Raw genomic sequence first — 243,793 nt, forward strand, 5'->3', positions numbered from 1 at the left:
CACCCCGCCACATCTACTTCCCTAACACACTGCAGAAGCAGCAGGAAACAAAACAGGGGTTCTACCTCATCAGTGGCTTCAGACATGTCCTTGGTGCAATCGACTGCACACATGTACACCTTGTGCCACCTGCTGCAACTGAACACCTCTACCGCAACAGGAAGCACACACATTCCATCAACGTGCAGGCCATAGTCGATCACCAGGGATTGATCACCAACATTGTGGCTAAATATCCTGGGAGTGTCCATGACTCATTCATCTTCCGTCACTGCACCATCAATGAACACTTCCGGGATGGACGGTATGGCAATGGGCTACTTGTTGGTAAGTACAAAAACCTACTTATAAACACACTGCACAGCAACCCTCTAGAACACACAACACCTACACCACAACAGCAACATGTGAACAGGAACACACTGAGGTCGTGACATCGCTAGCCATGTTTCTTAGGTCACCATTGAACCTGTCACACATCTGAAATTACTGTACAGCCTAATGTTAAGACGTCAAAGATCACAACGTGTGGAGTGGGTTGCCTAAATGTCACCTTGCAAAATGTAAGTGTCCCAATGACCTTTACATTAATCCATTGCATAAGTCTAAAGGTATGGGATGTCCAGGGTACATTGATATGAACGTGTTACCACCACTGTCAATTTTAACCTGTGTATGGAACTATCATCTCACCCCCAGTGAAGACACACGGACACCTGTATCACAAGTCACAATGCTAGGGAGGGCACACTGTACTGCAAATCCCAAAACATACTGCTCACAACCGGTCAGCAGGCAAACACTCATTCAGCCAAGGAAACAACACAATGCAGATGGTACATCCTATATGCCTAGGATGCTACATTATAACACAAAAGAGTCACAGACAACACATGACAACTACTGCCATGAAAGGTGATTTCAATAGGGCCAGCTACATCAACATGATCCCATTCGTTTTCTCTTGCAGCTGATCAGGGGTATGGCATCCAGCCATGGATTATGATACCATTTGCCAACCCGAGTACTGCTGCAGAGCGTGCCTACAATGACGCACATAGAAGGACACGCAGCATTGTCGAGAGGACCTTTGGCATCCTCAAGTCAAGGTTCCGGTGCCTCAACATCACTGGCGGTAGCCTCCTATATTCGCCGGAGATGGTCTGTAGGATCATCCTAACATGTGCAATATTGCACAACATTTGCATCAAAAGGAACATTCCCCTCCTGGAACCAGAGCCGCACATGCCCAGAAACACCCACGGACCCTTCTCCTGCCACAACTACAGATTTACCTGCGAAGAACCACCAAACCACCAAGAACCAGAACTAACCACCTCCACTGCATACTCCTCAACACCCGCTCTGCACGCAAGCACGCCATCGAGCTCTGGTACCTACTCGACACCTCAGCCCTGGACGTGGCCTTCCTTACCGAAACCTGGTGAAATGACTCCTCGGCACCCGACATCGCCACAGCCATCCCGGAGGGCTACAAGATCACCCGCAGGGATCGCACAAATGGAATCGGAGGAGGTATAGCCATCGCCCACAAGGCCACCGTCAAGGTCCACACCCACACGGACGACACCCTCAAGCCCGCCGAACATCTGCACTTCCAAATACACACTGACCCTAACACCACCCTCAGAGGAACGCTCGTCTTCAGACCCTCCGGACCACGGGCACCCTTCAGCGACTCCATCTCTGACCTCGCCAGCACCTACGCACTCGCCTCCGCAGACTACATCCTCCTAGGGGACCTTAACTTCCACCTCGAGAACAACAACGACGTCACCTCCACCACCCTGATCGACAACCTCGCCAACCTCGGCCTCAGACAACTCATCACCACACCCACGCAGCCGGCCACACGCTTGACCCCATCTTCTCCACAAGCGCCCACATCACCTTCAACCACACCTCCGAACTCCACTGGACCGACCACCACTGCATCCACTTCTCCTTCCAGAAACAGGTCAAACACCACCGTACTCTACAACCACCCCGCCGCCACTGGAGCAAAATCATCCAAGACCAGCTGACCAGCGCCCTCGCCAAGAACCTGCCTAACGACCCCACCGACCCAAACACTGCCGCCCACAACCTCAGACAGTGGATCAACAACTGCGCCAACTCCCTCGCTCCACTCGAGAAGCCCTCCAACAACCAAGCCATCAAGAAAGCCACCTGGTTCACCGAAGAGCTCCAGACCTTCAAGCGCAACTGCTGGAAACTTAAGAACAAATGACTCACCGAACACACACCTGACAGCCTTGCGGCCCACAAAGACGCCACCCGCAGACACCACCAACTAATCAGACTAGCCAAAAGATCCTCCTTCAAAGACCGCCTAGATAACAACGCACACAACAGCAAAGAGCTCTTCAGCATCGTGAAAGAGCTCTCCAACATCAACGACATTCCACCCTCACAAGAGCTGTGCGACTCCCTGGCCACATTCTTCCACCAAAAAATCACCAACATCCACAACAGCTTCAACACCACAGCCGCCCCCACCACGCCAGACACCACCCCCGCTAACACCACCCGCTAAAATCGCCTAACCTCCTAGGCCAACGTCAGCAACACTAGACACGCAAGATCATGAACTCCATCCACTCCGGATCACCGCCAGACCCATGCCCCGACCACGTGTACAACAAAGCAGACGCAACCATCGCTCCCCAACTACGGAAGGTCATCAACATCTCCTTCGAAACAGCAACATTTCCAGAAAGCTGGAAACACACCGAAATCAACGCCCTCCTTAAGAAGCCCTAAGCAGACCCCCAGGACCTTAAGAACTTCCGACCCATCTCCCTGCTCCCGTTCCTTGCGAAGGTCATAGAGAAAATCGTCAACGCTCAACTGAGTCGCCACCTCGAAATCAACGACATCCTAGACCCCTCCCAGTCCGGCTTCCGACAAAACTACAGCACCAAGACCGCGCTCTTCACCGCCACAGACGACATCAGACGCCAAATGGACAACGGCGAAACATCAGCCCTCATTCTCCTGGACCTATCAGCCGCCTTCCACACGGTATGCCATCACACTCTGAGAACCCGCCTCTTCGAAGCCGGAATACAAGAAAAGGCCCTCGAGTGGACTACATCCTTCCTTTCCAACAGAACCCAGAGAGTCCGCCTCCCTCCCTTCTGCTCCAAAGCCACCAAACTCATCTGTGGCGTACCCCAGGGCTCATCCCTCAGCCCAACTTTATTCAACATCTACATGGCACCCCTCGCTCAAGTAGCCTGCCAATACAACCTCAACATCATCTCCTATGCCGACGACACCCAGCTCATCCTCTTCCTCACCAAGGACCCAACATCCACGAGGGAATGCAGGCCGGTGCCGAATGGATGAGAAACAGCCGCGTGAAACTGAACTCGGATAAGACGGAGGTCCTCATCCTCGGATCCAACCCCTCCGCCTGGGACGACTCCTGGTGGCCAACATCCCTAGTAACCCCATCAACACCGACCGACCACGCACGCAATCTGGGCTTCATCCTCGACTCCTCCCTCTCCATGTCAAAACAGATCAACGCAGTCTCCTCCTCCTGCTACAACACTCTCCGCATACTCCGCAGGATCTACAAGTGGATCCCAACAGACACAAGAAAAACAGTGACACAGGCCCTCATTAGCAACAGACTAAACTACGGCAACACACTCTACAAAGGCATCCCGACAAAACACCTGCGGCGCCTCCAACGCATCCAAAACGCCTCCACCCGACTAATCCTCAACGTACCCCGCTGAAACCACATCACACCCCATCTGAGAGACCTCCACTGGCTACCCGTTGACAAGAGGATCACATTCAAGCTCCTCACCCACACACACAAAGCACTCCACAACACCGGACCTGCTTACCTCAACAACAGACTCAGCTTCTACACCCCCACACGACAGCTCCGTTGCGCTCTGCAGACCTCGCACTCGCCACCATTCCCCGCATCCACCGAAAGACATCCAGCGGCAGATCCTTCTCCTACCTCGCTGCCAAGACATGGAACACTCTCCCAACCAACCTGCGACGGACCCAGGACCTACTCACCTTCAGAAGACTCCTCAAGACCTGGCTCTTCGACCAGCAGCAGCGTACCCCCCCGCACCTTGAAACCCTAACGGGTATGTAGCGCGCTCTATAAATATATTGATTGATTGATTGATTGATTGCCTGAAGAGGAGGAAGAGGAGGATGCTGGCCGGCAACATGAGGGGGAACTACAGAACACGGCTGCTGGTATACACAGGCGGCAACATAACGTCAACAATTTATTTTAAATATAATCACCTTCTCCACTTTAGTTAACTAATTTAAATAAACACCTATAATAATCACCATATCATGGTCTGTCTATTCAGGTTTTGCACACCTTCATCTCTACTTATCAGAATAAGAGTGTTGCCTCATGGAGCATTGCTGAGATACTGATTAGGACACTGAACATCCCAGAGCTAATGTGATGCCTAACATACAATGGTCACATACACACACACTGTTGATGACATATATAATGTACATTTCTCCTTTGAAGGCCAATAGCAGAGGACCACACCTATTTCACACATACAAGTTGAAATCAAGGTCCAACGCAGCATATGGCACACAACTAAGACACCATAACTCAATAAGGGGAAAACAAGCCTCATACATGAGGCAGTCGATGTGCTTTTGCATCAGTAACAGGAATGTCTGACCAGACCCTTGACAGCAGTAAGTCCAACTGCATCCAATATTTGCAAGGACTATCTGTGACCAGAGTTCCCAAGAAGCAGAACATGGACAGCGCAAGTGGCACACATATGAGCGGCATTGCACACATGACATTCCATGTACATGTCAGCCCATTTCCTAACTCCTGACACACCCATGCACCTGGTCACAACCCACTTGTCGGAAGAGGTCCCTGGAATACTAAGATGTGTACCCTGATATTCCCTCCTCTACACACACAGATCAACATTAGCAATCCAGTGTGCTACACCCTTTTCTATGGTATGCCATTGTCATAGAACATCTGACTGCATGGACGTCAGGTTAATGTATACACTGTCTTCTAGCTTCAAAGCACTGTTAGCACCTGTAGATTGCTTCCCGTGTGAAAATGTCTGTTGGCCCTTAGAATGCAAATCTCACCTACAGGACTGGTGAGAAACAGATGCAGCCCACACCTGTGATCACCTCCATGCACACCACCCATTTCAAAAAGCACTGCCCCTGTCGATGCCTGGAACAGCATAGGAGTTGCCATTTAGTCAATTACACCGTTAAGCATTGATACTAATTAAGCTGTGTAACACAGCCCTTGGGTTCATTTGTCACCTTCAAAAACACAGGACATACACAGTTTGACATGTCAAGACCACTGATTATGTAACTTGTCAAATTGCTGGATCCTGAATCACCCTGCATTCTGTCAGCCTGACTGGCATCTGTCTGTGCGTCACACTAAAGTATCCCTGTGTCTACATATGTACCACACTTGCGTTAGCAAACCTCTCATTCATCAGCGAGTATTGGGCATGGGCTTCTTCAATGCATACACAAATACACTGTATAGCATCATCTGCCTTTTAACTGTACCATTTGAGTAAAATCCTCTGGGAAAAGCCAAATTCATGGCCCATCCCTTGTCTGGGTCTCATTTATGCATGAATGACAAAGTGTGACAGTGTCCCAGGGCTGTAGGGAGGGATTGGGTACGGGGCTTTCAGCACAACCAGCAACCTCTGATAATGTCCATGAAAAATACACACATGTCAGGACCATGACAATTCACACACAGAATCACAGTGCTCACAACATATTGATGGGCTGTGTGTGGTGAATAGCTGTGAGAATAATCAGCACAGAGGCTATGATGTTTCCAGATGCAGTGGGAATTGCAGAGGCTAACCTGTGTACAAATGTTGTAATGACACCTGCCGGAACATGACACCTGAGACATTATCTCACTCAGCACACCAAGGTTGCACTGTTGACTGTCTCATTACACGTCTTTAGTGACAGGGTGGGACCATCCCCATGAAGGTTCACATGTCCACATCCACTTTACTCACATTGATCAACCAAGGATACTCAGTAGATACAGGAATAGCTGCCACTGACTCATGGTGAGTCCTGGACCGAACTGTGACAAATTACACCCCAAACAATATACCGTATCATAATTGGACCACACACATGAACAAGACACCAATGTTTAATTGATCACTGGAAATATGTGCACACGTGCTGTTGTGTATGCTGGTCCACCACAGCCACTTGATAGTTGGGGCTTACTTCTATGGCCTCAACTGTGGTGTCATCATACATTTGAGATTCACCCTTGTCTGTCTGTACAAACAACATGGTACCCACTTCCTCAATGCATGTGTATGGCTCACTGTGGGAATCACCAACTAGTGCCTAGGAAGCTGTTACCAATACTCTAGGACATAGGATGTTGAAAATGTGGACCATTGACATGAACAAGCGTCTGCCATGTATCTGGTGCATGCTATGTCACATGTGGTGTCTACGGTACCCTAAATCTTGGAAGTCCACATTACGGATGTTGCTACATGTATGACTAACACATGCCCTCTCTCATTTCCACAATGACTTGCATCTAAGGATTGGACACATGGACGTCACATTCATACAAGCATATGTACAATTATGCTTCATGTGATACACACACACTTGGTCAACAAATACATTAGTTGCTAAAGCACACACTTTGAGCCAAAGGCATTTAGGTATTGTACATATGTGTGTCACATTGCTATCCTCTTCTTATGCCAAACATGCACAATTTGTGCAACACATATATGTAGGCCACACTTATGACCAACTATTGTGTCAGCCAACCGTAAAAATACTGTGAAGGGAGTAGCCAATCATGGTCCGCTGCAGTATGATGTCACACAGGTGAACATACACCATCAACACCATAATGTCTTCAATCAGCTTATCTCTGATGTGTCCCAAATGTAACATAACAAAAAACAAGAAAAATTGCCCAAAACCAGTTAATGCACTGAAATTGTGATGTTCCTAGCATTATGCGTAATTTTTTGTCTACCAAAACTGTATTTGCATCATTTTTTTGACGCACAGGAGTGAAAATTAGCCCGCATCCAGATATTTGTACAGGCCATTTACTATTATGTGGATGCGGGCTAATTTTCACTTCTGTGCATCAAAAAAAATGACGCAAATACAGTTTTGGTAGACAAAAAATGACGCATAATGTGAAAAAGGCGGGACATTTCAAACAGGAAGTGATGTATATGGATATCCTGTTTACAGATCATGTACAGTGGGTGTACTTTCACTTTCACTGTGCGGTCTATGATCCTTCTAGACTGTGTGGCTGTGAAGAGAGTGGTGTCCAGAGATTTTGTGCTTTTCTGTCCTGTGTGCTATCTGTAAAGCCCATTTGTGAAATAAATATTGTTGCTGTATACTGTACTACTGTGTTTTGTCTGCATTTGTCCATTTATCTTGTGGTTTTGTTGTTTGTGGGAGTCTGTTGTGAGTAGTGTTAGTTTGGGGATAGTTGGGCTCTTTTAGTGGTTGTTTACTTTTCATCTGTATTTGTACCCCTACTTTCCCCCTTTTCCCCTTTCTATTTTTTTTACCCCTATTCCCTTTCACTTTTCCAGTATGCCTGGTAGGCCACGTCTTGGCAGGATGGGTGAAGAGGAGTTGGGGGGTTCATATGGCTTGTGTGCCATTTCTTGCCACTCATGATCCAGGCATGGGGCAGGGTGATACAGGGGTATCCAACAGAGGCGCGCAGAATCCGGTGGGGAAAGGTGCTGCATCACCTGCAGCGTGTGTATGCCAGCCAGAGGAGTGACCACCAGCTGAAGCACCAGTGGGCTGACCTCATCACCATGGAGCAGGATCTCCTGGACCACCTGGGAATCGTGATTGGTGGCACTGTTGGTGAGTACTAATCATGTAAATGTGCACGATTAATTGCTCTGTAGTAACATAAGATGATTTGTACTATGTCTGCCAGCTCACTTGCTGACTGTGTGTAATGCTGGGAAAACATAAAGGGATAATTGATGCACTCTGGCAAGGATCACAATTGCGAGCTGTCAGGTAGCACGTGCTCAGCAAACTTACAGGATACTTTTCCATGAAGTAAATTGGTGCAGCCTTTTTGTCAGAAAACCAAACTAAATAGGAGCCAATCATGTCTATATAGGGTACTATTGACAGAGAAGTAAAGATGTACCAACATATTGGCTAACTTTGTTGACGCAATAGCTAGACTGACTTTAGAATCACTACATGATGATGAAAATGAGTGCTGGCTTCACGTCAACTGATAATAGCAAAGTGGCTCAGACATATGTCTCATGTGAGTCTGGTGAGTGTGGAAGGAAAGCGTTCACGGAACTACTATGAATGTTTGGGATTACTGTGTTCCTTGATCTTTTTGGATACATGTCACATCTGGATTTGAAAACATCGTGAAAAGGTGTAAGGTGCCCTCAGCTAACATCTTAGAATGTTTGTTGGAGTTAGTTGTGCCACATTCCAAATATGGATGGCAGTCCAAGTGTATGCACATGGCTTCACATCTCCATGGTTGGTGCAAATCACCATAGCTGGGCCACATCAATTGAATAAAATGTAACAACAGGGGGGCTTACAAAAGTCCCTGCCCCTCTCTCTGTACATTGTACCTATGTTTCATTAATGTGTCATGGCCACAAGGCATGTTTGACTGGTAATGCAGTCCTCAAGTAACCAGGCTTTGGATGTCTCTCTTGGATGCATATGATGAGACGATTACACTCCATAATTATTTCTGGTCACCAATTACGGGGCATGTTTGCAACCACATGATAGTTAGGGCCAATGTATGTGTGCAGATATGTGTGTAACTGTCACAGGAGACCCATGCTATGTACAAGTTGGCCGTGATATATCAGATGCAGTACCATTATGTCTGAATGGCTGCCATTTCCTTATTCAGCCTACAAATTGTATATGTTTATGAAACTGTGGCGCTGTGCACAGATTTTGAGCACATTTCTTCCTTCCATACCTTACAGGTGGACCGCCACCTTACACTGTGGGAGAGGTGGCGACATTTGAGGACCCGACCACCCCAGTAAGTGTTGATATGTCTGTTATGTGTTGTGTTTGCTGGTTATGGACTTGTGTATGTTGAACGCATAGCAAGGTGTGATGCGTTGGGCAATCATTTCTCTTGTTCCATGAGTGGGAATTCAGTTTCTCACATGTTTTGAGTTGGCCAATGCGTATCCGATGGTATTATGTAGGGCTTGTAGGCCATTCCTGTAGGCCCCACTGTGAGTACAGGGGTTAGTCATGCGGATGACACTTGTATCAACAAGAGTCGCACTGGAAGTCAGCTCTGATTTAGTCAGCCTGTCAGACCCACATTCTCCAAGATTGTTACAGCAAATAGCTTTCCAATAGATATCTGCTTCCCTATTTACCAACGTAATTATGAAACAGTAGGTAGAACCTCCTAGCAGCATGTACTTCCACATGTAGTGCTACAAGTATGTGGAACTTGAGTGCAATGGCCTAGGTGTGCTTGCAATTCATGATCATGGGTGTTCTTGCAACTATGTGTCTGATGTAAGTCAGGCCTTAGTGGAAGTATATGTTGTGTACCAAGTTCTGTATTTCCTGACATGTGTGGCCCTATGATTGGTCTAGGGTTTGCTGACTCCTAATTGTTGATAGACTTTACCTGTGGTGTGTGTGTAGAGCCAAACATGTGTGGAGTTTTCTATACACTCCTCGGTGTACATGTTGTTGGAAATTTATAGTTGTTTATCCACCCCCCACCCTCAAACACGGGCATGGGTTTGTGAATGGGGTACCTAGTAATGATGCTACCAGTATGTTACACATACATGTGAATAAGTAACTGTTTGGTTGGAACCTAGTATACACACTCAGGTTTGGCACTTGGTACTATACTGGCAAGTACAGTTACAACTTGTAGACCATGTGGCTTTAGTTTTGCTTTCCATACACTGACATTTGTAGCCCAGGTCTTGGTGGAGGATATGCAGCATGATTCTTAGCTGATAACTGGCAGAACTCAGATTGCAAGTCAAAGCCAGTTGTTACCCATCTTGTAGTTTATGGATGTGCTATGTGTTATGTGACCTTTGTAGGCTGGCCTGCCATGTACTTCCTCAGGGACATTCAATGATCTGTATTGTGATATGAGCTGTTACAAGTACAGTAGATGTACTGTCTGATTAACTTCTTGTGCCATTTCACACAATGCAGTTACCAATTTAGAATATCTGCATTTGTCTTCACAGCTGCAAACATGACTCCAGACCAGGTCCTTGAATTCCAGCGCCGGGCCATGAGATACCAGCACATCCTGCTGGTGGAGTCGGGGTTCAGGAGGATGGCCCGGGGATATCGCCATGAACGGGCCTCCGGGGCATTGAGAGCCTTACCACAGGGTGGCCCTACTTTACCCACCACAGCCACCACCAGCACAACCACCAATTCAAGCCAGGTGGCCCCACCCACAGCTGGGACTGTTGGTCCTACATCTGCTTGACTTCCAGGCCCCAGCATTGCTACCGGTGCAGGACAGCCCACTGGGCCTGGCACCATACACACACAGACCTCCTCCACCGGTACCCAGACTGCCACAGCTCCATCTGTTGACCCTGCAGCCTTCCACAACATGGAACGGAAGATGGACTGTGTGCTGCGCAAGTTGAGCCACTTGAGGCGGGATGTGCGCCACATTAACCGACGTGTTAAGTCTATCAAGAGGACCCTCCGGAGGGCCAACCTCTAGACATTTTTTGATGGACATGATTCCCTCCCCTCCCTCCTCTTTCCTTGTTCTTATAGTTAGTGGGCTTTGGGGGCTTAGTGTTAGGTTAGTATAGGCTGTTAGTTTAGTTAGTGTTAGTGTGTGGGGGGTCCAGAATCTTTATATGTTTACTTCTTAAGTGTGTGGGTGGGGGGCTATATTGGGGTTCTCGTGTGTTTAAAAAAAAATATATTATATATATATATATATATATATATATATATATATATATATATATATATATATATATATTTGTTTACGATAGTATAGTATGTGTTTAGGTTAGTATGTGTTGTCCTCCATGTGTCCTGTCTCATAAGGGGGGTGGGGGTAGATGTTTAGAACGTTTCGTTACATGTGATAAGTAAGTGTAGCTTAGGTTAGTTAGGGACTGTTGTGAGTAATGAATAGTCAGGGTAGATTAGGGTAGATAAGATTTTTCCCTCAGTTTCCTCTTCTGTGATTAGCATCTAATAAATATTTGGTTAACCGTTAATAGTATGTGTTGAATGATACTTGATCGTGGGTTTGGATTCAGTGTACATAAATTTTGTACTATTACATTTGTGTGCTATGCTACAAACAAATCCCAACTGAGCTGTACGATTGGCAGCTAGCCCAGAGCTACCTTGCAAAGTGTCCACCCTTCGTTGCAACCACCAATCACAGTTAATATGGATCACAATGTGTTTCTGTTGATAAGTGTGTTTTCAAAAAAAGCAGTGCTTCCAGACTTGGTATTGGGGAAACAGTTTTAGGTCTGACTGCAGTGTGATGATCAAGGACACCCTGATAAGATTAGTTCTCATTGGCACTCTTGTGTTCTTGTCTTCATGATTCTCATACATAATTTGTGACACAGTTCAGCATGAATACCTATTTGTATGTAAACTCAGACACCTTCATTCATGCAGTTTTTGTAGTGTTTGCTTAGATTAGTGTGCACTGTTATATGTGTTATTTTTGCATGTTGACAACATTTTGCGGCCACTATTTGATGACTTAGATATCCCCTGAGGAAGCATTCTTCTGTCCAACACAGCATGATGGTGTATGGTTTCTCACTTCATCAGATATGTCCCTCAGGATGGGCAGAGTATGATGCAATCATGGGCACTGTGCAGATTTCTCTGACTACATAATATCAGGACAATTGTATTGACAAGCTACGTAATTTGACAGTAGGCGCATTTCAGTTATCTACTGCACAGCTGATATGTCACATTACCCAGAGACAGATTTGTTGTGTAAGTGCTATTTATTGAAAAGTGCTGTAGTGCTATCTGTACATTCTCCATGATTGTGAGTCCATTATAGTGACACCTTACATTGTGATCCAACACAAGGGTTTACCAAAATGCTTTTGACATGCTGGGGTTGCTGTTTCAGACAGTGCAGAGGGACAGAATTTGCCAATGAGTAGGAGAGAGACAATCACTGAGCTGGGTGACAAGACATACTGTGGTTTGCAGAACAGTGCTTGAGTACAGTTGTTGCAAGACTGGCAAGTTACAAAGCGCAGGACCTTGGTAAAAGTTGGCCATGTGGCAGGGACTAGTGCTTCCGGGTCATTTTCCTTGTGAATGTGATCTGTTCCATGTCTTCTTCTTCTGATGTGTGTGTTGCCTCCTCTGTCCTTGTTGTTGTTGGTTGTGAAGGGGCAACACACACCTCAGTGTTAGAAGACGTGGAGTCAGACATCCCGGTCGCTGCTCCCTGTGAAGGTCTTAAGGGCAGTACTGCAGCAAGGAGTATCTGCTGGTTCTTGAGAAAAGCAGCCACATCACGAAGGTAGGCAGCCAGGTTGGCCCTGAGGGGTTCAATGTTGCATTCGTGCACGCATTGACAGGATTGCTCTTGTAGGTGTTGGGTCAACTGTATTATAGCTGTGCTGATTTCCTTCTGGGTTTTCTGCAGTTCCTGCAAGTTAGATGTTAGGGCTTGCATAGCTGCTGCCTGATCTGCAGATGACATCATGCACGAACGCATCCCCTCAAGGATGGCTGCCATATTTTGCATCCCCACCCGCACCTTCTTGGCCAGCTCCCGCTGTACTCCAACTACAGTTCTCTCAAAGCTGGTGCCAGTGTCGTCAGAGTCCTCAGCTGTATTGGAGCTGGCAGGTCTTACAATTGGGGTGGTGGGTGGATCCTCTGTGATGGCTGCTTGTTCTGTGCTCATCCTTGTGACTGAAGGTGGGGTCTGGAGGGTTTCAAGGACCTTTTGGATAGTCTCCTGGGGAATGTTTATCGGCTCGTCATCCATGTCATCAGGGTAATCTGGGACAGGCATATCTGCAGGAGATCCATCTTCCTCTCCAATGAAACAGGGTACAATTAGTGTGTCTGTGTTGTGGCAATTTTGATGTGACGTGCCTGCCTTTTGATGAATTCACTTTGTGATCTTGTTTCGTGTTAATTGCTCCAGTCCTTCAGATGGGCATTCTTCCAGGCCTATGGCCCACCTGCATGTCACATGTATGTTATTGAGTTATTAGACTTGTCAGCATCATCGCCTCTAGGTGTTGGTTTAGGCCAAATAGAGAATTGCCACCTTCTTGTCCTACTCAAGCCTCCGTCTACATCCATTCTCATGGTGAGACCTTTCACTGGCTGTGGGTGTTATGATGGCCCTGGCAGCACACTTAACAATCTGGACCCGCCCCAATCTCTGATCTTTCACATCCACTTAAATGTATTTGACATGTGGCATATCCTATGCATAGCAATGTTATGATCCGATATGGATGTTGACATTGGTAATGTGTACTGCTGATGTTGGGGAATGTGTGTTACATTGTATTGCCCTGCTAATCGTATCAGTGTCCTATTTCCTCCTCTGACTGTGCAGGTGTATTTCAGTGACCAGTTACATGTGTCCCCCCACTCAATGCTGTTGTCTGAGCAGTATGACATTTGGGATGTTGCATTGTTACCCAGGCACAGGATGGACCCTGACATATGCAGCATGGGTGTGTCCTTAATGCTGTGTAGCTCCTATTGTTGTTTACATTGGCTGATGTTTGCAAACAACTATGGGCATTGACATTTGACCGTACTGGGGCCTTTGTCTTGTTTCTGGGGATGGTTTAAGTTGTCATCCTCACCCCCTAATTTAAGTGTGTATGATCCATGGGGAGGTGACTGCCATTGGCTACTTGAGCTGCACACAGAGCGGAGGTGGTAGTGGCAACTGTTGTCGCAGTTACATTCCAGTTGTCGGTATGGCTAGAGGTTGTTAATAGGGCCCTAGTTAATTTAGGGGGTATGGTGGCTGACATGTGCCGGGATGTCAGTTTGACGTTGTGGCCTTCCATCCTGGCGTTGCTTTACCTTTGCTCCATCGTTGGCATGACAGCATGCCCCCATGGGACTGTTGTTGGTGTTGTGTAATGGTGTGCCCCAGGTCTTCTCAGAACGGGCCATGCCCCCCTGCCGTGCCCCTTTACCCATGCCACTCCAAGTATAAGATGACTTCCATGCATTTTGTGGTCGCTATCCCCCCACCGCTCACAGTTGACATTATTGCATTATAATTCCCCATGCAACTTACCCTGCATGTGGTGTGTTGTCTCCTGGTAGTCTGCGCTGTCCTTGAATACCTGTGATGATCTCCTCAGGGATGACAGCTGTGACCATCTCCTCCATGTGGTCCAGGGCCTCCTGGTGTGCTGGACTCCCACCTCCAGTCTGCAGTGCTGCCTTCCGGTTCCTGGCCATCTTTTCCTTGGTCCTGCGCTTGCAGTCATGCCAGCGTTTCTTGCACTCAATGACTGTTCTGCGTACTTCAGCCACACTGTTAATTTTGTCAACAATTTGTTGCCATATAGCCTCTCTCCTACTGATTGTCAACTTTGAGGTGACACACAGTTGCTGCTGGTGTTCCGTTACCTCTTTAACCAGAATTTCCTGCTCCTCTGCACTGAAGCGACACTTTCTTTTCTTCTTAAAAGTGTCCTGGTTCTTGTATGGGTCATCCTGGCTGGTTCCTGGTCTGATGTCATCTTCCTGGGGTCTGTAGTGGCATCTGGGATCCATTTTGGCTCTCCTCTGGTGAAATGGCAGTGTTTGCGGTATTTTCTTTGCTATTGCGTCAAAAAACTGCGCATATCCGGTTTGCAGGGTCGTAAACGACCCACAGTCATTTCCGCTGTGTTAACGTCGTTTTGCTTTACGACTTGACGCTGCGGTGTGCATAAAAAATAATGACTCCCACTTGTGGTTTGCGCCGCCAGGCGTCAAAGTTTAAATTTGACGCCCGCACTGCGCACCAAAATGGCCTTAGCCGGCGGTAATATTTTTACGCAAAACTGCGCCGGTGCAGTTTTGCGTCAAAAAGTATAAATATGGCCCTTTATGTTGCACACACTGCCAATTGGCATGCTTAGGGACACCTTCGTAGGTTGATAAAGTAGACTAGACCATAAGCCACCGCCAGTAGTTTTAGGTGTCATTCTACAATGACTAATATAGCACAAAATGGCAACCACTTGCTCGGACCCCACTCAGATAGGTGAAACTACTGCACGAGAATGAAAGAATATTGATATTGTGACAAGTGGAGCTTCTTTGAAGGATAAAGTTTTATCAACTAAAGAATGTTAAAGCTATCATGGAAATATTTACCAGGGTGCAACAGAAACTCACATTTCAATTTCATTTAACTCTCCCCGTTCAGCAAGCCTCTCAAAAAGATGTAAGTAGGGCCAAAGGCCTGAATTCAAAGGCACAGCGCCCAAGGTTTCTTGGCACTCATAACTGTGCACTAGCTGTTGCTTAAGTATGATGGGGAACATGGCTTAACTCGAGTTACACATGACCCTGTCCTGAAGTACCTTTCCGGACTAGTCCTACATCAGCATAATTTACATTTTAAAAGTGTTTCTCAGCATCTTATCGGAACTTTGAAGATTTATGACTTCTGTACTTGTCCAGGAAATAAGCAAGATATATATAGGTATTTTATTAATGGGCGAAGTTTTAAAAATATATAGGAATTTTTTGCAGTTGGGAAAGGTGGTGGATGGGGGCTGGCAATGTACTTTGCACGATGGGGAGTTCTCACCATATACTTCATGGGTGCATCAGGTTTTTTTTTAATGCACATGATGGGTTTCAACTTTAGAAACGCGTAGCATATGAAGAGATTGGTCTGCTACCCCAGCCCACCCTCATCCCCACGTGCTGGAGACCAGCAAAAGGCATTGAAGGAGACTAAACCAAGTTGATAAGATGGGTAAGGAGAGATCACTTAAGAAAGGCACTGGGAAGAGGAAGCCATTCCTGAACATGCAGTTCAGACCACAAAAGGGAACCACAAAGCATCACAGAGATTGGACTAACCTACATTTACTACTATTTTGGGACCTTTTTGGCTCTAGAACCTTTTGAAGTGCAGTTTGTGAATTGAAATAAGCTTACTATTTTCTTGGTGGGTGTTTGTATTTGCATGTTCCTTCCTAAACCTGTCCTTCCCCTTCCTAAATCACTCCTATTTAGACTCTCCTGCTGCCCCTCCACACATTTATTACTAAAACATAGATCTACATTTGTGAAGATCTCCACACGTGGTGGAGATCACCAACCAGGAACGATAGCGGCAGGTGGAGGTCTTCGCATGTAGGTTAGTGAATACCCTTTTGGAGTACATTAGTAGTACTACTGTAGGACTACTTCCTGTACTAAAAATGCAGTTTGTATATCCCTTCCTGCACAAATAGAATCATGCACAACAGCACAATGGTGTCTGTATTGGCACAAGGCAGCCAAAAGGATGCCAGCTCAAAGAAAGCAATGTGCCATATAAAGTTAAATACAGAGCATTCCTGCATTTCCCTTTCACGTGTGGAGTGCAACAAGGTTGATAGTTGCGCTGTGATGTGTGAATGTTTGATAAATCTGCCCCTTATGCTTGGGAGGCATAGCATTTTGGTGCATTACTAAAAGTAAATCTGGGAATGCCCCAAATTCCACGGGTGGATGATGCATGGGAACAGTCACGCTCAGCCCATAGAACACCTCCCTGGGGAAGAGTAGAGCAACACAGCAATTTGCTTTGTGTTGCATTACTCTAGATTTGTCAAGCCATACAGGGCCACGCAAGGTGGCTTTGCGTTGCTTGATAAATCCAATTTGGTAAATGCATCGCTCTCCCTCCCTTTGTGTGGGGAAGGGTAACACAACGCAATAATAAATGTGCCCCAAGATGCATAATTGTCATGCAGTTACACATTTGTCATGGCTTTAGTTTGGGCGGTTGGTTGTACCTTGAAATTTGTACTGGAGAGTGTACTTTAAGTACAAACCACACGCATGCGCTGTATCACAGAGCGTAGAGTCGAGCTGAAATAGCCTTTTGAGCAGAAGCAGGGCTGTCAAAATCAACAACTCGTAACTCCAACTAAATGTGGTGCTGTAGATGTATTTTCTATGACGTGTGCAATACAGCACTACAGCAATGCTAGCTAATTCCCTTTCACAGGTGCGATTTAACCAAACGATGTCCGATAAAAGTTTTTTTTTTTTTATTGGCTCGGACTCTCAGGGGCATATTTATACTTGTTTTGCGCCAAATTTTCATGATTTTTGGTGCAAATCTAATTCCATAATTATACTTTGGCGCTAGACCTGTCTACCGCCAAATTTATGGTGTTAAAGTCATTTTTTGGACGTGAAAACCTAGGCCCATATTTATACCTTTTCAGCGTCGCATTTGGACTGCTTTTTGATGCAAAAGCGGCGCAAACTTGCAAAATCCGATTGTATTTTGTACGTTTGCACCGCTTTTGTGTCAAAAAATTATGCAAATGCAGCGCTAAAAAAATATAAATGGGCCCTAGTTTGCTTCAATGAGATGCAAAGTAGGCGTTCCAGTGCAAAAAATGACTCTATAGCCTTAACGCCATAGTTATACCTCGTGCTATAATCACGCATGGGAGGGAGAAGGGGTAAAAAATGGTGCAAAGCTTACTTTGCCCCATTTTCTAACGCATGGGTCAGGGTAGGTGTTAGGGGACCTGTGGGCCGATTTCCATGGTGGAACACCATGGAATAAGCCCACAGGTGCCCTCCCCAGGCCCCAGGGACACCCCCACCCACATCAGAGGGACAGCGGAGTATGGGAGACCCCATCCCAGGTAAGTATAGGTAAATACAGGTAAGTGTCATTGGGGGCCCTGAAATGGGCCCCCTACAAGTCACTGGGTGCAATGGCCATGCCCAGGAGACCCTGGTCCCATGTGCTGCCCATTGGGGTGGTGGGCATGACTCTTGTCTCTTCTAAGACAGAAGTCATGTGGTATGGATGGTTTTGCGTCAGAAAATGACTCTATGCAGGTTAGTGCGAAACCCTTTCTTGCATACCACCAGCCCCACCCGACTAACGTCATTTTTTTTACACTAGCCTACCCTTTGCACCAACTTGCACCATTACAGAAATATGTTGCCCGGCTGGTACACAGAAATGGTGCAAGCCGGTGCTAAACTTTTTGGTGCAAAACTGTGTTAGTGCAGTTTTGCACCAAAAAGTATAAATCAGGGCCTTAGTGGTGACCCAGATGATCAGCCCTAGTCCAGATTATCTCTGGCTCTTCTTGGGTATGCTGCTCAGCGTGGACATCATTTGGCTTCCCCTTGCAACCTCTGGCACTGCCTTTGCGACCCCTGCCTCAGAGGGGACACAATTAGTGCCAAGTATACAACGGCAGCTCCAGTTTCTTTGTTTTCTGTCAATCTTATATTACACTAATAGTGAATAATATTTTAAAATTCACTATTGGTGTAATAAAGAATTAAGTATAATTTGCTGGAATATGACTGTCGCTGGCAGCTCAGGTAAGTAAAAAAAGATTTTAAATGTATGGTGTGTTTGCTTGTAGGGAAGAGTGTGTTTAAGTGAGACTGAGGGCCATATTTATACTTTTTTACGCAAAACTGCGCTAACGCAGTTTTGCGTCAAAAAAATTAGCGCCGGCTAACGCCATTCTGAAGCACCATGCGGGTGCCGTATTTAATCAATGACGTTAGCCGGCGTTAGCCGCCGGCGCTGCCTGGTGTGCATGGAAAAAAACGACGTACACCAGGCAGCGCCGGCGTAGGGGGATATGGGACCTGGGCGTCAAGAAATGGGGCAAGTCAGGTTGAGGCAATTTTTTCGCCTCAACCCGATTTGCGCCATTTTTTTTCACTCCCAACCCCCATAGAAATGACTCCTGTCTTAGCAAAGACAGGAGTCATGCCCCCTTGCCCAATGGCCATGCCCAGGGGACTTATGTCCCCTGGGCATGGTCATTGGGCATAGTGGCATGTAGGGGGGCACAAATCAGGCCCCCCTATGCCACAAAAAAAAAACAAAAAAACACTTACCTGAACTTACCTTAATGTCCCTGGGATGGGTCCCTCCGGCCTTGGGTGTCCTCCTGGGGTGGGCAAGGGTGACAGGGGGGGTCCCTGGGGGCATGGGAGGGCACCTCTGGGCTCCTTCAGAGCCCACAGGTCCCTTAACGCCTGCCTTTTGCAGGCGCTAAAAAACGGCGCAAAAGCGGCCGTACGTCATTTTTTTTTACCCGCCCACTCCCGGGCGTGAATTTTGCCCGGGAGTATAAATCCGACGCACATGCCTCGGAGTCGATTTTTTAGACGTGAACACCTACCTTGCATCTCATTAACGCAAAGTAGGTGTCCACGCTAAAAAATGACGCAAACTCCATGGACTTTGGCGCTAGACGCGTCTAACGCCAAAGTATAAATATGGAGTTAGTTTTGCATCGAAATTGCGTCAAAAAAAACAACGCAATTCCGGCGCAAACGGAGTATAAATATGCCCCCGAGTGTGTACATGTGTTAATGTGTGTGTGTAAGTGTAAGCATGCATGTGTGAGTAAAAGTCAAGGTGAATGGCATGTGAAGTCACTCCCGCTAACCTAGGTAGTTTGGTGAATTGATGTCATGCTGCTCACCTCTGCAAGAAACACAGGGGCATATTTAAGAAAAGTGGCATGCACACAGTGCACCGCCACTTTTCTTGCACCCCTTAGCGCCCCCCTAACACCACCATGTGTGCGCCAAATTTAAAATACAGCACACCCTTGGAGGTAGTTAGGGGACTAGCATCAGAATGTTTTATGCTAGTCCAGTGCTTTGCAGGAATAGCCAATAAAAATTCTGATGCTAATCCTGCAAAGAGCCCTATTGTGACCAAAGGAACCCTCCTTTTAACACCTGCTCTGAGCAGGCGGTAAAAGTGCAGAAAAAAATGACACAAAGAAATCTCTTAGATTTCTTTGCGCCATTTTTTGGTTCCCCCCTAATGGGGGAACACTCACTTTGCATACATTACGCCTGGTGCTGGCCTAGTGTAGCGCAAACGGTTACAAAGTTGCGCAATGCATGCATTTTGCCACTTTGTAAATATGATGCAGGGATTTTGACTTTCTAACGCAACATTAGGATAAAACAATGAAGCTAATGTGGCGTAATAATGGCTCTAGGAGCTCTTAAATATACCCCATAAAGTGGAACTTCTTCATTAATGGCGGTGTCCGACACCATCTCTTTGAAACATGCAGTTATAATTCAGTTATTCCAGTAGAGGGCGGTACAAGCTTAGCTATAATAAATAACGAATTAGTGTGAGCAAGATTCTTTGAAAACGTGACGTTAAGCAGAAGGCTTGGAAAGAATGCGTCTGTATGTAATGTAAGAATAGATCCTATTGTAAATCGCTCCAATACCTGCGGATGAACACACATCACACCCTTTAACATGGTATGCCCCTGTTATATCACAGGGGACGTTACAACATACATGTCAATATTTTGAACCTAGTAAGAGGGAGACTGAAAAAAGTAGTGGAAATTGATTTTTCTCCATTTACTTACATTCAAGTGGAGAATGTTTAAGACGGGAGACACCAAAAAGAAAGTCATTTTGGGCTTAAAAAATCCGAACTCCCCCTTCTGAATCTGGTCTGTTGACATTTGTGGGATCTATTTTTATTAATTTATAGTGTTTAAATGCACAAGACTATAAGATCTCGCTAACGTTTTAAAAAACATCTTTTTATTGTTTTTTTCCCATCAGTTGAGGCTCTACATTAACAATAATATCAACAACCATGGAAACAGTTAAGATCACTGTCAATTTCAATCATTTGACATTCAATATACATTTCCACACTTTTTGGACCATTTAATCATCACAAGTTTCGTGCATGCGTCTGTTGTCATTTGCTCCCCTTCCAACATTTGTTGAAGTGCTGGTTTACACCCTGTTTAGGCTCACCCCTCACTTTCTGTTTATTCCAATGATGATTGGTTCTTCCCTCCCTCAAACTTGGTCAACAATGCTCCCCAGACCTGTAGGTCTTCCTTTACTTTATCGTCTCTCCGACATCATCTAAGACATACCTCCTCCGCTGCCACCTATTCTACCATGTCCCTTTTTCGAATGCTCCACATTCGGTCCCAATTGAACTATCCAGGTGATAGTCACCCTACATTTCTCTAGTGAGAGTATCAACTGGGTAAATTTATACTCCATCGCTCTTTCCCTATGTGGCTTTATATTGCTCAATAGGCTGACCGCAGGGTCCTGCGGTATATGTATGCCAGATGCGGACCCCAGATGTTGCACCACATTCTCCCAGAATGCCCTAACTAGTGGGCAATAACAAGCTAAGGCCCATATTTATACATTTTTAGCACCGCATTTGCGTCATTTTTTGACCAAAAGCGGCGCAAACTTTAAAAATACAATTGTATTTTGTAAGTTTGTGTCGTTTTTGCGTCAAAAAGCGGCGCTAAAAAAGTATAAATATGGGCCTAAGTGTATAAAGGATACTGTACGTTCCAAGCGTTGGTGACATCCCCTCGACTTCATGGGGTCTATCTTATGGAAGAGTGTGTAAGTACAATGGAGATGATAAAAGTGGATTAATTTAAATTGTGCATTACATGAAACTGTACACACCAATGAGCACATCCTGTGCCATTGTGACTCCTCAGACTGAATCCCCAAGTCTTCTTCCCATGCAGTTCTGGCCAAGAACCGGGGGTTTTGGTCTGTCAGTTATCATAGCTTTGTATAGGCATGAGACCAAGGGCCAGTTGTATCAAATGGTTTTACCCATTCTGTGTCTATGGGAAAAGGTGTTCATCCATATGGCCCCAAATGACTTGTCCCTTCGAGCTCCAGAAGTGCCCAAAATTGTAGCAAGGACAGAGGGGCAGCCAGGTAACTAGGCCACAGCTCCTTAGCTACATTAGATATACTAGCATGTAAAAGGAACTGTCCCTTCCACAGTGCAAATGTTTCCTGTGCTGCTTTGACGGAAATATAGGCCCTCATTACAACCCTGGCGGTAAATGCTACTTATCGCCGTGCAGAAGAGTGCCAACATACCACTGCAGCCGTGAATTCCGCTACACCTATTACGACCCACAGCTCGGAATCCGCCATAATCCAGACACCCACACAAGTCTGCCACACCAAAGGTCAGTGATAAACTGGGGATAGCAAAACCTCCAACGTCACGCCAACAGTAATACGCCCACACTATCACGACCCACGAATCCACGAAGCGGTCTTTCAACCGCAGTATTCCATTGGCGGTACACACCGTCGCACTCAAAATACACACACATTTACAAAACACAACCACATTGAACAATTCAAAATACACACACCTGACACACATACACACACCACACACCCAATCCAATATAAAACACACACCCACATCACCCACAAACCCTTACTACCAGAATTCTGAAACCACGCCCGAGAGAGACACCACCAGAAACAACACCAGCATCCACAGACACACAACACCATCACTTACACAACATCCACACACCTCAAACAACCCACAACACATCCCCTCACACATCACAACACACCAACTCACACATCACCCACACCACATCATGGCACCTCAACGACACCCCAGGTTCTCTGAGGTGGAGCTCAGGGTCATGGTGGAGGAAATTATCCGTTAGAGCCACAGCTATTCGGATCACATGTGCAGCACACCTCCATTGCAAGGAAGATGGCGCTATGGCGGAGAATTGTCGACAGGGTCAACGCATTGTGACAGCATCCAAGATCAAGGGGTGACATCAGGAAGAGGTGGAACAACCTACGGGGGAAGGTGCGTTCCGTGGTCTCCAGACACCAGATTGCTGTACAGAGGACTGGCGGTGGACCCCACCTCCTCCCCCACAACTAAAAACATGGTAGGAGCAGGTCTTGGCAATACTGCATCCTGAGGGCCTCGCAGGAGTAGGAGGAGGACTGGACTCTGGTAAGTCAAAGCTTTACTACTATATCCCCCACCCTACCTGCATGCCATCACATACTCCCATCCTCACCCTCACACACATCACTCCAACACCTCACATATGCCCCACTATCACAACCCACCCATCCCAATACCAAGCCCTGCATGCAACACCAAAGCATGAACACCCATTACCAAAGCATGACCACTACAGATACCCACACAGACCCCAAACCAAATATGACACAAAGGCCAAGACAAGAATGCAAGTACTGGAGTACAGGGTCACTCACCCATTGCACACGATGGCACACACAGATGCAATAATCATGCCTTTACACTCCTGCAGGACACCTACCCAACATCACCGGACAGGAGGTACCAGACATATCCAGTCCCCCCACAGAAGAGACCCACAGTGATGACAGCAGCTCTGCCAACTGGATCAAGATGAGCAGCCCGGCCCATCAGGGACCTCGGGACAGTCGGTTCCCCTGACACTGTCACAAGCCACCACAGAGCCTCCCCCCTCAGGAAACACCAGCACAGCACCCACCCAGCGGACCCATCCCTCTGTCCCCAGGACACATCAATCAGCAGTGTGTCCACCACTACAGGGAACCCAGGCAAACCCACCAACCCAAGAAAATCAGGGACCTGGGGGCAGTGGCAGTGGGCACACGGTTCAGGGGACGGAGGCTCAGGAAAACAGGGAAACTAGGAGGACTGCTGTGCGACAGGGGGAGGACAGGCCCAGGGAACCCACTCTCCACGAGGCCCTCTCCAACATCATAGGATCTTACCATCATTCCCAGGAGACGATGGCAACAGGTACTGGCCAAGTTTCAGGAGACCCAGCGGCTGCAGGAGGACCACAAAAATAAGTTAAGAAAATATATTTTTGTTACACAAAAACCATTGGTCTGGAGTTAAGTCATTGAATGTGTGCTTTTCCTATTGTCTGTGTGTGTGTGTCTGCCCTGTGATAAGCCTAACTGCGCAACCACACTACCACAAAAGAGAGCCTGGGGCAGGCATAATCACTGGTTTATAAAATAAGGCGGCACATTGAAAATGTCCATTGTCCATTACAATTGTGTATACTTTTAATGGTATGTATATTTGCTTCCTATTGGATAACTTCTCTCTATATATAATATGTTGTGTAGTTTTAAAAACGCATTATATTGTACTATATGTATTTATTTGTTCAGCCTTATAATTATTAAAGGTCAAAGCATGTTTATAAACAAATTACATTTCTTTACAACTACTGAATTAATTGAAGAAACAGGATGATTGATTGACTGAAATTTAGGGAAAGGTGTGTTCTTGTGAATTATCTTCAAATTTTTGCAATTAAGATGCACCTGTAAAGTAAACTGTGTTCAGCTCTAGAAATATGTTAGGGTCACTAAAAAAAGATTCACAACCCTGTAATCTGTGAATACTTTGCATAAATGCTGGCATGATGGCATTCAATTTGTAATCAAAAAAGTGATATCCCAAATCTCTGTTGTTAATAAATTGCTAGGTATCCTGGATTCAGTCTGAATGTAGGAATGAACACTTAGGGCCTGATTAAAACTTTGGAGGAAGGTGTTAATCCGTCCCAAAAGTGACGGATATACCACCAGCCGTATTACGATTCCATTATATCCTATGGAGCTCGTAATACGGCTGGTGGTATATCCGTCACATTTGGGACGGATTAACACCTCCTCCAAAGTTGTAATCAGGCCCTTAATATTGATTTGTAGAGGATGTGAAAAACAGCATGCCTCCATTATTTAAATGAGATTTGTCTTTGTCTGGAATAATCTTTTATATAGGAAGCACCAGATAGACTTCGGATTAGCAGTTAGCCCGGAGCCAGCTTCTTATGTAAAGAATTTAGGTGTCATGCTGGAGACTGGCCTTGACCTTGCATGTCAGATCAATGCAGTAGTCAGTGCCTGCCCCTTCCATCTCAGCATGATGAAAAGGATACTCTTGCTTTTTAGCTTTTACCATTAATTAATGATCATGAATGTCACCGTCACAGTACTACTTGATTACTGCTATTACCTGTGTCTTGATTTCCAACCTAATGCCATTTTGAAAACTCCGGCTAATCCAGGACATGCCAGTGAAGGGTTTTTTTCATACTAAGGGGCATATTTACAGGCCGCTAGCGCAGCCTTAGCCTTGTTTTATGCTAAGGTGGCACTAACCAGTCCCCCACCCTGCGCCATATTTACAAAGTGGCACAATGTAAGAATTGCGCCACTTTGTAACCCCTTGTGCCACATTATACTTGCACCAGGTATAATGAATGCAAGAGGGGGGTTACCCCGCAGGGAGGCCCAAAAAATGGATGCAGTAAAATTTACAAGATTTCACACCGCCATTCTAGCATCTTTTTTCAACACCTGCTCAGGGCAGGCGTTAAAGTGGCACTAGTGCATTGGCCTATGGGCCTCCCTGAGCTTTGCTGGACTAGCGCAAAAACTGTTGGTGCTAGTCCAGCAAAGCACCACTATAAGGTCACAAATTCTGGCGTCTTTGTCTTAACCTACACAATGGTGCACTGTATTGTAAACAGTGCTACCATTGTGTCGTTAGGTGGGCGCAGGGTGACGCAAGGAAACTGGTGCATCAAAGCCGATGCACCAGTTCCTTGTAAATATGCCCCTAAATGTTTTGGCATTTTTTCAACACTAACATGTAAACACACAAATGCTGTTGACTGTGTATAATTCATATTTAGATTGACCATAGCTAAAGTAGGCCTCTAATATGGCTCACGTTTGGGTACCATCTTGTTTCACGTGAAATGCATATATTATTTCTAGAAGCTGAAATCTCAATTAACAAACACAATGGGTCCTTGCTTTCTTTCCCCTGTGAAATGTTTTTCTTTATGTGTAACTGCAGAATGTCCTAATTAATTGCAACAGTACAACTGCAGAGTACAGGCTTGTCCAATGTATCGCATTTGTTGCAGATAACTAAGTTCGAAGGACACTTAGAAATGCTGTGTTGTTAAGGATTCTGTGAAACTAATGAGTGGCGGACTGTATCTGTGTGCTTAAAACTGATTGAAGCAGCGTTTTATGAGAACTATGGGTAGGTTAACAAATGTTAGAATTGTGTGTTTTAAGCTAATGCAGAATGGGTTACAGTTCGGAATGTTTTCAGAATACTTAGGACCTGATTTAAAGTTATTTAAATGGACTGATTTGATGACTAGCCTCAGTTGCAAAACTTCGATTCATAAGATAGCACTATATGTGCCCCAGATTTGCATGAAGAAAAGTGCCAACAAAATTAATAGCAGAAGATGTTTTCCACTTAGGCTGCGAGGATTTAAAATGTATCCTGGAGAGGAAAAATTTGCCCCAGCTCAACATGCATTCTTGGTTTTCCACAGTCCTAATTAATTATTAATGGTGTTCTAGCGTTCCTGAAAATGGTCGTAGTATCCTAGAAGTGTGAGTATTAGCAGGGTTATGTGATTGTGGTTGTGGGTTGTTGAGAGCTGCGGTGTTAGCAGTTTTCATGATTTGTGATGCTTTGAGTTGCGGTGTCAAATTTGGATACAAGAAGATTTTGTGTTGAAACTAAGAACTGAAGTGTTTTCCATGTATATCACATCTGTTCATGGAGAATAATGCACATTTTGCTGAGAGCTGAAGTTTGGTCATCAGATTTACCATAACCTAGGATCTCCGGATAGATATAGAGATGTATTACGAGTTATTTCACTTGTCTGTCAGGGATGAGGTGTTAGACTGCGAGGTGCCATCAGCCACATCAACGGACTTAATAAAAATGTTATTGTGAGATTGGGCTATCTGATTTTAGTGTTGGTTGATTCTTTGTGCACAGGGGTAGAGAGTGCTTGTCAGGGTGGGGTCCTCTGGTTGAGAACTTCCTTCATGTGTTTGATAGTACCAGGAGGGTACTATCCTCTCTTCCCTTAGAGCAATTCTTGATTCTATATTTCTTTAGGTTAATGGACAAGAGTTCTGGTTTCATTATGATATTTTAGCTTATGAGAAGCTGAAGTGAGAGTTACGTCATTAGGTTTCATGCTGAGATTGATTGTTTGGCTTGTGTACCATGCTGGGATTCGTTGTTACGTCACTGGGATCCATGCTGCAAGTGGTCATCTAAGTGCACTAGGATTGGGTGTTAGCACCATGATGTGTTGTGAATAGCTGGGTATTTCAATTTTGAATTAATCAATTCTGTGTTGCGTTGTTCAAAGAGCATAGATGAACTTCTTTAAGAAAATAACAGCTATGTTGAGAAATTATGTTAGCATGCCTGGTCGCGAGTGTGAGAAGGCTCCGACAGAGTGCACAATTGCACACGATATGGCTAATAAGGTTGGTGTACACACATGTTTGGATGAAACAATGGAATAAAATCATAGTGGAAGATGGGTGCTTGCAATTTCCCCATATGGTACATTCAATGTGAGAAAAATTGAGAATCTGAGATGAGTGACGTATGAGTTAAAACCTGAACCCAGGTCCATATAGTTTGAAGTGTTAAATACATGGGAGAATGCCTCACATGAGAAAAAGAAGGACAAATATAAAACTCAAATGGGAAATAAGGTTGGTAGCTGGATGGAGGCAAGATGGAATATGGAACAGCAGAGATGGAGAGAATATATGATTGAGAGCAAAGGTATGTATCCTATGATAGTAGAGGAAGAAACAGAAGGAAAGAAGTCATGAAAGGGAGGTGGGGATGTAAAGAGATAAGATGAAAATTACAGTGAAATGGATGACAAATTTTTGGTTGATTTGTTAAACTTTTGACCATCTCCATACAGTGTTGTTCATGAGCCCACAGGGAACCTTCAAACCTAATTGTGAGCTGTAGGAGCATGAGAAAACTTGCATGAGACTGCATGTGTGGGTATGAGTGTGAATACACCTGTTGACCAGGAATCCTCAAAGGGAAGTTTACTCCTTGACTCTTGAGATCCATCATTAAGAGCCATTATTGCTATTGTTATCTTTATTAGCCCTGGTGTGTCTTATACTGGCACTCCACTAGATTTCAGAGCTCAACCCTGTATCAGCGGCTCCACCCCACCATAGATGTGTCTGTTGTTGCCACTGATGTAGATCCCGAGTTACATCCTCAAGAAAGAGAGACCCGTCATAAAGAAATGGATATTGTACAATTAAAGGCAGATTTTGAGGAACTTGCAAGGGAAAGTCTCAAGTTATATCTCATAGAGGTGTACACTGAGGCAGAACTTTAGTTTTTGAGCAGGGAAGCTGCAGGATATGCTTGTGTGGCACATTAGAAGTAAGAAGGGATGGCTTCCAAATGTGGAGTTGATGAATAAAAGTCAGGATTTACTGGAGAATTTTAGGATGGTCATGGTTGAGGAGACACCAAAGAAGACAAGAACGCCAGGTTTGAGAATACAAGTCAGGTGGTTTCTGGAATGTATCAGAAAATGGAAGGATATTAAAAAATTCAAGGATCGATGGGCAAGAAAGGAAAATAAATAGAAAAGGAAACAGGATAACAGTGGGCCTGAAGTGGATGTTACCATTAGTCATATGGATGTCAGAGAGTGCCCATTGAAAGAGGCGCATGGAAGTGGGTAGGTTCAGGTGCCTTTGAGTTATGGTGACCTTTCACATTCATGAATCAAATTCCAGTGCTGCAGGAGAAATCTGACAATGGTATAGTGCAGTGGACAAAATCAGGAGGATTTCAAAAGTGCTTTTGGAGGAATTTAATACATTTTTTGATGTTGTGGTCCCTAAAGATTTTGTGAGCAGAATGCATGTTGGCTGTGGATTGGTAAGTGCCGAAACTCGGGCAGATCCTTGAATGAATGCAGCATCTCCTACTGTTATGGAACAGTATAGCCAAGTGATTGCTTATTTTAAAATGGTGGATCTGTAGTAAGTGGTTGTTAGACCTCACAGCCTTGGGGTGGTCTTCCCTCCAACGTTTGGCTTGTATCCCTCCATTTTCTGACCTCATTTTTGCTGGCTTTAGGACTCTGTATATTTTACCACTGCTAACCAGTGCTAAGGTGCCTGTGCTCTCTCTCCTAAAACATAGTAACATTGGGTCGTGCCCAGTTGGCATATTTAATGTACTTATAAGTCCCTAGTAGAGGGCACCATAAGTGCCCAGTGCCTCTTCATCAAGCGCTACTAATCTGCAGCACTCATTGTGTCATGCACCTAAGTAGCCCCTTAACCTTGCCTCAGGCCTTTCATTGCAGAGCTTATGTGTGCAGTTTTACACTGCCATGTTGACCTGGCAAGCTAAACCTCTTGCCAGGCCTAACCCTTCCCTTTTCATACTTATGTCACCCCTAAAGTAGGTCCTATATGACCCACAGGGCACAGTGCAATGTAGGTAAAAGGCAGGGCATGTACCTTCAGGTTTTACATGCCATGGTACTCAAAAATTGACAATTTGTTTTTCACTATTGCAAGGTCTATCTCTTCCATGGGATAACGTCTGGATTACCTTATTACAACTTATAAGTGTAATTTCCAATCAGGGAGAGATACGTTTGTCAAGTTTGGTGTCTCTGGACTCACAATTTAAAATCACAACTTATGGTGAAATCAGATTTTAAATTGCAGTTCTGAAAATGGCACTTTTAGAAAGTGAATATTTTCTTACTTTAGCCATTTAATGCCGATTGCCTGTCTCCAATACACGTCTGGGTGGGGTGACAGCTGTGCTTGTGCATTATCTCTAGACAGTCACACACAAAGGGAATTTAGGTGTGACTGATAAGCCATCAACATCCTGATGGATCATCCTGGGCAGGGTAAGAGGGAGGGGTTGACGCACGAGAATGGGCAGTGTCCTGCCACACACAAAGGTCTACATACACCCCTGTAGTGAGTCTGAAGCCAGGGCAGGAAGGGATTGACCTCTGTTCACTTCAAAGCCCTGTCTTTGAAGTCTCCCTCACTTCAAAGGCCCAACTGGGTATAAGTACTAAACCTTTGAAACCACCAACTCAGTAGACTTCTGGAACTGTGGATACTCTACAAGGAAAAAGGACTGTTGTACTGCTAAAAGGGCTGCTACTCAGCTGAGCTGCTACTCTGCTGAACTTCTGCTTTGCTGGGCTGACCTGTTGCCCTCCTGCCTGGGAGTGAGAAGGACTGAACCTGCATCTCTCCATCCCAGAACCGAAGTGACTCCAAGGGCTTGCTGGGTTACCTCCTGTTTTCCAGAGTCTCAGGGACACAAAAGACCTCCCTCAATCACTCCTGCTACAGCTCCTGGACCTGTCTTCATCCCACTCCTGACCCCCAATAGGCACCCCTCCAGTCCTAGGCCCTTAAAGAAGATTTTGAGGCTCCTAAAATCCAGCTTTTGGGTTCTTCACAACTGTGAAAGGGCACATTTGCACCAGAACTGTGCTGCTCAAAAGAAGAGCCAGCATGAGCCATCGCAAGTTTGTCTCTCTACAATGCAAGTATCACCGCTGACAATCACGAGGTTCCAGCCTACCCAGCCTGCTCAGCTGACTCTTCGTGGCTACTGATCACCACCAGCAATGCTCTCCTTGCTCCCAGTGAACTTCTCAGGCTCAATTCTGAGAAGGTAAAGCTTCAGGTGGACTTACCTGGGACTGGATTCAATCCACACTCCATTGCGGTTGGCCCAAACTTTTAGATTTATCCCGGACTAGCTAGACAAAGATATCCCTGGTTGGCACTTTATGCTTTTAAGCACCATATTGAAGTTTAATCTTCAAAAATTCATATATACTTCTACTTATTGGATTTATGTTGTTTTGGTCTTGTTTTACTCCTAGATTTAAGTTCCATTTTGTCTAACCAGGTGTGGTGTCTTTTTGTGTGGTGTTTTCACTGTTTTACTGTTTGAAGTGTTGCACAAATACTTAAAACATTGCCTCCCAAGTTAAGCCTGACTGTTCTGTGCCAAGCCACCAGAAAGTTAGCACAGGTTAAGTTATGGTGTGTATCTGGCTTACCCTGACTAGGAATGTGGTTCCTGCTTGGACAGGATGCATCACTCTGACAACCAGAAACCCAATTTCTGACAGCGATTGATTGACTTAAAATAACCAGAACTACTCAGGAGTCCAAAGAGTCACTGCATGCTTATTATGAGAGGCTGCTGCAATTTTTCAGATTGCACAGTGGCATTGAAAATGCAGAAAGAGAAAACCTTAATGGGTTATTGTCATAGTTCTCTCTGAGATTAGTTCTCAAATACAGCAGAATGTGATTTGGTAGCAATCAAAGTCTCTAGATGAGAGTTTAATTATGCAAAATATTGCAGTGATTATCTGGAATCACAGCAGAAAAAAGTAAGTAAACGTTCATGTTGGCAGAGACTACATTGATGCAGGTAGGTTATCGGAACTGTCCATATGTGACAGATACATTTCATCAGTGCCAAAAACTTTAACAGCTCCGTTTTCAAAAGTCCCATTAGACTGGACTCTGCGCAATCACAATGACGATGTGCCAGAGAAGGGAGGAGGATTGTATACTTGATGCAGTTCCAGACACTCTACTCTACCACAGTCTATTCTACACCACTCCACTCTACGACACTCTACTCCACTCTGCGCTACTCCACTATATGATACTCTTTGTCACTCCCTCTACATCACTCCATTTTACGATGCCCCATTCTACGACACTCTACACTAATCTATGCCACTCCACTCTACAACACTCTACTGCACTCTGTGTCACTCCACTCTACAACATCCACTACACTCTATTCCACTCTACACCACTCTGCTCTATGACACTCCACTCCACTCTATGACTCTGTTCTCCACACCAAACCACTCTATGCCACTCCACTGTATGGCACTCCACTATACAGCACTCTCCTCCACATGGACGGATGTAGAGGGGTCAGGTTTAGGCCTGGACTTCACCGAGGCACAGCCAAGGCACATCCAGCTGGAACTCAAAAATGCTAAGAAGCACTGAGGGTCTGCTGTGCCTCCTTTCTCCTCCCTGAAGCGCTAGATTAAGCCTGGGACATGTAGCCTTCTCCTTATAAGGCATACTTCAGTTTTCACAAACGAAACTCTGTGCAAGAGCTTGAAAAGTGCCTAATAGTGCTGAGGGTGTACACCATACCTAACACCAGACCCGATTTAGGGGGAGACTCATGATTTCTTAAGCAAAAAATGGCTTTGTTTAAGCTGTCTCCCGCCTAAAATTGCCTACATTTCAATGTTTCCCACGCTTGCTATTAATATTGCCTCCGCATGGCCCAGGTCCCAGTGCATGGTGGAAAAATAGGAAGGGGCACATGGGCCCCCCCTCCTAGGGCTTATCAAGCCCTGGGGACTGCCACCTCCATTGGGCACTGTAAATTATCTTTGCAAGGGGATGCCTACACGCCCCCCCCTGCCCGGGGAACCGCCACTCTCTGGGGCACTGAAAATTATTGATGCGGGCTGGCCCACTGGGGCAAAAGTTGTTCATTGTATGCAGGGCGTCCACACATTGGGTCTGCCACCTCCCCGGGGCACTGCAGATTATTTGTGCAGGCAAGACTGCTGGGCCCGCCCATATCCCGGGGAGGTGCCACCCCTGGGTCACAACTTCTTAAATGAATGTGAGGGGGCCTGCATGGCCTCCCTGCAGCCACAGGGACCGCCACCTCCCCAGGGCAATCAGTATAATATATGGGAGGGTGCGTGCCCCCCTGTCCCCCGGGGACTGTCACCTCCCCAGGGCTCAAATAAATTAATGAAGGTGGTCCATCGTGGGCCCCCAGCCCTGGGGACCACCACCTCCTTGAGTCTGAAATAAATGCTGGAGGGGGGCCGCACTGCTCCCCTCATGAAGCCATTTATTTCGCTGGGGACTACAAGTCCAGGGCCGGCTCCCACTACCTCCCAGGTGCCCACCCTCAGGAGGTAGCTGTTTGCTTTTGCTTGCAAACATAACTCCTCTTTCAGCAAGCAGGAGCTGTTAAACAGAGTTTTTATCTGAATATGAATATTTTCACTGAATGTGAAAGTTACATGGACGTTATAGTTAGGTTCACGTTTTGCCAGCACAAAACAGAAATTCAGCATTTTTAGTTCTACTTATGTTAAGAAACTATGGCCCTCAATATGACATTGGCGTTAAATCCCGCTTACTGTCATGCTGACTGCCGCCAACATACCGCCGCAGCAGCGGATTACCGCCACTCATATTATGACCCCCACATAGATAGCAATCCGTCACTATACAGCCACACACAAGTCCGCCAGACCAAAGGTCAGTGATAAACTGGTGGTAGCAAAACCCACACCGTAACGCCAACAGAACTACGCCCACAACATTATGACCCACGAATCACCGCAGAAGACATTCAACGGCGCTAAACCATTGGCGGTACATACTGCTGCGCTCATAATACACACAACCAAACAAAACTACACCACATTGGACAATTCAAACTACACACACCTGACACACATAACACACCACACCCACACACCGACACCACTATAAAACACACATCCACATTACCCACAATCCTTTACCATAACAAACAAGTGCCACAAGAGAGATAGCAAGACCACAGACAAGACCATAGCACACTCACCATCACCTATATACCATCCATGCACCCTACATCACACACCCCAACCCAGCACCCCACATAGCCTCACCCACACCATTCACAATACACCCATGGCACCGCAACAACACCCCAGGTTCTCTGAGGAGGAGCTAAGGGTCATGGTGGAGGAAATCATCCAGGTAGAGCCACAGCTATTCGGATCACAGGTGCAGCAGACGTCCATTGCTAGGAAGATGGAACTATGGTGGAGTATCGTGGAGAGGGTCAACGCGTGGGACAGCACCCCAGAACAAGGGATGACATCAGGAATACGTTCCACAGCAAGACACCAAATAGCTGTACAAAGGACTGGCGATGGACCTCAACCTCCTCCCCCACAACTAGCAACATGGGAGGAGCAAGTCTTGGCAATCATGCATCCTAAGGGCCTTGCAGGAGTAGGAGGAGGACTGGACTCTGGTAAGTCACATCTCTATCACTATCACCCCCCCTACCTGCATGCCATCACAAACCTGCACCCTTACCCTCATTCCCATCACTTCACCGCCTCCCACATACCCCACCATCACAACCCACTCATCCCAATACCAAGCCCTCCATGCAACACCAATGCATGGACACCCCTCACAGACCTGCATGAACACCCATCACTAAAGCATGCACATTAGAGAGAATCACCTCACCCACAAAATCACTACTCACACAAGGCAAAGCTGCCAGGGCAATAACAACCATACAGGGCAACACACCCATGCACAAGATGACATACACAGAAACAATAACACTGCATTTACATTCCCACAGGTCCCCCACCCAACGTCACCGGAGAGGAGATGCCAGCAACTTCCAGTCCAACCCCAGAAGAGGCCCACAGTGATGACAGCAGCTCTGGACGCCTGGATCTAGATGACCAGCCTGGCCCTTCAGTGATCTCCGGACAGTCGGTAGCCCAGGCACATTCCCATACCACCAGAGCATCCCCCTTCAGGAAACACCAGCACAGTACCCACCCAGCGGGCCCATATCTCTGTCCCCAGGACACGTCAAGCAGCAGTGTGTCCACCACTACAGGGACCCCAGGCCACCCCACAAACACAGGACGATCAGAGAACGGGATCAGTTGCAGTGGGCACACGGTTCAGGGGACAGAGGCTCAGGATAACAGGGAAGCTGGGAGGACTGCTGTGCGACTCTCCAGGAGGCACTCAGCAACATCCTGGGAGCATACCACCATTCCCAGGAGATGATGGACCAGATACTGGACCAGTTGCAGGAGACCCAGCGGCTGCAGGAGGGACAGTACCTGGGGATCAGGGAGGACTTGAAGGACATCAACATCACCCTGGTCTCCATTGCAGGTGTGCTGGCAGACATGGCCAACACCATGAGGGAGGCAGTGGTACACCACTGGGCCCCTGACACTAGCCAAACCAATGAACAGCCTTCCACCTCCGCTGCCGCTACTGGACAGGAGGTCCCGCCACAGGAACAACAGGCCACCAGCACCCCACCCCCTCCAGAAGGAGAACCACCTCGCATAGGGTCCCTGTGATCCAGGCAGAAGCCAGAGAACATTGACAAGACCCCCCGCCAGGAAATAAGACTCTCCTGAATTTCACCCTTGTGTCCAACTCTGTTACCCTGTCCACCTTGAACTCCCATTGTTCCCCTTCCTATGCCCCCTTGGACAGTGCGCCTGTGAAACAAATATACTGGACTCTATCCTGGACATTCCTTCATCATCACCCCAGTCCATTGCACATCCCCCTCTAATCATTAGCACTTAAATAAACACCATTTGAAAAAATACATGTATGGAGTCTGTCAAATCATTTAACCATGTATTTGTTTAGCAAGCTTTAAACACTGCAATATAACTGTACAGTAATGTATACATATGAATGACCTGTAGTTGGCTGCAGTCAACACACCAGGAGCGATAGTGGGGCACCAATATCTGCAAATAGAGATGCCAAAGGGTACAGTAAGTGGCCTAGAGGTGGGAAACTCAGCCTGCCAGTGACAATGTCAAATACAAAACTGTCAATGTAAAGTGTAATTACAGTATCTTATCTGTGTGTCATTGGAAGTACTGTTGTAATATAGCACTTCTGTTGTCATCATCCTCATCCTCTGCCTCCTCAGCTTCACTATCCACAGGGTCCACTGCTGCCACACGTCCATGTCCAGCCTCATCCTCCTGCAGAAAAGGTACCTGGCGACATAAGGCAAGGTTGTGCAACATACAGCATGCCACGATGATCTGGCACACCTTCTTGGGTGAGTAGTACAGGGATCCACCTGTTAGATGGAGGCAAAGAAACCTGGCCTTCAGGAGGCCGATTGTCCTTTCTATTATTATTCTTGTTCCCATGTGCCTGATTGTAACGTTCCTCTGCCATTGTCTTGGGATTCCTCACAGGGGTCAGTAGCCATGAGAGGTTGGGGTAACCAGAGCCACCCGGAAATACTGAGGGACAACTGTTAGACACACACTAACCCTTAGGGCCCACACCATACCCATACACCAACAACTCCTGGGTGGGAACCAGGGCTCACCTATTAACCACACCCGGTGCCTCTGGAGTTGAGCCATCACATATGGGATGCTGCTATTCCTCAGGATAAAGGCATCATGCACAGACCCGGGATACTTTGCATTGAAATGGGAGATGTACTGGTCTGCCAGGCACACTATCAGCTCATTCATGGAGTGAAAGCTCTTTCGATTTCTGAACACCTGTTCATTTCTCCTGGGGGGACAAATGCAATATTTGTACCATCAATAGCCCCAATAATGTTGGGGAGATGTCCCATTGCATAGAAATCAGCTTTCACTGTGGCCAAATCCTTCACTTGGTGGAAAACGATGTAGCTGCACATGTGTTTAATCAAGGCAGACAACACTCTAGTCAGCACTATTGAGAACCTTGGCTGAGACATTCCTGCTGCCAAGCCCACTGTCACTTGGAAGGAGCCACTTGCCAGGAAATGGAGCACAGATAGGCCTTGCACAAGAGGGGAGATCCTGGTGGGCTGACGGATAGCAGATATCAGGTCAGGTTCCAATTGGGCACACAGCTCTGTGATTGTGGCCCTGTCCAGTCTATAGGTGAGGATAATGTGCCTGTCCTCCATTGTTGCGAAGTCCACCTGGGACCTGTGCACAGGATGTCTCCATCTCCTATTCATATGCAGCAGTTGCAATCTGGGGGGCAAACGGTGGCCAGCTGGTCAGTATTCCATATTTCCAAACACTACATTGCATGTTGTGACTGTAACACAATATTGTTGTATAGGCCCAAATGGTGCCTATGTGTACTGTGACGCAGTTAGGTGCCATGGCCTGCCCCCCCCCCTCCAAAATGGCGTCTGCCTTTCCTCTATGGAGGGACAGGTGGAAATTAGGTAATTCCGCTGACATTGTACGCCGTTGCAGGAGGCGGTCGAACCCCGCCATGCAAATCCTCATTGGATCCCATTGGGCCCTATGCGTTACAGTGGCCAATGGTGATGAACGGCGGCGGTGACGGTACGCACCGCTGTGGACCTGACCGCCATTTTCTATCTGTTCACCCACATGCTACCTGACCTTCAACAGGAGAGGATCTACACTGCAAGTGCTGCTGTGACCTGTGTCTGGAACCGACCATGGCTTGTGTCACTGGGGAAAGGGCCCCTGCCTTCACCGCTAAGGAGTTGGAGAGACTGGTGGATGGGGTCCTACCCCAGTACTGAATGCTGTATGGGCCTCCAGACCAACAGGTGAGTACACTGTGAGCACGTGAATGGGGCATGAATGCATGGAGTGCTGTGTGTGAGGGCCTTGTGTAGAGAGGGGTTTGGGTAAGGGCCCTGGGCAGCATGCTTCATGTATGTGGGCAATGTCTGTGCAGAAGGAGATGTGAGAGCTATGATGGGCCATGCATGTAACAGGCAGGACGGTCTGACTGATACCTTTTCCTATGTGTATTTCTCTGCAGGTCAGCGCCCATCAAAAAAAAAGGTATATGGCGTGCCATCGCCAAGGACGTGTGGACCCTGGGGGTCTACGGCAGGCAGAGCACCCACTGTCGCAAACAGTGGGAGGACCTGAGATTCTGGGCACGGAAGACGGCGGAGGCCCAGCTGGGGATGGCCTCCCGATGAGGAAGGGGTGCCCATCAAACCCTGACCCCCCGATGGCCCGCAAACAGGTGGTGGACTGGACTTGGAGGCATCACAGCAGCCACAAGGGGGTGAGTACAGTGCCCCAATATACTACTTGCGTGTGGTGGGGTGGCATCCAGGTGGGGGGGTGTGGGCCTGTGGGTGCCCTTAGGCCAGGCAGGCCAGTGCAGGGTAGGGCCCATGTTGGGCAGGGTCTGATGTCAACCTCCTCCAAACAAGTTAGTAGGCCTCCACTACTGGACAGTGGTCTGTGGGTCTCAGGTATGCTGCAATTGGCGTTAAGTATCCCTGTCCATGGGCTGGTGACTAGCATTGTGACTGGTAGTGCATTGCCTAGTGCGTAGAGCTGTTCCCTGTGTGTGAGTGTGTTGTGTATGCCAACGGTGGTGTTGTTGTCGCCACTGACCAAGGGTATCCTTTGTCTCTTCCCCCCCTTTTTGTTTTGACCCCCAGTCCCTATGTGCATTAGCATCATCTGGCGGAGTAGCAGAGGCACCTGCAACGGGGAGAGCTGCATCCCACAGGGCCCAGGAGGCCGAATCCCGCGACGGTGAGGGCACCAGTGGGTCCGAGGGTGAGGGGAGCACCACAGCGGAGAATGGAGGGGACAGTTCTGAGAGTGATACCTCCTCCAATGGAAGCTCCCTGGTGGTGGCGGACACCTCAGTGCCCACCCCAACTACAGGCACAGCCGCCACCCCATACCAGCACCACCCTCCCAGCAGCCCCTCAGTGACTTTACCATGCCTGCTCACCCAGGAGGATGGGCATCTCCTTCACCCTGGCACCTCAGGCCCTGCCCCAGTTAGCCCTGCTGCACTGAGTGAGGAGGTTATTGACCTCCTGCGATCCATCTCTGTTGGGCAGTCAACCATTGTAAATGGCATCCAGGGGCTGGAAGCCCATTTGCAACAAACAAGTGCATTCCTTGTGGGCATTCACTCTGGCATGGCGGCCCAACAGAGATCAATCTAGGCTCTGGCCTCCTCCCTGATGGCAGTCATTGTCTTCTAGCCTCCCCCCTCCAACCTCCTCTGCCCAATCCCATTCCCCTCCACCCCAACCTATCCCAAGCACACAGGCAGACCAGCATGCACCCAGGACAACACACAGGAGTGGTTCAAGCAAACACATGCACCACACATTATCCCACAGGCACTCACACAAACACCATCCAGATCCAGACATACCAACATCCACTGCCTCCAGTGTCCCCCTCCTCCTCCTCGTCCACCTCCATCCCAGTAGTGTCTACACTTACACCTGCATGCACTACATCCTCTTCCACTACCACCATCACGCCTATCACTACACCCCCTCACTGGCAGTCACCACCCCCACTTCCATGCACACATCCCCTGTGTCCTCTCCCACTGTGTCTGTGCCCCCTCCTCCTAAGGTACACAAACGCAAGCACTCAGACATCCAACAGCCATCCACCTCACAACAGCATCCAGCTCATGCACCTGCACCCAAACACAGCAGAAAGACACCTCCTACAACCACTTCCTCTTCCTCCACTCCCAAACCTTCACCGTCTTCCCGCCCCAATGTCCCTAAGAAGCTTTTCCTCTCCACCATTGACCTCTTCCCTACCCCTCCTGCCCCGTCCTTCAAGTTAGGCCAGGGTGAAGAAAACCCAGGCAAGCACCTCAGCCACCCAGTCCAGGGGCACAGTAGTGACAACAGCTACTGCAGGTGGGAGAGGATCCCGGGCACCAGGCAGCAACACTGACAGGGTGCCTGCCCCAGGTGCATCAGGGAGGGGCAAGAAGGCACCACCAGCTGTGACTAGGAGGGCAAGGAGGTACCCCCAGCTGCTACAGGGAAGGGCAAGGAGGCACCCCCAGCTGCTACAGGGAAGGGCAAGGGGCAATCCACGCTGCTGACAGAAAGGGCAAGGGGCCTGCACCAGCAGGCAGGAAGGACAGGAGGCCTGGTGCTGGGACTCATTCGAAGCCCCCACAACCAACCATGGTGGTTCAGCCGTCCGAGGGTGCAGGGGATGGGCTGGAGCCTCCCCCCAACCACTGCCAGCACTGCCACCAGCACCACTGCCAGCAGCAGCAGCCCCAGTGGGCAGCTGTCCGAGGCTGCAAGGGATGGGCTGGAGCCTCCCCCCACCACTGCCAGCACCGACACCAGCATCACTGCCAGCGGCAGCAGCCCCAGTGTGCAGCTGTCCAAAGATGCAGGGGATGGGCTGGAGCCTCCCCCACCACTACCAGCACCGACACCAGCACCGCCACTGCCACCACTGAGCAGCCATCACCGCCAGCAGACAGTGTATAGTCCTGCCTCCATGGGCTTTTGTGCATCCTGGTTCAAGCAAATCCAGTGAGTCTGACACCCAGGTAAGAGACTGTGACCTTGCACACCCCAAGATCTGCATCACAGGTGTAGGAAAGTACCATCTTGCCTGGCATGTTACCCCCATTTTTACATGTATGTCAGTTTGTTTTTGCCTGTCTCACTGGGATCCTGCCAGCCAGGACCCCAGTGCCCAGAGTTTGTGGCCTGAATGTGTATACCTGTGTAGTGACTAACTGTATCACTGAGGCTCTGCTAACCAGAACCTCAGTGCTTATGCTCTCTCTGCCTTTAAATGTGTCACTGTAGGCTAGTGACCACTTTTACCAATTTCAATTGGCATACTGGAACACCCTTATAATTCCCTAGTATATGGTGCCTAGGTACCCAGGTTATTGGGGTTCCAGGAGATCCCTATGGGCTGCAGAATTTATTTTGCCACCCATAGGAAGCTCAGACAAACCTTTACACAGGACTGCCATTGCAGCATGAGTGAAATAACACACACGTTATTTCACAGCCATTTTCACTTCACTTAAGTAACTTATAAGTCAACTATATGTCTAACCTTCACTTGCTGAAGGTTGGGTGCAAAGTTACTAAGTGTGAGGGCACCCTTGCACTAGCAAAGGTGACCCCACATCATTCAGGCCATTTCCTTGTACTTTGTGAGAGCGGGGACAGCATTACACTTGTGCAATACATATAGGTCAATACCTAATGTGGCTTCACAACGGTAACTCTAAATATGGCCATGTAACATGTCTAAGATCATGGAATTGTCCCCCCATTCCAAATCTGGTATTGGGGAGCTAATTCCATGCATCCCGGGGCTCCACTACGGACCCCTGGTACTGCCAAACCAGCTCTCTGGGGTTTTCTCTGCAGCTATGGCTGCTGCCACCCCACAGACAGGGCCCTGCCCTCCTGGGGTCTGGGCAGCCCAGTCCCAGGATGACAGAACAAAGAATTTCCTCTGAGAGCAGGGTGTTACACCATCTCTCTTTGGAAATAGGTGTTAAACGCTGGGGAGGGGTAGCCTCTCCCAGCCTCTGGAAATGCTTTGAAGGGCACAGATGGTGCCCTCCTTGCATAAGCCAGTCTACACCGGGTTAGGGAACCCCAGTCCCTTCTCTGGTGCGAAACTGGACAAAGGAAAGGGGAGTGACCACCCCCCTATCCATCATCACCCCAAGGGTGGTGCCAAGAGCTCCTCCAGTGTGTCCCAGACCTCTGCCATCTTGGATCCAGAGGCGTGAGGGCACTCTGGAGGCCTCTGAATTGCCAGTGCCAGCAGGTGACGTCAGAGACCCCTCCTCATCGTTGCTTACCGGAATAGGTGGCCAATCCTCCTCTGAGGGCTTTTTAGGGTCTCTCCAGTGGACTTTTCCTCAGATAACGACTTGCAAGAATTCACCAGAGTTCCTCTGCACCTCTCTCTTCGACTTCTGCCAAGGATTGACCGCTGACTGCTCCAGGATGCCTGCAAAACTGCCTGAAGTAGCCAGAAGACTACCAGCGACATTGTAGCGCCTAATCCTGCCAGCTTTCTTGACTGTTTCCTGGTGGTGCATGCTCTGGGGGCTGCCTGCCTTCACCCTGCACTGGAAGCCATGGAGAAATCTCCTGTGGGATGACGGAATCTTCCCCCTGCTGTAGCAGGCACCAAACTTCAGCTTCACCAGTACTCTGGGACCCCTCTCATCCTGACAAGCATGGCCCCTGGAACACAGGTGATGGACCCAAGTGACCCAGACTGTCCAGTGGTCCAACTGTCTGAATTTGGAGGAGGTAAGTCCTTGCCTCCCCTCCCCAGACAGTAATCCTGTGCACCTCGTGTTCTGCAGCTACAAGGGCTTCTGTGCACATTTCCAAGAAATCCTGCATGCACAGCCGAGCCTAGGTCCCCAGCACTCCGTCCTGCGATGCTCAGCTCCCTGAGTTGATCTCCGGTGTTGTGGGATCTCCTTTTGCATTGTTGAGACAACCGCCGTGTTCAGACTTTTTGAACCTGTGTTCAAGGACTTCTGCAGGTGCTTCCTGCTTGTGCGTGGGCTCTCTACGTTGCTGAGGGCCCCCTCTGTCTCCTCTCCCAAGTGGCGACATCCTGGTCCTTCCTGGGCCCGGGCAGCACCCCTTTTCCCCAACCACGACTCTTGCAGCTAGAAAGGCTTTTTTGCGGTATTGTGCCAAGGAAACAATTCTACATCCTCCAGCACGCCGTAGAACATCTTCTGCATGAAGGAGAAGTTCCTACCAGCTTTCGTTGTTGCAGAATCTTCAGCTTCTTCCATCCAGAGGCAGCGATTTTGCACCTTCACCCGAGTCTTAGTGGGCTCTTGCCCCCCGGACACTTTAGCGACTCTTGGACTTGGACTTTAGCGACTCTTTGCAGGTCTTCAGGTCCAGGAATCCATCTTCAGTGCTTTGCAGTCTGTTGTGGTCCTTGCAAAATCCTTTATTATGACTTTAGTGTGTTTCTGGGGAAATAGTAGTACTTTACTCCTACTTTCCAGGGTCTTGGGATAGGGTATCTTGGACACACTTGGTGTTTTCTTACACTCCCAGCAACCCTCTACACACTACATTAGCCTAGGGGTCCATTCGTGGTTTGCATTCCACTTTCTTAGGATATGGTTTGGGTTGCCCCTTAGCCTATTGCATCCTATTGGATTCTACAGTGTTTGCACTACTTTCTGACTGTTTTACTTACCTGATTTGGTTTGTTGTGTATATTTTGTGTATTTTACTTACCTCCTGAGGGAGTATATCCTCTGAGATATTTTTGGCACATTGTCACTAAAATAAAGTACTTTATTGTATTTCTTATGATATAGTACCTATATGATATAAGTGGTATTGCATGAGCTTTGCATGTCTCCTAGTTTAGCCATGGTTGCTCTGCTATAGCTACCTCTATCAGCCTAAGCTGCTAGAACACTACTACTCTACCAATAAGGGATACCTGGACCTGGCAAAAGGTGTAAGTACCATTGGTACCCACTATAAGCCAGGCAGCCTCCTACAACAGGGCACAATGCCCCCTCCAGAACCAGTGGAGAAGCCATCCACTCACCCCATCCATCCCAGGATGAAGCTCACTGGGCACAATGCCCCCTCCAGCACCACCACTCATTGCATCCTTCCCAGGATGAAGCTCACTGGGCACAATGCCCCCTCCAGAACCAGTGGAGAAGCCATCCACTAGAGAGACTGTGGCTTTGCACTCCCCAGGAACAAGCTGTGGGCAAATCACCCACTTGAAAGACTGTGGCCTTGCACTCCCCAGGACATCGCAAAGGGCATGTAGCCCCCCCCCCCGACCAGTGGTGTTGTACCATCTGTGGACTGAGGTGCTCCCCAATTCCCCGTCCCCCTGAGGTGCCTGTGTATTTTCGACCTGATGCCCCTGCAGTGTTCTCTCCGTGTTGTTGCAGGAGTGAGGTGGGGAATTGGCCTATGTGTTGTGGCCCTGTGGCCCACGGACATTAAGGACTGGGCAGTGTCCCTCCATTTGTAAATATGTATATACATTTGTAATTTAATGCACGTATTCATGTTCTTTAATTGTCTTACACTCACTTTCTTCCAATCATTTTGTCCTTGCATTATTCCTGAGGGGTACGGGGTGGATATGTAATGTTACTGCATCTGATTGTGTGTATGGTGTTGGGGGTGGGGGAGTTGCGTGTGTGTGTCACTCTCTTTTGCTTACCCCTCCCTTGTGTGCTAGGCAGCAGTACTCACAGTGGTCATCTTCGACCGGCATTGGTGTTCGTAATGCAGGAAAAGGTAGACGAGCATGGGAAATATGTGCAACTCGGGCTCCATGGTGTTGTGGTTGTTCCCTGTGTCTCCAGAGGTGAGTCGTTTGACTTCTGTGTTCTGTTTCCGCCGTGCTTTTGATGTCGTTGGTCGCTGGCGCATAGGCTGGTCATAATGCAGTGGGCGGTACATTGTCTTCCGTCTGGCTGTTGGCGGTTACCGCTGTGGTGCTTGTTGCTACCACCGTGGCAGTCGGTGTGTTAAAGTGGCTGTCTGTCTAAGCGGTTTCCGCCGTGGTCATAATTCCATTTATGTTACAGCCGCTTTATCACCGACCGCCAGGGTTGTAATGAGGGCCTATGACTTGTACCCTAAACTTACTTAACGGCATGAGTTATAGTTCTGTCAGATTAGTGGAATTATAAGTAGAATTATATCTGCTTAATTCTGTGGTTTTGTGTGGATAAAACGTGAACCTAACTGTAACCTTTGGGTTTTTTGGTAAATTTGTATGTTTTTTCTAACATAAAGATCATGCACATCAGGGTCGGCCAACTCCCCCCGCATGCACTCAACCCTACGCCATGCATGGCCTTCAGCCATGCGCAGCAGGGGGGTTGGTGTGTGAGTGGGTGTATTTTCCTTGCATTGTGTCGTTTGGATTTGCAGATCCTTCGCGAAGTTATACTGAGGGCAGCGCTGAGTGCCATGGTTGATCTGCAGATCAGAAAAATAAAATAAATGGGTAATTTCTTGCCCATGAGATGCCTCCTTTTGTCCTATGGGGTCAGGATACGTGTTTCCTGACCCCCTTATGTATATTCATACTTTATTTTTCCCTCCCCAGGGCCAAGCGACAAATAAAATGGTGGCTGAAACGTTCCTTTCAGATTGCAGCCAGACAATCAGGACCTCGCTTTTCACCTGGATCCCCAGATCCCCAGTGGGTGGATCCACAAAGGATCCCGGTCCCCAGATATCTATATTTTTTATATTTATTAACTCCAAAACTACTGAACAGATTTACACCAAATTTAAAAAGGGTCTTTCTAGACCAAGATTTAGCTTTCTGCTAAATTTGGTGTAATTCTGTTCAGCACTTTCGGCTATAGGTGTGTCTAATCATTACAAACTCCCCATACATATTGAATGGGGAAAGGGTGCTTTGGGACCCTCCCTTTCTCTCAGGCTGCTTGAAGAATCACAACAAAACTTTCCATGCAGCAGCTAAAGTGTGTGGCAAACTACATTTGAAAATTTTGTGAAGATTCATCAAACAGTCCAAAAGTTATTAGCAAAACAAACATGCTTCATCCATGGGAAACGTTCACCCTAACTAAAACTACCTATTGGCTATCGCCTGAAAAAAACAAAGGTTACGGGGATGTTATACTTAGGGTGAAGTTAGGTTGCACAGTTTTTTCTTCATTAATTTGACTGCAAATGCGTAATTTATATTTTTAATAGCGTTATAGAAGTTGTTATGAGCGCTGTAATATCCGGGGTAATTAGCAGTGTATAGGTAGGGAGTGAACTATAGTTACCTTAGGGTGCGAGATATACTTACTTGAAATAACTCTAACTATAACTGCTGAATTTTTATGGTTTTGTACGAGTAAATTCAGAACCTAACTATAACATCCATGTAACCTTTGTTTTTGTAGTGAAATTCTATGTTTTTTAAAATTATTTTTCCTAACTATAACGTCCCTGTAGCCTTTGTTTTGTTCAGTGAAGTTCTACCTTTTTTTAATGTAAAGTCATTTTAATCACTATATGTTAATTCAACTCTGCACCTGGACAAAGTTGAGGGTTGGCCCCAGAGCCAATCTCTCTGGTTGTGAGAATACGTGTCAGTGGGTGTCTCTGGATGTGAAAGTGGGTGTGACAGTGTCTGAGTGTGAGAGTAGAGAGTCTGAGTGGGTCTATGTGTGGTTGTGTGAATGAGTGGGTCTGTGAGTGGGTGCCCGATGGTCTAAGTGGGTCTGTGAGTGAGTCATTGAGTCTCTGATTAGGTCTGTGAGTGGGGGTGTGAGTGTCTAAGTGGATCTGTGAGTGGGTGTGTGAGTCTCTGAGTGGGTCTGTGAGTGGGTTTGTGAGTGTCTGTAAGTTACTCTATAATAGTCTATGTAGGTCTGTGAGTCTGGGTGTGTGCATGAGTGCTTAAGTGACATTTTTTGAGGGCTGATTGAGGCCCCTGTGACCCCTTTCCCCATGACCCCAGCCATAAACACAAATGGAGTAGAGGGGCCATGCGGCCCCCCTCCCTGGGCAGGTTTTGGCCCCCAGGGATCTGGCCTTCATTTAATAGGGGAGGGGGGCACGCGCCCCCAGTATGATTCAGCCCTGGAGGAGGGGGGCCACATGCCTCCCCTAGCTGACATTTGCTTCAGGGACCCTATCCCTGGGGCCCGGCCATCTCTCCTGGGTGGTCCCCAGGGCACCCACTATGCAATGGGACCGTGAGGGGAGCCTCAAGGCCCCTGCGATCCCAGCCGGCTTCCCGCCTCTTGCGGAAGCCGGCATTGCTCTTGCACTCCCTGTGTGTAAGAGCAATCATTTCATCTCTTTCCCTGTCCACCAGATCTGCCAGAATGGAAAGAGATGAAACCTCTGCTTTCAGTGGGCAAGAGCACTTTGACAGCTCTCTCCTGCTGGAAGCAGAGTGTTTGCTCTGACTTGGCAGGACCTGCCAATCCTCCCGCCAAGTTAGAGCAAACAGCTATGTCCCATGTGTCGGCACCCGGGAACATAGCAGGAGCCATTCCTGGGGGGGTGGCGGTCCCTGGGGCCATTACTAGCTCCACCTCCAAAGTGTAAGTTAGCCCTGGGAAAGTGGTGGTCCCCAGGGTAGGGGGGCCGCAAAGGACTCACTTCAATATTTATTTTTCTGCCCCGGGGAGGTGGCTGCTGCCTTTGATACGCGCCCATGCCTTCCTTCCAGACCTGTGAATAACACCCCCTGCCCTGACGCCTATTTAGCACCAGAGCAGGAGGGAAATTAGATATTCAGAAGGGGTGTCACACTTACGAGCTTGGCACATCCCTAAGATTGGCCACCTGAAGTGGACAGTCCAGGAAGGGCTTCACCATCTTTGTTTTGGTGAAAATAGAGACTTCTAGGTCAGGGTATGCACACTCCTTACAGGATGTGGTCACATAGGGTGTGTAGTGACCCCAGGGGTACGTAGGCCTTTGGCTACTACTTCGTACTCCCCAATATGTCCCTAAATTGAGTATTAGGGTCCCCCCAACACCAGCCACACAGATTTGACTACCTGGGACCAGAAGAAGGACAAGGAAGAGACAACACAGCGAGAACCGAGGACCTGCACAAACCATGCCTTGCTGCTTGCTCCTCAACAACTGCGAAGATCTGACTTGACCAAAAGCTGTGCATCCTCCTCAATGCTTGGAGGACTGTCTGGCACTTCGCCAACCATCTTGCATCTCCCTTGGGGTAGAGGAGCCATCACCCTGCATCTACAGGCACAAACCACATCTGTCCGTTACACTGTGTTGTTGGCCATCGGTCCCATCGAACGAGCAGCACTTGAGGAGGAGGTTCTAGTAAGTCTAAGAGTCTCTGTCTCTCTGGCGAGTTTCGAGATGCTAGACCCTTCAGACCACCTGCACCAATACCATGGGTACTGGAGCACTTGGAGCACCCAAGGCTTGTTAGTGTCCAGCCTGGACACCACCGCTGCCAAAACTGACTTGCCCAACTAAGGACTTCAGGATAAATGAGATCCATGATCAGAATGGACCTGCTGTTTTGTCTTCCTCCCATTGCAGGTCAAACTGAAAACTGTGAGAGCCTCCAATGCAAGTGGTCATCTGGCAAAATACCTATACATCTGAGCCCCACAGCCCAGGTTCACAACAAACGACTGTGCCTTCTTGTCTAAAAGATCCTCATGAGCCGAGCTCACCATTTGGTTCTGCTGGACTTGTCCACCACTACCCTGTTGCAGCCTTTGTTTCAGGCGCCCATTGCTTTCTACTGTGTAGCACTCAAGGCTACCAGCCCGTCCAGCACCTCTGCAACAGGACATACCAGAGCAGGTAAGCTGAAACTGTTGGTGGTTCTTTGAACTATGGCTCCTAGCACCTTAAGTTCCAAAGGGCATCCCAGAACTCCAATTAGGGGTATATATTCACAGTATATGTCTTTCCTCTCCTCCCATGGGATATCATTATCGCGTTCGAGGATCATACCTCAACAATTGTAATTTGTGTATTTTTGCTTTCCTTCTAAAATCAATAACGTTGAAAGTACTTACCTGATTCCGATGATCTTGGTGTTTATAATTATATAAAAATCTGTGCTATTTTTTTTAATTGGTTTTGGAAGGTGTGTACCTCTTATTGACTATGTGCATGTAACAAATGCTTAACACTCCCCTGATAAGCCTAAGCTGCTCAACCACACTACCACAAATAGAGTACTTGGGATTATTAAAGTAAGCCCTGTAAACCAAATGGGGGTCGTCTGAACTTTTTGCATTGTCTGTCCTTACTTAGGCACACTACATAAAAAGCCAGATTTCTACAGACCACACCAGGCCTCTAAGTCTGTGTTGCAACAGCAGGCCCAGTCCTTCCGAAGCACAGGCTAGGGGGGCTGCTGAGGCTGTTCACACCAGCAGGAACAGCTCTCCTCTAACACATCTTCCCCTGCTGCAGCAGCTCCCAAGCCACTTTAACTTACCCTTGGAGGAACATGCTCAGCTTGTGGAAATTATGATATGACATTTCTTCCCCCCTGGTGGTGATCCATCACCTTGAAAATATGGGTCTTGTATAGAGTTCAAAAGGGCCACGCCCTGCCTCTCACTTCCATTCACCCCATTTACCCTCTATTGAGAATGACTCTCTGGGGGCCATTCTGCAATGTGCATGTTCTGGCCAAGGGCGCCACTGATTGGGAGCCAACTGCATAAGGAGGGGAGGGGTGCTATCTGAGCTGCTACTTCATACGTAAGTAGCACAGAGGCCTCAGGACTATAGGGGACTACCACCCACTGAAAGCCTTCCTGACAAATACAAGTTCAAAATGCTTACCCTGTCTCTGATGTGATCTTGTGATCTTTCTGCTCTGGACCACTGAGGGTGAATGGTGTAATTTGTGTATTTTCAAATAACTGTCCTGCAGTCCCATAGGTGTTAGCTATGGTTAATGGTAAGGTTAGATCACTTCCAGTTGGTCTTATCACAGTCCCTCATATGTTAAAGAAAGTGATGGCAGTGGCCACAGCGTATCTTTGCAGATTGTGGATACCTCTGTTCCTATAATTTTATGACTGGCTTCTCAAAGCAGGGTTGCAGTATTCAGTCATGGACGACATCACGATGAGAGTTGATCTCTTGACATCTATGGGGTCTCCATCAATTAGCTGAAGTCCTGAGTCCCACGCAAAGGATTCCCTACGTTTTGGTTAGACACAGTGGGGTTAAAGACCTTTCCACTGTTGCAGCGAGTTCAGGATATTCAGGATATGATGATGATGATGATGTTTTGGGTTCGATCCTAGATGAGGATGGCTTTGAGGCTTCTTGAACCCCTAGCCTTGTTCATCCTCCTTGTTCGAATAACAAAATGCACATGTGGCCCCTTCAGTGGAACATCAAGTTTCAGTGAGTCCAAAATCAGGGCTGCCTCTCCAACTCCATTCAGATCAAGCTGCACATGGGTTAGGATCTTCTGTGGTGGAGGAAAAGCACCAACCTGACCTGCGATAGGCAACTCTCCTTTCCCCTCTCAGATTTCACAGTTGTGAGAAATGCATCAGTGCTGAATTGAGGGGATCCTTGGGGGGAGGTGGAGATAGGAAGGCTTCTGCTGTCCTTGGAAGTAGGCTCCATATCCAACTTCTGTAGCTTTGAGCATTCAGTCTTGCCCTGAAAGCCTTCTTGTCATACATGAAGGGGTTGCTGGTGTAGGTCTTGAAGGAGTACGTCACCCCATATGATACTAGAGGATTGGGGTCCTGCATCAAGTGCCAGGAGTCCGCACGTCTCTGGAGGTGATTAGTTTCTGGAGAACCTCTTTGTGATAACCAAACATCTAGCAAGGTCTCTGACTGATACAGCAGGCTAGCTAAGAAGATGTTGGCTGGTGGATCAAGAATAGTGTCTTCATTTCTAGTTGGCTCCATACATCTTCATTCAGTGGGGCATACTGTAGTAATCACAATCCACAAGTAAAGGTTTTCTTGGTTTTTATTCTTTGATTAGACACTCTCGTACATGGTCCTCCCTCCACCAGTCAGTAAGCAACTGCCGGTGATTGAACATCCACACAAATCACAATGCTCTCAGAATGCCTATGAACAGAGGCATTCTAATTTTAAAGTAATACCCATCTAACAATATAAGCAAATTACAACACATACCCCTCTGTTACCTTTGGAAGTTGAAAGCAATAACTATATGATACTTGTGTATTAAACAATACACAAAAAGAAACTGAGCAAAAGCAAAAATTGTTACAACAAAAAACACAGGTACAATAAAACCTTATCTTACAAAATCTTGCAGATAGTGCAGAGGTCTTCTTATTCTGGGAGCTCTACTAGCAAAACCTCTGTTACTATGATTGCCATTCCCACCCAGGTTCCCACCATCCTCTCCAGTTGCATTCATGTTGACACTCGTACTTGATCTGTTCACTGCCTCCTCATCTTTCATCAATATCAACCCACTGTAACCTTCATTTTCACTTTCTACACATATTGACATGCCATACTTTGCATCTCTCAGCATATTCCACTGTTCACCATTGGCCAAACCTACATGCCACTGATGTACTTCAGTGTAGGGTCAAAATGTTTGTGCGCTGGAGTTTCCTCCAGGTAATTTGCTCGGAGATGCATTCTGTTTGTGATGAGGCATGGATCTCCTGTATTCGTTCCTGAAAATGCCTCCCATACTTTGGGTGCTGAGTCATACTGATCACTTCAGATTGTGCTAGAAAAAAGTGGTACCTAGAATGCCTGAGCCTAAGTAGATGCCCACTAAACCAACTACCACTTTGAGACAACCCCTTGTCTCAGCAACTGGGTAAGGTCCTGCACGTGAATCTCCGCATCTTACCCCTCTCTGTGTGGAGATTGAGCAGTAGCAACAGAATGCATTTGATCTGCCGATCTCAGAGATCAATGTTATCTTTGTAGCTCAGCACCTGTTAATGAAGCCCATCTATGCTGGGCACTTGGAGAAACTAATTCCCTGGTGTGGCAGGTCTTATACCGACTTATTGCAGGCTAAATATTCAGATGTGTTTGTTTTATCGCTGGCCTTGCAATGGGCACAGTTAAAGGGTATCTTTTGGCCTTTCGATCTTTCTTTGTTTGCCTGATCAACTCTGTCTCTATAAATCACCTATTGTGATGCATTTTATCACACATCCGACATGTGTTTGACTGGAAGCTGTTTATCATGCCACAATGGGACTTCAACTTGGAGTTGACATTTCTTATGTTCATGCTATTGGGCCATCTCTCACATAATCTTCTTGATAGTTATAACTCCAATGCGGGTTCAAGGATGGCGTAGTCCTCAAAGACTAATGAGGAAATATGTCCCGAAAGAAAAGATTCAAAAGAGTATTTCAAATAATAGTCAATAAATAAGATTGCCTCAAACATGGCTCAAGGTCTGTAAATTTGAAAGCCATGAAGGTTAAATAAAAATATTAAAGTTTAATACAGAAGAAAAAATATAGCTAGTCTCAGTAATCACATAAAACTCTACCGAATTTAACTGAGTTCTGCCAATGGGTGGAAAATATGCAGCTCATGCTGCTTGCACTGCAATTTATCATCGGTAGCATAAGCAGTGCTGAAAAGTCACCACAATTGGCAGCATGCATCGTGCAACAGTGTGTGGCCATTCAAGTTAATTTTGCTGCTGCTCGACTAGAAAATCAACTTCAAATCTACAGAAGAGGCAGCCCTCTGATTGCAACCACTCGAAAGTGCCTGCATTAGAAAATCATGCTAGGGGATGTCAAAACTCACTTGCGCTCGCCAGCTGGCATTGTTCTGATCTTCGTGGGAGAAAAATGCCACCACAAGGGGATTGACAGAATTTGGCTGGAACTCTGCGTTAAAGAGTAACATTGGGTGACCAAAATTCCGCCAACTTCATGGGTAGAATGAAACATTCCACCCACTCCTACTCATAGCACTTATGATCGAGGCATCATGAGCAAAATATGGTAAATAGATTAAGCCCTGAGTGTGCATCAAATCAATAAAGAAACAAACAGGCAGAATCTCTAGTAGGGACCCGAAAGAATCTAACTCACCCCAAAATTCAAGGCTTTTCTACAGCATAATGAATTTTACAATGGAAAGTAATTGGAATTTCTCAGGATAGATGAGCAAGTGTATCAGAAAATTGTCATATCACAGTACAGCAGTATTAAGCTTCAATTAATACCACCATCTTAGCACTATCCACCGAAATGAATAAAAAATAAGTTCCCTCTGACTTACAGTCAGCAAAGGTGTCAGAATAAATATGGTTACATAAACACTGAATAGCCTCATCAAAGACTAGCCTATAGTGAGTGATCAGGAAGGCCCTTAAATGCCTCCACTGGAGTTCTTCGAGAATAGTATGATACCACAAAACATTGGCACACTTTTGGCTGTGTGCCATGTCAATGAGAAATATAAATACATGATGAATATTATGGAGTAGTCATGCAAATACAAGATGGAGTTGAGGTCTAATTGTCGCCTGGCTTGGTCTTTACCAGGAAAACTAAGTTCCATACATTACAGCACTTTCATTTTATTTGCAAAATAGATCATGATAATATGCAAATATGATTTCTTATCAGAAAATGGCTACAACAACACCTGACGAGCTAATGCAGAGCTGCTCACTACAATTTCTGATACTCAAAACTATTTTGCTGCTCGTCATCACTTCTGCGTGCCACATAAGTGAACTGCAGGCACTCACGGTGCACTCACCCTACTCCAACGCCATACCACACAAATTAGTGGTAAGGACTGGGCTACCTTGTTACCTAAAGTTGTGACACCTTTTCACGTCAGCCAGTCTATCACTCTGCTAACTTTTCTGCTCAACCACTCCTTTCAAAAGAGGAGGAAAGGCTCCTTTGGGTCGACCCTGAAAGGGCAGTCAGCTTTTACACTGATTAAAAGATGACTGTGTGGATGATCAGATCTTTGTAGGACGTTCAGGAGCAAAGAAAAGGAAGGCAGAAAAGGATCCTGTCAAGATGGATAGCCCTCTGTATTAAAAACTGGTCTGTGCTGGTCTAGAAACAACCCCGTGAAAGTCTGCGGGTTCCTGCCACCAGAGCCAAAGCTGCTACAACAGCATTGCCGTGTGGTGATGGTTCTGGACATCTTCCAGGCTTTGACATGGGCAACGGAGCGCACATTCACGTAACACTACTGCTTTGACAGTCAGTCCGATAGAAGGGCCGTTTTGCCTAGTCAGTCCTGTAAACTTTCTAAACTGAGTCGACTCCTCAGCCCTGTGGGAGGTAATGCTGGGGTATCTATTTTAAACATGAGGAATCTACAGTTAGAGGTATCTGTCTAAAGAACAAGTCACTTTTCTTCAGTAATGCTGCTTCTGGTGTATACTCTATATAACCTCAGATTCGTCAATCCCCTTCCATCTCCCCATTCTAGGGAGTGAATGCCGCAACCTCCTAATAAGATTCCTAGTAAGAGTTTGAAACATTGTCAGCTGCAATTTGCTTGTATTGCTCCATGTCTGAAGGCACAGAAGGAGAAAGGTTATAAAACGGGCGCAAGCACTCAGGGTGACACATATGTGCAGATGTACGCCATCAATTCTGTTGCAGTACGGTGTCACAATGGAGCCACAATTCTCCACCCATTGGCATGTGACGTGTGCGTGATCATTCCTGTAAAACCCCTCAGGATACAGCTTGGTGCCTTAGGATAGCCTAAAAGTAATGAATCTGCCATTAGAAAGAGTATCCTCTTGAAACAGCATTAACGAAGGTAAGAACCTATTTACTTTTAAGCACAGAGTTCTCTGGCTGGGGTACATGGGTTCGGCTTTGAACAATGTCTACAAGAGACTATTAACAGATCGATGTACTGGCAGACAGTACAGAGACCCGCGAGTAGGGAAATATGGTTTTGGTTCTGGAGGCCAGAGAGAGCTCTTTCGAGATGTTTGATAAGGAATGGTGGGAGTGCTGCAGATAAGGTATTGCAAAAATGTAACTTTTGAATTAGTCGAGGCCCTGAATACTAAACACGATTTTTTTTCTATAATGAGAGGTTAAATACCTAAGCAAATGTTCTACTTCAACAAATAGAATTTGACCTTGTGTACACTCAGTCAAATAAGGTGGGTACTCTTATTTTAAAATAAAATGAATTTATTCAAATTACTGTTACACTTTCAGGCTATTGACCAGGTGACAGGCACTAGGTGCTGCACAATATGGGTCCAATGCCAAGGCAGATAGTTGCTTTAGGTACAGGGCAATCTGAGATCTCGCAACACATTGTTGAACCCAAACATATGCCATCAACATGAATGACCACATCTAACAACAGACTAGTGTGTCCAAATAGTAGCTAATATTATTGATTGGCAGGAGCAGACATGACCTCAAATGTTGATGGTCAGAGCTGATGCTCACCACATTTAAGAACTTTGGTGAGTGGTCCGAAAATGTAAATGTAAGCTGACACAGAGATACAAAAAAAAATAAGATAAGCTTATATTAGGGCCTTAGAACTGAGCAAGGGTTGTTGATAGCTGACACCCTAGCCCACACCTGGCAAACGACCATCCTAGATGTCAGTCACTGGTATACAGTGTACATCATGTTCTGCAAGACAAAAGGAGACCAAATGTCACTCTGTCAGTTCGGAACTTGGGACCAGATGTAGCAAGATATGCTTTTGCGAGTCTGAAATTCAGACTCGCAAAAGCATATGCAGAATGTTGTCTCAGACACCTTCTGCGACTATTAATGAGGTGGGTTGCTTTTTGAGATCCCATAGCGAGTCCCTGCACTCACAGGGATGGTGGCCTGCTGAAGTCAGCAGACCTCCATGTCTGTGACTGCTTTGTAAATAAAGCAGTTTTCATTTTTTATTTTGCAGCCCGTTATCCTTAAAGGAAAACGAGTTGCAAAATGAAAAAAATACCGAAACCATTTGGTTTCGTTTTTTCAGAGTAGGCAGTGGTCCATAGGACCACTGCCTGCTCTGAAAAAATATTTTTGTCGACATTCACAAAGGGGAAAGGGTCCCATGGGGACCCCTTCCCTTTTGCGAATGAGTTACCACCAGTGTGACACTGGTGGTAACCGCAAGTTGCTTTGCGACCGCATTCGCGGTCACAAAGCAAGTCTGAATTGCGATGCGAGTCGCAAATAGGAAGGGAACACCCCTTCCTATTTGCGAGTCGCATTCCCAAATTGCGAGTGAATGAGCATTGTGGGAGGCCGTTTGCATGGCGCAAACTGCGTTTTTCCCAGTTTGCGACATGTAAACAGCTTGCAACATCTGGCCCTTGATTCCTAACCCTTTCTACTGTTCTTGATTCGTGGTATATATGTGTGACAACATTCTCATTTTCATACTTCTATGTTAACTCTTTTCTCTTTTGTACCTTTGTGGCTACTACTCCTCAGGTTATTTGTAGGCAAGTATGTCTTTCCATGGCTGACTAGATATTTTACTCTTGTTCAGGAAGCAAGGTCATATCCACCCACGGTTAGCAAAAGGCATATGTTTTTAGCGTTCCCCTCCTCCCCTCATATCATCAACGGCGTGGCAACTCTGTGCCTTTTTGAGGAAGCAAATTACTCATATTTCCCAACCAACAACACTTTGGCCCTCATTACGAGTTTGTAGTTTTCGGGCAAGACTGCCGTGCGAAATGAAACCACTATACCACCAGTGGTGGTGGTATACCGACCTCTACATTCCGAATCACAAACAACAAACAGACACAAAACCAACAACGCCAGGCCTACCCATGACGAAAGAGTGACTGAGCAACCGGCAGCCCGCCACACCGAGACCATTACAATCGTCATATTTAGAGGCAACCTCCAGCATAGCGGAACATGCACAGCGGAAACCATTGGCATTCCGCACAGCGGCGGAAAAACAAGGCACTGCCAAAAGAAGCCAACACCACATTGGCCAGTTCGAATATCCCACACCTGAAACTCATACACACACCACGCACACCTGCACACGCCACCATATAACCCCCCACACACACACCCACAATCCCTTGCGACAACTGTGAACAGATACACTTGACGCAAAGCACACCCCAAACACAACAAAAATATATCACACAGCACACTTTGCACAAATCAACACCACAACACACCAGCACCCACAGCCAAACACCTCCACATCACCACACACTCCACACTGCACCCAAAACACACACTACATGCCCACCCCACAGCATGGTTGTCAGATCAGAAGCACCCACGGTTCACCGACAATGAGCTGCGGGTCATGGTGGACGAGATAATCAGAGTAGAGCCACAGCTCATGGGATTCCAGGTACAGCAGACATCGATAGCCAAGAAGACGGAGTTATGGCAGAGGATCATCAACAGAATCAACGCAGTCGGCACCTACCCACGCACAAGGGAGGAGATCAGGAAGCGGTGGAAGGACCTCAGAGGGAAGGTCCGTTCCATGGCGTCAAGGCACCAGATTGCCCAGAACAAGACTGGTGGTGGGCCCTCACCTCCTCCACTTCAGTTGAAGTCCTGGGAGGAGATGGTACTGGACATCATGCAACTCGAGGGCCTGACTGGCATCAGTGGGGGGCTCGACACTGGTAAGTCATCAATAGCTCCCCAAGCACCAACCACTGCTGCCCAGCATGCCTCCCCACCACCCACCTTCCCCAACCCACCACAACCCACCCCTCTGTACCGGTCACAAACAACCCACCCTCTCCTCTGCATGCCACTCCACCCCACTCCCACCATTCCTACTCACACACTCCTAATGCATGGATGACAACCATAATGTGAAGAACCACGACTCCCACAATCCAGCACAACCCACAGACCCACTGCACAGTGGAACTACTTTATGGACAACCATATCACAGCCCACACCTGCTGGCTGCCACAACTTCCTCCCAACACATGGCAATGACAGCAATGCTAAATACCATCCACAACCCCCCATGCCACATGGAAACCATGTCACAAAACCCTGCACCCAATCAGTGCAGCAGCTATCATTGCCATCATTGGGAAGTAAGTCAAGCCACTGCATGCATCACAACAGGGACATGACAACTACAGTAATACTACTAATATCTACTGTTTCCATCCACAGGCACCACTGCCACCCTGCAGAGGATACCAGGTACAGACAGCCCTCCTCAGGAAGACACCCCCCCGGATGTCTGGATGGGGACGACTTGCCTGGGCCATCTAGGGGCAATGGACAGTCCACCGATGGCAGACCCTCCTTGGACACATCAGACGCCCCTACCCATGTGGCAACAATACCACAGCCAGCCCCTGAACCCCAAATCTGTGCCCCAGGGACATCACAAACAGAGGTGTGCCCCATAGTACAGGAGCCAGAGTCAAGAGAACACACCCCAGACAATGAAGGCCCAGCTGCTACTGTTGAGTGGGCACACAGTGCCAGGGGCACAGGTACAGGGGGCCAGGGGTAGTGGGAGGGGAACCGTGGTCCAAGGCTCGGACCAGTCACACCAACTGACTGCACAGGAGTGCTTCAACCAAATCCTGGGTGTATACTAGCAGACCCAGGACACAGTGGCCCAGATACTCGCTACCTTGCAGGAGACACAGAGGCTGCAGGGGGAATACCATCAGGAGGCCATGCAACAGTGGCAGGCCCACAATGCCACCATGGCCTCTATAGCAGGGGTGCTCAAGGACCTGACCACTGTCATGCATAAGTCCATCACCCGCCAGCAGGCCCCTTCCACTGGCCACATCCCATCAGAGTCCTCAATGTCAGCGCCACCCAGTGGCAAGGAGGCCCCACCACAGGACTCACAGGACACCAGCACCCCTACCCCGGAGCGGAGGAACCCCCACGCAAGCGAGGATGTCCAACTAGACATCCACGCAGACATGATGCCCAGACCAGGAAGTGACCCTCTCCTGAACATTCTCCCTTGTGTGTGACTGAGACACCCTTTTGACTGTCCACTCTTATATCTCCATTTTCCCTTGGCCAGCAGACTGGACCTGGACTACCCACAGTTGCCTCACCACGCTGATGATTTCAGCCACCATGACCCCACTCATTACTCCTTTCACTTGTCAATCCCAAATAAACCCCAACTGAGCACAGTTACTGCCTACGTCTTTTATTGTCATGAGTACGGATGGAACTGACAAGACATGTGCAAATGGCAACCCATCGCCCAGCACAGGCATGGGAGGGTGACAGAGGGGGAAGCAAAATGCAGGGAGGTCAATCGTGGAGCAGCCAGTGGCTGGAGACGTGTGAAATGAGGTAACAGGCCAGGAAGGGACCAGAGTTCACCACTACAATGACCTGAAAGTAGAGCAAGACAGAGACAACAATCAGTGTAGGAGTCACAGATGCCAACTCAACACAAATCCAATGTAGAAACAGGTATCCAAGGCAGATTTTCCAGTCCAGTCCATGACCATATGTCCAGTCCTAACACACAAAAACAATGCATACCAATCCAAAGGTCCCACCCACACAGCACCCAGCACCATACTTGACCCCATACCCACTGCAGAGAACAACAATGTCGCACTGCCACCCAATGTTAACTCCCAGAATAGATGCTGCACAGATGCAACATCCCTGTGTGGCACACACATAGCACATGAACTGGCAGCTCAGGGTGCATTGTTCATACACGTTGAAGGCACTAGTGCACCAGCACAACAACTGCCTGACTATAGGCCTGACTACCTCAATCATGGGCACATGTCACACACCCCCAACCCACCCAGAGGCATTGCTGCAACCAGTACCGTCAGTGGTCACAGACAACAGGTGGTTACAAGGAGAAGGTAGACAGTTGTAGAGGACACACACCACAGAGTTGTCACATACCTGCGTCTCAGCCGAAGTAATGTTGAATCAGCTCTGCCCTGGAGTCAGCTGCATCCTCACCATCCTCCTCCTCATCACTCCCAATGTCTCCTTCAACAGTCACTGGTACAGCTACTTCCTCCTCTGTATCCAGCAATGGGATCTGACGCCTCAGGACCAGATTGTGCAGCATGCAGCAGGCCACAATGATCTGGCACACCTTCTGTGGTTTGTAGAACAGGGCACCCCCGAAGACATGCAGACACCGGAACCTGGCCTTCAACAGGCTGAAGTACCTCTCAATTACCCATCTGGTACGACCGTGAGCATCATTGTAATGGTCCTCTGCAGCTGAAGTTGGATACCTCATGGGTGTCAGGAGCCACAGCAGGTTGGGATAGTCAGAGTCACCTGTGTGCACAGAGGGAAGAGGCATGTCAAGACCGGAAGGGTGATAGGGCAGGGACAGGGAGTGCAGAGAGCGGAGGGGCACAAATATGCAGGGGTGCATATCGATGAGCCAGGCCCGGTCCCTCTGGAGTGGTGCCATCATGTGTGGGACAATGCTGTTCCACAGGATGAAGGAATCATGCACATAGCATGAGTACCTGGCCGTCACCTTGGAGATGTACTGGAGATGTACTGGTCTGTGAGATACACCACCTGCACATTTACCAATTGAAAGTTTTTGCAGTTCCTATAGACCTGTTCACTCCGCTTGGGTTGCACCAGGGTAATATGGGTGCCATCAATGTCCCCAATGAAATGTGCGACGTGTGCCACACTGTAGAATGCAGCCTTGACAGTGGGCAATTCTGCACATTGGGGGAACTGGATTTAGCCGCCCATATGTTTGAGCAGGGCATATAGCACATCCCCTAGGATGTTGCTAAACATTGGCTGCGACATCCCAGCTGCCAGGCCCACTGTGACCTGGAAGGAGCATGATGCAAGGTAGTGGAAGACTGACACCACCTGCACTGTGGAATGGCGAACGACTGGCAACAGATCCGGCTCCAACTGGGCCACCAGTTCCATGATGGTCACACAGTTCAGGCAATAGGTCTGGATGATGTGACATTCCTTCAGAGTGGCAAGGTCGACTAGGGGCGTGTACACCAGTGCATTCCTCATCCTCAACCTTCCATCATACCTGAGAACATGACGGCCGTGCAACTCATCATTGGTTAACACTATGGGGGTCATTCCTACATTGGTGGGCGGCGGTCGCCGCCTACCAAGCGGGAACCGCCGAATGACCGCACCGCGGTCAAAAGACTGCGGCGGCCATTCTGGCTTTCCTGCTGGGCAGCCGGGAAACCCCCTTCTACGAGGATGCTGGCTCCGAATGGAGCCGGCGGAGTCGAAGGGGTGCGACGGGTGCAGTGGCACCTGTCACGAATCTTAGTGGGGCCCTGTTAGGGGGCCCCTGCAGTGCCCATGCCAGTGGCATGGGCACTGCAGGGGCCCCCAGGGGCCCCACGACACCCGTTACCGCCATCCTGTTCCTGGCGGTGAAAACCGCCAGGAACAGGATGGCGGTAAGGGGGTCAGAATCCCCATGGCGGCGCTGCAAGCAGCGCCGCCATGGAGGATTCTCTGGGCCAGGGGTAAACCGGCGGGAAACCGCCGGTTGCCCTTTGCTGACCGCGGCTTTACCGCCGCGGTCAGAATGGCCAAGGAAGCACCGCCAGCCTGTTGGCGGTGCTTCCGTCATTTTAGCCCTGGCGGTCGCCGACCGCCAGGGTTAGAATGACCCCCTATGTCTATTGGAGGCATGAGCCAATGGCGATCGCCGCCAGCGGTGACAGTGATGTCCGCGGTGGCCATGACCGTTATTTCATGTGCACATGCTCACTTGTCTTCTATACCTTGTGCACTGAAGCCCTCCACTGCATGTGCTGCTATGTTCTGACTCTGGTAGCCAAGATGACACATCCTGCAGGAGATAGGGCCCCAGCCTTCACCCAGGAAGAGTTGGAGCAGCTTGTGGAAGGGGTCCTGCCCCTGTACGGACAGTTGTATGGGGCACCAGAGCACCAGGTGAGCCGAATGTCATTGTCCTGTATGTGAGTTGGGCGCATAGGTATGGGGACTTTGGTAAGTGGCAGTGTGTTTGGAACATGGACATGGGTGAAGGGCCTAAAGCTAAGTTGGGTGATGACGTATGGGTGTGGAAGTGTGATGTGTGCTGTCCACTGCTATCCCAGGGATGCCACTCTACACGACTGTGTCCTTCTGTCTGTATCGCCCATGCAGGTCAGCACCCATCAGAAGAAGGGGGTTTGGCGTGCCATCGCCAGGCAAGTGCAGACCCTGGGGGTCCATGCCCGGTGGAGCACCCACTGCAATAAGCGGTGGGAGGACCTGAGAGTCTTTGGCCCGGAAGACCGCAGAGGCCCAGCTAGGGACATCCTCCCAATGAGGGAGGGGTGCCCGTCAGACTCTGAGCCCCCTAATGACCAACATATTGGCGGTGGCCTACCCTGAGGTGGATGGGCGCTTGAGGGCAGCACAGCAGCCACATGGGGGTAAGTACTCACTCTCACTTGCAACATGTGTTGCCATGGAGGCTCTGGGGGGCACTATTGGGTAGCTGTGGCGTGGGTGCTTAGTACAATGATGCCCACCATGGGTAGTGTCCATCTATGCAGGATTGGCATCACAGGTGTGGTTAATGCCATGCAGTCAGTGGTAGCGGGGCTGACTCATCCAATGTTAGAACTGTGTGGCCATCTACTAGTTAGATGTGCTTGCCAGCTCAAGGCAACAGGATGATTGGACCTGGGGTGTCAGGACAGTGATTAGTCATTGCCAACCACTGTGCCAGGGGTCGATCTAGGGGCCTCAATCAGATGGCAGGCACTGCATGTGTAATTGGTTGGGTGCACCAAGTAGTCGCAGTGCTACTTGTGGCCTGTCAACTAGCCATGCAGGATTCTGTTGGGTGTGCAGCCCTTTACATGCCTGTCTCAACTGCCATGGGTAGTGGATGGGTATGCCACTCCTCATGTACATTTTTGCATCAGTCAGACCATCAGTGGTTGACATGTGCATTGTTCTGGTTTCCCCCATGGTGTTCCCTAGTTGTAGGATGTGCAGGGGCGGGCATAGCCTGTGGTGGCATGGCATCAAATGCTGATGTTGTACCCTGTCTCACTGCTGTGCTGGCATTGACCGATTGCACCCTGTTTCTCTCGCTCTCTCCCTCCCTCCCTGTACTCCTCTGTCTTTGTGTGCATCAGCATCATCTGGCAAAAGAGAAGGGTCACCGGCGAGTGGGGAAGCTGCAGACCATGGGAAGCAGGAGGCTGACACCAGCGGAGCTGAGGGGACCAGTGGGACGGAGGGTGAGGGGAGTGCCTCAGGGGAGACTGATCAACCACTACATCTTCTGATTCCTCCTCCGATGGATGCTCCCTTGTGGTGGTGGACCCATCTGGCATCATCCCAGCACCATCCTTGTCCGCCACTCCCCTTACCAGCACCACCCTCCCTGTAGCTCCCCACCTAGTTACCCGTTCCCGCTCACCTAAGAGGGTGGGCATCTTCTTCTCTGCAGGCACCTCTGCCCCTACCCCAGTCAGCCCCGCTGCCCTCAACGAGGAGGCTATTGACGTTTCTGAGGCCCATTTCTGTGGTGTAGACAACTATCGATAATGCCATCCAGGGACTGGTATCTCAGATGGAACAGTGAAATGCGTTCTTGGAAGGCATTTATGGTGCCTTGTCTGGCCTACAGAGATTGTTTCTGGCTCTGGCCTTCTCGTTGATGGCAGCCAGTGTCCCTTCTGCTTCCGTCCCCCCTCCAGCTACCTGTACCCATACCCACATCCCTCTCCCCTCACCCATCCAAGGCACAACTACTGACCCACATGCATTCACATCAACAGACACGGTATGCAAGGACAGACATAAGCACCACAAACACCACCATCGCCAAGCACACACAGAACAGATACATGCAGACATGACAACATCACAGTCAGTACACTACTCCCACCTGCAGTCAGCACCACATCAGTCACTGATCCAGTGACATGTGCCCTCACTGACACCAACACCACATAATCTGACCCCCATTTAAGCACCCCCTACACCACTTGCACAGACACCACGACTGTCAACACCCACACATACAGCACATCCACCCTACCTACAGACACCACCCCAACATACACTCACACGTCCCCCCTGCCATCCCCCTCCATCTCCTCCCCACCTCCTCCCAGTACATCTAAACGCCCGCACTCACCCACCCAATAGCCCCCGAGCGAACACAATTTTTATCCGCCCACGCACCTGCACCCAAGGCACCTACACACATCACAACCATACCCACTCCCTCCATTCCCTCCACTCCCAAACATCCTTACCTTGACCTCCCTTGTGTCCCCAAAAAATGTTTCCTCCAAGAGTTTTCCCTGTTCCCCACCACTGACCCAGTCCCTCTTCCCCCCAAAGCACCCTGCTACCCTTCCAAAGCCCCTGCCTTCTGCCTCCCAGTCCACCACAGCTTCTGGCCATGCTTCTCCACCACCTGCCACTTGTGCTCCTGTCACGTCCACTGCTCCTCTTGCCAGACCTAAGCCCAATCCCGCTCCCTCCCCTTCCAAGACCAAACCCGCTCCCTCCACTCCCAAGGCCAAGCCCACTCCATCCACTTCCAAGGCCATGCCAAATACCCCCTCCAAGGGCAAGGTCAAGGACCCCCACCGAGCTCAGATCAAAGGACCCCCCCTCCAAGCTCAAAGCCCCCCACCCCACCCCTGAGGTGCCTGCATACCCCATTGATGCCCCTGCCCTGTGGAGGCTTGCACTTTGTAGTCAGGAGTCAAGTTGGGGCGTCACCTTGTGCCCAGTGTACTCGGGGCACTGTGGGAATTTTGGACTGGCCCTTGGGCCTATGTGTTCATCGTTTGATTCATATTGGTACTTTCATAATATATTAGCGGCACAACACCGTTGGTGTTGATGGTACCTCCCTAGTCCTGGCTTTCCTTCCATATGATTGTGTGGTGGTGTGAGTATTAGTGTGTATATGTGTGTGTGTGTGTTCGTACGAGTGTTTGTTTGCATGTGTGTGTGTGGGTGTGGTTTCCTGTGTCGTGTGTGTGTTGTGTGTGTATTAACATCATTCCCGCCAGTGTGTGCTAGGCTGGTGAACTTACGGTTGATATGTTGGTCGCCATCACTGGTCCAGGAGTTGCATGGCAACGTAGAGTATTGGGAGGAGTTGCAATTTGCGTGTCATGGCGCCTATGGACATGCCTGTGTTCCTGAAGGTAGGAATTCCCTTTTATATTGTTAGTTTATGCCAGGCTTTTGGTGGCAGTGGGTCCGCCCCGGAAATCGTGGCGCTGTGCACCCTCGTAATATGGTTGTGGGTTACTGCTTGATCGCTTGCCTGAAGATGGCTGATGCCTGCCACGCCAGCCCATCCGTAGTGGCGGTACGAATGGTAACTTGGCTGTGCTCTGCAGGTGCCTTCCCTGTACTTGTGATATGATGGTCTTTACCGCCAGGCCCGCAGTTGTGCGTCCGCCAACTCTACCAAGGCGGTACGCTCACTGCCATACTCATAATAAGGGCCTTTGTCTTCAACATGTTTTCCCCTTCACATCTTCGCCCTCTTTTCCTTCCAATATTTTATCGACGTTTCCCCTCCAGGTTCGCATTTCCATCTCCAAGAGTTAGAAGTTCTCAAAGACTGATTCCTCCTTCCATGCTGTCCTCCCTGTTAGAGTGGTAGTTTCTAAGCATCCAATTCTAGCCCCCATATTATTTTAAATATATGTGAAGAATTTGGAATTGCAGTCCAGAGAGAATTGTCATCATACGTCAACATAGAGATGATACTCAGCTGTACCAGAGGGTTGCTGATCACTTATTGTCCTGAAAACACTAGGAGTACTCCATGGAAAACTATGAGTCCATTCCCAATAAAGCTAAACCTCTCCAAACTAGAATCTCTCCACCTGTTCCTAAGGCAATACACCTCTGTTTCCACTACAACTGCTCTGAAAATGTTTTATACTCTAGCTTGACCCTTCCAACGTGAAGAGTTTTGACATATTATAAGCCTCCCGCAGACCCTTAAATACCATCTTTTTGTAACCCATCTCATGACCTCTTCCTTCTCTAGCTCCTTCTTTCCTCTGGTTTCTTGAACATATAGAAAATCGTCTCGTCAATGTTATTTACGTCTACTCTTAGTTCCTACTTTGATCTGAAAAAACACTCCCCTGCGCCAATGTGCTTCTTTGTAAATAATGAAGAATAAAAATATATCATTTACAAAAAAATGGCTAACATAAGTCCCTTCTATAATCGCCACAAAAGGTTAAAGACAAAGGGTAAACTAGTCATTCCCCACATCTCAGTGAGGCTGATATCTGAAGTAGATCGCCCGAATGAAAGTGAAAAGGACATTCTCCATTAGTTCAACCAAGAGGGATTAAAACACAAAGTGCGAACTGCCACTTAAAACAGAAAAAAATGCACTGTCTGGGAATGTGGAATAACCTTCCATTGGAGCATGTGTCTCATCCATATTAACTTCCATGAAACTCTTGACAAGCCTCTTTTTAAGAATTATCTTCATGGAAATGAGTTCACTTTTTAACCCTTTAGCTAGGCCCAGATTCAATCTGAGAAATAACCTATGTTGTTGTTTTTTTTTAAACTGTTGCCACTTAAGCCCACCCAATATCTATTCTGAGATTTAGGACCTCATTACAAGGCTGGCTGACATGAGTCTGCCAGCCTCACTGTGGCGGTCTTACTGCATCAGACCCAGTAGTAAGGACTGCCACATCACGGGTTGTAGGGCTTGGCAGACACCAAGCCTCCACAACCCCGCCTGGGCCACCAGTGCTGTCGCACCGACGCGGCTGGTGGTGTGCACCTCCAACCTAGTGGCAGGCCTCAGCCTGCTGGCCGGACTATGAGGCTCCAGACCACCAGGCTTTCCGTGGTGGTGACCTTGCCATGAAAGCCCTGGTGGTCATGCACCCAGCGACAGAAATCTCCATTTCTGTTGTTGACACACGCACCCCCACACATCCACACACATGCACATACACCACCACCCATCCACACACTTACAAATACCCCCACCCCTTCACGCACGTATGCATTCACATACTCACCCCTCAGCATACGCATTCATCCACACAGACACCCCGACTCACTCGCATTTATCCACACAGACACCCCATACACCTGCACACATGCAGACACACACCCTCATTCATGCATACATGCACGCTCATAAACATTCACATTCAATAACATGCACACACGCACTACACCACCGCCCCCTCCGCATACACGCACTCACACTACACCCCGTCCACATACACGCATTCACACTACACCCTCCTCCACATACACACACACACACACGCACCAACCCGCACAGACACCCTCCCCCCACCCCTTTCGGACGACCACTTACCTTCACAGTCGAGGTGGTTGTCTGGGAGGGGATGGGTCCTGGTGGTCTTGCATCGCCAGCACCACCACTCCAGCAGGACTCCTCCATGCTGTATTACGGCTTGTGATATGGCAGGTGGAGTCCTGCTGCTGTGGCGGTGCTGGCGATGCAGCCACCTCTTCGGAGTTGGACTTCTGCCCTGAAATGAACGGAAGTCCTCCAAAGACTCCTAATATGGTGGGCAATAGACTGCCAGCACTGGTGGTCTGTTGCCTGCAGCGGATTCGGCAGTCTTGGAAAAAGACCGCCAAAGTCATAATGAGGCCCTTAGTTTTCTATATTGCCTCACTTAATCTGGTAACTGTACTATCACCTATTAACCATAATTCCACTAAAGTGATAACTCACTGAGTCGCTATCCTTTTTTCAGCCAAACTCCTCTACAACTAGGCGGAGGCGCACAGCTGACCTGATTTATATGACATAAAGTGTGCTGTCTACTTAGAGCTATAACCCTACCCCACAAGCGCATTCCAACTCAACCTCTCTCAATGGTTTTGAATATTGCGTGATCTATTTTGCGTATTTGATTTTGCTATAGGTTTGTTTATGTACAATGCGTTTACAACTTTGGGGCTTCAGGTCATACTATAAACTCTACAAAAGTAAACAAATAAACAAACCTCAGTTCAATGTATCCTAGTGGTAGGCACATGCTGCAATTGATATCCAAGTGAAAGATTTTGCATACACTCAAGCCATAAAAGAAACAAATCCTTGCCTTTGCTGACTCAGAGCATGCTACAATAATATACTATGGTATTGTATTGTATCGTACCATTTGTATAGCACTTTCCCATCCTCATCCCATTGATAGCCCTAAAGCACTTTACGGTTGGTTATTTAAGCAGGTATTCCATTTGTCAACAGTTCTTGGAAGATGGTTGAGGTTCGACCTATGAGACATATGTTGTGGTGCTGTGTATCAGACTTCGAGATGTGCTCCAGGCTTGACACATTAGCATGTAGCTGCATGTTATATTGTGATTAGGATGCAGAGAGCATATGAAAGTTACATATGTAGATGGCATAGAGAACACATAACTTTTGGCTTAAGTCAGACTAAACCATGATTTGGGCATAAATCAGATCTTGTTGGCTTCCTATAAAGTGGAAGTAATGAGAAAGGGCGCATTAAATTAGGTTTATTCTTTAACCTGAATACCACAAACAATAGGCTCACTGGACATCCATCTCCTCCCACAACTGCCACAGTTCCTGCTCCTGCATTTCATTCTGAAATTAGAAGCAGGAACCATGACAAACTCAGGCTTACAATACAAACACAATTACATAAAAATGGGCGCACCAAAAAAATAAATCGAAAGGACCTGGGTAATTTGTGATACGCAACAACAGTGGTCCAATCGAAAAAATCCACTACGGATACAGATAAATCAATAAACCTCACTTAATTGCTTCTGAAGAACCTCAACCACTATAGCTCGAGGATGGGGTTAGGTACTTGTAGGAGGCGGGCCTGGTTTGTAGTGGGTACCTAAGGTACTTACACCTAATACCAGGTCCATTTATCCATTATTAGTGAAATGTAGTCATTGTCTAGAAGCCAGGCTGTTTAGAGGTAGCTGTAGGCAGGGCAGCCAAGACTGAACTAAGAGACATGCAAAGCTCTTGCAATACCACTGTAGTAACACAGTACTTACACACAGGAAAGACAACACTCAGTGTTACCAAAAATAAAGGTACTTTATTTTAGTGACACAAGGCCAAATATATCTTAGAGGCTATACTCCCTTAGGAGGTAAGTATTATACACAAAAAATAAACTACTAACCAAAATCAGGTAAGTAAACAGTCATAAAATAGTGCAAATAGTGAAAATCACCATAAGTTACAATGGGCCTGGGGGAACACAAACCATATACTAAAATAGTGGAATGTGAATGTTGGTTTCCCACCTAGGCAAGAGTAGTGTGGAGAAGGGCTCTGGGAGTGTAAAAAAAAACAAAGGTAAGTAAAGTATCCCACCCAGAGCCCAGGAAAACAGGAGTAAAATACAACACGTTTCCTCAGAAGACACTACAAGTTGTGATAAAAAATAATGCAAAAACCAAGCAAGACTGCAAGACACCAATAATTGATTCCTGGACCTGAAGACCTGCGGAGAGAGGAGACCAAGTCCAAGACCAGCTGAAGAGTCCAGGAAAAACAGGAGCCCCGGATGAAGGTGCAAAAGTGAAACCTCCAGCTGGAAGAAAAAGTCAGAGATGCACCAAAGAAGACAGCTGCGGATTCCTGCTTGGTGCAAGAGATTTGCCACGTTGAGTAGATGAATGCAGGCTAGTTTTCATAGTTGGATTCAGTCAATAAGCCCTGGCTCATGCAAGAGACACGTTTGGTGGGAAAAGGTGCTGCCTGGGCCCAGGAGGCACCTGGAGGTCTCAACTCAGACTGAGGAGACAGAGGTTGCTCACAGCACTTCAGAGAGCCCTCAGGAGACCAGGCAGCACCCACAGGAGTCTCAGGACATGGGGGCAAAGGAGTTGCAAATCACTGTCATCGCAGCACTAAACAAAGGGATCCCACGCTGCCGGAGAACAACTCAGAGAGCTGAGTGCCGCAGGATAGAGTGCTGGGGACCTGGGCTAGGCTGTGCACAAAGTATTCCTTGGAGAAGCGCATAGAAGCCCTAGGCGAAGCAAAACACGCCGTGCACAGGGGTACTGTCTGGCATGGGGAAGCAAGCTCTTACTGCCACCAAATTTGGACAGTTGGAGCCTTGGACAGTCTAGGTCACTTTGGTCCACCACGCTCGTCGCCAGGAGAGGGGACCCAGAATACCGGTTGTCGCAGCAGAGAGGGACTCTGACACTCCACGGGACATTCCTTCAGTTCTTCTGGTGCAGTATGAAGACAGCCAGTCCTCAGAGTGTGCATGACCTGGAAACTGTTGCAGTTGCTGGCAGGAGCTGGAGTTACAGAGTTGCAGTAGCCATCTTGGATACTTTCTTGCAAGATGTAGAGTTCCTGGAGCAGTTCTGCTGTTGATCCAATGGTAGAAGGTGAAGCAAAGGATGCAGAAGAGTCCCGCTGGAGTTTTGCAATCCGAATCTGAGGAAACACCCAGAGGAGAGACAGTAAATAGCCCTGAGAGGGGGATTGGTCACCTAACCAGGTAAGCAATTATCAGGAGGGGTATCGGACGTCAACTGCTGGCACTGGCCACTTAGATGCTTCCAGAGTTCCCTGACCATCCTGAAAACAAGATGGCAGAACCCAGGGACACCCTGGAGGATCTCTGGGCACCACCCCTGGGGTGGTGATGGATAGAGGAGTGGTCACTCCCCTTTCCTTTGTCCAGTTTCACGCCAGAACAGGGACTAGGGGGCCCTGAACCGGTGTAGACTGGATTATGCAAGTACACTGGTGAGCAAGCTGCAAACCATACGCATTGAGGTCCTGACTAGCAGGATCCCAGTGACACAGTCAAAACACACTGACAATCAGGCAGAAATTGGGGTAGCATGCCAAGAAATATGGTACTTTCCTATAGTGCTCTTTCTAAAAAAAACTGAGGGAAAATTCCTTACATTTAACATCACGCACAGAAAAAACACATTTAAATGCATAACTTCTTCTATATTTTGAAAAGCACCAACGATAAATACATTATATACATATATATGGTTGCTCCAAAAGAATGCATGAAAGGGTGCTCAAGCAAAAAAGTGATTGTGCATAACGTCATATGTATAAAAAAAGAGAAAAAGAGAAAAAAATTTATAGATCAATTATATATATCCAAGTAGTAAAGCAGCATGCTCATTTAAAAAGAGGCAGTTGTATCATTCATAATTGCCCCTCTGTGAAACCTATTTACAATCCAGGCTGCAAGGATATACCATTGTTTTGACCCAGCAGGATGTGGGAGTTGGGCCAATCTAAGCCTTTGAAGGAGAGCCTGACTATTATAATATATAAGTAGGAGGTCTGACCATATTTTGAAAGAAATCAACTCTACTGTACTGGTTAGATACCAGCGGATTGTTGCTGCAAGACTATGGGGGTCATTATGACCCTGGCGGTCTTGCCCTGCCACGCTGGTGGTGGCAGCCAGACCGCTGACAGCATGGCAGTGCAGGACTGCCAAATTATGACCAATGCAGTGAACTGGCTGCATCTCAGCCAGTTCACCGCCTCTACTGCAGGGGGGTGGCAATGCCTGGCCGAAGGTTGACCACCTTCAGCATGGCGGTCTACCTAACACCACCCGTGGTATAATGAGTATCCTTACCGCCTGGGATTCCGTGGTGGCAGCCCCGCCACGAAATCCCTGGCGGTAAGGATACTGGCGACAGGAATACTAATTTCTGTCGCCACTACAGTTCTCCCCAACACCCGCTTCCTGTAGGAGCCCCCCAACCCCTGACCCCATCAGGAGCCCCCCAAACTCCCCAAGCAGCGATGCCCCCTCCCCAATCCCTGTACTGACCCCTATCCACGCACCCACACCACACATACAGACATACACACACACACACATCCATCCATACATACATACATGCATACATGCACACATCCACGTTCTCTCATTCACACACACATATACACATGGCCACAACACTCCCCCCACCCCCGCACACACGCATGCATACAAGCACACAGATACTTGCACACGCACAGAAACATACACAACACCCCCACCCCCCTCCATTCACACACACACCCATTCATGCACACCACACTCAGCATCCCCCTTCCCCTGTCGGTCGATCACCTTACCTGGTGGTCGTCCGGGAGGGAACGAGGTCCATGGGGCCTGCTCCTCTGGCACTGCCCCATCACCAGAACAGCGCTACGCCGATTACAAAGTTATAATACGGCCGGCGGTGTTGTGATGACGTGGCTGTGCCAGCGGAGCAACCTCCACTAGACCACCCACTGGCAATAAGGCTGCTGGCGGCTCTCCACCCAATTTATGACGGAGAGCTGCCAGGAGTCATAATATGGTGGCCTCCTGGCGGACGTGACTTCGGCGGTCAAGTGTTTTGACCGCCGAAGTCATAATGAGGGCCTATGTACTTTAACTTCAAGGCTGACAATGTTTGTAGGAAGTTGGCTCTGTATGTGCTATTTCAAAGTAAGGAATAGCATGCACAGAGTCCAAGGGTTCCCCTTAGAGGTAAAATAGTGGTAAAAAGAGATAATACTAATGCTCTATTTTGTGGTAGTGTGGTCGAGCAGTAGGCTTATCCAAGGAGTAGTGTTAAGCATTTGTTGTACATACACATAGACAATAAATGAGGTACACACACTCAGAGACAAATCCAGCCAATAGGTTTTGTTATAGAAAAATATCTTTTCTTAGTTTATTTTAAGAACCACAGGTTCAAATTTAACATGTAATATCTTGTTTGAAAGGTATTTCAGGTAAGTACATTAGGAACTTTGAATCATTTCAATTGCATGTATACTTTTCAAGTTATTCACAAATAGCTACTTTAAAAGTGGACACAGTGCAATTTTCACAGTTCCTGGGGGAGGTAAGTTTTTGTTAGTTTTACCAGGTAAGTAAGACACTTACAGGGTTCAGTTCTTGGTCCAAGGTAGCCCACCGTTGGGGGTTCAGAGCAACCCCAAAGTAACCACACCAGCAGCTCAGGGCCGGTCAGGTGCAGAGTTCAAAGTGGTGCCCAAAACGCATAGGCTTCAATGGAGAGAAGGGGTTGCCCCGGTTCCAGTCTGCCAGCAGGTAAGTACCCGCGTCTTCGGAGGGCAGACCAGGGGGGTTTTGTAGGGCACCGGGGGGGACACAAGCCCACACAGAAATTTCACCCTCAGCGGCGCGGGGGCGGCCGGGTGCAGTGTTAGAACAAGCGTCGGGTTCGCAATGGAAGTCAATGAGAGATCAAGGGATCTCTTCAGCGCTGCAGGCAGGCAAGGGGGGGCTTCCTCGGGGAAACCTCCACTTGGGCAAGGGAGAGGGACTCCTGGGGGTCACTTCTGCAGTGAAAGTCCGGTCCTTCAGGTCCTGGGGGCTGCGGGTGCAGGGTCTTTTCCAGGCGTCGGGACTTAGGTTTCAGAGAGTCGCGGTCAGGGGAAGCCTCGGGATTCCCTCTGCAGGCGGCGCTGTGGGGGCTCAGGGGGGACAGGTTTTGGTACTCACAGTCGTAGAGTAGTCCGGGGGTCCTCCCTGAGGTGTTGGTTCTCCACCAGCCGAGTCGGGGTCGCCGGGTGCAGTGTTGCAAGTCTCACGCTTCTTGCGGGGAGATTGCAGGGTTCTTTAAAGCTGCTCCTTTGGATAAAGTTGCAGTCTTTTTGGAGCAGGTCAGCTGTCCTCTGGAGTTTCTTGTCGTCGTCGAAGCAGGGCAGTCCTCAGAGGATTCAGAGGTCGCTGGTCCCTTTGGAAGGCGTCGCTGGAGCAGAGTTCTTTGGAAGGCAGGAGACAGGCCGGTGAGTTTCTGGAGCCAAGGCAGTTGTTGTCTTCTGGTCTTCCTCTGCAGGGGTTTTCAGCTAGGCAGTCCTTCTTCTTGTTGTTGCAGGAATCTAGTTTCTAGGTTCAGGGAGAGCCCTTAAATACTAAATTTAAGGGCGTGTTTAGGTCTGGGGGGTTAGTAGCCAATGGCTACTAGCCCTGAGGGTGGGTACACCCTCTTTGTGCCTCCTCCCAAGGGGAGGGGGTCACAATCCTAACCCTATTGGGGGAATCCTCCATCTGCAAGATGGAGGATTTCTAAAAGTTAGAGTCACCTCAGCTCAGGACACCTTAGGGGCTGTCCTGACTGGCCAGTGACTCCTCCTTGTTATTCTCATAATTTTCTCCGGCCTTGCCGCCAAAAGTGGGGGCCGGGCCGGAGGGGGTGGGCAACTCCACTAGCTGGAGTGTCCTGCGGTGCTGTGACAAAGGGGTGAGCCTTTGAGGCTCACCGCCAGGTGTTACAGCTCCTGCCTGGGGGAGGTGTTAGCATCTCCACCCAGTGCAGGCTTTGTTACTGGCCTCAGAGTGACAAAGGCACTCTCCCCATGAGGCCAGCAACATGTCTCTAGTGTGGCAGGCTGCTGGAACCAGTCAGCCTACACAGATAGTCGGTTAAGTTTCAGGGGGCACCTCTAAGGTGCCCTCTGGGGTGTATTTTACAATAAAATGTACACTGGCATCAGTGTGCATTTATTGTGCTGAGAAGTTTGATACCAAACTTCCCAGTTTTCAGTGTAGCCATTATGGTGCTGTGGAGTTCGTGTTTGACAAACTCCCAGACCATATACTCTTATGGCTACCCTGCACTTACAATGTCTAAGGTTTTGTTTAGACACTGTAGGGGTACCATGCTCATGCACTGGTACCCTCACCTATGGTATAGTGCACCCTGCCTTAGGGCTGTAAGGCCTGCTAGAGGGGTGACTGACCTATACTTGCATAGGCAGTGAGAGGCTGGCATGGCACCCTGAGGGGAGTGCCATGTCGACTTACTCGTTTTGTTCTCACTAGCACACACAAGCTGGCAAGCAGTGTGTCTGTGCTGAGTGAGAGGTCTCCAGGGTGGCATAAGACATGCTGCAGCCCTTAGAGACCTTCCTTGGCATCAGGGCCCTTGGTACTAGAAGTACCAGTTACAAGGGACTTATCTGGATGCCAGGGTCTGCCAATTGTGGATACAAAAGTACAGGTTAGGGAAAGAACACTGGTGCTGGGGCCTGGTTAGCAGGCCTCAGCACACTTTCAATTGTAAACATAGCATCAGCAAAGGCAAAAAGTCAGGGGGCAACCATGCCAAGGAGGCATTTCCTTACAATGTTCATCTACTATAAGAGTGGAATTAAGCTCACCACCACTGAGGAGCCATCTGGCCCTTATTTAATTTGATAATTAAGTCTGCAAGTTTTGCATTTTATAGAGTTTCTAGGTTGCTCCCCATTTTTAATGGATGTTGAGTCCTGATAAAGACGCGCTTTTGAGGCACTGCAATGGTTTTCCAAGGGTTTCTCAGAATAATGGTGTCACACATATTAGGTCTTAACGTCTTCAAAGATTTGTCGGACTTCACACAGGAGACACAATTTCTCACTAGTCTCTCCATATAAATATCAATTCCCAGCCACCAGTATCATTTGTTACTGATTGCTTAGTTCTCACAATACCTCCATGACCCTCATGATATTGCCTGATAAAAGTATGCCTTAAAGATACTGGTGGAACCATCACCTCTCTGGATCACAACATTCATGAAAGAAAATTCCTTTCAAATCTCCCAAAAAACTTCTTAATTCTGATTTTTGGGCCCATTTTGTTGACCAGCCATCCATCATATGTTGTAACACTTCTTGTGACATATAATCTTCACTGTAGTCTACTATCCAAACTTCTTCCATAACTCCCTGATCATGTATCAACACTATAGTAGACTTATACCACTCAACTCCCAAATCATTTTTAAAATGTGAGCCCATCCTTGACAGAAAATCTGCTGATACATTATCTCTCCTTAAATCACCTTGTAGATAAAATTGTGTAATCTCATGGACATCCTGCCAATATGTGCTTCAGGCATAATTTTTAATGTGAGTAGTTTAACTAAATCCAGCACAATACATCAATAGCATAAAAAAATGTAGACACTGTAGCCCCTACCTTGTGCCATAGTGCGCCGTATATTAAATACAGCACACACATGGTGGCAGTAGAGAGGTGCTAAGGGGTGCAAGAAAAGTGGTGGCATTGGATGCAGCGCCACTTTTCTTATGTTGGGGCCTTTGTTTTCCAGGCGTCTTAATTGACAATAGTGTAAGGGGAGTCTGAATCAGCATAAATCTGTATACTCACACCTCTGATCATCATATTACAAAATAGTTTTTTCTTTACCATCTGGTCTTTCACATTTAAAACAAAAGTACTGGCATCGTCCCTCTGTTTACTTATCTGTGTAACCTCCTCTCCACTGGAACTGCCTTCATCAACACACTTGACTTAAGCATTTCTCTTCTGTTCACAAACTTTCAAGAAATGCCCTACAACACCACAATTCGAGGACTTCTGATTTATCGCAGGACAAGTTTTGCTGCCACAATGGTAACATTTCAAATCCTCCTTATTTTTCTCTGAATTCTTCCTCTCATTTTTCCAGGTACTGGAGCTTTTCAAAGCTGATTTGATTTATTCATAATCTTCCAACAGTCTTCATGTTTCTCATTTACATCTGTTTTAGCTGCTTTGGCACTCCTACTGAACTACAGCCTATTATCCTTGAAGTCACCATTTACCCACAGTATTTCTTGAATAACAGGATCTTTAACATGCATAACCGCTTGATTATCATCGTCATCATTATCATCATAAACTTTATTCAGAAACAAATAGCAACCATAGAAGTAAACATTTTTCAACAGTTCATATAGACATTAAAAACGCACTAAATAATTAAATATTTGGACAAGTATAAAAACACTTACAAATAATACCCCCCCCCTCCCGCTTGAAGGTTCGACCCCAAAGGGAGGCCGCTTTTATTACCCCACTAGCGCTGGTCTCATCTAGGATTGCACAGAGTCTGCACAGGGAATCATGGCTTGGAGCAAAACACCCACCCTCAGGGTTGCTTAATTGGCACCCGGACTCTGGCATCACTCAGGCACCCGAGCATGAACCACCGTCCAGCCTCCCAGGCATGTCATGGGCTTAAAATAGCCGCTCACAGCTCTGCTTCTCCTCCGCCAGGAGCCGCAGAAGACATGGCTGCCTGCCTGGGAGAGAAGTTACCTCCTTTGCCCTTCATTTGATATTAAACGATAACATCTTTAATGTTTCCGGTAAGTATCGCTGAATTCTAATTTTCAGTTTCCAGAACCCGTGAAATCGTATTGCTCCGTGAAACCGTATTGTTTTCAAGCAAGGCGTTGGTTAGAGTGTGTTTATTTTCGGTGATTCCATTCCCTGCTTTCCACGTGTCCTTCTGCAGTCGAGGGTGTCAGTTGAGGACGCAGGACACGTTCGCCGAGGTAAACACCGAGGTGCGGGCGCAAATAACCTACCTGTCTGTGACCATGATTCCATGGTCACCAGTGCATTCAAGGAGAAAGAGCTCCCAGTCCCAGATTTGTTAGTAAAAAAAGAAAAATAAACCAACTGGGGCAAAGTGGGTCCCTCGCAGTCCTGGGTTCCAGCGCCACTCCACCTGCTGCACCAGTGATAGCTCCTTCCCTAGTCAGTGAGTACTAAAGACCTTCGGACAAATCCGTAATTCCTGTGGCGATTTCATCACGAGTCTTTTGCCGGCCAGGTCGGTAAATTCACGCAGTAGCCAAGCGTACTTGCGTACCATGAAATTGCTAGTCAACAAAATGAGCAGCTCGCCATTCATACCGTAAGAACTCTTGTGTTTATTTAGTGATTTAGCCTCAAGTTTGAAGCTTCGTTACCCTGTGAAATGTGGGTGTAATTTACTCACCAACTCCATTCTTCTCGTTTTATTGAGATCAGTAGGTGATCTGCAGTTACGGTGACCACCTGGCACTGAGGCAAATTCTGGACAGGACTGTAAAAAATTCAGGAAAAAGGGTCAAAATTCAGGACAAAAATTCAGGACAAAGGGTCAAAATTCAGGACAAAAATTCAAGAACAAACGTCAGTTTTACAGACACACGCAAGAGAGGCCATGCCTCACTGTGTTATCAGTGCATTTATTTACTCTTTTTTTAACATAGCACTATTTATTCACTGTGGACCTTTTGTGATTGCCTCCTGGTGTGCTACATTCAGGTGTCACATTACGTCCTTGTTCAGTAGTAAATTAATGCCCTTCACGGCAAGGCCATCACCCCTACCCAAATCTACCCGATCTTTCCTGAAGAGAAAGTAACAGCAACATTTTGATTATGTTTCTGAACATTTCAAAACCCCTGGCAAACAGTTTGGGAAACATTAAGGTAATTAACCTTATGCTAGTTTATACAAATTGAACAAAAACATCTGGCTTACCCCAACCGCCCATAGACTTTCAACCTAATTTTTTTTAAAGAGGCAGGGCAGATGGTGTGGGTGTCAGTCTCACACCCAATGACAGGATGTGATGTACCCATAACTAGTCTGTAGTCTCACTGCACTAGAGTGTATGTTTGGGACTCTACATTTATTTCAGAAATGGGAGCCCGGACTACCAATCAAAGATAATAAAAGAGTAGGATGAAATCGAGATCAAATGGGAGATCCATGGCAAGTAATTCAAAGGGTTGTTGCTAACAACTGGATAAATAAAGAAGAGAAGAACAAGGTGGGACAATTCCAAAAATCAGACAAGATGGGTCCACCAAGACTATTTGAAGGTATTGGGTACCTGGGGAGTTGTCTGCACACAGGAGCAAAACAGAAGGGGCACTGTCAAGTGGTTGAACAATCAACACCCATCCACCTTGGCAAACTCTTCTGGTGCAATGGTTCGCAGTTAGTGCTTGTGAAGGGTGAGCAGTGGCCAGACCCCTTGCAAGGTTGTGCAAGGCAATTGCCCACTTAGTCCATGTCTTTATATGGTTTTGAAATTGAGCAAAAGCCAAACTAGAGATCTGGGTTATCCCTAAGTGTCAAGTACACATAGAATCTTCAAAATATTTGGGATGTAAATTGCACAAACAAAATTTACAAATTTTAAAATTTAATTAGTGTTTTTTTAACATATGGCACTGTTTTCACCTTCATACACAATTAGAGCTCAGATTGAACTGGGAACCAGTTACCTTTCGACACCTAATGATTAATATCTACCATTCTTACACTGATTTCCAGGATGAAAATCTCAGCAGAGCGAACAGTCCCTCCAAGCCCAGTTTCCTTTTTGGTCTTCTCTTCTGCTTTCTGTAGAGGCCATGTGGCACTAGCGAAGATGGTGTGCTACCACAATGATAGTATTATTTAGCAAACCTTCCCCTGATCATCCTTCATTCCTTCTTCAGACAGGCCACACATCTGATTTGGTCACTGCTGCGCCATCGGGAGCTCTTTCCACTCTAAAGCTAACTGTGACTGCGGGTGTATTAGATCTTCTGGACTTAGAATGCTTTTATTCAGCTGCAGATGTCCAATGGGTGGCTCACTGGCTTTCTGCCCACCTCCCTGCATGAGATGGGGTTTACCAGTAAAGACTTTTAAGGAAGGCTTAATGCACTGCTCATCGTTTCCTACTGACCATTCTATGGATCACCATCCGGGGTTATCATGCATGGCTTTCTCTTGCCTTGCCAGAACCTGTAAACTCACTGACACGAAGAAACCCTATGCTCCTGCACTACCTTTGCTAAGCCTTCCCACTCGCACAGGATGGCTGTGCTCAGAGCAACTCCATCAGTGGCATGTTGCAGGTGTCTTAAAATTGGGGACTTTGTTTCTGAACAGTGAGCTACTAAATTTCCAAACCCTTGTGGCAGTCTACCATCTTCACCCCGGTCAACTCCTTACTTACAACCACCTTAAATAATCATTTACCTGTTTCAGGTCCTGAGCTCGCCCCCCACGACCGCAGCACCAACCTGCTGCCCTCTGCCTCTGTCCCACGAGCACGCTGCCGTTTGCGTGTTCGAGGCCCTCCTCCACCCGCAGGCATCCTCCTGCGCCTCATCCCTGGTGGCTAGTGGGCTCACTTGACCCGTGTGCCGCTTCCGCCGTCCTGTAAGTGTTTTTTGGCTTTTTTCGTTTTTTCGTTTTTTCAGCGCCTCGCCGCCGGCGCTTCTGCCCCCTTTGTGCCCCCACGATTGCTGTATCCCCGATCGTGTATTGTGCCATTATTGTATTTCTGACTGTATTTCTGATTGTATTTCCTCATTGTAACTGCTTGTAGTTTTGCTTGTTTTCAGTGTTTTTTGCCCCTTGTGCGCTCCCCGTTCCCTGCCGCTGCCTCCCTGCAGCCCCGCCCCCCTCGCGCCCCCATTTGCCGCTCCCTCCCGCCTCCCGCCTCCCAGCTGCTCCTCCCTCCCCCCTCCCTCCTTAATGGCTGGCGCTGCGCGTCGCGAGTGAGCGAACTCTGACCTGTTTCAGGTCCTGAGCTCGCCCCCCACGACCGCAGCACCAACCTGCTGCCCTCTGCTGCCTCTGTCCCACGAGCACGCTGCCGTTTGCGTGTTCGAGGCCCTCCTCCACCCGCAGGCATCCTCCTGCGCCTCATCCCTGGTGGCTAGTGGGCTCACTTGACCCGTGTGCCGCTTCCGCCGTCCTGTAAGTGTTTTTTGGCTTTTTTCGTTTTTTCGTTTTTTCAGCGTCTCGCCGCCGGCGCTTCTGCCCCCTTTGTGCCCCCCTGATTGCTGTCTCCCCGATCGTGTATTGTGCCATTATTGTATTTCTGACTGTATTTCTGATTGTATTTCCTCATTGTAACTGCTTGTAGTTTTGCTTGTTTTCAGTGTTTTTTGCCCCTTGTGCGCTCCCCGTTCCCTGCCGCTGCCTCCCTGCAGCCCCGCCCCCCTCGCGCCCCCATTTGCCGCTCCCTCCCGCCTCCCGCCTCCCAGCTGCTCCTCCCTCCCCCCTCCCTTCTTAATGGCTGGCGCTGCGCGTCGCGAGTGAGCGAACTCTGACCTGTTTCAGGTCCTGAGCTCGCCCCCCACGACCGCAGCACCAACCTGCTGCCCTCTGCCTCTGTCCCACGAGCACGCTGCCGTTTGCGTGTTCGAGGCCCTCCTCCACCCGCAGGCATCCTCCTGCGCCTCATCCCTGGTGGCTAGTGGGCTCACTTGACCCGTGTGCCGCTTCCGCCGTCCTGTAAGTGTTTTTTGGCTTTTTTCGTTTTTTCGTTTTCTCAGCGCCTCGCCGCCGGCGCTTCTGCCCCCTTTGTGCCCCCCTGATTGCTGTCTCCCCGATCGTGTATTGTGCCATTATTGTATTTCTGACTGTATTTCTGATTGTATTTCCTCATTGTAACTGCTTGTAGTTTTGCTTGTTTTCAGTGTTTTTTGCCCCTTGTGCGCTCCCCGTTCCCTGCCGCTGCCTCCCTGCGGCCCCGCCCCCCTCGCGCCCCCATTTGCCGCTCCCTCCCACCTCCCGCCTCCCAGCTGCTCCTCCCTCCCCCCTCCCTTCTTAATGGCTGGCGCTGCGCGTCGCAAGTGAGCGAACTCTGACCTGTTTCAGGTCCTGAGCTCGCCCCCCACGACCGCAGCACCAACCTGCTGCCCTCTGCCTCTGTCCCACGAGCACGCTGCCGTTTGCGTGTTCGAGGCCCTCCTCCACCCGCAGGCATCCTCCTGCGCCTCATCCCTGGTGGCTAGTGGGCTCACTTGACCCGTGTGCCGCTTCCGCCGTCCTGTAAGTGTTTTTTGGCTTTTTTCGTTTTTTCGTTTTTTCAGCGCCTCGCCGCCGGCGCTTCTGCCCCCTTTGTGCCCCCCTGATTGCTGTCTCCCCGATCGTGCATTGTGCCTTTATTGTATTTCTGACTGTATTTCTGATTGTATTTCCTCATTGTAACTGCTTGTAGTTTTGCTTGTTTTCAGTGTTTTTTGCCCCTTGTGCGCTCCCCGTTCCCTGCCGCTGCCTCCCTGCGGCCCCGCCCCCCTCGCGCCCCCATTTGCCGCTCCCTCCCGCCTCCCGCCTCCCAGCTGCTCCTCCCTCCCCCCTCCCTTCTTAATGGCTGGCGTTGCGCGTCGCGAGTGAGCGAACTCTGACCTGTTTCAGGTCCTGAGCTCGCCCCCCACGACCGCAGCACCAACCTGCTGCCCTCTGCCTCTGTCCCACGAGCACGCTGCCGTTTGCGTGTTCGAGGCCCTCCTCCACCCGCAGGCATCCTCCTGCGCCTCATCCCTGGTGGCTAGTGGGCTCACTTGACCCGTGTGCCGCTTCCGCCGTCCTGTGAGTGTTTTTTGGCTTTTTTCGTTTTTTCGTTTTTTCAGCGCCTCGCCGCCGGCGCTTCTGCCCCCTTTGTGCCCCCCTGATTGCTGTCTCCCCGATCGTGTATTGTGCCATTATTGTATTTCTGACTGTATTTCTGATTGTATTTCCTCATTGTAACTGCTTGTAGTTTTGCTTGTTTTCAGTGTTTTTTGCCCCTTGTGCGCTCCCCGTTCCCTGCCGCTGCCTCCCTGCGGCCCTGCCCCCCTCGCGCCCCCATTTGCCGCTCCCTCCCGCCTCCCGCCTCCCAGCTGCTCCTCCCTCCCCCCTCCCTTCTTAATGGCTGGCGCTGCGCGTCCGCGCAGCGGACGCGCGCAGCGGGCGCGCCAGAGGCAAGCCCGTCTGCGCCCGTCCGTGCCTGGACCGCGCCCAGCGCCACTCCCCCTAGCCCTCGCGCCCCCCGCATCCGCTACTCGATCAACGAACTCCGCGCCTTCAACCCCGGCCCCTCCACTGAATGCTGCTCGGCAACCCCCAAGCACACTAAAGGACCTTTTTCCTGCCGTACCTGCAACTTCTCCTGCATCAGAACGACCAAACCAACTACTGAAGCATTCAACCCCAACCACCTGAACTGCATCCTCATCAACACCCGCTCCGCACGAAAACACGCCATCGAGCTCTGGGATTTGCTCGACACCACTGCTCCTGACGTGGCTTTCCTGACCGAAACCTGGTGGAACGACTCCTCGTCTCCGGACATCGCCATCGCCATACCGGACGGCTACAAAATCACCAGAAGAGATCGAACCAACGGAATCGGCGGCGGAATAGCCATCGCTCACAAAGCTACCCTCAAAATCCACACCCACTCGGACGACACCCTCAGGACAGCCGAACACCTCCACTTCCAGATCCACACGGACCCCAACACGACCCTCAGAGGAACCCTCATTTACCGCCCTCCAGGACCAAGAGCCCCCTTCAACGACACCATCGCCGACCTTGCAAGCACCCACGCCCTCGCTTCCCCGGATTACATCCTCCTGGGAGATCTGAACTACCATCTGGAAAATGCCAACGACGTCAACACCGCGTCACTGACCTCCAACCTCCTCAACCTCGGTCTCCACCAGCTATTCAACACGCCTACCCACATCGCCGGACACACCCTTGACCCCCTCTTCACCTCAAGCAACCACATTTCCTTCAGCCACACCTCCGAACTCCACTGGACCGACCATCACTGTGTCCATTTCACCTATAAGAAAACCACAGAGCAACACCGCATCCAGCTACCTCCCCACCGCCGCTGGGGCAAAGTCACCCAAGAACAACTGACCAGCACCCTCATCAACAACCTTCCACCCGACGCAATCGACCCGAGCACAGCCGCCATCAACCTCCATCAATGGATCCTCGACTGCGCCAACACCCTTGCCCCTCTCAAGAAACCCACCACCATCCAAGGAAAGAAAAAACCAGCCTGGTTCACAGACGATCTCACCACCTCCAAAAGCAACTGCCAGAAGCTCAAAAAGAAATGGATCCAAGAACGCACACCCGACAACCTCGCCGCCCTCAAAAACGCCAACCGCGAACACCACCAACGGATCCGCACCGCCAAGCGCGCCCACTTCACCGAACGCATCAACAACAACGCCCACGACTGCAAAGAACTCTTCGGCATCGTGAAGGAACTCTCCAATCCGAAAGCCAACTCCAACGACATCCCGCCCTCCCAGAAACTCTGCGACGACCTCTCCACCTTCTTCCACCAGAAAATCACTACCATCCACGACAGCTTCAACACCGGTCCACCGCCAGACCCCACCCCCGAAGTCTCCTCCCGAGACTGCCGCCTCACCGTCTGGACCCACGTGGACGAGGCAGAAACCATAACAACCATGAACACCATCCACTCAGGCTCCCCCACGGACCCCTGCCCCCATCATGTTTTCAAGTCAGCCAACGCCACCATCGCCCCCAAACTCCGCAAGATCATCAACCTCTCCTTCACTTCTGCCACCTTCCCGGACAGCTGGAAACACGCAGAAATCCAACCCCTCCTCAAAAAACCCAAGGCTGACCCCAACGACCTCAAAAACTTCCGTCCGATCTCTCTCCTCCCTTTTCCAGCGAAAGTCATCGAGAAGATCGTCAACACTCAGCTCACCCACTTCCTCGAAGACAATTCCATCCTGGACCCCTCACAATCCGGATTCAGACGAAACCACAGCACTGAGACTGCCCTCCTCGCCGCCACAGATGACATCAGACATCAAATGGACAACGGCGAAACCTCAGCCCTCATCCTCCTCGACCTATCAGCCGCCTTTGACACCGTCTGCCACCGCACCCTACTAACCCGCCTCCAGGAAGCCGGCATCCAAGACAAAGCCCTCCACTGGATCTCATCCTTCCTCTCCAACAGAACGCAGAGAGTCCGTCTCTCCCCTTTCCGCTCCAAAGCCACCAACCTCATCTGCGGCGTCCCCCAAGGATCCTCCCTCAGCCCTACGTTGTTCAACGTCTACATGGCCCCCCTCGCTCAACTGGCCCGCCAACATCATCTCAGCATCATCTCCTACGCCGACGATACCCAGCTCGTCCTCTCCCTGACCAAAGACCCGCTCACCGCCAAAACAAACCTCCACGAGGGACTAAAATCCATCGCCGATTGGATGAACAACAGTCGCCTGAAACTCAACTCCGACAAGACGGAAGTCCTCATCCTCGGACGCACTCCCTCGGCCTGGAACGACTCATGGTGGCCCTCTGTCCTCGGACCCCCACCCACCCCTGCCAGCCACGCAAGAAACCTCGGCTTCATCCTGGACTCCGCCCTCACCATGTCCAAACAGGTCAGCGCCGTCTCCTCCTCCTGTTTCAACACCCTTCGAATGCTCCGCAGAATCTTCAACTGGATTCCAACAGAAACCAGAAAGACGGTGACCCAGGCCCTCGTCAGCAGCAGACTTGACTACGGCAACGCACTCTACACAGGCATCCCAACCAAAGACATCAAACGACTCCAACGTATCCAAAATGCCTCTGCCCGACTGATCCTCAACATACCCCGCCGAAGTCACATCTCCCCTCACCTAAAGGAACTCCACTGGCTCCCGGTAGACAAGAGGATCACCTTTAGACTCCTGACCCACGCTCACAAGGCACTGCACAACACCGGACCCTCCTACCTCAACACCAGACTTAACTTCTACACTCCAACGCGTCAACTCCGATCCGCCAACCTCGCCCTCGCCATCGTACCCCAAATCCAGCGCAAGACATCCGGCGGCAGATCCTTCTCCTTCCTCGCCGCCAAGACCTGGAACTCTCTCCCCACATCTCTCCGCCAGACCCAGGACCTCCTCGCATTCAGAAGGCTTCTCAAGACCTGGCTCTTCGACCACTAAATCAGCAGCACTCCCACCCCCCCTGCCCCCCCCCCCAGCGCCTCGAAACTCTGACGGGTACATAGCGCGCTTTATACATTTTATGATTGATTGATTGATTGATTAAATGCCCTATTTCATGTCTGCTACCTAGCACTAACCCTACAAGAGGTGTGCCAGAAGCTCTGTACAATAGGAAATGGTGGCAAACTGATGGAATGGGTGTACAGACCTATCCTGCAACATGTAAACCACTCCAGGTCTTCTTGTCATACTGCCTGGGTGATTGATGTACCAAACCTCTGCAAGATATGGACTAAAATACTGGACTTTCCCCACAAAGTATCCCACAGCTGTCACTTTAAGTATATTCATAGTGCTTCCTTGTGAATGCATTCTGCCCGTTGCTTGCCATTGGCCTTGTGGTTTGTAACTCACAATTTGTTGCTTTCAATTTGCTGGCTTTATTTGTTTTAGGCTATGCAGCTTGAATTCCTCCCTTCCCTTGCCAAAACCTTATTTACAGTATCCTGCTGAGTGCTCCCTTTCTCTAAACAGGCCTGTAAATCTTGTTCTTATCTTATCATATTTGCTGTGCATTCAAAGAACACAGTCAAATGTCAGGCTCTGTCTTAGGTGGGAACTTAGTGCTTACTTTCCTTTCTCTGACTTCAAAGTGAGAGGATTTATGAAACAATCTTGCTGGATACTGGGGTTAGGAAAGAGTTTTTTCTATCACATGACAACATTTAAATAGACTTCAGAATATATCAGAATTCGAAGTACAACTCAAGCACATTTTTGTTAATTCTGAACTGTGCTGGAAACAAATACCTTTACATGATTAAAACAAATAATTGCATTAGGTGATGCAATTTCCACACATCATCGTCTCTGCACAATATAGTTTGATTTGAAAAACTGTATATCTGTGCAAATGTAATGGTCATTTCAATCAAAAATGTGTTGTCTGTAATGGCAGTGTGTTACTACACCATGCATGCTCCACTCCACTCCGCTCTGCACCACTCTACACCACTGAACCATACTCTGTATCACTCCACTTTACGCCAATCCATGCCACTGCACTCTTCTCCATTCGGAACCACTCCACATTATGCCACTGCTCTCTATGCTACTTCACACTATGCCTCTCTACTCTACTCTGTACTACTCTACTCTAAGCCACTGCACTTTACGCCTCTCTACACCACTGTGCTCTGCTCGTCTGCACGCCATACCACTCCAGTCTAGGCAACACCAATCTAATCCGCACAACTCCACTCTCTGCCACTCTGCAACGCTGCACTGTACGCCACTGCACTCTAAGCTAATACACTCTATTCTAATGCACTTTACTCTGTAACACTCAACTCTATGCCCCTGCACTCTACATCAATACACTGTACATCATTCTAATCTACTCTGCACCTCTGCACTCTATGCCCCGGCACTCTACACTACTTTACTCTATGCTATTACACTCTATGCCACTTTATGCAACTCCACTCTAACCTGCACTTTTCCACTCTAAGCCACCTCACTCTACTGTGAAATAATCTACTTTATGCCACTTCACTCTGTGCAACTACATTCTATGCCACTGCACTCTACCCTGCACCTCTCCACTCTATGCAACTGCACTCTACTCTGAAACAATCTATTCTACGCCACTGTACTCTATACCACTCTGACTACTGCACTCTAGTTCAATGCACTCTACACCACTGCAAGCTGACACTCTGCAACACTGCTCTGGCCGCCACTATACTCTACACCACTCTGCTCTGTACTACTGCATGTTGCACAATATACTCTATTCCACTGCATTCTATGCCACTCTATTCTGCCCAATGCCACTCTATGCAACTGCACTCTACACCAGTGTACTCTAAACAACTGCACTGCCCTTTACTCTGCACCACTGTACTCTATGCCACTGTTCTCTGTACCACTCTACACCACTGCACTGACACTCTACTCTGCAACTCTGCACTCTACACCACTCTACTCTATGCCACTGCACTCTAGGCACTATACTCTACTCTACACCTCTCTACAATACTCCACTCTGCACCACTCTACACCACTACACTCTATGCCACATGAGTCTACTCTGCACTCTATGACACTGCACCACTCTGCATTACTGCACTCTCTGCTACTCTATTGTATGCCACTCTACTCCACTGCACTCTATGTAACTCTACCCCATGCCACTCTATGCCACTGAACTCTGCGCCAATGCACTCTAAACAACTGCACGCCACTGCCCTCTACTCTGTACCACTGTACTCTACGCCACTGCTCTGTGCCACTCTACTCCACAAAACATCACTGCACTGACACTCTACTCTGCAGTGTTGCACTCTCCTCCACCGTACTATACACCAATGTACTATGTACTACTGCATTCTATGCCACTGCACTCTATGCCACTCTACTCTGCATCACTCCACTCTACAGCACTTTGCCCTACTCTGCACCACTCTACACTACACCACTGCACTCCCTGCAACGTGAGTCTACTCTGCAATCTATGCCACTGCACCACTCTACACTACTGCTCTCTCTGCCACTCTATTGTATGCCACTCTACTCCACTGCACTCTATGCCACTCTACTCTGTCCCATGCCACTCCATGCTACTGCACTCTAAACCATTGCACTCTATGCTAGCGCACTCTAAACAACTGCACTGTACCCCACTGCACTGTACTTTGCACCACTGGGCTCTACGCCACTGCTCCTATGCTACTCTACTCCACTCCACACCACTATGCCACTAGCTTTAAGCCATGCTGAACTGCAGCTACTCTGGTGTATAACATGGCTAATGGCTAAAACACATTTGCAAAGCCAAACACTCTTTCGTAGATGAGACCTACTGGCTTTGCCAATGTTTGTTAGTACTATGAGGTACTGAGGTACCTGAAAGAACTGTAAAACATACAATTACACCATAATAAAGGCTGCTACAAAATGCGCAAGTACATTTTGGTTAAATAAAAAAAAGTGCTTCTCAAATACTGTACAGATTTGAATAATATACAGTTTCTACCTAGTGCTAAAAAAATGTTATAACACTCCATTAATACCACACACTCCACAGCTCACCTTGGAAAACCATTACAATACCTCTCTGAAAGAAATATCTTTGCCACCAGAAAACTTCAAGTGGCTCCTTTTAGTAAATTCAATGCAGGTTTTCAAGCCCCTTTGTATTTGCAGATTTACCAGTTGCCCACATTTGCATGTGTTTAGGGAAGGAGACCCCCTGGCAAGAAGGCCTTTTCTTATCTGTCTGCCCCTCCCTCCCTCAGAGCACAGGAGACCCCCTGCCTTCCAGGTCAGCTGGGGAAACTCCTCTGCCTGTAATTTCGCCCTGCCTCCATTGCCCTTTAGGTGAAAGGCTAAAATTACGGACAAATGCCGTCCCTTAAAGCTTTCATCACGGACAACGGACAGCAGGGCGAAATTACGGACAGTCCGTGAAATTTACGGACGGGTGGTCACCCTATCTGCAGTCACTGCAGCATCGGCCAGCTGAGCTATTTCGTCGACAATCAAGCGCTACGGCATTTTTTTTTTTTTACTTTTACAGTTCCTGCATGACACAATGTGGACTTGTAGCATGTTTATAGATTTTGTAATGGTTTTAATCAAGTGTGCAAATACATTAAACTGATTTCGTGAATAGTATGATTAATAACAACGCAGGCCATCTGATGGGAACGGGAGTTAAAACAAACTTATGCAAGGGCTAGTTCAAATCAACTCTAAAAGGAACAGGGACATTTTCCTCTACGTGGCTCATGTAATAGCTGATGTGGAATAGGTTTTCTTTGATCGAGACCACAGAACGTACATATATTTCTCGCCTTTTCCCTAAGAAGCCTTGTACTAAACCGAAAGTTGTTAAAGGTAAAGCTGGAGAGAAAGTAAGGAGTGTGGGTGTGTGTTTGTGACGCGTGCATGAGTGTGTATAGGGGGAGGTTTTTCATCTGTCACATGAAAACAGGAAACCGAGAAACTCGGAGGGCCTGGTCGTTTCATTACCATATACAGCACACTGCTTACTCATAATGCAACACACAGCATCATGTAAAACTAGAGTACATATATAAATCTCTTCATAATCGAGCTCATATATGCACATAAGCCACCAAAGCACTCTGATATCCTTATGGGCCATGTTTGAGCTATATAAAACTTTCGAAATAAAAAATAAATTCTACAAGAAAATACCGTATTCACTCTAAAATCACACTTTAACTGAAAAATCCACACGCAAAAGGAGGTATAATCAAGGCTACTTGAATTATGTGGCAGAGGAGTTACCAATTATGAGGTAAGGTTGACTAAATTATGCTCTAAGAAAAGGTAGATTATGCGTCTTAATGGGCACATTTTGTGATAGTATTACTTGACTTTTTTTGACATGTTATCAAGGTCTGGGTGAGACTCACACTTTATCGGGATCAATTTAACACACAGATACAACAATAAGTAACTGAAAGATGACCTGTCTACTTCTGCAAAGGGCTTTCCAGTAAACAGGAACACATGTTGTCATAGTTCTAGTAATATTTGATCCGCTTGACCTAGAAAAATTATTTAATTGTTAAAATCTGCAGATTAAGCAGCAGATGATGGATTAAGTGGCAAATGTAGCACATGCCTAATTATGTGAAACATGCCAGAGCCGCAGAAACCCATAATCAGATAATTTCAGTGGCCCTCAGTTTTACAAGGATATATGAAGATCTTCTATATTCAGTCCTTGTGGTATTACTGCATGTAGTACGAATATAATGCAAGATTCCATGATGCATAGCCTCAACCCCTGTTACCTCTTCCAGCATGTACAGGTTCTCGGTAAAGTACCACCACTTGCACATTCTCAGTAATACTGTCATGTTTCTCAGCAAAAAGAATAGCAACAGAAGAATTGGGATCTACATGTTTGATCATTCTCATATACTCAACAACTAAAACTTCATTTGACAGTGTTTGGTGTAACCATGGATATAATGCTGCATGCAAGAATAACAATTATGGCACACTAGGTACACGGGTCTCCAAATCACATCTGTATTCTCAATTCCTCAATTGCCTTTCTCCTGTCTTTTTACACCTCCTAAATCCTGCCTCACTCATTGACAACATGCTTCCCTCTCATTGTCTTTTACACTCATACTACTGTTCTACCTCACCATGCTTTTTCTTTTCATCTAGCCTATTACCATCACTTTTTCGCAGGTGCTTTCATTTTCTCACTCACCCTTACTTCTTTAATCCCTCTCACAATATACACAGACTTCCACTCACATGCTTTTACTGTGTTTGTCTCTCTCTCGCTCTCTTTTTTCTCTCTTTGATCCCTCATTGGTTCTTTTGCTCTCACTATTAAACTTTCTCTCTCCCTCTATCCTTAGCTGTGTTTCACTCTCCGTTCCATTTGCTTACTTTACTCTCTTTTTTAAGTCTTTATCGCACTCTCCTCCTTTCTACCTCTTTCTCTCATTTCTCTCACTCTTTCTCTTTCTCTCCTGGTTTCTATATCGCTGTCTCCCCTAATCTCACAATTTTCTTTCTGATTCTTTCACTTCTTTTCTTTCTGGTCTTTTTTACTGTGTACTTTCCAACATTCATTTTTTTCTATCTCTTGCTACCTCTCTCTCTGGCTTTGCCCCTCTCTGTATTTCTCTTGCTCTCCCTCTCTTTCTCAGCGTCTTTAGCGTTCTGTAAATTTCCATGTTAATCTGTAATTCTCTCACTTTCACGTTCTGTCTTTCTCTCTTCGTCTCTGTCCATCAGTCTTTCTCTTTCCGCTTTGCTTTCACATACTGTTATTTCTGTCTCACACACACTACATTTCAACCACTGAACCTCACTTATATTTAAGTTCCAACACACAAGCATCATGAAACTCTTCCTTTCACTACATTACTCTCACTGCTCACCTTCTCCCTAAGTCTTTCTTTCATTTCCTCTTCATGCTTCCTTAGTCTTGTTCATGTTCTTCTCCTCCCTCTTTGTTCTCCGCTCCTGAACTCTCTGTCTCTGTTATCATTCTCTTCTATATTTGCCCAAATCCCTTCTCCTCCACTTTACACTGTCTTGCTCCTCAGTTTGTATTTTTCCTCTACAAACATATCTAGATTTACAAAAAGAGTAACTATTGCATCGAATTTCAATAGGACAAGTAGGCAGGTGGACATGGAGCAGGTAGAGAAACCATTTTTAGTTTAAATACATGTAGGAAGTTGGCTCTGTATGTGCTATTTCAAAGTAAGGAATAGCATGCACAGAGTCCAAGGGTTCCCCTTAGAGGTAAAATAGTGGTAAAAAGAGATAATACTAATGCTCTATTTTGTGGTAGTGTGGTCGAGCAGTAGGCTTATCCAAGGAGTAGTGTTAAGCATTTGTTGTACATACACATAGACAATAAATGAGGTACACACACTCAGAGACAAATCCAGCCAATAGGTTTTGTTATAGAAAAATATATTTTCTTAGTTTATTTTAAGAACCACAGGTTCAAATTTAACATGTAATATCTTGTTTGAAAGGTATTTCAGGTAAGTACATTAGGAACTTTGAATCATTTCAATTGCATGTATACTTTTCAAGTTATTCACAAATAGCTACTTTAAAAGTGGACACAGTGCAATTTTCACAGTTCCTGGGGGAGGTAAGTTTTTGTTAGTTTTACCAGGTAAGTAAGACACTTACAGGGTTCAGTTCTTGGTCCAAGGTAGCCCACCGTTGGGGGTTCAGAGCAACCCCAAAGTCACCACACCAGCAGCTCAGGGCCGGTCAGGTGCAGAGTCCAAAGTGGTGCCCAAAACGCATAGGCTAGAATGGAGAGAAGGGGGTGCCCCGGTTCCGGTCTGCTTGCAGGTAAGTACCCGCGTCTTCTGAGGGCAGACCAGGGGGGTTTTGTAGGGCACCGGGGGGGACACAAGCCCACACAGAAATTTCACCCTCAGCAGCGCGGGGGCGGCCGGGTGCAGTGTAGAAACAAGCGTCGGGTTTGCAATGTTAGTCAATGAGAGATCAAGGGATCTCTTCAGCGCTGCAGGCAGGCAAGGGGGGGCTTCCTCAGGGAAACCTCCACTTGGGCAAGGGAGAGGGACTCCTGGGGGTCACTTCTGCAGTGAAAGTCCGGTCCTTCAGGTCCTGGGGGCTGCGGGTGCAGGGTCTTTTCCAGGCGTCGGGACTTAGGTTTCAGAGAGTCGCGGTCAGGGGAAGCCTCGGGATTCCCTCTGCAGGCGGCGCTGTGGGGGCTCAGGGGGGACAGGTTTTGGTACTCACAGTCGTAGAGTAGTCCGGGGGTCCTCCCTGAGGTGTTGGTTCTCCACCAGCCGAGTCGGGGTCGCCGGGTGCAGGGTTGCAAGTCTCACGCTTCTTGTGGGGAGTTGCAGGGTTCTTTAAAGCTGCTTCTTGAGACAAAGTTGCAGTCTTTTTGGAGCAGGTCCGCTGTCCTCGGGAGTTTCTTGGCGTCGTCGAAGCAGGGCAGTCCTCAGAGGATTCAGAGGTCGCTGGTCCCTTTGGAAGGCGTCGCTGGAGCAGAGTTCTTTGGAAGGCAGGAGACAGGCCGGTGAGTTTCTGGAGCCAAGGCAGTTGTTGTCTTCTGGTCTTCCTCTGCAGGGGTTTTCAGCTGGGCAGTCCTTCTTCTTGTTGTTGCAGGAATCTAATTTTCTAGGTTCAGGGAGAGCCCTTAAATACTAAATTTAAGGGCGTGTTTAGGTCTGGGGGGTTAGTAGCCAATGGCTACTAGCCCTGAGGGTGGGTACACCCTCTTTGTGCCTCCTCCCAAGGGGAGGGGGTCACATTCCTATCCCTATTGGGGGAATCCTCCTTCTTCAAGATGGAGGATTTCTAAAAGTCAGAGGCACCTCAGCTCAGGACACCTTAGGGGCTGTCCTGACTGGCCAGTGACTCCTCCTTGTTTTTCTCATTATCTCTCCTGGACTTGCCGCCAAAAGTGGGGGCTGGGTCCAGGAGGCGGGCATCTCCACTAGCTGGAGTGCCCTGGGGCATTGTAACACGAAGCTTGAGCCTTTGAAGCTCACTGCTAGGTGTTACAGTTCCTGCAGGGGGGAGGTGTGAAGCACCTCCACCCAGAGCAGGCTTTGTTTCTGTCCTCAGAGAGCACAAAGGCTCTCACCGCATGAGGTCAGACACTCGTCTCTCAGCAGCAGGCTGGCACAGACCAGTCAGTCCTGCACTGAACAATTGGGTAAAATACAGGGGGTATCTCTAAGATGCCCTCTGTGTGCATTTTTTAATAAATCCAACACTGGCATCAGTGTGGGTTTATTATTCTGAGAAGTTTGATACTAAACTTCCCAGTATTCAGTGTAGCCATTATGGAGCTGTGGAGTTCGTTTTTGACAGACTCCCAGCCCATATACTCTTATGGCTACCCTGCACTTACAATGTCTAAGGTTTTGCTTAGACACTGTAGGGGCATAGTGCTCATGCACATATGCCCTCACCTGTGGTATAGTGCACCCTGCCTTAGGGCTGTAAGGCCTACTAGAGGGGTGACTTACCTATGCCACAGGCAGTGGGAGGTTGGCATGGCACCCTGAGGGGAGTGCCATGTCGACTTAGTCATTTTCTCCCCATCAGCACACACAAGCTGGCAACCAGTGTGTCTGTGCTGAGTGAGGGGTCCCTAGGGTGGCATAAGACATGCTGCAGCCCTTCGAGACCTTCCCTGGCATCAGGGCCCTTGGTACCAGGGGTACCAGTTACAAGGGACTTACCTAGGTGCCAGGGTTGTGCCAATTGTGGAAACAATGGTACATTTTAGGTGAAAGAACACTGGTGCTGGGGCCTGGTTAGCAGGGTCCCAGCACACTTCTCAGTCAATTCAGCATCAGTATCAGGCAAAAAGTGGGGGGTAACTGCAACAGGGAGCCATTTCTTTACAATACACATCAGTGGAAAACCTGTAAATTTTATTGGCACATAGACAGGGTACAATGGGCTTTGATTTGAGAGTCCTGACACTCAAGTGCACTCCTTTGTAGGCGGATATGCACATATGATCCTACAAAATGCAGTTACTCACATTTATGACAAAGCCAGGGGTTGGCCCATTGTTCAATACTGTGTGGTGTGGTGGGCAGAATCAACATATGAATGCCACGGAACACACCAAATGATGAAGAGTGTTATTCCAGCACCCCTCTATATAAATATGTTTGAATTTTAAATTTATGATTTTTTGATAACATAAAGCTGGAGAAATAGCTAATACTAAAGGAGTCTCTGGTAGGCCAGAACTAAAAACACTGGGAGCTGCAGTTAATTATAATACATTTAAAAAAGGGAGCGAAGAAAAAGAGAGAGGGAACATTCTCATTTGTGTGGACACAGAGATGGATAAATGATCTAACCATCATTTTTCTCAGTAAAAAAGATAACCAAGATTTAATCATCTATCAAAGAATGTAGTCATAAAAGAAATTTAGAATATAAAATGTAGGTTTTCACAAGAAATACACACCAGAGTACATTAATTTTTGCAAATTTTAGTATTTCTATTAATGAAGTAATTGAAGTAGTTAATGTGTTAAATGCTATTGAATGTCCCAATAATGTCTGTCACAATGCTAAAGAAAGAGAAGTGGTTGGATTGGTAGCTGAGTCTGGTGGCCTAGTGGATTCACTTTGGGATTATGTGTTTGACCTAATGGTCTCAGGTTTGTATCCCTACAGCTCCACCCTGCCTTTCATCTTTCAGAGGTCTAGAAAATACAGCTCCACCCTGCCTTTCCTCTTTCAGAGGTCTAGAAAATAAGTACCATTGAGTTGGATAATAATACAGATGTGTTTTTTCAGTGCCAAGGGTAAACATGTGTTTTGCACATGTTTTGTTCCTCTGTTAATGGTCACTGATTTCTTCAAGGGGTCTGGGATCACATCATTACTAAACAAGCGTTGACTTAGCCAGTAGTTCTTGCCTATACAAGAGCTATTGGCTTTGCTAATGTGTTTGTGGCCATGTGGTACTTCAGCATGGCTGCTGTTCAGCATGGTTAGTGGCGTAGAGGAAAGTGGCGTGGAGTGGAGTGGCGTGCTGTGGAGTGGTATACAGTGTCGTGGAGTGTCATGGAGTAGCTTAGATTGCTGTGAAGGGGCACATCATGTCATAGAGTGGCGCATAGTGTTGTGGAATGGCATAGAGTGGAGAAGAGTAGAGTACAGTGGAGTGGTGTAGAGTGGCTTGGAGTGGCATAGATTGTTGTGGAGTGTCATAGAGGAAGTAGAGTGGAGTGGAATGGATTAGAGTGGAAGGGGCATAAAGTGGAGGGGTGTAGAGTGGAGGAGAATGTTTGTAGAGTAGATTAGAGTGGAGTAAAGTGGTGTGGAGTGTCGCAGAGGGTGTTGCGTACAGTGTTATGGCTTAGAGTGTGGTAGAATGTCATAGAGTGGAGTGGCAGAGAACGGAGTAGAACGTCATTGAGAGTAGTGGTGTAGATTAGAGTGGGGTGGCATGGAGTAACATAGAGTGATGTGGAGTGCATTGTCATGGAGTTGCGCAAAGTGGAGTATAGTGGAGTGGCATTGAGTGGCACGGACTGGCATGGAGTGTTGTGGAGTGTCATGAAGGGAGTAGAGTGAAGTGAAATAGGTTGGAAGGGCATAGAGTGGAGGGGCATAGATTGAAGTAGAGTGTTTTACAGTGAAGTGGCGTAGAGTGGAGTAGGGTCTAGTAGAGTGGATTAGAGTGTCCTAGAATGTCACAGAGTGGAGTATAGTGTTGCACCGTAGAGTAGAGAGACATAGAGTATGGTAGAGTGTCGTGGAGGGAGTAGAGTGTTGTAGAGTGTAGAAGAGTGGAGGAGCATAGAGTGGATGAGAGTGTCGTAGAGTAGCATAGAGTGGCGTAGAGTAGAGTGACGTAGAGAGCGGTAGAGTGTTGTAGAGTAGAGTGGAGTAAAGTGGCATGGAGAGGCATATAGGGAGTTGTGTAGAGTGGAGTAGAGTGTTATAGAGTAAAGTCGCATAGAGTGCAGTAGATAGTCACAGAGTGGAGTAGCATAGAGTGCAGTGACATAGAGTGGAGTGTCTTTGAGTGGAGTGTCTTTGAGTGGTGTGTTTTTGAGTGGAGTGTCGTGGAGTAAAGTGCAGTGGCATAGAGTGGAGTACAGGGTTGTAGAATGGAATGGTGTCGAGTGGAGTAGACTGTTGTAGAGTGGAGTGGCAAAGGCTGTCGTAGAGTTGAGTGGCACAGAGTGGAGAGGCATAGAGTGGCTTTAGGGAGTAGAGTAGTGTAATGTGTCATAGAGTGGAGTGGAGTAAAGTGGTGTGATGTGCAGTGGCATTGAGTAAGTTGCATAGAGTGTCGCAAAGTGTCAGAGAGTGGCATAAAGTGGAGTAGAGTTTCAGAGTGTTATAGAGTGGAGTAGTGTGTTGTAGAGTGGCAGTTCGTAGACTGTTGACGAGTGTCATAGAGTGGAGTGGCACAGAGTGGAGTAGTGTGTCATTCAGAAGAGTGGAGTAAAGTGGCATGGTATGTGGTGGCATAGTGAGAGTAGAGTAGTGTGGCATAGAGTGGAATAGAGTGTTGCAGGGAGAAGTGGCATAGAGTGTAGAGTGGGGGTGTAAAGTGTGGTAGAGTGAAGTAGAGTTTTGTAGAGTGGATTGAATAGAGGGAAGCATAGTAGAATAGGGTAAAGTGTCACAGAGTGGAGTAGTATAGAATGGAGTGGAGTGTCCCAGAGTGGAGTGTCAGAGAGTAGAGTAGACAGGGTTCAAGTGTTGTGTGGTGGAGTGTTTGTTGTAAAGTCATGTCGTAGAGTGAAGTGGAGTAGAGCATCATGTCATAGAGCGGTGTGGTGTGGCATAGAGTAGAGGGGCATAGATTGGAGAGGCATAGAGTGGTGCATTGTAGAGTGTCATAGAGTGGAGGGGCATGGCGTGGAATTGAGTGTCGTAAAGTGGAGTGGCATGGCGAGTCATATAGTGGAGTGATATCTTGTAGAGTGGTGTACAGTAGAGTGGTGTAGGAAAAAATGGAGTGGAGTGTCATAGAATGGAGTGGTGTGCTTTGCGTAGCGTAGAGGGGCACAGAGTGGAGTAGAGTGTTGTAGAGAGGAGTGGTGTAGAGTGGAGTGGCGTAGCATGGAGTATGCATGGTGTGATAGAGCACTGCCATTACAGACAAGGCAGTTTCAACTGACACTACCATTAGATTTGGAGCTTCATACAGTTTTACTGCTAAAAGTACACAGCACAGGATCGATAAATGTGTAGAAATGTCATCATCTTGTGTATTGATTTGTTCGGGTCATGTTGAAATATTTATTTCCACAACACTTCAGAATCACAAAAAATGTACTTTATTTGTGCGTTCCCAATTCTAATATGTTCTGAAATATCTGCACATTTAATTTACTGACATTTAAATGTTGATGTGTTCTAGAAGAAAGCCCTTTCAAAGTATGATTGTCACATAAATCATCTCACTTTGAAGTCAGAGAAAGAAAACACCAAGCTCCTTTGAAGACTAAGCCTGACATTTGACCTCTGTCTTTGAATGCACAGCAGTTGGAAGAATCAAGTATATAGGCTATGCTCCGAGGGATGGATGAACTGAAGCTGGATAGCCTAAAAGAAATAAAGCCAGCAAATGGAAAGTGTTCCTGAGAATCTTGTTGTACATGGGATGTTTTGAGGTGATCCGTTAAGCGAGGTCAGAGAAAAAGGGTGTGTCAAAAAAGGTGCGTTTCCCATGTTAATACCCATAGGGATTTTGAACATGACTACAGCCCGAACTGCTAAATGAAGTTACACGGAATTTGGTAGAAAGGTAGCTTTTGGTCCAGAAAGAAGCCTTTCTAGGTCGAGCGCGTAAGCGCTTTGATCTGTTGTAAGTATTGTGGGCTTTTAACCATGCCCATCACTTTAATTCACAGGCTTGCCTTCCAAAAATCACTTGATGTCATTGGTAAAAAGAAAATGCTTTACGTTTGTCCCACCTTGGGGCGGTTTGTTTACCACCTTTGACACAGACCCAGTTACAGGGATAATTGCACGACTGCCGATATACTTCAGCGTGGGTGATCTACTTTTTTCTTTTGTGTGCCATCCATGACTGCCATGGCACTCACAGCACTCAGACCACCAACTCGGTCGGCTGTATCATTTTTACATTGTTTGCACTCTGATCTGGTTAGTACATGTTCTTTGCAGCAGGCATATTAATCCTGTGCACTACCTTATCATGGCTCGAAGCTTCCACTACACAAAAATACGTTCTCTATTCAGAAAGAACATAATTCGCCAGAGTTATTTTGACATTTTTCTATTACCTGCACTTTGTGATTTGCTAGTACCCATTATTTACAGCAGGCACAATAACCCTGTGCACTACTTTATGATGACTCCAAACTTCCACTAGACAAAAGTACGCTCTCTTGGATGCCAGTGAACTCACAGTGCTCAGAGTGTGAACTCAATTGGAGGAATTGTTTTTCAGCGTGGGTGAACTACTTTTTCCTTTTGTCTGCTCTCTGTGCTGCTATGGCGCTCACAGTGTGAACTTAGTCGGCTGTATCGTTTTTACATTATATGCACTCGGATCTGCTTGGTATACATTATTTGCAGCAGGCATATTAACCTTGTGCACTACCTTATGATGACTCCAAGCTTCCACTAGACAAAAGTACGTTGTGTCTCTAGAAAGAACATAACCCGCCAGAGTTATTTTTACATTTTTACATTACATGCGCCTTGTGATTTGTCTAGTACACATTCTTTGCAGCAGGCACATTAACCCTGTGCACTACCTTATGATGATTCCAAGCTTCTACTAGACAAAAGTAAGTTCTCTTGGCTGCCATAGCACTCACTGCGCTCAGAGCGCTAACACTATCGGCGGCATTGTTTTTACATTATATGCACTCTGATCTCCTTAGTACACGTTCTATCCTGCAGGCATATTAACCATGTGTGCTACCTTGTAATAACTCCAGGCTTCCACTAGACAAAAGGATATTCTCTCTCAGAAAGAACATACATTTCCAGAGTCTTTTTGACATTTTTACATTGTTTCTTTTGTCTTTCTTTTGTCTGCCATCCGTGGCTGCCATGGCGCTCACAGCGATCAGAGCATGAACTCAGTCAGCCGTATCGTTTTTACACTGTATGCACTCTGATCTGCTTAGTAAACGTTCTTTGCAGCAGGCATATTAACCCTGTGCGCTACCTTATCATGGCTCGAAGTTCCACTAGACAAAAGTTCGTTCTCTCTTTAGAAAGAACATAATTCGCCAGAGTTATTTTGACATTTTTCTGTTACAGGCACCTTGCGATTTGCTAGTACACGTTCTTTACAGCAGGCACATTAACCCTCTGTGCTACTGTATAATGATTCCAAGCTTCCACTAGACAAAAGTATGTTCTCTTGGCTGCCATGGAGCTCAAAGCGCTCAGAGCGTGAACTCGATCAGCGGCATTGTTGTTCTGCGTGGGCGAACTACTTTTTTCTTTTGTCTGCACTCCAAGCTGCCACGGCGCTCCCAGTGCAAACTCAGTAGGCAGTATCGTCATTACATTATATGCACTCTAATCTGCTTAGCACACGTTTTTTGCAGCAGGCATATTAACCCTGTTCACTACCTTATGATGACTCCAAGCTTCCACTAGACAAAAGCACGTTGTCTCTCCTGAAAGAACATAATTCGCCAGAGTTAATCTGACATTTTTACATAACATGCTCCTTGTGATTTGTCTAGTACACATTCTTTGCAGCAGGCACATTAATCCTGTGTGCTACTTTATGATGATTCCAAGCTTCCACTAGACAAAAGTAAGTTCTCTTGGCTGCCAAAGCACTCACAGCACTCAGAGCGCAAACTCGATCGGCTGGATTGTTTTTAAATTATATGCACTCTGAGCTGCTTAGTACACATTCTTTGCTGTAGGCATATTAACCATGTGTGCTATCCTGTAATGACTCAAAGCTTCCACTAGACAAAAGTATGTTCTCTCTCCAGAAGGAACATAAATCGCCAGAGTTTTTTTGACATTTTTACACTGTTTCTTTTGTCTTTCTTTTTTCTGCCATCAGTGGCTGCCAGCGCTCAGAGCACAAACTCAAACAGCGGTATCGTTTGTACATTGCGTGCACTCTGATCTGCTTAGTACATGTTCTTTGAAGCAGGCATATTAACCCTGTGGAGAACCTTATAATGGCTCGAAGCTTCCACTAGACAAAGGTACGTTCTCTCTTCAGAAAGAACATAAATCGCCAGAGTTATTTTGACATTTTTCCATTACATGAACTTTGTGATTTGCTAGTACACGTTCTTTACAGCAGGCACATTAACCTGTGTGCTACCTTATGATGACTTCAAGCTTCCACTAGACAAAAGTACGTTCGCTTGGCTGCCTTGGAACTCACAGCGCAAACTCGATCGGTGGCATTTTGTTTTTTACACTATATGCTCTCTGATCTGATTAGTACACAATCTTTGCAGCAGGCATATTACCCATGTGTGCTACCTTATGATGACTGCAAACTTCCACTAGACAAAAGTATATTCTCTCTCCAGAAATACCATAAATCGCCAGAGATATTTTGACTTTTTTACATTGCATGCACTTTGTCATTTGCCTAGTACACGTTTTTTGCAGCAGGCACATTAACCCTGTGCGTTACCTTATGATGCCTCCAAGCTTCCACCAGACAAAAGTATGTTCTCTCCCTAGAAAGAACATTACCCCTCTCCGCTACCTTATAATGAGTCCAGTCTTCCATTAGACAAAAGTACGTTCTTTCTCCAGAAAGAACATTAATCAACAGAGCTATTTTGACATTTTTACATTATTTGCACTCTGATATGCTTAGTACACATTCTTTGCAGCAGGCATATTAACCCTCTGCGCTACCATATGATGACTCCAAGCTTCCACTAGACAAAAGAACGTTCTCTCACCAGAAAGAACTAATAACCGCCAGAGATATTTTGACATTCTTACATTACATGCACCATGTGATTTTCCTACTACAAGTCCTTTGCAGCAGGCATATTAACCCTCTGTGCTACCTTATGATGACTCCAAGCTTCCACTAGACAAAAGTACATTCTCTCTCCAGAAAGAACATAAATTGCCAGAGTTATTTTTACATTTTTACATTAAATGCACTTTGTGATTTTCCTAGCACACGTTCTTTGCAGCAGGCACAATAACCCTCTCTAGTACCTTATAATGAGTCCAGGCTTCCGATAGACTAAAGTACATTCTCTCTCCAGAAAGAACATTAACCGTCTGCACCACCTTATAATTAATCAAAACTTCTACTAGATAAAAGTACGTTCTCTCTCCAAAAGGAACACTAATCACCAGTTATTTTGAAATTTTTACTTTATATGCACTATGATCTGCTTAGTACACGTTCTTTGCAGCACACGTATTAATTCTGGGACTTGCAGTTTTATTTTTATAACATGATACAAGCTGGAAACCTGCCCTTAGAGTAGTATTTGTAGAGTTGTCCAGCTCCCTCGTTCGATGTGTGATTCTCTCATTTAGGTAATGTTTCAGCTTTGCATTCTTGGACTTGTAGTTTTATTTTATAACGTGATACAAGCTGTGAATACTACGCAGAAACCTGACTTGATGAACTACACACTGTTGAGTCTGTGAAACTTGAGCTGTGTGTGCATGTATTAATAAAAATAACCTTGAGGAGAGCTTACAGTTGCTTATGCTGTACAATGGTCTATAGTTTATATCTGATATTTCAGTTCAAGACTTACTGAGGATCATTAACATCATGTGAGGTGGCTCTTCTCAAGTGTGTGAAAAATCATGGACATTTTGTTCGACTCCTCAGACTGCAGTAAAGTGACAGTGATCCAGTAAGCACACATTCTTGGAGTACAATTATTTATTCATTGCCCCACGGGCAATGTCGTCTGTACCAACTGCCAAGTAAATATGTTCTTCACCTGGGAGTGCTTGTGCTTTAAGGGCCTATTAAAAAAATATTCCAGTAGGCCTTCTAGTCTTTTAGTTATGTGCAAGGTCACTGTAATTAGGTGGCATAAAGGACTAAAAAACGTGGCAGGGTTGACCAATAATGTGGCAAAAAAGTCCAGTTATGCATTTACAATGCCAATAGTTCCAACTCAAGTAAATGCGAGACCTATTGCATTACAAATGCTTGTTCTTGTGTTAACGCTTCCCTTTATGATAGATTATTACTCATTGGGACTCGTTTTAGGCCGATGAATCTTTCGACCCTGTTGAGAGGCACCTTAGGACGAGATAGCTAATCAACATGTCAATTAATACGTCAATAATGTCATCAATATTTATCACAATAATACATTTCACTTTAGTCAAAGACATTAATCAAACTCAAGACACCACCATGACCTTGCAGTCATGAATAACCACACCAGTTTAGTATGAATTTAGTGATATTTATTCCCTATTGGTTACAATACTACTAGCAAGTTTATTAATCTCAAAACCGAGAAAACACAATAGCATAGTCACAATGTGGCAACTCTGATAAGATTTCATCAAAGCAAGAATCACAAACATCAGAACAAAGCAAAGTCTGAACATAGGCTATCCTTAGCAGAGTATCGTTAACAAAGCATAGATTCAGTCATTTGTCTATATGCAACAGTTTGGTGAACCCTCTCAACTAACCTCTAATTAGCATTTGCATGTTGGGCTTCATGCAAAACAATTTAGTAACACAAAATTGGAAAAATCTAGCTATGGTCTCTGTCAAAAGAAAAAAAAGCATTTCTACAAGCGCGATGAACTTTATGAGAACGGATCTACTATGGTTACATTCAGATTCTAGTTTGAAGAAAACAAGAGTTCATGTCCTTTAGCAAGTCAGCACACTGCATGTTTAGAAAAACACATTTAATATGAGAGTCAGGCAGCTAGGCCTCCACTCATGCTAACTAAAGCCTAAAAGATTTATTAACAAGAATCTAATGCATTTAACCTTTCAGCATTAAAGTAAAATCACAATTTAATAAACATTTCACCATTATTAGTCAGTTTCATTAGTCCCAGTATACATTGACGGCCACTCCCTGTGGTCACATTTCAAGTGCACGTTTTAGCAAAAACATGTTAATACAGTTTCTATGCGGCATCATTTTACATTAGTTCATAAACATTTCATGTTAATATAGATTATATAAGCTACCCTCCCTCACTTGTTTTGTGTAAACCCGTTCAGTAGTTTTTGAGATATTAAAATAAAAAGAAATATAGGTATCTAGAGGTGTGAATAATAATGAGCTCATGCAGAGAAATGCACAGCTCTGGCTTCCAACACTTCAACCATGGGTTTGGGTGGATATAGGGGTTGGGTACAGGGCCTGGCCACACATTTCCCAGGACCACCTTTCCAATACTCCAATTGTATAACCAAGTTTTTCCTTTTGGACATTTAACTGCCCAGGTTTAGTTAAATTCAGCTATCAGGACTTACTCTATGAGGTGGTAGTGGTTAGAGACCCATGTACAGCATGACACAAATAAATAACACATGATAAGTTTAATGTATGCTAAGTAGTATAGCGTAGAGGTGAATACAACATTATTAAAAATTACGTGAAATAGGCAGAAATACTACACACTTTATTGGGCTGACATATCTCCCTCAAAGCATTAATAGGACTTTGTGAGCTAGTCAATACATTTTCTACTAAAATTGAGCTTTAAGGTAAATGTTATCCTATGTAGGTATGTGTCTGATGGTCTGAGTCACCTTTAGGTCTCACCAAATTAATTACAGTACTCGTAAACAGCTCTCATTCAGTGGGGCATCTCTCTGTCCTATCTCTAATTGCTTTGACTCTTCCACAAGTCAGAGGGGCTGAAACTCTGTAGCTCAGTTTCCAGCAAAAGTAGTCCATAGGTGTCTTTGTCTGAAAACCCTACTACCCAAACAAGACCCAAGTCTCACAGTAACCTAACAAGAAGGTTTAGGGTGCCAAAGCAAGTTACATCATTGACTCAGTGTCCGATCAATCAATGGCTGATGTCCAGCATGATAGACTTCAGGGTGACATCAGCTTCAGACCTAACTGGTCTCACAGTCCTTAAAAGTATTTTCAAGAGGGCGTTACCAGACGTCATCGAAAAACAAGCATTGGCAAACCCAATATGTCTGGCTTGCATTACGTACGAGCTCTGCAGAAAGTGACCTGATAATACCTGCCTTCATGGAGGGCTGCTGAGAGAGTGCAATCTGCACGGCTGCTCACCTCTAGTGCAAAGCCCCTGCCACGGATAAAGAAGCTGCTTCTCCTGCTGACGCATCTGAGCCCGCTGTGTGCTGTAATGAACCACTTTGCCTCATCACCAAATGCATAATATAAAGCTGATGACACAGTGTAACCATCCATGGCTCCATATTGATTATATGAACACTCATAACAGGCAGATAAAGGGGTCTCTGTTAGCCACCCAACAAAATGGATGAGCATGTCGTACCAAAAAGGAGACCTGGGACCTCTTTGGCATAACTTATTGCCCCCATTGCAAGGTATAGTATATAACCACGTGCCCACTGCTGAATATTGCGACATGTCCTCCTTATTCATCACCAGTGCTTACCTGACGTGCGGCTGCCGTCACCCAGTGCTTCCGTAAAACTCTTCACCCAGCTCTTCCCAAGCCACATCGCATAGCTTAACCTTTACTTCCAAAATGCACAGCAAAATGTGCTCCCTTTGTGCACATTACCCTCCAACGTAGCACTTGGCATTACCTTGTGCCACCTTCTCACATCACACAGAGGTCTTTCCTATATGTCACCTCTTTCTCCACTAAACATGGGTGTGACTTCTGGTCTGCATGAGTGCACGCATATATTTATAGCTGTGTTTACATAGAGATGTAGGGATGTGTGTACACTTTCTGGCTGCATTCATGGATGCCTACAGGTTAGTTGCACTTAGGCATGTTTGTATAGCTCATGACTGTATATATGGATGTCTGTATGCTATTTGGTCTTTCTGTCTACCTATGTTTGTATGTTTGTGTGCATGTATTGCTGTATGTCTGTTGCTCCGCATGAATAAAGCCTATAGGTGTGGTGGACTGTGTGTGTGTGTGTGTGTGTGTGTGTATGGTGTATGTGGTCCTTCATGTTGAGTACCTCTGTATGCATTAACTACGTAAAATATAAACCTATTGATTTTGTCAAGGGTTGGTTTTTAATGTCCAGAATTTACTTTATTTGTATGTCTGTTGTGGTATGAGGTGCGCAGTTATGATCACAGTATTATTTATGCTTGCGATCTTACTAAGGGATTCAGAGGCAGATTTATTAAATGACACTGTAAACTCAGCAAAGCAACCAAATTTGGTGTGATGTGTCCTCTGGGGGAGAAAGCAGTGCAGAGTATATTTACAAAATACAGTGTGCATCTGATCTCTACCTCCACACAAACAGGCTGCCTAGCAGTATACACAAACAGTTGCACCATAGTGAATAGGTTTGTGTGTCGTGTCTAGCATTGGTTTTACAGAAGGATGCCATTGTATACAAATCCTCAATTTAGTTATTTTATATCATTTCACACATCGGATGTGTGCTGCACAATGCAGCATTGGATCTCCCAAGTTCCATTCATAGAACTCACCCTTGTGTAAAATAGCCCCAGGTAGCAATAAGCACTATTTGTGCTACAAAAAGATCTGCTTTCCAGCGTAAAAAAGTTTTGCTCTGGAAAGTTAATACTTTATCAAGGCTTTGCACAGCTTCGCTTCAGTCTACGTGACTTTGCACTGGTTGTAACCATTGGAAATTCTACCTTTTAGCTTCATCATTTTATGTCTCTATACATATTCTATTGAACCTCAGGTTATTTATTGTATCTCGTCTGGAGGCTCAAAGTGTCACAAGGGAGAGGCAGCAGTACCCAAGAGTCTCTAACTACTACCAGAAGCACAGGTAGTGTATATCAGTGTTACACTGAGCATGGGACTCCATATCCCAGGAGGCATCCCTCCAGTCACCTGTTCAAGACACACCCTAGCATACCCTGCACAGCGCCAATATGCTCGGGTGTGCGACTCATTCTTGTTGTCTTTCTTAGGCTCTCTTCAATACCCTGGGAGTTGCCTGTTCCTCCTGTGCAGGGTAATGTTAGATGCACCAGTGTGAATAGTTCTTGCATTCTTCAGTAATTCGTAATCTGCCTGCCAGCCATTGGTTGTTTTTAACTGCAGCCAATGGCACACTGCCGACAGTGCTGGGCAGCCCATCAGCATCAAGAGATTTCTATGTTATACTCAGATGGCTCATATATTTGGAGTGCAGAGTTGGCAACTCTTCCTGTAATATCTCTTCTTATCGTTTACAAGCTCTCGACCCATGGACTGCTGCTTGCTCCTTGTGTCCTGAGCTCCCCCTACTAGGTAAAGACACACGCTCACGAATGGAGTACCTTACAAGAAATGTGTACAGTGTTACAAACCATAAGGGCTTGAGGTGGAGGAAGACCTCAAATCCGATGAAAAGCCTTCTTATGGTTCTGGCTGCACCCTCTGGGCCAGTCTGGTGGAGCTGTTGGAGGAGTAAACCTCACGTATTTCAGTACACTGATGAAAATTAAGCGAATGGGAATTGCTCTCAATCCGGGCTAATGTAAATGCGGAGTAAGCCAGAATCTGACCTTTGAACATTAGTTCCAGTTCACTTGAATTTGTCCAGTGCAAAGCAGCAAAACACAGGTCATAGATCATTAAAAAGGGAATGTGCATTCTGAAGGTTCCAGCTAAACAGCCGTGTATCAAGTTCCTAAATGAACCTGGATGTTAATTAGGGCTGGGCAGGTACATGCTGGCTTTCCATTTGGTGGTGCTGCCAAAGCCCTTGTGGCTCATGGGGCTATATCACATAGATTGATATGCTGCTAATTTTAGACAAAGGACCTTATTTAACGTTTGGTGGATGGGGTACTCTGTCAAAACACGGTGGATAACAAATCGTCCCAAAACATTTGTACCAGTACAAGTCAAATGTGTGCTAGTTATCACTGCCTTGTGAATCGCACGTATCAGACAGACAGCTGGTTCGGTGGATATGTGAATCGATAGAAGGATGGATGTATGGATAGGTGGATATCTGGATGGACAGATGCATTAATGAATGGTAAGCCAAAACTCAGAAAGATGACTGAATAATGATTGGTCAGAGAGACTAATAGATGCCTAGGAAAGAGGGAAAGATGGTCACATGATGGATAGATGGGCAAATGGATGGAGGTATAATCTGATGAATTGGTTTTTTGTTGATAGCTGAGTGGATTGCATTCCCATTCATCTTGATAAAGTTTCATTTCATCAACTGACATGCTAACTGATCCATTCTCTCCTTAGGAAACATCTGCTCTGTCAGTCAACTTTAATAGACCTAGCACCCGACCTGCATTGTAATGTGCCTTCAGATCTGAAACCCATGGCATTCATGTCCAGGTTCTCTCGAAGCAGCTCCAAGTCTCCAAGCAGAAGGTCCACGGAGAACTCAAGCCCACCTGTCCTCAGCGTCTTCGAACTGGAAAGGCTTCTTTACACAGGCAAGACATCCAGCAATCATGCTGATGAGGTTTGGCCCAGCCTGTACCTTGGAGACCAGTATGTATCCACTATCAGGGTAACACTATAAGATTATGAAAGTTTGGGTGGATGAGCTTCTGGCTGTTAAGTTGAAGAGTTTGTGGTCTCTTCATACTGCAAGGGCGAGTATCCTAAGTGGGTACTGTCATTTGCTACACATTTCTCAGGACCACCACTTATATTTTAATTGTATAACCAAGTTTTTCCCCTTGAGGCACTTGACTGTCCAGGTTTAGTCAAATTGAGCTAAACAGGGCTTATTCTATGAGGTGGTTAGAGATCCATGTACAGGATGACATAACGAATACCACACAATTCAATGTAGGCTAAGTAGTATAATAGTAACTAGGAATACAACATTTTTTACTGTTAAGTGCAATAGGCAGAAATACGATACACTCAATACTTTATAGTGTTAAAATATGCCCCTCCCCCCCACCCAAAAAAAAACATTTATAATATTTTGTGGGTTATCCTTTGTGGATATGTTTCTGCTCTTCGCAGTCAGCACTGGGACTCACCAAATTAATTGCAGTGTCTGTAACCAGCTCTTATTCAGTTGGGCGTCTCTCTGCTCTTACTCTAGTGGCTTTTACTCTCGAAGAAAACTTGCACAAATCAAAGGGGTTTTAACCCAGTAGTTCAATAGCAACTTTGTACCAAAACACTACTGCCTAAACAATAACCCGACACTGGTCTAAAATGGAGTTTTAGAGCGTCAAGGAAATTTCCATCAAAATCTCAGTGTCCACTCAAAGAGAGGTGGTGCACATCAAATAGCTGGTGTCCAGCGTGATAGACTTCGTGGTGAAATACGTTTTTAGACCCAACTGGTCTCACAGTCCTTAAAAGTATTTTAAGAGGGTCAAAGGCAGCAGAGGATTAGTCCCCACATGGTTTTCAAACTTTAAGGGTCCTTATTTTGACAAGAGCTATAAGCCGTCATATATTTTTAGATGACACTGGAAGCTGTGAGATTTGCAAACTTCTCTTCAGCTAACGACTTGCCATTTTCTAAGTGGGAAATTAAATGGGCAAGTATGGTTCATCTGAGACTTCAAAATGCAATATACTCAAGCCTGCACATGATAGAGAAATGGTTCAAGTGGATCACGTGAATGGCCACACCCCAAAGGCAAGAACGAAGAGGAAAAAGCATAATGTTCTTCGTGTGGTGAGGAGGGCACATACAAACAACCTTATGTACTAGCAGGCCAGGCACAGTGCACGCCCTTGACATATGTTGTAAAAATGAAGAGACAGAACCTCAAACCCAGACGAGGCTTTGTCTTTGGTTTTTACTTCTGGATAATTTTCTTTTTTCCATATGTTTATTAAAACAAAACTGCTATGATTGTATTCTACCAGAATATTGTGGATTAAATATCATCTGATAAAAATCTTGTGTCTGAAATATCATTCACACAAAATATCTCCCTATTAGAGGTTAATAATAGAAAACGTGTATCCAATTGGACGATATTTTTATCAATATTTAGGACATGATGTTTGTTTCTGACAATATTTTTGTCAATGATACTCTGACATGCATCGGCACATACCTTAGGTAAGCACAACATACAACAAATGAAAATGTTTGCATAGCAAAATCAGCAGCACCTAAACAGATTAATGAGTTGGGAAACTGTCCAGACCAAATATGTATTGAAACGAGTAGTGCTGCAGGGATCTTGTTTTCCCTAGCTAACTCGAACCTACATGCAAACTTACTTCCCATCCGAGCCATGTGTATATGTTCCAGGAAGGCAGGGGTCAGCTCCTCCCCTTGCGGGCCATTAAATTATTCTTCTCCTCAGGCTAAGGACGCAGCAATAAAATGTTTCAAAGGGCTAGGCTCATACCCGGTCCAACAGGAAAACAGCAACTCGCTCCGGACTCCTGAAAACATTGTCCCAGCACCGATATACAGAGTACCTTTGAATTCTGCTGAAGTGTAAGCACTGGTTTGAGGGGAGTATAACTCACAAGTGGGAAGCATACATCAAAAAGTGCAAACCTTTTGTAGATGTTACTCTCTTCTTCCAGTTAGGAAGAAGTGAATCATTGCCTTTACCTTCACAGGCTTTTCCAGGCTGATAGTGTAATTTAAAATGGTCAAGGCTGAATGTGTATTAGAGCCTGACTTGGCTCGCCCCAGAGCTACTGAAAGAAAGCAATAGCCTGCTCAGTGCATGTACAGAGGTGAGTTTCAGAAGCAGGAGGAAACTTACAATGGAATGGAATGGAATGGAGAGATATTCTCCTCCAGCCAGCATGACAACTCCAAAATCAGGGAGGGGATGCTTAACTGAGGGATGGTCCTATGTAATTCCAACAAGGCTGAAAAAAACATGCAGGAAAACCACTATCTTGTACACCTATGCACACAGTGTCTCAAATTGGATGCGATCTCCACATTGCACACAATGGGGAAGGCAAATATGTCACCCATAAGGAGGTAGAGGATGCCATTTATGGAGGACTTAACTGATCTCTAGAGGAACCTTTAATAGGTAGTCTCCCCTCCAAGTGCATAGGTAAAATGGTCTGCACCCCAGAACTATAATTTACTGCCACAAAAAGTCACCTTATAGTCCAGCAGTATCCACACAATTTAATTGGGAGTGTACTGAAGTTGTATCCCCTAGCTCCTCCAGTGGGCTCATTGACTATTGAGTTCACTGGAGGAAATCCATAAACGTAGTTAAAAAACAATAAGGCTGCCATTAAAAGACATGCAGAGGGCTTCTGACATAAAACAGAAAGGCAAATATAAATCATGTACTTTTGAAGCTATCACTTCATTTTTACTGTCCAGTTCAACCCTCCCATCTTGAAGCCTTGCACAGAGATTTGTCACTCATCACACCACACTTTGCTTCTGCCCCACAAGTACAACATAGATTGCCCTGCAGAAGTGGGTTATTTGAGTCTGTATCGTTTTGTCCTGCTATTTAAATATCAATCCACTCCCCTGTCCTAGAACATTGCGTAAAGTTGGAGGAAAGATCCCAAATTTGTAATACATCTATGGCTATACCCTTAGCAGCTATGCATTTTAAAGCATACCTTGCTTCCACTTGCTAATGGCATAAAGTGATCAATCTTCTCCAAAAGAGAATTCCTATTGTGAGAATTTGTTTTATGGCTATGTTTTGAGAAGCTCAGCCACCGAGCACACCTATTGTTTGCAATGTATATACAGTGCATTCGGGGTGCATCCCTTTCAATCATTGTCTTTCTTGCCATTTTTCGGACATTGTTTAGAGAATTTCGAAATCATCCCATCAGAGTAGTCATTTCTCACCAAATTCTACTGTCTGTTTGTTATGCTATGCTGTGTTAGGTTATGTTGTGTTGGGTTGTTTTGGGTTGGGGAGCATGACTGATCATCCATGAGGGTATGGAATCCAGGCACTGAGTAGGGCAGACCTGAGTGGGAAGGAAGAGATCATGTCTGTTTCATCTGGAAGAGTAATGTTGTGAGGTTCCTTTGGAAGTCCATGAGGAAGGGGTGCTTCTGAGGTGTTGTAGGAGGTTGTTGCAAGTCTGGGCTGCGAGGTTTGTCACAAGGTATCCTCTGCTTCTGGCCTTCTTGATACGAGGGAGGTATGCTATTGCATGGGATGCAAATCAAAGGCGTCTGGTGGATTGGTAGATGTTGAGGCAGTGGTTGAGGTACGCTGGGCCAGTGTTGTGGAGAGCTTTGAAGACATGGGTGAGTAGCTTGAATATACATATGGAAATTGTTGAGGTGTGGAAAGACGTGGTTATTTCGTGGGATGTTCAGAATGAGACTGATGGCAGTGTTCCGGGTGGCTTGGAGTCAGCATTTAACATGGGCTGGGATTCTGAAGTAGAGCGCGTTTCCGTAGTCAAGTCCACTCGTGATAAGAACCTGGGTGACTGTTAGTCTGATATTAAGTAGCATCCACTTGATGTGTACGCATGATGAGGCAACGGCAATATCTGTCTGCTCATGGAGACGTTGATTTCCAGGATGATCCTGAGGTTCTTGCCATGGTCGGTAGGGGTGGGTGGGGTGCCAAATTCAGAGACCCACTAAGAGGCATTCTAGGGGGAGTGGTGTTGCCAAAGAAAGGACTTTGTTTTTGGCTGTGTTGAGCTAGAGGCAGTTATTTTTCATCCATGCAGCGATGTTGCTCATGCAGTTGGCGAAGTCTGCTTTAGCATTGCTGATTAAGTTGGTAAGGAAGAAGATGAGCTGTGTGTTGTCGGCATAGGATACTATGTTGATGCTGTGGGGTATGACGATGTCAGTGAGGGGTTTCATGAAGATGTTGAATAGTGTTGCGCTGAGCGACAATCTTCAAGGGACTCTGCAGATGAGTTTTATGAGTTCTGAGGTGTAGGGTGGAAGTGTAACTCATTTAGTTCTGTCTGTGAGGAAGCAGGATATCCACTTGCGGGTCGGTACACAGATACCCAAGTGTTGAAGCTTTCTGATGAGTGAGTTGTGGGAGACCATAAAGCTGCGAAAAAGTCAAGTAGGATGAGTGCAGAACTCACTACCAGCCAGCATTAGAAGCATTAAGAAGCATATGCACTTCTGAAGAAAGCTGAAAACTTGGCTGCTTCCTAGATACCTAGATAAATTCACGAACTGCAGACAATCAAACCCAGAAAACAATCACACCCTCAAGTGCAACCTTCAGCTTGCAACTCACAGATTGCAAACAACTCAATCAGCACAATGCTTTCATTATAAAGGTAAGCAAAAACAGGGTTAGCGCTACATGTTTATGCCCTTCCATAGATAACTGTTATAGCCCACAATAATACCAAAACTATAATACGCAGGAGTCAGCAACAAATTGTAACTTACAACTATTAAAATACACATAATAATAATTCACATAATACATATCAGCTGTGAGGGTTGTTCATCGCTAGCACTGTACAGCCAATAACAAGACATCACCCCATAAACAGGCATGGAATAAATGAGATCTGTCACACACTACTGGACAGTTTTTGCGGACTTTAATATAGTCCATTCACTGCTAGTCACAAATATCTACACTGCCTGTTCTTTACATCTGACATAGACACTCAGATCTGAGATGATAATAAAAATGCCCATCTTTACAGATCCCTTCACTTCTCTCGACCTCCAACATGCCAGCTCAGGGCTACAAATATACATAAAATGTCAGACTGGACAACCCAGTACAGTAATCAGCTACGCAGGCTACATCATATGAAATACCATAAATGGCACTGCAGAGCTGTTCAAAGCTAACAACATTTTGAAAACTTACAGGCTGTGTATCTATTCTTACACTTCATCATCCAACACACTGTTATGAGCTGCGTCTCACAACACAATAGCCACACCTTGGTGGTCATCACACAACACATGGAAACACTTCCCACATAGGATCAAAACCAAAACATCATCTTTGCACCCATGCACCCTACATTGTGTAGCATGCTACTCATGTCAACAAGTACTTCAGCACCACATAGAAGGATATTCAGTGCTGTATATATATATATTCTGTAATACAATACAATGCATTACTTAGGGAGGTGATCAATTTCCCTTTCCATCCTAGAAAACAGATTTCTGCTACTTCTTGGCTTAGATACAACTCCAACCAGTATCTTGCTGGAAAGAGGCAGGTGAGGACTTTATGAAGGTGGGTATTCACTAATTTAGATGTCTAATCACAGCCTGGAATACCCTCAATCACATTCCTGGAGTGGGATTCATAGGGATGGAGAACTCTGCCCTTGTGGCAGAGCTCTCACCACACGCAAATGGGTCTACACCTGCCAGTTAGCCCTCTGTGAAGTCCTGGCAGGTGTAACTGAAGTAATTTAATTTGCAAACTTATGTTTATGGATGAATTGACCTTTGTGAATAAGTGCTTACATTGTGAAATTTGCAATGTTGTGAATGAGTGAATGATTGCTGATGAGGTGTGCTTAACAGATACACTTGCCACTTGCATGCTACTGTGCACAAAGGTGCGCAAATTTTTGACAGCAAATTCATATGTCAAGTAGTGGTAATGTCAGATTGATGTAGGAACATTTCATAGCTATTGTCTGAAACCTTATGGGCCACTTAAGATTTAGGGATACACTTCCTGTTTTTTTAAAGATATTTAGTGCGTAATTTTTATCCTTCAAAACAGCTGCCACAAGTGCCTTACTAGAATACAATCAAAAAAGTATTTATGAAAAAACAGATCATTACATAATACACACTATGTGTAGGGCTACCTTGATGTGCTACCAAAGTATGTTTTGTTATGCAGGAAAGCTATATCACAAGTCTCCTGACAAGTGCTCTACGTGATCATGACATTTTTCTCACAAATACATTGCTAAACAAATTTGAGCGAGCTGGATAATCCTAAAATGGTACTTCTTTGGACATGGGTGGCTACCGCCCATATAATCAGGCTACAAAAGTCCTGAGAGTTGGTGGCAGCTGATTGTGGAAGTGGGGAACAACTCTTTGTACCTGTACATCCCCTGCTCTGCTGCTCTCTGTCTCTTCCCCTATTCCTTCTTCTCAGGATTTCATCTCTCTCTCTTCCTCTCTCCTCTCTTCTCAGGATTTAGGCCTGATTAGGACTACCAGTAATTACCAGTAGTTCAGATAAATTCAAAAATCCCAACCATCACTTTTTTTTAGTATGCTTCAGTAAAAAGCCCTAAGTCTGTTGGCTATATCCAGACATGGGCCCTGTTCCCACTTTGCCACTGGAGCCAAGCTGCACCTGAGTTATGAGCCCCAACTAGGGACATATGGTCTTGAGTTGCTTGCAGGCAGGTCGCTTCCTCATCACCACTGCTCCGGTAAGTGCTGCCATTGTTTGGGCTTGTTTGGGCTTGTTTGGGCTTGTCTGGGCTTTTTGTGGTTTGTTTGGGCTTCTTGGCTTCTCCTCTCCCGGAAGGCCCCGCCCCCTCCCTCCCCCTCAGAGCTCTTCCCACTCCTGACTCCTGCTGCCCTCGCACTTCCATTGGAGGTTTCCCTCCCTCCTCCCAGCTGCCACGCCCTCCCACCTCCCCTCTTATGCCGGCCGCAGCACGAGGTTAGAAGCGACCTCTGACCCTGCATCCTTGCAGGCAGGTTGCTTCCTCCTCACCACTGCTCCGGTAAGTGCTGCCATTGTTTTGGGCTTGTTTGGGCTTGTCTGGGCTTGTCTGGGCTTGTTTGGGCTTGTTTGGGCTTCTTGGCTTCTCCTCTCCCGAAAGGCCCGCCCCATCCCTCCTCCTCAGAGCTCTTCCCGCTCCTGACTCCTGCTGCCCCCGCCCCCGCACTCCCATTGGAGGTTTCCCTCCATCCTCCCAGCTACCACTCCCTCCCACCTCCCCTCTTATGCCGGCCGCAGCGCGGACGCGCCGCTGGCGCACCGAAGGCGCACCAAAGGCAAGCCCGTCTGCGCCCGTCCGCGCCAAGACCGTGCCCAGCGCCAGACCCCCTGGCCAACACGTCTCCTACACCACCAAACACCTTTACACTGCCAACGAACTCCACGCCCTTAATCCAGGGCGCTCCTCCATCTGCTTCCAGTCCACACCGAAGCGCACCAAAGGACCCTTCTCAAGCAAAGCCTCCAATTTCATCTGCAACCTAACCTCTAAACTCCAAATCAAAACAGACAACAGCCTAAGAAGCATCCTACTTAACACCTGCTCTGTCCACAAACATGCAATTGAACTCTGGGACCTCCTGACCACATACTCACCCGACGTCGCATTCCTCACCGAAACCTGGATGAATTCGGCCTCAGAACCAGAGGTAGCCATAGCCATACCAGAAAACTACAAGATCACCAGAAGAGACCGAATCAACAGACCAGGAGGAGGAATCCCCATAGTCCACAAAAACACCATAAGAGTCTCCACCAACTCCTACGACACCATCAACTCCGCCGAGCACCTCCACTTCAAAATCCACATCAACACCAACAACACACTAAGAGGAACACTGGTCTACAAGACCCCCTGGACCCACACCGCAGTTCTGTGATGGCATCGCCGACGCCATCAGCCACCAAGCCCTCGCCTCAACAGACTACATCCTCCTTGGTGACCTAAACTTCCACCTAGAAAATAACAACGATATCAACACCACCAACCTAATCGACAACCTCGCCAACTTCGGCCTCAAGTAACTCGTCACTACACCCACCCACTCCGCAGGCCACACACTCAACCCCATCTTCTCAGCCGGCAACCACGTCTCTTTCAGCCACACATTCCGCAGAAACCACAGCATTGAGACTGTAGCTTTCCTACTTTTTTTTTTATATAGGCCCTTAAATATTTGGACATGATTTATGAAATTAACAGTCCCTTCTATGCACCAAAGTGAAAATTGCACTCAACAGTTCAAGAAATAACACTTCTGTTAGCATGTGATTGAACCTAATGTATGAAAAGTCATTAATATTCAGCTCACATTTTCTTTCCAAAAGAGTTAACCTTAAAATCAACATGAAATGTTTCACTTTGATAACAATATTTCCTCTGCAAAAACAAATGTACCTTCACATGAGAGCACCTTCAAAGTATTCATAGGAGGCAAGAATTGTCTTTTTTTTAACAATTCCCACCAGGTGAGCCATTCAAATTCTGCCACATAATCAATTAAATACTTCCAATACTAGACTTTCAAATACCTCATACGTGTTTCCAAGAAGATGAAGCACAGGGTGGGGGGACAGTTAAATTACAGGATTTGGAAATTTGGAATAAGGAGAAGAGTAAGCAAGAGGGAGCTAAATTATAAATTAGGGGGGATCCATTGATGCTTTTAGAGCCCAATTAGAGAAACAGGGTTGCAGAGGAAAAAGCTAAGACAAGTTGTATATATGGAGAGTGAGAAATTAAATGGATTTCTGAGAATGAGCAAATACAAATCTTAAATCTTAAGCATGCATTTTAGTGAAAAAAAATAAGAACCAGGGAGTCCTAGAATCAGAAGATAAAGTAGTACAAAAAGGAAAATATCAGTTTTGAATAAGACTTTTTTCAGGATTAAATGTGATAGGGTGGCAATTTTTTCTGGCATAACTGAAATCTTTATCTAGACTCAACAGAAATGCAAAGTAAATAGGAGGGAGACTGTATTCAGGGAGTGATGGAAGGAACTCCACTGGAATTAGTGTTTTGCAGAGTAAATGAAAATGAAGTAAGGGAGATATAAATCTGAGATGCATCTACATTAATGTGACAGTACTGACTGACAATGGAAAAACTACAAGGTGATACATGGAATGCTTGAACTAATCTCAGTCACTGGCAATCATTCGGGTCGCATCCAAATCCATTGTTTTTGCCCACCAAGTTTGGACCCAGTCATATGCAAATCAGTCTTGACCGTGCTCCTCTTGGGAACAGTACAGCCTGTCAGACCAGGTCCTCACATAACTGGAACCCGAGCAACCTAAGACCATTTAAGCCTTAGTTAGGGCTTTTCAGCCAGATGTAGCTTGGTTCTACTGGCACAGTGAGCCTGTGACCCATGTCTGGGCCTACCCGATAGACTTAGAGCATCAAAGGCAAAACCAACAAGGTGATGAATGGAATCCTTGAATTAATCTCAGCCACTGGCAATCATTCGGGCCACCTCCTAATCCATTGTTTTTTTCTCACAATGCCACCTCAGTTTGGTCCCAACCATATTCAGATCAGTCTTGACTCTGCTCCTACTATGAACAATCCAGCCCAAACTGCCAGATCGGGTCCTCTCTGAACTGGAACACAAGCAACCCAGGACTAGTGTAAGGAAATGCCTCCTTGGCATGGTTGCCCCCTGACTTTTTGCCTTTGCTGATGCTATGTTTACAATTGAAAGTGTGCTGAGGCCTGCTAACCAGGCCCCGGCACCAGTGTTCTTTCCCTAACCTGTACTTTTGTATCCACAATTGGCAGACCCTGGCATCCAGATAAGTCCCTTGTAACTGGTACTTCTAGTACCAAGGGCCCTGATGCCAAGGAAGGTCTCTAAGGGCTGCAGCATGTCTTATGCCACTCTGGAGACCTCTCACTCAGCACAGACACCCTGCTTGACAGCTTGTGTGTGCTAGTGAGGACAAAACGAGTAAGTCGACATGGCACTCCCCTCAGGGTGCCATGCCAGCCTCTCACTGCCTATGCAGTATAGGTAAGACCCCCCTCTAGCAGGCCTTACAGCCCTAAGGCAGGGTGCACTATACCATAGGTGAGGGTACCAGTGCATGAGCATGGTACCCCTACAGTGTCTAAACAAAACCTTAGACATTGTAAGTGCAGGGTAGCCATAAGAGTATATGGTCTGGGAGTTTGTCAAACACGAACTCCACAGCACCATAATGGCTACACTGAAAACTGGGAAGTTTGGTATCAAACTTCTCAGCACAATAAATGCACACTGATGCCAGTGTACATTTTATTGTAAAATACACCCCAGAGGGCACCTTAGAGGTGCCCCCTGAAACTTAACCGACTATCTGTGTAGGCTGACTAGTTTTAGCAGCCTGCCACAAACCGAGACATGTTGCTGGCCCCATGGGGAGAGTGCCTTTGTCACTCTGAGGCCAGTAACAAAGCCTGCACTGGGTGGAGATGCTAACACCTCCCCCAGGCAGGAATTGTCACACCTGGCGGTGAGCCTCAAAGGCTCACCTCCTTTGTGCCAACCCAGCAGGACACTCCAGCTAGTGGAGTTGCCCGCCCCCTCCGGCCAGGCCCCACTTTTGGCGGCAAGGCCGGAGAAAATAATGAGAAAAACAAGGAGGAGTCACTGGCCAGTCAGGACAGCCCCTAAGGTGTCCTGAGCTGAAGTGACTCTAACTTTTAGAAATCCTCCATCTTGCAGATGGAGGATTCCCCCAATAGGGTTAGGATTGTGACCCCCACCCCTTGGGAGGGGGCACAAAGAGGGTGTACCCACCCTCAGGGCTAGTAGCCATTGGCTACTAACCCCCCAGACCTAAACACGCCCTTAAATTTAGTATTTAAGGGCTACCCTGAACCCTAGAAAATTAGATTCCTGCAACTACAAGAAGAAGGACTACCCAGCTGAAAACCCCTGCAGCGGAAGACCAGAAGACGACAACTGCCTTGGCTCCAGAAACTCACCGGCCTGTCTCCTGCCTTCCAAAGATCCTGCTCCAGCGACGCCTTCCAAAGGGACCAGCGACCTCGACATCCTCTGAGGACTGCCCCTGCTTCGAAAAGACAAGAAACTCCCGAGGACAGCGGACCTGCTCCAAGAAAAGCTGCAACTTTGTTTCCAGCAACTTTAAAGAACCCTGCAAGCTCCCCGCAAGAAGCGTGAGACTTGCAACACTGCACCCGGCGACCCCGACTCGGCTGGTGGCGATCCAACACCTCAGGAGGGACCCCAGGACTTCTCTGATACTGTGAGTACCAAAACCTGTCCCCCCTGAGCCCCCACAGCGCCGCCTGCAGAGGGAATCCCGAGGCTTCCCCTGACCGCGACTCTTTGAACCTAAAGTCCCGACGCCTGGGAGAGACCCTGCACCCGCAGCCCCCAGGACCTGAAGGACCGGACTTTCACTGGAGAAGTGACCCCCAGGAGTCCCTCTCCCTTGTCCAAGTGGAGGTTTCCCCGAGGAATCCCCCCCTTGCCTGCCTGCAGCGCTGAAGAGATCCCGAGATCTCTCATAGACTAACATTGCGAACCCGACGCCTGTTCCTACACTGCACCCGGCCGCCCCCGCGCTGCTGAGGGTGAAATTTCTGTGTGGACTTGTGTCCCCCCCGGTGCCCTACAAAACCCCCCTGGTCTGCCCTCCGAAGACGCGGGTACTTACCTGCAAGCAGACCGGAACCGGGGCACCCCCTTCTCTCCATTCTAGCCTATGTGTTTTGGGCACCACTTTGAACTCTGCACCTGACCGGCCCTGAGCTGCTGGTGTGGTGACTTTGGGGTTGCTCTGAACCCCCAACGGTGGGCTACCTTGGACCAAGAACTAAGCCCTGTAAGTGTCTTACTTACCTGGTTAACCTAACAAATACTTACCTCCCCTAGGAACTGTGAAAATTGCACTGTGTCCACTTTTAAAACAGCTATTTGTGAATAACTTGAAAAGTATACATGCAATTTTGATGATTTGAAGTTCCTAAAGTACTTACCTGCAATACCTTTCGAATGAGATATTACATGTAGAATCTGAACCTGTGGTTCTTAAAATAAACTAAGAAAATATATTTTTCTATACAAAAACCTATTGGCTGGATTTGTCTCTGGGTGTGTGTACCTCATTTATTGTCTGTGTGTATGTACAACAAATGCTTAACACTACTCCTTGGATAAGCCTACTGCTCGACCACACTACCACAAAATAGAGCATTAGTATTATCTCTTTTTGCCACTATCTTACCTCTAAGGGGAACCCTTGGACTCTGTGCATGCTATTCCTTACTTTGAAATAGCACATACAGAGCCAACTTCCTACATTGGTGGATCAGCGGTGGGGTACAAGACTTTGCATTTGCTGGACTACTCAGCCAATACCTGATCACACGACAAATTCCAAAATTGTCATTAGAAATTCATTTTTGCAATTGGAAAGTTTTCTAAATTCTTAAAAGTCCTGCTAGGGCCTTGTGTGTTAAGTCCCTGTTTAGCATTGTCTTTTTAGAGTTTAAAAGTTTGTTAAAAGTTTGAATTAGATTCTAGAAACAGTTTTAGATTCTTTAAAAAGTATTCCAACTCTTAGCAGAATAATGTCTGATACAGAGATGCAGGTGGTGGAACTCGACACCACACCTTACCTCCATCTTAAGATGAGGGAGCTAAGGTCTCTCTGTAATATCAAAAAAATAACCATTGGCTCCAGACCTACCAAAATTCAGCTCCAGGAGCTGTTGGCAGAGTTTGAAAAAGCCAACCCCTCTGATGATGACATCACAGAGGAAGAAATTAGTGACTTGGAGGCCAATGTCCCTCCTCCAGTCCTAAATAGGGAGAACAGGACCCCTCAAGTCCTGTCTCCAACTGTGTTAGTCAGAAATAGTGAGTCCCTCACAGGAGGGTCCCACATTTCTGAAATCACTGAGGATGCTCTCAGTGAAGATGACCTCCTGTTAGCCAGGATGGCCAAAAGATTGGCTTTAGAGAGACAGCTCCTAGCCATAGAAAGGGAAAGACAAGAGATGGGCCTAGGACCCATCAATGGTGGCAGCAATATAAATAGGGTCAGAGACTCTCCTGACATGTTAAAAATCCCCAAAGGGATTGTGACAAAATTTGAAGATGGTGATGACATCACCAAGTGGTTCACAGCTTTTGAGAGGGCTTGTGTAACCAGAAAAGTGAACAGATCTCACTGGGGTGCTCTCCTTTGGGAAATGTTCACTGGAAAGTGTAGAGATAGACTCCTCACACTCTCTGGAAAAGATGCAGAATCTTATGACCTCATGAAGGGTACCCTGATTGAGGGCTTTGGATTCTCCACTGAGGAGTACAGGATTAGGTTCAGGGGGGCTCAAAAATCCTCGAGCCAGACCTGGGTTGACTTTGTTGACTACTCAGTGAAAACACTAGATGGTTGGATTCAAGGCAGTGGTGTAAGTAATTATGATGGGCTGTACAATTTATTTGTGAAAGAACACCTGTTAAGTAATTGTTTCAATGATAAACTGCATCAGCATCTGGTAGACCTAGGACCAATTTCTCCCCAAGAATTGGGAAAGAAGGCGGACCATTGGGTCAAGACAAGGGTGTCCAAGACTTCAACAGGGGGTGACCAAAAGAAAGGGGTCACAAAGACTCCCCAGGGGAAGGGTGATGAGACAGCCAAAACTAAAAATAGTAAAGAGTCTTCTACAGGCCCCCAAAAACCTGCACAGGAGGGTGGGCCCAGAGCCTCTTCACAAAACAATGGGTACAAGGGTAAAAACTTTGATCCCAAAAAGGCCTGGTGTCATAGCTGTAAACAGCATGGACACCAAACTGGAGACAAGGCCTGTCCCAAGAAAGGTTCCACTCCAAACTCCCATCCAGGTAACACTGGTATGGCTAGTCTCCAAGTGGGATCAACAGTGTGCCCAGAGCAAATCAGGGTCCACACTGAAGCTATTCTAGTTTCTGAGGGTGGGGTGGATTTAGCCACACTAGCTGTCTGGCCGCCTAACATGCAAAAATACAGACAGCAACTCTTAATTAATGGGACTAGAATAGAGGGCCTGAGGGATACAGGTGCCAGTGTCACCATGGTGACAGAGAAACTGGTTTCCCCTGGCCAATACCTGACTGGAAAAACTTACACAGTCACCAACGCTGACAATCAGAGAAAAGTACATCCCATGGCAATGGTTACTTTAGAATGGGGAGGGGTCAATGGCCTGAAACAGGTGGTGGTCTCCTCAAATATCCCAGTGGACTGTCTGCTTGGAAATGACCTGGAGTCCTCAGCATGGGCTGAGGTAGAGCTAAAAACCCATGCAGCAATGCTGGGTATCCCTGAACTGGTGTGTGTGAAAACAAGAGCACAATGCAAGGCACAGGGTGAACAAGTAGAGCTGGAGTCTGGAAGAATGGCCCAGCCTACCAAGAGAACAGGAAAGTCAGTTGGGAAACCAACTACAACACAGCAAAAGAAAGGGAACCTCTCTTCTCAGGAAGAAGTTCTGCCCTCTGAGGGAACTGAGCCTTTGGAGCTTGAACCTTATCAGGTTGAGCTCTTAGGCCCAGGGGGACCCTCAAGGGAGGAGCTGTGTAAGGGACAAGAAACCTGTCCCTCTCTTGAAGGCCTTAGGTAGCAAGCTGCTGAAGAGTCCAAAGGCAAGAAAAATGGAACGCATAGGGTCTATTGGGAAGATGGACTCCTGTACACTGAGGCCAGAGACCCCAAACCTGGTGCCACTAGGAGAGTGGTAGTGCCTCAGCTGTTCAGGAAGTTCATCCTAACATTGGCCCATGACATTCCCCTTGCTGGACATTTGGGACAAACCAAGACGTGGGAGAGGTTAGTCAACCACTTCTACTGGCCCAATATGTCCAACATGGTTAAGGAGTTTTGCCTCTCCTGCCCCACCTGTCAAGCCAGTGGTAAGACAGGTGGGCATCCAAAGGCCCCCCTCATTCCACTTCCAGTGGTGGGGGTGCCCTTTGAAAGAGTGGGTGTGGACATAGTTGGTCCACTAGAACCTCCCACAGCCTCAGGAAATATGTATATCCTGGTAGTAGTGGATCATGCTACCAGGTATCCTGAAGCTATTCCCCTTAGGTCGACTACTGCCCCTGCAGTAGCCAAGGCCCTCATTGGTATCTTTACCAGAGTGGGTTTCCCTAAGGAGGTGGTGTCTGACAGAGGTACCAACTTCATGTCAGCATACCTAAAGCACATGTGGAATGAGTGTGGAGTGACTTATAAATTCACTACACCATACCATCCACAAACTAATGGCTTGGTTGAGAGATTCAACAAGACATTAAAAGGCATGATCATGGGGCTCCCAGAAAAACTCAAAAGGAGATGGGATGTCCTCTTGCCATGTCTGCTTTTCGCTTACAGAGAGGTGCCACAGAAGGGAGTAGGATTCTCACCCTTTGAACTTCTGTTTGGCCATCCTGTAAGGGGACCACTTGCCCTTGTTAAAGAAGGCTGGGAGAGACCTCTCCATGAGCCTAAACAGGACATAGTGGACTATGTACTTGGCCTTCGCTCTAGAATGGCAGAGTACATGGAAAAGGCAACCAAAAACCTTGAGGCCAGCCAACAGCTCCAGAAGTTTTGGTATGACCAAAAGGCTGCACTGGTTGAGTTCCAACCGGGGCAGAAAGTCTGGGTTCTGGAGCCTGTGGCTCCCAGGGCACTCCAGGACAAATGGAGTGGCCCTTACCCAGTACTAGAAAGGAAGAGTCAGGTCACCTACCTGGTGGACCTGGGCACAAGCAGGAGCCCCAAGAGGGTGATCCATGTGAACCGCCTTAAGCTCTTCCATGACAGGGCTGATGTGAATCTGTTAATGGTAACAGATGAGGATCAGGAGGCAGAGAGTGAACCTCTCCCTGATCTTCTGTCATCAGACCCAAAAGATGGCACAGTAGATGGAGTGATCTACTCAGACACCCTCTCTGGCCAACACCAAGCTGATTGTAGGAGAGTCCTACAACAGTTTCCTGAACTCTTCTCCTTAACCCCTGGTCAGACACACCTGTGTACCCATGATGTGGACACGGGAGACAGCATGCCTGTCAAGAACAAAATCTTTAGACAGTCTGACCATGTTAAGGAAAGCATCAAGGTGGAAGTCCACAAGATGCTGGAATTGGGAGTAATTGAGCGCTCTGACAGCCCCTGGGCTAGCCCAGTGGTCTTAGTCCCCAAACCTCACACCAAAGATGGAAAGAAAGAGATGAGGTTTTGTGTGGACTACAGAGGGCTCAATTCTGTCACCAAGACAGATGCCCATCCAATTCCAAGAGCTGATGAGCTCATTGATAAATTAGGTGCTGCCAAATTTCTAAGTACCTTTGACTTGACAGCAGGGTACTGGCAAATAAAAATGGCACCTGGAGCAAAAGAAAAGACAGCATTCTCCACACCTGATGGGCATTATCAGTTTACTGTTATGCCCTTTGGTTTAAAGAATGCCCCTGCCACCTTCCAAAGGTTGGTGAATCAAGTCCTTGCTGGCTTGGAGTCCTTTAGCACAGCTTATCTTGATGATATTGCTGTCTTTAGCTCCACCTGGCAGGATCACCTGGTCCACCTGAAGAAGGTTTTGAAGGCTCTGCAATCTGCAGGCCTCTCTATCAAGGCATCCAAATGCCAGATAGGGCAGGGAACTGTGGTTTACTTGGGCCACCTTGTAGGTGGAGGCCAAGTTCAGCCACTCCAACCCAAGATCCAGACTATTCTGGACTGGGTAGCTCCAAAAACCCAGACTCAAGTCAGGGCATTCCTTGGCTTGACTGGGTATTACAGGAGGTTTGTGAAGGGATATGGATCCATTGTGACAGCCCTCACTGAACTCACCTCCAAGAAAATGCCCAAGAAAGTGAACTGGACTGTGGAATGCCAACAGGCCTTTGACACCCTGAAACAGGCAATGTGCTCAGCACCAGTTCTAAAAGCTCCAGATTATTCTAAGCAGTTCATTGTGCAGACTGATGCCTCTGAACATGGGATAGGGGCAGTTTTGTCCCAAACAAACGATGATGGCCTTGACCAGCCTGTTGCTTTCATTAGCAGGAGGTTACTCCCCAGGGAGCAGCGTTGGAGTGCCATTGAGAGGGAGGCCTTTGCTGTGGTTTGGTCCCTGAAGAAGCTGAGACCATACCTCTTTGGGACTCACTTCCTAGTTCAAACTGACCACAGACCTCTCAAATGGCTGATGCAAATGAAAGGTGAAAATCCTAAACTGTTGAGGTGGTCCATCTCCCTACAGGGAATGGACTTTATAGTGGAACACAGACCTGGGACTGCCCATGCCAATGCAGATGGCCTTTCCAGGTTCTTCCACTTAGAAAATGAAGACTCTCTTGGGAAAGGTTAGTCTCATCCTCTTTCGTTTGGGGGGGGGTTGTGTAAGGAAATGCCTCCTTGGCATGGTTGCCCCCTGACTTTTTGCCTTTGCTGATGCTATGTTTACAATTGAAAGTGTGCTGAGGCCTGCTAACCAGGCCCCGGCACCAGTGTTCTTTCCCTAACCTGTACTTTTGTATCCACAATTGGCAGACCCTGGCATCCAGATAAGTCCCTTGTAACTGGTACTTCTAGTACCAAGGGCCCTGATGCCAAGGAAGGTCTCTAAGGGCTGCAGCATGTCTTATGCCACTCTGGAGACCTCTCACTCAGCACAGACACCCTGCTTGCCAGCTTGTGTGTGCTAGTGAGGACAAAACGAGTAAGTCGACATGGCACTCCCCTCAGGGTGCCATGCCAGCCTCTCACTGCCTATGCAGTATAGGTAAGACACCCCTCTAGCAGGCCTTACAGCCCTAAGGCAGGGTGCACTATACCATAGGTGAGGGTACCAGTGCATGAGCATGGTACCCCTACAGTGTCTAAACAAAACCTTAGACATTGTAAGTGCAGGGTAGCCATAAGAGTATATGGTCTGGGAGTTTGTCAAACACGAACTCCACAGCACCATAATGGCTACACTGAAAACTGGGAAGTTTGGTATCAAACTTCTCAGCACAATAAATGCACACTGATGCCAGTGTACATTTTATTGTAAAATACACCCCAGAGGGCACCTTAGAGGTGCCCCCTGAAACTTAACCGACTATCTGTGTAGGCTGACTAGTTTTAGCAGCCTGCCACAAACCGAGACATGTTGCTGGCCCCATGGGGAGAGTGCCTTTGTCACTCTGAGGCCAGTAACAAAGCCTGCACTGGGTGGAGATGCTAACACCTCCCCCAGGCAGGAATTGTCACACCTGGCGGTGAGCCTCAAAGGCTCACCTCCTTTGTGCCAACCCAGCAGGACACTCCAGCTAGTGGAGTTGCCCGCCCCCTCCGGCCAGGCCCCACTTTTGGCGGCAAGGCCGGAGAAAATAATGAGAAAAACAAGGAGGAGTCACTGGCCAGTCAGGACAGCCCCTAAGGTGTCCTGAGCTGAAGTGACTCTAACTTTTAGAAATCCTCCATCTTGCAGATGGAGGATTCCCCCAATAGGGTTAGGATTGTGACCCCCTCCCCTTGGGAGGGGGCACAAAGAGGGTGTACCCACCCTCAGGGCTAGTAGCCATTGGCTACTAACCCCCCAGACCTAAACACGCCCTTAAATTTAGTATTTAAGGGCTACCCTGAACCCTAGAAAATTAGATTCCTGCAACTACAAGAAGAAGGACTGCCCAGCTGAAAACCCCTGCAGCGGAAGACCAGAAGACGACAACTGCCTTGGCTCCAGAAACTCACCGGCCTGTCTCCTGCCTTCCAAAGATCCTGCTCCAGCGAAGCCTTCCAAAGGGACCAGCGACCTCGACATCCTCTAATGGACTGCCCCTGCTTCGAAAAGACAAGAAACTCCCGAGGACAGCGGACCTGCTCCAAGAAAAGCTGCAACTTTGTTTCCAGCAACTTTAAAGAACCCTGCAAGCTCCCCGCAAGAAGCGTGAGACTTGCAACACTGCACCCGGCGACCCCGACTCGGCTGGTGGCGATCCAACACCTCAGGAGGGACCCCAGGACTACTCTGATACTGTGAGTACCAAAACCTGTCCCCCCTGAGCCCCCACAGCGCCGCCTGCAGAGGGAATCCCGAGGCTTCCCCTGACCGCGACTCTTTGAACCTAAAGTCCCGACGCCTGGGAGAGACCCTGCACCCGCAGCCCCCAGGACCTGAAGGACCGGACTTTCACTGGAGAAGTGACCCCCAGGAGTCCCTCTCCCTTGTCCAAGTGGAGGTTTCCCCGAGGAATCCCCCCCTTGCCTGCCTGCAGCGCTGAAGAGATCCCGAGATCTCTCATAGACTAACATTGCGAACCCGACGCCTGTTCCTACACTGCACCCGGCCGCCCCCACGCTGCTGAGGGTGAAATTTCTGTGTGGACTTGTGTCCCCCCCGGTGCCCTACAAAACCCCCCTGGTCTGCCCTCCGAAGACGCGGGTACTTACCTGCAAGCAGACCGGAACCGGGGCACCCCCTTCTCTCCATTCTAGCCTATGTGTTTTGGGCACCACTTTGAACTCTGCACCTGACCGGCCCTGAGCTGCTGGTGTGGTGACTTTGGGGTTGCTCTGAACCCCCAACGGTGGGCTACCTTGGACCAAGAACTAAGCCCTGTAAGTGTCTTACTTACCTGGTTAACCTAACAAATACTTACCTCCCCTAGGAACTGTGAAAATTGCACTGTGTCCACTTTTAAAACAGCTATTTGTGAATAACTTGAAAAGTATACATGCAATTTTGATGATTTGAAGTTCCTAAAGTACTTACCTGCAATACCTTTCGAATGAGATATTACATGTAGAATCTGAACCTGTGGTTCTTAAAATAAACTAAGAAAAGATATTTTTCTATACAAAAACCTATTGGCTGGATTTGTCTCTGAGTGTGTGTACCTCATTTATTGTCTGTGTGTATGTACAACAAATGCTTAACACTACTCCTTGGATAAGCCTACTGCTCGACCACACTACCACAAAATAGAGCATTAGTATTATCTCTTTTTGCCACTATCTTACCTCTAAGGGGAACCCTTGGACTCTGTGCATGCTATTCCTTACTTTGAAATAGCACATACAGAGCCAACTTCCTACAACTAGTATCACCCTAGTTAGGGCTTTTCACCCGGGTCTATCTTGGTTCCAGTGGCGCAGTGAGTCCGGGTCCCACGTCTGGGCATGGCGGGTGGATTTAGAGCATCAAATGCAAAAACAACAAGGTAATGGATGGAATGCTTCAAAAGCAACAGGTGATGGATGGAAGGCTTGAAATTACTTTTAGCCACTGGCAATTGCTAGGGCTGCATCTCAGTCCACCAGGCCACCTCAGTTTGGATCCACCCATACGCAAATCACTCTTGATCCTGCTCCTCATGGAAACAGTTCAGCCCAAACTACCAGGCCAGGTCCTCCCTGAACAGGAACACAAACAAACTAAGGCCAGTTATAGGTTGGTTCCAGTGAGCACGGGATCAATATCTGGGCATACACAGTACACTTAGGGCGTCAAATGTGAAAAAAAACAAGGTGAAGGATGGAATGCTTGAATGAATCTCAGCCTCTGGCAATCACTCCGGCTTAATCCAAATTCATTGATTTTTGCCTACCATGCCACCTCAGTTTGGACTCAGCCATATGCAAACTTGTCTTGACCCTGTTTGACATGGGAGGAGTCCAGTCTGAAATGCCAAGCCAGGTCCTCCATGAACCAGAACACAAGCAACCTAGGATGGGTTTCACCCTAGTTATGGCTCTTTAGCCAGGTATATGTTGGTTACAGTGGCAATGTCAGTTGTGGGGGTGGTTAAGTAGAGAGAAATAGGGTCCCAGCCCCTAAGGACATTCCCTAGTAATGCTACTTAAATCCTAATGGGACTCTAATTAAAGTAAAAAGAGAGGGAGTTATGCCATATTAAAAAAAGATTAACAGCTACATAGCATGAAACAACAGATACAGGTATGCCAGGGATGAGAAGATTCTAATAAGGTGGATGTTGTTGTCAAAAGCACAGTGCTTAATTTGTATCTAAAAATGTGCAGGTGCTCTCCTCTGAAACATACGGCTGCTGCAATTCAATGTGCAAGCACGGAATACTGAGGCAGTTTAATCCTGAAGCTTTTTTACTCCATTGACAGTCACTCCCTGCCCCTTCAGCTCACTCTTGCAGCTTTCTGCTCCCTCCTTTTGGGGTGTTTTTTCGTTTTTCTCTTGCACCGTCATTTCCATATGGGTCTTTTGCTCGAAGTAAATGCCTGAGGCAGAAAAATAAGTGGCGGGCCTAAAAAATAAGTGCTGGTGCTCCGCACCGGAAACCACTGGCTCAAATTAAGCACTGCAAAAGCAAATGATGAGAGGGAGGAATGGTTAGCATGTTGTGAAGGACTGAGATAGGTGTTGATGTTAATAGTGAGCTAATGTTACATTTGATGGAAGTTCTGAGTTGGTTGGGTGTTCAGAGCATTATCAACTATTAATTGCTCATCTGAAACTCTGAGCCTAATACAAAAGGGCTTATTTATGTAAAAAAAGGTAATTAAAAGCTGTTAACACCTGACAGCCTGGGTGCAATAAGGCAAAAGAAGACAGCAAAATGCACCCATTGTCCCTGCATGCTGGACGTTCATGCTTAAAAAATATTTAAGACCTTCATTCTTCACAAAAACAATGCACACTAAGGAGGCGGACCTAAAAAATTACACTAAGGACGATTAGCATCAAAATTTAACCCCTGGTCAGACCAGGCATTAATGAGAGGCCACACACCATTGCTTAAGGAAAACACACATACGGAGCATTATCAAACTCCAGAACAACATAGAAGTGCCACTGCCCCAGCTTGGCACACGCTGCAGACATCAGCAATCCCTCCACCACCACCACAGCAACCCCAGACACCGCCACAGCAGCCACGGTGGCAGTGCAGAAGGAGGGAGAGGATCTTGTGACAGCGTACACTTGCGCTTCCTCTTCTCCTTCTCCTGGGACTTTGCTGGACCCTCCTGGCTAGTACTTGGGTGGTTGGGGTCTCCCTGGGGTATCTCCTGCCCTGCAATCACCATTTTGTGTTTGATTGTGTATGTTTCCTTGCTTGTGCGTTTTTTTTACTCTAATGCAGGAAATAAACTGCACTAACCTGTTTTGTGTGAAAATAAGTGCAGCAAAACGGGCTAGCATCACTTTTGCTGCATTAGCAACATTTTCCCTTAAGGCCGGTCACAATGGTTAGTGTAATTCTTTCTGCTGCTAACCATTCCTTAGCACCATTCTGCGTCATTTTTTAAATGTGGCGCATGAATGGCACTATGGAAAGACATTAGCTTGCGTAAAAAAATGACGCACAACTGCGCTAGTACAGTTGTGCGTCATTTTTCATAAATATGGGCCTAAACTTATAAGAAAGAATTGTATGTGCTTTATCCATTACGTTTTATTACATTAAAGCAAAACGCAAGCAATCGCTATAAACATCATTTTATTTTAATTCACAAGTGTGATAAGGTTCGTTTTCTTCAATTCAAAACTACATGACGTGTTAGCATATCCATATCCAAAACTATCCAATATAAATAAATATCTGCAGTTTATTTGTTTTAGCATATTTAACCAGTGCTAATTGAAAATGCACAATGATTACTGATTCAATGAAGTGCTATTTTTGAAGAACAAAGTAAAGAATAAAAATAATCAAATAATAACTATTATTGTTATTATTATTATTATTAATAATAGGAATTATAAGAATAATAGAAGTAATAATGGTGATGGAATAATAATAATGATCATCTTTCTGCATAAACTCAGTGGTTAGGCTTTTTCCTACAACTGATGTCCAATGGAAAAAATGGAGCGGTGATAAAAAAAAAAAAACATTTTCAGAGAAAGTGTTTATGCACTGAAGAGCTTTCTCGGGCTCGTAAAACACAGATGTTCAATATATTTCTGTCAGTCTCGCCATTTTTTACCGAATGTATGCCCTAAGTAAAAGGATTGTCCGTAAACCATTGTAAAATGCGTTGTATTCTTCAATTCTAGAAAAGTGTAGTAGGGCTTTTCATCCTTCCAATGGAGGGTAATCAGAGATCTGGCTATCAGACAGTCAATAAAAAGCAAAAAGCATCTGGTTATTAGCCAACAGGCTGTGCTGACCCAGACCTTCTAAGGTTTTACTAGTATTAGAGAGAATGGCATCACTCATTTCCTCGCTCTAATAAGACCTTCACAAATTCCCTGCCAGTTTATAGAGCGAACCAAAAACACGTGCTCCAAGTCACCAACAGCTGACTTTCAGTTGGGGCAAAGATTATTCAGATGTAAATATGCTAGCTTTAGACAAGCTGGAGTCCGTTATAAACAGCAAATATTGAAATAATGGATTTGCTGACCATTAGAACCGATTACCGACGCATGCATACAAATTTTCAAGGCCATCAATTTCTCTTCTGATAGATCGATACAGGCACCAACTTGTCAGGTCCTCCAAAATGCCCCTATAGCCACGTGAGTGCACCTGGAATAAATTTAGGTACAGATTAGAACTAAAGCCATGGGTCCCAAACTTGACTGATTAGAGTAAGATGTAATACCCCACCAAACACAAAGCTACAAATATTCATAGAACCTTGAAACTGAGAGCTGTTGATACAGCTTAAAGTAAGCTATAGCATGACAGGATGAAGCTTGCTAACCTGGCCTTCATCCTCAACCTAGTCACTGACTGAGCATTTAATTGTGCTTACTTAGATATGTTACAACAACTATTATTATTTATTAAAATACATTAGATTGTTCAGGTTCCTCATTTTAGACATTCAGGGTCGGGTCACAAAACGTTTTTGACTGTCACTATTTCAAGCCCTGGGTGGTATATTAAGGCAGTGCCTAGTGCAAACACCTTTTACCACTGTATTATTAATGCAGAATTCAGGAAGTGGTAATGTGTGTCGAGAATAGTTGTGCATGGCTGTTGTGTGGTATTTTGTTGTGGTGGTGATATGGTCTGTTATTTTTGTGCTGCTATGTTTTGGGCTGCATTATTTCAATGTGATTTTGTTGAGTTGTGCTGTGGTTGTTGTGCTACCTTCTTTTGGCTTTTGTGGAAATGTGTCTTTCTGTTTTAATTGTGTTATGCTGCTTTGTGTATAATATTTCGTTATTTTCAGGTGTTTACTTTATTTTCAGCCAAGAACAGCACTTGCCTTGGAAGATCCTGTGACAAACCATAATTTACCACTGTCTAAGGTGGAAAAATAGTACTGCTTTAGCTCTTCAACTATCTAACGTTCTAGTCAGCTCAAACAGGGTCCTACCTTAGCCCTCCCAGTGCTCACCTTATGTGATACGGCCTCTGCGCACAGGTCTCCCCAACTGCCCAGGTGTGCAATTGGGGTTTGTACCCATTTAAGTGCTCCATTGGCCCTTTGAGAACAAAGGACAGGCCAAAGATATTTGCATGGGCCTTTTTTAATAGCAATTGTGTGGGTACAAAATTTGTATAGGGGATGTTGCTTGGGGTGTGGCAAACATGCACACGAAGGAAACCCTCTGCCTTTTCACATGCTTTACATGACTAAAGCATGTATACGTGCAGTGAGATTTTAGAGTGATGTGCTGAATCTACAGTACCACATGCATATTCAGTTTTCCCTCCCGATGGTAAATGTTGCGAGGGGGCAAAAAGACTCCCATAGATGCTCCAGATAATGCCCCATGAGGAATGTAGTTGCAGACTTGCAGCTCGTGGTGGAGATCATTGACCTCTCCGAAGGGAGACCAGGGATGCCCAGGTATATTCGCCAGCAGTCTGTGAGCTCTATCAGTACCTACACAAGGGCACCCTGCAGCATGACTCTTGAGGGATTCCTGGAATGCCGATATCAAAGGCGATGCCACCTATCAGCCCACCTTCCTCTAGGCTGGCGTTCAAGGCCTTTAACAGGTGTGGGACGAACAGCAGACAGACATGGGGCAGAACGCATTTTAACCTGCACTGGGAGGACTAGACCTGTCCTCACAGTATTGGTAAACCCTGACAAAACTAGACAAACACCATCTCTTTGAGGACCATTGTGCTATGGGACCGGTTCCTGAAGTGTGTTTAGGTATAGTTGGGCAAGTGCGTCAAATTAAAAGGAGAGTTATATTTATTTTGGTTCACTGTATAACGTACAGCCAGTGAGGAGGCGATTGTGGAGTGAGAATAGTAAAATACACATTGCATTACAGTCAACGACCAGTTCTCTCATCTATATAGGTATGACGTGTGTGCGTTTATTCTATTTATAATGGGCACATGGTACCATAAAATGGAGTTTCAGGGAGCACATAAAACAATAAACAAATACAAAATAAATGCCACATATAAAAAGCTCAAAGATCCAGATTCCTAAAACTGTTCGAAATCAATAAATTAAGTGAAGTTTAAGGTAATGGTTCACTGTTAAGCCTAGAACAAGCACAACATATTTTATCGAAAAGGGAGCAGGGTCTGGTCAGAGGTGGGAGTTCCCTGTTAGGTAGCACTCACTTCAAAACTGAGTCATCCACCTCTTTGTAAGTGTGAGTCCTTATGTTACTTGGATGTAAAGTATTGTAGGAAGCTGAAACATACTCTGATTTTTTTAATCACTTTTTCTTATTTTCTTTTTAGGTATATAGCTGCTGATCGCCGGGAATTATCACGGTTGTGCATTACTCATATTCTCAACGCCTCCCACAGTAAATTTAGAGGAGGAGCTGAATATTATGAGGGCATGAACATCACATACAAGGGGATTGAGGCACATGATTCCCCAACTTTTGATATGAGTATCCACTTCCAGCCAGCAGCAGACTTCATCCACCAGGCACTGCGAGAAAGCAAAGGTAAACTGATCAGTCATGAGACCCTAAAGCTAAGGGCATGTACTACATTGGAGCGTGCATTGCCAAAAGGAACCAAATAAACACTAGGCACAGAAGTTTGACTTTTGCTGGCTAGAGATTAGCATTACATTGATTAATAGAAACCTCATTATCACAGTGAAAATATCAACGCACACATATCTATCATAAACATGATACTGCCTCCAAGGATCATTAGGACGGAGTTAATAGTAACTCTACCCTTCCCTTGAAGATATTTTGAATGCTGATATCATGGTTACAACATATGTTTAGGTCGATATTTCAGTGATGATAATGTGATATACTAAAGGGGAAGAAGATGTAAAAAGTTTTGGTTGAAGTGAGAACGAAATCAGAAGGAGCAACATTCTCAGGTACTCAAAAGTGGATGAGCTCCAGCTGGTGGAAATGGAATGCATCAAACACGGAAATGCTGCTTATTGCACTCCAAGTTCAATCAAGGGAATGTTTAAAATGTATTTAATAACATAAATGTTGAAGATACATTTTTAACACAGTGGACAAAAGTAAGACCTTTGGAGTATTTTTTGACTTCACCATGTCCAGGGGCAGGCAAGTGGATCACATCATGTGAATCACATTGCAACCATAATTAGAGAGTATTAAATAGGATTCCTCCGTTTTCAATGAGTAACATCAAGCACCCTGATGGTCTGAGAGTTACTGTTGCAATATGCCACATATACACTAATATACCAAGTGAAATATCCTGACACTATTGACGTTGCAAAATGCAGCTGTAAGGTAGTGACATTAACCTCCAAGATGGATGATGGCTTATTTCTTTTGTGAAAATAAGATACCCACAAAACCAGATTAAAAGGTTTTTCACGTTTGAGTTTGGCACAAGTGTTGAGCCCAGTCCTTCAAGCCAAGAAATAGACAAAGGAGATAGAGCTCCGAAGGACCAGGTTTTAGATTTTTATGCCATTGAAAGAAGTGGCCGTCTTTTTCCTAAACATGGATGTATCATAGGCAGGATTCAATTTTGTACCAGAAATCACAGGAACTTATTTTATGAGGAACCTGCAGCACCATTCATTTGAAATAGTGAGTTTACTGTGAATAAATGTTGTGCTTCTAGCCCGGTATCAGCTCTCCCCCCTCTTTTCTTACTCTCCTCCTCAGCTAATCTACTGATGCCCGTCCTCCAGCTCTACCTTTTTTGACTCCTTCTGCGACTAGTCCTCACTAGTCCTTTATTAAACCCTACCAATCATGCTTGGGAACTTCAACATGTAGTTTGATATGAGTGGAAAAACAAAAAATCCACTCTCCCTTTAATGAGTTCATTTATCTCCACCATCGCTTTTCCAGGCCTACGGACAGATCCATACGTACCCTCCAGAGCATCTTCTCCAAGGAGAAGCACTTAAAAGCTCACTAGGCATACTCCTTCATCTAGACTAATTGCTATGGCATGCCTTTTTCCATTAAGACACCTTCCAAAAAAGCTCCATGTACTTGTAGTATGATGAGCACCCTGAGCTGGCATTGGATCATTTAGGAAATGATCAAAAGATCGTGAGATGAACTCTGCAACGTCACGACAAACCTATATGTGGTATTACATAACATGTTACGTAACTTAACTGGTAGGGTAAAGCACGGCCCCATGTTTTCAATGCTAGGTAGTGCTGCTTGCTTTTTTGGTAACAAAAGCAAACAAACACAAACACATACAAACACACAAACACAAATGATGGACGGATTGGGGAACCAATCAAGCATTGCTGGCTCCAAACTGGAATGGCATGGCAGGCAAAAAACTGATGGATTAAACCCAGATCTGTGCCTGAGGGTGAATGTTTGATTTGTTTTGCATTCTGCCCATCATCTGTTGTTTTTGCATTTGTCACCCTAAGTGGGAAGTGTATGCCCAGACATGGGTCCCATGATTGCCATGCTACCAGATTCAAGCTAGCCTAGCTGATGAAGGGTGATACCCTGAAACCGGTCCAAGGATACTTGTTTCTGGTCCAGGGAGGACCTGGCCTGGCAGTTCAGGCTGGACTGTTCCCTTGGGGAGCAGGGTCAAGACTGATTTGCACATGGCTGGGTCCAAACTGGAATTGCATGACAAGCAAAAAAAATGATGGATTAAACCCAGATCTGTGAATGGGGTGAATGTTTGATTTGTTCTGCATTCCATCCATAATCTGTTGTTTGTGCTTGCTTTTTTGATGCATCTTATTATTGAACTCAGCCAACAATACAGATTTGTAGATTAATTTGCATTTCATCTTAACAAATACTTTCACCATTCATGGCAAGCAAAATATGCTTTGAAAGTGAAATAGCTTTGTAATGATTACGTTATTCATGGGAATGGCGTCAGAACTCCAAATGACAGGACAGCTTTCAGATTTATGTGCACGATGTCAGGAAGGATTTACTGTAAACACTTTGTGGTAGAGTGGAGGGTTGATTGATGCCTGCACATTTCTGAGGATAACTCGGTTAATATTGGACGTTGACCATTTACATTGCTAATGCAACAAACTGTGTCTTGGCATTCTTAATAAGAGGCTTTTAGAACACAAATCGTTGGTGTTCAGTCCATTGGCCTTAAATGATGACGATAATAAAAAGAAGGTAATTTATCCAGCACTGGTTTGTATTTAAATGGACTTAAGGTGAGGTCAGTGTTACTATAAGTACTTCACATGCCGTGCCACTATTGCCCACTTTAATGATACTCACTTGATTAACATGGAGGATGAAAGTCTGAAATGGTGGTAGCTGGATTGGAACTCTTGCAGGGCACTCAGATAGCAGCAGCAAGAGTTACAAACTTATTGTGGGGCAGCAGGAGGGGTGTGACACGTGATCATCTCAAGCAGGCTCCATGGTTTAGCAAGGCTTGGGAAGTGCTGGGGGCAAGAGGAAATGGCTTGTGGTTACTTAAAGCTGAGCCACGAGAAAAAGAGCATTCTTTGAGGGCAACACAAGGAGACATTGTGTAAGTGGGCCACAAGGTGAAGCCCAGAGCATGGCTGCCCATGTTACGAGTGACGCTTTCTCTTTTGTGACTTTTTAGGCTTTTGCATTGAGTTCTGCACCTAGAGTTTTGCTCTTTGCATTGTAAGCATAGTCCTGCAAACACAGCATGTAAATGTTCGCTCAAAACAAGAGAAAGAGAGCGAGAGTGAGCTGGCCCTGGAAACATCGCCCTCTGCTGATTGTTTTATGTTTGCAGAGGGAGCTGGGGTGAAGGTAGACCTGATGGAGGACTTACCTGAGGAAGCATGGCCTCTGCATTTACATGATGGGTTTTAAAAACAAGCTTTCTGTTTGCCAGTTGTTTGGAGTCCACTCTTTACAGAGTGAGAGGCGGTGGTGAGAGAGGGAGGGTTAAGGGGTGGGTGCATGAGTGTGAATGCCAGGTGTTAAAAGGGATCACAGCACCATGCAGTCTGCAGGTGAGGAAAGAGTCCCACAAGCAAGGGGGAGGAGGAGGAGGCACGGCAGCCCAAGGAGAGAGATTGAGTGGAACTACCAGGGGAGCCCAAGTGAGTAGGGGTAGGAGATACCAGACATTTTCAAAAATAAAACACCACAGATATGAAGCAGCCAAAGTCCTTCCTCTTAAAAAGACAAAAAAACTAACACTGTTTCCTGTGAAGAAACATAAAACAGTAACAATCAAAGCACCTCAAAAAACAATGTTTCTGTAGAGATACAGCACAACAATAGAGAATAACCATTTTAAATAAACAAGCTGCAACACAATCTTTACTCACCATGAACTCCTTGGACAAGCCACTCCCTGTAGAAGCCACTTAAACAAGAGAAAGAGAGTGAGAGCCAGCTGGCCCTGGAAAAGCCCCCCTCTGCTGTTGGCTTTATGTTTGCAGGGGGATCTTGGGGGGAAGGGAGACCTGCTGGAGGACTTGCCCGAGAAAGCATGGCTGCTCTGGAACATACACCCAGTGTAAGACGAACAGGGAAAAACACACAAAAAAGTGCCCTACAGAAGAGATAAACAGGACAAAGCGTAATTATAATGTAATTGGTCCCTGCTCCCAAAGAGAAAAAGGCAGGACAAAATGGCATGACAGACCACTAGCAAGGAAGGATTTTTAAATGACACTGATACAAGCAAAGGAAATGCTTTAAGCCCACATTAAGTAGTATATTAAAACTATACGAGAGGCTGTATGCATAAGCTCGACCTAAAAACAGATCACAAATACTTCAACTCCTTGATACTGCTTACACTCTGGTTGAATTGTCTCCCTCACAAGGCTGAAAGCGTTTGCATAACAAATCCTTATGCTCAAACAAAGAATCTCGTTGTGGAAAGTAAATGGCAGAAAAGCAGCAAAACCGGATAAATTTGAATGCACTCCTATAAAAAATAAATTAGATTCTATCCCACCTGCCTCTCATCACCACCTCGACGGAGCCAATAAAAATACTTCAAAATTCAACATTTTTTAAGTCCAACACAGTACAAAACAAATATAAACTATGAGCAACATATGTTAATATATTCCAATGTATAGCAAAGTGTTTTACTTCATAAAATCCCTAGTGAGTATCTAAGGCCTTAGTGAATACACTGTTTTAGAATTAAGTATAGGAAAGAGAATGCTGAGACTTAGATAGTCGACTAGAGAAAAAAAGCTCAAAGGAAGAAAGATTAGAGAAAATTGCAAGGAAAAAGGGGGAAGGGATATGCACTCTAAGAAATTGCAGGATGTATATGTTATGTAGGGGTTGATGTTCATGGCAGCTAGATGTTTTCTAGGTAAAGATCTAGTTTTGCCCATAACAGAATGGAGGTGTTGTAATCGCTATTGTGTATGTTGTTGTCTGCACTTCTTTTAAAGCAAACCCAAGCCCACCATGTGTGATATAATGTGTTATTGTATTTGTCCAATTTGCCAAAATGGTTTTCACACCATTAGTAAGCAATTTATGTATAAAGAAACAATCCTAGGTGTCTAGAAGTAGGGCAGGCGGGCAGGCTATGAGTCCCAGTGAGACGATTACGTGGTTTAGGGTGAATTTAATCTTGTTAAGGACCCCTTCAGTCTCCACCCAGAAGGGCCTAACATGTTTGTAGTAAAATATCAGGTCATGTAAATACCCAGAAGCAGAACCACAATGTCAGCAGAACTCTGACTCTGTTCAAACACATTTAAGTTAAACACGCAGAGGACCAAAAAGAACTATAGGCCATCCAGTACTTGCACTTTTAAAGTGGGGGAGACATTTTGTGCCTGAGAAGGGAATTCCAAATTTCCTCTCAGGAAGAGGCAGAGGGGTAGCTTGGTCAGAACGATTGCAGGGGTGTGAGCTTCAGATTTTCCTACACTCTGGCGACATATAAAGCTTAAATACATTATACGAGAAGCAGGGTGCATGAGAGGGGCCTACGGGGTAGTGAAAGAGGAAAGGAATGCGAATTTGTAGGAGTACCAGGAGAGAAACCACAATAGATTGTAAAATAACCAATAGATTTTAGGACTTTCAAAACAGAGTGGGATAGAGTGTGTGTTTTTGTCTGTATGTATACAAAAATCCCTGGTGAAATCCGCCAGACATCTAACCATACCTGACGGAAAGCACCTGTACCCAACTATTTATCAGACAATAACTTTATTAGTTGGTACAACATCCCAAAAACCCTCCTGAAGGTACACCCCTGGGAAGAGGGCGGAATGATTTCAATACTGTAAAAAAGCACTGCTCTTCCCATTTCTTTTGAAAATGTTATTCTTTGGCTTTGAGGTTTTTTGCAAGGTTTGTATATTAAGGAAGCAGTGTGTGGTTTATTTGTTAGATTCCCCAAAAAAACAAAAGCAATCCACGAGGTGAGGATGACTGCACTTTCATAAGGCAATTTTAATTTCCAGAAAGTTATCGAAGTCATAATGCTGTTGGTGGAACCTCTCAGAAAGCACAGCAAAAGATAGGGGGTTACGGTTCTCTTCAAGGTTCTTAATAAAAAGCATGCCAAGAGCACCCCATCTTCTCAGAAGGTCAAGGTAGGGCTTATGTTAATGGAGCTGTTCATCCAAAGTGAGGCTAACTCAGAACCCCTTATTTCGTGAACGCAGCAGTTATCTAGGGCTTTTATTCCTGCAAGTATATCTTTAAGAATCAAGACTGAGTGGGGAACCTTAAGTTGATTTATCATGAACGTGCTGAGTATGGAGAGAGGACTAACTAGTTCAACCTTGATATCAACTCAGGCAGGGCAAGAAGGGGAATCTGAATACAGCCACCAAATAACTTGTCAGCTCAGTAAGGCAGTTTGATAACTTCTAAATCTAGGAAGGCTCAAGACACCCTTAAATCCATTTGTTTGATATTTCGGCACCAAAATTCATGCTTGTTTACCTTTCCATATAAAGGAGAGTTAGACGTCCCCCTGCAGGGTCATCCCCAAACATTCTGCCTTGTTCCTCCTATTTTTTCTGATCTGTGTTTGTTGGTTTGTGGTACTCTGGGCTCTTTACCACTGCTGACCAGTGGTAAAGACAAGTGCTCCCTGTGTAAATTGGCATATTTGATTCGCTAGTAAGTCCCTAGTAAAGTGCACTAGAGGTGCTGAGTGGGTGAGCAGGGGTTATCTGAGCTGTGTATCCCCTTTACCCTGACTAAAGTGAGGGTCCCTACTTGGACAGAGTGTAAACTGCCTGACACCTAGAGACCCTTTTTCTAACAAGGAGTTATTTGTGCGTCAGTAGATTTGTGGACGGAGTCAGAAGGTTTCAAGGGGAACATACTCAAGAAGAAGTTAATTTGTGGCGTTAGCACCATTTTGACCGTCTCTTTATGTTGCCACTATGTAACAAACAAAGTTGACCACATATCACTTAATTTTTTATCTTAGTCAGTAATGGTATTCTACATATGCCTTCTAGTTTCTTCAGTCGTATTAGGGAAGTCAGTGACTATGTACTTTAATCTAGAAGGCTGCCATTTCAGGGTAGCTTGCATAGCTGTGTTCAAAAGGCAAAGCATATTCAGAGGGAACATTTCAGGTTTTACCTTGTAGAATAGCCTGAAACTGTAGCATATTTAGAAATAATGTGGAGGACCTCTGGCACTGCAGTCTCTGCTTCAGTGACATCACATGCCCTTTGATTTTCACTTTCACTCACAGTCACATACTTAGACAATCACACAAATTCACACTTACACACACACACTCTCACATAAACACACCCTCACCTGTAAGCACACACACAACATACATTTAAAAGCATTTTTACTTACCTCAGCTGCCATGGGAGGGCATATTCACATTTCTATTACCCTAATAGTGAACATTATTTCATTATTCTCTATTAGTGTAATAAAAAATTGACAGAAAATAAAGAGAGCGAAGCCCCAAGTGACGTCTATAACATCGAGCTATCACTGTGTTCCTGGTACTGAACTTGCCACTCTGAAGCCGCTAGGGGTCACAAAGGCAGTGCCAGGGGTCAGAAGGGGCAAGCCAGGGGATGCAGCTGCGACCCCTGGTGACCCCTAAATGAGGCCCATGTACGGGCCCAGGGGTTGTGATGAAGAGGCATGGGCATGCATTGAAAACCTTCACATAAACTGATTTTTTTCAGGGCAGCATTACGGAAGGTCCATGTGACTTTGTCAAATGCCTTCTCTGCATCCAGGGCCATTGCCCTGGAAGGTAAAGGGATCAGTTTAGCCTTTTTTATTATATGAAAAAGGCTTGAGTTAGGCCTGGCAGCACTTGGGCCCATATTTATACTTTTTTAGTGCCACATTTGTATCATTTTTTGACGCACAAGCGGTGCAAACTTACAAAATATAATTCGCCAACAGCGAATCTCTGAAGAGTACCAAGTTACATTACCCTCTGTTTGCACAAATAAGACCTTGATTGGGATCATAAGTACATTGGCACCACAGAAACTAAAATGGCAGAAACTAACAAGTCTGCATGTTGATTTTCAGAAGAACTACATGAAAAGATAAATGTGCCTACAGCCATGGAACTTTTTTGGTGTCAAAATCCCTCCATGAAAAGGAGTGAAAGTAGTGCTTAATTAGCGCTGGTGTTTGCCGGGGGTGAGCTCCAGCACCTGTGTTATTTAACTCCAGCACATGTTTATGACATTCTACCACATGGTGGCACTCTCAGTCTAATTTTAAACACAGTTAAACAGCAGCATCTTTCAAAATTCAATATACGTTAAAAACATAGCAACACTAGTGTGCCCAGGCTCTTCCTACAGCTTTGGGTGATCTGAAATAGACCCAATTGTCACTTTTGTAGGAGTGTATCCGTTTTTAGGTAGCATCAATACCACCACTTTGCAGTGCTTCCAGGATAGTGGATAAGGCCAGCTGTTGTGGGCTTCTGAGAAATATCTTGGACCCTTACAGTTACGTAAAATATCTTGGACCCTTACAGTTACTTATTTTTTTGCAAACTAAGTTCTAAGCTAAATAAAATCAAACAGCATTTACTGGATGCCAAGCACAGTTTCATCAGGACATAGGTAAACAAAGTGAAAACCACCCTATCTGATAAAGACTTCTAGTTGCAGATTCCTTACCTTTTTTATTTCCCCCAGGCATCAGCTTAATCCAGGGAATGCTCTAAGCAGTACTCCTGCATGCTGTTAGGTGGCATTGTTCGGCTCAGCATCCGTCATCAGCATTGTCCATGCCAGATATGATGTTGTGGGTCCTATATAGGTGCCACCCAAGCACGCTAGCGGTAAGTATTTTCCTGCGCCGATCCGAAGACAGCTACTCTTCAGTCACTTTTTGACTAGCCTTTTTAAAACTTTTGTCAAGGATTTTTTGAGTTTTCTACTCCTGGTGTGTCAAGGATGTCGTTGAGGAAGGCCAGGATTAAGCCCTGTGGGTCATGTCATCAGGCAATGTTGGTGTCCTACTGGGTGCCTGGTTCAAACCCAGCCCAGGGGCTCCTTGTCAGGAATAAGGCTGTGCGAGGTCCAGGTCCCGCACGAAACTCCGCTGCACGGATTTCCACCGCTTCATCTGCACCACTTGTCATCCCCTCTTGTTCCAAAAGTGGCCATCAGCGTCGTCTGCCCTGTGGTAAAGCTCATGTAGCTGCAGAGTCAGGACATTGGTGGACAAGATGCACTTATCAGTGCTATTCTATGAAGGGACTACAATTCTCATGTTTTTAGAGGCAGCAGCCATCTTGGGGTGTGGCAGGCCTATAAAGCCCAGCCACACCCAAGCACGTTGCTCACTATTTTGAAGACTTCAATGCAGTCAGACCTTGTGGGGGCTCCTCTGAAGAAGAGAAGATTTCCTGTATGGCAGATTGACGGAAAATCGGAGTATCCTTGTTTCCATGGTGAATTCAGATACAAGTAGGTCGTACTTGTAGCGGTAAGGTCTTGATGAGCCCAATCTTGAAGGGAGTTGTTACTTCCAAAAGGTAAAGCTCCCCTTAGCACAACGAGCAAAGCGTTTTCAGTTTTCAGAGTAAAGCAGCCTTGGCGCGGCGATAAAAGCGCGTCAGAGCACATAAGTAGAGCGCCCCTTAGCACAACGAGCATAGCGCTTCAGGACACAAATATAAAGTGCCTTTGGCACGACAATCAAAGCGCTTCAGTCCACATGAGGAAAGCGCCCTTGGCACGACAATCAAAGCGCTTCAGTCCAAATGAGGAAAGCGCCCTTAGCACGGCAATCAAAGTGCTTCAGTTCGCATGAGGAAAGTGCCCTTGGCACGGCAATCAAAGCGATTCAGTCCGCATAAGTAAAGCGCCCTTGGCACAGCAATCAAAGTGCTTCTGTCCACATGAGTAAAGCTCCCTTGTTACGACAATCAAATCGCTTCAGTCCACATGAGTAAAGCACCCTTGGCGCGGCAATCAAAGCGTTTCAGTCCACATGAGGAAAGCGCCCTTGGCACAGCAATCAAAGCGCTTCAGTCCACATGCGTAAAAAGCCCTTGGCACAACAATCAAAGTGATTCAGTCCACATGAGTAAAATGCCCCCTTAGCATAACGAGCGTAGCGCTTCAGATAAGACAAGTGAAAGCGCTTTCTGGCATAAGGAACAAAGCGCTTCATGTATAATAATCAAAACGCTTCATGAACAATAAACAAGGCACTTCTGCCCAACGAATAAAGCGCTTCAAGTTCAATGAGTAAAACTTTCATGCCTATAGTTGTAAATGTGAAAGCATTTTTGGAGATAAGCAAATTATAGTTTCATTGTTTTTTGGAAAGGATAATGTGTGAAAAGCATATTTAAGTCTTTGAGAATTTCTAGGCTGTGATCAAAACTTTTATGTTATGAATGCATAATTGTTACTGGATTGATATTCAGAGTATGACCATAGTTCAAAGCTCTTGCCATCTCTTGGTTCTGAGGATTCAAAGAAGGGGCTTCGCCCTCACTTCAAAAGGGGTCTCAATCTGATATCATGGAGACGCCTTTAGTCAAGAGTCTATTGATGAGTTATACTGCTATGAATGAGTGTATGCATATTTGTTCTAACCTTTTCTTTTCAGATCTCTCTCCCTGCAGTTCGCTACCCTAATTCCCTTTCCCCCACCTGGCTTCATCATAACTCTGTGCTATAATAGCTTTCTGAGTTGGTGACGCCGGGAGGTGGGCCTTTTGTTCAGCAACGTGCAGATCCTGAGGAAAGGACACTGTGACACTCCTGTAACAAGACAATGACCTGCTGCCATCGCCCGCTCCAGGCCACCCAAGCTTTCTGATGCAACACCCCACCCCTGAGAGCTTGGTTATCCAAGCCTCCACTTCCCAGAATAGGAATTCCAAAATGTTGGATACACTTGGAAAGAAGCTTTTTCTTCCTCCAGCCTAGCAATGCGATCCGTGAACACCACATGCTTTTTGGGCTGTGTCGAGATGGGGCCACTCGCCAGAAAAGAAGGATGTCTGCACTTCCTAGTGGACACAGAAACCCTGGCAGGTGTCCCAAAAGGAAAGGGGGAGTGAAAGAGAAAGAGACAAATCACTGCCACGTCTTGCCGGTCCAGCCAGGCATCCTGTATCTTCGGGGGCAGGTCGTTGTTGACAAAGTGATAGTAGAGTTAGTGCACTCAACTTCCTTGAAACTGAATCTCTCTTTGTGATATGGGCACAGGAGCGGTAGAAGAACACCGGGATGCTCCAGCACTTTTCTTGGATAATAATAACTCTTGGCACAATTACTTTCACTGCATTACCAAAAAGCCAAACTGAGTACCATAACAATAAGTACTACGACACTAGGGCTGGCTTCACAGAGATTCACTGTTGCACACTACAATTAGAACTGTGGTTGCACTTATCATTCACAAAAAAGACACACAAGGGCATTCATTATATCACATATAACTTTCCTGCATGCATAGGGTTAAACTAAAAGGAACAAAAACAATCCAAGAAATACAAATGTCCACTCTGGGTTCAAACAATTAGGGTGGCACAGTTTGGTTTGGTTACACTCTGTGTGTGAAAAACCCTTCAAAAAGCAAATTCCTCAAACCTGCAACACAGGCATGAATGGCACAATTTAAATCCAAGAGTTATGCCATTACAGAAAGAAAAGTCATGTAAATGCTCTTTTAAAATTGTACTGTCACTTTTTGTAGTACTTTAGCTGAAGCACATTTAGGCAAGTGACTACAATAATAATGTAGAATGTTCAGAAATGCATTTGTCTCTTCAAGATAAGCACTCTGCCAAAATACAAAGTCTGAAATACACCAGCTGTTCTACGAAAGCGCAGCGCTCAAAGAACAAACTCCCTGGAGAATACTAGTCACTTAGCTGCAGTCTTTTCCAGTGTGCTGGAGGAATGCCTGGAGTCATCTGGTACAGGAACGAAGAAAAGAATTGCCTCAAAAGTCCTGAGTACAAGGAGGACAGCAGAGGCTGGACTGCCAAGTAAGATGCTGAGATCAGGAAGCAAAACAAAGCCAAGCAGGGAGGCAGCCTTCACTCTGCTATTTTTAGCCAATCAGGAAAGCAGTTGAGATGAGTCACTACACCCAATTAGAAGCACATGTCTACACCTGCTCACATTAGCAAACAAGCATTGGTAAAACAAGCATTGATAAAACCAATTGTGTAACACAGCACATTATGTTTACTTAGAAACATGAAGGTTTAACCAAGAACAGAGATATGATTTAACCCTAATCCCTGGGGATGCTGACAGATAACGCAGGAGACACCTTGGGGATTCCTGACAGGCTGTCATTCCCACATGCTTGCAGATACAGTTGTACAAGTGCTGCCACAGGTCTCGGAGGAGGCCCAGGCAGTTGCAGATGGGAGAGACATAGCAAACATTACTATCTGTTCGGGACTAGACACAACTGACTCAATGGGCAGACGGGTTTTGTTGACAGTGACCCTGAGGCGCTTCGCCTGGTTGCAGATGTCTGCCATTTTGGGGGATGTCCCGGTTAAATGATGGACATGTTCTTTACTGGCACCCATGTCTATGGTGACAAGGCAGATGCCCGAGTGCTTCAAGGATTCTCATGCTATGGCCAGGTCTTTGGGCCTCGCAGCAGCCACTCGTCCACCCCAGTCTGCCTTCCACCCCTTTCGGGGCTACAGAAGGAGCCTCCAACTGTATCCATTTCTGATCAAACACAATGCTGCGCATGTTGCCCAGCCTCTGCATGGCCAAGGGCATGGGGTCCACCGACCTTGTGGATCAGGGAGCCAGCAGTCTGGCCAGTCCACCACCCCCCCTGTAGCAACCTCTAAACCTTCCTAGTTTGACTTCCCACCAAGGGCCAGTCAGAGGCAAGACTGTCTCCTCCACTGGCAATCCATCACATCAGTCAGGGTGATTTTGCAGCTAGTCCGAAGAGGTTACTCACTCCACTTTAAGAGTACCCCTCCATCCATGACACCATCATACGATGTGATGACTGAGAATCACCTGTACCTTGCCAGCGAGGAAGTTACAGCTCTCTTGGCCAAGGGAGCCACAGAGAGGGTTCCTGTGCCAGAATTAGGTTGTGATTGCTATTCTGGCTACTTTCTGATGCCCAAAAAGGAGAAGGGCCTGCCTCTGGCTGACGACTGGGTGTTGGAGGTGGGCTCGCCCCAGTCTGTCTTCTCTCACCTCCAGACTACGATGGACCTTCTGCATTTGCTGTGGTTCACTATAAACGCACCAAAGTCACACCTGACTCTTTGGCAGATGTTCCCTATCATCAGAGCTGTTCTAGACACAGTGCAGTTTCGGCTTATTCTCCCAAACGGCAAATCCAGGATAGTCAGTCTATGATACTGATGTTTAAGCCTCTATCCTACATTTTGGTGAGAATGACTCTGAGGCTGCTGGGCCTTATGGCCTCCTGCATCCTGCTGGTGACACATGCCAGATGGCATATGCGGGCTCTGCAGTGAGACCTGAAGGTCCATGGGTGCAGCATCAGGGAAATCTCTCCAACAAGGTCCAGATCTAAGAGAGAACTGCCCAAGATCTGCAGTGGTGGTTAAAGAACCGTGATTGGGTCAGATGCAGATCCCTCTCCTTTCCCCAACCAGATCTGACAGTAATGACAGATGCGTCGCTACGGGGATTGGGTGACCATCTGGGAAAGGTAGAGATCAAAGGCACCTGGTCTCTTTTGAAGTCCGGACCCCACATCAACCTTTTGGAGCTCGGTGTGATCCATTTAGCATTGAAGGCATTTCTTCCCTCTGTCAGGGGTAAGATGGTGCAGGCGTTCATGGACAACGCCAAAGCCATGTGCTACTGCAACAAGCAGGGCGAGGATGGGGTTGTGGGCCCTTTGTCAAAAGGCTCAGTGCCTCTGGAGGTAGCTGGAACAGCAGGGCATATCCCTGGTGGTTTAAATTTTGGTGTGCTCTCTGAATGCCAGAGTAGACAAACTCAGCCGAAAATGTCTACCAGATCATAGGATCTCCATCGGAGAAGGTGCAAGGTCTCTTTCAGCAGTGGGGAGAGCCTTTATTAAATCTGTCCACCTCCGTAGAGAACGCAGAATGTCAGCAGATAAGGTGTTACTGAATGAAAGTAACTTGTTATACAAGCTATTTGAAAAAGTTTATTATACTATTAACTCTCTGACCATTATAAGCACCATATACATAGTGTAAACTGTAAGAATTTCTTGAAATTCTTGAAGATACAGTGAAAAGGGTGGAAATTGTGCTTACTCCCTGAAAGATGGCCAAGTCCTCTTCTCTCATGTGCAGAAAAAAACCCTCAAAGATTTGGGCCCATATTTATACTTTTTTATCGCCGCATTTGCGCAGCTATTTAACGCAAAAGCAGCGCAAACTTACAAAATACAATTGTATTTTGTAAGTTTGCGCCACTTCTGCATCAAAAAGCAGTGCAAATGCGGCGCTAAAAAAGTATAAATATGGGCCTTGGTGTATTATGAGGAAGGCTGCACAAACCAAATGGTCTAATACAATTTCTAAACTTAGTCCTTCTTTCTATTTCCAAGCTCTCATTCCACCCTCTCTGATCAAAGGAAGCACCTCCCTGGCCAGTCTTTACTGATTTAATTCAGTCAACATGTCTGAGATATAAGGAGTCAGGTCTTAATTTGAGGAAGTGTTTGCTGGTGGGGGGCACTAGCACTTTTTTTTGGGTACCAGCACTTATTTGTCAGCATCAGATATTTTCTCAGTGGAAGAGCGGGGAATCACACAGATTGGAAAAATGAAGGAAGAAAAAGAAACCAAAACTGTCACAAAGAAAGAAAGTAGGAGCCTGCAAGTGTGAGATTAAGGGGCAGGGAGTGTCTGTTAGTTAGTGAAAGAGGCGCAAGGTGGGTTCAAGACCACCAGCCTTGGTATTCGTGCACCAAGAGCTTTTGAGGGGATTCTTGGCCCCAGAACTCTTAAGCACTGCAAGGAGTATTCTCAGATAATCTAAATATTTGAAAGGTCCCTCCGTGCCTTAAAAATCCAATGCCAGTGCTGAGAAAGAGAGAGGATTTTCACTCATTTTCTAAACTAGCCTCAGTTGTAAAAGTTCCGAAATGCTGAGTGTCAAACCAGCTCTAATATTTTTACATGGAAAACAGCCTCTTACATGATGTGCAGTAGGCTGTAGGATAGAGTGTGGTAGGTTAACCATATTACTTTAAATTGTTGCTGACACATTCCATATCTTTGATGACAGAGGTTCCAGCCTTGCTGTTTTCCACAACCTAGCAGAGATGTTCTTTGCATTTAACCATTCCACCCTCCTACAAACACTTGAGGAGAGAATGTTGATAAAGGGCACAGTTCTTGGTTCTGATCTTCCCTGGGTAACTGATGCCAACAAATAAAAATGTAAAACTCTTTATCTGCTCTTTCCTTCTTCAACAAGGTGTTCTGCTTCATCCCCTACTCAACACCTTGAGCTCTCTTAATAGAAACTCAAATATCTCTTTATAGAGCCATGCTGATGATACTCAATTCTACTAGAAAATCTCCTCCCTTGAGGAGATCATTTTTCATGGCAAGAATATAGTAATCATTGTCACTGATTTCATGCTGAACACACTTAACACCAAGCTCCTCCCGATGTCCCCACCGCATTGTGACATCCCAGCCCAGAGCTGGTTAACCTGACTGAAAATTCTTGACTGCAGTACTCGCAATATTGTTTGCACTAAATCTTACGACTTCACACTGAACAAAAAATCTTCAAGTCCAGGTAAAGTTTTTAGCGATAGGAACTTGCAATTCTGAGAGGAATACAATTATTACTAACTGATGTTCCAAAGGTACACCTCGCCCTGATAAACACAATGTTGCATGCCGTCACCCAGCAGGTTTCAGGCAACTAAAAACTATATTAAATTGAAATTGGTCATTTTCAGTGGTACCCACAACCTTAGGACCTCTGATGTATGTGTGCAAGCCATTCCATCAGTATTAAGGACAGTTTCCTCTTCTGAAACATTGTAAAGATTTAAAAGGCCTATTATTCCAGGTCCATTTCCACCCGTGATTCATTTACACTTTCAGTCCTACAAATTTTGGCTGCCATATAAGTCTACAGTTGCACTGTATACCATCTTACAGTGTTAAATACCATAAACTGTTTGTCTTGTTTCTAAATGCATATTAGTTGCTCATGCAATATTTCATCTGGTCCTGCATAAACACACTGTCACCCAATCGCAATTTTCATGCTATATAAAAATGCAAAGTAATAGATATATAACAACACAAGGGCTTTAGTTTAACATTTTCTAATGTACATTTCAATAGTTTTAAGAGACGCATGGGATTCACACAAACTCTGCATAAAGTTCTCCTGACAAAGCAACGTTATAGAGATTATGGATCTATGTAAACGAAAACAAATTAGCTGGGATCTATACAAATATCTTAATAGCGATCACTGTTAAATCAATTTGAAAAAAAAGATTTTATGGCAAGATCGGAGGCTTACATTAAACATTGCCACTACTCCAGCAGCCACTTTAAAGAATATTGAACACTGAAAACATTCTACAAGATAATAAAAGGCCAGAACCCTCAGCCATTTTCCTTCTTCTTTGCTGCTGCTCCATGAAGTTAAGTACCTGGTGCATAGTGTGAATGTTTATTTAACCCTTGATGTGTTTGGATATATGTGGTATAGAAAGAGTTAAACATGTTTGACTGGAACTAGAGATCGATAATTTCTCATTAAAGTGTGTCATGGATTAATACATTTGAAAATGATATTGTATTGTTTTTGTGTTTCCCTAGTTATTTATCGTGGAACAGCATATTATAACTTCATGCCACATAGTGTTTAATACTTAAGAACAGCTAATACGTATTTCATATAGAAATAGTCTTTACCGTTAGAATTTTATGTCAAGCACGGAGGCTCCTATTATGCTTCTCTAACTTGCTTTATTCTGAATAGCAGCAGTCAAGAACTACAACTCCCAACAGGCTTGAAACAGAAGAAGCCAATGGGAGAAAAAAACGTAATCAATAACACACCAATCACACTAGCCGGAGACATGTAATCACTAAGCTTGACTGCAACCAGCCCTCTTTCTTGCTGCTCGCAGTCAAGATAAGTGATGTCTTTGTTTCATTCCTCTTTAATTATGTTATTATAATGTGTTTTCACTTTGTTGTGCGTTTATAGTGTGGCGCTTTCTTGTCTACCCTCATTTCGGTTTAGTTTTCTAGGCACTCAGCGTTTCCGTGCCTTTTCATTTCAGGCTCATTTATTTCCCCACCTGCGCGCTGGGCTCGCGCATGTCTGAGGCAGCTTCTGCTGCCTCACAGAGATTCCAACGATTGCGCTGGGCACGAGCGGCTTCTGTTCTGTCAGCCCTGCCATTCGGAGTGTGTTTACGCTGTGGGCTAGCGTTTCTCACCTTTGTGCGCTCTGTTATCCTCACGTGTTTGACCAGCAGCTCCAGATTACCGGCTTTTCGTGTCTGTAGTTCCTGTAGACTGCTTAGACACTCGGCCACGCCTCTGGGGGCGTGTTTATAGGCTGGGCAATCCCTGCCTGGAAATTTAACCCTTTCAGCAGGGGTTTGGCTCTCTATATTTGACTAATTTGTTTTTTGTTGGTCTCCTGCAGTTTTCAACATGGAAAGGCAAGATTATTTTTCTAATTTCTCAGAGAACAAGGAAATTGGAGCCTTTATTAATGAGGCTGTGACCAAGGCTGTTTCAGCCACTATGAACAAGATGTCAAAAAATATTGAAAAAATATTGAAAACTCTGTACAAAATATGGTGTAAAAATATTTTATGGCCCAATCTGCGGGGGATAGCAGAAAAAGAAAACACAAGGATTTGTCTATTCAAAAAGATGGCGCTTTTCTGGTTAGTGAAGTTTCTTCACCCATGACTGAGGATGAAACTTGTCCCAGGCCTCCTTCCCAGGAGGGGAACTCTAATAGCAATTATGGGAAACGTAAATCTAAGACTAAAAATATTATGTCAGCGCCAAAACAGATTGTGATATCACACATATCAGATACAGATGATGATGTCGAAGACATTGATGATTTGGATGAAGATTCTGACTGCTGGGGTTCGTTGTCTCAAGCTTCCACCCCAAAAAAGCCTAAGTTGTAGGTTACTGATCCTTTTTCAGCAAAAGTAGTTTTGGATTCAGAGGGTAACCCCATGTTTGCTCCTTTGTTTCTCCACCATCCTAATTCCATGGAGTGGACCCCTGCGGCACATGTGGGTCAATATATTGCTTCCAGGTTGAAGATTCCCCTGGACAAACAAACAAGAGCCAGACTGAGATCAGAGTGTCCTAGACCTTCCCTTTTCTTCAGCATTACGACAACCCCAGTGATTGACCAACCCTTGTTGACCTTTTTCTCGAAATTCGGTAAAGATCCCCGTAAAAGGGTGGACAAAGCCTGGTCAATTTGCCAGGATAAACTCCTTGATTTAGTGGGACCTCAGGCCCGGATTCTTGGTTTGGCAGAGTCAGCAAAAATGGAGAATGCTGGTATTGACCCTTCCGAGCTTTCTCTGTGGACTCAAAGGGCTTTCTGTCTCTTGGGTAATGCCAACGCTGCCATTACCCATGAGAGGAGGAAAGGATTACTACTTAAATTGGATCCAAAACTTTCCAATCTGGCCTCTATGGATCCGGGGGTTAAAGCTGAGGGCCGTCTCTTCAGAGACTCTTTCATTAATGATTTGGGAAAGTTTGTTTCTACTTTTTCATCAATCGATAAAGCGCAACAGAACATTAAGAAGGTGTTCAATCAATGGGTTTTCGCCAGGGCCGGTACAGCCATGGGCCGCTTTACCGGCCAGTCCGTACATCCCCAGGGATCCAGAGGCTCCGCTTATTCCAACTACGGATACCAACCCTAAAGTTTAACCCCCAAAGAGGCAGGGGGTACAGAGGTCGTGGACAACGTGGTTTCAGATCTGCCAACAACACACAAGGTAAGCCCTATTTCTGGCCCTCCTCCAATTGGGGGTCGGCTTCGTTTTTTCATTCAAAAGTGGCAATCCCTCACTGCCGATCCTTGGGTTCTAAATACTGTCCAAGGCTTCCTCCACCTCTAAACTTCTCAACAGAGATGTCTCTTCTAATGTCAGAGGAAGTTCATTCTCTCCTCTCAAAGCAGGCCATTCAACTGTCGTCTCCGGATCCTTAGGGTCTCTCAGCTCGCTCTTTTTGGTGCAAAAGAAGAACAAAAAGTTCAGACCAGTCATAAATCTGAAAAACTTCAACCAATTTGTCATGTATCAGCATTTCAAAATGGAGACAATTCTTCATTTGAGGGACATTCTTCTTCCCTTAGATTTTATGGTGCGATTGATCTTCAGGATGCATACCTTTCAGTTCCCATTCACTCAGGTCATTGCAAATGTCTCCAATTTCAATGGCTTGGTCAGACTTACCAGTTTTCTTCCCTTCCGTTCGGCCTATCGTCAGCACCTTGGTGCTTCACGAAACTGTTGAAACCGGTGACAGTGCATCTCAGGTCTTTAGGCATCAGACTTCTGATTTATTTGGACGATATTCTGATCTTACATCAGAACCACGACACTCTTCAGTCCCATTTACAAGTAACTTGTTCCCTTCTTTCCCAGTTGGGTTTTCTAGTCAACAAAGAAAAGTTGAGCACTATTCCTTCTCAAAGGATAGAATTCCTAGGAATCAAAATAGATTATTTTTCTTCCACTCTCCATCTTCCTCAAAAGAAAGTACAGTCCATCAAGTCGGAGATCTTACGGACTCTTCGCAAATTCCAAATTTTGCTGAGATCTCTGGCCAGGATTGTGGGCCTTTTAGCCTCTTCAATTCAGGCTATATTTCCCGGTCTACTGCATTATCGTGCACTCCAACGACTAAAGATTCGTCATCTCAGGAAAGGTCTTTCCTATTTGGAAATAATCTCCCTAGATCAAGAGTCCCGCCTAGAACTCCAGTGGTGGATAGACCATTTAGATGCCTGGAATGGCAGAGCTATCTTTCCATCAGCCCCAGATCTTGCGTTAGAGTACGATGCAAATCTGACGGGTTGGGGCGCCCTGTGTGGTCCAGTCTCGACTGGCGGTACTTGGTCGTTAAGGGTGTCCAAATTGCACATCAATTATTTAGAGATGCTTGTGGGCTCCTTTTCAATCAAGAGCCTGGCAAAAGACAAGGTGCGGTGTACCATCCTCCTCCAGATGGACAATGTTTCGGCTGTTCGTTACATAAACCATCTGGGAGGAACCAGATCAAAACCATTAGCTGACCTAGCAAAAAGTCTCTGGGAATATTGTCTGCGCAACGAGATATCTCTCTCAGCGGAATATCTTCCGGGATTTCTCAATCAAACGGCAGATTGGCACTCTCGTTTCCTCAGGGATTACAGCGACTGGAAACTTCATCCCTCGGTTTTTCAGTCCATCCTTCACAAATGGGGCCCCTTCGGAATAGACCTCTTTGCCTCTCGCCTCAACGCCCAGTTACCTCTCTTTTTCAGTTGTCGTCCGGATCCTTCGACATTGGCCTCCAATGCCTTTCTTCAGGATTGGTCACAGATGATCAATTACGCTTTTCCTCCATTTATAATGATCGCCAGGGTTCTGGCTCAAGTCAGGCGGCAGAAGGCAACGGTGGTCCTGGTGGTGCCATTTTGGCAGTCTCAAATCTGGTTTCCCCCTCTTTTAGAATTGGCAATCGACTTTCCCATCCTTCTTTCTCTGTTTCCTTCCCTTCTGCTGGATCCCTTAGGGAATCCTCATCCCTTAATACTCAACAAAACTCTTACCCTCTCGGGCTGGAAGGTTTCAGGCCTTCCTCATCTAGCATCCCAATTTCGGAGGAAGCTGTTGACTTCATCAATAAGGCCTGGGCTCCGGCACCAGGAAAGCATACTCTTCCGCTTGGTCTCTTTGGTCAAGCTGGTGTTTGGGAAGGGACCTCGATCCAATTTCAGCAGATGTAAATTATGTAGTTAATTTTTTAGCAGCGCAAGCTGATACAGGTAAGTCCTATAGGACGATTAATTTGTATAGGTCAGCTATTTCTATGCACCACACCAATGTCAAAGGAAAACCTGTGGGAGAGCACCATCTAATTTGCCGTCTGTTAAAGGGAGTACAATTTTCCATTCTTCCTTTGCCGAAATATTCAAGGGTGTGGGATGTTAATGTAGTTTTTTTTTTTTTTTTGTCCTGGCAGGATAATTCTGAGCTGTCTTTCAAGATGCTTTCAGCAAAACGTACCATGTTACTTTGCTTAGTTTCCATTAAGCGTTTATTGGATGTTAGAGCACTGGTTGTTACTTCTCGACAGTTTGCCCCCACGGGGGTCTTGTTCTCTGTTAACAAACGTACCAAGACTAACTCACGTACAGTTTTTTATCCGTATTTTCCAGGTCAACCTAAATTGTGTGTGGGACAATGTCTCAAATGTTATGAAGAACGTATGGCTGCTCTCAGAACGTCCTCGTCCCCTCAACTACTCATTTCTTTCCAGAAACCCCATAATCAGGTCTCTTCAACGACTCTGGCCAGATGGATTCGTTGGGTGGTGTCCTTAGCGGGTATCTCAGTTTTTGGAGCTCATTCAGCTAGAGGGGCCATGGCTTTCAAGGCTTTTTGGGTTGGATCCAGGTTACAGGACATTCTGAGATCAGCTGATTGGTCCAATGATCATGTTTTTAGGACATTTTATTGTAAGCCAGTTCATACTGCTACGTCAATGGTGATTAATATGCTTTAAAACAGCATAATAGGATCCTCCATGCTTGACGTAAAATGTAGATTTTCCTAATATGTTACGACGGAAACTCTTAATTTTATTAAAGACACGGAGGTGAGTATTATCCCACCTCAACAAGGTAATATTGCTGATTTTGTCTTGTTTTTCCCTCCCTTGCAGCAACTTCCACTCCAGCTCAATCTTCCACCTAATCGGAGGATGGTTCTGTCGGATACATAGCTCTACGCTGGAATACCGGATTCTTCCCGCAGCAGTTTCTCTGCTTCCGGCCGGATGTCTTCTTCACTACATTTCTGCCTGGACCTGATTCAAGACATTTGTTCATTGACTTTAGCAGTTGCGATAATTTTAACTATTCTTCCGTTATTTTCTCATACTCATTAGCCTTCTCGCATCAAGAAAGAGGGCTGGTCGCAGTCAAGCTTAGTGATTACATGTCTCCGGCTATTGTGATTGGTGTGTTATTGATTACGTTTTTTTCTCCCATTGGCTTCTTCTGTTTCAAGCCTGTTGGGAGTTGTAGTTCTTGACTGCTGCTATTCAGATTAAAGCAAGTTAGAGAAGCATAATACTCGCCTCCGTGTCTTTAATAAAATTAAGACTTTCCGTCATAAAATACTAGGAAAATCTACATTGTAACAGCGTTTTTGGTCGGAGTGCTGCTCGAGCTCCATTGTCCTTGGTAACAAGGATTGGGTGCAGAAGGTGCTTGCGCTGTTGAACGTGTCACTCAGCTCCGGTATCAATGGGAGCACAGGTTGCAGTTGGCAGAAACGTGCTGTTTGATATGTGCTGTTCATTTTATGATTACAGTGGGTGTATGTGACAGGTGCAGGCACTATTTTCATTTTAGACCGGGGGCGCAATTTGTTCAGCAGAAGTACATTTTCGTGAGTAAGCTTGTCAGAAGATGTGTGTGAGGTTCAGAGTAATGGAGGTTAATCTGGCAGTAAAATAGAAGTAGGGCTATTCGCCCTGCATGCTTGTGCTGTTACAATGCATATCAGCCATTTTACAAGATTGAGAAGCATTATTCATTCGGCAAGAGTGACACTGTTAACGTAAATGCAGTTTTGACAATTATAGCTGACTCTGGCTCTGCATAGTATTAGCACTTGACAGCTTTTTGGGTGGGGAGGTGTAGAGTTAGAGCTGCATTTAGTTAAATATCTAGAAGAAAGAGTCATGTCTGAGATAAGGGTACAGAAAGACCAAGGGTAGGTGGCAGATGATAGACTCTTCAAGGTAATTGAGAAAATGATCTCAGAGGCTAGCAGTAGGATGGAGAGGAGATTGGATTCCATGTTGCAGGTCAGAGGTATTGGTTCTGAGAAGAACAAATTTTGGTCAGCAGGAGAGGGTTGTTCTCATACAGAGAAAAAAGGTAAGGTGTTCTGAAAAAGGAAAAATATAGAGGTGCATGTCCATCAACGTAAAAGATGGAGGTCTGCGGAGGCAGAACAATGTACCTGTGAACACACAGGCCGAGATAGTTTAGAGGACACAAGTGGGTGTAAAAAGGGCCCAATAAAATAAAAAATAGACCACCTAAGATTACGATCAGAGTGTCCTACACCTTCTTTATGAAATAATCTGATGGCTGCTCCGGAGTTGGATGCTAAGATTTTGGCTTTGTAAGGAAAAGGAGGTAAAAATCCAAGCAAGGGTCTAGTAAAGGGATAATGAATGTACCAAGATAGATCACTGGATGCAGTATGTCCACTTACAACTTTTTTTGATATTACAGAAGAGGCACATGTAAACAAGGAAAATTTGGATGTTGACGAGCAGAGACAATGGGTACAACATGGGGGTTGCCTTTTGGTTAACACCACACAGCAATGTCAGTAGAATGAAGAAAGGGTATCTTACTTAAAATTGACCCGAAGTTAGTGGACTTGGCAAGCACTGAGGCCGGTCAAAGGGCAAATGGTCTTTTCGGTAATGCATCAATTAAAGAAATGCCTACATTTGTGGAGGCTTATAGTTCCATACAAAAATCACAGAGAGATAAAAAGGTATTCAGTGATCTTGGTTTTGGTTGGGTCAGGCGTTCAAGGGGTATGTACTCCAGGCGAAGTCAGGGAATCACAAGGAGCTCTAGGGGATTCGGCCCCTAGTTGCAGAACCAAGGATCAGTACAATCAGGTGGATTCTACCCTCAAAGACAGAGATATAGAGGAAGATGATCACATTGCACCCAGGGAACAGGTAAGGTTAGACACTTTTGTTATCCGATTAAAATTTGGAGGCAGATTTGCTCAGTTTTATCGAAGTTGGATATGGATAACAGCAGATCCTTAGGTGCTGCAAACAGTGCAAGGTTATCACATAGATTTAATTGCAGAGCCAATTCAGGTTCAGGTTCTAGAAATGTAACATTTCAGCACAGATTTGACAGATTTGGTAGAGAAAGAGGTATAGGAATTGTTGGCAAAAAGACCAATAGGGGAAGCGCATCAGGAATTGATGGGATTTGTAAACAGTCTTTTTCTAGTGGAGAAAAATGACAAAAGGATGCGTCTTGTGATAAATTTGAGGAGTCTTAACAATTGGGTCGTTTACCATCATTTCAAGATAGAAGGGATGCATATGTTAAGGGACATTCTTCAAACAGGAGACTGGTTGACTCGATTAGACTTGAAGGATGCGTATCTCACAATCCCAATATGGGAACCGCATTAGAGGTTTCTGCAATTTAGGTGGGGCAGGAAGATATGGAGGTCTCAGGTTTAGTTTCCAATACTTTTGGAGTTGTCAGTAGATTTTACAATGATGTTGCCAATGTTTGAAGGAATACTGGAAGGACCAGAAGGAAAAAGAGGCAATGTGGTGAGGACAAGTCATTTGAAGCTAGTGGTTGGAAAATTTCAGGACAGTTTGGGAGGTGCCAGACCTTTCAGCAGAAGCTTCAGATCTCATCAGGGAGTCCTGGGCTCCAGGAACAAGGACAATTTATAGATTGGCTTGGAAGAAGTGGGTTTGCTGGTGTTTGGACAGAGATTTTGATTCTGTTTCAGTGGATGTAGTAGAGGTTGTAAATTATTTGTTGGAGATGTTTGCAAAAGGATTAGCTTATAGGACCATTAATGTTGATTGATCTGATACTGCAACAGGACATGTTCAGGTGAATGGACTGTGGGACAAGATGTTTTAATAAACAGACTTATGAGAAGTATTGGAATAGCAGCGCCACGTTGTTTAGCTATAATTCTGTGTGGGAGGTACCTATTGTTTTAAAGTATATTGAGAGCTTGGGACAAAATGGTGTTCGAACTCTAAGGAATTTGTCTATGAAGGTGGCAGTTTTGTTGTGTCTGGTCTCATTTCGAAGGATAACTGACGTTAATGTTCTTGATGTAACAAGGAGGATTTTTACTCTGGAAGGGCTATGTTTTTATTTAACCAAAACTAATTCTAAAACTATATTTTATCCATGTTTCCATGACAGTGAAAGTTTGTGTGTGGTATGATGTGTAGATAGGAGTATGAAAGCAGAACTTTGAATGTAATACCTACAGGGATGTCACAGTTAATAATTTCATTTAAGAAATATTTTAAAGCATTTTCTTCTCCCACTCGTTCCCGATGGGTCAAGGAGGTGATGTTAAGAGCAGGTTTGGATGTCAGTGTTTTTGGGGCACATTCGGTAAGAAGTGCGGCTGCTAAGAAAGCTTCTTTCATAGGTGGTGCACTCAGGACATTTTGCAGAGTGCTGATTGGTCGAATTATTACACTTTCAGAAGATTTTATTTTAAACCAGTAGACAGTGAAGCACATAGTTAAATTGAAAAGGTTTAAAATGGCATAATGTTAGCCTCTGGTCTTACCATAAAATGTAGATTTTCCACAGAAGGGTGGGGAGAAAATCTGGATTTTGTTAAAGACGCAAAGGCTAATATTATCCCTCCCTTTACTCTCTTGCTTGTTTAACATATTTTTGCTTGGGTCTAGTGCATGGTCAACTGAACTAATGGAAGATTATGCTGTTCTGGAGGTGGATATTTTGGAGTATAGGAGAAGAGGAGGGTTTGAAGCTATTTCAAGCAGAGACTGTTTTATGAGTTGTTTTATGACAAGTTCCAATATCAAAGGAAGAAGAAAGATGGCTGGGGGTTCTGGCCGTTTATCATATTGTGGAATGTTTTTGGTGTTCTATGTTCTTTAAAGTGGCAGCTTGCTTGAGTATTGGCAAAAAAGGAGCTGATGCATAATATTAGCTTCCATGTCTTTAATAAAATCAAGATTTTCTGCCCACCTGGCTGTGGAAAATCCACATTTTCCTGCTATTTGGACAATGTCGCTCTTGAGATGGATGATTTGGGCTGACTTATCAAGGAAAAGGATTTCTTCAAAAGAGGAAAACAATTAATACAGGGCTGCTAAAATGTAATAGTCAGTATAGAGTCTGGTCCTTCTGACCTGTATTAGGTGCCTACATTTGCAAAGTAATTTTCTGGTGTCCCTGTGTATAATGCTGAGATGGCTTAGTTATGGCAGGTTTTGATTTATGTTTTCTGTGTTGAGTGGCTTGTGTTAGTAGAGGCACCATTTTGGCTACCCTACATTTACTCATGGGTCTTCATCCTGGGTCAGTAGAAATCCGTATGCTCTGCAGTCAGAAAGTTTGTTTATTAAATAAAAAAGGGTGGTGGGACTAAGCCCCCAAAATGAATTCTCTCTAACATATTAAGGTTAGGCTGACTCTATCAACCGTGGTATTAGACAGCAGCTAACAAAGGCTTTTTCTGAAACAAAATGTGTGACATACTTAGATGAAAACACAGGGAGGTGTTTAATTTCAATTAAAAATAAAATAGTTTCTTAAAGTGCTTTAAGGGATAGCTCCAATATATGAGACCTAAACAAGTAAATACTGTGTAGCCAGGGCAATAACTCAACTATTTATTGCCATTGTATCTAAGTTCTGCCGTCAAATGAATAACTTAGCAATTTGAAGCAAATGTCTGAAAGATGTGTGCAACCTGACAGTTTGCTTTGCTGTCTACCATGATTGGGGTAGTTAAGAGCCCCTGGTGCCACTTTAGCCCCGTCTTAGCTTCATTTTTTTGACACTAAGGTGGCCTTTTCCCAGCACTATGTTTAATCCTTTGCATCACATTTTGTATGTGCCATGCATAATGTATGCAAAGGGGGCATTTCAGCGCAAGTAGGACCGCAAAAATGGTGCATTGAAATCTACAAGATTTCATTGTGCCATTTTGGCATCATTTTTAACGCCTGCTGAAAGCATGCATTAAAAAAAGGATGCACCCATTGGAATCAATGGGCCTCCTTGCACTTTGCTCCACTAGTGTCAAAAATGTTGACGCTATGGTTCCTAATACCGCCATGGAGTGTTGTATCATAAATACACAAGAAAAGGGGCATCACATTAGATGCAGCGCCACTTTTCTTAAATTTCGCCCATAGTTTGTATGTAATGGCCCCAATTATGAGTTACACAGTACAGGAATGCCAAAATTATGCAGTCCAAATCACTAATTCGAGAAGTAATTGTACTTCTAGGAGATTTTCCCATGGCGTATGGAATAACATGGACCCAGATTTACAGTAGGTGGTAAACTGGATGCAATATCTCAGGGTGCAGTGTAGGCTGTAGGTATGCAGTGGTGGGAGATTTCCATGCTCCCCTGTGTCATAGGTTAGGGTTTGTACTTGCTGGATTTTTTTGCTATGATTATCGTCTCGGGGTTCCCTGTAAAATATTTGTCCCCTAGGAAAAGTCTAGTATATAAAGCTTAAGGATGTATTGTGTGTATCTATGGGGAAATACATGGGCTTTGGGAGACATTCCACATCCTCTGCCCTCCCCACCCGGTTACTAAGCTGGTGAAACAAGACCCTTTCTCTTCAAATCAAATGTGTTGAGGTCATATTTCATACTTTTGATTTGGCCTATCTAATACCTTATGTTTTTGTTATTTGTTTGACAGCACGTTTCAACTGCTGCTGGGCAATGTTTTGGGACCACTCTTGGGATTTTCTGAGACTCTTCCTTTATTGCAGTGAGGTTCATAGATTTTTCTTTTCTTAATAGTATGTGGGAAATACATGAAGAGAGACATGTGTGAATAATAATCCTGGGCATCTGCTTTCGATAACAGACTTGTCAAAGATTAGTATATCCTCCTGCTCTTAGTACTATAATGAAGAATGTGCCAAACTGGAAATGCTTTGATTACTTTTAGTGCTTTTGGTTGCACCAAGTAATACTCTTCTACTTACTTTCCTTGATTTCCTCTATACCTCCCATCTATGTCTTCAATGGTTGCTGTGATTTCTAAGTATTACAGTCATGATTTCCAGGTGACAGGTCGGATACTTATTTCCCGACTAAAGACATGTTCTAAAATTATTGTGCTAAATCCATTGGTGGTGTAGGGCCCCCCATCACACTGTTAGGATTGTGAAAAGGAAGAGTAGTACTCTGTGTAATGAAGGTTACCATCAAGCAATCAAAGAATTTATTCAGTAATGGTGGTTATGACAATTACATGTCCATGTGGCCACAAATCATAATTATAAACCATGCTATGTAAACTGAATATGTCTCTACCCCTCTGATTTCACATGTTGATGTTCGAAAAGATGTGATATATAAGATTTACACAATGTTCCATATTCCCTTTTTTTCTCCCCGCAGGCAAAATTCTGGTTCACTGTGCTATTGGAGTCAGTCGGTCGGCCACACTGGTGTTAGCCTACCTCATGATCCACCAACATATGGCCCTTGTTGAAGCCATCAAAACTGTAAAAGAGCATCGGGGCATTGTTCCCAACAGGGGATTCCTACGGCAGCTGGTTGCCCTGGACAATTCTTTGAGAATCAAGCGGAAAATTTAGCTTTCAGAAAGTAGTGCTTGTGCTTGTGCAATGCTTCACCAAAAATTCTATTTCACAGACAGCCTGGGCATGGCATCCGGTATCAGGGATCCATCAATGAGTTCAGTGGAGTCTCCCACAACAAAACATTCGGCTCTTGGATCCGTGTAGAATCAGCCACTGACTTCAAATCCTCTAAGTGACACAACCAACCCGCATTTTCAGCAGATCACCGTGGATGACTGGTGACAGGCTCAGCTCTGCCTAGAAAATCACTGCCCTGTCCAGCATCAAAATAATTTATCCTGCTTGATCCAATTTCTCACTGGAAAATTTGATTTTACCTCATTGCCAATAATTGCTTTTCCTTGCTTACAAAAGCAGCTTTTTTGTATTAATCTGATTTTTACTTTCAATTCCTGCACCCAAGAGACACTGGTTATATGTATGGTTTAGATCCCAGTCTTTTCATTATCCCTTTCCGTATTGATTCTTGATAAATCATCCACAGGTGGTTAGTTGGGCGATACCCTACAAGTTTCATTCTCCATGCCTTACTAGGATTAAATGCTCCTTGTTTTGCAAAGACATTGTGCCTTTGAGTTCTTCTCCTCTACACCCCTTTTGCTAAGGGAAGGCGTTTGCTTGACAATGGACACAGAATTGATCTTTCTATGCTGTCTCCTTTATAAAATTTGCTTGTAGCAGCTACTGAAATCAAGCTGGTATCACTGTGCACAACCGCAAAGCAATGGAAATAAACTGCAAAAACCTAAATATGCAAACATTAAGAAAAAATGCTTGTTTTAAACATTATGGGGGTTATTCCAACTTTGGAGGAAGTGGTAATCCGTCCCAAAAGTGACGGTAAAGTGACGGATATACCACCAGCCGTATTACGAGTCCATTATATCCTATGGAACTCGTAATACGGCTGGTGGAAAATCCGTCACATTTGGGACGGATTACCACCTCCTCCAAAGTTGGAATAACCCCCATATCTGGTACATGTCTGTTTGTTTGGTAAAATTCAGTTTAAAATGACCTGATCTCTGACATTGTGGTCTGAATACCAGAAGTATGTACATGTGTAAGAAAAAAAAATTCATGCTAAATTATCTGTAAATTTGTTCACCCTTGAATCAGGATCTCAACTGCACAGAGTCAATTGATACTACTTTTTAAATCACCTTGACGAAATGTAGAATTAGAACAGGTTTAATTACAAGTGTGCTGAGATGCAAGTAACACAGCCCACACATCTTGTTACGAATTTGGCATTAAACTATTAAAAATCTTTAAAAAAATATTCTCTCCATCAGGGAATGTGAGGCAAGTAGCCGGTTAACTTGGGAAACCACAATGTCTCTTTTTAGGGTAGAGCACGCAACCGCTCTGGCCCGTTGTAATCTCTCTGTGGGCTTTTAACCACTCCCACTCTTACTATTCATTCTTTGTTGAGCTTGTTTTAAATTAAATGCTTCATTTTTATTGGTGCATTTTGGGAAATGTCCATTCTTTGTGTGCTGAGTTCCATCCCAGGCGATTTCACTAAGTAAACATTTTTGGTGGTCATCACACTACATCACACTTCCTCCTATTACAGTGTGTCATGGCCCTTCCTCCAGTTTCGGTTTGCCTTTCATATCAGCCGCAATCCTTTCTAGACATTCCTACAGGGAGCCAATAATTATCACGCTCATGGCGGCTGTGGCGCTTTGAATTGACTTGCTTGTGTCAACTGATTGAATTTTCATTTTCAATTTATGTGGCAAGAAAAGTCCCCTTAGGAATATACAACGCTAATAGTTCCAACTCGAGCAAACGCGAGACCCATTGCATTGCAAATGCTTGTTTACTTCTGGAAGTAATTGGTGTAAGCACCAAGCTAGTTTCAATCTCAAACTTTATTCCATACAACATACCTTAAAAGTACACTCAAAATCAGTCTCAATAAAACAAAATCACTACCAACAACAAATTAAATCACAATAAAACTGTTAAGATCAATAATTTCCTACATTAAATAACCTTTGGATACTTAGAATATTCACAAAACATCTGCATCAATCAGTATTTTTCAATTTATATTGCTCCCACATACAAATTTTAACCATAAAATTCAGGCACTTAAATATTTCACATTAATGTTTATCTAAAAACGTTGCTCGCTTGTACCATATACTAGGAAGGAAATGACTCGCTGAGTTCACAATAAGTTCTGCTGCATCAGTTTCAAATAAGCGCATCGCCACCTGATATTTCGTAACCCCTAGGGATAAGCAGATAGGCCGAAGCCAACAACATCATGTTTCCCGATACCCAGGACCTGCCATAAAAATGTGATCCACTGACTCTGGGGCCAGTTCACATACAGGGCATAGTAATGAAGCCTGAACCCATACCCGGAGCTGCTAAATGTATTAAAAGGCAGGCATCTAGTTATTTTGGAAGGATGACCATCATTTTACTTTGACATTTAAGAAATAGGCCACTGATAGCTGAAGTTGTTATTAAAGCATTAAACTGACAGCTGCCAATACAATCAAACTTATTTGTCCATGGTGTTAACAAATGTAGTGGGCTAATGGCTTTAATAGGTTCACACCAACAGGGGATTCCATGTTGGACTGATAATACTAAAATTACCAGTATGTTTTTGCATTGGTGCCTCAAAAGGGTATTTACACAGATATGTGAATTAACGATGGATGCGTGTAAAGAACACCAGTTTGACCGACATGACCTTCCTGTGCTGTCTGGGTGAAGAAATGTTTACAAAGATGATTCTGAAAGGGTGAGGGCACGATTAAATTTTTCACTTTGTCTGCCACAAAGGCAGTTTTTTTCCCCTGAGACTGCTGACCCGCAGCAAAAGTTCTCTTCCACTATCTCTCGATTTCCTGTAGTCAGGCCCCAAAAGCAGCGCACCATTTCCAGCCCACCATGCCCTCGGGAATATCGCTTCTGGTGGGTGCACCACTGAGTGTACTCCAGGGGTGGCTCCTACATTAGGGCGGCGGACCGTCGCCTCCCCACCAGAAGCTGCAAAACCTTGATAAGAAAACGATAATAAACTGTGTGAATTATTGTTTTCTTGTAAAGGGGCGGGGCCACGGGGTGACGAGCAATGTGTGCACTCCCCCTCAGTGCGCATGTATGTTTGGCTCACAGTCTCGGGCCAGCCAAATACACATGCACAGTAGGCTCTCTCCAGCCCGGCAACAAAGTTGCCGGGCTGGAGAGACTATGCACAGGCTCCCAGTCTGCCTGGGAGTGCCAAGGCTGGGTGCACACAGCCATTCTGAAAGCTGCTCTGAGCAGTGTCAGGATTGGCCACAGGCTGGCAGCCTGTGCCTGCAGTGGAGAAGCAGATGGAGCGGTGCGGCGACAGCGATCGAGGTGTTTATTATTTTATTATTAATTTAATTTTTATTTCCCCTTTCTGCCCGCGCCACCCAGCCCCTTCCGCGCACCGCAAGCCGCGTCTGGTGCACTCCCTTTCCTAACACTATAAATGCTCCTTGGGAATGAAAGAGTCAGCAGACTAGGCATCTGTCTTTTTTGTTAGCCGCACTATTACAGCCCACCTCTAATTTAAATCCTGATTCTTCCTTTCTTCCTGAATGATATCAACATGATGTACTTTCTTTAGGCAAGATTTCCATTTGAGTTGCATCATGTTCTGGGAATGTTGCGTAGGTTTGGATGAATGCAGGGAGTGACTAGGGGTGAAGTGTTTTATTTGTAGCTAAGGGCATTATTCACTTGCTATGCTTCTCAGGTGAAACAGAATGTATTTATTTCATGTTCTCCTTTTGTCCTGCTCACTTCATCCTTCCTGTCAATAGAACACTGTTCAGTGGCAGTTAGGCAGCAAGGATCTGAGCGGTGCTGTTGTGGGTCCCTGTGTTTATTACTTGGAGAATAAAGAAGCCTGATTTATAACTCCTGTTTGGGTATGGTGCCGCCGTTGCTCTCACACAGCATTTGGCAATGACAATGATTAGCGTATAAAGGGCCCACCGGCTCGAGGGTGCTCGCACGCCTGGTCCTTAGTAAGTCAACTTACAAGGGGACGCGTATAGGCCGATGAACCTTGTGGATCGCATGGAATATCATAGTTATGTAGTGACCTACGGCATCAATGATCAATATAACCAATTAATAACGTTAAAAGTGACACAACTATAACCATTAAGTCATGAATAACCACAACTTCATAAAACGTTTTAACTATTTTTATTTCCCTATTAGTTACAATACTAAGTCATCAAGTTAGCTTTAACTTTATTGGTCCCCAATGAATTAGTTCATTAATCACCAACAATACTAAAACTAATCAGCAACTGAGGAAACACATAATAGAATACTTTGACGTAAGCCAATCAAGATGAATACGATTAAATTAATAGCAGAGTTCAGAAAGTAGTTTGTCGGTCACTTGTCACTGTCAAACTTCAGCCCTTAGAAAGCCTACCTAACCCAGATTAGCATCAGCATGTTGGGCTTCATGCAAAACAATTTAGGAAACATGAATTTGGAAAAAGATCTTGCTACAAGAAAAACTATAAAACAGCACAGTTGGTACCCAGAAGAAAAGGCACAAGTTAATCAGTCAGATTGTCATAGCTAACTATCCACGGAATGAATCAGCAACTAAGTCAGTCTTCGTCTTTAGGTCATTAATAGATCAGCATTGCATCAGGCTCTCAGAGTATGAGCCCAATGACAGAATCTCGAACCGTGTCTCCTGACGTCATCAGCCTCTCACTCCTATTCTCCTGCATCTGAAGTTTTAGCCCCTAGTCATGACCTTTTATTAGGGTCTTCCAGTCCATCCCCCTAATTTCCAATTGGTCAGTTAGTCAGCAGATATGACTCTAACTTATAATATTAATTTTCCCAATCTATAAATTTTAATATTAGTCCTTTCACAGCACACGGATTGGTTCATTATACGATGTTCTCGTCATCCAGCTCTTCAGGTATTAAAAATGTTGCATGTTCCTCTTCAGTCAGTGCTCTCATTGTTCAAGTCCTGGGAAAGTACATTTAGCCTACTCTACACATAATTGTATCAAATTGTCTTCATCATCTCCTGTCTATTGGTACATTTCAGAAAATTCTAGTTAAGCAACTTTATCATCGGGTGACTCAAGGACAGGTCACGCATCAGCTTCTCTGCAGTATGTTAGTATTTCAGCTCCAAGCGTGTGAGGCCTAGAAAGGACTAGGCCTTAATCACGGGTAATATAACTTCTTCAAATTAATACAAACATAGGTTTTACATCTCAACATGACATATTACTACATTATTGTTTCACATTCTCATTATTTCACACATTTTTTACTAATTTAGCATAACTTCGTATAAATGGCTCCCACTCCCCGTGGTCGCAATTTCAAATGTGCACTTTATTTTCTCTACAATAAATTTCTCTATGAACTTTTCATTAGTCAAAACACATAAACATTCATTAATAATTTCTAGATAGCATTTTTGCATCAACAAGGGTGAGTTGAAGAGCTGTGACACTTCGCTGTGTTACTAATAATTGATGCGCCAAGGGTCAGCTGTTTTTTCTGCTGGAATCCTGCTGTACGCTAGAGTTAGAAGCACACCACTACAAGTACACTGAATTTTGGGAGTTAAAAAATTAGGCATTTGTATACTTGCACACAGATGTGCGCTATATCGCGTGCCTTAAGTACGCGTGACGGCCTCTCACTTAGATGCACACTATATTGACTGTTGTCAGGATACCAGGGAAATGCAAGAAGGCACGCTCTATATCATTTAAACGTGCAGCTGCCATTAAGCGGACATTTTAGTTTGAGCTTTGTAACAGCCCGATCTCCGAGGTTGATTCTTTCAGGTATTTCTGCCTGCAATATCGGTGACAGGTATACCAGAAATAATGTTGTGGGCTTATGTAATAGCCCAAAGACAAAAAGTGACCACTCCTAGACATTTCTGCCTGAACCAGCAGTGACACCGTAAACAATATTGTGGGACAGTTAAAAGGTGTCATTATACAGTACACTTATGTCCATTGTGTGGCCAACTAAATTACTAGACTTGCAGCATTTGACATTATTTTACTTGATGTTTTGTCAGCTTTTCAGCCTGTTATTTATTTATTTTTTTAATTTCTTTAATGAATGCTTTTGTTTGATTTTTGTGCTTGCATCAGTGTGCCGTCTGGGCACAAAAACACAATTGCTGCAAATAACGCCTTTCCTACAAAGTCTTGGGAAGCCCCCTATATCCTGGAAACAATAGTTTCACACATTTGAAAACTACTTGGTTGTAGTTGATGCAACTCAATTTAACTCCAAAAGAAAAGTCGCACTTTTGTTTGGTCACACTGGCCATGAAGGGTAACAAATTTGTGACACTCCGCCTGAAGGGCATTCTCCAGCGGGTCGGTATGGGACATGGAACGAATACTCAGAGGCTGTGGCAAAGCTCCTGAAGAAGTTTTCTGAGGAACAAAGACCTATATTTACACTTTTTTTAGCGCCGTATTTGCGTCATTTTTTTATGCAAAAGCGGCGCAAACTTACAAAATACAATTGTATTTTGTAAGTTTGCGCCACTTTTTGCATTAAAAAGTGGCGAAATTGCGTCGCTAAAAAAGTATAATTATGGGCCCAAGGATTTAACTTGAATGTTTTTACTTCTTCAAATGGAAACAGAGCATTGAAGCACTGTAGAGGCATATATTTCGGCCCTGAGGTTACTAGCTTCAATGTGCAATTTTAGATTCACCCTTACCACATATATCAGGGATCAATTTGTGTATAGTTGTGCCTCAAAAAAGATCCAGGAGAGACTATTAGGCTGCAGAGACCACACCCTTGCAGAAGTAATTGATACAGAAAAGGGAATAGTGAGCGCTATCATTTCAACAAAAGTAATGTCAAATGAGACACCCACTTAGGGAGTTTTGGCTCTGGAGGTGAATGCGGAACAAGCAATTGATGTTGAAAACAAAGGGGCAAGATTTATGCACAAGAAGAGAACAAACACATGCTACAAATGTGGTTCAAGCTCACATATGGGCAACATTTCCAATTGCTCGGCCATCAATAAACGATGCAATAAATGTGGGAAAATTGGGTACTTAAGCTGTTTGCAGAGGTTCAAGAGTTCACGTCAGAATTAGTAGTATTGACTTGGACACAGAACAATGCCCCACGGAACATTCAAAAGTTATTCTCATTGTCTCTTCACAGCACAAAACATCTGGAAGGGCCAAAGGTAATTGGTGCAAGGCACTCATTGATCAAGTGGCCATAGATATGATGACATATTCAGGGACAGCCATCATCATTATCTCAGATACCCTATTTGCGGAAAGTGGGGCAAAACTTTCTTAACAAAAACTGACATTCACCCAAAAGGTTTTGGGGAACAGGATATTGATATGCTTGGTTATGTTATTGAAACACTTAGGGGGTCATTATGACCCCGGCGATTGGTGTAAATGTGGCGGTAGTACTGCCAACCGGCTGGCAGTATATACTGCCACATTATGACATTGGCGGGTTGGCTGAAGCCAACCCGCCAATATACCACACTGACCGCCATGGAGGTAGCAGCCGCTGGGCCGGAGATAACAATCTCCTGCCTGACGGCTGCTACTGTACCGCTGGCGGCATTTTGACCCTGCCTACCGCCATCGTGGTAGGCCCTCCCAGTAACAGGGAATTCCTTTCACCCCCCCAACACTCCTCAGACAACCCCCACCCCCCTCCATCCATGCTTCCCCCTTCCGCTCCCCCCATACACGCACACTCTCAGACACACACACACACACACACCATGCATTCATACACGCATGCATCCATTCATTCATGCACTCATTCATACATGCATGCATCCATTCATTCATGCACACATCCGTACACACATTCATACTGACATGCAGACACGCATTCAGATTTCCATTCATACACTCATTCTCACACATGCACACACAAACAACACTACACACACATTCGCATTCACGCACACCCTCAAACATTCATGCACACACACACACACCCCCCACACACACAACACCCCCACCCCCTTCCCTTGTCAGAAACCCGACTTACCTGCATCCCGGAGGTCTTCCGGCAGGGGACGGGATGGGGCACTGCTACTGCCAGCAGCGCCCACCAACAGAACACCGCCAGGCAGTATTATTTGACATAATACGGCTGGCGGCAGTCTACTGCCTTGGCGCTGCTGGTGGTAGCAGCACCACCTTAACATCATCTGCCAGTATGGCCACAGCTGGATGTCCACCCTTCTTGTAACAGAAATCTGGCTGTGGACATAATTTGGTGGATGGCTGTTAGCTGCGGCGATGGTCTTTTGATGGCCGTCGCCTCGGCGGTAAGCGGCATTTACCGCCATTCTCAAAATTAGGGCCTTAATTGTCTGGAAAGTCAAATTGTAACTAAAATTTATGTTGTGATTAAAGGTAGAATCAATGTCAGAGTACCCCCGGCAACCCTGATTTTTGGATTGACAATTTAGCCTATTTTAGTGGCTCAGACAGAATAAAACATACGTGTCTCCTTTATTGCCATTTATATAGTCAACAATATTTAAAACATGGTCTCTAAATGCACTATTTTACACTGCATCATAACAAAAATAGATACTCACACTACACGTTGCGTCCACACTCTCCTTCACCCTTTACCCACATACTCACACTCCACATTTTTACATTTGCCTTCATACAAACTCTCAAACAACCTGCAGACCTATCAAACACTTAAAATACTAATAAGCTCAAGCACAATATACAAAGCATGACAATCTCCAGTGTGTCAACTAGTCAGCTACAAAGCACTATAATCTTCTATTTGACTGTAGCTTAAATTATTGCTCATTAATTTCTGACAGTTACCTGAAAATCAATATTTTGATACGTAAACATGAAATCTTCTTTCATATGTTTGAATTGACACTCATATTATATAAATATAACAAGCTAGTTGTCAAACCATATAACATAAACTATGTATTGACTCAACAGTAACACACTGCTCACCAGTTCGTGTGGCTTAAATTCTTTGTTATGTCTACGCAAGTTTTAGGGATCCATCACCTTCTTTAGGTAAGCCACCTCCAGATGTAAGGTTCTGTGAGTAACCTGAATAATGCCCAAGCAATAAGCCTTGAATGATTATTAGGAAAGGAAACATCTCATAAGAGGGGTCAACAATGAGGAGTCTTGTTCAAATCGGCCTATCATAAATAGAAAGTTCTCAGTGCTATCCAATTAGACAGCCTTAGATATTTGTACGAAAATGAGATGATCACAGATGGGATTACGTCACAAAGATATTGTCTCTCCAAATGCTTGTCTCTAGCAATCACTGCCAAGGCTACCACGGGTATGGAAGCAAGCTCTCAATCAAAAGGCAGGTGTTCAAAGGTATATGCAGGAATGCAACTTACTTATGTGGTCCCTTAACACTAATACAATAGGGTTGGACACCCAAACACTACCTCTGAAACTGGAGAGTACATTCTAAAAGGTAGAAACACTATAGGCTGGCAAGGTCTAGTCAGGCTTGGCATAGTGTTAGTCCCTGGTTCTGACAATCCTAATGTTGTGGCTGACATCTTTGTTTCATTCATTAAATCCACTGATGATATCAATCTGAAAAGCGCCATCAACAAATTTGATGGAATTTGTAGTGACAATATGGGGAACATTTCGAAATTTGAACATCTAATGAAGGTAAAGGAGGGTGCTGTTCCACTTGTGCACAAAGTTAGTTCAGTACTTAGCATCAGATCTGAACCAAAAATCTGATAGACAAACTTTGTGCAGAGGGTGTGATCCAAACCACTGACGCTTCTGAATGGGTCATTGTTAGGAAAAAACAGAAGAAATTTGCTTGTGCGTCGATTTATGCACCCTTAAATAGGAATATCGTTGTTGATTGCCATCCGCTGCCTAAGGTGTAGGGATTGCTGGCTAACCTAGGTGGCTCCAAGATGTTCTTGTTACTTGACTTCAGATCGGCATAACATCAAATACCACTTGCTGTGGAGAGCCAAGATTTCACAACTTTTATCACTCCATTTCGTGCATACAGGTTCTTACATATTCCCTTTGTATTGGCCTCAGAAGCAAGTGAGTTTGAGAAATTTATTGATACTGTTCTCAGGCGAATTCCGGGTATGCGAGCATTTCAAAACGATTTTCTTATTTTTGCAATGAGTATGAGAGCACATAATTTGATTTTAGAAAGGGTGCTTCACATTTTTGAGGATGTTGGCATTACTCTCAGAAAGGAGAAATGCAAATTTAAAGTCAGCCGGTTAGACTATCTTGGACACTGCATGTCAGATGAAGGCATTATACCAAGAATGTCTTTGGATTCTGCCATTCAAGACACTGCACCACCTCAAAGCAAAGAAACTTTGCGCTCATTCTTGGGTTTGTGTGACTATTACTCAAGATTTGGGGTATGTGTTTGCTGTTCAACCTCTGAGAGACCTGTTAAAGAAAGGGCAGAAGTATGAGTGGTCCAGTAAAATCAATAATGCATTCCTTCAAATCAAGTCTCTCATTACATCAGCTTCCATTTTATCTGCATTAACTGCAGGCAAGCCGTGTTTTCTGTTGGTGGATTCTAGCCAAATGGGTTTGGGTGCTGTTCTCTCGCAGTAGGTAGAAAAGAAAGAAAGAACATATTATTGCATTTGCTTCATGTATGCTGAGCTCTGCAGAGTTAAATTACAACACTATGATGAGAGAGGCGCTAGCATGTTGTTGGGCCATCGAGAAGTTCAAAACTTTTCTCTAAAGTAGCCAGGTTGAAGTTTTCACAGATCATAAGTCATTTACATACATGCCAAATGACAATTGCACGGGCAAAGCCTGAGCTAGATTAGTGGGCATTCTGTCAAAGTTGCAAGAATTCAATTTTTCTATAAAACATCTACCTGGAGGCAAGAGTGCCAGGGCTGGTTGCCTTTCTAGGATGCCATAGATGTCAAAGAATCAGAAGTTCAAGAAGATGATGTGGAGTGTGATGTGGCCCTTATCAGAGATTTGTATGAAGCACACAGCTTTATATCTAGTGCACAGTGACTAAAAAGACTTGGTGAGGATCCCATACTACAACAAGTAGTCAAGTATGTTCAGAATGGTTGGCCAAAGAAAACACATTTGGAACCAGGTTTTAAGTACTTTGCACCCATTGCTGATGATCTATCAATTGTGGGTGGGTTTTTCCTTAGACATTAGCTCCTCGTACCATCCACGACCATGAGGGAAGCTTTGTTGTTAAAGGCTCGAGTGGCATTTTATGTATTACAGCTACCATTCACAAGCTGAAGCACTACTACTGGTGGCCAGACTTGAATGCACAGGTTAATAGATGGGTGTCAGTATGCAGCACATGTGTAGCCTCTGATAAGTATTGTAAGACAAGTGAATCCCAGCTGCGTAAGGTTCCCATGCTGGACGAACCTCAGAATAAAGTATCTCTTGATTTTGCTGGTCTCTTTGAACTGTTATCAAGCAGCAAACGATATTAGGTGGTTTTAGTAGATCATTGTTCAAAGTGGATTTATTTCGAATTTGTTTTTATTTCTGACACAGCTTCTGCCATTGAGCTTTTTCAGAATGTTTTTTTGAGGTTAAGGGCCCACCATGTGAGGTTGTCACAAACAATGGCACTCATTTCAAGTCAATTCAGATGAAGAACGTTTTAGGAAAGTTTGACATCAAACATTTGCAAGTGGCATTATACTCGCCAACTTCCAATGGTTTGGTGGAACAAGTAAACAAGTTCTTTAAAGAAGGGGTTCAGACTACATTGCCTTCAGGTTTCCAGGTAGAGAGATTTTTAAGAGAAAAAGTTTGGCACTCCCCCATCAAGCTGTTGCCTAATGTAATGCCCAAGTATAGGCTATGTCCTGATTGGGGTAAGAAATAAAAAAATCCTGATTGTGAAAAGTGTTGTGGATGTGAAAAACAATTTTAAGGATAAACAAGAATTGGTTGAGAAGTATTTTAACAGCAATCACACAACCAAACAATGCAAATGAAATGTTGGTGATTGGGTCATTGTGCCCATAACTCAACCTGTGGTGGCTCTAGGGCAATGAGACCACCACCAAAACATTAATACAATGTGTTCTTTCTGGCTAGGCCACCTTGTGGGTCACAGTAGGTAGGGGGGGCACAGAAATGCATAGGTAAACACTCTTATAGCTGTTTTTTAAAATTATATATATATATACATATATATATATATATATATAATTATTATATATATTTTATTTTATACAGTTGAGAGGTGTTGTGTTATAAGGGCCTTGTTTGTAACAATATTCTGAAAGCCTTGCCAGGCCTGCAAATGTGTAATGCACTATGCTCTCCAAGGGCTGGAGAATGATACTTGCATCAAGGCAGTAATTTGGGGGACATTCTGAGCTTCTGACGTCAGAAGAGGTTCTGGCAGCTTTCTGTGACACTGTACTCTGAGTTCTTGTGGCTCCATGGGGACATCTAGACACAACCAGTGGTACTGCACCTTCTGCTATTGACTCTACAGGGACATCTAGCCACAGCCAGTGGTACTGCACCTTCTGCTGTTGACTCTACAGGGGAAGCGCGGGGACCGCTGTTTGCTGCTGCCTGGAGGAAGGGGCGGGCTCTGAGCCCCTTTAAATACCTTTTCGCGCTCCCGCTTCACGGGAAGCTCAGGGACCGCTGTTTGCTGCTGCCTGGAGGAAGAGACGGGCTCTGAGCCCCTTTAAATATTTTTGGCGCTCCCGCTTTGCGGGAAGCGCGGGTACCGCTGTTTGCTGCTGCTTGGAGGAAGGGGTGGGCTCTGAGCCCCTTTAAATATTTTTTATTGCTCCCGTTTCGTGGGAAGCGCGGGGACCGCTGTTTGCTGCTGCCTGGAGGAAGGGGCGGGCTCTGAGCCCCTTTAAATATTTTTTGGCGGGACGCACGCGGGGGCGCCCAGGCAAAGCCCGGGCCAAGGGCAGGCCCGTCCTTCACCCGTCATCAACAGGAAGAGGCTGGGCTCGGCCCCCCTCTGATATTTCACTTTGTTTCATCTGGAGGTATATTTTCTTGGAAGCTGCTAAAGGAGGCATGTGTTATTCGTGTGGAGACGATTATTATTCAAAATGGGGAACAGAAAGATCAGTCTCCAAAAGGGGGTAGGCGGGTCTAGTTCTTTAGCCCAGTCTTCTATTACTAGCTATCTATCCTCTGTAATTGGGGCTATTGAATCTGAATTGGAGCAAGTTGAAGAAAGGATCGGGCTGTTAAAAAAACTGCTCAGCAGCCCCCACTGGAACCTATCGTTCATATACCCACTAATTCAAAGGAGGGGTCACCTTCACTGGCTTCATTTATTAATACTACACAATCTGTTCACTGCGATATGCCCCCACGAGTTTTACCTAATCCCCCTGTTCAAAGTGTTAATTCATCCTTGGAATGCTCCCCGGCGCTTTCCCACCCATTGAAGAAGAGGAGAGCGGGTAAAAGGTCCAAGAATATAAAAAAGATGTTGGGCCCTAAAAAGAGAACTAGTATTTCACCGGCAATTAGTCCCAATGAATCAGTTGTTTTGGTTACAACAAACAAACATCCTAAAAGCAATGATGCTTACAGTGACCCCTTTGGTGTAATAGACTCCATACTTAAATCTTTTTGTGCTACCCTAGAGGAGAAACATATTACTATGATTACTAAAAAACTTGACTGTCTTTGTAACAACGTGCTTAGTACTTTTGTCCAGTTATCTAATTCAGGAGTATCAAGTGAGGGAGAGGTACCTAGCCGGGATGTGGTAACAAAGGAAAATGTATTACCTATATTGACATCTCAAGATGCCTGCACACTCATGGCCAAATCTTTGGTTATATCTGGCCAAGGTAATGCTGTGATTAAGTTGCCACAAGCAATCCCAAAAGAAGTTATCTCCCTTGGCCCAAATCTTCCACTACTAAATAAATCCATTAATCAAGCAGATGTATTGCACTTACCTCCTGATTGTATTCCTTATGTTTTGGTGTTAACAAACGTGTCTCCTTTGGATAATAACAAAAAAGAAGACACCCAAGCTTTGAGTAGGGAGTCTGCTCATTGGTTGAAATCTAAATTCAAGGTTAAATATCATCCAAACAATAAGATTCTTATGGCACGTAGAGTGAAGAAGGTTGGCCACCGAAGAAATATGGATGACGGCGACTGTGTTGTAATCAATTTTGCTAACCCGTGTTCAGTTGATTACCTTTTGGCAAATCTAGACTATTTTAACTTTTTAGATAATGGGATCCAAATATACTCCCTGAGCCATTTTTATGACCATTCCCTTTTTCCACAATGCTTTAGTGCTGTCCCTAGCAATCATAGCATAGTTCCAGTTAGTCCATGTGCACAGGCAAATGTTCCTATTAGCAATTATCCCTTGGCCTTTAATTCTCTTGAAGAGAATGATTGACTTACGGCTATTGCAAGCCCGGGTCCTAAAAATTTGTTGAGATTAATGACCGACGACGACCATGATGAACCTATACAGGAAGAAAGAGAGAACATTTTTGATACCTTCCATTTAAAAAATACTGATAAATTGGCATTACACTCAGGACCAAAGCCCTTATCTTTGATTAGTTGGAACATTGCGGGGCTTCGATCTAAAATAAATAACCCGGACTGGACGAGTTTTATATCATCTTTTGACATAATGTGCTTGCAGGAAACCTGGTCAAAAGATACGTTCCTTTTGGATGGGTATACAACTCTCTACCAGCCGGCATTAACTTCCTCAATGGGAAGAGCACGAGGAGGTCTTTTAGTGCTTGTATCCTTACGACTACCAGCATTGAAGGCTTCTTTAATTTGGTCTTCACCTTATTTTATGATTGTTCTACTATCCATTGGGGGTGTAAAGGTATTTTGATTTAACATTTTTACAATAATGTCCCACATGGTCTCCTTAAAGGAATACTAGAGGACGTTGTGGATTTATTGATTCTTCCACTGAATTACAGGATGAAGATTTAATAGTCTTATGGGTCGGTGATTTTAATACTCCCCTATGTTGTCAGGAAAATTTAGAACTGTGTGCTATTCCCATTGAAGGCAGAGAGTCGTTAATCCACTTTACTCCTTCACCTGAAGGAGAAGCTCTGAACTCCTTTTTATGTAACTTTGATCTGGTTCATGTTAGGGAGAAAGTGGCACTAGATTCTTTAAATGTTCCAACGTTTACAGGGAATGCGAAGGGGAGTACTATTGACTTCATTCTTATTGGCTCCCCCGATTACCATTTAATCTGTGATTTTTAAATAATCCCTCGTTGTGCCAGTGACCACAATCCCTTGTGTATTCACCTTGACTTAATTATAGATCAGGTATCTAGGGTTAAGGGATTGAGAAGAAACACCACTTTTCACACAAATTCTGGCCTACGTCTGAATTGGGACAAAATAAACCCAACAACCTTCAATCAAGAAATTATAAGATCTAGGTTGGCTCCATTAATATTTGTTTATCTCAGCAGTCTGACCATGATCATATAGTCCAAAAATTTGAACTATTAAGTAAGGCTATTTCGCATGCCCTTGTGGTGGACAGGCCTATCATGGGTTTACCCGCACACAGATGGTTTGATTCTGCGTATTCAACTGCTCACAAAACACTAAAAGAGGCCCTTAAATCAGTTCATTCTTCCGGTCACTTAATTAAATCAGCTAGGGCTGAGTATAAGGCCACCTTGGAAAAAAGGAAATCAGAGATCAGGTCTAAGGCGTGAGAAGAGCTACAGGCTGCATCCGATCTGAAGGATACTTCAAAATTTTGGAAGGTGGTCAATCATTCTTATTTCTCGGATAGTAACACTAAGGTTGATGATTGTCTTATTGCAGAAGAAGTTTGGTTGGTTGAACCACTTTAGGAAAGTATATGATCCAGATAATGACTTTCTGACTAAGGAGGATAATATTACCAACCGGATCAACACAGTCCCTAATGCAAACGTCCTAGATATTTAATTTGATCTACATGAGATCCTTGGCGCTATTAATCGTTCAAAACAAGGGAAGGCTCCTGGCCCTGATGGTGTTCCCATCAGTATTTTTAAATCTATGCATAATCTTTGGGGCCGCCTAGTTACAAATGTCCTAAGTATTGCTGTTAAAAGTAATATACCCCCTTCTTGGAAATTGGCAATTATCATTCCTATATTTAAAAAGGGCAATAGACAAGACCCTTCCTGTCATAGACCAATATCTTTGATTGACTCCACGGCCAAAATTCTGGGCAGTGTGATTTTATCTCGCCTGGAGGATTGAGTGCTACAGACACAGATTTTATCTCCAATTCGATTTGGTTTTAGACCCGGTTTGGGTACAGTTGAGCAAGTATTAAACTTGCATCTCACTCTTAGCAAATATGTAACTGCCAAAAGGGAGCCAATTCACATGGCCTTTATTGATTTATCCAGCGCATTTGATTTGGTAAATAGGGAGAAGTTGTGGCAAATCGTGGAAACCTTGGATGTGACTCTTTTGGAACTTATAAAAAGCCTTCATATGGATTTAAAGGTTTCAGTTCAGTTTGGCCCATCGGTACAGAGAACCGCCTCCATTTCCTCTTTTAGGGGAGTAAGACGGGGATGTATTCTGGCCCCCTTTCTTTTTCTGATATATATAAATGGGCTTTATGACTTTTTGATAAAAAATGGGAAGGATGTGCCAAAGATGTCTTCCAGTTTTATTATATGCAGATAATAATGTACTTATTGCACGCACTGCAAACGGTTTCCAAGGCCTGTTGGACCTCTTTATGAACTTCATTCTGGACCTTTTGAAAGTTAATTATTCTAAGACATTTGTTATGACATGTGGTCCCCGAAATACAAAATCTAAACAATTTACTATGGGGGGCAACATCATTAATAAGGTGAGGGATTTCTGTTACCTAGGTATGCATATAAGTTCTTCTATGCTTTGGAATACTCACCTTAAATTTAAGACCCAACAAATGGCAAGGAACACGGAAGCAATTTTTTGTTTTACTTGTAAACTGGGTCATGGACCGTCTTCTCAGATTATGACGCTATATATCTCCAAGTGTGCCTCAGCAGCCCTATACGGGGCTGGCATCTGGGGCCACATCAAAGTACCCACTCTCCAACGTATTGAGAATAAATTTATGCGCAGATTATTGATGGTACCCAAGTGTATAGCAAACATCATTATCCACGAGGAGGTGGGTCAATGCTTTTTATAGGACACAGTTTCTAATGCCCCCATTTTATTGTGGATTAGATGTTGGACGAATCCAGCGGCAAGTCTTGTGCAGGAATGTATTATTGAATGCATACAGTTGGCCAACTCAAACAGGATTCCCTGGCTCTCATATTTGCGATCATCCTTTGACAAGCTGGGGCTTAGGTATATGTCTGAAGAACCACAACTACTAACCACAACTGCTAGGTCCTTACTGAAATCACGTCACTCTGAGCATACTTTAGACATAAGACTTCATAGTTGTTTGAAACTGAAATCCTTAGATTCTTATACCCAGATTGTTACGGCCTTACATATAGAACCCTATTTGACTTGGTTTTCATGTCCAAATATATGTTCTCTTTTAACCCTTTTTAGACCGAATTTGATTCATTTTAAGGTGGCCTTTCCCAATCAGTGTATCTGGCAAAAAGACTTACCACTTTGCCCCTGCGATGCTAGTTCCAAGCAAAGTACTTCCGACTTTTTTCTTTTTTGTTCCCTTTACGCCTCCCCTAGAAATGCTCTTATCTTACCTATTTTACGAACACTAGGACCGATCCATTATAAGGAAGCTTTGATATATTTTCAGAAATTAGCAAAATTTGTTCTCAGGTATTATATTTTATTAGATCATCTATTACTATTAGGAACCGGTATTAATACTTTGTAATTTATTAATCTATTTATGCTGACTTTTAAAATTTATTTTTGTTCAAAATTTTATACTTCATATGTGGTATAGGATAGTTTTTATTTTTATAGTTCTATAGTTTTATAGGGAGTAAGGATTTTATTATATTTTAGGGTATTTAAAAAGTTTTTGGTATTATATTGTATGACATTAGTAAATGTTTTGATAAGAATATTGCAATATCTGTGAAAGAGGAACTTGGATTAGATTACTTTGCCTTCTTTTCTGTAATCTATGTAAAATATGATCTTTTCAGCTGTGTTTTAATCTTTTTTTCTATTCGTTTGCTCACTTGGATATGTGATTTTAAATTGTACTTTTATGGCAATCCCCGAATAAAGATCTTTGACTGACTGACTCTACAGGGACATGTAGCCACGACCAGTGGTACTGCACCTTCTGCTGTTGACTCTACAGGGACATCTAGCCATGACCAGTGGTACTGCACCTTCTACTGTTGACTCTACAGGGCTATCTAGCCACAACCAGTGGTACTGCACCTTCTGCTGTTGATTCTATAGGGACATCTAGTACCGACCTGCAGCACTGCACCCTTGTGCCGCTGACTCCACAGCTAAATGATATTTAAAAGGCCTGCTAGGCCTGAAAATGCGTCATAGTATAAATATGGTGTAAGGTTTGCGCCAAATGTGCATCAAACTTTTTGATGCACATTCGGCGCAAACAGAGTATAAATATGCCCCTTAATGTGCTGCATGGCTAAATATTTGTAAGGTCCCAAATGTGGGGTTGTGATTATCATTTACAGCGCTAACAGCTCTAACTCACACTAATGTGAGACCTATGCATTGCAAATGTTTGTTGTTTTGGTTGGCTCACTCCTGTTGTATGATGTTGTATTTATTGTTGTTTAATTTAAACTTGACTAATTGCCCTTCTATAAATCTTTGAGTTGTGTTTACAATGGGTCTTAACAATTCTTTGAGCACCTGGTGTTCAGCAGAGATTATGCTGGTTTTTTTTCCTGACACCTTGAGGTCAGGAAGGTATTTCCATATTTTTCTCTTGCGGATGTTGCTTTAGTGTCTCCACCTGGGCTTGAATATCTAACTCAAAAACTATAACAGTTTTGAAGGTTTATTGTTTTCACAGCAAAAGTAGTTATTTAAGGGATGAAATGTAGAGCTTTCCAAAATAAAGAGTTGTACAATAGGAAGGCCTCCTGAAACCCATTTTCAAAATCTATTGGATATTGGTAAAATAGAACAATCCAGCCTCTCTAATATAACAGCCATGCTCACTTTGCTAAGGAATTGTTTTTCTAAAGGCTGCCTTTGTATTCCCACATTCTGCCACCCTGGACAGGATCACCCCATATGCAAATCAGCCTTGACGTGCTCTAACAGGAACCATCCAGCTGAACTGATAGACCATGTCCCTATCAGGTGAAAATACACCAAGCAATGACAGGTTGAGGAACACTTAGGCCTCATCACTGGGGTTTCTGAGGCACAGTGAGCATGGGGCCCACTTCTGGGCATACTCGTCTCACTTACGGCATTTACTGTAACAAACAGCAAAGTGATGGTGTTGACACTATCTTTAATTATCTGACAGATAATAGGTAAAACAGCTTGGCAAGACCAGAGGCAGTGTTCTTCTAAAAAATAAATGAGGTAAAGTGCTCCAACAGAATCAAATCATCAGAAAAATAGCATAATTAATCGATAAGAGTTCTTGAGGCAACAATCATGGTAGAAACCATGAAAGTTCATTAAAGAATGAAAATACTATAGAAGACATAAGTGTAGTTTGTCAGCGAATAAGGAGAGTCAACATGAGGCTGAAAGAAAAATGTCATAGTTTTTGTAATGTAAGGTTTAATTCTATTAAGGACTTGGAGTTGAAGACTGTGCTTTAATGTCTTTACTTCGCTGACAGTAAAATTTCACAGCAGCCAAAACAACATATTTGATAAAAACAAACATTCCCAAGAGTCCATGGGAGGTTAGAACAATAACAACAACCAATCAGGTAATGGCAGTCGCAATAGAGTCCACCATCACTGTCTATGCTGCCTTTTTAATTTATGTGTATCACAAAGTCCTTGTTTATTATAACCACATACTCAGAACAATTATTTCTCACAGCATACAACGAATGCAGATCAACAGTGAGTGCAAAATACAATACAATTTAATAAAGAAAACAATCAATATCCATCAGCTAACTCCTTAGTTATTGATTACGGGGAGAGACAAACATCTGAGAATTTTTTCTCGCCGGGTGGGACAATCCTCACCTGTGAGTCATTAATAGAATTGAAACTTTCTGTTACGAAAGCAGGAAATTTTTCATTCTATGTCAGGACCTGAGGTGAGGATTATGCTAGTTCAAAGCTCACCCACCACCAATTGAGCTATAGCTACCACCAGCTTGAAGTAAAACCTTTTGAAAGCAGAATCCAAATTACACAATATAAACAGTACAGTACTAGATCATTTTAAAACAACAAACCATCCTTTTTCCTAATCAACCGTACCATATAAAGATATTGGCTGACTCCACAGACATTAACCTTCCCCTGTCTGTGCACAATATCCTATATGCCGCCTGGTAGTATCTCACCCCGATATATTTGCACAGAGGTTTAATCCAGGTTTGTTGTGGCTTATTGTATCTAGGGCAAAAAACATCACATGTTCTATGTCCTCAATGACAGCCCCACAGTACTGACACATAGCTGCAGTTAGTGGCAAGGTTTTCCATTCATAAACCGATTTGTTAACTAGGAGGGTACTCAGTATGAATTTAACAAAGAGTGTGCAGGCTACTGGTGCTTGAATGTCATCTATGTAATGTTCTCTTCCCGGATGTACCTTGAAATCCAATAAGTCCTCCACCAAGCCCCCTGGTTTTACCTTCCAATGATGTTCAATAACATTCCTCTTCCAAAAGGCTGCAATAATTTTCCCCTTGGCATCGGTGCCCATCGATTTAGAACTTAACTAGTAATTTCGTAGACCCACTTTGTCAAGACAACTCCGAATAAGCCTGAACCAAGGGAAAAAGGGGGGTTTACTCAGGCTCACCACTTCTTCCACAGCCTGTAGTGGAGAAGCTTGTTAGCGGTCCATATCCTAACTCAATGAAAGAGGGGCCGTAGAGCTGTCAGTTCTCCCACCATCTTAAGCCCTAAATCAAAACATAAGGGAACAATAGGAGTGCTCTTGGGAGGCAAAAAAGTGATCTTATAAAAATATTTTCTTTAGTGGTCAGGGCTCTAACGTCTGAGAAGCCCCACACGTCAGCCCCATAAAGAGCAGGTGCCTGGGCCTTTGCCCTGTATATCTCCACTGCTGTAGAAATTGACTTCGGGGGGAGGCGGGGGGTTGCCTTAACACTCTCTTGGTAATAGCAGAAGCAGAATGTACCAGTACCATTTCACTTTTCCCAATATGGGATTTCCAAGTTCTATGTTTATCGATCCTGATCCCTAGATAATCAGATTAGTCAACCACCTGCAACAGTTCACCTTTCAGTATAAGCTTCCCTCTAAAGATTGATGCCAATTGAAGATCATAATTTTGGTTTTGGATGTATTAACCTCTAAGTCCCAGGCTTCACAAAACTCAATAAATTTGTTTAAGAGGTTCTGGAAGCCAATTGGCATAGGAGACATTAATAGAGTAACGCCAGCAAAAAGCAGCATGGGAATAAAAGTGCCAACTAGCTTTGGGGATTCACGCACACACTCACACAGTGATTTAACAACATAATTTATATATAGTGAGAAAAGGGACGGTGCCAAGACACACCCTTGTCGACCTCAGTTGACCGTTATGCGTTCCATCAAATTTCCATTTGTCCCCCATCTAACCTGAGCAGTCGTGTGACTATGGAGGCTTTTAAGGACATCCAACAAGTTTTCATCAATACCCATCTTGGCCAATGTGGACCACAAGAGCTGCCTTGGGACTGAGTCAAAGGCCACCCTTAGGTCCACAAAGGCCAGGTACAAATGACCCCAGACTGCCTCAAATATTTCATAACTATGAGGTCGAACCGAAATATTTAGTTGATGATACTCAATCTTGATCTAAACCCCGTCCATTAGGGTGAAAGAAACGAGGCCTCAGTCACCCAATCCCATAGCCTCCTTAATACTTGACAACAAAAATTCTTCTGGAGATGATTGATTGAACTAATCAGGCAATAGTTGTTTGGGGTGTTCCTGTCTCCCTTTTTGTAGACTGGCATTATTTCTTAATTTGTCCAAGTTTCTGGTAAGACCACCTGCCGCTACATCATTAGAAAGACAACTTATATAGGGGCCCCAAACTACTGGGTCTAATCTAAATAAGTCCCCTGGGATTCCATCAGTCCTCAGAGCTTTACTTAGGGGTGTATCCTGGATGGCAAATAATGCTTTCTGTTTTAAGAAATATAATGGATTAGACCCAACAGTAGTCCCTGAATCCTTCACAGGGGTAATATTGCAGCCTCACTTAACTCAATAGATGGACAAGCATAAATTGCTGAGAAATGTTCTACCTAGTAGCGTAGTAGAATTACCAGCTCCAAGGGGCTATTAGATCTTGGGCAGGCATGAGCAAGGATATACCAAAAGATCTTAGAATCCTTGCTATGGGAGGTCCCAGCAAGTGCTATCCAATTTTCATCAACCCATCACTGCTTATACATTGAGGTTAGCTGTTTGTACCTTGAACGGGCAGCCCCAGCCATCTCTTCCTCCCCACTACTTATGGCCTTAAAAAGTTGTCCCATAGCCTCACAACATTCCTTGGTATACCATTTGGGTGAGTGTGATGAAAGGGTCTTTCCAACATAATCCTTTGTACAATATTGTTTTAAAGAGGCAAATAAAGCTGCATGCTGGTCACTTACCGATAACTTGTGTATATTATCGCTGGCCAGGTCCAAACACCTGTTAAAAGCATTATAGATAGCAGTCAGGGTCTCCTTCTTTAGGCACAACTTTGCCCATTTGCCCATTTGATCATCCTGCCCATTTGATTGTCCTTCTATTATTACTTAATGATGGGGTAGCTTTTGATCTGCGTCCCTCTGCTACTAAATTACCATCAAAGAGACCCTTCAGAATGAGTTGCAACCTATCATGATCACTATCAACCCACCTTATAATCACAAAGTCCTTGGCAAAACACCAGAGGTCCAGATTCAATAAAACGTAAACATTATTACTTGTCGATGATCCACGCATAAAAGTAGGGGAGCAATTCCTATCCGAGGGAAACCTCCCATTGCACGCACATATGCCATACTTCAATGTAAGAGCCAGTAGCTGAATAGCCATAGCGGGCCAAGACAACAGGGGTTCGGACCCTGAGACTTGGATTTCTCTTACCTCATCCTTATCCCCATATAATGTTGCTAGACACTTAAGCAGTTCACAGGGGATATTAAATTCACCCTCTAATGTAAGGGGGTGATTTTCTCTCCTGTCGGACAGATGGCAGGCCTACACTGGTAGAGTCGGTAATTCTCAGTTGTGCTGTATAGTGCGATTTAAAATATTATAAATATGCACCCACAGGCCCTTTCTTCCTCTCAAGGCTAGTCCCAAAATATCTTTACTATTCACATCCAGTGTTTTGACCTCTAGGTCAAGAGTATTCTTGACCCCTAATTAACCCACCAGAAGGATGACCTCTTCAGGAGGGGGCTGTCTCAATACTATAGTTGGAATAACACACTTTATATTGTTTGTCCAGGGCCCAAGCTTCATGCAAGACAATTAGATCGTACTTGTTGATATACATTCCCCATTTTGAGTCGAGGATTTTCTCCTTTAAGCCCATTATGTTCCATGACAATAGCAGGGTAGCTACCTCAGAGACTTTGGTTGCTATACCTTGCACTTTATTGTGGGATAATGACTGTGACTTGTCTATACTACTAGAGTCAGGATGAATCCTAGTTAGATCCACAGGGGAACAAGAAAAGGGAACAACATCTTTTGGGCTCTAAGATAGACATATTTGTTTACAGCCACCTGGCCCACATCTTACATCACCTTCCCTATGTTACTTGCAGTTCACATCAGGCATTTCACCTTGAGTTATCCCTGAGCTTCTGCTGTCTCTTAAGTGCTAACATGGCCCCTATGGCATCAATCCAGGCTCTCTAGATCAGTGAGGCTCTGAGACCGATTTGCAACAGGAAAGTGTAAATGACTCATCACTGCGATCGGGCTATGATGGGGTGAGTCATCAAGTTCTAGCTGGTGAGGCATAAGATTCAGATCCAGGAGGAGATTCTGAAAGTGGAGGAGTAGGATTGGAGAATCCCAAGAAAGTTCCATCAGAACTGGGAACCAAACCTGAGGCCTCCAACATGGGGTCACCAGCTGTGCTGCACCTCTTGTTATCATAGGAATTGGGAGAAAGGCATACCCCTTCTCTTGTTTCCAGTCTTGGAGAAAGTCATCTGTCACCGCTGCTAGGGGGGTCCAGCCTCCAAATGAAGAATCTGGGGATCTTATGGTCCAGATGAGAGGTGAAAAGATCCATGAAAAACAGTCTCCACCTGTCTGAGATCATAGAGAAGACTTCCAGATCCAGTTTACAAAGGCTGGAGTCGTGGCAATGGCAAGAATGTCAATACGCCACCTTGTTTGACTGGCCAGTAAGTTATTTGGCTGTGACCAATACATCATGGTCTAGGCAGTACTGTCAAACATCTTTCACTTGATCCGACAGTGCTTTCAACCTGGTCCGCTCCAGGTGATTGATGTAATGCACTGCAGAAATGTTGTCCATATTCAGAAGGACACATGAATGAATGCTGTCCTTGGTCCAGCAGTGAACTGCAAAGGATACTGCAAGGAACTCCGACCGTTGATGTGTAACCTCTGTTCATTGTACGACCAGTTTCCACCAGTGGAAAGCGCTACACACTGAGCGCCCTATACTAGTTTGCCGGTGTCGGACTCTATGATCAGATTAAAGTGGGAACTGAAAATCGCTCTTCCACTCCATTTCTCCATGTGAGAGAGTCACCATTTGATTTCTTCCCAGGTATCTTCTGACAATGGCAGCAACTGGGAGTACGCGAGCCCCCACCAAGGTTGATGTGCCTTGAGATATTGAAGCACCAGATAGTGAAGGGGCCTGGGAAGAACACCTGAATCGACGATGACAGCAGATGCACCAATCTCACAATTGAGCATAAGGAAGTGTATGGCCTGGAGACGGTTTGTCTCAACTTGTGACATATCTTTGCCATCTTCTGAGATGGAAGGCGCAAAGGTGCAGCCGCTGAGTCTATAACAAAGTCCAGAAACTCTGTCATCTGTGATGGTTGGAAGAGAGACCTACTCTCCTTGATCACAAACCCCAGGTCCTCCAGGAGGTTGACTGCTGTTTGCAGTTGCAGGGACAAAGTTCTTGGGTACTGGCTCATAATGAGCATGTCATCCAGGTAAATGATGAGTCTCAGCCTTTGTGCCCGCAGATGCTCCACCATAGGTTTTAGGAGTTTTGTGAGGCACAATAGTGCTGATGGGAGGCTGAAGGGGAGGGTCAGAAATTCATAGGTCTGGTCTCTCCAACAAAATAGAAGGTTTTGGTGGTGGGGTTGAAAAATTGGAAAGGTTAGGTAGGTGTCTTTCAACCCTAGATGCACCATCCAGTCGACTTGGTTGGAGTATTTCCCGCAGAAGATGGATACCCTCCATCTTGAATTACTGAACACCAAGCATTCGTTGAAATCCCTAATGTTGATTCTTGGTCGCAGACCACCATTGCGCTTGTCTTCCAAGAAGATGTTGCTTAAAAAACCATAAGGATGAGGAGAAGTATGGCATATGCCACCTTTGTCAAGGACCTCTGTATCTATAAGGGAGCTCTCTGAAGCAGCAAATCGGATCAGATGCGGGGTGACCTCCTGTCAAGGGGAGCCATAGAACTCTATCTGGAAACCCTGAACTGTCTGGAGGACCCATGTAACTTTCATGAGGGGGCCCCAACTGTGGAGGAACTGAGCCAATAGGCCTCCTACCCATTGAAGGGAAGAAGGGAGAAGACTCTCTGTTATTAGAGGAGTTAGAGCCTTGTCCTCCAGAACCACCTCTTCTGTGGAGCCTCTGGGCTTTGGTGGGGTAGAAGTTCACAAATCTGGTTTGGTCCTGGGTATTGACTGCACATGGTGCCTTGCCCACTGGAGAGGTACTAAGAGAGAGAGCGGCTGGCCGAGTGGCCTCCACCACAGCTGATTTCTTGGAAAACCGAAGGATGCCAAGTTTCCCAGTTTTGGGTCCACTTTGATGAGCAAGGAGCATCGATGTTCCATAGGCAGGGCATAGTTGGCATTACATAAACAGATTATGGCTCTCTGAGGCCAACCATAATAGGACCTTAGGGGAAATTAATGACTCAGAAACTTGTCTTCTTCAAAAATATCTAAAGTTTTCGGTAGGGGCTCAGCAATGTCTAAAAACGTATCTTGGCAGGAGCGCCAAGATCAATGAATCCCTTTTTTGGGATCCTTAACAAATATGGCCAAGAAAGTGGCCATCCTCGTGTCAATTTAGGAGGTAAAGGCTACTTTTCCTTCCAAAGGCAGTCTGGGACATTCTGCTTGCAGGCGACTGCGCACCTCCTTTGCAGACATGTTGAACTCTGACAACCTTGCACATCCGTGTTACGTGGAATGGACCCCAGTGACTAAGGTTCCAAACTCTGTCGCTGGCCGGCTACGCAAGGCTCTGGAAAAGGCCCAACTCTGGCTCTGTTGTATAGCTATTTTAGCCATATTTTATACACATTATTTTAGCTACCTAGGCCTGCAGCTGTGCACTTTCACCCAGATACATTTTCTTCAGTATAGTTTTACTTTTCTAGCAATAGCCACTTTTGCAGTGCTGTTTTATTATTTCTATCACATTGTCCTTTCGCCTAGGAAAACATTAAGTTCTTAGCAGACACCCTGTGCTCTTTCCAAGGCTACAGTCAGATTGGATTGCCGACAAACGTGGTATGCTGTGTCTCCAACATTCACAAAAAACATGCATTCATGCGCGGGGACTATTTCTTATAATGGTAGTTGTTTTAGTATAAAAACACTCCTTTGTCCCAGATACGTTAGAGGGAGATTCCAGCCAGATGACCACAACTGTATGCTGATTGCTGATTGCTGATTGCTTTGCTACAGCTGCTTGCCTAGATGTCCGAACCCCTGATCCACATGGGGATGGTGTCTCGCTAGACTACAGGCTTCTTTCTCCAGGTATGAGGAATGATGTTCTCCAAGGGGCAAACCTGAAGGGCAGATTAGGCTTAGTATGTTGTGCTCGTACATAGCGTAGGCAGGAGAATTATGGAATCCTCCCCTTTTGACAGTATGGTAGGATTGTTTTTGTGTTTTACATTTTAGTCACATGCTTGCCTTTATTGTGTTTCATAATCCTAGTTATTGCTACACATGCTATTTTATCTAAGATGCAGTTATTTCAATAAATACTTATTGAACTATATTCTGCCTCTGTTTTCTTTGCCCATGTGAGACTTTTTGGTAACTGAGAGAAAGGGATGAGATCTGATTTACCATGATTTCTTGCCATGTGCCCAGTTGCCACAATCATTTTGGCCAGCGAAAAGGCACTGATAGTTAGCCGCAAACCCCGGATTAGGGTGACAGGTGTCAACTGGTATGGAATTGTGTTTAGTACCCACAATCCATGTGATCCCACCGTCCAAATTCAGTAGCCTCTTTAGCATAATGAGAACCTACGTGACATGATGCCACCAATGTTTGGTCAGGCACTAATATTTGGATCCTCCTAAGTAGCTCTGTCTCACTAAAGGCTAAAGACACCTCGATACTATATACAGAGACGTCTGTAGTATTGAGGATTTCCTCCTCAGCTAGGTAGGTAGGACCTATCCTGAGCTGTAGGTTGTTCAAGCTTGAACTCTAAAAGGACTAATCCCCAGTTGGTATCCTTATCTCTGAGCACATAAATAACAGTAATATAGGGAACCCTCAATGGGCATTGGCTGAGTAGTCCAGCAAATGAAAGTGTTAGACCCCACCGCTGATCCACCAATGTAGGAAGTTGGCTCTGTATATACTATTTCAAAGTAAGAAATAGTGTGCACAGAGTCCAAGGGTTCCCCTTAGAGGTAAGATAGTGGCAAAAGTAGATAATTCTAATGTTCTTTTTTGTGGTAGTGTGGTCGAGCAGTAGGCTTATCAGAGGGTAGTGTTAAGCATTTGTTGTACACACACAGGCAAGAAATGAGGAACACACACTCAAGGACTTACTCCAGGCCAATAGGTTTTTATATAGAAAAATATATTTTCTTAGTTTATTTTAAGAACCACAGGTTCAAGATTTACAGTAAACACTTTAAATGTAAGGTACTTCACTTAGATACTTTAGGAACTTTGAATGAAAACAATATCATGTACAGTCTAAAATGGCGATGAGCTATTTTCAAAGTGGACACAGTGCAAAAATCAACAGTTCCTGGGGGAGGTAAGTAAAGGTTAGATTAGGAGGAAAGTAAAACACTTACAAGTCTCATTTCTGGGGTATAGGCAGCCCACCGTTGGGGGTTCAAGGCAACCCCAAAGTTACCACACCAGCAGCTCAAGGCCGGTAAGGTGCAGAGGTCAAAGAGGTGCCCAAAACACATAGGCACCTATGGAGAACAGGGTGCTCCGGTTCCAGTCTGCCAGCAGGTAAGTACCTGCGTACTTGGGGGGCAGACCAGGGGTGTTTTGTAGAGCACTGGGGGGGACACAAGTAGGCACACTAAAAACACCCTCAGCGGCACAGGGGCGGCTGGGGGCAGTGTGCAAAGCAGGCATCGGGATTCAGGGAGATTTCAATGGAGAGAGCCGGGGGTTACTCTAGCATTGCTGGCAGGCACAGGGGGGGCTTCTCGGGACAGCCACCACCTGGGCAAGGCAGAGGGTCGCCTGGGGGTCACTCCTGCATCAAAGTTAGGTTCCTTTAGGTCCTGGGGGCTGTGGGTGCAGTGTTGGTTCCAGGTGTTGGGTCCCTTGTTACAGGCAGTCGCGGTCAGGGGGAGCCTCTGGATTCTCTCGGGGGGACGTCTCTGGTTACTCACGGGCTCACAGTCACCAAGGAGTCCTCCCTGAGGTGTTGGTTTTCTGCAGGTCGAGCCGGGTGCATCGGGTGCAGAGTGTAGAGTCTCACGCTTCCGGCGGGAAACGTGAAGTCTTTGGAAGTTGCTTCTTTGTTGCAAAGAAGTAGCTGATTTTGAACAGGTCTGCTGTTCACGGGAGTTTCTTGGTCCTGTAGTCCAGGGCAGTCCTCTGAGGCTTCAGAGGTCACTGGTCCCTGTCGGATGCGTCGCTGGAGCAGGTTTTCGAAGCTGGAGACAGGCCGGTAGGGCTGGGGCCAAAGCAGTTGTTGTCTTCCTCCTTCTCCGCAGGCTTGTAGGTAAGCAGTCCTTCTTCTTTCTTCAGGTTGCAGGAATCTGATTTCCTGGGATCTGGGGAGCCCCTAGATACTTGGCTACACCCTCTTTGTGCCTCCTCCCTGTGGGGAGGGGGGCTCATCCCTAATCCTATTGGGGGAATCCTTCAAACTCAAGATGGAGGATTTCTCAAGGCAAGGGTCACCTCAGCTCAGGACACCTTAGGGGCTGTCCTGACTGGTGGGTGACTCCTCCTTGTTTTTCTCATTATCTCCTCCAGCCTTGCCGCCAAAAGTCGGTGCAGTGGAAGGTGGGGCAGGCATCTCTACTAGCTGGGATGCCCTGGGGCGCTGTAACAAAAGGGGTGAGCCTTTGAGGCTCACCGCCACGTGTTACAGTTCCTGCAGGGGGAGGTGAGAAGCACCTCCACCCAGTCCAGGCTTTGTTCCTGGCCACAGAGTGACAAAGGCACTCTCCCCATGTGGCCAGCAACATGTCTGGTGTGTGGCAGGCTGGCAGAAACTGGTCAGCCTACACTAGAAGTCAGGTAAGCATTCAGGGGGCATCACTAAGATGCCCTCTGGGTGTATTTAACAATAAATTGCACACTGGCATCAGTGTGCTTTTATTGTGCTGAGAAGTTTGATACCAAACAACCAACTTTGAGTGAAAGAATCCATTGCCATAGCTCCTGGATCTGATAGCTAACTGAAGTATTTCTCCTTCTGACAAGTTAGACAGGAAGGAAACAAATCCACCTTTACTGGACCCAGACATAACTCTATATTCCCAAAACAGATTTTCTGTCAACTTCCACGCGCTGCAATCTCCCAAAATTGTGAGAAATCCAATCTGCTACTTGATTCTACTTCCTCAGCAAATATTGCACAATTACATGCATCTTGTGCTCCTGACAAAACTCCCATAACTCTTTCACAATCTTTGACAGTTTCTTCGACCTGCTCTCCATAATCTGCTTATATAAGTAACTGCTGCTATATTGTCCATTCTTAGTAACACTCAACCCTCTTTCAAATGTCTCTTGAAACTGCAAAGAGCAAACAGACTTGCAGTCATCTCCAATGAATTTATATGCTCCTCCCTTTCCTCCCGATTCCATCTTCTTCCAGTTACTTGACCCAAACATATTGCTTCCCATCCATAATTCCTCACATCTGACTCTACCACAAAATCTGGCACTGTACCACAAACTGCTGTGCAACTTCATGCTTCCAGATTTTCCAACCACCAGGTTAAATCCTCCTTCTCTTCGCCATCATCTCCACCCTGTTTTCATACCATAAACCATTCGATAAACTTGATGCCGTGAGATATTGCAAAGCCCTGTAATGCAAAGGCCCTGGGAAGACAGCCACAATTGATGTAGAAAGGAGACTAATAACACATTGTAGGAGGCTGGCCTGGCTCATAGTGGGTACCTGATGGTACTTACACCTTGTGCCAGGTCCAGTTATCCCTTATTAGTAGATTAGTAGTGTTCTAGCAGCTTAGGCTGATAGAGGTAACTATAACAGAGCAGCTTAGGCTGAACTAGGAGACATGCAAAGCTCCTACTATACCACTTATATCATATAACACTGTCTCATATCAATCACAATACTCAGAGTTACTAAAAATAAAGGTACTTTATTTTAGTGACAATGTACCAAAAATATCTCAGATGATATACTCCCTTAGGAGGTAAGTAAAATACACAAAATATACACACAAACCAAAATCAGGTAAGTACACAGTTAGAAAAGTAGTCCAAAGACTGTAGAATACAATAGGATGCAATAGGCCTAGGGGCAACACAAACCATATACTAAGAAAGTGGAATGCGAGCCACTTAGGGGCCTCAGGCCTAGTGTAGTGTGTAGAGGGCCGCTGGGAGTGTAAGAAAACACTAAGGGTGTCTAAGATACCCCACTCCAAGACCCTGAAAAGTAGGAGTAAAGTTACACTACTTCCTCAGAAACACAGTAAAGTCGTGATAGGAGATTCTGCAAAGACAACAACTGACCGCAAAGCATTGAAGACGGATTCCTGGACCTGAGGAGACGTAAAGGAAGGGGACCAAGTCCAAGAGTCACAAAAGTGTCCGGGAGGGCAGGAGCCCACTAAACCCCGGATGAAGGTGCAGAATGGCTGCCTCTGGTGCATAGTAGCTGTCCCACGGAATGCCGGAGGATGGAGAGTTGTTTCCACGCAGAAAGACCGCACACAAGCCTTGCTAGCTGCAAAGGTTGTGGTTGAAGAAAATGGATGCTTCCTCGGCCCAGGAAGGACCAGGAGGTCATCCCTTGGAGGAGGAGACAGAGGGGGCGCTGAGCAGCACAGAGAGCCCATGCAGAAGCAGGCAGCACCTGCAGAAGCACTTGAACAGCCGTTCAAGAAATCTGAGCACGGCGGTCGTCTCAACACTACAAAAGAGGGTCCCACAAAGTCGGTGGTCAACTCAGTGAGTTGAGCAATGCAGGACGCAGTGCTGGGGACCTGGGCTATGCTGTGCATGAAGGGATTCCTTGCAAAAGTGCACAGAAGCCCTAGCAGCTGCAGTTCATGCAGTACACAGGATTACTGTCTGGCATGGGGAGGCAAGGACTTACCTCCACCAAATTTCCACAGAAGGACCACTGGACTGTCTGGGTCACTTGGATTCAGCTCCTGAGTTCCAGGGACCACGCTCGTTGAGATGAGAGGGGACCCAGAGGACCGGTGAAGCAGAAGTTTGGTGCCTGCATATGGAGATTTCCAGTGCAGGGTAAAGGCAGACAGCCCTCAGAGCATGCACCACCAGAAAACAGTAGAGAAAGCCGGCAGGATTAGGCGATACAATGTTGCTGGTAGTCATCTTGCTACTTTGTTGCGGTTTTGCAGGTGTACTGGAGCAGTCAGCGGTCTATCCTTGGCAGAAGTCGAAGAGATAGATGCAGAGGAACTCTGGTGAGCTCTTGCATTCGTTATCTGAAGAGAAACCCTCAGGTAGAGACCCTAAATAGCCCTCGGAGGAGGATTGGCCACCTAACCAGGTAAGCACCTATCAGGAGGGGTCTCTGACGTCACCTGCTGGCACTGGCCACTCAGAGGCCTCCATTGTGCCCTCACACCTCTGCGTTCAAGATGGCGTAGGTCTGGGGCACACTAGAGGAGCTCTGGGCCCCACCCCTGGGGTGGTGATGGACAGGGAAGTGGTCACTCCCCTTTCCTTTGTCCAGTTTTGCACCAGAGCAGGGGCTGGGGGATCCCTGAACCGGTGTAGACTGACCTATGCAAGGAGGGACCATCTGTGCTCTTCAAAGCATTTCCAGAGGCTGGGGGAGGCTACTCCTCCCCAGCACCCAACACCTATTTTCAAAGGGAGAGGGTGTAACACCCTCCCTCAGAGGAAATTCTTTGTTCTGTCTTCCTGGGACTGGGCTGCCCAGACCCCAGGAGGGCAGAAACCTGTCTGAGGGTTGGCAGCAGCTGTAGCTGCAGTGAGAACCCCAGAGAGCTAGTTTAGCAGTACCGGGGGTCCATGCTGGAGCCTCGGGGATGCATGGGATTGGCACCCCAATACCAGATTTGGCATGGGGGACAATTTCATGATCTTAGACATGTGACATGGCCATATTCTGAATTACCATTGTGAAGCTACATATAGGTATTGACCTATATGTAGTGCACGCGTGTAATGGTGTTCCCGCACTCACAAAGTCCGGGGAAGTTGCCCTGAACTATGTGGGGGCACCTTGGCTAGTGCCAGAGTGCCCTCACACTTAGGCCCATATTTATACTTTTTTAGTGCTGCGTTTGCGCCGCTTTTTGACGCAAAAACGGCGCAAACTCACAAAATACAATTGTATTTTACAAGTTTGCGCCGCTTTTGCATCAAAAAAATGGCGCAAATGCGGCGCTAAAAAAGTATAAATATGGGTCTTAGTAACTTTGCACCTAACCTTTACTAGGTGAGGGTTAGACATATAGGTGACTTATAAGTTACTCAAGTGCAGTGTAAAATGGCTGTGAAATAACTTGGACGTTATTTCACTCAGGCTGTGGTGGCAGTCCTGTGTAAGAATTGTCTGAGCTCCCTATGAGTGGCAAAAGAAATGCTGCAGCCCATAGGGATCTCCTGAACCCCAATACCCTGGCTACCTAGGTACCATATACTAGGGAATTATAAGGGTGTTCCAGTGTGCCAATCAGAATTGGTGAAAATGGTCACTAGCCTGCAGTGACAATTTTAAAAGCAGAGAGAGCATAAGCACTGATGTTCTGGTTAGCAGAGCCTCAGTGACACGGTTAGGCACCACACAGGTAACACATTCAGGCCACAAACTATGAGCATGGGGGTCCTGGCTAGCAGGATTCCAGTGAGACATATAAAACACACTGACAAATAGGGTTTTCACTATGAGCACTGGGATCCTTGCTAGCAGGTTCCCAGTGAGACAGTAAAAACACCCTGACATATACTCACAAACAGCCCAAAAGTGGGGGTAACAAGCCTAGAAAGAGGCTACCTTCTGACACACATGCAAGCTTTCTCAAGTTCACTTCCATCTTCCATTTAAATAACATACTTCTCTTTTTATCATTTTTATTTTCTTGTCTGGTAACTGAAGCTGGACCTTCACCGTGTCTGACACTAATGTTTCCTGGTCTTGATTGGAAGCCAATTCCCTGGTTTCCAGTGGGGGCCCAAGCTTTTGGGCGGAGGGGCCACGACCCCCCACCTTTTGCCCCTCATGAAGAGTGTCTGTCAGGCTGAACAAAGGTCAGCCTGACAGACACTCTCCATGTTTAGCTCAGGCAGCCAGGAGCAGACATGCACGATTTGCACAGACTCCTGGCCTCCTGAGCTGAACTTTGCTGGGCTGAAGAGGTCAAAGCTCCTATGGGCGTGACCTCCTCGGCTCAGCAAAGGTGCCTCAAGGCCCTCTCCTGGGTGATGAGGAAAGCGTCACCAATAGACACTCTCCCTGGGCACTTCAGGTTTAAGTCCTGAAGTGCCCAGGGCAAGTGTCAATCAGTGACACTTCGTCACAGAGTGGGGTGGGGTCAGCAGTCTCACTGACCCCATCCCACTCTGTGACGAGGCTGGGACTGCTGCCTTCCCTCATTGACTGACCCAAGGTCAGCCAAAGAGGGAAGGCAGCAGTCCCAACCCTCCTGGGACCTGGAGGCTGAAGGTAAGTGTGTGTGTGGATGTGTGTGATGTTTTAAATTGAATGTTTGGTGCGCATGTGCATGTTTGAGTGTTATGAGTGTTGTCAATGGATGTGCATTCGCGTGTGTGTGTGTGTGTGTGTGTATGAAAGAATGAGTCCGTGCGATCTTTTAAAATGAATGTTTGGTGCGTGCGTACATGTTTGAATGGTATGAGTGTTGTTAATGGATGTGCGTGCGTGCGTGCCTGTGTGTGAAAGAATGAGTGTGTGTGTGTGTGTGTGTGTGTATGTGTGTGTTTGTGTATCCCGCCCACCCCCTCCCTCCTAAAGCTGCTGACCGCCACTGCTTGTTTCTCTTCTCTGATATACAGTAGTCCCACTTGGAATTCTATCACATATCTTTCAACTTCTGTGATCACCCATGGATCCTGAGTTATTAACCTCCACCAGAATGCAAAGTGTCTTATTCTGCCTCCCACCTTTACATGGGTAAAAACAGTAAAATCCCTCACGCTCACCTTGTGTTGAAGAGGACTGTTATCCTATTTCACTGGAGGCTCTTCTTCTTCCGTCTAGTCCTCTCTAGGGACACAATCACCCTCAAGAATAAAACCCTTGAGAGGATCCTTTCCCTTGATTTTACTGGGCCTTATAGAATCAATGGCTAAAAAGTTTGCTATCTACTTCTGGCCCTTCCATATGATGCATTCCCACTCAATAACTTCCCCATTGAATCCTGTGCCTTATCCAAAGAAGTAAGTGTTGATACACATTTACCAAGTGATCCCACCATCCCTTTACAAAACAATAAGCCCTTTGCCTCTTCCGAAGAATCTTTTCATGCTAGATCACCCAATTTTGGACTTTTTTGCTTCACTACTACCTTTCTCCTCTCAGCAATAACCCTTGTTTTTGCATTCCCTAGACAGCAAATTGCCCCTTGACTCCAACCTCTCAGAAGTATAGTGTTTAAGTCACTTCCTTTAACATACGTTTTCTCTACTAAATCAAAAATTTGGGCCAATGGACCCAAGACATCAAGCAATTTGGCTTCACATTGCTTTACAGCTCGTTCCAAACCTTTTCTAGAATCTCTTCCTAGTTTGAACATGTCTGTAATCAGTTGCCTGTCTCAATTCAGTCATAGGGGGTCATTCTGACCCTGGCGGTAAATACCGCCAGGGCGGAGGTTGGCGGTAGCACCGCCAACAGGCTGGCGGTGCATCGCCGGGCATTCTGACATTCTGACCGCCGACTTTCCGCTGCCCATGGGAATCCGCCATGGCGGCGCAGCTTGCTGCGCCGCCATGGGGATTCTGACACCGCATACCGCCATCCTGTTCCTGGCGGTTCGCCCGCCAGGAACAGGATGGCGGTATGGGGTGCCGTGGGGCCCCTGGGGGCCCCTTGCAGTGCCCATGCCAATGGCATGGGCACTGCAGGGGCCCCCGTAAGAGGGCCCCACAAAGAATTTCAGTGTCTGCTTTGCAGACACTGAAATTCACGACGGGTGCAACTGCACCCGTCGCACCTTCCCACTCCGCCGGCTCCATTCTGAGCCGGCGTCCTCGTGGGAAGGGTGTTTCCCGCTGGGCTGGCGGGCGGACTTTCGGCGGTCGCCCGCCAGCCCAGTGGGAAACCCAGAATGACCGCCGCGGTCTTTTGACCGCGGTACGGTCTTTTGACCGCGGTACGGTCTTCTGGCGGTTCCCGCTTGGCGGGCGGCTACCGCCGCCCGCCAAGCTTAGAATCACCCCCATAGTCTCTTTTTCTCAAACAATTGGAATACAGTATTCAATCTCTTTACATTTCCTTTTCTTTCTTTCTAGAAGCTTCTTGATTCTCTACTTAATACTTATACCAACTAAGTCTATTAATACCTAATACCAACTTGAGCTTCTCGAACATCTTACGTCCTTTAGGTCAAAAGTTTTTGACATAATGGGTCATTCATCAGTTTCTCGCATACTACCTTAAATTCCCCAACATCGCCAAATGAATTACCTGAGTAATTGAGGGTATCAAGATCAAAATAATACTCATCCCATTCTTCAAGTTGTTCTCTTGAACTGCTATGTCCCGATACTCATTAGTTTGAAGGGACATCCTGCCTTTTCCAATCGTGCCTTTTCCAATGTTCTTTCTTACAGTGTTTTTGTATTAGCTTCTCCTTCAAACTTGTGAACTGGGAGTCACAGATCAAAGTAATTAAACACTTTAATCTGTCCAGTAACACCCTGCTGAAACCAGCATAGTCCAGTGGCACCAGTGCCCAGAGGTCTGAGGGGGCCAATGAACTCTGAACATTGTTGCACTTTATACTACCCTGACACATTGGCTGTGTTACTGGCATTACTATGCCCTTGAATTGGGATCCAAAAGGGAAAATCAGCATGTCTGACCACAGAAGTTTGTTTAAAACATGCTAAAAACTCATGCTTTCCTTGGCCACCTTAGCACATTTTTGTAATAGTTTACAATAGGTGTTAGCTGCTGTTCATTATAATATGCTGCTAGTAATTTATGGGATTTCTCTCATTTCTAGGGCAGATCTCAGTCGGGACACTTTGGAGAAATGCAGTCAACTGAAACCTTCCTTCAGGCAATCTAAATCGAATGTTCAAACCCTAACACTTTTAAAGAACATTTAGATACTACTTTGAAAATTCTGACAAAGGCTCTCAAAGAACATACAAATAAGTCACAAATAATTTATTCTCATTCAAAGTAACTCTTCTGTTTGTCCAAACTTCACACGCTAAGTCCTCCATTACAAATTGGTAACATTTAGACTGGGGATATCGGCAGACCGGAACCTTCAATACTGTCCGGTATTGCCGTACCTAAGTACCACTGCAACATGCTTATAACCATGCCTATAATGTGGGTATGAGTCAGACTCTCCCCTTAACTTGTCATATTGGTGCTAGCCAAGGGAGAGCCATTTGTTTGGGCAGGCAGTGAGCAATAAGAGAGTTTCAAGAGGTTAGTTAAGGAAGTAGTTGTGGGGTTAGGAAAACAATCCTGTTTCATTACTCAACTTTGGTGTTACAAAATGAAAAAGAAACACTTCTACAACATTGCAAAAAAGAAAGAGATTGAAAAACAAAGATTATCAGTAAAAAGGCAAAGAAAGACCAGAGGAGTAAAACAGTGTCATCCAAGTAAAATTTGAGGAGGCTAATAACATGAAATGTCAACGGTTTTTCAGGAAAAGGTAGTGAAATCATATTTTCCAAATATCCTTGCAAATATGGACGTTGTGCAATTAAGGTAAATTAATTTGCCATTTCAGGAAAGTAATCTGCTAAAAGAAAAATTTTGCAAATAGTTGCAACTAGTTGCAGTGTCAGCCCCAGGGTACTATCCATATTTTGCAAACTAATCTACATATTACATAACTTATTTCACGTACACTAATTTGCTGAAATACTGCACATGTGAAATTAACTAATAATGTTCTCTGTAAGGTCAACGTACTAGCAAACCTGAGACATTCAACTAATTTAACCTAACCTTTGTATAATAATAATTCCTAACTATTATCGAAGATTTGAACTCAGTTACAGATCACACCTAGTTATACTAATGCAGGAACAAGGCTTGCCAAAAGGCATTTAATGTACTCATTCACTTTAGTGACCCACTGAAAACAACCATATGTGAATCAAAGGAAATATCTTTTATATTCTGGTCATTTTCAGTATTTAAAGTGATCTAGTATAAATTAAAGCTTGAAATGAAAATCAGGTTAAACGGATGGAATAGATCACCACTAACAATCATTGACTGATTAGATTTTTTTGCTTATTGAATTTTATCATATGTCTAGCTATGGTTGCAACAGTCCAACAGAAGACATCATTGTACAACTATACATCAAACACATATATCTCAAAGTCATCCAAGACCTGCCGATTTCACCTGTCTTATTACAGGGATCTAAGACACCATTTTCTCAAGTCTGCATTCCCACTCCCTTCAAGGTGCTTAATATCATATGCATTTAATGGGCTAAATGAGCATATTGTAAAACATGTCCTATTCTAAACCCAAATTGCTCCCTCACCTGGTTGAATGTAATGAATCTGTAATTGAGAAGCAGGCCTGTGACTTCTTTGCAGCCTCATTCCAGTCAGCCATGGAATGGCATGTCCCTCTTTAAGTCCCAAAAGGTATCAAATGGAAATTCCTACCGCAAAGGGTGACCTCCTAAGGACCTTCTCTACCCCTATGTGCCACAGTTCATCCATCTGTCAGACCTGTAGGGCGTGTTTCTCCCCAGCCCCTTCATAAACATCTCTGGGAATGCATACTGGGCATACGTGCCAGCCATGTGACTTTTCCAAGTTAGCACCCACCACAAACCACTGGACGGTATGCTGCAGCTGTGCCACCACTGAATAGACTTGATAACGATGACAATGCTCTCAAAATAGCCAGGATTAATAAAAAACCTTCTATTGTATGTCCATGCACATTTTTATATGTTGCAATATTATTTTATCCTCCTTTATTTGGAGAAACAAGCAAATACAGTGAGAGTGGCATAATTTTACCTAAATTATTTGTTTACCTAAATTATTTAGCAGTGAGATCTTTACCTGAGCACTGTGCAGTTTGTGTACAGAATATTACAGGTGATTGTCCTTTTTGATACCCCACACAGTTTCAATATGGCATACTTGCTTTGTTTCCCATCTGCTGCAAAAGCCTAAGCAAGACTATGGGGGTCATTCCGACCCCGGCGGGCGGCGGGCACCGCCCGCCGGGCGGAGACCGCCAGAAGACCGCACCGCGGTCAAATGACCGCGGCGGTCATTCTGACTTTCCCGCTGGGCGGGCGGGCGACAGCCAAAAGGCCGCCCGCCCGCCCAGCGGGAAAGCCCCAGCAACGATGAAGCCGGCTCCGAATGGAGCCGGCGGAGTTGCTGGTGTGCGACGGGTGCAGTGGCACCCGTCGCGATTTTCAGTGTCTGCTAGGCAGACACTGAAAATCATTATGGGGCCCTGTTAGGGGGCCCCTGCACTGCCCATGCCTGTGGCATGGGCAGTGCAGGGGCCCCCAGGGCCCCCACGATCCCCTTTCCCGCCATCCTGTTCCTGGCGGTTTTTACCACCAGGACCAGGATGGCAGGAAGGGGGTTGGAATCCCCATGGCGGTGCTGCGAGCAGCGCCGCCATGGAGGATTCTTTGGGGCAGGGGTAAACCGGCGGGAAACCGCCGGTTGCCCTTTTCTGACCGCGGCTTTACCGCCGCGGTCAGAATTGCCCATGAAGCACCACCAGCCTGTTGGCGGTGCTTCCGCGGCACTCTGCCCTGGCGGTTTTCAACCGCCAGGGTCCGAATGACCGCCTATGTTTCTGTGGTGACCAGGGCCTTCAGATGGATGTTTTCATCAGCTGCAGAGTGCCGTTGAATGTTCAGCCCAGGTGGGTGTTCCAGTGGATCCCTTTGTTAGTGAGGCGCATGCGGGAGGAGGGTGTGATGTTGGAATTCTGCATTGGGTCTCTTATCATTTGTCATTGATACTAAGGTTTTGGCCATCTGCCTCCACCACAGTGTATTGCTTTCCTGACTTGAGGTGAACGAGTTTGCAAATGCCACTGGTCATGGTTTAGGCAGGAGAGAAATTTATGAATTTGATACATAACAATTCTTTATTCTTTTATTTAGGATACAAAACCTACCTGATTCAACAGCATTAAAAGGCGTCTGGATGAATGTTCTAATCAAAATTTCAACTGTCTTACCCAGCAAATCTACAGAATAATATAATGAAGGGGCAAATAATCGGAAAGTCACAAAGGCTCAAGAGAAGAAGAGGTAATCCTGCATTTTCCTACAAGAACAATCAGTATGCACGCAGCAGTCAACCAACTTTTGACAAAATACGGCAGAATCTACTATTAAGAAATGTTTAAAAATGTAAACCTATCTGTGGCAGTAATAAATGACACAAAGAAGTATGAATCATGCAGTCAGACCAGAAAGAAATTAATTCCATATTGATTCAAAGATATGTAGTTGATCTTGCTGCTGGTAGATTATTTGTTTGTGTGTTGCTGTTGTTGAATTATATTTTAGCCAGTTGTGTGAGTCATAAGGGAAGATTGCCTCTAGATTTTGGTTACTGCAAAAGCTGATTCTACCCATCTCTCTTTTGGTGAGTCACAGCAGACATTTCAGATGTATTGCGAAGTAGAACACATTCTGGAGAAAAGTTATTGTGCTGTTGTCAGTCATGGTGTTTGCAAACTTATGCCAAAATACCTTACGGGGCAGGTAAGACCAAAGCATTTTTAGCACATTTTCATTTTGTTCCTCACAGCACTAACAATCTATTGAGGTAGCCAAGTTAGCTAGTCAAATCTTCTGTGGCGACCAGAGCCAATCATGTAGCATTTTGAAGAAACTGAATTTTAGTCTAGCTTTCTACAGTTCACAATTATGAGTGACTAGAAAGGAGGACCAATCTTAACTGGATCACTCAATGGCTAGGTTGGCCTGCTATTTATCTTTCAATTTACTCAATGGGGGTTTTGAAGGAATTTCCATTACCAATGTGGTGTACAATCCGATGATAACTCCTTTGAAAGTGCTCCTCCATTTCAATTATAAATATAAAGTGAGTCAGAAGAGGTGTTGAATTAAGTGAATTAAGTTTCAAACATAGACTGCTTTAATTGCATGAATTTCCACATATGTGCCTTGTCTATCTGGAATTATGTTTGTTGTGTTTCAAAACCTTTAGTCCAATTCTTTAACTTGATCAAGCAAATTTATCTTTTCGTCAGATTACTCGTTCCAGAATATTATTTGACCTTCAATGAGACCAATGAGAACTGTCAAATTGGATCTTATCTGTGCAAAAAGCCATTTATCTGTAGATGTGTGTGAATTGGCCCAAGTAAGTTTGTTTTCTTTATGTCAGAAATTCCAAGGTTCTATAGAAAGGGAAGTCACAGTTTACACCTCCACTAAACCCTTAGTATCTCCTTTCAAATAGCTTTCTATGCTTAACCAGTCCAGATCAAGATCCACAGAAAGGAATTAAACAATGTGTGCTCATAAGAGGTTGTTGTAGTTTTATCAATCACAATTTTAACATTTATAGGAGTAATAGATCTGAAATTAGTACCAACATGGATTCATAAGTATTTTACAGTGCTCTGAAACCACAGAAAGGGATGCTCTGCAATGGAGTGTTCCAAGGTGTGTTGTTCAAAGAAAGTGCTTCGCTTTTGGCTCGATACATTTGAAAGCCAGAGAGCCTTCTAGATTTATAAATCACATCCATGGCACTCAGATTAAATGTTTTGAGCCCGGATAGTAGCACTAGGATGTCATCAGCATAGAGAAGTAAATTGCGGTCACCTAAAGCAGAATGGATTTCAAGGATTTCTTCAGATTGTTAGATTTTAGCAACTAACAGTTTGAAAACCAGTATGAATAAAAGAAGCAATGAAAGGAATCGTTGACAAGTGCCTCTATGAATGGAAAAAAAAATCTTATCTAAAGTCATTGGCAGTGACTGGTGATGAGGGTGCTTTATAGAGTTATTAAATGTTTTGCAAGAATTTCCCTTTGAAGCCTACTCCCTGAAGTGTGTGAAAAAAATAAGACCATCCCATTCTATCAAACACCTTTTGGGCATCAAAAAAAGAACCTGCTTGATTTACTGTGGTGCTTTACCTACCATGTCAAGTGAAAGAGATTCCAAGGATGGTGGTTGGAGGATCTGTCTGCTACAAAGCCTACTTGATTGAGGTGGACAAAATGGGGACTGATTTTCTGCAACCTTTGTGCTAGGATTTTCATAAGGATTTTTATGTGTGTTTATCAAGGATATGAGCCTATTGCTGCCACACCAGCAGTAATCCTTCTCAGGTTTCAAAATGAAAAAGATAGGGGATCTGTTAAATTTGTGTTTGAGTGCCTCCTTGTCTTCCAGTTCTTTGAAACCTTAACCTAGTAAGGGAGCAAGGATTTTGTAAAATAATGTTGGAAAGTCATTTTGTCCTGGGGATTTACCTTCTGGAATAACTTTTAAAACTTTCAAAGCTTTCACAATTTCCTCTTCTCTTATGTTTCCCTCAAGATATCTATCTGCTAATCCTGACATTCTTGGCATGGTATCCCCCCCAAATGTTTTGCCTTCACTCCTTCTGTTTTGCTAATTTTTGTTTGCTCTAGGACTCTGCTCACCTTGTCACTGCTAACCTGTGTTAAAGTGCTAGTGCTCATTCCTATAAACATAGTAAAATTGACTTACTCCCAATTGGCACCTTTAAATCAAATATCAGTCCCTTGTAAAGTGGTACTACAGGTAACATGGGCTTGCAAATGAAATGCTACTACTGGGCTGGCAGCACTTATTGTGCCACCAACTTAAGCAACCCTTTAAAACATGTCTCATGTTGTAAAGCACATTAGGGCCAGCTTAGAGACTCCACTTTTAAATGCACATTTTAACTTAGAATTTATTTACTGTTGGTAACCTTTCTTTTAATGTGATAATGTTTCTAGTAAGTGTTGATGCCATCCAGTCTGTACACTGGGGGTTGGGTTTTCCCAATAGATCTCGAAGAATGTGCTTCAACTATACTTTCAGCAGTATAGGTAGTTACAGATAGGAGTGTACCAACACAGTCACATAACCATGGTTGAACTGTTTACCTTCTTCACCATTTTTTAGGGTTGAGCCTGTGAGGGCCTGCGCTAGCACATTCATCTCAAGTGCAAGACTCTGTTGTGTACAGTAAAGGACTTCGAGTCTGCCTGTTGCTTACCATTTGTTAGCTTGAGTGGCATTCTTCTGTACAGAGTAGGATCCAATCACTGATTGATTTAACTGTAATCAGTGCCCGTCTGCTGTTCCCGTCATGATTGAGGTACCATTTTGTTCTTTTTAACTTCAAGTGCCCTGAAAACAGAGGACTTGTGACTGGCAAAAATTTGCCCAGCAGGACAAACCAAATTGGAAAGGTTTCTTTTTTATAGCTAACTTTCTTTTATTTTGATAAGTCGTCTTTTCTCACTTGCACTCATGTTTTGTTTTTGCTCTTGGGCGCTGTTATCGAAAGATGACAATTATCTTGTTCTAAATACAGCAAAGCAACATTGTTTTTTTATTATGTGTAATTTCTGAAATGATACTTTAACACCCCAACCCTCCCCAGTTCAATCGCCCCACTCCGATCCACCTCACCCCACACTAACCCACCCCATCCCAATCCAGTCCACTCCAACCCATGCCACTCCAGTCCTCCCAATCTAATCTGCCCCACTCCTGTTCACCTCACTCTAATTCAAAACAAACTACACCACTCCAAAACAATCTGCCTCACTCCAATACAAAACAATATTCCCCACTCCATTCCAAAACAGTTCCCCCACTCCAGTCTGCTCATCCACTGCAATCTGCTTCACTCCAACGGAAAACAATCTGCCCCACTTCAATCCACCTCACTCCAGTCTGCCCCACTTTGATCCAAAACAATCTGCCCCACTCCAGTCTGCTGCATTCCAATCCAAAACAATCTGTTCCCCTCTAATTGGCCCACTCCAATTGCCCCACTTTAATCCAAAACAATTTGTCTCACTTCAATCCTCTCCCTTCCAATCTGCCCGACTCCAATCCAGAACAATATGCCCCACTCCAATCAATTCACCACACCACACCTCAACTCAACCCAATTCAGCCCAATCAAATCAACCCCGCTCACATCCAATCCACCCCACACCAACCCAGACCAGTCCAGTCCACTCTAATACGATCTGCGCCACTCCAAACCAAAACAATCTGCCCCATTCCAATCCAAAACAATCTGTTCCACTCCAAACCGCCCCACTCCAACCTGCCCCACTCCAATCCAATTCAATCTGCCCCACTCCAACCTACCCCACTTCAACATGCTCCACTCCACCCTGCCCAATTCTAATCCCAAACAACACACCCCAGTCCAATACAATACAATCCACCCCACTCATCCCAGTTCACCCAAATCCAATCCACCACAATCCTCCCCACTACAATCCAGTCCACCTCACACCAGTCCAATCTACCCCGCTCCAATCCAATACACCTCACCCCAATCCAATCCACCCCATTTTAATCCTCTCCAATCCACCCCACTCCAGTCGACCCATTCCACTCCAGTCCAATCCACCCCATTTCAATACAACTCAGTCTACTCAAATCCAACCTACCCCACTCCCATCCAATCCACTCCTCACCAAACCAATCCACACCACTCCACTCATTCGAATCGAAACCACTCCAATCCACTATAATACAATCTGCTGCACTCCAATTCAAAACAATTTGTCCCACTCCAAACCGCCCTACTCCAACCTGCCCCACTCCGAGTTGATTTCAATCTGCCCCAACTAATCTGCCCCACTCCAACCTACCAAACTCTGACCTGCCCCCTTCCAATCTTAAACAACCCACTCCAATCCAAAACAATCTGCCCAACTCAAATTCGCTCCACTTCGATCCAATCCACCCCACTCCATTCCAATCCACCACAATCCACCCTCCTAAAATCCAGTCCACCCCACACCAATCCAATCTTCTGTACTCCTATCTAATGCCGAACACCCCGTTCCTGCCTTTTGCTTTTCAGTTTGTAGATCTCCATCCAGCAGATGTTGCATTGTCTCAATGCAAGCCACTTCACACCTCTTTAAGGCAGCTTGGCTCAGCCTTGCAGAGACTAGCCAATCAGATAAGAGCTTCTGGAAGGCTGGATTTTGGCTCAACAGAAAAACTAGTTCTATGACATATTTTCTGTGATAGTTATATTAAATCTAACAGTGGTAAATTGCTGGATTTATTCCAAGTGTCATTTTATGTCATTTTATGTCCAAAAAGGGCATTTGTAGCTTGTTCCCAATAGTTATAATTGAATAAAATGTCCCAATGCACTATAATGTGGAAAATGTGTAAAAACAAAATTGGGGGTGGTGTAAGGAAAGTGATGAGGCATGGGAATGAAAGACAGAGTTGAGAGGGAAAACTGGTCGAGGGACAAGAGGAGAATAGGAAAAGATTTAAAAAGAGGATAAGAGGAAAACTGAAGGAATGAGATAAGAAGAGAAAGTGATTGTGAGGTAGATCCTAAATGATGACGTTGGGGAATGATAGAAATGGTGAACGAATCAGAGATTGTGTGTTATGCTTGTGGGCAAAATTACGGTATCAGAAAGAGAGAATTATTTTACTCATCTCAAGTGTTATATAGTGCAGATCATACCATGGTTGACTTCAGTGTGTTTTACAGGGTTGAAATTTTTTTTTTTTTAACAAATGTCAATATGTACATGCATGGAGCATACATAATGCAGTATTATTTGAAAATTATGGGGGTCATTCTGACCTCGGCGGTAAAAGCCGCTTACCGCCGGTCAGAAGGCCGCTACAATACCGCCGCGGCCGCGGTCAGCCGCCACGGACATTCTGACCCACAACTGCAAAACCTCCGAAAATCCGCCCTCCACTGCAGTCCGCCACATCAGCGGCCAGCGGTAAACTGGAGAAGACCAAACCTCCACCGCCACGCCAACAGAAATACGCCCATCCCATTATGACCGGCAAATCGACGCGGCGGTCATTCAACCGCGGTATTCCATTGGCGGTAGACACCGCCGCGGTCAAAATACACACACCTTTACAAACCCCTACCACATTGGACAATTTGAAAGGCACACACCTGAAACACATACACACACCACTCCCACACATCCAATACCATATAAAACACACACCCACATCACCCACAAACCCCTACCAACAAAAACCAGAGACGAAGGAGAGAGAGACACATCAGAGAATAGATAGCGAGACACACAGAGGCACACCGCAACATCACACACACCACATAGAAGCACAAAGCACCACACACCAACACACACATCATCACATACACCACCCCACACCTCATACACACCACCCCATGGCACCACAAAGGCACCCACGCTTTTCGGACCAAGAACTCCGGGTCATGGTGGAGGAGATCATAAGAGTGGAACCCCAGCTCTTCGGCTCACAGGTCCAGCACACCACCATAGCAAGGAAGGCGGAGCTCTGGCAGCGGATCGTGGACAGGGTCAACGCGGTGGGACAGCATCCCAGAAATAGAGAGGACATCCGCAAACAATGGAACGACCTACGGGGGAAGGTGCGCTCGATGGTCTCGCGACACAACATCGCAGTGCAGAAGACTGGCGGGGGACCCCCACCCACTCCACCCAAATTCACAACATGGGAGCAAGAGGTACTCAACATCCTGCATCCTGATGGGCTCGCTGGAGTACACGGAGGAATGGACTCTGGTAAGTACAAGGCCAACCACTTCACCCCCCCCAGCATGCTAACCCCCACCCTCACCCCCAACCCCCCAGCACACATCCTCCCTGAGAATGTCTCCCCAGCACAACCCACCCAACACCAACCCCTGCATGCCACCCCCAAACTATGGACACCCATCACCTAAGCATGACCACTGCACATACCCATCACCCCCCCACACAAAACACCCTCACAACACCTCCCCCAAGGGAATGCCAGCACTGGGGGACAAGGGCACCCATAAAACGCAAGCTACTGCACACACAGAAACAATAACCATACCCTCTTACCCCATGCAGGACCCGAACGACAACACACCGGTCAGGAGGGACCAGAAATGTCCATCCCACCCCAGGAACAGGCCACTAGTGATGACAGCAGCTCTGTCGACCTGGAACCTGACGACCAGCCCGGACCATCGGGGACCTCTGGGCAGTCGGTTCCCCTCACCCAGACACAGGCCACTGCAGACCCAACCCCCTCTGGGAACAACCGCACAGCTCCCACCCAGCGGGCCCATGCCTCTGTCTCTAGGACAGGTCAAGCAGCGGTGTGTCTACCACTACAGGGCCCCCAGGGTAACCCACCAACCCAACAACAACAGGGACCTGGGGGCAGTGGGAGTGGGCACACCGTCCAGGGGACAGAGGCCCAGGGAAACAGGGCAACTCGGAGGGCTGCTGTGCGACAGGGGGGGGAGGAGAGGCCCAGGGAACCCACTCTCCAATAGGCCCTCACCACCATCATGGCTGCCTACCACCACTCACAAGAGACGATGGCGACAGTACTGGCCAGGTTCCAGGAGATCCAGGCACAGCAGGAGCAACGCTACATGGGGTTCAGCGACCAACTCAGCAACATCTCAACCGCTATGGGGAGCATAGTCCAGGCCCTGAACCGCATAGAGGACACGTTTCGGGACCATGTGGCATCACACAGGGCCCCTGTCACTAGCCAGGAACAGGAACAGCCTACCACCTCCGCCGGCGCTAGTGGACAGGAGGCCCCACCACAATGACAGCCCACCAGAACCCCACCTCCTGCTGAACAACAACCGCCCCGCAAAAGGAGCCTGAGATAAAAAAAAATGACAGAGTAGGATGTCAAGTCCCCCGCCAGCATCACATACCCCCTGAAGTCCTCCCACTGTCCCACATTGCCACCCTGTCAAACCTTGAACTGCCCCTGCTCCATCCTGCCACAGGCATATGGACAATGCACCTGTGAGACTGAGAACTGGACTCTGCCATGGACATTACTCCACCCCCACCCATCACTGTTTCACTATCATGTACCAATATCTATGCACTAATAATAAATCACACATTGCACTGAAATCAATCAGGACTCAGCCTGTCTTATTTACAAATGTATGACACATTACATATCAATTACGTATTGTGAACATTGTGAATTACACATACCGAGGTAACTTAGCATTAGTCCATGGGCCAACCAAGCCGAGGTCACGCAGTGGCTCATACAGCACAGAAAAGGGAAGGGAAAATCAAACATCATGTTCATAGGTCTGGGGGGAAACCGACAAAGTTGAGATGCAGGAGGCTTTCAGGAAATGTAAAATGGCATGGGTGATTATTACCTGTGTGCTACTGGAAATACTGTGCTATTACTCTGTCCCTGTTGTCTGTGTCGTCCTCTGAGTCTTCCTCCTCTTCACTCTCCGCAGGCTCCACAGCTACTTCAACACCACCATCTGCACCATCCTCCTGCAGGAAAGGAACCTGACGTCGCAATGCCAGATTGTGAAGCATACAGCAGGCCACGATGATGTGGCACACCTTCTTTGGTGAGTACATCAGGGATCCCCCAGTCATATGCAGGCACCTAAACCTGGCCTTCAGGAGGCCAAAGGTCCTTTCGATGATCCTCCTAGTTCGCCCATGGGCCTCATTGTACCGTTCCTCTGCCCTGGTCCGGGGATTCCTTACTGGGGTCAGTAGCCAAGGCAGGTTGGGATAACCAGAGTCACCTATTAGTCACACACGTTGTCTCTGTAGCTGCTCCATCACATAGGGGATGCTGCTATTTCGCATCACATACGCGTCATGCACTGACCCTGGGAACTTGGCATTTACATGGGAGATGTACTGGTCAGCCAAACAGACCACCTGGACATTCATCGAATGATAACTTTTTCTGTTTCGGTACACCTGCTCATCGTCTTTTGGGGGTACCAAAGCCACATGGGTCCCATCAATGGCACCAATGATGTTGGGGATATTTCCAAGGGCATAGAAATCACCCTTCACTGTAGGCAAGTCACCCTCCTCTGGGAAAATGATGTAGCTCCGCATGAGTTTCATCAGGGCAGACAACACTCTACTCAAAATCTTTGAAAACATAGGCTGAGACATTCCAGATGACATGGCCACTGTGGTCTGGAATGACCCACTTGCCAAAAAATGGAGGACTGACAAAACCTGCACCAGAGGGGGAATCCCTGTGGGTTGGCGGATGGGGGACATCAGGGCTGGCTCCAGCTGGGCACACAGTTCATGGATAGTGGCACGGTCAAGCCTGTATCGAAGTATTATATGGCGTTATTCCATTGTCGACAGGTCCACCAGCGGTCGGTACACGCGAGGATTCCTCCTTCTCATCCCAAGTCCCAGCGGACGGTGCCTAGGAAGGACAACATGGAGCACAGAGTCAGTCAAACCACAGGTACGTACAGACAGCTTGCACAGTTAAAGAATGGCAATGGGTTGAAAGGCGTGTATGTGTGGCAATGCAAGGCCTAGGCCTGTGTGTCGCAGTCAAAATTAAGCCATGTAGGCCCTTGAAATGGCGGCTGCCTGACCTGTGAAGTGGGACAATGGGATGTGAGGTCAATGCGCTGGCGGGGCACACTGTGGCGGTAGGCGGTCGAAGACCGCGGCGCAAAGCCGCATTGGTTAACATTGAAGCCTATGGGTTTCAGGAGCCAATGACGAAGTGCGCCGGCGGTCGCGGTACGCACCGCCGCGGTACGCACCGCCGCGGGCGTGACCGCCATTTTCTATCTGCTTAATCACTCGAGACCTGATCATCCACAGGAGAGGACCTATACTGCAAGTGCTGCTGTGACCTCGGTCTGGAAGATACAATGGCTGCTGCGACTGGGGAAAGGGCCCCTGCCTTCACGTCTGAAGAGTTGGAGAAGCTCGTGGATGGGGTCCTCCCCCAGTATGCGCTACTCTACGGTCCTCCAGACCAACAAGTGAGTACACCGGGTGCACATGGAATGGGCTATGCCTGTGTGGATTGGGGTGGATGTAAGTTGGTGGGGTGGGGGGCGAATGAGGAGTGCAACGCCCGACAGATGAGAGCATGTGCCATATGGCAAAGTTGGTGGGGGGGGCCAATCACATCTAACATGCAGGTCATTGATGATTTCCTCCTTTCCACCCTGTACATGTCAAATAGGTCAGCAACCATCAGAAGATCGAGATTTGGCGTGCCATCGCCAAGGAAGTCCGGAACTTGGGGGTCCACAACAGACGGGGCACCCACTGCCGCAAGAGGTGGGAGGACATCCACCGCGGAACAAGGAAGACCGCAGAAACACTGCTGGGGATGGCCTCCCAACCTAGGAGGGGTGCCAGTCGCACTATGACCCCCCTGATGTCCCGGATCCTGGCGGTGGCCTACCCAGAATTGGATGGGCGCTTTAAGACATCACAGCAGACACAAGGGGGTGAGTATGAGCACATTCTCCTATCTTTCTGCGCAGTGGAGGCGTCTGGGTGGGGGAGGAGGGCTGTGGGTGACATTAGGCCAGGGCGCTTTCTGTAGTGTAGTCCTCTCCCTTAGGCATGGCCCTGTGCCCCCGGCCCCCACCTCGGTAGGGTGACAAGTACAGCCATTGAAGGTCCAGCATCTCCCATGTGCGCGTTTGACGTCTCTTGGCCTGTTGTCCTAGTCAGTAGTACTGAGTAGTGTACCCCGAATGCGCGGCTTAGTGCATTAGGCTCCTATGTCTGTCCTCTCCGCCAACAGTGTTGACATTGCATGCACTCAACCTGGTCTTCTTTTTTCTCCCCCCACCCTTTCTCTTCATCTTCTTGTGCATGTGTGCATTAGCATCATCAGGCGGAGGAGATTTGGCATCGGAGCACGAGGGAGCTGCAGGACACAAGGCCCCGGTGGGCCCAGGAACAGACACCGAGGGCACCAGTGATCCGGAGGGCGAGGGGAGCACCACGACGGGGACCGCTGGTGAGAGCAGCGAAAGCGACACATCCTCGGATGGGAGCTCCCTAGCGGTGGCGGCAACATCCGTGCCCCCCGCCTCTACAGGTACAGCCGCCACCCAGCGCACCAGCCCCGCCCTCCCAGCAGCCCCTCAGTCTTCGCTCCGTGCCCGTTCGCCCAGGAAGGCGCGCGTCTCCTTCGCCCCAGGCACCTCAGCCCCTGCCCCTGTTGCCCCTGCTGCCCTCAGTCGGAGCTCATTGACCTGGTAAGGACGCTCATTGTTGGGCAGACGACCCTTTTGAATGCCATCCAGGGTGTGCAAAGGGAGGTGCAACAGAGCAATGCGTACCTGGAGGGCATTCATTCGGGTCAGGCTGCCCATCAACGAGCGTTCACTGCTCTGGCCTCAGCACTGACGGCAGCCATTGTCCCTGTTTCCAGCCTCCCTCTTCTTACTGCCTCCAGCCTTTCTCTGTCTCCTGTTCCTCAGCCTATCCCATCCACACCATCAGACCAGCCTGCACACACCTCAACACCCAAGAGCAGCTCATCCAAACACAAGCACCACAGATCCCACAAACACTCACCCAAGCAACACCCAGATGCAGACATGCCAACAGCCACTGCCACCCCTGTGTCCCCCTCCTCCTCGTCTCCCTCCTCCCTCCCTGTGACGTCTACACTCACACCTGCATGCACCCCAACATCAGCCAGTGCTTCCATCACCACCTCACCCTCCAGTACAGTCCACACTCGTGCAGTCACCACCCCCACTGCCATTTACACGTCCCCTGTGTCCTCTCCCACTGTGTCTGTCACCCCCTCTTCCAAGACACACAAACGCAGGCAGCCACCCACCCAACAGCCATCCACCTCAAGACAGCCTACAGCACCAGCACCTTCACCCAATGACAGCACAACTGACTCTCCTACAACCACCTCCTCTACCTCCACTTCCATCTCCACTTCTCCTACCCTTTACCTTGGCCCTAAAAAACTTTTCCTGGCTAACCTTGACCTCTTTCCCCCCGATGAGCTCCCCCATCCATCTTCAAAGAGTCCCAAGAGCACCGCAGCCACCACCAGCCAAGCTTCGGGTGTCACTGTTGTGCATGGGTTCTGGAGCCCACCCTTTGCCAGCAGTGACACATCGATCAGCAGCAAGGACACGTCCAGCCCCCCCCCCGGCAAGAGGACCCGCAAAAACAAGGGCCGCCGTGCGAGCACCGACAGGGCTGCCCCCAAGAAGCAATGTGCGGCCACTTCACCACCCACACCATCTAGGGGAGGCAAGGGCCCGAGAGCCCCATCAAAGGAGCGGAAGGGCAGCAGGAGCGCGGAGAAGGTGGACCCCACATGCCACATCCCAGCTGGGAAGGAGGACACTAAGGAGGCCAGGAGTCCGTTCCCGAAGGGTCCAGAAACGTCACGGTCCGAGGGCGACTGAGCCGGGAGTCCAGGCCAGGTCTGGCTCCCTTGACCTGCTGGATGAGCACCGCTGAACAGGGCCCGCGGGGCAGAAGAGCACCGCTGAACAGGGCCCGAGGTGCAGAAGAGCACCGCTGAACAGGGCCCGCCGTGGAGAACAGCACCGCTGAACAGGGCCCGCCGTGAAGATAGGCACCGCTGAACAGGGCCCGCCGTGAAGATAGGCACCGCTGAACAGGGCCCACCGTGGAGAAGAGCACCGCTGAACAGGGCCCGCCGTGGAGAAGAGCACCGCTGAACAGGGCCCGCCGTGAAGATAGGCACCGCTGAACAGGGCCCGCGGTGCAGAAGAGCACCGCTGAACAGGGCCCGCCGTGGAGAAGAGCACCGCTGAACAGGGCCCGCCGTGGAGAAGAGCACCGCTGAACAGGGCCCGCCGTGGAGAAGAGCACCGCTGAACAGGGCCCGCCGTGAAGATAGGCACCGCTGAACAGGGCCCGCCGTGCAGAAGAGCACCGCTGAACAGGGCCCGCCGTGGAGAAGAGCACCGCTGAACAGGGCCCGCCGTGGAGAAGAGCACCGCTGAACAGGGCCCGCAGTGGAGAAGAGCACCGCTGAACAGGGCCCGCCGTGAAGATAGGCACCGCTGAACAGGGCCCGCGGTGCAGAAGAGCACCGCTGAACAGGGCCCGCCGTGGAGAAGAGCACCGCTGAACAGGGCCCGCCGTGGAGAAGAGCACCGCTGAACAGGGCCCGCCGTGAAGATAGGCACCGCTGAACAGGGCCCGCGGTGCAGAAGAGCACCGCTGAACAGGGCCCGCCGTGGAGAAGAGCACCGCTGAACAGGGCCCGTCGTGGAGAAGAGCACCGCTGAACAGGGCCCGCCGTGGAGAAGAGCACCGCTGAACAGGGCCCGCCGTGGAGAAGAGCACCGCTGAACAGGGCCCGCCGTGAAGATAGGCACCGCTGAACAGGGCCCGCGGTGCAGAAGAGCACCGCTGAACAGGGCCCGCGGTGCAGAAGAGCACCGCTGAACAGGGCCCGCCGTGGAGAAGAGCACCGCTGAACAGGGCCCGCGGTGCAGAAGAGCACCGCTGAACAGGGCCCGCCGTGGAGAAGAGCACCGCTGAACAGGGCCCGCCGTGGAGAAGAGCACCGCTGAACAGGGCCCGCAGTGGAGAAGAGCACCGCTGAACAGGGCCCGCCGTGAAGATAGGCACCGCTGAACAGGGCCCGCGGTGCAGAAGAGCACCGCTGAATAGGGCCCGCCGTGGAGAAGAGCACCGCTGAACAGGGCCCGCCGTGGAGAAGAGCACCGCTGAACAGGGCCCGCCGTGAAGATAGGCACCGCTGAACAGGGCCCGCGGTGCAGAAGAGCACCGCTGAACAGGGCCCCGCCGTGAAGATAGGCACCGCTGAACAGGGCCCGCGGTGCAGAAGAGCACCGCTGAACAGGGCCCCGCCGTCTCAAGCACCGCTCCGCTGGGCACCGCTGTCTCTCCACCTCTCCGCTGGGCCCTTCCTGTCAAGCACCGCTCCGCTGGGCCCTTCATCTCAAGCACCGCTCCGCTGGGCCCTTCATCTCAAGCACCGCTCCGCTGGGCCCTTCCTGTCATGCACCGCTCCGCTGGGCACCGCCGTCTCAAGCACCGCTCCGCTGGGCCCCGCCGTCTCAAGCACCGCTCCACTGGGCCCTTCATCTCAAGCACCGCTCCGCTGGGCACCGCTGTCTCTCCACCTCTCCGCTGGGCCCTTCCTGTCAAGCACCGCTCCGCTGGGCCTTTCCTGTCAAGCACCGCTCCGCTGGGCCCTTCTTCTCAAGCACCGCTCCGCAGGGCCCTTCATCTCAAGCACCGCTCCGCTGGGCACCGCCGTCTCAAACACCGCTCCGCTGGGCCCTTCATCTCAAGCACCGCTCCGCTGGGCACCGCTGTCTCTCCACCTCTCCGCTGGGCCCTTCATCTCATGCACCGCTCCGCTGGGCACCGCCGTCTCAAGCACCGCTCCGCTGGGCCCTTCATCTCAAGCACCGCTCCGCTGGGCACCGCCGTCTCAATCACTGTTTATGGTTCACTGTGCCCACCATGCCTCCTCCTTGACCAGTGGAGACTGTCATCCACCTGATGGACTGTGGCTTTGCACTCCCCAGGATGGTACAGTGGGCAGCCCACCCACTGTAGAGACATTGAGAGACTGTGGCTTTGCACTCCCCAGGATGGTACAGTGGGCAGCCCACCCACTGTAGAGACATTGAGAGACTGTGGCTTTGCACTCCCCAGGATGGTACAGTGGGCAGCCCACCCACTGTAGAGACATTGAGAGACTGTGGCTTTGCACTCCCCAGGATGGTCCAGTGGGCAGCCCACCCACTGTAGAGACATTGAGAGACTGTGGCTTTGCACTCCCCAGGATGGTACAGTGGGCATGGTGGCTCCTCGTGGATCTGGCGTCGTGGACTCATGTGGCTGTGGTGCCCCCCCTTCCCTTCCCCCTGAGGTGCCTGTAGTTTTTACATCTGATGCCCCTGCAGTGTTCTCTCCAAAGGACTCAGGTCTCCTGTGTGGGCTTTGCCCTTGTTTCTCAAAACTTTGGCCCACGGACATGATGAATTCGTAGGATGTGCAGGACTTGTTACTTCAGTTATACACTGATGTGTATGTCATTAGTTTTGTTGTGAATATCTTTCATGGTTGTACGATAATTTTCAGGAGCTTTTTGGTACATAAATATTTATTCCAAATTTGATTATGTCCTAGCATTTTTCAGGGGTGTTTGGGTGGTGTCACTGTGACTTGTTGCTCTGCATTGGTGTGTACATAGTTGGGGGGGGGGGCGCATATGTGTGTGCCCGTAACCTTTCGTCCTCCCCCCTCCCGTGTGTCGTAGGTGCAGTACTCACCGTTGTCGTCTGCGCCGGACTTCGTACTCGTGGTAGATGAGAAGGTAGACGAGAGCAGGTAGGATGTTTAATTCGGGTTCCATGCTGTCCTCCTTCCTCCTGGAGTGCGTAGTGGTGAGCGTTTTCCCGTCCGTAGTCTGTTTCCGCCGTGTTTTTATCGGCGGTGCTCCCGCCCCGGAAAAGGTGGCGGATTGGTGAGTTGTGATAGTGTGGGCGGTACATTGGCTGCCGCCTGGCTGTTGGCGGTGACCGCCGCGCTGTTTGTTTGTACCGCCGTGGCGGTGGGAGTGTTAAAGTGGCTGTCTGTGTTGGCGGTTCCCGCCAGGGTCAGAATCCCATATTTTTTATCGCCAGCCTGTTGGCGGGTTGGCCGCCGCTTTAACACCGACCGCCAGGGTTAGAATCACCCCCTATGTTTCTTTAAAACGTTTCTTAACATCACAACTATGAAGCAAGAGTTATTTTCTCAATAGCATTCACTATTTTAATTTTGGTTGAACTACTAAGAGTTACATCATGCTAGTATTGCAAAAGTTTTCCTTACTAAGTCAAATGGACTGTTTAACAGGAATTAGTTAATCTTCCTTGCAGGAAGATAAGAGCTAGACACAGAATTATAAAGTGAGAGATGGGGAGATAGAAAGGACGCATTACATGGAAATGCACTTTTCAACAACACAGACTAAGGGGGTCATTCCGACCCTGGCGGTAAAAACCGCCAGGGTCGGGGTCCGCGGGAGCACCGCCAACAGGCTGGCGGTGCTCCTTTGGGCATTCTGACCGCGGCGGTACAGCCGCGGCCAGAAACGGAAAGTCGGCGGTGTACCGCCGACTTTCCGCTGCCCATGGGAATCCTTCATGGCGGCGCAGCTTGCTGCGCCGCCATGGGGATTCCGACCCCCATACCGCCATCCTGTTCCTGGCGGTTTTGGCCGCCAGGAACAGGATGGCGGTATGGGGTGTCGTGGGGCCCCTGGGGGCCCCTGCAGTGCCAATGGCATGGGCACTGCAGGGGCCCCCGTAAGAGGGCCCCACTTTGAATTTCACTGTCTGCATTGCAGACAGTGAAATTCGCGACGGGTGCTACTGCACCCGTCGCACCCCTTCCACTCCGCCGGCTCCATTCGGAGCCGGCTTCATCGTGGAAGGGTGTTTCCCACTGGGCTGGCGGGCGTCCTTTTGGCGGTCGCCCGCCAGCCCAGTGGGAAACCCAGAATGACCGCCGCCCGCCAAGGCTGGAATGACCCCCTAAGTATTGTTGTTCATGGCTATCTTTGATATACCTATAGACATGTATGTATGCATGTAAAGTTATTTGTTGAGTACAAACCTCCCTGAAAATCGGAGATACACTGAGACACTAAAAAGGATAATCTATCCACAGTAAAATTCATAATCATTTACAATGATGCAGATATTTAGGGATTGTTTGGTTCTTAATGTGTTGGGAGGTAGAGTTCTCTGAACATGTGAAACTGGTGTTTCCTTTTGAATTTCAAAAGGGCACAAGCAATTTTAATGTTAATGGGATGTTGTTCCATACCCTGGGTGAATAGATGGGAAAATACATAATCTCTCCTTTCCGCTTGTTCCTTAGTTCCGAATCTAGTGTTGTTCTGGCTCGTGGTGTAGAACTGTGCCACAATGCAGGCTTGAAGGGGGAGAGAGTACTTGCTTCACTGTTGGAGTAAACTTCGATGTGTGGAGGAGACTTTTAAGCAGTCCATTTCTTTCATCCAGGACAGACTGGAGTAAAGGCTTGTGATGTTGTTCCAAAGTCACCTTAAAATAGGAATGGTCGCACATCTTTCAAGGATGAGAGCTGGTACCAAATTCACTTGGTTTTCTTGGTCATAATGGATAGATCTTTATTGAGGGTAATTCCAAGTCGTTTTGCGTTGACTCAATTGGAGGAATAAGCTATACAGGTTCATTTGAGGTAGATTCATAGATACTTGAAATCATGAGCAGTTGAGATTTTCAGAGAGCGTGTTATTTTGCAGTGTATTTGTAGATCTGGATGCTGCTGGGTAATGAGTAAGGTTGATAGCTGTATTTAAGTAATATGCCAAGTGGCTTCATGTTAGTATCTATAATTGAGGCATACAACTGCTGTTTAACAGCACAAGATCTGCAATACAATTTAAGTTAATAGGGTACTATCCCTAGCGTTTGCACCCTGAATAGATCCTGGACCCATCAGCAGTCCTAACACATGTCAGCACCACAACTGGTACATTGAGCATTCCTTTCCCAGTTATACATCACCCCTGACAGTCTGTTTGGCGCATTGTGCATTGTTCAGAATTTGAACGTACTATTTGGATGTTCTCTGGGGTATAATAACTATAAGTTTGTCTACAAGAAAATTATAATTGCCAGATTTGCAACTTGCATATTACAATACCACACATTCTGATGGTATTCAATTGTCCTGATGGCTTGCAAAGAAACTATAATGGACACTCAGCATCAGCCCCGGCATTTCCGGTTGCGCAAATATTTGTCTTTTGTGCATCTTGTGTTTTTGCTGGATGCACAATGGCAGATTTGCTGATGCACAGAATCAATGCCTCTGGCAGACACTCAGGTTTAGGAATGTTCTGTTTTACTGCAGTCTGTAAAACCTGATTACTAGCAATTAATTTCTAAAATTGTTGTAAAAAGCAGTTTGGCATTTGTCTAGTTGTTCTGAGGGAGTGCCACCTTCACACTTCTTTGAAAAAGTTTGACTTGCCCAGTCATTGTAATGTGAACGTGGTATATATATGCCTAAAAGGCCAATCGAATCACTTTTTGTTTTCCATTTTTATCAGATAATGAAAATAAGATACAGGGCATTACAAGAATGGGCCTAGGATCATGCAATCTGCTGAATGAGAAAGCTGGAGTTTAAAATAAGATCTTCTGAGCCATGTTGTCAGTTGACAACATCTTGTCCAAATAGACAGCATTTGATTAGCAGTGGCACATGAGTAGCATCGCATCAAACAGCACATGATAAGAACGAAAACACAGATATTAAATGAGTAGTGAAAAAGTGATAGTAAAATATTTTTTTAGTAGATTAGTAGATTTCATTTCATTTCTATTTTCACATCCCTCACAAAATATCCCTCTGAAAACTGTTAGGGGCTGCACTGATTTATATTTTTAGGTCTGGCCTAGAACCAGCATTTAGCTGCTGTTGAACTATTATTGGGGACAATGCCAATACTTACAATGGGCTTTTTGTCAATCTCATGTGTTTGCTTCTCATTCAATGTTTTTCTTTGCTCCTCTCATGCTTGATTCTCTCCAGGAGCATAGCTTCTTTACCATCCTTTTGATTTGGATCCTTGTGTACTTCCGCTGATTACATTCAGGGAACTGCTTCTTTAGGATCGCTTGCAAGACACTGTTGTATAAAGAAAAGGGCTTGGAGCCCTCCCATGCTTACCATTTGTTTGCTGCAGCATCACTCTTCCTTCCAACTTCTCTATTTGGCTAATTCAGCCGAAACCTCACTTCTGGTGATAGCAGTGGAGCACGGACCAAGCACAGGTTGATTAAATGTAATCAATGTTCGTCAACTGCTCCCCCAACGCAATTGAGGTACTATTTCTTCCCTCACCTGCTGCTCCCCCTTTAGCGTTTTTTGTCTTGTTTCTCTATTGCTTGTGGGCAGGATTGAATATATCCTCAGATGTTTTGTCACACCCCACAGGTAACCCTTTCCTGCTTATCACAAATAGTATTTACATGCATTTTCATTACAAAGATATCACAATACGTTTTTTAATTGTATTTTTGTGATACAGCAGTGGCTTTTTGTTTTAGTCTAACAATATTGCATAGCGATCACTGTGAAAGTCTTCCCTTTTAAGATGCCACCCGATTCAGTGTCAAGGGGAAGGATTTCCAATGCTTTGTCCTTCCTCTGTATCATTAGTTGTTTTGCGTAAGCGCATGCCCAGAAGCGAGCATTTTCCTGTCTTTGCCTATGCTGCTTCAGAAGTACAACTTCACCGCCCTCCTTTTACGAACCAATCATTGCTGTAACCAAGGACACAATTTTTTTTTATATTGTATTTTATTAACGTAGAGGGCTAGATTGAACAGGTACGACAAATATAATGAAAATTTAGCAGCAACAGGATGGTTCAGGTATCACTGATGGGGAAATCTGCAGTCCGGAATTTAAATCCCCGGCAATTAAGGCAGACTCAACGTTCGATGTCAGTGAGGGATATTCAAATTTTAACTTAGTGATTTCAGGCACTGTGCACAGCTGACAAGAGTGTCCCTCCAGTCTTGTGGGCTACAAGCTTTTTCAGGGCAAAGATAAAATTTCTTTTTTGTCAGGTTCGTGGAAATCTTTGGCTGCTTGTATCTTGTCAAAATATGGAAACCTTGTGGTTCAGTGGGGCCCTTTTATTGTGATTTGGTATTAGTATAGTACTCAATTTGAAAATCACTGTGGCATCCCAGCACTTTAGTCGCAGGATTATTCTGAATTTTATGGCAAGATCGGGGGCTCCTATTATGCTTATCTTTTCTTGTTTAATTCAATAGCAGCAGTCAAGACAGAAAAAAACATAACTCCCACAAGGCAAACGAATGTGGCCAATGGGAAGAAACATGTAGTCCATATGACCTGCACCAATCACGGGCCAGAATACCCCTAAATACTTATCTTGACTGTGAGAAGCCCTCTTTTCTTGCTGCTCACAGTCAAAATAAGTGTATTTGAGGAATTTGTTTCATTATTTTTTATGTTTGTGTATTCTACTGTGTATTTGTACGTGCGCTGCCCTCCTCGCTGCTTATTCTTCATGTACTTGCTCCCAGGCGGCTTGTAGCCGCACTCCTTATCGCGCTTCCCCCTCGCGCACACCTCACCACCTAGAACCTTTGACATTTCTCTCACCGCAGTCACCATTTCCAGACAACGGTTGGGAGAAACGCTGAGTTCCTTTGCCGGTTCTTTTGCGGTTTATCTTTCCACTTTGTTTCCTCTCCGTTTTATTACCTGCAGACCACACATGTCAACGGAAGGTTTCCTTTCGCTTGTTTGCCTTTCCTCTTGCTGTGCCCTCCCCTTTTCTCCTCCCACAGGTGGAGCTAGGCTTGTTTTTCCTCCGGCTGAGGAAAATTAACCCTTTCCCAGCCAGATATTTTTGATTATACAGTTTGCCTTCTGTTTTTTCATGGAAATGGATAGTTCTCTTATTTCTAGGGCCATAAATGAGGAGGAGGAAATTATGAAGGAACATTTAAGTGATTTTATTCAAAGTTCGGGTGAACAGGCTGTTTTTGCCTCAATAAATAAACTTTCAAAAAAAATTGAAAATTCAGTTTTAAGCTTGGTGTCTAAGATGATTTTGGTCCAGTCTGCGGGGGATAGCAGAAGATGCCCATTATCTAAAAACCTTCCCAAAGTGGCGTTATTGGTTGGTGAGGCATCCTCACAAAAGGCAGAGGATGCAGCTCCTCATAGGCCTCCCTTGCGGGAGGGGTCTTTAAAAGACATCAAATCGTCTCTCAAATGTACAAAGAAATCCAAGCACATTTCTTCTCCTATTGTTATATCAAATGTTATGGACACGGATGATGACATCCAAGATGCTGACTCAGATGCAGAAAAATCTGATTACAATAACGGGACATTTGTCTTCCCCCTCCTACTAAAAATTTGGAACTTTCTGCACAAGAGGCTTCAAAACCTCTAACAATTACTGACACGGAAGGGGTCCCTATGTTTGACCCAAATGATATACACCATCCACACTCTATGGAATGTTTCCCTGCAGAACACGTTGGGGAATATGTCGCTTCCCCTGGATAAACAAACTAGGGCAAAACTATGCTCCGAGTGCGCTCGTCCTTCCCTGCACTCAAAGATTACTACTACTCCCTCCATTGATCCTTCCCTTCTTACATTTTTTACCAAGTTTGGTAAGGATCCCCACAAGGGTGTGGATAAGATGGTCAACATGCCAGGACAAACTTTTGGACTTGTGGATCCGTTGACTCGCATTTTTGATTTGGCAGAGGCAGCTCATTTGGAAGATACTTCCATTAACCCAGTGGATATGTCTCTATGGGTTCAACGTGCCATATGTCTTTTGAGGAATGTCAACGGTGCGATCACGCACAAGCGCAGGAAAAGCCTTCTTCTCAATCTTGACTCCAAACTTGTAAATCTGGATGTTTGGGATACTAGCATCATGGCGGAAGGTCTCCTTTTTGGGGATTCCTTTATAAGGGAACTCAGCAAATATGTAGCAACTTTTGCTTCATTGGACAAAGCCCAACAATCCCTTAAAAAGATGTTTGCCAGTCGGATTTTTGCCAGAGCCGACAGAGGCAGGAACTGCTTTGCCGGCCACTCATTCAACAACCATGGTTTCCAGGGTGCATACAATTCCTCGTACCAAGAATACAGACCGCAGTTCTACCCACAGAGAGGCCGTGGTTTCTGCAACAAGAGCAACAGAGGTTCTAGATACTCATCCCAACCCGGTAAGTCACCCTTCTGGCCTTCCTTCTGTAAGAGGTCGTCTTGTATTATTTCGACCAAAATGGCAGTCGATCACTGTGGATCCATGTGTTCTAAGCCCGGTACTAGGTTATGCTATCAAACTTTACTCAAAGCCAGTTCAGTTGGTACTTCCTCACCCTCCCCAGTTCTCTGTGGATATGAAAAACCTAATTTCTACAGAAATCCAGTCTCTTCTTCAAAAACAAGCAACTATCCCTTGTCATCTCTACCCTTCGAGTTTCATCAGTTTGGTTTTTCGAGTTCAAAAGAAAAATAAGAAGATGCGCCCAGTTATCAACTTGAAATATTTCAATAATTTCATCGTTTATCGCCATTTCAAAAGGGAGACCAAATTGCATCTCTGGGATTCTCTCCTTCACTGCGACTGGATGGTTCATATGGACCTTCAGGATGCATATATTGCCGTTCCCATGCATCCAGACTCCAGGAAATATTTGCAATTCCAATGGCTAAACCAGACTTTTTATTTCTCCTCTCTTTCTTTCAGTCTTTCCTCTGCACCAGGGTGTTTCACAAAGCTCATGAAGACAGTTGTAGCCTTTGTCAAAGCTCAAGGGGTCAGGTTAATAATTTACCTGGACGATATCCTCATCATGAGCAAAAACCTTTCTTCTCTTCGATCGCATGTCCAGCTAGCTTGTTCTCTTCTATCAGATCCTGGTTTTCTCATCAGCTACGAAAATACTTCTCTAGTTCCAGTTCAACAAATAGAGTTTCTAGGTTTTCTCGTAGACTCCATCTCTGCTACTCTTCATCTTCCGTCAGCAAAAGTAAAATCCATTAAATCAGAGATTCATCAAACTTTGTGCAAATCACTCATATCCATAAGAACCTTAGCAAAGATAGTAGGCCTCCTTTCTTCTTAAATTCAGGCCATTTTTCCAGACATAGGTGGTCATTCTGACCTCGGCGGTAAAAGGTGCCTACCGCCGGTCAGAAATCCTCCATAATTCCGCCGCGGTCGCGGTAATCCGCCACGGTCATTCTGACCCGCAGCAGCCAAACCTCCGAAAATCCGACAGCCACAACAGACCGCCAGACCAGCGGTCGGCGGAAAAGTGGAGGTGACCAAACCTCCACCGTCACGCCAACAGAAATACGCCCATGCCATTACGACCCACGAATCCACGCGGCGGTCTTTCAAACGCGGTTTTCCATTGGCGGTACACACCGCCGCGGTCAGAATACACACAAACGAACAAAACTCAGCCACATTGGACGATTTGAATTCCACACACCTGATACACATACACACACCACTCCCACACACACAATACAATATAAAACACACACCCACATCACCCACAAACCCCTTCGACCAAAATCCAAAAAGAAGCACTGAGAGACACAGCAGCGATCACAGAACACCATCACACAGAGGCACACTACACCATCACCCACACAATATCCACACACAAAACAACACACACCACCACACTCAACACACTTAACTACACATACTCCACCCCACACATCATACACACCACTCCATGGCACCCCAAAGACACCCCCGCTTCTCAGACGAAGAACTCAGGGTCATGGTGGAGGAAATCGTTCGGGTAGAGCCTCAGCTCTTCGGCACACAGGTCCAATACACCAGCATTGCCCGGAGGACGGAGCTATGGCAGAGGATTGTCGACAGGGTCAACGCTGTGGGACAGCACCCCAGAAATCGGGAAGACATCAGGAAGCGATGGAACGACCTACGGGGGAAGGTGCGTTCCATGGTATCCAGGCACAACATCGCCGTGCAGAAGACTGGCGGAGGACCCCCACCTCAACCCCCACAATTTACAACATGGGAGGAGGAAGTCTTGAACATCCTGCATCCTGACGGCCTCGCAGGAGTCGGCGGAGGAATGGATTCTGGTAAGTTGAAGCTTCAATACTGCTTCCCCCCCACCTGCATGCCAAATCATACCCCAACCCTCACCCCCATCCTCGAACCCCACCCTCACCCCCACCCCATCCTCACCCCCACCCTCACCCCCACCACCATCCTCACCCCACCACCATCCTCACCCCCACCCCCAGCACACCTATTCCCTGCCAATGTCTCACCATCACAACCCACACATCCCAAAACCTAGGCCTGCATGCGTCCACTAAGCATGGACACCCATCACCAAAGCATGCCCAATGCATATACACATCCCCCCCACAAGCCACCCTCACCAAAGCCCCCACACACGAATGCCAGCACTTGGGGACACGGGAACCCACAGATACACCCATATGGCACACATTGAAACTATAACCATACCTCTATACCCCTGCAGGACCCGACAGCCAACACACCGCCACGGAGGGCCCAGAATTCTCCACACCCCCCACCCAAGAGGCCATCAGCGATGACAGCAGCTCTGTCGACCTGGACACTGATGACCAGCCCGGACCATCGGGGACCTCTGGACAGTCGGTTCCCCTCAGACAGCCACAGGCCACTACAGACCCAAACCCCTCTGGGAACACCAGCACAGCTCCCACCCAGCGGGCCCATGCCTCTGTCTCCAGGGCGCGTCAATCAGCGGTGTGTCTACCACTACAGGGCACCCAGGATAACCCACCACCCCAACAACAACAGAGACCTGGGGGCAGTGGTAGTGGGCACACCGGCCAGGGGGCAGAGGCCCAGGGAAACAGGGGAACTGGGAGGGCAGCTGTGCGACAGGGGGGGGACGGGCCCAGGGAACCCACTCTCCACGAGGCCCTCACCACCATCATGGGAGCATACAACCGCTCCCAGGAGACGATGGCGACGGTACTGGCCAGGTTCCAGGAGATCCAGGTACTGCAGGAGGAACACTATCGGGGGTACAGGGAGGACATCAGAGCCCTCACCTCCACCCTGGTTACCATGGTAGGGCTGCTGCAGGAACTCATCAACACCAGGACGGACACTCAACAACAACAAAGGGCCCCTGCCACTAGCCTGGACCAAGAACAGCCAACCACCTCCGCCGGCGCTAGTGGACAGGAGGCCCCCGCACAACAGCAGCCCACCAGACCCCCACCTCCTGCAGGAGAAGAACCACCCCGCAAGAGGGCCCTGAGATCTCGCAAGAAGACAGAGTAGGATGTCAAGACCCCCGCCAGCAAAGGATACCACCTGATGTCATCCCACTGTCCCACATTGTCACCCTGTCCATCCTTGAACTGCCCATGCTCCATCTCTCCACAGGCCTATGGACAATGCACCTGTGTGACTGTTACTCTGGACCCTGCCATGGACATTCCTTCACCATAGCCCCCACCCACTTGAAACCACCCATCCCATTTTGAGCACTGAAATAAACACCTATTTTGCACAAAACTATCTGGAGTCTGGCTGTGATTTCAAAATATTGTAATTGACATGACAGTGCAAATATGTCCTTGTACATAGTGAAGTCAACAAACCGCTGCCACAAAGCTGTAGTCCATGGGGAAACGAAGCACAGGACTCGTAGTGGGGACCCCAGATCTGAAATAGGGAGGGAAAAGCCACAACTCAGTCATCATACACTGGGGCAAATAGACAGGCAGCAGAGATGCAGGAGAGTAGTTTACATTTACTAAATTATGTTTGAATTGTTACCTGTGTCCTATTGGAAGTACTGTGCAATGATTCTGTCCCTGTTGTCTGTTTCAGCCCCGTCGTCTTCCTCCTCGTCACTCTCCACAGGTTCCACAGCTGCCACAACACCACCGTCTCGACCATCCTCCTGCAGGAAAGGCACCTGGCGGCGCAAAGCCAGGTTGTGAAGCATGCAGCAGGCCACGATGATGTGACACACCTTCTTAGGTGAGTACATTAGGGATCCACCTGTCATATGCAGGCACCGAAACCTGGCCTTTAGGAGGCCGAAGGTGCGTTCGATCACCCTCCTAGTACGCCCATGGGCCTCATTGTACCGTTCCTCTGCCCTGGTCCGGGGATTCCTTACTGGGGTCAGTAGCCACGACAGGTTGGGGTACCCAGAGTCCCCCAATAGCCATACACGGTGTCTCTCTAGCTGTTCCATCACGTAAGGGATGCTGCTATTCCTTAGGATGTAGGCGTCATGCACTGACCCAGGGAACTTGGCATTGACATGGGAGATGTACTGGTCAGCCAAACACACCACCTGGATGTTCATAGAATGGTAACTTTTCCTGTTCCTGTACACCTGCTCACTTCCTTGGGGGGGAACCAAAGCCACATGGGTCCCATCAATGGCACCAATGACCTTGGGAATATGTCCAAGGGCATAGAAATCACCCTTCACTGTAGCCAATTCGCCCACCTCAGGGAAAAGGATGTAGCTCCTCATGTATTTCATCAGGGCAGACAACACTCTGGATAACACCTTCGAAAACATGGGCTGAGACATCCCAGAAGCAATTCCCACTGTTGTCTGAAATGACCCACTTGCCAAGAAATGGAGTACTGACAGGACCTGCACCAGAGGGGGAATCCCTGTGGGTTGGCGGATGGGGGACATCAGGTCGGGCTCCAGCTGGGCACACAGTTCATGTATAGTGGCACGGTCAAGCCGGTAGGTCAGGATAATGTGGCGTGCTTCCATTGTCGACAGGTCCACCAGCGGTCTGTACACGGGAGGATTCCTCCTTCTCCTCGCCAAACCCAGCGGACGGTGCCTAGGAAGGACAACATGGAGCACACAGTCAAGCAACCCACAGGTACGTACTCACAGCTTGCCCAGTAAACGATTCTCTATGCAGTGAATGGCGTGTATGAGTGGCTATGCAAGGCCTAGGCCTGTGTGACGCAGTTGAAATTGAGCCATGTGGACAATCGAAATGGCGGCTGCCTGACCTGTGAAGTGTGACAATGGGATGTGAGGTCAATGCGCTGGTGTGGCACACCGTGGCGGTAGGCGGTCGAAGACCGCGGCGCGAAGCCGCATTGGATAACATTGAAGCCTATGGGTATCAGGAGCCAATGGGAAGTGCGCCGGCGGTGGCGGTACGCCCCGCCGCGGTACGCACCGCCGCGGGCGTGACCGCCATTTTCTATCTACTTATTCACTCGCGACTTGAACTTTCACAGGAGAGGACCTATACTGCAAGTGTTGCTGTGACCTCGGTCTGGAAGGGACAATGGCTCATGTGTCTGGAGAAAGGGCCCCTGCCTTCACTGGAGAAGAGTTGGAGAAACTTGTGGATGGGGTCCTCCCCCAGTATGCGCTACTCTACGGTCCTCCAGACCAACAAGTGAGTTTAATTCAATATGGATTTGGGGCCACTGGCTGGCCTGGGGGCCTGGCGGGGGGCATGTTGGGCCTGGCGGGGGGCATGGCGGGGATGGGGGGCATGTTGGGCCTGGCGGGGGGCCTGGCGGGGATGGGGGGCATGTTGGGCCTGGCGGGGGCATGGCGGGGGGCCTGGCGGGGATGGGGGGCATGTTGGGCCTGGCGGGGGGCATGGCGGGGGGCCTGGCGGGGATGGGGGGCATGTTGGGCCTGGCGGGGGGGCATGGCGGGGGGCCTGGCGGGGATGGGGGGCATGTGGGCCTGGCTGGGGCATGGCGGGGATGGGGGGCATGTTGGGCCTGGCGGGGGGCATGGCGGGGGGCCTGGCGGGGATGGGGGGCATGTTGGGCCTGGCGGGGGGCCTGGCGGGGGGCATGGCGGGGGGCCTGGCGGGGATGGGGGGCGTTGGGCCACTGGCAACGAAAATGCAGACAAACTTGAACGTGGTATTTCTCCCTCCCTGTACGTGTCACATAGGTCCGCGCCCATGAGAAGATCGGGATTTGGCGTGCCATCGCCAAGGAAGTCCGGACCCTGGGGGTCCACCATCGACAGGGCACCCACTGCCGCAAGAGGTGGGAGGACATCCGCCGCGGGACCAAGAAGACCGCCGAGTCTGTGCTGGGGATGGCCTCCCAACGTAGGCGGGGTGCCTGCCGTCAACTGACCCCCATGATGTTCCGGATCCTGGCGGTGGCCTACCCTGATTTGGATGGGCGCGTGAGGGCAGCACAGCAGACACAAGGGGGTGAGTACAAGCATAATCTACTCTGTTGTCGCGCAGTGGAGGTGTCTGGGTGGGGGAGGAGGGCTGTGGGTCCCCCTGGGCCAGGGCGATATCTGTAGGCTGGGCACCCCCGTAAGCCCCTGTGTCCCCAGCCACCACCCTCAGTAGTGTGCCAGTACAGCCATCCCTGGGCCGTGTCATCCATGGGTGCAGTTGTCAACTCTAGGCGTGTAGGGCATGTTCCACGGAATGCGTAGCGGACCCCAAGTGCGCAACTTAGTGCAGGGGGCATCTGTGTCTGTCATGTCCGCTAACTGTACCGGTGATCCATGTACTCAAAATCTCTTTATTTCTCTCTCCCCCCCCCCTTTTTGTTTGTCTTTCTGTGCTTGTGTGCATCAGCATCATCAGGCGGAGGAGAAGTGGCATCGGGGCAGGAGGGAGCTGCATCTCACATGGCCCAGGAGGGCCATGCCACAGAGTCTGACTGGACCAGTGAGACGGAGGGCGAGGGGAGCTCCACAACGGGGACGACTGGACCCTGCAGCGACACGGACACGTCCTCGGAAGGGAGCTCCCTTGCGGGGGGGCAACATCCGTGCCCCCCGCCATTACAGGTACAGCCGCCACCCAGCGCACCATCTCCGCCCTCCCAGCAGCCCCTCAGCGTTCGCCCCGTGCCCGCTCTGCCAGGAAGCCGGGCATCTCCTTCGCCCCAGGCACCTCAGGCCCTGCACCTGTTACCCCCGCTGCCCTCAGTGAGGAGGTCATTGACCTCCTCCGAACGCTCATTGTTGGGCAGACTACCCTTTTGAATGCCATCCAGGGGGTGGAGAGGGAGGTTCATCGCAGCAATGCGTACCTGGAGGGCATTCATTCGGGTCAGGCTGCCCATCAACGATCGTTCCAGGCTCTGGCCTCAGCACTGACGGCAGCCATTGTCCCTGTCTCCTGCCTCCCTCTACTAACTCCCTCCTCCCAGTCTCCTGTTCCTCTGCCTGTCCCACCCACACCATCAGACCAGCCTGCACACACCTCAACACCCAAGAGCAGCTCATCCAAACATAAGCACCACAGATCACGCAGACATTCACACAAGCAACATTCCGATGCAGACATGCCAACAGTCACTTCCACCTCTGTGACCCCCACCTCCTCGTCTCCCTCCTCCCTCCCTGTGACGTCTACACTCACACCTTCATTCACCTCACTATCAGCCAGTGTTTCCATCACCAGCATACCCTCCACTACAGTCCGCACACGTGCAGTCACCACCCCCACTGCCATTTACACGTCCCCTGTGTCCTCTCCCACTGTGTCTGTCACCCCCTCTTCCACACCACACAAACGCAGCCACCCACCTACCCAACAGCCATCCACCTCACGACAGCCTATCCCTCCTGCACCCAAAGACAGCAAACGTCACTCACCTACAACCACATCCTCTCCCTCCACTCCCATTCCCACTGTACCTATCACTCTCCATTGTCCCAAGAAAATCTATCTCTCTACTGCTACCTTCTTTCCTGACCCTGAGCCCCCCCCTCCTTCTCGTCGGGGTAAAAAGAGCACCTCAGCCACCACCAGCCCTGCAGCCCCCTTGCCAAGGGTGCAGGGGTATTGGAGCCCACCAGCCCGCATGTCTGGATCTTCGCCCAGCAGCAAGGGGACAGGCAGCCCACCCCCTGGGAAGAGGAGCAGAAGGCGGAAGGGCCGCCGCAGGAGCCCAGGTTCTATATCCCCCCAGGACACTAGCCAGCCACCGTCAACAGCCACAGCTCCAAAGGGAGGAAAGGGCCACAGACTCCCGACTAAGGAGGGCAAGGGCAGCAAGGCGGAGAAGTCAGGCAGCAGGCCTGCTGCCCATGGAGGACCCGTCACAGCTGCCCAGGAGGAGCCCACAACCCCCATAGCCGCTGCCCAGGGAGGAACCGTCACAGCTGCCCAGGAGGAGCCCACAACCCCCATAGCCGCTGCCCAGGGAGGAACCGTCACAGCTGCCCAGGGAGAGCCCACCACCCCCATAGCCGCTGCCCAGGGATGACCCAGCCCAGCTGGCCAGGAGGGCCCCACCACCCACAGCCCAGGTGGGCATTGAAGGAGCACCATCCCCGCTGCCCAGGAGGGCACCACCAGGCAATGAGCAGTTGGCCATAGAATGGCCGCCGTCTCCAGCACCACTCCGCTGGGGACCGCCGTCTCAAGAACCGCTGAACTGGGCCCTTCAAGGCAAGAACCGCTGAACTGGGCCCCGCCGTCTCCAGCACCGCTCCGCTGGGGACCGCCGTCTCAAGAACCGCTGAACTGGGCCCTTCAAGGCAAGAACCGCTGAACTGGGCCCTTCAAGGCAAGAACCGCTGAACTGGGCCCCGCCGTCTCCAGCACCGCTCCGCTGGGGACCGTCGTCTCAAGAACTGCTGAACTGGGCCCTTCAAGGCAAGAACCGCTGAACTGGGCCCTTCAAGGCAAGAACCGCTGAACTGGGCCCTTCAAGGCAAGAACCGCTGAACTGGGCCCTTCAAGGCAAGAACCGCTGAACGGGCCCCGCCGTCTCCAGCACCGCTCCGCTGGGGACCGCCGTCTCAAGAACCGCTGAACTGGGCCCTTCAAGGCAAGAACCGCTGAACTGGGCCCTTCAAGGCAAGAACCGCTGAACTGGGCCCTTCAAGGCAAGAACCGCTGAACTGGGCCCTTCAAGGCAAGAACCGCTGAACTGGGCCCCGCCGTCTCCAGCACCGCTCCGCTGGGGACCGCCGTCTCAAGAACCGCTGAACTGGGCCCTTCAAGGCAAGAACCGCTGAACTGGGCCCTTCAAGGCAAGAACCGCTGAACTGGGCCCCGCCGTCTCCAGCACCGCTCCGCTGGGGACCGCCGTCTCAAGAACCGCTGAACTGGGCCCTTCAAGGCAAGAACCGCTGAACTGGGCCCTTCCAGGCAAGAACCGCTGGCCCTTTGGCAGACGTGGCAGGGCAGGATCTGTCTCGGGCAGGGCTGCAGGATGTCCTCTGGCCAACATGCCTCCTCCAGTGGCAGTGGAGTCTGTTATGGACTGTTTGGACTGTGGCTTTGCACTCCCCAGGATGGCCCAGTGGGCAGGCCACCCACTGTATGGACTGTATGGACTGTGGCTTTGCTCTCCCCAGGATGGCCCAGTGGGCAGGCCACCCACTGTATGGACTGTATGGACTGTGGCTTTGCACTCCCCAGGATGGCCCAGTGGGCAGGCCACCCACTGTATGGACTGTATGGACTGTGGCTTTGCTCTCCCCAGGATGGCCCAGTGGGCAGGCCACCCACTGTATGGACTGTATGGACTGTGGCTTTGCACTCCCCAGGATGGCCCAGTGGGCAGGCCACCCACTGTATGGACTGTATGGACTGTGGCTTTGCACTCCCCAGGATGGCCCAGTGGGCAGGCCACCCACTGTATGGACTGTATGGACTGTGGCTTTGCTCTCCCCAGGATGGCCCAGTGGGCAGGCCACCCACTGTATGGACTGTATGGACTGTGGCTTTGCACTCCCCAGGATGGCCCAGTGGGCAGGCCACCCACTGTATGGACTGTATGGACTGTGGCTTTGCACTCCCCAGGATGGCCCAGTGGGCAGGCCACCCACTGTATGGACTGTATGGACTGTGGCTTTGCTCTCCCCAGGATGGCCCAGTGGGCAGGCCACCCACTGTATGGACTGTATGGACTGTGGCTTTGCACTCCCCAGGATGGCCCAGTGGGCAGGCCATCCACTGTATGGACTGTATGGACTGTGGCTTTGCACTCCCCAGGATGGGCCAGTGGTCATGGAGTCCCCTCGTGGATCTGGCGTTGTGTACTCAAGTGGCTGAGGTGCCCCCCCTTCCCTTCCCCCTGAGGTGCCTGTCCTTTTTGCTTTCTGATGCCCCTGCAGTGTTCTCTCCGTGGAGTTCTTGTCGTGGGACTGGGCCTTGCCCCTTTGCTCAGGACCCCTGTGGTCCACGGACAGTGGTTGGACTACATATAGTAGATGTATATATTTTGTACATAGTTTATTTATTTATTTGGATTACTGCTGTCCATTTTTCAATATATCTGCCCGTTTAAGATCTCTTCTTTTGGTCTTTGCATTATTTCGGAGGGGGGGGTTTGTGGGTTGTGACAGTGATCTGTGGGAATGCATTGATGTGTGTGTTGTAGTGGGTGTGGGTGGGTGGGTGTGTGCCGGTAATCTTTTCCCTCCCCTGTGTCGTAGGTGCAGTACTCACCGATGTCTTCCGCGCCGCCGGGCGTGCTCCTGGTACAGGAGCAGGTATAGGAGTGCGGGGATGACCTGTAACTCGGGTTCCATACTGCCGGAATCTCGCGTGGAGTATGTGGAGGTGAGCGTTTTCCCGTTCGTAGTCTGTTTCCGCCGTGTTTTTATCGGCGGTGCTCCCGCCCCGGAAAAGGTGGCGGATTGGTGGGTCGTGATAGGGTGGGCAGTACATTGTCTGCCGCCTGGCTGTTGGCGGTGACCGCCGCGCTGTTTGTTTGTTCCGCCGTGGCGGTCGGAGTGTTAATGCGGCGGGCTGTGTTGGCGGTTCCCGCCAGGGTCAGAATTGCATATTTTGGACCGCCGGCCTGTTGGCGGGCTGGCCGCCGCTTTATCACCGACCGCCAGGGTCAGAATGACCCCCATAGTATGTTGTTCAGTTCTTCTCAGGATGGAAAACATATCAGCGGTCCGTTATATCAATCATTTAGGAGGCACAAAATCCAAACCTTTAGAGGAATTAGTGAAAGGGTTTTGGGAATTTTGCCTCCTAAAAAGGATTTTGGTTCATGCAGAGTACCTGACGGGCAATCTAAATACTGTAGAAGATTGGCATTCTCGATATCTTCAGGATTCAAGCAATTGGAGACTTCATCCCAAGATTTTCAAGGCTATTTTTCAGAAATGGGGTCCCATCCAGATAGATCTATTTGCGTCTAGTCTCAACGCTCAACTGCCCCACTTCTTCAGTTAGCATCCAGATCCCTTAGCGTTAGCCTTCGATGCCCTCTCTCAGGATTGATCAACTTCTCTTGACTATGCTTTTCCACCATTTATCATGATAAGCAGACTTTTGGCTCAGGTAAGACATCAACAGGCAGTGGTGGTTCTCATAGCCCCCTTTTGGCAAACCCAAGTGTGGTTCCCTTCCCTTCTAGAGATGTCAATAGACTTCCCTTTTCTACTCCCGTCCTTTCCAGGCCTTCTCTCCAATCCCCTCGACCTTCTTCACAACTTGATTCTAGAGAATCTTCTTACCCTCTCATCGTGGAAAATATCATGGATTCCCAACCAATCCCTTCTATTTCGGCAGAAGCTTCAAACTTCATTGAATACTCTTGGGCTCCAGGTACAAAGAAAGCGTACAGAGCAGCATGGTCCTTATGGCATAGCTGGTGCATGGGAAAACTTATTGATTCCCTTTCAGCTGATGTAAATTTTATTGTTAATTTCCTTGCGGCGGAAGCTAGCAAAGGTAAGACTTATCGTACTATCAATTTGTACAGGTCAGCCATTTCTTCTTCTCACCTTTACATCAATGGAAAACCGGTGGGGGAACATCCTCTGGTCTGTCGTCTGTTAAAGGGAGTCACATTTTCTAATCCTTCTCTACCAAATTACAGTTGCCATGTTGCTTTAAACGTCTTTCAGATGTTAGAGCCCTTGCTATCACTGCTCGCCATTTTACCCCATCAGGTGTCTTATTTCATGTTCATAGACGTACTAAGACTAATCTGTCATCAGGTTTTTTATCCCTATTTTCCTGACCATCCCAAACTATGTGTAGGTCAATGTCTTATCACATACAAACAAAAGACAGCCGATTTGAGATCTTCCTCAGCTTCCCAACTCCTTATTTCTTTTAAGAAACCATTTAAGCCTGTTTCCTCCCCTACCCTTGCTCGTTGGGTTAGGTGGGTTATGTCCTTGGCAGGTGTTGACGCCTCCTCCTTCGGGGCCCATTCTTCCAGGGGTGCTATGGCTTCCAAAGCCTTTTGGGCTGGTTCCCGACTCAAGGACATTCTCAAATCGCTTGACTGGTCTAATGCTAATGTGTTCAAAGTGTTTTATTGTAAACCAGTACAACATACCTCTTTAACTGTGATTAATTTTAAACAAGCATAATAGGAGCCTCCGGTCTTGCCATAAAATGTAGATTTTCCTAGTAAGTTATGCAGGAAAGTCTTAATTTTATTAAAGTCACGGAGGCGAGTAGTATCCTCAACATTTATTGATCTTTTGTTTCTTTTCCCTCCCTAACAGCATCATCAACTCCTTCACAAGCTTCCTCCTAAGCACCTCCTTCCGATTCGTCACCAGTTCAGCTGTCTGGCAGCTCCAGCTCTTCAGTGCTACCATCTGCAGCCAGACGTCCTTGTTTTCTCCAAATCCAAGTCTCCGTTTGTGAACTTTTTACAAGACCTGTTAGCTGTAGTTATGGAAATTTACATTTTTTGCTCTATTTTACCTTTGTTTATGACTTTCTAACCCTCGCTCAAGAAAAGAGGGCTGTTCATAGTCAAGATGAGTATTTAGGGGTATTCTAGCCCATGACTGGTGCAGGTCATATGGATTACATGTTTCTTCCCATTGGCCACGTTCGTTTGCCTTTTGGGTGTTGTAGTTTTTTTTGTCTTGCCTGCTGCTATTGAATTAAACAAGAAAAGATAAGCATAATACTCGCCTCTGTGTCTTTAATAAAATTAAGACTTACCTTCATAACTTACTAGGAAAATCTACATTGTTGTGAGGTTTTTTTTTTTTCTAGATTTGACTTTGATTCGATTTGTGTAGATGTTATCAGCAGTGTGAATGGTAGCGTCACAACAGAGTGATGCCGGTCAGCCCACATGCCCATTGACTGGTGGGATGTGTGTTAGGCAGCTGGTGGAGTCATGCGTTGTTGGGCACTATAACAACATATTCGTTGCATGTCTGAGCTGTGTTGTATGTTCAGATTTGTATCTTAAAGTGTGGTGTGCAGCATGTCTTAGATTGGCTTTGCTTTAACAATTGGTGTTGGTGGCGAATACAGTCTGATTCACTTCCCCATGCACTGTAATTTTCACACATAGTTTTCCAAATAAATTAATCTCTGAAATACCAGGAAATGCAAATAGTGTGGGCAGTTGGGTCTGTGAATTCACAAATATCAGTGGTAATGTCTGGTGGAAGGTTTCTGCCTCACAAATATTTTGTTTTTTTAACCAGACATCAAATTGCTGCTGGCCTTTCTATCATAAATATAATGGTTTTGTGCTACTTCATTTTAATATTTTTTAATGTTCTGATCCATCTCGGATGGATAAATAAATAAAAATGGCATCAAAGTTGCATGCATGAGTCATAATTTCTGCACTTTCCTACAAATTGGTGCAGCTTACCTTTTTTTGGTCTTTTGTTTATGCTGTACAACATCAGCATTTTTTGCAATACTGTACAGCATAAACAAAAGACAAAGGCGTGGCCTATAGGCTTTGCCAATGCTTGCCTTTCTTTATCAACACTCCATAGGAGTGCATGCGACTTGTTGCTCCTTTCTTTGTGTGCTTTTTCCCTTCTCAGATACCCCCTGCACTCTTAATATTGCTCTCTCACCCAAGCTCACCTATTTTCCCCACCACTTTCCGATTGCATTTCTTTTGTTTTTTACATTTTATTTTTCAAATCATTTCCTGCCAGCACCTCTGCTGCCGTTGGTGCTTTGCAGCAGTGAGTTGCTGGCCCACACCTGCTCCTCAGTTGCTCCTCTATCCGGTGCATTTATTTTCAAATACAATATTTATTTCGTTTTCTTTTTTAAAGGGCACATCAGTTGCATTTTGCAACCAGACTGTTCGTTTCTCTGTTGTGTGCTTTCATACATATATGTTTTTTACTTTACCGGTTTAAGATAGATGTCTGCCATCTTGGAAGAGTAAACTAAATATTTCAAAAAATTGCAGCTGCATCATAATGGATACATGCACGTGCATGGTGACACATCCTTAAGTTTGTGTCATCTTTACTTATGCTGTTCTGCAACTGCAAAATGGGATTTTTTTATTTGTGCTGATTCAAAACAACATTGTGAACAAGCATTGGTAAAGCCATTATGTCTCGCCTTTACAAGAAATATTGGCTTTGGCAATGTGTTTTTGCCATGTTGTACACCAGTGTGGCTATTGTTCAGGGTGGCTAAAAGTTAGTGGTGTGGAGTGTCCTAGAGTGGAGTATGGGGAGTAGAGTGTCGTAGACTGAATTTGTTGGAGCAGAGTGTCGTAGAGTGAGGTAGGAGTGTTGTGGAGTAGAGTTGAGTACAGTTCAGTGGTTCAGTAGCAGAGAGTGTTATAAAGTGCAGCATCATACAGTGAAGTGTGGTAGAATGCAGAGTCAGAGTGGAATGGAGTAGAGTGGAGTGGCATGGAGTAGAGTGGAGTAGGGTGGAATAGGGTGGAATGGGTTGGAGTGGATTGAGGCAGTGGGGTGAATTGGATTGGGGTAGATTGTGGTCTATTGGATTGGGGTAGAGAGGGCTGAATTGAGTGGAGTGGGCTAGATTGGAGTGGGTGGACTGGAGGGATGAATTGGATTGGAGTGGGATAGATTGAAATGGGTAGAGGTGGATTGGAATGAGGTGGATTGAAGTTGGGTGGATTGGAGTGTGGTGGATTAGATTAGTTTGGGGAAGTGGATTGGATTAGAGTGATAGGAGTGGGGTTGGGTGGATTGGATTGGGGTGGGTGGGGTGGATTGAATTAGAGTAGGGTGATTTGGAGTGGGATGAGTTAGAGTGAACTGGAGTGGGGTAGATTAGACTGGACTGGAGTGGGGTGGATTGGACTGGACTGGATTGGATTGAATTGGAGTGGCCGGGTTTGGTATGGAGTAAGGTGGACTGGACTGTAGTGTGTTAGATTGGATTTTAGTGGGTTGGATTTGAGTAGGTTGGATTGGAGTGGGGTGGATCGGAGAGTGGTGGGGTGGATGAAATGGAGGGAGGTGGATTGGACTGCAGTGGAGTGGGGTGAATTGGAGTGGGATGGACTGGATGGATCGGATTAGATAGGAGTCGGCTTGGATTGAAATGGGTTTTTTTGGATTTTGCCGGGTGGACTGGAGTGGGGTGGGCTGGATTGGATTGGATTGGGGTGGAATGGAGTGGGGTGGATTGGAGTGGGGTGGGGTGGATTTCATTGAGGTGGGGTGGAGTGGATTGAAATGGATTGAGTGGGGTGGATTGGACTTGGGTGGAATGCATTAAGGTAAGGTGGATTGGATTGGCGTGGGTTGTATTGGAGTGGTATGCAGTGGAGTGAGGTGAATTGAGATAGAGGGGTAGATTGGATTGAGTGGGGTGGATTGGGTTGAGTGGGGTGGACTGAAGTGGGGTAGATTGGATTGGAGTGGGTTGGGTTGGATTTGAGTGAGTTGGATTGGATTGGTGTGGGTTTCATTGGATGGGGTGGGGTGACTTGATTGGAGAGGAAGTTTAAGGTGGTTTGGAGAGGGGCTGATTGGACTGGAGTAAGGTGGATTAATGTGGAATGCATTGGAGTGGGATGGACTGGAGGTGTGTGGGTTTATTGGGTTGGAGTAGGGTGGTTTGGAATGGAGTGGGGTGGGAAGGACTGGAGTGGGGTGGGGTGGGATGGATTGGAATGGGTTGGATTGGAGTATGGTGGATTGGATTTGGGTGGGGTGGAATGACTGGAGTGGGGTGGGATGGACTGGAATGGGTTGGATCAGACTAGAGTAGGGTGGATTGAACTGGAGTAGAGTGGATTGGACTGGAGTGGGGAGGACTGGACTCAAGTGGATTTGGGTGGATTGGATTGTAGTGGGTTGTATTGGATTGGGGTCAGGTAGATTGGATTGGAGTGGGGTAGGTTGGACTGGGCTGTGCTGGGGTGGATTGGATTGGAGTGGGGTGGACTGGATTAGTGTGGGGTGCACTGGATTGTAGCAGGTTGCGTTGTGGTGGATTGGAGTGTGGTGAATTGGGATTGAGTGGTGTGAATTGGATTAGGATGAGGGGAGATGGATTGGTTTGGAGTGGGGCAGACTGTTGGACTGCAGTGGGTTGTTTGGGATTGGAGTGGGGCAGGGTGGAGTGGTTCAGGTTGGAGTGGGGCAGGGTTTTTTTTAAATTAAAGTGGGGCAGATTGAAGTGAGGTGGACTGGAGTGGGCAAATTGTTTTGGATTGAGGTGAAGCAGATTGCAGTGGGGCAGACTGTTTTGGAGTGGAGCTGATTGTTCTGGATTGGAGTAGGGCAAATTGTTTTGGATTGGAGTGTGGCACATTTATTTGGATTGGAGTGGGACAGATTGTTTTGAATTGGAGAGGTCCAATTGTTTTTGAGTGGTGCAGACTGTTTTGGATTAGAGTGGAGCGAATTGGAGTGGGGCAGATTAGAGTGTAGTGGGTGGGAGGATTGGAGTGGGGTGGGTTAGGTTGGATTGGGGTGAGGGTTTGGATTGGTATGGGGACGATTGGTATGTGGTAAAGTGGAGTGGATGGGGTGGATTATAGTGGGGTGGATTGGAGTGGGGTTAATTGAGGTGTATTGCACGATTATGTGTTAAAGCATCATTTCATAAGTAACAAATAATAAAGAAGCAATGTTGCATTGCAATATTTCAAAGAAGATAATCGGCATCTTTTGAGAAGCACGCCTACGAGCAAAAAGAAAAGAAAACATGAGTGGAAAGTGAGAAAAGACGACTTGGCAAAATAAAAGAAAGTGAGCTATAAAAAAGAAAACTTTGCAAGTTTAATTGTCCTGCTGGGCACGTTTTTGGCAGTCACAAGCCTTTTGTTTTCAGGGCACTAGAAGTTAAAACGAACAAAATAGTACTTTGCTCACGTCAGAAGCAGTGGACGGGCACTGATTAAGTTGAATCAATCAGTGCTTTGTCCCTGTGCCACAGAGAGGATTGGACATGATGCCAGGCCTAAAGTTGATGATTTGTGAAGATGTAAAGAAGAGTGTCACACAAGCCAACAAATTGAGAACGACAGGTGGGCTCCGAGCTCTTTACTGTACACAACAGTCTCACATGTGTGACGCATTCGCTAGTGCATGCTCTTGCAGGTGCGACCCTAAAAAGGATTGACACAGCAAAATGTCACAGCACTGAAAGACGTGACCTACTGGCTTTGCCATTGATTGTTATGTTTTTGTGAGGTCAGAGAAAGGCACAGTTCGCCCCTTTGCCACTATATTGTAAAATACATTTTGGTATGCCTTTCCTTCACCACAGGCAGGATTATCTTTTTGAAACTTGCTCCTGTTCCCAGTGAGTGGCAGGATAGCTTATATGCGCCCCCTCACTGTACCCTTACAGGAGGAACCCTTGAGGTTTCACTAGCCACTGGTGCAGGGTCCTATTTTTTCGGCAACGCAGCCCCACTGCTGTTCCTTATCTCGAACCAGAATATGTTTCTTCTTGGGGACTATTTCACAAGATTTTGCTAAATATCTTGTGGGGTAAAAAAATGGAAGTTGTTTCTCAGTGAAAGCCTGAAAATTTTAGGATAACGTCTTTTCATGATGTCCTGAACAGAGGTCTTTGTCGTGTGTAAATTGCCCCTTAAGTTTTATTTTGTGCGCAATAAAATGGAATGCAGTGTAACAAGTCTGCCCGGAGCATTAGGCCCAGGGTACATGCCTTACCAGGAAATTCCCTTCTGAGAAAGGGCTCACATAAAAAGACTCTAAAGAATAAATGTAAAGTACACGTTAAATCTCTTCCTCAAAATCTGTGATTTACAAATTTTTAAAACACACGCACGTCTGGGTTTTCTGCTATGTTTGTATTTGTTAGTGCTGAGTCACACTGCTAAAGGATTAGCAAAATTACAGGAATTTAAAAGTTAATTGTAATACCCCTGTCGATCTTCGATAAAGGATCCATTAAGGTGGCTCATGCCAGGGTCATGTAAGAACTGTTTTATTGGATAGATGCAGTTTTGAAATTACTGACATTTAAAAAGTTTGCATTTCTTTAACAAAAGCAAACAGTACCCAATAATAGCCGCCTATTAACTACAGGTCAGCACATTCTTCCAAATTAGCAGTAGACAACTTAACCTACAACAAAAAAACACTCAACTCCCATCAAAAGGGACTAGCATGTAAATAAGGGCCAAAAAATATCCCGGAAAAGTTGTACTCCACAAAAGAAGCACTCTCTTCTCAGTTACCACCAACACAGCACTTCCAAATATCTCAACCCCAACACAAATATACAGACATAACATAATCGCTTTCTACATAGCCCCAGAGAAATAAAGCCCCACTAAAAAATCCAAACAAATCAAGCACAACTAAAACAGAAGTAAATACACGTTTCCAAGATTAACTCACCCAGTAACATGAGTAACAACTGAAACAACAGCTGGCAACACAATTACAAAGAAACTGGCTTCAACAACTATGTTCCTATGAAAGTATTCACTTACCATTCAAACTCCCATCTAAAGAGCACAGATTGCCCAAATAACTTCAAAGCAGGTCTAGGATCCTCAACTCCGCTAAAGCAGTATAAAACAACATATACAACAACAAAACATCCCCAGACAGCTCAGCCTATGATAAGATTCTCCAAAACGTGTTCTTAAACTTTTGGCACTCATTGCGGGCATATTTACAGCATGCCTAGAGCTTTCTATGCTTTTTTTGCCATTTTGACTCACCAGGCAAGCAGCATGGAAGGGACCGTCACCTATTGGGAGGGCCCCAACCAAATATGCTCAGCTCGTTGCGCCAAGAGTTCGGGCAGTGGGGGAAGGGTGGGGCGCATTGCGCCCCGGCCTCCCTCACTGAGCGGCATCTGATTGGTGGCGGCGGCTGCGCGGCCCGGAAGCACTTGAGTGCTTCAGGTGCGCGCGTGCTAATGACACGCACAGTGCTCCTCCCTGTTAAAAGGAGTGGGCAGCGAGCAGGCCTTTTGAATGCCACTCGGCGCCCGGTTACAGCACTGCTCAGGATGATGAAGCAAACCAATCCCATATGGAGATACTAACCCTGGGGCCTTAAAGCCAGAGGTTTGGGGAAGTGTGACACACTAAGCAGTGACAATCTCATTCGCAGTCATTGATGTTTGATATTTGAGATGCGCAGGACCTGATTTAGTCAGTGGCAGGAATTTTAATGTATTAGCGGACTGTGTTAAGGCGAGGCATCTTGACAATGTACATACAGTGTAAATAATGTAGGGTTACTGCATAAAGTTTTGTTGATGATTTTTTTTTTATTAAATAAAATACGGCTGGAAGTTAACGACTCCCAACTTAAACGAGTTGTTGTTATTAAAGGTGAAGTATTGCCATGCTGGGTGTGACTTGGTCTAAGAAGTGGGGGGGTCTTATGAAGGCGAATGGGAAAGGTTTTTTCCAGGTGACAGGCTTTGGCGATGCCAGCACATATGTGAATGCTTAAAATGGCCTCTGCTTTCTTGGGTCAGATTCAAAAGTGGAAGGGAGTCAAGACTGAAAGTGTGCCTTGTTGTCCGATGCCCCGAATTATGTTCTGCTCAAGTGCTTCTTTAAGACTGGGTGTGAGTTTTGCAATCCTATGTCAAAGGTTTGCCTGAATCTGTGTGTGCATGTACTGTCTAGGACAGGCAATGCTATTGGCTCCATTGCAGTGGGTGTCTATAGGGGGTAGAATATAGTTCTTGAGGGTTTTATTAGGTGTGTGAAGCATGGGTGACATTGTGTCTAACTGGTATGCCAGAAGGACAGTGCTGCAGTTTAATCTGGATATAGATTCAAGAGGAATCAGATTCACTCAACCACTCCAGGTGCTTCCTACACACCAGTCATCTGTATCTATTTACCCACACTAGAACACAAAGAGGAAGCATTACCCAGGACCAAACTATACCTTGTGCTTAGTTTGTGATGAGGTTGCAGGTGCTGAGCAACCATACTTATTTATGAGAGGACTTACTTTTCATCAAATTACTTTAACCCATGGCAAGAGAGAGAATGACCGAAAAAGGAGAAAGAAGGTGATAACGCGTCCCGCCCTAGATAATTTGCTTAGTCTGGGACTCG

The 243,793-nt window shown here is 46.4% G+C and overlaps 1 protein-coding gene and 1 long non-coding RNA gene across 3 annotated transcripts; one reads left to right on the top strand and one right to left on the bottom strand.

The window, feature by feature from the left end:
• The first annotated feature begins 75,991 nt into the window (after positions 1–75,991).
• DUSP26 (dual specificity phosphatase 26) lies at positions 75,992–162,424 on the top strand. 2 transcript variants are annotated; one of them, XM_069213809.1, is made up of 4 exons: positions 75,992–76,294; positions 107,084–107,338; positions 133,086–133,300; positions 161,656–162,424. In XM_069213809.1, the coding sequence occupies exons 2-4, from the start codon at positions 107,163–107,165 to the stop codon at positions 161,853–161,855; spliced, it is 591 nt and encodes a 196-aa protein (XP_069069910.1). In that variant the 5' UTR covers positions 75,992–76,294; positions 107,084–107,162; the 3' UTR covers positions 161,856–162,424. The 2 variants fall into 2 exon arrangements, with proteins under 2 accessions (XP_069069910.1, XP_069069911.1); XM_069213810.1 differs by lacking the exon at positions 75,992–76,294 and adding an exon at positions 97,255–97,428.
• On the bottom strand, positions 130,203–242,507 carry LOC138265783 (uncharacterized). The gene is made up of 3 exons (XR_011199419.1): positions 242,429–242,507; positions 137,086–137,312; positions 130,203–130,946 (listed from the first exon to the last, which is right to left on the bottom strand). It is a non-coding gene; the product is annotated as an uncharacterized lncRNA (long non-coding RNA).
• Between the last annotated feature and the right edge of the window lie 1,286 nt (positions 242,508–243,793).

The sequence above is a fragment of the Pleurodeles waltl genome, chromosome 11, assembly GCF_031143425.1.
Source record: "Pleurodeles waltl isolate 20211129_DDA chromosome 11, aPleWal1.hap1.20221129, whole genome shotgun sequence".
Lineage (NCBI taxonomy): Eukaryota > Metazoa > Chordata > Amphibia > Caudata > Salamandridae > Pleurodeles > Pleurodeles waltl.

What these genes read in the sequence shown, in the direction of transcription:
- DUSP26 (XM_069213809.1), top strand. Translation starts at nt 107,163, where the DNA reads ATGGCATTCATGTCCAGGTTCTCTCGAAGCAGCTCCAAGTCTCCAAGC. An exon ending in AGCCTGTACCTTGGAGACCA is followed by an intron (nt 107,339 to 133,085) that starts GTATGTATCCAC and finishes TTTTCTTTTTAG; the next exon opens with GTATATAGCTGCTGATCGCC. An exon ending in GGCACTGCGAGAAAGCAAAG is followed by an intron (nt 133,301 to 161,655) that starts GTAAACTGATCA and finishes TTCTCCCCGCAG; the next exon opens with GCAAAATTCTGGTTCACTGT.